This window comes from Plectropomus leopardus, chromosome 1, assembly GCF_026936395.1.
Source record: "Plectropomus leopardus strain MGB_pleo_1.0 chromosome 1, ASM2693639v1, whole genome shotgun sequence".
Lineage (NCBI taxonomy): Eukaryota > Metazoa > Chordata > Actinopteri > Perciformes > Serranidae > Plectropomus > Plectropomus leopardus.
Window position 1 is genome coordinate 23,907,818 of NC_142176.1, and position 231,059 is coordinate 24,138,876.

Consider the following 231,059-nt stretch of genomic DNA (forward strand, 5'->3'; position numbering starts at 1 on the left):
GATAACTGGTTCAGGTGGGAACCTGAGAAGTTGGCAGGTTTAAAAAAGGAGTAAATGTTAGTATATATCACTCAGAGATTAATCAGATAAACTGGAAGCACAAGAGGAGGGAGGAGGACAGAACAGCTGCTGCTATGGTATTTATCAAATTACATCCAACAGCACATTTCTCAATCTTGGATCTTCATCATCTTAAAATCTTGAATTTATTGTCTCATGTTTGTGTTTGTTGTCATTTTTATAATATTTGCCACATGCATATTGATTCAAATGTTTGTTTCAATGTGCCGTGCACTTCATGATGATAAATACAAATGTAGTATTTATCGCACAGTTACACACACACACACACACACACACACACACACACACACACGCACACAAAAGCACACTTGTGGGAAACAGGGATTAGTAACTGATACTGAGAGGTGGGAGAAAGCAGCCTCCCTCTGTGGCCTCTTAAACCAGATGTAACCAGCTGGCACAAACACACACACACACACACACACACACACACACACACACACACACACACACACACACACACACACACACACAGAGTGACCAGGCTTGTGGCCAGAACTTTTGTCCTTTTCTCGACTGTGTGAGCCGACACATAATGTAGAGAGAGAGAGGCCCACTTTCAGCTGTGCAGAGTTCAAAGACACTGCTTCAATGTATCTCTGTAGCCAATGAATCTCTGCAGTGGAGGACAGCAGCTCCTTGAAGGTCTTAAACAATGAGACTCGCTGATGGTTGAATGAAATTTCTATCTTCATATTAAAATAACAGACAGGTAAACACAGAAACTACATGACATGTCAGAAATACAAACCTCAGATGCGGGGAAAGCGATAGGATGACATGTATGTTTGTGTGTTTTAAGAAAGAAATATAAGTGAGTGTTTTAGGTATTGCTTGTTTGTTTAAGGTAAAACAGATGGGGGGGTGATGTTGAAGTCGTGACCTCAGGGAGTCAGGTTCATCAGATAAGACTCTGAGTCATGGGGGTGCTGAGAAGAGGGAGGATGACTCTCCTCAGTTTTTATGTTTCTGTAAAAAATAAGCTGAGTCTTGATTATTGTGCAGCACCTTGATGTGTTGACCATTATCTTTAAATTTACCACTTTTTTTGTACATACTGCTAGAGCCATATCCAGTGACCTGTTTCTAAACTTTACAGTTTGAAACATCATCTGCGGGGGATGCACTATACCGATTTATTGTTTGAAATGAACTCATTGCTAAAAGTTGTCCGACAGTGAAAGAGGGAAATGAATACATGCTCTGTGTCCTCACAGAATTCAACATGTGCTGGATATTCTGGCTGTAGAAACATTAAGGTTTTTTTTGTTTGTTTTTTTTTTTGCAAAATGGTTTTCAGTGAGTTTTAGTCATGCTTGGCATTGCTCTTTGGATGGAAATATCAGTTGATCTTTGGTGGGATGAGTTGCCATGAAATTTTGTAGAGATATTCACGGCCCTCGGAGGATGTATCCTAATGGCTTAGGTGATCCTCTAGTGTTTCCTCTAGTGTTGTCAGCACGTTGATATTTGTGGTTTATAAAGTCTCAATAACTCAGGATGAGATGTAATGACTTCCTTTGACGTTTTACTTGGTGCTACCATCAGGTCAAAAGTTCACTTTATCCAGTACTTTGGTTTATGACTAAATACCTGAAAGACTAGTGACATTCCTCTCAGCCTCAGCTGGACGTTGTGTTTTGTGCCAGTTAACAAATGCTAGCATGGTAACATACTGACATTAGACCCAACACTGAGAATCAAACATTAAGGTGTAAAGAGTATAAGGACAAGCTCTGAATTATCTTTAGAAAGAGAGTTTTATGATATTAATGATAATAATGGTGAACTTTTTTCAACACTGCCTTTTAATACCAGAGTTACAAGATGCTTAAAAATACAATACAGCACAGTATAGGTACAAAGATAGTAATACATGGACAAATAATACAGAAATAATAAAATATAACACCATGCACAGTAATAACATTAAAAACAAAACAAAACACTGACTGTTCCACAGTTTTTAGAGGTACAAGAGTATCAGCATGCCCCCCCCTTCCCCCCTTGTTTGTTTTTTATTATAATTGCTGTAAACATATGCATGGTTGCTGACTGTATAATAAAAATGATGCTGTCAAGTTCCTTTAGGAAAAATGTACAGTCCCTCTCCTAATGCTCTGCAGGTTATGGAAGTCAGTAACTGATCGTACATGTCAATACCACAACTTCTTTGTTCTACTTTCACTCGTTAGTTGTTAAGCACTGAAGAGATGTTTTCAAATAATCTTAGAAAATGGTTAAATAATTATATAACAGTGGGCTCAGTCATGAGACATTAGATGTCTGTTCATATGATCCAGAGCTGCTACATATAGACCACAGAGCTTTTGTTGCTCTCACTGAGACTGTGGTTTGAACCCAGTCACAAGATGATTCAGATGAGCAGAGAAGCAGGATTTATTCAATCACAAGATGTGCAAAAATATCTACTTCTAATTTTTATTGATTGAAAGGGTACGGATTTCTGGCAAAACTTCACGTACTTCCAATGTGCATGGAGAAGGGAAAGAGGTCTAAAGTTTCTTTTGGACGCATAGTTAGTGTTTAGTGTATAATTGTTGCAGTGCACAAAGCTCTGGTTTAACATATGACCTCTGATTTTAGCAGGAAGAACAGCCTCTCTCTGCCTTAATGGCAGCTGAATAACAGCTCTTTCACTGACAGAAAGCAGACATGTAGGTAACAGGGAGCATTTTCCGCAGCATTATCTCTGAACACACAATAATCACAGCCAAGATGTACTCTCAGCACTGACACTAAATGTCCTCCGTGTGGAGGCTCACAAAGGGACTCCAGAGTAATCAGGTCATGTTAAACCTGCAGCTTTAAAAATCACTCTACTGCATTACTGTGCATGAACATTTCTGCAGTGACATTATCTAGAATTACTAATTTGCGTTGTCTTCCAGTGATCTCTACAGGTTTAACCCTTTGAAACCTGAGCAAATCGACTTAATTTCTTTCAAAAGCATGGGAAGAAAGCAATTAGCAACAAAAGAAAAATAGAAAGATATTAGAAAAAAGAGAGTTAAAATTAACTGAAAATTAATAAAATAAATAAAAATCAATTATAGAAATGACCTGAAAAAGCTGCTTAGAAAATTAAAATAAAATAAAAATAACATTTCCTTTTTTTCTGAATTTGTACAACATTTCTTATCAAGTATTGCCTTTTGCCCATGTTTTTGAGAGAAATTGCACCAGTTTGCTCAGGATTCAAAGGTTTAGATTCTTGTGAAAGGCGTCTGAAAGCAGCACAAGAAAAGTAATGTCGCTCTAGGTTACAAAGGGTTAACTAACAATGATGTTGTGAAGAACACAGAGACACTAATGCAATACAACTTCTCAACACTTTAGTATTTAAGGTACAAGGTAGATTTATTTGTCATTTTTTTCTTAAACATAGCTTAAGAGTTTATTTATGAATTTATGAATTATTTATTTAAGAGGACGCAAATGTGTTGATATAACACATTTCATATCCAAAGACAAACCACAGTATTTCACAGATAACACAGGTAAAAACACAAGAAAGAAATGTAAAAAACAATGTAATCAAGCTATCAAAAGCACATTAAAGAAAAACATATGTAAACAGGCAAAAGCACACAGATTGAAAAACAACAGAACAAACAAATGAAAATTTGCTTCACAAAATAACGCCATTAAAAAAGCATTAGCATTGTCTTGCTGCTGTTCATTTCGGATTGTTTTTCTTTTGGTTACGAGTGTAAAACAAGCTCTATTTCTCTGTGTACACCTCACTGCAACGTAACCACAGAGAAACAGACTGGGGTCTGTTGGTAAATGTTTGAATGGGGAAAAAAACCCACAGTATCGATTTTTTTTTTTGTGGGAAAAGGGCAAATATGCTGAATAAACAGGGAAATGTTGCCGGGGGAGTCAGACAGGACGTGAATGTGTCTCTGAGAAAGAGCGAAAGAATGAGAGAGTGAAGAAATGTTAGATGATGTAAGAGCAGCAGTATGTCCGCTGATCAGACAGCTGCTGGTTTCCACTTCTCTCTTATCTCTGATCCACCCTGTGTGTGTGTGTGTGTGTGTGTGTGTGTGTGTGTGTGTGTGTGTGTGTGTGTGTGTGTGTGTGTGTGTTGTAGTAGTAGTAGTAGTAGTAGTAGTGGTGGTAGTATTGTTAAACTAATTTTAAGGATATATTTTCAATCATCAATGTCAATGACTGATGTTGTAACTGTCATGTGTTTGTAATTAGGCTTCTCTTTTGGTTGGTTGATGCAGCCTGAAGCTAAATGAAGATGTTTTTTTTTTAATGTTGCGTAAGTGATGCCTGAAACACTGTATTTCAAAAAAACCTTTGAATTTGATGAACATGAAACATGGGAAGAAAGGGATGAGCAATTAAAAAAAGTAAAGTACAAACAAACAAGAAGAAAACAATTTAAAAAAAGAATAATAATATACATTTTTGCAGAGTTGGTTGTTGCCTTTTCTCCATGTTTTTCAAAGAAAACATACCAGTTTGTTCAGTTTCAAAGGGTTGAATAGCTTGTGAAAGGCATCTGAACACAGCATGTAAAAACTGATGTCCATCGAGGTTTCAGAGGTTTCATAAAGCTTATAGATAAACTCACCAACATTGTCCAACATTGTTCTGTTGACCATCTCTCACAATTAGATCTTAAAATCAGAGCCAAAAATCAAGCTAGAGACATAAAAGCTACAAGAATTTGAGGACAGTTGTCGAAGGATGGGAAGACAGAGAACAAGACAGGACAGAGTGATCAGAAAGGAAGGAAATAGAAAGGAAAGCAGGGAAATTATCAGATGACAAAGAGGAGGGGTCATGTAGTAAAAGTAGGGAGGGAAGAAGAGAGGAAGTGGAGTGAAAAAGTGACAGGAAGTGACAGAGGGTGAAGAAGAAAAATGAGAGGTGGGGCACAGGAGAAGTAAAAGGGAAAAGAGGGGGAAAAAGGATGTGGAGAGTTTTCCTGTTTTTCTATCCAACATGCTTAGCTCGATCCTGATGAATTACACACACACACACACACACACACACACACACACACACACACACACACACACACACACACACACACACAGGAGGATGTGTGAACTGACATGCTGGTACATCCTGCCAGCAATAGAACAGCTGACTGTGACATCTTTTTTACATGAACTGTGTGTGTGTGTGTGTGTGTGTGTGTGTTCATGCTGATGCTACAGTGTCTTGTGATTGTGTTATAAGGGTTGAAGCTGATAATGTAGTAGTGATAGTTAACCCTGTATCCATGTGGTGTCAGAATAGTCGGAAAAATTTGTCCTCGACTGATTAATTCATGGGAAAAACTCAACAACAACTTGGAAAGTTTTCGAAAATGTTTTTCCATTTATTGATTAGCTGACGTCACATATGCAGAAACATTACATAATAATTGTCAAGTTGATGGTAAGAAACTTTTTTTTAATCAAATTCACATATCACATGTCATTGTTTGCTAAAAATAAACAGAACACCAGCACTTACGGATTAACCCCTTGAAACCTGAACAAAATGGCTTGATTTTATTCCAAAACATTGGGAGAAGCCAATGAGCAACTTAACAATACATGGCCCAAAAAATAGCAAGAAATTAGTAATAAATTACCAAAAAAATGACCTTAGAATAAGCTATCACTAAGGATAGCTGCTATCACTGCAAATGATCACATAAGTAACAGGAGAGGAGACTGAAGGTGTGTAACTCTGGAAAAAAAAAAGCATATAGTTAACTATTTTTGGTCACAGCGAGTATTTAAACTGCTCTACAGTGACCGCTGGAATGTGTGTGTGTGTGTGTGTGTGTGTGTGTGTGTGTGTGTGTGTGTGTGTGTGTGTTGACATTGCTGAACTCGGTGCAGTGCGAGTGCAGCGAGGCTGATGCAGTTTCTAGGAGCACGGGCAGGAGATCGAAAAAGATCTTGATGAATACTTACACTGTCTAACTACAACCTGCTATTGTGGTCTAGCTTTCTATATAAGACCTGACACATGCACACGCACACACACACACACACACACACACACACACACACACACAGAGTTATACATGTACAATTGCAGGCCAGGTCTAGTTGGACTCCTGTGGCTCTCCTCCACCGCCATCAGTCAAGTTTAAGAGTCTGGAGACAGAAGCAACTCCCCTAACACACACAGCTGGACAAGGATGCCATTGAGCTCCACAGTGGACGCCTTTTAGGAACATTTTATAGTTACTGCAGGGAAAAGTCAGCCTGGAGCAGCTACCTACAGTGGCCCTTTGAGAAACAGCTGATCATGTCTTCCAAGGAAATCATTACAGAAATCAAAATATTATAGGTAACAGCTGTGGTTCATGTGCTCTTTGACTAGTGAAGAGGAAGTCATGTGTCTCATTTTTAGGAAAGTAGTCTAGCCCAGAGCAGTGCGGGTTTAACCCTTCGAAACCTGGATGAATGTCGGTTTTCTTATGCTACATTTAGATGCTGTTCGCAAGCTATTTAACCCTTGAACTCTGAGCAATTTGGTTTGATTTCTATTCACAACATAAGGAAAAAGGCAATGACAAGCTTGGCAAGAAATGCCCCACAAATAACAAGAAACTGGTAAAAGTTGACCAAAAAAATATTTGAAAAAAAAAAAAATATATATATATATATATATATATATATATATATTTAAAAGAGATTTTAAAAAAGGGAAAATGTAATTTAATTACGAAATTTTTTTTAAAAAAAATACTTGGGAAAAAATGAATTAATTAATATAGTCAAGATTGTTATATTCATAACATAACCATATATTTAAAATTATTTAACAGAAAAATACATAATTTTTTTTTCTTTTTATTATGTTTTTGGGTCATTTTCTTATTTGTTTTTGTGGGGGTTTTTTTCTCTCTTTTTCAGGTAATTGTCTCGTAACTTTTAAAAAACTAATTTTATGCAAATTTTTTTGGGCCAATTTTTTGTTAAGTTGCTTACTGCCGTCTACCCACATTTTACCTAAGAAATCAAATCAATTGGCTCAGATTCTAAAGGGTTATTCTTTTTCATTATATGTCCAAGGGCACAAACAAAAAGTGTGTTTTGGCCTGTATTTATATTCAACACAAGGATGACACCAGACCAGCACCCAGACCACTAAACTTTGCATGCACTTACTGTATCCACACACACACACACACACACACACACACACACACACACACCACTGACGCTGCTAATCTTCAGACAAGAACAAAAAACATCCTTCCTTTTTAAAGACAGGGAGAAAATGTGTGTATTCTGGTGTGTGATGACATTTTTAGATCCCAAGGACAGGGTGTGTTTCCTCTCTTGCGTTCTATTGTTCCTGCAGCAACAGTGATCCTTTGGGAGCAGAGCAACCACCAGGACTGTGGCAGCCAATGGCAGGGCAGGACAGAGAGGCCCCGAGGCTGATGGGAATTTAAGTCTGTCCTCTTTAGCTTTCCTCGTTTCTATGGAGATTTAAAGTATAACACTGCGCCTTCATGATAAGGACTGTGATTGTGTTTCATGTAGGGAGATGTCTTCATTTGACTGAAATGATTTTACTATTCAGTGTGTGCTTGACGGTTGAAGGCGTGTGTGTGTGTGCCAGTGGTGCTCTCTGGTTGGGATGAAACCCTCCAGACTCTTTACCCTTCATGGCACTTGGTTTCCTTTACCCTGTTTCCATCAGCAGAACCGCTCCAAAAGTCTTTGCTGCCATCTGCAGGACTTTCTGTGCTGCAAAGCACATAAAAAAGTGTATTTATGCAGCATTTAGCAAAGACAAGGAATACATGAACTTTATTTATAAACAAAGTACAAGAGAGATTTATTAGTCATTTCTTTAAACTTTAAATTTAAATTTCTCTCAATCTTTTGGACTTGAAGGATGAGTCTCACAGCATGGGGGAACCAGTGATGTTTTGAGCAGTTTTTTAATCACCCACTGCAGAGCTTCCTTGTCCTGGACCATGCACGAACCAGAGGAGTGTTACTCTTATATAAAAGAGAAAATCAAAACAAACTACTTTAAGGGAGCACCCCCAGAGGTTTTTGTTGCAACCTGGGGGACAGTTAAACAAGCAGCTGTGGAGGATCTTCATAGAGGTTTAATAAAATGATAGGGAATTTGGGGTGACTGTAACTCAGGAGGTAGAGCAGATCACCTACGATTGACAGATTGGTGGTTTGATCCCGGCTGCTCCAGTCTGCATGTCAAACTATCCTTGGGCAAAATACTGAACCCCAAATTGGTCATTATCACTAGAAATTGTTACTGTGAATGTTCAAACTGAGTACGTCGTATGTTGGCCTCGACCACCTATGTGTGAATCAGAATCAGTGACAGTGCTTTGAAAAGTCCAAAGACTAGAGACGTTAGTCAAGTCTATGTAAAACAAGAGAATAACAAGCTTTTCAGCATCTTTCTGTCTCAGCAGAGATCTCACCTTCAACAACTGATGGTCAACAATTTATATTGGTCTTTAAGATTTAGGTCAGAATTTAGTGACACTGACGTTTTTAACCTGTAGTCATGTCTATGAGGCAGGGTCTCATTTCCCTCTTAGTTTTTGGGTCAAGTAGGAGGATCTCAGTATGTCCTTCATTTAGTTTCAGGAAGTTCTTGCTCATCTTCTCATTATTTGGACAGACTGCACAGATTATTTGGATTATCTGGTGTGGCCTGGCATGAAATTGATACATATATTTATTGACGTCTCACAATGAATTGTAGCCTAATATCTTTGGTGATCCCTTTACTTTTCATTTGCACCATCATCAGGTCAACATTTTACCATTTGTTAAACACTTTATGACCAGTCTTAGCTTTTAGCACTTTGTGTTTAATAGCATAAACAATGCAGATGTCTGCATGTTAATAAGCTACACTGAGATGCTGAACATAGTGAACATCATCACACCTGATCAGTGAAAGGTTTCATTTCTCTGTAGGGCCTTTTCAGCAATGTCAGAAACCAGGTCATTGACCTGACGAAGTAACCAAAAGGGAGTGAAACATTGTCTTGAATAAATCTGAGTGGTCTGGAGTAAGAGTGCAGGCGTTACCTTCTTTCTTCATTCAAGTTCTTCAAAAGCTTTGCACCTATGCGATGTGCGTATAACCTAATGTTTTTCAACTTTTCAATAATGTCAGACACTTCTGATGGCAATCTGAGCCTTTCAGGGGCAAAAACAAGTACTTTTAAAACTTTTTTGGATGTAAATTGACAACGCACAATTGCCTAATGGGATTAAATTGTATATAATTTTGCCACTGTGGGTGCAGTCCTCTTACTCAAAACTGGACCAAATTCAAAAACTGTCTCCATTAGTCACTTAGTAAAACAAAGGTAAAATTGGGTCCAGGCTGAAAAATACCCAAGCTTACCATAATGTGGCATTTTATCAGTAACCATCAAAAATATTACTGACTTCAATGTGATAGCAGTATACAAACAGGATATGACTGACCCCAATATTGTCTGACTAATAAAAATGTTTTGGTTAAATCGATTAAAAGATGCTCTCTGAAACGTAAGATTTAAAAAGCTGATGCAGCACTGCTTGTTTTCAAATAAACACACAGGAATACGGTAGTCATTATTTAAAAAAATGTATTTGTATGTACTTACATACTGGTGTCAAAAGAGTATGCACCAAAAATGTCACATTGACTCACAATTACAAAGAAAAAGCTTTTCCTTTTTCTTCAATTACAAGTATTGAAAAAACTATGTACAGAAAAAAGGGCATGGTGACAAGATAGTACACTAGAAACAAACTTACAGTCACACAATGTGGTTTAAATGAGGCTTCTGCAAATAAAGACAAAAATTTCTTCTGAACATCTACAGTGTTGGCGCTCCGTACTTCAAATTGTATTTCCACTCCGAAAGTAACCTTGTGCATCCTTTCCACAGTCGAGCGTCAGGGCAGAGTGTCCTCACAAAAATGATATATTTAAAAAAAAAAAGCCAGAGTACTGAATCGTCAAAAATGGAAAAAGAATTAAACATTTGAGTGGAAATACTTTTTTTTTTTTTTTTTTTACTTAAAACACATCCTAGAGATGATCTTTAAAAAAAGTGTTGCAGTGGAAACAGGGGACAGACTGGGAGAGTAAATGCTGTATAGTCCTAGAGACTAGCGGAGTGTGGAGGTCCAATCCATGGCTTCAATCACCACTGATCTCTGGATGGACATGCACAGACATAAAATGCAGCAGGTCTTTTATGTCTGTGTGTGTTTCCGTTATCAGATCTTACAGACAAAAATATACTAGCTCCTAAAACTCTGGCCTCTTTTCTCCGCCTGGAGATTTTCATCAAGACAAGACACAAAAGCAGGAATGAAAAAAGGCAATATAACGATGATGTACTGTTGGTGACCAGAGAGACTGAAAAAAATATCCTCACTTATGAATGGGTGCTAATGGGGAAAAATAGATAAATGGCAAACAAGAACAACTGAACTCAAAATTGTTCAGACTTTCCAACTGTGATTAACACAAACTGCCTCTGAACAAGCTCAGGGTGGAGATCAGAGAAGAAGCAACACATTCAGCGCCTCACTGGACGCATTCTTGCAGCATCCGAAACCTTCAATTTGGGCTACAAAAGACAAAAACATCCTCTCATTCAGTTATTTTTTTCCACGTTTACCTTTAAGCATATCTGCAGGATCCCCTCTCTGAGTTCTTTTAATTAGAGGATGTGAAACTGTGCCTTTGAGTGGAATTCATGGTTTTTATAGCACTTAGAGAACCAATGAATAACTTTGATTTTGGACACAATACAAAGAGCATTGTGTTGATTCATGTTGGAAAGTAATGTGCACATTTTATATCGCAGAACTACATGAAAATTCATGTCACACTGTAACATGTGAACAGCATCAGACACAGGTTACTATGAGAGCTATCCTCAAACCACTAAAACAGAAGTGTGAAGCCGCCACGTGGAAAAAGATTTTAGGAATAACCCAGTGCAGTGCACGTCTGCAGAGATGGTGCCACATCTCCAAAATGTTTAGAAATACACATTTATCTCTGTAGACTGGTTCTTTCTGCATCTTTCTTCAAGTTACAAACACTTGGGAAATCATGTGCTATTCAGCATGCCTGTGAGTCTGCCTCTTCTGAATTTAAGAAGTAAAGGTGTGTCCAGCTTCTTTCCAGAAAGACCGAATAAAAAAAAAAGAAGAAAAAAGACTGGAGGGGTTTTAAAGTGAGAATCAGCCTAAAACAGAGAGCAAAAAACTATACTGATGATCTTAGTTCGGCCAATTTTTGAGCATACGTATAGCAGTTGTGATCTCTGTTTTAGGGTGAACCGATGTTTGTGAGGTAAGGATTAAATTTTGAACAGAGTGTGTCTCTGGTGGATCTGGGGTGGCCTGGGACCAGCTGCTCCCTCTGGGACAGTTTCTCTGTGCCTTTAGTCACTTTTAGCCTTTTTGCTGTCATTTCCGTTCTTCTCCGGCTCAGCTGCTTCTGCCTCCTCCTCCTGGTGCTTCCTCTTCTTGGTGTCATCTGGCTGAGCAGAAGCAGGGTGTGGCCGAAGGGTGATGATAATGCAAGTCATGTTGTCACATCCTGTCCCATCTCCAGAGGTGTCAGGGGCCAAACAGTGGTCCAACAGCTGTCAGGAGGATTTATGAGGTGTGAAATTACAGATGCATGGAAATATTTGTTCATGATAAATGTATGGTAACAAGCTGAATGTTTAGTAGTAAATAAGGCTGCAGCAAGATTGGATAATGACTACACAACAGTTTAAAATCATCAAATTTAAGTGACAGATGGTTAGAGTGCCCCTCTAACCAGGCGACCAAGGGCATATGCACATGCTTCACACAGTAAGCCAGTGTCTCCTCTACACTGATTTATTTATTCTTACTATATTGTAGATCTGCACATTTGCTCAGAACCTTCTTGCCAGGCTCTTTCTTTATTTATCAGACCACAAATGAGACAAGGCTTAGTTTGCTTGCCACACCACCATCTGTCAGCCTCACTCCCCATCGCTATGTACTGCTTCCCTGGACGGACAGTGGGCAGCAGCTTTGGAGACGGACCTTCATTCAGCTGCTCTACCAGTGGTAGCACTGGAGTTTGCACAGGCTAAATGTGAGTTGCTGGTCTGCACCTGTAAAGCTGTTTGATACGACAGGACTGTGATTTAAGGCTCTACCTAATGTTAGCTACATTGCAGTGGTGAGCCTTAGGCTTCAGTTAAGACTTTGCTGATATTGAAATGTGTTTTACATAGTTTATTTTTAGGCTCTCCTTTTGATAACTCTTCGTTTTTGGGGTTACTTTGCAGTGTAGACACCTAATGATTGTTTTAATGTCTGTCGTGTAGCTGGTTTAAGTGGTCATTATGTACAAGTATTGAGAGCCGTTGCTCACCTCTTCCACTATGGATGACAGGGGTCTGACTTTGCCGTTCTGGTCTAGTTTGATCCTCTCGCTGACGAAGTCCACCACCTCCTGACTGCTCATCACATTCCTGCACACAACACATTAACAAACAGGACTTATCAACAAGTAAATGTCAAATCAATGGAAGAAACAACCTGACATGCATTAACATGGCAGATGCGTGAATAAGCTGTCAGCGACTACTAAAACTCACCAGATGCCATCGCAGGCAATGACCATGAAGTCGTGGTCCTCGTTGAGCGTCAGAACTTTGACATCTGGCATCGCAGAAATCATCTGCTCCTCTGGAGGCAGAGCCTTGTTCCTCTTATAGAAGTGGTCACCTGAGAGTCAGAGTCCGAGTTAGCAGCTTGGTAAATGAAACTCATTCGGCTTACAGGTGTCGTTGTTACAGGACACAACATTTATATCGCCAACTTGAACCCAAAAGCCATACCAATAGCTCTGGAGAGGTTCAGTCCACCGTTGACGCGTCCATCCATGGTTACTTTTCCTCCAGCGTTTTTAATGCGAGCTAGTTCTACCTCGTCCTCTGGCTTGTGGTCGTACGACATGTCAACAGCCTTGCCTGCAGCGACACAGAAATGTAACTCTGATATTTAATAAAACATCACTGCAAAGTCTTTTCTTTAAAGTCTACCACGACAATTTTTTGTGGCAGCCACGCAAAAGCAAAACACCATAACTGGCTGGTGTTGAGTAAAATTATGACCTAAAGGGTCGTAGACTAATGTCCCTAAATTTATTTGATTGGCATTTTGATTATACACAATTATTTTTACAATACATACACTTTTATCAAGGTAAATAGGCACCAAATGGTTTGGACCTACCGCGCTCAGACACCACACAGCGAGAATCCCCAGCATTGGCCACGATCAGCTGTTTTCCTCGGATCAGAGCCACAACAGCTGTGGTGCCGCTGTCTGAGCCGGGCTGCCAACACAAGAACATGGGAGATGTGACACAATATCAAAACCTCCATGATGCACTACACCTGCAAAAAAAAACTTCTCTTCCCAAAAATACAGTCAGAATCGTTTTCAAATTTCAACCAATTTATTTCACCCTATGACTGAAACTAACTTCTTAAAAGCTTCCAGACATTTTTTTGCAGAGAAAAGAATTGCAGGCATCCAGCTTCATTTACACAAAGTCTTCACAAGTCAGTAAACTTGGCTTCTGCTGCAATGAGGCAATCCAACACACTGCAGGCTGTGAGTTGGCTTCACAGCTGGAAATTACAGTGGAGCTCTTTAAATGGCGAAAAACAAACGACTGCTAACTTGGCCGGCTCTCAAAAGTGACAAACAAAAATCTGGGTTCATTTTTTTTTGGTTCTGTTGAACACAATCACAAACAGCAGTGATACTAGGCTGTTTCTAAAGTAAAATAGAAAAGAGAATTACGTCAGATGGATTGAAATTATCGGCGCTGCAGCATAAGTTTAATTTGCCGGGAAGCCAACGGAGCTCCGTGGCTGGTTTTTGGGACACTCAGGGCTGCTTCCTCTATTCAGAACCCAGCAGCTTCACAGGACTCGATTGTCTCTGCTGTGAAGTGCCCTGAAGCCAGGATGATGGCCACGGAGCTCCGCAGGAGGCTTCCCAGCTTCGGTGGGCTTTGCCGTACTTCTGCCTCCAGTCTGAACCTGGCATTTTCACTCAGGCAAGCTCTTAGGTACCAAAATATGGCACAGATTGGTCGAACTTGCTCAGTAGCACCGACGTATTTCAGTTGGTGCCCTCGAACCCAACCCTCCCCGTATCCCCGACATTAGTCAGGACATGTGGTCTATACTTGTGTAGGAATTCCTATCATAATTGCGCAGTTGATTTTTCAGCTTGCATTAGATCTGTTTTAATTAGACAACGCCATTATACACACCTCCTCCTTGCCATCCATTCCAGGTAGGCACATTTCCTCCTCCTCTTCATCTTCCGAGTCTTCCTCCCCCTCCTCTGTATCCTCCTCTTCTTCCATCTCACTGCTGTCACCCTCCTCCTCTTCGCTGCCATCCTAATTTAAACAAAACAAAAGAATGGTTCCAGTGCTGCAACTGCAATGCTTTTTAAAGTCGGTGTCACAGTGAGAGAGCTTTCAGTTTATTCTGGTCTCCTGATCTCACCTCTTCATCACTACCCTCCTCCTCTCCCTCCTCAGACTCCTCGCTGTCATCAAAGAACCTGGACTTGGAATCTCCTGCAGCCTTGGAGGACAAAGAGGAGCAGGACGGACCTGCATCTCCCTCTGCCTTACCGGCCTTTTCTTCTCCGTTTGAGCTTCCCGACCCTCCGCAGTCAGCTGCTGTGGAGCACAAACGAGAGCAGCATGAGGTGTTGGACAAGAAAACTAGAGAGTGAAAATAACCGGAGGGCTAAACGAGAGGTGGTTTGGTAAGTTCTCTAATTACAGTTTTCATGTGCTTTTTAAGCCATTTCTACAAACTTAAAGTTGACTTTTTAAATGCAACAATACATTTCCAAGATAAATTTTCAGTATTTGAGCAGGCAGATTTTTTTCCCCATTTCAATGTCTAAATTAGTTTTTAACTACAACATTAACCTGAGCAATTTTCCACGTCATGTAATCTTTTTGAAGAGAAGAATATTACTTGTTAAAGACTGCCGAATCACAGCTCCGTACCTGAACCGCTGCCTTCCCCTCCTCCTGCTGCTCTCCGACAGGCTCGCAGCTTGGACCCGCACGCCGCTCCTTCACCTTCCTTTGCCTTTCCATTGCTTTCCTCCTCCACATCTCCATTTACCCCCTCCTTTTGTCCTTTCCCCCCTTCTCCTTTGTCTGCCGAGGCCTCAGGGTGTGAGCAGGCAGCTTTCTTAGCAGCCGCACTAAGAACAAAACAAAAAGTGGGAATAAGGAGGAGCCAAACACGTAAGTCAAAACTTTTAACTGTGGTTGTTTTACACAACAAAGAAACCTTCACCTGTTATGTGCATGCTTTAGAGAATACTTTACCCATGAAATGACCATTTGTACATCAACCACCCACTCTCACACAACTCGTGCAGTAAAATCCAAGTCTCATTTATCCAGTTGTACGCTCAGTACTTTCTAAACACGTGCATTTACACATTTAGAACACGTCTACGCCTGACGCACACGTGTATGAGCTCCACTTGTACAAAGCATGCTGCTCTGCTGTGCATGAGACCGTTTGTACTGATGTGTTTTAATTAGTGATGTTTTAGTGAAAATTCATACGGCTTGCAGAAACAGATGGGGCTAACATGTATTTTAGTTTCAGTTTAAGTGGACATTATATTCAGAGGGTTTTCCCTGCTTAACCTCTCCTTCACACAGCCTTTTTCTTTGGCACTATATTTCTCAAAAGCTGCCGGTCAGCTGTTTAGGTCGGAAAGTGCTGTTAGCGGCTGTTACACGATACAACCGACATGAAACTTTATGTTGAAAACACTCTAAATACAGCATTCACTTAAACGGATACTGCATTTTTTTATTTTTTTTTTAGGTAGGCCTTTTTTAAAGTGGCTAAAACACGTTTTGATGTCAGTCCTCTATACAGAATGGTAATGCTGAGCTGTGGGGTGCGTGCCCCGTCCTTTTATGCAAACGGGGAGTGCGCCGACCATCAGCTGCTGTATGTACACTGACTAAACACAAGCATTTCATATAGCTTCACTTCAAAAACCCTGATGACGCGAACTATCAATTTCACATATGTTTACCTTTAAAACAGGCCAATGTGAGATATTACAGATTAATTACTGTACTGGTTGAACTTCATGAAATCATCACCACATCGTTTTCCGTAAAGCCACACTTCCACGAAGTTCAAGTCCCCATTTCAATTTAAGGCACAAAATACCTCTTCATTGCCACTTTAGTTTTAGTCCTTGTTTAGAAAGTCAAAATAAAAAGTGTGTTTGACTACCTGAGGGCAGCTGCATGCTTGACAGCGTTGAGATTCTGGCCATAGCGTACCAGCAGCTCCTCTATGGTCATTGTGGCTTCTTCGTGGAGCAAAGCTGCCTCCTCTGTGTCCACTGAAAGAAGGCGGAAACATGCAAACAGTTAGGCACGGCCATTATATTTAGGACTTTGATGTCACAGTTTTAAATCTACGTGCAATGTATGTGCGTGCACTTCATGTTTTGTATTTGGTGTATTTTCATGTTTTTTTTTTTTTTTTTTCATGCCCTTGATTGTATTGATGATATTTTTCTTGACAAATTAGGGTCATAATCACTTTTTTTCTTGGTTTATTGCATTTTGCTGAATGTCAATTCTCTGATTTCTCCATTACCACTTTATAAAATTACCAATTCATAAAATTTTATAAATACACACTTAACATTACCACATAAATGTCATTGATAAAACTATACTCACAATCATCCTCTTCAGCAACCTTTTCAACAGGAGGCTCCTCAGTTGGCCGTCCTGCAATCTGGATCAGCTCCTTAATGACTTCCTCTGTGGTCATTCTGCTGTCAATGGCCAAGAAGGCATCCTCCAGAGCCTGGAGACATCATGCAAAAATCAAGAGACACAGTCTGATGTTGGGTCTAGGATTGATGAGATTCGTGTTTTGGGTCTGTTTTGTGTGTGTCACTACTGTGGAACAAAGAAAAACACTGACTACACTCACAATGCAGTACCTCTCATCCCACCTAATTTGTAACTATGCTATAATCCAGCAGCAGGCCTCCGGTCATGAAAGCGGCTGCTCTGTCAAACTTGTTTTAGGTTTTAGGTCATGATGTGGTTTCTATGACTTCTCACCTTTTGCAGTTTGCCATCTTTGTAGGTCTTCTGCTCCTTGATGATGTCAGGAAGGTACTTTGAACAGTACAGAGCCACCTCTTCACCTGAATGGAAACAGCAGGTTGTATAAATTCTCAAGATAGGTGTGTGTGTGTACATACTCAAAGAGGTGTGTAAACCAATAAAAAGGGAAATCCTTGAAAAAACTTCAGTAAAATGTTATGATCCAAAAATCATCAAGGGAGAGAACTGTGACTCTGATTATTATTATGCCAACAAAAGTTTTGGAACAATATTCATGGTTAGTGTTTGTGTGCAAGATTTGACTAGATCACAAAATACTGCTGAGTTGGAGTTCAATGCCACAGTATATCCTACAAAATAAAATGAACAGAAGACAGTGTTTGTGGTGCAGCGTGTAGGTGTGTTACCTCCATGTCCATCATAAACAGAAAACATGGCGGTCTCCTCATCAAACTCTGGGATACAATTGTGAGCATCCTGTGGCACAACAAACACAAACATGAACATTATAACACAGACATGAGAGCTTACAAATTGGTACAAATCATAACAATAGCAATTCCTTTCCTGGTTTAAAAATAAACAAGCAAACCGTACAAAAAAAATTCTTTTAGACCTCTACACATTATATATAAAGCAGGTATAGTTGCTATAAAGTTACTGTGTAAGTATCAAATCCCTCAATCCATAGAGAAAAGTGCACAGCCTGTATTCAGAAACTTTGCCTTTAAATGAGCTGTTAAGACTTTTGTGAAATTGTAATGTCACAACTATACTATATAAAAAGGTAGAAAGTGCCGTTATTCTCCAGCTGAAGGTGTCAAGACAGAGAGAGGGCAGATGTGAAAGACCCTGAAACACAGACCAATCAGAGCTGATTGAGCTTTTTTTTGGGGGGGCTAAAAATTCTAGTTGCAAAAACGGAACATTTCAGACAGAGGGTGAATACATTTTGAGGCATAAACATGTTCAAGTAGAAACAAAAACCAAAACTATGAACCTGAAAATGAGTTCAGTATGACGCTCTGACCGAGTTACTCGCATGCATGTATTTAGAAGTTATTTTTATTCTACTGGGAGCTTAAGTGTTGATGCCAATGAGCTGGATTTCCCATCAGAAGTTACTTAAAATGAGACACACCAGATCTCCAACTGATGTCAGCTACAGTGACTTACTTTCTTACTCGAGCAGACATGAGTCAAACAGCAGACAACAATTACATGCTGCTAAATGTGGTAGAGTGATTACAATGTAACTCAGCCCACCAACAACACCCTGAGGATGAATTATGCATTTCATCCATCACTGCAGCTGATGCTCGGGAAAAAGCTAGTTTGTGAGTGTGAAGAACTCTGTGTACTGTGGAAAGATAACAACCAGTCCAATACAAACAAACCCAAAAAGAGAAAAACCTCACATCCCGCCATTTACAAATCAAGACAGACTTTCTTTTCGTTGTGTTTAAAAAGCGGCAACATGGTTGTCTGTGATCCGGTCATTCATTTTCCGCCTCACCTCCATGGAGACGCGCCAGCCCTGCATGGCAGAGAAACCGTAGCTCATGTTGCTATTGCCGCCATCGGAAGAGGTCTTGGTCGTGTTAGGTTGCGACAGATAAGCCCCCATGGTTGTCGGTTTCTATGGCTTTACACCTGGAGAAAAAAAACATCGCATTTTAGCTTCACATTAGGACAAACGCCCTGATCCTTCGCTCCACTTCCAACTGCGTTAACCAGCCAGGCTAGTTACGGTTGCTAGCTAGCTAACATTAGCACCACCACAACAAAAAGTGGACGCATTAGCTAGCTACCATCACCGTGCTAACCCGGCTAAACTTCCAGCCCTAACCTCTGCCCCCGCCGTGCAAAGCGGCTGCGCAGTGGTGAAAAGATCCAACACTCACCCCCGACGGTTAACTTACCTATTCTGACAGAGCAGGATGAGCTTGTAGACGGGTCCCAGAGAGAGGGCTTCACATAGAAAAGATTGCACGTGTGGAGGCAAAAGCCGCTATCAACACAGACAGACTAAAAGAAGCAGGAGCTGTGGAGGAAGTGAGCGCGCGCGCATGTCCCTTTCGTTCGAACAAGGGGGCGTGCCCGCGACGTACGTCACACGTCATGAAATCAAGTTTTTTTTGTGGTATTATTCTCTTATTATTATTGGTAGTATTATTATGCTGTAATTAAAAAGGATAATGAACAGTACTATGCAGAATTCTTAGGCCAAGAAAGGCAAAGTTGTATATATACAACTTTAATTCTTTTTTACCAAAAACTTGCTCAGCAAAGATGGAAATACAATCAAATAACTATTTATTGAACCTTTTGAGACCTGTGCACATTGGCTTTATTTTACTCAAAATCATGGGAACAAGGTAATGAGCAACAATAGAAGAAATGACCCAGAGATTGGCAAGAAATCTTGAAAAGTACAAAAAATATTACCTAAAAAATGCCGCTCAAAAAAGGAGAAAGTAAAACAAAAAAAAAATTCAAAGCAAGAAAAAAAAAAGTGTAAGATCATTTTAGATATATAATGACTGGACATTCTTCCGTCGCTTTAACAAAAAGAAAAGAAAGTAATCTACATTTACTAATCTCTTTTTTGCATCTTTGTTTTTTACTCAGCTGATAATACCATCTGACCCAGAGGTTAGCAAGAAATCTGTGAAAGTACAAAAAAATTACCTTTAAAGTACCCAGAAAAAGCAAAAGTAAATAAGTAAAAACACACACACAAAAAACAAATGGAGAAATGGTTTTAATTCTTCTACATCTACATCTCTTTTTTTTTTGCGTCTTTCTTGTTAACTCTGTGTGTGTGTGTGTGTGTGTGTGTGTGTGTGTGGAGATAGAGCGATATCTTACTTATTTATTCATTTATCAGTGTCTATTAAGATAGAGACAGAGAATACAGAGAACACATTTTTTATTTTGATTTTATTTTATCTTTTTTTTAGGACATCTTTCTGCGACACACTGTACCAGTCTGTACCGGTAGGTGGCAGTAGAGCGCCACCGCGTCGTTTGCTAACCGCCAAAAAAACACCACAAGAAGAAGGACGATCAGAAACGTCAGCGGTTCAACATGGCGCGGGAAACCCGGGAAGCTATGGAGGCGGATGTCCGCGGAGAAGTGGATGAAGAGGCTTACGGTCTCCCTTCGTCGACTTTAAAACTGTACGAGGCACAGTTTTTCGGCTTCACCCCGCAGACGTGTATGCTGCGGGTCTACAGCGCCTTCCGGGACTGCCTGTACGACATCTTACCCGTGGTGGAGAAGGTGTGTGTGAGGCAGCTCAGCAGAGGGAAACCGGACGGGGCCGAGGAGCTGCTCCGGTCCCGGGCCCGGGAGTGCAGCCGAAACCTGCAGCAGTCTCTGGAGAAACGCTTCAAGCAGCTGTCGGAGCGGATGGAGGCGCTGCTGATCAACCGCTGCTTCTCCGTACCGCCAAATGTCCTCCTACCCGAAGACCAGTCCCACAAAAACTACCCCCAAAACATACAGGTGCGTCAGCCAGTGTTTGTGAAATATAGCTCTCTGATTTAGGAGGTGCATTCATACTCGATCACATCAGAGGCTGACAAGCCGCTGTTTTATTTATAAAGCAGACACTGAGATGCTGTTGGATACATGGAGAGCATAGACAGGCTCTGTTTAGGGACTGTTCGTTATTTATGAGGGGGGAGGCATGTCAAACTTTTTTTTTTTTTTTCCAGACAAAAAATTCACAAAAGCACGCACATCCAGACAACAAAAGGTTAGGTGGTGGACAGGAGATGATACAAGAGAATAAAAAACAATGTAAGCACACCAGATTATGCTACCAGGACTATTTAATATAATTACTACAAAGGTCTCTTCATCAAATAAGTTAAGTGATTGATTTATTTCAGACATGTAAACAAGGAAATAGAGAAATTATACAAAAGTGCGCGCACACACACACACACACACACACACACACACAATGTAATCTTTACTGACAGTGAAAAATATAAAGCAAAAGAAATGGTCAAACACATGACTACTTGGTTTACAAATTTGAAAATGAGTAGAAACCTATTTAATCCGACACTTCTCCATAAGTCATTGAATGTTTATTAACCAGCTTCCTTACAGTCCCTAACAAGAAAAAACAGTGTCAGAGAGTCAGAAATGACTGCATCAGGGACAACTACTGTTTTGTAAGAAATGCTCTCTTTTATTATTTATATAACTTAAAGCACCTACCTGCCTGTTTGCACTATAGTTTCTTATATATTTGTGTGTTTTTTATGGTGTATTGTGTTATGTGTTTGTATGAACCTTTAATGTGTTTGAGCAAAGCCAAAGACAAATTTCCACTGTGGTGGACATTAAAGTCTAAGTCTGTTACTCCTTATTTTTTGAGGGGTCAATCAGTATTGATGATTATTTGTTTTTACAGCGCAGTTATAATCAAATATGGTTTATTTCTGCTTCTCATAGTGTCCGTGTTGTTGTTGAAAACATACAGCTGATGTATCTGTCTGTGCTGTGACTGTGGTCCTGCTCCGTCCAGGAGGTGCTGAGGCTGGAGACGTCCCTCGCTGACCTCCAGAGAGCCTACGAAGCAGAAGTGTGTGCCAGACAGGCTCTGCTCGCTGAGCTGGAGGAGCAGAGGGAGGTGCAGAAGCACCTGGATGGGATCCTGACGTGGGTCAGAGAGCTCCAGGCGGCGTGGGTGAACGAAGGCAACGGCACCTTCCATGAAAGTTTCCGGCTAGTGATGGAGTCGGTAAGAAAGCTGGAGGAAGCTGTCGGGGAGGTCTGCCGCAAGATGCCTCAGTGAGCTAAACTCAGTTTGTAAAAACAGACATTAAATCAAAACTAACTTGTTATTTAGCCATTTTATTTTTAAGTTTCCGTCCAACTTTATTTTTAAGTTGGATGGAAACTTTTGGCCGCTGTTTGTCATTAGGACAGAGTTCATTCCATGTGAAAATGATGCCAAAACATGTGCTCTGATGACTTTATGAACATTTGTCTTAACTGAATCCGGATAAAGCTTCGTAAACCTTTTAAAACACAACAGTAATATCAGCTAATGTTAGTCTAGCTTGCCTTTCCACAACGTAAATAAAAAAGCAGATGGCTTTATCTCTGTCAGATTTTAATACTCAGTTCAACTTCCTCCTCATACATCCTCACTGTCTCAAAATCTTGACTCAGTCTTCGTAACATTTCTTTTTTTTCTTAACTTTATGTGTGACTTTAGGATGGTTTGTGTCAGTCTTGTTTCACAGATTGAATTGGATTGTTAGTGTCAGTGATAAGCAGCAGAGGGCGCTCTCTGCCTGTTAACGTGGCACCAGATGAGCTGAAACATGCTCTCAGTTGCCAGTTTTTTAGGTTCATGTAGCTAAAACTACCCTCACAACGTAATCCTTCATTCAGGATGAATGTATTCGACCGCAGTAGTTTTTGATAGGTGAATCTAATAAATCTGAGTGTAGGTATCATTTAAGGGTTTTCCATGTCTCCAAGAATCACGACGTAGCAAGTAAAAAAATCTTAGTTGTGGAACATAAAAAGTACTTTAACAACTCTGAAGAAATTGGTATCTAAAATGCTTTTTTTATTTAGCCTTTTCTTAAAGGGTTGACTGTAACTGATGTGTAATACTTGAATTACTCTGAATTCAGATGAAAATTTACTAGTTTACAGCAAACACTGACTAAACTGTAGATGGTGCAAAATCAGTCCTGGGTTTGATGGATATTTGGAGTAACACCGTAACTTTTGGTTCATACTGCATACTTTGGCATAAAAATGGACTGCAAACAATAATCTTTTCCGTACTTTTGTTATTCATCAGCTAATAAATATTGTAATATGTTTTATGAAGAATACAGTGTATTAATCTTCTGTTTTCTTAAAAAATATGCGACACCGCTGACTAATATTAACCCAGATTTAACAACAGTCTCCTGCAGCAAGAACATCAGAGAAGTCATCATCAAGGAAACGTGAGAATGGTAATATAACACACAGTGAAATTTGGTTTAAATAGCATTAAAGGTGTCAGAATGTAATTTAGCAGCTTCAGTTTCAGGTCTTGCTTTAATGCAAACTGGCTCTCTGTCACGGTCATGGCTCACTTGGACACTGAGAACAGAGACTTTGTTAATGTAACAGCTGAGCTTTTAGTACGATGACAAGTCGAAATGTCTGCTGTGAAAAAGGATTATTGGTTTAAAGTAATGTTTTACTTTCAGGGCAGTAACTATAAATCTTAACTTTATTAGAAATTGTATATGATTAATTCTATACTTCTATTTATGGTTTCATTGATTACTACTTTTATTATTTTCTGTTCAGCCTGTTGAGTTCATTACATATGAAATGGACCACGTAAACACTGACCTTTTGTGCTCTTTTTAACAGTGGGGGGGTGGCATCATAGTCATTTTATATAGCCGTGGGATTCATTTCTTTAACCTTTTACTCGCCAATGATGGAAACAGTGCTGTGTTTGTGTGGTTTTCACAGCTACATCGGTCAGACCATAAGGGGGCGCCAGTGTCTATCTGTATGTCCTGTGCTGTATGATGCATCTCACCAGTTCACAGCAGTTTCACAATGTGTCTTTAATATCTGCTTGCTACCTTATTTCAATACGGCTCTAACAGGAAACTTTGGCAGAATTGGAGGTGGGTGGTGCTATAACTGCAGAGCGACGTCTCCAGGCTGAATAATGACCGTGAGAAACAATTATTCGTTAACAAGACAGTTTGACTGGTGACTTATTAGTTCACTAACGTAACTTAATCTGGGGTTATAGCTACTCAAAATACAACTGTTTTGATGGTGTGGGGAGTTGAAAGATGCTCTTAAAGCCTCTGAGCTACAGACTCACACTGAAATAGATATTTTCTGTATCAATAAAAATATTGACACCAAATGCAAATAATCAGAAGTGATGAATGTTTTGCATGGCAACTGTTGCTCCTGTGAAAGGAGCAAAGACCAAAGACTTGAGCATGAAAAATGACTCCATTTGATCTGCCTTGCTCTCAGACTTGCAGCAAGTTACACGTGACATAGTTGGAGTTTCACCAACATCCTCTAACAGCATTAAACTAAACTCCTGTTCCCAGGAAAATATTTAAATGCTCACCTGTACTTCAGCTCAAAAATATTTCTTTACCCGCTGCTATTTTCTCTAAAGTGCCTGGTCGGTACTGCACATGTGCAACTCTCAACAGAGATGAGAAGGAGGCGAGGTGGCCGCCGCTCAGCCACCTCCATCATCAGCTCGGGAAAAATTGATGTGTTAGGCAACAGCATTGCCAGATTAATAGCCTCTGTGGCAATTTATTTGCCCCGGGCAATCCTTATTATTTAGCCCCGCTTTAAAACGTAGTATTTAGTCTAGTCTAGTTAGTTTGAGACAACCGTCATTGTAATTGCTGATGTCAGATTTACAGCCCCAACAATAACAATTGCAACTGAAAGTACATAAACAACAACAACAAGAGGTCCAATGTAAACAGTAAACATTTGTTTTAGCATTCCTTGTGCAAGTGTGTGTGCGTGTGTGTGTGTGTGTGTGTGTGTGTGTGTGTGTCCCACCTGCCTGTTGTGATTGACCTGAGAAACGATGGGTCCAGATGGGGAGGTGTGAGAACAAGTCATTGTTTCTGTTTATGTGCCAATAGACCAGCACCTCTTATGATAATGATCTTCCAGGCTGTAACTGTGTTTACCTTGAAGCTTTTTTTGTGTTTGTAGGATTGTTGCTACAAAAATGACAAAATACATCTGTGCAGATTAAGGAAACGAACATTGCTTGACAAACAATTTGCTAAAAACATCTTGCACAATCAGTGTCTTATTTAGTTTAAAGCGGTGTGTGTGTTTTTTTAAATGTTGTTTGAAATGAGCCAAAAGGACAGAATCTCTGTGTACAGAGTTGTAAGGACAATGAGTCAGAGCGATCATATTTCGTATTTTCCCTTTGGCTTGGCATTATTTTTAAAAAATCCAGTCCAGAAGCACTGGTCAGTGGTTTCTGTGATAGAGTTGTTTTTACATGGACAGCATCCAGATGGTCTGTGCCAAATCTATCATGCCTTATGTCAGAATGAGAAGTATTAGGAGGATGTTTTGTTGTGTGATAAGACTTTCCAAAACAATCTGCTCTCACAGCTGAATCACCACACACTGAGAACAGAAAAAAATAAACGCAAACATGATTTGACGTGATTTGAGTTTAAAAAGAAAAAAAAAGTTAATACTGTATGATACACTACCACAAAGATGGTATCATGAATATAGATAGTTGTCTTTTATCCCTGATAAGTAGATTGTGAATGCACGTTTTTAATATTTAGGGGAACGTGTTGCCCTCTCCTCCCAAATCTACACCTACACCTGTTCCTGGTTGCAGTAGGCAGTAGGACTAGTCTTGGGTTATATTTTCAGAAGCAGTTCCCACGGTCATGAAAAACCTGGAAAAGTCATGGAATTTCCCAATCCCAGTTTCCAGTCATTGTGAAAAAAGTCGTGGAAACTTTGTTGTGTGTGTGAAATAGTTGCAGTAATCTTTTGTGGATAACCTTCAACATAATGCAACGTAACGGCATATTTATTATCTGAAGCTGCTGATGTAACGTCGCTCTAATATGTGTCGATTCATGGCGTTTTGCTGTGTAGGTTTCTCCATTTTTCCGTTTCATCTCTCCTCATGTATGCCATCTACCCTGGAATCATGTTTGAATAAATTTTGAATCTTTTATGTTTAAAAAATGTCAGTCGAGTGGGACAAGAAGAAAAAAAATGTTATTAAGGGTTCTTAAAAAGTCAGGGAAAAGTTTTGAAATTTTGTCCGTGAACATGTGTGGGGGACCCTGGATTTCTCTCCTGTCTGCATTTTGGATATGCTACACTGTTCATAACCATCTCCCATGATTGTTTAGTAACACGGTGTGTGTGTTTGTGTGTGTGTGTTGCCCTCTGAAGCCTATTAAAGGTGTTGTCAAACATTACGAGGACGCAGCTGTTTGCTGGCTGCCCGCGCTCTGTGCACATGTCTGGATTGTGTTCACAGAAACAGAAAATAGAGTAATCTGAAGGGAGAAGAATCATCTAATCAGAAGAGAGAGCGACAAACAAGTGCCAGAGAGTGTGTTGAAAGAGTGAGAGTGTTTGTGTTTGAGGGGAGACAAAATAGAGACAGAAGTTTGAGAAGGAAAGTGGCCTCATTTTACAGTCCCAAACTTTCACGCTGCTGTCCTAATCAGCTGTGGCACAGAGATTTGATGGTCGCTGTTTACATGTGAAAACCACACGGGATGCACCAGTATTTTCCCTTTTTAAAAAAATGTATTTATTTTACTTTATTGATTTAGTTAAGTTACATATTTTTCTGTTTGTGATGTCAGACAATATCAGCGAGCATAAAGAGTGATTATAATGATCTCATTTCTGGCTCATTGTCATCCTGACAAACATAAATACGGGTTTAAAACAAGCACGCTGAGTTTGCTCAGTTGTCACAGCATGATCTAAGCATGAAACTGGTCAGCTTTAAACAAACTAGGCCATTTGTTTGAAACATATTGAGGCTTCATTTTTTTTTCTGTTGACCTAAAACAAAACAAACCCCTAAATGTTTACATTCTTGCAAAAACACGTGGTGTGTATCCTTGAGGTCTGATAAATGGGTTTTTCTTCCACAGAAACATTTACGAAGCCTATTTTCTTAAAAAACAAAACAAAACAAAAAGTATTTTACTTCCTATTTTGTTTACATAAATATCAATCAGCTGTGAATGTATAAAGAGACCTGGATACAGCATCAAAGGTGGAGATCCATCCTTTCGTAAGACAGTTGTTCAGTGGTGCATTTAGATTTACCCTCTGTTAACTTGAATTTGGCTAAAATTATTTTAATCATGTGGCTTTAAATGACTTTTTAAAATTTTATCGGACCAAATATATCAAATCCTGATAGTGAGACATTTCTCAGTGGTTATGATGCACAAAAAAATGTATCCATTGATTTTCAGGCATCACAATGGAAATCTATGGGAAAAAGTCTTTTTAGGCCAAATTGGCATCACATTACAAATGTTAGTCCACTGTTTGGTCTCTATTAAAATTGTCCCTAGACCTCCAGGAAATGTGACATTTTTTGGAAAATTTTTGTTGTGGCCAAACTGGAGTCTGTCACGTGATGCCATGGGGCCCAAAAAGACTTTTTCTCATTGACTTAAACCGTGAAAGAAACGTCTGTAAATCCAGCCCGTTCTCATTCCAAACACGTCACATACCGCCGCAAAAGCCACCTTTCACATCTGCATGATGCGCCGCTGCACGTCATCGGCATCCTATTGACATCCTGGCATTGGTTGCCATGTGCTTTTGTTGCCTTGACATAACCACATGCTGGGTAATCTTTATTTGGGATGAGAGTGTGTTGGTAAATCAGTAAATACTTTTTTGCGAGCGTCACAACCCGCAAAATGACTTGTTTCACTATCACAATTTGATCCATTCGGTCTGATAACATTTGGAAAGAGACACAAGGTTAAAGTTAGCGAAGCAGTAAACTGGAGGTAACTGGGACCAATGATGCGGAGGCAGCCATCATCTACGTAATTTTATATGCGACAGTTGAAAGGTTTTGGCTTCATGCTCCCCTGAGCAGCTTTCGTAGGTATGCTCGGGGTCTCAGTGGAACAGCCTCAAATATGCAATGCAAAGCAAAGGCCGGCCCACTCATAAAAACGTCACTCCAAGGTGCTACTAGTGGACAAAAACTCTACAAAGTACCTTTAAAGTTCAGATTTGAATGTGAAAAATATGTCTCGATGTGGACTGAATGACAAATTTTTTATTTTTTAAATTTTTTTTCAAAGATCCAACCAGCAGCGTGTTGAGCGTGGAGTCTGAGCTGCTGCGTGTTTGTACACGTGTTGACATTTGAGTGTAAAGTGGATCATAATTGTGTGAGAATGAGTATATATGTGTGTATTGTGTCTGAGAGTGTGTGTGTGTGTGAACTCAGTTGTGTACCTGGAATCTTTGACTGTACTGGTCTGTATGGTGTGTGAGCGTGTGAATCTGTGTGTGTGTGTGTGAGTGAAGACAGCATATGGACAGTGCCCTCCCATCCTGTTGGGAGGGGAACAACGTGGCTCTCTGTGAACCACAGCTTGACCTCTGACCTTTTAGGATCACACACACACAAAGAGAGCGACACACACTCACACACACGTAAGATACCTACACATACGCAGCTATACGTCCACACTGAGCCGGCCAGCTGTCCTCTCCGACTGACTGTCCCTCACAGAGTGGGAGAGGAGAGGAGGTGAGAGCGGCCGTCAGGCGGGCAGACAGGATTGTTTTCTCAGGCTGTGAGAGTGAGTCTGGAATTCACTCTCTCTTTTTTAAACCCACGTGTCACCCAGCAGGGAAACCAACACACAGACCCTCTTTTCCCATTTCGAACATTTCCTCCAACTGTAGGTCAGTGTGATGTCATCAAATCGGAGAAAAGAAAATCTCGTCGCCTCTAACAGCTGTGAGTGGTCACATGTACCGGCTGCTGTTTAGTGAAGCAAACAGTAACTGACAGATACCAAGCTTCTTTCTTTTCTTATCACTGAAATCTTAAAGTAGTCTCTTTCATTTTTTTCTTTTTGATTATGTTTCGTGTCATGAGGTATTCATTCATTTTCCATCTGAATACGGCGCCCCTTATGTGAATCGGCTCCTGAAGCTGTGGCAGTGTCATGGCATCGACAACTTTTTGGTCTCATTGCATCTTATTGTGGTAGTGTTGTGATGTTTTCTGGGCCTTTGGGGAAACTTTAGTTTTCTTTTTTATGTTTTGTGTCTCTGTGCAGTGGTTTTGCATCTTTTGGTGGTGCTTTGTGTCTTTCTGATAATTTTGTGTCTCGTGTAGTTTTTTGTTTCTGTGAGATAATTTTGTGTGCTTTTTTTTGCCCATTTTACGTCTATTATTTTCTCCATTTACTTTGTGGCTTTGCAGTTCCTTTGCGTCTCTTTGTGGTCTTTTTGTGTCTCGCTGATTTGGCACGTCTTCATTTGAGTAACATTTTGAAAGTAAGGCCGCACTTTGAGCCCCTGGGCCAGTGTCTGGTTGGCCCGTTTAGTAATCCACGATGATACTTCTTTTTGTGAGATTTTTCTGGTACAGACTTATAAGACAAGAAGAGACAAACATACAAAAAAAAAACAACCTTTTTGTCTCTGTTTTGCCCTTTTCTTGAATTTCTGCAGATCAATTTTTAAATTTCATATATTTTGTTAATTTACTTATCTTTAGGTTCTGCTGTTGGCCATAGTAAATATTAAATATAAAAAAGCCACTGTCACCATTGCTTGAAATATAAAACACATTGCTGCGTTTGCGCTGGAGGATTTTGCCGCCTGACAGTTAGCATTGGTTGCATTTTTGTTCTTTTGATACATTTGTAAACCACAAATAGTCAAACAGGATCTTTGCTTACTTGTTACAACTTAAACCTAATGCCATGGTCACCGTATATTCCACACTGTATTTTCTGACCTTTTCAACTAAATTAAACACTCGTTTCTCTGTTAGGATATACTTTTACTGACACGTGCAGAAGGCCACATCAGCTTTGTGAAGTGTCAGCCAGGCGGCTTTCTGCTGTTTTGGTGGCATTGTTTGTTGTTTACAGAACAAACATGAAAAAAAAAAAACCTGACTGTGTCAGCGAGTCGGGATCCTCAAAAACAGGTCAAACGTCTGGTTTTGTCAGACCCCCACATGTAAACCCCGTGTTCTTCGCCACAGTTTAGCAAAAGGTCTCCATTTGAAGAGGAAGGCACATCTGGTTTTTGTGACTGAAAACACAAGTCTTCACATTTTTGACAATTCAGATTTAGCCACGCTAATGTGGAAATGGCTTCTCTTGAATTTTCTGAATACTTTTTATAACTGGCCTCATAGTATAGTACTCACATTGCATGCCAACAGTGATTCTGCTTTAAGACACTGACCTTTCTAAGTGGTTAAATGATGTCTTGCTCAACAGCCCCTGGGTGGTAGATGTTGAAGAATCTAAAACTTTGTGGTTAAAATCGAGCTACGCAGTGCTGCTCCACATATCTGAACTGTTCGTTTTTTTTTTCATTCTTTATTTTATTGCACCACAACATTGCAGCTAATGACATTACAGTTATACTGGGCATGCTGTGTATCAATGAAATGTCATTTAACTTCGTGCTATTTATGTCAAATTTGATCCCTACTGCATTGTTGCTCAAAGTGCGGTGCACAGGCCAGTGGCGGCCCTTGTGAGTGTTTTGCATTGCCCCAAATATAATATGAAATACATGCACAATATTTAAATAATTTGAGGTCCATTTCAACAGAGACAGAGCACATTTAGATCCTGACTCTGCTGCTGCTGAGCGCCACCAACATGATAAAGAAACCAGAACTACATTGTTATAAACTGCCGAGTCGAAAAACTGAACTTTTGAGGAGACAGATGTGAGGCATCAGCAGGAAAAGTGAAAAACTGGATCTTGACACAAAAGCTGTAGAGGCTGAAGCTAACTGAGCTATGTGAGGCCTGGTTTTGATCTTTGTCACCTTAAATGATGATCTACCTGGTAATTTAATCAAGTAGTAGTAAATATCAAAGTATGTCCTGGCCAATCAGTGGGATCATTTCTTAATGTAAGGAAAAAAAGGACACTGAAGACTGACAATATTGAGTTTGTCATGTAATTTGTAATTTGTAGATTTATGGGGCCAAAATAATAAAGTGTTTTTAGTTAAGCGTTTCTAGATACAGATTTATTCTTGGCTGCATAATGTGGCATTGATTTCTTTCCCCTCTGGGGGACGTAGTTGTCAGTTTGACACATTACTTTCTGTCTCATTACTTTAATTTTCAATATCTTATGTGCAATACATTATTTGGAGCTTGCATCAAACTGCGTCCCCTATGCCGACAGTCTGTAAGCTTAGTGATGACAACTTTTGAAAAGCTACAACAACTAGTACTTTTAGCTAAATTTTGGTGGACATCTCGAAAAATGCACTTTTCCTGTGCGGCCCTCAGTCATATACAGACTTTGAGCGACCCTGCTCAAGTTGAAAAGTGTAGGCAAGCTTTTATGAGGGAAAAACTTTTTTTTTCTTTAATAAATATTGCAGGTTTAGAAAACATTGTCAGTCCAACAAATCACTTCGTAATTAAAACCATCTGAATGTACATGATGATATGAATTTGTCCTTGAACACCTGAATATATCCAACCCTCAGTAGTGCAGCTCACCATCGAGCTCCTAGCTCAGCTATTTGATCTTCTGAAAGTTTTCCCAGTGAATAACAGCTAAAAGTAGAAAAAGAGGCAGAACGAACAGAGCAGAGAGGGCGAAGAGAAAGACAGAGATAAGGAGGTGAGAGGAGAAGGAAAAAGAGCAGAGGAGCAGCTGGCAGGTGTCAGGAGTCACAAAGGACCATCTGTCCATCGAGAGCCATCTCCACACACACACGTGCACACACACACACACACACACACACACACACACATGCACACACACACACACACAGAAATATTATAAATTACACTTTCTTTCTCACAACAACATTCCTGGACTGAGTCTTTTACCCCCATTTCCCTTCATCTGTTGGTTTCTTACTTTTCATCCCAGTTCAGGAATTCAAGTTTATTTTCGGAGTTTATTCGTCTCCACTGGCTGATTGGCTGACAGAGTAAGTGTTAGGTGGCTGTTTATAGTAAACTGTCTTGTTTAATCTTTGGCTTTAACTTCACACGTCTCCACCCAGTCAGACTTTCCTTGTCTTTAGAGATGGAGTGACAGTTGGGAACGAGTCCAGAGAAGTCAAGATGGTGACAAAACAGAGGCAGTGTGACAAAGATGGACTCTCTCTGTGTATGTGTGTGCGTGCCTGCGTGCATGTGTGTGTGTGGTATGTTGCTCCTGCTCTGAACTCTGCTAACTTCCTCAGCTACTTACTAACACAGGCATCCATAAAGGCACACACACACACAAACACACACACATTGCTGACTGCCGACCTTTCACCTCAAGCAATCTCTCTCTTGGGAGGTTTTTAAAGAGTGTGAGGAGTGCCGGGATGACACATGCTACTATCTCGAGACTGAGCTCACTGTTGAGTGTGAGATCAGAGGAGGTGTCCTGGACATCTTTTCATAAACATTGTAACTGGTCAATGTGACGTCTACTCCAGTGTTTACTGAAATTGGCACATTTTTTTGTATCTGATTTTGCATTTGAACTGGAGGTTTTAGTATATAGACACCTGAACACACTGTCTCATACAAAAATCATGGGCATTCATACTTTTACTCTTCTGGTTTAAGACTTTCCAGAGGACTTTGAGACTTTGATGCTGAGAGAACTTATTCAAGCACAAAAATAATAGTGGAGTCCAACACTGCTGCTGGTTGATAAAGTCCAGCTCAACGGCCAACTGTTGCATCGCCTCACATCGCCTGTGTCCGGGCCAAAAAGTTGCACTTGAACACATGGCTAAGACTATAACCAGCACGTACGTTCTGCGCCTGCTTGAGACGAAATATCTCTCCATACCAGCAGACGGCAGTAGTCTGAGCTGCTGCTGATGCTGTAATACCAAAGGATATTTACAGTGCACCCGTGAAAATACAAACTGTTCTGTGAAAGAGCTCACTGGATAAAGAAATAGTCTTATAATAAAGTTTTCTGTTCTTTTTTTAAATCTCAAGCCCTTTTGACTTAAACCGTTTGTTTGCCTTCTCCCCTTACGTTTCTCCCCTCGCACACGGAGCTAAGCTGTCTATTGGAGTGATTTCTCATACCGACTATCTCTGTTGACTGATGCTGATTCAACATGCTGAATTGGCTGAAAAACAGCTGACAAAGGCATATAGGTGCCAATGGTGCAGGACAAACGCGAGATTTGTCGAAGATTAACTGTCGGCCAAGTGTCTTTCAATTAACTCTTTGGCTTGACCTCTGCTTTGTAGGTTTTCATGTTTATTTTGTGCTTTATGTCAAATCCACCTATAGTCACCCAGGACAGTGTCATTTTGTAGTTTAATTTAGCCTTTTCTATAGAAGGTGAATTCGCCTCATATAAGATTATCCGATGCATTAGCTCTCTCTCCCTTCTTCCTTAAAAACCACTCTATTTCATTCTCCGTCTTCCTCCACCCTCCGCTCCTCCTCTCTCTCCTTCCTTCCCAATCCAGCAGACAGAGGGCGGATGCTGGCAAACACTTCCTCTCGCCACGAAGTTACTTCCTGTCTCTGGGAATCCATTTCCTGCTTGCAGCTACTACAACAGCACTAAAAGCATTCCTCATGAGTCTAACACACACACAAACACATTCACTTCTGCAGCAGCGTCATTAAATGTGTGTGTGTGTGTGCTTGCATGTGCGTGTATATTTACGTGTGTGTGTGTGCACGTGAGATTCAGACTCATTGGTGTTTGTTGCTTGTCAGCAGTACTCTACTGTAACATAAATATGTTTGTCTTGCAGGGCAGTCATTCACACTGAGCATTTTAATTTTGCTGGATGTAGGTTAAAATGATAAAGAGCTGGCTGGATTTGTAAGGTAGGATTGGACACTCAAACATAATTTAATGTTACTTGTGACAGTCTGATGCTGCACAGGTGAGCAGACCAGAGACACTCACCTGTTTGTTCATAGTCTGGTTTGAGTGAAAAAGAGAATAAGCAAAGGCTCTGAGAGACAGAGACTGAAGAGAGGTGAGGAAGGAGAAAGAAAGTTTGAAAAATAAAAACGGTTCTTGGCAGGAAACAGGCATGGTTTCCGGTGCTGTTAAAACGCACACACACACACGAACACACACACACACACACACACACACACACACCGTCTTGTTTCTAATCAGTGGCAGTATTATCTGCCCTTACCGGGGGGAAGTGTTTATATTTGTCTAATAGGTTGGACCTCCCCATGGTGCTGGAAGTGACACACACACACTCTGAGGCACACACACACACACACACACACACTCAAACAGCACACAGATACAAAGATAATCAGTGCAAATGTGCCCCTCAACAGATACTAACACACATATGTACTATACAACATTGATGTTTTTTCCCCCATACACACTGTATCAAAACATTCAAGTTATGCAGTAAATGCATAGAAGACTAAACAGTCATGAATACACACAGTCTTCCTCATATTTTGTCTCTCTTCATCTCTTCATTTAGGAGCTGTGTTCACCTAGTGTTGTTTTTTTACTCATAGCTTGCATCTTTATTCAGTTGTTCCCTATGAGGAGCAGGCGTCACAAAATATTACATATTACATTTGTTTGAGGTTTGTAAAATGGCCTCATCATCATCACTGCTTTTCTTTTCCTTTGGTATTCTATGTATTTTTTATATAATTTATTGAATTGTTAATGGATAGTGGATTGTTAATTGTTTAACCGCCCTGAGGGGTTGAGATAGTCAACCGGCTGCCACCATAGAGCTCGTCAGCCTATTGGTGTGCTTTATGTATAAATATAGATGTGATTTTATCTTTTAAAACATTTTGACGTGACAAAGATCCACTTATGATCGAAATGTCTTCATTAAACTCGTGTGGCGTGGGGAAAGTGTGCAGGTGTTATTTTTTGCCTCATGTTTTGCTAGGTAACCATAAATCCAAACAACACAGAACACCCAGCGTTGACGGAGATACTTTTGTGAACTTTTTTTGTTGCACAAAAAAAAGACATGCATGTTAACCTGTTTTAATCAAGAGGAACAGACTGCACAGGACATTGATTAAATGTCAAGAGGCCATAAATATGTTGTTAGAGACAGTTGACACTGAAATTCTCCCTCATTCATTTATACTCCACATAAGCTAATAAAGCAGTGTATTAGTGCGCTGTCAACATATCCCAACATGTCATGATCACACTCAGGATGAAGTTGAAAAGTCATAATATCAGAGTGTTTTTATGCAAGGAATTACTCCCTACAGGAGGGTCTATTTGTTTTGGGGTTTTTTGAAAGTTGTACGGCTGCTGGTGTGTTTGTTCATTGTTGGTTCGGCCTCCTCTCTCCCATCTGCTGCTACTCATTAGCATGGAAACAGGACCAGGAGCGTTTTCACACATACACACACTGGCCATTAATCAACAAGTCAGACCGGGGTCCATTCCCACACATACACACCACACACATGAAAACAAAGAGCATACACACACAGACACAGCCCCTAATCACAGAAACATCCCAGAGCACACTTTAGTAGGTCTGGACCACACCTCTCGTCCCAACGGATCAGACCTGGCATCTGAAATTTTTGTCTATCAAATCTGGCAACCTAGTGATGTCTCAATTGCTTTTTACTTTAAGTGATGACTGTTCCCTCGTGGCAGCGTTAGTGAACACAGGGACATTTGTTCCCATCAGCTGTTCTGTTTTTTGTCCTCAGGGGATGAATTGGAAAGTATTATTGGGTGAATTTGTTGTCTGACTTGTCTAGCCGTCATGAATGGACACATTGAAGAGAAGAGTGTGTTCCCATGAGCTGACTACCTTGTGTAGATGAGAGTGGTGTGTAAAGGAAAACCAGCAAACCGTGTTGCAGACGGTGAAGACACAGAATCACTTTCATATTTGGAATTGCAAGTACTCTGAATTTAATATATAGTTTATTTTTAATGCATTACAGAAAGTCCTGATAACAAGAATAGAAAAAATGATGAGGACAGTATAAAAGCAGGGAGCAAAGAAACCAAGACGCACAATAAGAATCTTGAATATTTGTAAAATCAGAAACAGCACGAGGTGTAAATTGATATGGTTATGAGGTAATATAATTTAAAAGCCTCATGTCTACAGTCTAAAGGCGTACTAGGCTATTTGTGTGACACATTTTTATGAGCTGAAAATAGCAAATTTTGACTGAAATGGGAAGGGACGGTGCTGCTGCAGCCTGACCAAGAACAAATTAAGTCACACATGATGTTGAAGAAAAGCTTAATTTTGGATAAATCCCTTGATTTTGACAAGACAACATGAGTTCCATGATATGTTGTGCCCCTTCATCACGCCGCCTTTGTATTATGCCACCCCAGTGTGTGATTTTCGACAGCGTGCCCACGTCCCAGAAGCAAAAGAGGGGGGATGTGTAACACAACAGCGTCAGCCTCCAGTGTGACATATAACATACGTGTCGGCAACGCTTTATAAACAATAACAATGGCATAACCTGGCAACAACAATCATTCACCGTCCCCGTTATAAGGTGGCTGATCTCGTCTCGGGGCCACTTTTGCAAAATGACAGGAGGCCAGGGTACAATTAATAAACAAACAATAATGTTTAATTTATAAATAATTAGTCCAGTCCTCCGTTGGTGGGTTGAGGGGACCCTCCCCTGCACTTAAATTAAAAGATCTCTGCTTTTTCTGCACTCATGGCACTTTATTTATTTTCAAAATAAAAAAGAAAAAATGAAAACAAAAAGATTTCCCATCTGATTGATTCAGTTGGATAACAAGTCTTGAAGAGACGCATTGTTAAAAAAAAATTATCCCCAATTCAGTGTAGTGGAGGGCTAAACTGGAAGTTAGCCTATGCTTGTCTGTGGTGCACTTATGGACCAAACAAGGAAGATCCGGAAAATTTTCAACAGTATCAAACTTTTTTGGCTACATTTGCCACTGACTGATTGTCATAGGAATAAAGGGGCTTCCACCTCATATACTGTAACCAGTTCTCTTTATACATCCATGTGGACTTCACTGTTGGTCCATTTGTCCATGTCTTGCTCAATTTTTTCACTATGAGCTGTTGTTTGTGTTTTGCGTTGTCTGTTGTTTACATAATGTCTGTTTATAAGGTCAGGACCGCTCACCATACATTTATGCACATGATTCCTCTTGTGCTGGCAGAGTAAATACTCTGAAATAGGAGCTGAAAATTCCAGTTTTTGCGGTGCGGGCGCAACAATAATGGGGGCTCTTAGAACTATAAAAAATAACTCCAGAAATGCCTATTGTCCAAAAGCTGATTGAAGCTAAATGATGCTTACACCATATAGCTTCAATCAGCTGTTGGAGCATGCAGAAACAGGATACTTACACATGAAGGAAAAATTAGTTGATAACCAAGATAAAATGTCCTAGTAAGCAGTTGGGCCTAGATTCTGTAGGTTCCCAATGCTCACGTCTTTCTCTACAAAATATTTGGTGTTTTGATGAAAACACATTGCTTCAAAAACTCCCACAGGCATTAAACTGGTTTAGTCTGACATGTAAGCCTCATCATTCATTGTTATGGTGCTCCACTCATTCATTCAGACTTTGCCTTTAATTTGTCAGCGTGCTGCGTGTGATCATATAGTGTGGTTTTCGTGTTTTTTCTCATGTCAAGAGAGGGCATTAAATTGGAAAGTGGAGCATTTAGAGCGAGAACATTTGAAGAGAACATTGGGAACCTTGTGGTCTTTGGGCAGAAGCCTGATCCAAAACGTGTCAGGAAATATCCCACTGCGCCTCAACAGAGAGACTCGACCACAACAGAGAACAGCAAAGGTCCGACCGTCCTGCTGGACAAAGCAGGTAAAGCTGTCGTGTCTTTTTACCTGCTGCAAGAGTTGAATAGAAATCCAACTCATCAGAGAGAGAGAGAGAGACATCTGCTGTCTCTCTCTCCCCTCCTGTGTGTCCTCTGTGGCAACATCTGCTTCCTCCGCTGCTCTTTCCCATCATGCAGTGGGCGTGTCCTTTGTGTTGCCCCCCCAGCTTCATTGTTCTAACCAATCATTGTCCTCACCAAGCTGTTCCCACGATGCACCAGTAATGACCAGAAGGCGCTGCTGATGGGAGCTGGTGTCTCTGAAGGAATGACTCTGTCTTTACAACTGCTTTAACCCCTGGGGAGAAATGACAATAAACAAAATAAAAAACAAAACAACACCTTCTCAAAGAGAGTAGAGGAATGTGTTCTGTTTTAAGAGCTTCGATTTCCAATTTCAAACCCCAAAACTCTTATTTTAATAAAGACTGTGTATGCATTACTGTTGGATAAGGATGAATACATTTAATAGAGTCATGTGCATTTATTAACAGAGTCAGAGGAGAAAGACAATCAGGGAAAGAAGAAGACAGAGGGGGAGAAAGAGTACGTGAAAGAGAGAGATGGAGCTCTGGGAAAGGATCAGAGCGTGGTCCCTGGGGAGCTGCGACAGATGAAGTAGCTGAATAAGCTGTCTGTCATTGTGTGACTCGGGCTGCTGTGGTCACTTCGTTTGTTCACACTCAACAATGGAGGATGGCTGAGAGAGAAATCTCTGTTTTCCCACAAGATTTAGCCCCCCAAAAATCACTAGTCAGTGATGCTGCGTGTGTGTGGGGAATTGTTCCTGGTGACAAATTGAAATGCTAATAAAAGAGTGGAAAAGTGCCAGTGAAGTCAGTGAGTCACTGTTATGATGCTGCATTTTTGTTATGACAGAAACTGCTAATCAGCAAAAAAGGGAAAGACATGAGGAGGAGAAAAGGCTTGAGATGTACTTTGTGATTCCACAACTCAATTCACTTGTAGAAAGGACTTTTGTGTTTACACTAACGTATTCAGTGGTCACATGGCATTTAAATATAACTTTAGTAAATAAAGCAAATACAACACATCAGTCCGTCAGAAACAAAAGAGCAAATCTAGATGTTTAGAAATAGGTTTCCCACAAAATGACAAGTGTAGCCACACCGGCCTGATGAAATAATGGCCATGCTTCGTAATGATTTCTCCGTTTCTTTAGAAACTATGAAAACTACAACAAAATATAAAAGTTAAAAAACACATCCAGACACTCTTTAAGTCTCTCATGCTAATGCCCATTGATTAGCAGTCTGACACACGTTAGAATGACAGAAATGAGCTTAAATAAAAGAAAAATGCCCCGCAGGTGTCCATGTAAAGGCACGTCATCAACACTATACATGAGAGTCAAGCAAATAAAAGACAATTACCATGTGAGCCTTGAGGACCAAATGCATATCGTTACTCTGACGTTGTATGTTCTTCATCTATAGCCGTGTTGCTCTGACCCTCAATGCCACTGACCCATTACGTCACATCACATTTCCCAAAATGCCCCCACTAGACTGCGGTCCTGTTACATTCTGCACTAAGCAAAGAACTTAACGTAAAAAGCAAGCACCTTTTAGACACGCTTTTTAAATCAAACTTAACACCTCATTTATTACCCTTTTAATCACTTTTAAACACCTTTATGAACGTAAATGATTGCAAATTTATAACTGAAACATTCACAATAAACACATCAGTGAGACATCCCTGAAACAGTCACAAGTGTCTTGAGATTTTAAAATATATAAATATATATATATATTTTTTGCTTCCTCTATTGCTGTTAGTAGTTAACAGTTAACAGCTACAGACTGAGAGAAATATTTTATTCACTGTGCAGCTACCAGCGACTTTTAAAGTGGAATGTTTTCTTGCATGTTACTCATGAGTTGAAGATGGTATTCAATCATCACACCTTAAATGTCAATATGACAACTTTGACCATTTAATTTGTTTTATTGTCTCTCTTGTATGGCATACATTTTTATTGACGATTGTGTCTTCAAGCACTATAAAATGTATAAAAATTTAAACATGATTACGTGGACTGCATATCTTGTATTTCCACATGGCGGAGCATCGTTCCTGTGTGCTCAGACAGAACTATAGCCCTGCTCTTACCTGACAAGGACTCAATGCACAAACCTGCTACTTTTAAATATCCAGTTGAGAAAGACTTTCTTTCAAACCTGTTTTTGTTTTTTTCTCGTTCTGACAATGTTGGCATGCAACTCTGTTCTGTGGACATTAAACGAGGTGCAGGTTTCCCTCTGCATCATCGGTGAAAAGGAAATATAGTGAGAGCTGGCAGAGCAGCAAGTAACAGCAACCTCCTATCTGTGTTGGTAGCACTAAACCAATATCGGGTCGAGGCACGTTTGTTATGGTTATAAAGGTACTACACCGAAAACTTTTGGTGGAAATGCACAGGTTTTTTTTTTGTCAGTATTCCCGCTTCACCTCTTCGTACATCTGTTCTCAAACATGCAAATAAAGTTTTCGGCCCCGATCAGACAGAGCATGTTTTGTAGGTTGCAGCCATTTTTTAAAAAACTGTTGTTAAGCAAACAACCAATCATCTGTCCTTAGCTTAACTGTGACTTTGCTGCAAAGTAAACTCACAAATTTTGGAGCGATGATACATAGGCTACCACTTGTTGTCATTGCCACCACAGAGGGCCCGCCTCTCAATTGGACAGATGGACAATGGAGCAAAAAACTTGATCCGAGGATGTTGTGGTCCACGGTCAGCACCTTAATAACCCCCATAGGATAAGAGAGTGCCCCACTTTCTCTAGTTTAAACCGCATTCAGCAAAGTACTGTTTGTGTGTGTGTGTGTGTGTGTGTGTGTGTGTGTGTGTGTGTGTGTGTGTGTGTGTGTGTGTGTGTGTGTATGACAGGTGACCAGTGTGTGGACAAAAGAAGGGTCAGTGGCCAAGTGTGAGCTCTTTTCTTTACCCCCTTGTCACCCTCTTCCCAGCAATCTCTCTCTCTCACTCACACACACACACACACACACACATAAACTAATGGACATTGCCATGCATGCTTACACACTGACACACATATAGATTCAAACAGATCTGTGAGAGGAGAGGAGAGAGGAGGAGAGCGTATGAATGGACAGATTAATCAGATTATAGCAGAGACACACTTAAACAGCCTGTTCTCTGAATTAGCTACGGTCCTGCCTACTCCCTGTCAGAATAAAAAGTGTGTGTGCGAGGAGAGAAAGAGGGGGAAGAGAGTAAACGAGACAATATATTTTCAGACACTCATGTTTGTGTATGTTTTTTAATTTGCATTCACATTTTGTTTTGCTTTTGTTATTTGGTGGCATTAAATATCAACCATCATGCAGGTTTTAACTCTGGCAAAACCCTCAACAGCTGTTGAGCACCATACCAAAAACACTCTCTATATATTTTTACCATGAAGAAGTTTCGATTTCCCCCTCAGAAGTTCAAAGAGTGCTGTTCTTTATGCACAGCAGGGCGGCATATGGCAGCCAGTGACAGGGCTTTGTCTGACTATTGACACCAGAGAGATGCAGAGAGGGAGGATGTGAGTGTGTGCGACTGTTCGGGGCCGGAGGACAGCCTAACAACAACAAAGGACCAGCTTTAAGCCTGTCTCCTGTGATTTTCCAACTCAGCGAAAAGCTATTGTGGCACTGAAAAAAAGTTAAGTTAAAAAGCTTAGCATGGTATGTGCTAACAACTGCCTGCCGCTTGTGTAATACAAGCAAATACTTTTTGAGCAGTCACAGTCGCAGTCTTTGGAACGGCAACGGTGCCCGTGTCTACAACCACTGGGCAGGTCAATGCTCCAACATGTCGCTATGTAACTTAACTTACATTTACTGTGACTCTGTGTCATCAGGGGTGTTGCAGTGAAGTGGGGGGTGGAGGTCAGACTGACCCAGGGCCCCACTGGGGGGCCCTTAAAAAGCCTGGAATTAACTTTGGTTAAGTTTTGCTGTTTTTAATTCCTAAGTAATATGTGTCATATCTAAATCAAAATTGGGTGAATAAATCATTTGAAAGAGTGAACTTTGGTTAGAAAGATATTGGAAGCTGTCTAATCGCAAGACAAAGTGGTACGGTCCATGCACCACAGCAGCCCGTTCTCACTCAGAACTTGTCAAATAGCGCCACTCTGTTACGGTGCATGCCCACTATACGCAACCAATACGCCCCAATTCCCAACTGCCCTGCCCCACTGGTTGCTTGTATCCATCCACAATCCCCCACTCCCTTCTCTACCAGACAAAGTTTCACTTTAGTATTTTCTGGATTTACACAAAGCTGTTCAAAAAGTCACTGGAGCTGCAGCTTGAGTAGCTGTGCTAACGTGAGCTACATTTTAATTTTTTAAATTGTCACTTATGTCATGCTGCCAGCTTGGTCCCCATCGCAGGGTTCTCAGCACGCTTTGTAAAGGTATTCAGCTGCTTCCAAATCAAAATGAATGGGAGAAGATTTCTGGTTGCATGTAGTCACGTATAGTGGGCATGCACCATTAGTGCTTTCAGTGTACAAGTGTTACGCCAATAGCCACCTTCCGCGTCCAACCAAACGCGGCTGAACAACGTCAGATGAGAATGAGCTCTAACAGAAACCGGTGGCGTTGTTATTGTATGCTGGCAATTGGTGCATCCACATGCAATGCGCACAGACAGTGTCACTTGAGAACGCGACTGGACGGAACCGGTTGCATGTGCGTGAAACGCTAAAGGGTAATAACACTGCCTGTAAGCACATAATATGAGCAGCACGAGTGCGGTTATTAGGCAGGTGGGTGGTTGATGGGTCCCACAAACAACTGACTTTCGTGCAGGAGTCTGGAGTTTGCTTTCCATGTGGATGAGTGTATGGTTTTTTTCTACACCGGTTTTTGCCTAAACTTAACCATCCTTGACTTTGTTGCCTAATCCCAACCATCGTGACGGTCTGTGCTGTTGTGTGAACACAGGGACCATGCTGCTTCATTCCACCATGTGCATTTGTTTACATCACGGTAAGGGCATTCCTGAGCGTCAACAGAGGGATACCTGAAACATCATAAGTAGATGCGGAAGGTCACTGACACAGCGGCGCCGTGTGATGAGTTGGCTGCACACAGACATTGCACACTCCATGTTTCCTGTGTTTTGATTAACATCATAACCTGATCAGTTACAGCGACACAGATAAGAACAATCACCTGACCATTTTATACATTATTTATGCTTCTGATTATGTGGTACCGGTTTGTAATACAGCCGTTAACATCGAGCTTCGTCCGCTTGTAGCTGGAGACAGCTGTGTTTCTTTTGTGTTAATTTATGCCATAATCTCACTGTTCAGATTATAAATTTTAAAGTAATTAATAAGAAATATATTGACAGGCAATATGTACATGTTACTTTTATGTTTATTTTTTGAAGGCCAGTGTGTTTTCAGCTTATGGCCCCTCTAACCCCTTTATGTGCACAATAGTTTAGTTCACTCCTTGACCAAGATTCATCTTTAAATGCAACTAAGGGATCATTTATGCTTCCTTAATGTATGTAAATAGATATCTTCATTCCAAACATTGTCAACATCACCTCCTTCATAATTCAATGCATCCTTTATGATGGCATATATACAGACAATAGATGACACTAAAGGGCATAATCAAAAGCTTCATTCACCAAGAAAAGGGACGACGGTGGAGAAGGTTGTAATAATACACCTTTTAACAGAGACATTGTTGTAAATGATGGTGTCTGTGAAGCCATTAAATACATTGCAACATGTGGGCAGAAGTTATTTTCACAGTTACTTCTCTTTTGACATTTTTTAAGTGCCTTTGTTGTCTCCTACAGAGTGATATCTCCCTTGAACTAACCTACACTGACCCCATGATCTACGTTTCAGCCATTTCTGTTAGCCTTACAAAAATGTGCATATAGATTAAATGAACACAGAGTACGGACAGAGGGCTCTATAGGGTTAATATATGTATCTAACGTTGAGCATAAATGAGCCCATAAATGTGCGAAATGGTTTCGTCTGCCCCAGCATTAGGATTCTTTGCCCGAGAAAGGGAAATCAGGCATCCAAAAGAAGAAAGAAAGACAGAAAAGAGAGGGAAGGAAAGCAACCCGACTATGAATAGAAGAAAAAGAAAAGTTCATATGGATCTAAATAGGAACGCCAACAGAGAAGGCTTAAGCATAGGGCCCAAAAATCGTCATTACATGAAGGAATGAATGAACTTAACAAGACTTTTATTCTTTTTTCCTCTCATTTTATGACTATGTAACTTTAGTCAGCATGTCCATGACCTGTGTTTGTGTGTGTGTGTGTGTGTGTGTGTGTGTGTGTGTGTGTGTGTGTGTGTGAGAGTGTGAGTGTGAGTGTGTGCTGATGTGCTCCATGTCGACACTTAATACAGTTTGTCCTCTGTAATTGTAACAAATTTCTGTTCATCTGTCATCCAATTTCACTGTCTTGTGTGTGTTTATATGAGACTGGGATCCAGATGAGGTTCTTTGATGACTACTTCTACACTCCCAGTGGTCGCTAAATGACACACACACACACACACACACAAGCGCGCACACACACAGAGTAGTCAGGCAGGGGCAACTGGGACTAAATCCAGACTAGCGGTTTCTCTCTCCGGCTATAAATACCCCTGTGCTTAAAACAAGATCACTCACACACACACACACACACACACACACACACAAGCACTGATGCTCATATACAGACGCTCATAAAAAACATTATTCACAAGCACATCAAGACACAAGCTAATATAAACACACATACGTTGGCATGCACATATATATACACACTCTCTCTATCTCAAACACACACACACACATGCACACACACAAATACTCACACACAAAGAGATGGCTCTGGCCTCAGATGAGGCTGGCTAAGAGGTCTATGATTATGGGGTGTGTCTTTGTCTCATTTAGTGGTTCCACAAGGAGACAGTCTTCTGCTGCGTCAGACGAATACACACACACACACACACACGCAAATACCAACACACCATCACTTAGCGACAACAGATCCCTCAGTTTGAATTTGTTAGATTGCCCTGTGAGGGAACTGCAAATCTAAAAACGGCTGCATATAAGAATATTTTTGCTTCACTATGTATTGTGATGATGCAACACTCCTATAAATAGCTAAAGCTTTTTTTTTCTCACAATAGATATGAACACCTAGTGCTGTAATGTTCAGCCACCAGTGTCATAATCTGTTTGTTCCTTTAATGCATGTGAAAGCATCAACATTTAAACAAAATCACAAAATCACTCAACATCAGATGTGCTATATTTCATTCCTCTTTTATTTTGGAAAAATATTGCGCAGTTTTCCAGTAATAAAAATGACAGGCTCTGTACATACGACTTTTCTCTTAAATACAACACAGTCACAGGGGTCTCAAGTGCCTAACACATACATGCATACATGCATACTTACATACATACATTATCTGCCAAATAAAAACAACTTAAATTATAACAGAAAAAAGTCACAACAAGATGGAACACAAATAATTACATAATTAAATTAAAGGAATACATCTTTCTTTAGATAACAAATAAAATAAAAAACAAATTATCCTAACCAACGGCAGGCAGGGTGATGGTGTCCTTCAATTGGCTAATAGTGGAAGACTGGGAGTGAAGGGAGCGGGAGTGGGCAGTGCATACATTTGACACCACACACAGGTATCATCACCTCATCTGCACACACACACACACACACACACACACACACACACACACACACACACACACACATACATGCACACCTCCATAGTGCAATGAGGTCTTGGCAGTTAAGACTAGTCCTTTATAGCTTGGCTTACTTGGACGCACATCAGCATCATCAAAGGAGAATTATTTTGTATCTTTAGGTTCATTTTGTCAATAACTTGTGGTCGAAGGAGCTGCCAGGAGAAATAATGTAATTACATTTCCCTTATATTTTGCCTGATTTCATCATCTCTTCCTTTGTTCTCTTGTGCTGATTGGTGTGCTTCCTAAGTCGCCCTGCCCAAAACATTGCCCTGTGTATCACAACCTTCAGGGGTCAGGGGGCCAGTATGGCCCAACAGGATCCATGTTGGATCGATCTGCAGTCACTACTGGAGTCTTCAGTTCTCTATTTTCTGCTGAGAACCAGCTCAGCGACACTGTCTCTGTCAGTGCTGCAGAGTTAAAGATGCTGTTCAAGTCCCCCTGTTTTTAATTTTGTTTTGTTTTGTCAGGAAAAATGTTTCAACTTAGACTTGAATGACTTCTGAACAACAAACAGACAACAACAGCAGCTGCAGTTTTAATAAAGTACAGGGACTACTGCTCTCACTTCATCCTTTACTCTGCAGCACTGCACAGGACATGAACTGTCCAATATCCACAGCAGCTTTTACACTGCATTGGAAAACCACAGCACATAACAGTACTACAACAGTACTTCAAAAGTTCTCAGTACTCCAAAGGTACTACATAGTTCATTCAACCAGTACTCCACGGTACTACAATATCATCGAACATCCAAGTCAATTCTCCATCCTGGTGTGAGCAGTTAATCTTCCACTGCTGCTTGTTCAGCACTGTTTCTGCACATAGTTTGTACTAGTGCTAGTCTTCTGGTACTTCATCCATAGTACTGAGTCAGCATTAGACCTGACATCAAACGCAGGTCAAATATGTCCAGTATTCACCCGTAGTACTAGTGTAGTACTAAGTCCTTGCCAAGTCAGTACTGACTCCGTGCTGGCTCAGTAGCACCTTGGCTCAAAGTCCTCCGGTAAATCCCAGGGAACAGCAGCAAACAGCAGGAGTAAAACCTCCTGGAGACAAGCTGAGCTGTACTGCTCAGGGCTGGTGTGTGTGGACCGCCATCAACCACAGGAAACTGGTCTGATCTGGTCTGGACTGGTATCATACCTGGAATAAAGAAAGATGAAATGTAAGCTTTTGGTGTATTTTGACCCACATGCTGGGGGAAAATACTTTTATTTGGTATATTTGCCGGGCATGTTCTTCTGTTTTTGTGCACTCACCTCTGTAGCGATGATACATTCATCTTTTTGGTCCGACATGACGTAGACGGACTGGTATTTGGTGTCATTGGTACACTGGTACCTGCTGTCACTGGGACTGTGGTATTCAACATCACTGGTTGACTGGCATTTGATGTCACTGGTTGACTGGCATTTGATGTCACTGGTTGACTGGTATTTGACGTCACTGGTTGACTGGTATTTAAGATCACTTGCGGCATGACAGTTCAACTCGCTGGATGACTGATACTTTGCTTCGCTGCAGCTTGGTGACTCTTCTACTTGTTTCATTTCTGATGCGTCACTGTGGGGCAAAGAACAGGTTTAGAAATGCCGTCCTTCACACAACATGTCATTATTGTAATTAGGTGTAAACATTTTCATCCATGCAAATTACGGCATGCATGACACTAAATTTCCAAGCAGTGTATCTACGTAAGCTGATATTTTATAAATACCTGTTTTGTCTCTTCCTGTATCTTTCCTCCAAGTCCGACTCATCCAGCATTTCACATTTGACCTCCGGCTCTTCACGCTCCTCTTCTTTACACAGCGACAGCTCCTCAGGCCGCAGCTCGTGGACCAGGTTGTACTCCACACTTGGGTAACGAGTCTTAAAGCCGTTCTTCTCTGATCCGTTGATCCCGCTGATTCCACTCAGACCACCCAGCGACCCGGCCAGGTCCGAATGGTAATCCGCCTTCTTGTTGGTGTTTTTAATTGACGTTGTCATCATAGAGCCCAGTTCCTTGTCACTGCGGAGACAGTTGTTGGTGGTTGTCAGGTTGTTCATGGTCTCGTGGCTGTCACTGTGGATACTGTCACCGTGGTGACTGTGCCTCTCCTGCAGTTTGACCCGAACGTAGACCACTAGCACTGAGCAACCGATCAGGATCACGAGAACGAGGAAGATGCCAGCACACACGGCCATCCAGGGGAATCCACTGTCGTCGTCCTCCTCGTCTTCAAAATTTTCATTATCTGGTGAAGAATATCGCCGATCTGGTCCGTCCACCACCGGTTGACGCTTGGAAACCTCTGGTAAAAGAAACTGGCAGTTGTGACCGCCGTAGCCAGGCACACAGGCGCACACATAGCGACCGCCTCGCTCGTGGCAGGTGGCTCCATTGTGGCAGGGGTTGTGATGGCAGCGGGAGATTGGGGAGCTGCAGTTTTCGCCAGTATATCCTGTAAAAGATGCAGAGTTTAAGAGCCTAGAACAAAGCTGATATAACACTTTACAAAAAAAAAAAAAATAATAATGTAAACATGATCCCACAGTCTCTTGAGTTCTGTCATACCTGGAGGGCAGGTACAGGTGTAACCGTTCACTCCCTCCACACACGTCCCACCGTTATGACAAGGGAAAGACAGACAGTGTCCAGAGACACTGCTGCTGTCCTCACAGTTAGGACCTGAAAATCCCTCAGGACACTGACAGAGGTAGGAGTTCACCAGATCCACACATTCTGCACCTGCAAATCGGAAAGGGAATGAGACAATGACAGAGGGTTAGTCTCCAGATATTTTTCAATTCTAGATTTAGGTTTAATTTCACTTTTTTCCCCCTAATTTAGTTCTCCAATCCAAAAAATATCTGCTTTAAAGTTTGCCATCCAGTGATGAATTGCTGTTATTCAACAATTTTGTGGAGACATCATCTCCCATTTATGTTCATTTTTGGAAGATTAGTTCTCTATTTTGCTTTCATCAGAACTTGCGAGATATCAACAAGAGGAGACGGTTGGGCAAGTGCTTATATTCTCCATGTATGGACAATAGACTAAGGTCTGAGTTGAGAACGGCCTTTGATTGGTTGTATGTCCACCAAGACAGAGAAAGATTCTGTCGCAATGTTGATGCAGGCCTTACTGGAGATGCAGGAGCTCAAATCCAGACAAGAGTTTCTTGGCAAAGGTGTTTGAGATGGATAGGCTTACAAACACAGAGGACAGCGTACCGTTCAAACAGGGGTTGGAGGAGCAGTGGTCGATTTTCTTTTCGCAGTTGAAGCCAGCGTATCCCATCGGGCACTGACAAAAGTAGCCGCCTTCAGGGTTGTCGGCACAACGCCCACCATTGAAGCAAGGCCCATCTGCACAGGTATTGGCACTTAGCTCGCAGTTGTTGCCATAAAAACCAGGTGGGCAGGTGCACACATAGCCATTATCGTTGTCCTGTATTGGAAATAATGCAGTGGTTACACACGGGCTCATTTCCACTAATATAGCCTTCTTGTTTTTTTTATCAACACATTACTTCTTTTGATCGACACTCACAGTGCAGCTGCCTCCATTTCGACAGGGGTTCCCAGAACATTCGTTGACCTGGATCTCACAGCTGGCACCTGTGTATCCAGGCAGACAGGAGCAAGTGTAGCTGCCCTGGCCAGTGTTGGTGCAGGTGGCTCCGTTAAGACAGGGCTTATGGTGTGTACAGTAGTTCAGATCTGGAAACCGCAACAAGAAGGAACATTCATTAAGTTTCAATTTGAAACAAAGAAGGATGATTTAGTGCAGCTAGGGCAGTAAATCTTTCAGTAAACTCACCCTGGTTGCAGAAGAGCCCACCCCATCCCTCCTGGCAGTTACACTGCCAGGGCTGTTGGCAGGTGCCATGGAGGCAGCCTGGGTAACGAATACAGTCGTCACAGTAACGCCCACTGAAGCCCACGCGACACCTGGAAACAAAACACTCATTAAATACTTTTATTAACAAACTATCTGTTTAAGATCCAACTATGAAGCTCCAAAATATGAAAAAGGGGACTGCGTGACTTACTTGCACTCTCCAGGTTTATCACAGAAGCCGTGTTCTTCATCACAGCCAGGAAGACAGATTGCTGCAGGGAGGAAACAGATAGTGACAGGTGAATCATGGGAAATCCCGTGTATTTGCCCTCCGTCAGTCTCCCATTGACAGACAGCCTTTTCAAATAGCTGCCTGTGTTGGCACCTCGACCTTCTTATCTATTCATCTTTCAGCCTGTCTGGTGACCAGTCTGTCTCTCAGATTAGTTTACCTGCTCACCTGTCTGCAGTTTCTATCACTCTACCTGTCATAGAAGCCTAATAAACTAGAAAGAGGTTGATAGTTAACCCTTAAAACCTGAGCAAATTGCTTTGATTTCTTTTGAAAACATGGGGTGAAAGCAACAGATACATGGTCCAATAATTAGCAAGAAATTAATTTTAAAAAAATTACCTGAAAATAAAATAAATAAATAAATGTAAAAAACAGGACAAAGAGCTTAAAAAAGTACGGAAAATTTAAAAAACGTATCTTTTACGTATCGTTTATTATATCTCTTCTTTCTGATATAATTTCAAATAAAAAATTATTTAATTATTTCTGGACATTTCTCCCTCATTTTTAAAATAGTTTTTTGATAATGATTCCCTCTTTTTAAAGACTGATTCTTTTGAGAAATTTTCTTGTTACCATTTACTAATTTCTTGCTATTTGTGGGTCATTTTTGCCAAGTTGGCCATTGCCTTTTTCCCCATGTGTTTAAACAAAGAAATCTGCTCAGGTTTCAAACGGCTTGTGAAGGGCGTATGAATGCAGCACAAGAAAACTGATGCTGATCCAGGTTTCAAGGGGTTAATCTAGACCAAACCTAGCTGCCAAAATGGGGATGGATAAAATCTTGTCATGGGGTTGTTTCTGACCACCGGCTGAAATGTGTTGGTTTGTTCGATACTGCAAAAGTTGCTGAAAACGTTACCTTCCGGCATTAATGGCCGATAGGCACGTTGGTCACCATACAGAAGAACCAGCCAACAATCCCTCTCCTTTAACATGGTTGCTCTCCGACACAAAAGCATCCCACACAAAGCCTCCTTTCTCCCCTTGACTGTGGGTCAGAAGTCCCTTTTTCTCACCCTTGGCCCCTCTCCTCCTCCTCCACCCCCCATCACCCCCTCCCCTCCTGCTTCTGATCCTCCTCTCCTCCCTTCCTCTTGCATCAACCTATCCCCTCTCTTCTCCTCCTCTCCTCTTCCACATTCATCCTTTGCCTCCTCCGCTCCTCCCGTCTCTCCTCGCTCCCCTCCTCCCCCCCAGGGCCAGCTGGTCTGTGTGGAGCTAACCACCAGACAGCTGCTCCATTGTCTCCTCTCACTGAGCAGCTGCCCCCTCCACAACAATACACAACCCCGCTTGGCCAATCACTAGCCCGAGCCGCAACAATATAGGACCCCCACTTGGCCAATCGGGGAGGAGGTTTGGGGCGAGGAGGCCCCAGTGGTCTAATGGAAGGCACGCGGCGTGTGAATTACTGAGGAGCCACTGCGGCTCATTAGAATGGAGGCCTCTGGTGCTATGGGATAACTAACTGACGCCTGTTGCACACGGGCCCCGCATTAGGAGGTGGAAAACGTCCCTCAACAATAAAGATAGGCAAGTGATTAACTTTGAAAAGTAATTTATATCTATAAACAAGTCTCTGCCTCATCAGTGTCACTTTATAGCTCCTTAGTGTTGATGGTTCAATTGAGCTGATTCCTCTCGGAGCCGCAACTAATGTAAAGCATGCATTATTCTGTCCATGTATGAGGCAGTTTTTTAGGATCAGACTCTCTATGTAAACATCAGCACCTCCTACTAATGACTGTGCTGCTTTTTCAGCTTATCTTTCCCACAGGCAGCTGCTGGGAAATTTAAATATTAACTCGTGCAATACCACACAGATGAACTTTTTTCTTTGACCCCTTTATCCCCAATTTATGGCATTTCCTCACATTGCCCCACACAGCCTGCACAACTCAGTGTTGGTTTATAAGCAAACCCACTTACGTTCAGTGCAGTACTGTCCCTTCCAGCCAGAGTTGCATATGATCTCCCCGCGCTCCCCGCAGGTGAAGTGGCCAAAAGCATCGTCTCTGGGCCGGCAGAAGACAGAGCAGCCGTCGCCATAGTAGTGCTCATCACACAGGAAGCGGTACGAGTAACGTAGCTCGGTTCTGCCGGCTGTCTGCATATCCTTGAACCACTCTTCTCCCACAGTGAGGTGACGCTGAGTGGTGATCCTGCTGATCAGACGCTCCGGGTTGTCTGTAAAAATCAATGATGCAGCTTTTTTATCAGTGACCTGTTATTATGGTTAGTGTTATGATTTAATGATAGCAACATGATGTTCTGCAGAGCAGGTGCACAAGGAGCAAAGAGGGTGACACCCTGTCATTGTCATAAATTATGACTTTTATGCCATTTCTTTGCAAAATTTAAGATTATTGCAGTGTTTTGGGGGGTTTATTGCTGATGATGTCTTTATTTAGCTTTCTATAGAAAGTTAGTCACACATACAATAATAAATTTGTTAGTGCCAGATATAAAATGCTTTTTTTAAGGTTGCAATACAATGAAGCAGTGACTACTGCTGCTTAAATAATATAAAAGTAAATGTGAATTATGCACTTTCCTTCAAAAGACAAGTATAGGTTACACCTGATGACAGGCAGCTTTTTTCACTATCTCCACCACCAATACAGAGAGTCACTCCCCCATGCTGTAATCACTTAGTCATTATTAGTGCGCTGATAAGAGCAGGACATAAAGATAACAGTGAATATCACCCAATAGGGGCAAATTTCACTTAGCACCTGCAAAAGCTGTGGGTGGCCTTCATCCCACATGATGATTAATAAACCTCCAGCTGTAGATAAGTTTGTAGAGGCTGTCTTTAAATGATTATTTATCATCAAATCTAATGATCAATATGGAAATCAAATAACATGTGATTTGAGAAGAAGCACTATATAAGAAATGTACATTATTCGCTCTTGGTATGAAATGTCAGCATAATGTTGTGGCAGCATTCATTAAAGTTAGTGCTGTCTTGATGACTGAGCACCAAGTGAAAGAATACAAGGCCACTGTGCGCCTTCTGGCCTGTCTTTGAGTTACACTGCTGCCTTCTCTGGCTGTCACCCACCTGTTGTCAGGTCGTCCAGGGAGTCAGTGTGCAGAGCCTCAATGATCAGTGAAAACGTCCCCTGAGGAGAGACAGAGAGAGTCAACAGCTGCTGGGCCTGGAGGCCTCCCTCCCTCCCCAGAGCAGCAGAGGGCTATTAGGAGGCCTCCCAATAAACTTCACAGCCTAATTCCCGTGTTGATTAGGGGCCTAATAAGGGCTACTACCTGCTCCCTTTTTCACACCCCTGCTACTATCACACTCTGACACCGCCGTAAAACCAAACGAGGCGGAATTTCACGCTGCGCTGCCAATGATGTGCCAACTCAGAGGATGTTAAATTTCCCACCAAGCCTGGTCGGAGGAGAGGAGCGTTTGGTGAAAACACCCCCCTCTCCCCTCCACAGACACACACACACACACACACACACACACACACACACACACACACACACACACACACACACACACACACACACACACACACACACACACACGCACGCCCTCCTCCCCTCCCGTTTTATCCTACCAAAGAGCACAGAACTACTACAATAGCCCCTCTCACACAGTGCTGACAAAGACCCTCACAAGTGTTGAGTTTGGGAGCATCTGTTGGGTTTTGCACTCTTCAAAGCTAATATGTCCCAATGGAGTAAGACAATAATAACTTCACAGTCTGCCCATGGTTTTCATTACTCCTTAAAAATGTGACAACCATAATATCGTCCACATGAAACAAATATAACACCAAACGTATAAATACTATGTAATAGCCTACAGTACTCTTGCAAGAAAAGTCGTAGCAAATAATAATTCTCACTTACCGGCCATGTGAAGCCGAAAGGGAAGCGTATTGGGTTGGTGAAGCTGTCCGCGTTAGTCTCCGGTACCTGGAAGGAGTTGGAGCCGAGGACGGGAGTCACAGCCCCGCCGTAGGTGCAAGGAGGCTCGGGGGACACATTGGCCTGGTAGTGCTTCAGACAAACCCGAAAGAAAGTCTTGCACTCACACTGCTGGTGTTGGCCCTGCGGATGAGCAGCAGAGCCTCCGGGGCAGCAGTTGGAGTTGCCCGGTATCCCTTTCTTGTTGAGAAACTCCTGCAGCTTCAACTCAAACACTCCGGAGCACCAAACCTATAAACGTGAAATCAGCCCAATGCTTGAGGCAAATAACTTTGGGATGTATGAGCATAACAGCCACAAATGCGAGTAAAAACACGGCGTGCGTAAAAATACCACTTAGTGTGATCGCGTAATCTTACCTGGCAGGTGAGCAAGGAGAGAGTGACAACCAGGAGCAGACACAGGCGTCCCATTGTGTTGACAGCCCTTCAACAAGCAGTGAAAGCTCCACAGGTTCGTAGCCCGGCTCAAACAATCATGGAGAAAGTTTTTTCAAAAGCTTTCCGCTATGTCACAGTCAAGGTGAACTCTTGACGCGCAGGAGATGAACTTTTCCTTTGGTGCCTCCTTATTTTTCCATGCGCGGCACGAGTTTTTGACAGAGAGAGGGGAAAAAAGTTTTGAAATGTAAAGTAATCCTCGGCAGAAGGATCCTCTTAGAGAAGAATGAAATCCCCGATGGAAGTATGAGAGTTAATTCCAGTTACAGGAGGAAGAGGCAGCTCTTGTTTATTTTCCCACTTGATTGATAATGATATGCTGATGCAAAGTCTCCGTCTCTGTGCGCCTCTTTCGGAAAAACAGTGCGTGTGTCTGATGGGTGTCCTGCCCTGCGCAGGGTTTTATACCGGGCCAGCAGGCGAAGGGTAATAAGATGCAAATGAACCCCTCTGCTCCTCTTCTTCCCCTCCCTCTACCAGCGCCACAAGTCCGCCCCGGGGCCATCACAAAGAAAGAGGAGAGGGGGGAGGAGAGGGGGAGCTGGGGGGGTGCATACAACTTTTCTAAACCCGCCCTCCCTCATACCCCCCCACACCCCCTCTTTCTCTCAAAGGGACAGACCAAATGGCTAGTGAGCTGTTAAATGTGCAACAACCCCTTGCTTCCCGTGATGCCTCCCTCCTCCACAACACAACACACAGGGCCCATTTACATTCCGACAAATTCTTTAACCTCTGCACGAAATCCTCCACATCTCGGCATCAAGTGATTTATACGCGCAGCAGCCAGTCCGACGGTGGCCTCTCATATTTGGAGTTATGGTAAAGCCTTGGCTTGGCCTGTTCCCCGCGCGGCCAGCCGGCAGCCAGCCGTCCCAACTGCGCTGCAACGACCATCTGCTCCGCCACATTCCTATGGTGTTACCCCTGTCGGGGTGTTCACATGTTCACACCCCCCAAAACAAGTCGATTTGTCCCTATTACCTTGTCTTTATTTTTTGGTTGCGTCTTCTGTAAACCTCCCTAAGTCTGGCTCTACATTATGTATTATGTCATCTAACATATTACTGATTTAACCCTTTGAAACCTGGAGCGACATCACTTTCATTGTGCAGCTTTCAGACGCTTTTCACAAGTATTTCAACATGTGAACGTTGTGCAAATTGGATTTTTCTTTTTCAAAAACACTGGAAACTTGGTTAGAATTTTTCCACACATTTCAATAAATTAATAAATGAATTAATACACATATATATATATATATATATATATATATATATATATATATATATATATATATATATATATATTTAAAGCTAAGGAAACGTCTAGAGAATAAAGAAAAAGGCTATGATAGCTATAATTATAACTAATTACATATTTAAAATTATGTTACAGAATTATTATGACTTAAGCACATTTTCCAGGTAATTCACTCTTTAAAAAGACATTTATTCACTACTAATTTTCAGGTACCTTCACTGTACTGTTTACTAATTTCTTACAATTTTTGGGGTAATTTCTTCTTTCTTTGCTCTTCGCCTTTTTTCCATGCTTTCTGAATGAAATAAAGCCAGTTTCTTCAGGTTTCAAAGGGTTGATGGTTTGACAAAAACATGTTTGACAGGGCATTTGATCGATCAATTTCTTCTGTTTCCCTTATGCCAAAAATATATTCAGGCGCATAAATGTAGCCTACAATACACCCTATCCACATAAATCTAACACTATGTTCGTGGGGATGGCTTCCCAAACTAACGTCTGTCTGTATTTAGACTCCTAAATAATATTTGGAACAACTTTAGATAGATAAGACCCGTTTTATGAATATAAATGTAATGTTTAGCAGGTAAAATTCTCTGAAACAAAATGCCAACTAAGTGAGTAAAGACGCACCAAATTACGCACACGCTGGCTGCAGGCCAACACACCTAAACCTTTTCACCGCATGCCTCTGTATTTCCCTTACTTGCTCTTTGGTATAGAGGCAGTAAAAAAGACTTGGTGGTGTGTCACTCGCGTGGCTGTCATTAAAGGACTTTGTGAGAAGAAGGAGGGGGAGGAGGATGAGGAGGAGGGGAGGCATAGAGGGAGTAAAGTTTTTTTCTTTGTGCTTTCAGCTGTATGGTAATTGGGCCGGCAGCACCTGCTCTCCCACAATAATACAACACCAGAGAGAGAGAGAGAGAGCGACTGAGCAAGGCCTGTTGCATAAACAGTAATCTTGGAATATGTCTGATAACAAAATATCACATTTCCTGCACATATCAGGACAGATAAACCTTTAAAGACCACAGCTACCGTGGACCCAAAACAATTCCCCGAAATAATCCTCTGTGTTGGTTAATGTGAGAACATAACACTGACTGCACACATGGACCCACTGTCTAATTTGCATATCTGTGTGTATCCAAAAATTTGGGGAAGAATTCGCACTTGTTGGCATGATGTTGTTGTGAGCTTGTCTCTGGCTGTGAAGTAACTCAACATGTTTAATCATTAATAGTGTCCATATTTAATTCAATTTAAAACGGTCACCTTAACCCTAATGTGCTCTGCTGATTTCTGATACTGAATCATTAATGCCACATGATGTTAATTTAGGGAAATAAGTAAAATAGTTTATTAGTTTAGTTTATTAGTTAGTTAGTTTATTAGAATGTATTAATGTAAGAAAAAGGTTAAGGAGGTGTGGACCTGAGTCACATGGCATCGACTTGGGTTAGACTCAAATCACAAATTTGCTGACTTTAGAATCCATGAAATCAAAACAGACTGGCAACTTGACTTGGACTTTAACACCAATGACTCGTGACTACACTTGGACTTGAACCTTTTGACCTGAAAATACTTAAAGTATTACAGTGTGCTTCAAATCAGTTAATTTCCCTTCATTTCAAGCAAGTCGACACTTAGTTACCCAGATCCAACCAGTCCAACACCATCCAGTCAAGCTGCAGGCAAGAACCATGATGATGAATTAATGTTATGTTACTGAGCGCCAATTGGAAAAAATGATACTAAAAACCTTTCTGTGTGTGTAAAAAATCTATTCCATGGTTAACAAAAATTACAGTATGAAAACATAACAACTTTCAACTTTGTTCAACATTCGAAGGTGAACAAAGAACAGGCAAATAAGCAAGTTAATGCTTATTTTAGCTTTATCTATGTCACTTTTTAACAAAATTGAAACAAATAAGGGACTGTACTTTATTTCTCAGAATAGAGAGGGGCTGAGGGGTGATTTTTTTGTTATTTTGTTACATCATGACCCTTCTCAGAGCCACAGATATTTTTCCTTGAGTCTCCCCGAGTGACTGGTGGAAAATGCATGACCCTCCCTCCACCATAGATGACCGTATTTCACAGTTTTTGGCCATGATGGCGATTGTAAAAGAAAACATGCCAACCCACTTGTGGGTTTTGGGGTTCTGAGTTTATTTAAAATAAGCACAAAATACAACCATTTCAAGTTGAATGACCCCTCTCTAAGCCAAATGTACATGTCCTTAATTCATCTTGTGAAGGGGTCTTTGCAAGAATGAAGTAGAGTCTCAATCAAAAGAAACAACAGAAGTGTCCTTCAAAAACAATCAAAAGCACACTCTACTGTCAAAAATAAAATAAAATATTTTTTTTTACATTGCAGTGTAGATTTAAAGCCAAGCATTGTAAGTTGAGAATATCCCTCACCCATGCAATGAGCCCTTCAAAAGTTGGAATAAACACAGTACACCTGAATTATCCAAAAAGCACCTGTATGTGATCCTTACAAAGACCCAGCAGCATTTCTTTTGTCCTCATGTGCATGTTCTCAATATTGATGGGACTAGTCCCCCGTATCTCCCCTGAAACACCTGTGTGTATGAAAAAGAAAAAGTAACTGAAAGGCTGGAGGGGTGTTGCTGATGAGACTTGCACTTGTCAGTTGACTCAAACAGAAAGAGAGGGCCTCCTTTCTGAATGATTTTTTTAATAATGAGTTGAAGCAGGTAGTCCAGTGGAAAACTTTACTGAACTGCAGAGCAGCCTACTACACCACTTCTAATATGTACACATATGAGTACACATGTTGGGGTGGGGTTTATTAACAACTCTAATTGAAGTTGCTCTCTCTTTTGAATCAGCATCACTGTTTTAGTCTACTGCCGTCCACAAACAAGTCCTTCATTCACACTCACTCCTCTTTCAGCTTTCAGTCAACGCACACAGTGCTGATTCCACCGCTACTGTGTGTGCACTGTAAGATTTGAGAAGTTGATTTTGCTTTAAAAAATCTAGGAAACTGATTACCTTGAAAAATGTAAGTAAATATAATTATTAATATTGATTTACTTTATATCTCATTGTTAAGTTTACTTAAATTTTAGCCATATTTACTTAATTTTGTGAAGTTGTTGTAACTTGAAAATGACAAATTAATTTAAATAAGGTTTCTAAGTTTCAGCAACTTCTGTAATACTGTGCTATATATCTGTATTCTGCTGGGTGCAATCTAATTAGTCATAAATTAATCATATTTTTAGGCTATATTCTTAAACATTTAAAGAAAACACAACTTGCAGATATTCTGACTTTATCATTGGCAAAATCCTCTTTGTCATGATCAAGTTAAGTTAGACTAAAGCCTCATTCCCACTGCACAAAAAAAAACACCAACACACAAAGACATCTGGCTTTTTAGTGCAACGGGAAAGTGTACAATTGGCATACAAGTTAAATGACTCTGCAGTAGTCGCTGGTATTTATGAACACGGTCTCGCTCTGAAGTCATCACATGTTGATGGTCGGTCAGTGACCTTCCATGTCAACATTTTAGGTATCCTTGGCGCGTCGACCTATGACGTTCCAAGTTAGAAGTGAGAACGGGTTGAGTAACCACATCATAGGAGGAGCGCAAATGCACTTGCAGGGCTAGTGGGGAGGTGGATGAATCTTACAAACAAACAACTGACTTTGGTGAAGGCGTCTGGAGTTTGTTACCTGTGTGAATGTGCGTGTTTGTGTTTTTTCCACCTTACCATGTGCCCCTCTGTCTAAACCTAACCATCCATGACCTTGGTGACAGTCCACGCTGTTGTGTGAAAACGGGGACCATGCTGCATTATCCCACCACATGCATTTCTTGACATCACTGAAGCAGCATCCCGGAACAAAGGTCCCTGAACAAAAGTCACCAAGTGACAAGTTTGGAGTGATACTGTATTGTATTTATCACCTCCGGCTCCGATCAGCATTGATGAGAAAACAACACCTGGGTGAATGTGCAAATTTCTTTTACCAGTGAGATGCAATGATGGGCCACCATAAAATACTGTGTGTCCCCCCTTAAGCAGCACTCGAACATTGCTCCAAGCTCTGCTCTATAGCAGTAGTCTTAGCCTATAGCCTGGTTTATTTAAGTTGCTAACACTAAGAAAGATTTAATTACACTGGTCATTTTAAGTTGCAGCAACATCACAAAATTAAGTAGACCTAAATATAACTACATTTCAAGTAAGGTAGATATAGTAAACATAAATTACGATTTATAGTTAAAGAGTATTTACTTTCTTTTTTCAAGGCAATCGGTCCCTTATTTTAAATAAATTGTCAGATTTTACAGTGTGAGTAGAGCTGTTGTTGTCCTATCATTGCATAAGTTTAATGACTGTGCTGGGCTATATAACCCCCTCTGGGTTATTGTATAGATAAATGAGAAGCCTATGCCTAATGTGTTTGCGTGTCCATGATGTGCTATTTACACCCCATCCAGGCTGATTGAAGGGCCTTTAACCTTAAGCTTTAACACTATTATCCCTGCCTGCCACAGTCTTTCCACATACCCGTATGTGTGTTTAGCTATAGGACGCTGCTCCGAGCTGCTCATTTCATTTAACCAGTTGATTTCAGCCCCCTTCTCAATAGCATACAATGCTCCTATGTGGCGTGGCGTAAAATCCCTCTCTTGAGGCCTTTTATTTACACTCATCCCGACTTTCAGAGGTCCCCGGTGCTCTTTCTCTCCCTCTCTGTATTAGGCCAATATACTATCAGTCATTCATCACCATGACGTGGCACACATTTTCCGATTACGCCAGCAAAGCGTGACTGAAAGCCATGCTGAGGTGCAGAGTGACCCCCCTCTCTCGTCCATCAGCATCAAGGCGACATTTTCCACCAAAACATAATTTATGCCGGGAGATTCTCTAATTGTGTCTTAAGGAAACAGCAGAAAGTAGAAACTCCTCCCATCTTATCCCTCTATGTGTGTGTGTGTGTGTGTGTGTGTGTGTGTGTGTGTGTGTGTGTGTGTGTGTGTGTGTGTGCGTGCGTGCACGCGCGTGTGTGAGGTTAAAAAATTGTTTAACTGGAGGTCGATTGTTTAACTGAAGTGCTTTCCTATTGTCCGTGTGTGTACGTGTAACTGCGTGTGCGCGTGTGACTGTGTGTGTGTGTGTGTGTGTGTGTGTGTGTGTGTGTGTGTGTGTGTGTGTGTGTGACCAGGAGCTCTGTGACACGCAGGGGGGACAACAAAGGAAGAGGTCTCGCGCCCCGCCGCCCATTCATCCCTTTCTCTCGCGAAGTAATTCCCATTGATTCTCATTGAACGGCGAGTCGCGAGCCCCTCGGGGGAGAAACCGTGTGATTTGTGAAGGGTCGCGAGGACAAGACACGCCCCTCCTCGAGCCTTGGCCATCTGCTCACCAAACACCACAACACCAACCAACTACCAAATGGCTTCACCATCTCTATCTCTCCATTAACTCTCATATTTTTTCCTTTCATATCAGTTTCTTCGATCAGTAATCTGTTTCTCTTTTCTCTCTGTCCTTAATTCTCCCTCCATCCTCTGATCTGCAGGCCAAATGTCTTTGTAGGTGAAGTTGCTTGATGGGTCCCTGAGCCAAATCACAGTGGAGGCATGCAAGGGGTATGGGGTGGCCATATGGCTTCTGTGTATGCATGTGTGTGTGTGTGTGTGTGTGTGCCAAGAAATGGATGGATGGCCGTCGTGGGAACCTCCACAATATCCCCATCACATCAACTACTACCCACACACACACATACACACACACCATTGCACATAGCATGGCAGCCTTTGGCCTGGTCAGTTGTACAGAAATCAAAGTTCACAAGGACTCTGGATCATTTGAGCCAGAAATAATGTATCTCCGTCTGCGCTGCTTGCTATGGTGGACAAATACTTGTGGTCAAATACTCCAATGCAGTTAAAAGTTGCTGGATTGTAAAATAGTAGTAGTAGTAGATTTGGTTTACTGTATAAAGTGTAAGGCACCCATTTAACACAGTTGTCAGACAGCACAGACAACATACTGGATAAAACGTGACACAAAGATAAAAAATAGAGTTATTAAAGTACCCCAGTGCTAATCAAAATGTTAAATATGTAATAAATGCCAATAAAAACTTAATTAACTTAACTACAAAACCAAAGCATCAATAAAAACAATCCCAAAACTACAAATAAATCAATCACAAATACAGGCTCCAAAATGATCTTGTGCAAATATGTGCAATCTTCCCACAGCTTGCTCAGCAGAGTGATGGCAGCTGTAACAAAACTGTTTGGTTTTTTTTAAGGTTATACACCTTGGGACTAAAAGCCTCTTTTCTGAGAACAGAAGATGAAACTTAGAGAAGCAACTCTGTTTACAGACTGGACTTTTACTGGTGTTTAAGAATGGCTGAATACAATATTTAATTGTACACATGTTTTAAATTACGGTGCTGATATTGGGTTATTTCATTAGTCTGATTTGTTGCATTCATTGCATTCATCATAGCTAGAACACAGATAGATAGATAGATAGATGCTGATGCATTGAGGATGATTTCAGTGCTGATTATAATGATAGATAGATCACTGACTTGATGGATAAGACTCCTCCAGTAACCACACTGTGATGTCAGAAACTTGAGACTCACATGTCCTCTCCCCATCTGATCCACAAAGACCTGAGGCTGCTCTCCTACCATCCCAGTCAGGAATTTGGCAACTTACACCACCTGTTAGCCTCAACGTGTGACACAAACTTGTAGTGTACCTGTGTTACAGCTGGATTTACTGACAGATATATGAAAGATAGGAAATTCATTTTGTTAGAAAGTATATTTAGACTACATCAAGATTATCTGATTTTACTTTCCTATTGTCAGTATTTTAAACATTCCTCTCAAATGTCAACTTCAACAGTCTCAATATAAGATAATTTTTTTCCCACTCTGACATCACATATTCTGTTGGTTGTTTATATTGAGTCGAAACAATTAGTCAAATCATCTCTTAACAAGTTTAGTAAGTGATAAATTGTTTAAGTCATTTTGTAAGCAAAATGGTCAAACATCCCTTAGTTCTAGTTAGGGCTGACACAATATCAGATTTTTAATCCATCATTATTGTAGGCAAAATAATTCACAATGACAATTTTAATGCAGTATTTACAGAAAAATATTTGAAAGAAAAATGCTATTACTTAAGTTCATTTTAAACTTTGTTAATTGCACATAATGTCTTTCTGTTGGTAAATGAATCACACTCAAAATACAAGTGACGGGCGGTGGAGAGGGAGACAAAGTGCAAGCTGAAAAACATGGGAATGATTTTAGAGGAGCTGGATAATTTACACAATATTATCATATGTGCATAATAAAAATGATATTGGTATTTCACTTTCCAACTATTACGGTTATCATTAATAGTGGTCATGACACCCCTAGTTCTTTCTAATGTGAGGATTTGCTCTCCTTTGTCTTTTGAGTCAAACTGAATGTTTTTGCATTTCAGATTGTTGGTTGGATAATACAGGATGGCCACTACTCCAATCTTTTCTTTGCATAGATCTAAGTGTGCAGAGATTTTTTGAGCAAACATTGCTGGTCAGACAAAACAAGCAACTGGACATTATTACTTATGTCAGCAATTCAGTGAGAAAACAATCAGGGGATTCACTGAAAATAAGAATTGGTTGCAGCCCTGATATTGATTAAAATACTGAAATTCAGATTTTTAGTTTCATGGCTAAACCATTACATGCACTAAAAAATTTCACAATGTTCTATGCATTGTTTTACATGTTTCAGTATATTCATTTCTCAGTTACATTAAAGGAAACCTCAGTCTGAGAAGAGTCTGTTTCTTTCTATCTTATTTGTGAGTTTTGATGACTTTGGTGCTGATTTTGCGATTTTCTGGTCAGCACTCATTACACTCCAAACACATTTGTGTTGCTACTTCTTTTGTTAGAGTTGTTTTACGAGTTTCCCTGTAACATACTTTAGAATTTAGTGTTCTGCAGTTTTCATCAGTGCTCTGTTGTAAAACATGAATTTGTAATGAAGAATCATTTTGAGATGATGTTTATGCAGCTTTTACAGTCCTGCAATACTTTGTTGTCATAGTTTAAGGCTCGCCACAACACCGTGAAATTTAATTTTCAGTGTTTGACAATCTTAAAACAAACAAACAAATAAAAAAAACTACATTTCAAACAAATCGCACACTCCCTGCTCCCTGAGATCCCTGCACTGTGGCCCCCCAGGGGTCCTTGGCCTTTAGTTTGAGAACCAGTGGCCTCCAGCAGCAGGATTAGCCCGGCCAGCTGCCCAGAGAGACCCTGGGCCCTGGACGCTGACACCAGGCCTGACCCCGGGGTGGCTACTATCAGGACACTGAGGGGATTTGGACAGCACTTGGTGTGTGTGTGTGTGTGTGTGTGTGTGTGTGTGTGTTGTTCATTCAGTTGGACAACTGTTGAGCCAGTACAGATTTGTGCAGCGGTGTTCTTTGTATGTATGTGTGCGTGCTTGTATGGTCAATTCTTTCCGGGGGTTAACTGCTGATCCAGTACAAATGGGAGGGGTTGGGGGTGGGGGGGTGTTTGAGGGCAGTCGTGTGCTCCTGGAACATCTGCCTCTGTTTCTCCTGAGTCAAGCTTTGGTCAGGAGGAGGGGGAGGAGAAGGGGGAGGAACTTAAAGGGGAGGAGATGGAAGAGGAGAAGGAAGAGTCCGTGTGGTCGGAGGAGGAAGTTGAAAAGATCCATCGTGAATAGGCAACAGACCCAAACACTGAGTGCTGAAAATGGGATGCAGGATTATATAAAGCCCTCTCCACCTCTGGTCTTTTGTGTTCACGTATAGAAGATACACGCATGAATATAGAGCAGGTGTATACGTGTGCACATCTAGGTACGCTGTGAGCACTGTGTCTGTTTTTCATGTGTGACATGAACACCTGCAGGTTATCAAAACTGTTTTCTTCTGTGACAAACCAGGTTGGAACACTGTGCAGACGTGATGGGGTACACACAGGTCCAGGTTGGACCATGTCATTGTTTTGCAAGTCACAAGTAACTCTAAAATCTTTGCACTCACGTCCCAAGTATTTAACTTTGAGTTTAAGTCCTGAACAACTCATAATGGGCTCTTCACCAAATGTAATGCCATTTAAACAAAACATAATAATAGTATATTAAATGTAGAAAAAAAATGTTTTAAAATGAGTTTCATCAGTTAAAGCCTGTTTGTTGTGGGGCGCCTGGTGGCTCAGCTGGTAGGGCAGGTGCCCCATGTACAGAGGCTGTGTCCGTGCCGCAGCAGCTGTGGGTTTGAGTCTGGCTCTGGCCCTTTGCTGCATGTCATCCTCTCTCTCTCTCTCTCTCTCTCTCTCTCCCCCTTTCACACTATATCTGTCCTATCCAATAAAGGCAACAAAAGCCCCAAAACTATCTTAAAAAACAAAACAAAAACATATTTGTTGTAACAAGTGCGACTGAATTTAGTCAGAAAATAGTAGCTCATTGTATAAAGCACTATTGACCTCAGAAGAATGGACTTTAAGTTGTCTTGTTGCATTTAACTCATCTCATATTGAAAAAATGTCTAAAACTTTCTCTTCCCAAATTTGTAAGACATTTTCTTTAAGACAGTTTTTTCTCTAAAGTGATAATGTGTGTTATTGAATGTTTTATGTCCAAATATGCTTGTTGTCCCTGTTTTATTTTTTTGTGACAACATTTTTTCGTGTTATTTTGATGTTTATTCTGTACTGTATTGCCTTTTGTTTAACTAGAACACAAAAATACCAACTCAGTCTTATCATTAGGCTGTCAACATGGACCTAAATAAGTGATTCGCATCCTTCTTTGTGTGTCAAGGACCCTAAACTGATAAACATTAGGTCACTGACCGCCATTTGATTAAATTTTGCCCCGGTGACCTCCATCGCAAAACATTTTGGTTGTTAGATATATTTAAGGCCAAAATTCAGTTTTCAATTACATTTGAGGTGATAAATGCGATAAAGATTGGTGATAAAGAGGTAAAGTATCTGTTTTTTAAACATCTGCACAGGTTGATAGCTCAGTTTCCCATAATTTAGATTTTTTGTTTTTGCTTTTACCATTATTAGTTTATAGTTTATAGGACAAATTAAGTGTGAAAGGGGCAGAGAGGGGATGACATGCAGCAAAGGGATGCAGGTCGGAGTCTAACCTAAAAGCATCTTAAGGAATGAGATGATCCAAACCTATGTAGACTTAAAATTAAACTGTGATCATTATTGTTGCAGGTGTTTTGGGGAACGGAGCCACAAACCATTGGCCAAGTTCTCTCTAACCCTCAAATGCCTATGTGGTCCTCATGGGTCCAATGGTTATATCCCTCCATTGCAGTCATGGGGTGGGGGGCAGATTTACAACACAGCTCCTCCCTCCTGGAAGATCAGTTGACTAGGAGGGGTGGATTGTCCTCCCAGTCCACAGAGCATCTGGCTGAGGAACGACAGATGCTGACAGCTGGACTGACATCCAGCATATGTCCCTTTCTTTATTCCTGATGCCCTCAGACAATAGAGTGGAAGGGACGGGGGTGCTTTGTGTTGAGAAGGTGGACCTAATAGCTTGTGACTCCAGAAAAGAAACCCTATTCTCCAGGAGAGCTTGGAGAGCAATTAGTCTCTGATCCTAGCCTGGGGAGTTATTATGGGTGGACTGAGCCCACAAAACCCCTCAATGGTCTATTCTCATTCATGCCACTTCAGGATGTTTATTTTTTCATTACAGCTCCAGCACAATGGTGATCTAAATAAGATGTACAATTTGTGTTTCAGGGATACATTTTATTTTGGAGTCTACATGGTCTTTTATATTTGGATTAATGGCACTGATAACTCACCAAGACCACAGCTGCATTGTGTACGCATGTGTGCTTTGTTTGGCAACGTGATGACGCCACGCGTAGATTGTCGGAAGTAATTTGAATTTACACCAAGTAAACACAGCGCGGATACATGCTGCTCGTGTTCACCAAGATTTTAAAGTGAGTTTTATCTATGTGCAGCAGTATTATGGGTTGACAGTATTTACAGACACAACTCAGTATAAGACGAGTTGGCTTGTAAGGACAGAAAACTCTGCAGCCTCGCAAATGAGTGAGTTTAGCGGCTACAGGCTAAGCTAACTGTTAGCATTCTGATTTATTCTCTTTGAACATTGAACTTAACAACCTCTCGAGCCGTCACTTTGTGATTATCCACCCGCACCGATGTGAACAGAAACAGTCTCACTCATTAAATATTTAAAACACAACGTGCAGAATACGTGATATTAAAGTGACAGTCCAGTAAAGTGGCATACTTTTAGCACCTTGCTAAAGTTACCTTCATACTTTCACCCTCTCTGTGTCTCTCTGTTTCGTCTCTGCAGAAATGGGAGTGAAAGGTCTTCAAAACTTTATGGAGCGATGCTGTCCAGAAGCCTGTGTGACTGTGAACCTGAGAGAAATGGCCAGACAACATGTTAACAAGAGCCAGCAAGGTCTCACAACCACAGCCAACAGAAACACCTTGTTTTTATTAGAATATTTCTATTTATTTCATTGTGCAACAGTATTACGGTGTGGGGAGCAGTGGTGAATGTGTCTTAAAACGTTGTCAACTTTGCTTTTGTTTAGTCAAGAGGTGGGGGTATAATGGGGGTCGCAGTAAACTTATTCACTAAGTTACACAGAGCTTCTCATGTGCACAGAGAATACAGCAGGGACACTCAGCGTGCTCTGCCCAGGGGCCACTGAGGCAAAATCACCAGAGGATAGGGGCCAAACATTAATAATATTTATCAGATAAATTAAAAGTTATTTAAAAGCCCATAACTCATGACTTGGTTAACAGCCAGCTCTGCTAACTGTTTCTCATTTAGGCCCCACACTGGTTGTGGACGGTATGGCCTGCCTACGCCACTGGTACTCGTGTAAGGACTGGGTTTGTGGGGGGCAGTGGAGGGAGTACATGGATGTGCTAAAGAGCTGGGTGGAGGCCTTCACCTCAGCAGGCATCAGACTGGTGTTCTTCTTTGACGGGGTGGTGGAGGAAAAGAAGAGACAGGAGTGGGTGAGGACAGAAACTCTAAGCTTGTGGTGATTAAATATTTGAACCTGAATATATTTCTTTAGTTATGGAGATGAATGACTTTTTGCTTTCTGTAGCACACAAGTGTAGATGATGTCATAGTGTTTAGAACAAATAAGCATGATGTGTAAATGTCTCTCGTATTATAATTATTTACTCACCTGTCCAACTTCCTGTTTACAACATCTCCTCCTGTCCACAGGTGAAGAGGAGGCACAGAGTGAACAGGGAGATTTCTAAAATGTTTCGTCATATAAAGGCACACGGAGAGCAACCTGGTAGAGAGCTTTTTTGTCTGCCTTCTGGTCTGGCATCATTCACACGCTTTGCTCTCAGGTAAGCTTATAACACAGTATTCTCCTTGTAAAGCATGTATACACTGGGATAATAAGGTTAATATTGTATTTATACGACTATACTTCAATAGATGAGGTTTTATCTGACAACTAATGATGGTTCCTGTTATTGCTGTTGTGGTGGAAACATTGTCTCTGTTGTTTGATATTCTTATTGTGGATTTCATTGTTGCCTACAGGTCACTGGGTCAAGAAGTGTTTTGCTCAGTGCAGGAAGCTGACTATGAGATCGCCAGCTATGCTCGTCAGCATGGTAGTTTTGGCATTCTGGGACAGGACTCAGACTTCATCATATACGACAGGTTTGTTAAAATTGTCTTGTCATTATACTTTTAGAATCTTTCCACCAAAATTAGTGGGTACATACACGTTTTTAAAACATGGGTAAACAAGGCTATAGCCTGCTTTCTCATTGCCAGTAAAACCAGAGCTGTGAACAAGGCACTGCAGCAGATGAGCATGTGTGTGTGGGTTGTTTTGTTGGTGTGTCAGTGTGATGTCATGAATAGGCCGAAGAACAGGTAGACAGTAGACAGCAGTAGAAACAGAGGTCTTTGGAAACTTTACTCCGGTTACTTCTCTTTATATATCTCCAACTTATTCAGTCTCTCTTTTAAACTCAGTGCAGATGTATTTGGATCGATGTTTGCACGCTGCTTAGGAGGAGACGGACGGTAATTAGTGGTGGCGTGTTGTTGCATCTCACTGGTTAGGGAGCTGAAATGAACGTGTTCACCAGGGTGTTGTGTTTTAAGCGATGCTGATTGGAGCTGGAGGCAGTGAACAACTGTGTCTAATGCAGAGTCATTTGGGTGTGAATCCTGATTGTTCACATTCCCATTGAGTTAAAAAGCCAGACGTTTTTTCTGTGGTTATCGTTATTGTCACTGTGTATCGAATATGTACAGTCAATTTTAGAAGTTTATTGAAACAATAAAAAGATGTTTAAAAATAAAAATAGTGTACTATGAAGAAGCTTGAGACAATAAATGTTAGTGAAACATGTAAACTTGGTTGCAAATATTGTAATTTTCTGCCAATTTTGGATCAAATTCCTGCTGGAATATGTCTGTTTTTGTTTACAAGCTTTTATTGGTGATTTCCACGGCAAAACCCTCGATTGGGAAACACACCAATCACAGGCAGATGCAATAATGGAGTGTCTCAGATGGAGGGTTAATAAAGATGTTCCAGTACAGGCAGTATGAGGAAAAATGAATAAACCTGAGAATCAGCATAATAGGCCCCCTTTAAGGAAGGACTTTTTGTTATGGGTAAGTGATGGAAAATGTGTATGAACTTTCTGAAATGTAGTTTTGTCTTTTAAAGTGCCCCCTACTATTCTGTGGTGAAGCTGCGGAAAGACAGCCTCACCACTGTCCTGTACGACAGACAGAGACTCTGCCAAACCATTGGACTGGCTGTTACCCAGCTACCGCTGCTGGCCTGTCTGCTAGGTAATGATGTGGTGTCAGAGGAGCAGATGCAGCACATCAGGAACAACGCCATTGCCACTTACAGGTGTTTGGGTTTTTCACTTTGGGCTTTGCATTTTTTAAAATTATGTGTTATAATATATCTCCCAAAATAACTCATACCCTAGACTATGTTTTGTTTTAAAATTTAAAATTATAACTGGATATAAAATCATATTTCCCAAGACATTTGCAGCCATTTGACAATGAGCCAATTTATTTAATGTGTAGATGCCGACATTACATAACAATAAATCTATTGTTTACCAGGATAAACAATCCTGCACCGCACTCTGGTGCACCTCAGGGGCAGATGGTGCTAGCTGTATCCCACCTCGTGAGCTCCTTGTGGGGCAGAGAGGAGCAACGGACTGGACTCATCCCTCAGTCTCTGGATCTGTCAGTTCCTCAGAGAGAGCTGCTGCAGAGAGGCGTTTGCGCCTACTTACTGCCTGGACAGAAAGCTCTTACGCCAAGTGAAATCTCTGCACGTCCCTCTGCCTTCGAGAAACATGTTAGTCCAGAAATATTACAGGTATGTTCTCATCACTCTGTCTTTGACATTTTGAGAGTAAAATTTGCCATATTTGCTTATTAACATTTTTATTTCCCTCTCCCCAGGCCTGCATAGAGAAGCATGTAGCAGCAGAGGGTTTCATGGTTTACAATGTTTTGTGTGAGGGAGTCAATGAATGTAGTAACACTTTGGAGGACGAGGACGACGCCGAGTTGCTGCCTCAGGCCCTCGTCTACAAGCCCTGCAGACAACAAATCTATGGGCTGCTGCTGCTGCAGGGGCATGATGGTAGGACAGAAAACTCACTGGAGGTCTTAAAACCATGCACACAGTCCAGAAATCACATATCTTAGCATGAAGTCCAAAACAGTCAAAGCAAAAAAAGGTAAATTTATTATATAGCACATTTCATACCCAAAGTCAACCCAGTGCTTTACAGATTTTAACAAATAGTGATTTCAATGCAATTTCAATTTCATTTTGATCTATTAAGTCCAATCTCACAAATCATAATTAGCCTTGGAGGTCTTTTTATAACATACAACATTCCTCTGTCCTTGGACCTTCACATCAGGTTAGGAAAAACTCCCCCAAAAGACCCCTTTAATGGGGGAAAAATGGTAGAGACCTCAGGAAGAGCAACTGAGGAGGGATCCCCTCTTCCAGGACGAATGGACAAAAAATGCGCAAGTGAAGGTTGACAATTGCAAATTAGCAGAGTAGAGGTCATAGTATACCAACCTATATATATATATATATATATATATATATATATATATATATATATATATATATATATATATATATATATATATATATATATATATATACACACACACACACACACACACACACACACACACACACACACACACATACTGTACACACACTTCGGTGTATGCTGAAGTTAAAAGACAAAAAAGAAAGTCTAACCATGACTTTGTGTGTTTTAGGCAGCAATTTTGACCTTCCAGCGATGAGGGAATGGTTTGTCTACCCTGGAAACCCTCTGAGGGAACCTGACATGGTCCACCCTGTCCCAGTCAGCCTCCCAGGTACTGTACCTGCCAGTTTTCCATATACTGATCACTGTATTGGCTCTGATAAAGACAAAATCTGATTTCAATCTTGTTACACCAGCTGATGCAAATTAAGAAGGTCAAGGTTTGCTTTTTCTTTTTTCTTTTTTCTATTGAAGGTAATACACTGACTAAGTACCTCATACAACCCCACTTCAGTAATCTGAACGCCCCTTTAAGTTTACAAAGCTAAGACAAACATCAAAAACATGAACAACACAATGGTTATTTAGTTAAAGAACACATTGGGAATGATGTTTTTATTTAAATTATTTGCTGCATGAAATTTCCTCTCTCTGCTACTTTACACTAATATATCTGTCCTATCAAATAAAGTGACCCCCCCCCACCACCACACACACACACACAGGCATGTTTCACATTCACTGCAAAATTCCCACAGTATTATTTCTCTGTCTGAACGTGTAGGTGATCGGCCCAGTCTGGACTTGCTTTGGTTCGGCTCTGGTCCTGAAGTTTCTGCTCTTCGCATGACGTCCTTCCTTTCGATTTTTGATTGCCAAGAGTTCTCCGAGTTGCATGGAGCTATTGAAGACTCTCTGCTGGCAGCTGTCTGCCTCGTCACTTACATAGTCCTCCAGGTAGTGTCAGTTCTTTCTTGCTTCTGTGAACGATGGAAAGAAAGTAAACACAGGACATTAGCTTGATTTAGATCAATGCTTTTTTTAAAAAATTTAACAAAAGTGAAATTAATTGCACAGGAAAAGGTGGAAACACTAACTACATATGAAAAACTCCAACCAAAGTTTGTACAAGCACTCCAAAGATTTGATTATTGGCATTATTTACTCTTTTGTTTTAGGAATCCTGTGAATGCATTGGCTAGTATTTGTATCTATAGAAACAATCAGGATTTGGAAATTGAATTTTCTGTTTGAAAAAATGTAATTGAAAATACATGCAGGTGATTTTGTGATGTTATTCTGTCATTTATTGCACTGCAGCCTTCTCTTGAGTCAAGTTGGGTGTTTCTGTAGCCAAAAGCTATGAAACAGCATTAATGACTTCACTGAGACTGATGTGACTGTTTTGGTTTCTCTGGTCCGACTGCATGTTTGGCTCAACCTTCAATGAATACGTTAAGCTGCTAAATGATGCAGTTGAGCACAATGGCATCAGTTTGTACTTTGGCATTTCATAATGCCAGTGTATGGGGAGCAAAGCTTCACCTGGTGATTTATGTAAACAGAAAATGAAAGACCAACCGTATTTGGTGACAATTAAACACACAAGTCAGCTTTTGATTTGGGATTTACATCCATAACAAATACAACAATTATTCCGCTCCTTTGTCAACTTGTGATTTGAAGTTAAACATCACTTGTTGACGGTCTGTTCTGTGTTGTTTTGTCACAGCTTAATGGTAGCCAATATCATCCACTGAGTGCCCAGTTTAGCCACAGACACTGGTCTTTGTAACTCCAGCTCTTCCGTCAACAGCTGTCCCGATAACCACCCAGGGTCTGTGAATATCTGAAGGGACATTTCTTAATTCACTTTACTACAGTTGTTTCCTTATTTTTGTTGCAAATTTTCAGCTGTAAACGTGTAGTGTTCATAATCCTGTTTTAATGCCTTGTTTTCAATTTAAATTCCTCCAGCACCCTGACTACTTTTCAAAGTGTGTGAAACAAGCAGAGATCTGAGGTTTTGGTTTGTATATTTTGGATTGACGTCATGTGATTGAGCTTCAGCACAACAGAGATCACAGGATCACATACCCGGGATAAAGGTGCATGCGTCATTTTGCAGAAGCCAAACAAAAAGTGCTTATGAGATTTGACTTGTCCTACATATTTCTGAAAAGAAATGCCAATATTCAGACATCTTTGTGTGTGTAGACACTGTATACTATACGTTAGTTTAGTTTCTGGAGTAAGTGCAATTTAGCGTTGCACTTCTTCTCATTGTTGGACTCATGATGGACAGTGACAAAAAAACAGCAGATAACAATCAAGTAATCGCCTTTTTTAAAAATTCCAAGCATTTTTCTTCCTTACCAAAATCTAGCGTCTTTATTACCCACAATGCAACTCCAGAATTGGGTCTTTTATGCTGGCTGTTTAGTGCAGCTCTGAGCCTTTTGCCTTGAGCAAAGATAAGAATGGCCTAAAGGCCTGATAAGTTTATTTCTTCATAAACTTTATTTCTTTATTTCTCTGTGCTGGCAACGGTCGACGCCTGAAGCTTCATGTTTTTCGGGTTCTCTGTCTATCCCATTCTCATAAACACAATATCTCAATAATGTCTTGAGGAAGTTTCTTCAAATTTGGCATGAACCTACACTAGGACTGTAGGATGAACAGATTAGATTTTGCTGGTCAAACGTCATTGTGACATTGCGAAACATGTTTTTGTCCATAACTGAAGAACTAATTATGACAAAATATTACACAAATGACTCAGCGTCATAACTCAGGAACAGAAGAGGAGACATTTGGTCAGATACTAAATTGGTGACACTAATCGTAGGTGTCCATCTTGAAACTGTGCTGACTGTATAAATCTTTTGTGCTGCTGTGTTGAAGATGTGTAGTCTCTTTGCACCAACATCAGTATCTGAATTGTTGCCTACAGTCCGGGCTACATATGAGTCTGGAAAAATATGCATGTAAACTGCAACTTGACTGCTTGAGAAGGCATATCATTTTGAGGTGGTAATCTTAGTTTCATTTTTAAACTTACAGTCTTCAGCCCCATCTGACTCAAGTGACATCACTTAAGGCAGTTTATCAGATTTAGTGCAGCTCCCTCTGGAGCAACAACACACTTTATTAGGGTTGAACCAATACTGTTTTTTCAGGGCCAATACCAATACCATTTATTAGTAGTTAATGAGACCAATATTTGGTCATCAACATTTGGATTTGATATCAATTTACAATAAAAATGAAAATTCCAATCTATGTCCAAAATGTCCAATCCTCATGTTAATGTGATAATTAAGTTGAACCCTGTAAGTTCATCACATTTAAACTCTACAACTCCAGTTAACTACGATAACATCTGATCAGTTAAATTTGAACTCCGAAGCACAAAGTAAAAGTAATAAGGGTGGCCAGAGTCAAACATATCATCAGTGAAAATTTAATAAACTTGCTAAATGAGGATTTTAATCCTGTACCTTTGTCAATTAGACCTTTTTTAACAACATAGTTTTACCTAGCAGCACCCTGTTTAGACTGATTTGAACACTCAGAGACACAGAGGTCAACAGGCAGCCTTTAGACAGACCGATGGACACTTGGAGTCAGTTATTCAAATGCATGTAGGAGCATCAGACAGACAGAAGAGCAGCTTGTCAGACGGCCCGTTATATCAGCAGTCAGGCTGATAGACAACAGTAGCTGTTGTTGTGTGATCACTGCTGCATTCACATTCCCTCGTCACTCTTCAATTTAAATAGCTTCAGGGTTGTTTGTTTTGTACACACAGCTGGGCAGCCTCGTTTCTGCATTGGCATTGTCTCTTTCTCTGTTGAATTGTTGCACAGACAGCAGACAAAACAAACTGACCCACACAGAAGACACACTGGGATGTGATTGACATGGCTAAACATATATTTTCCTCTCTGTGTGTGTGTGTGCGCGTGTGTGTGTTTATGTGTGTTTTCAGGTACAAACTTTGTCTCAAGAGGACTCGGATGCGTACCTGAGTCAAGCTGTGTGTCTGAGACTAAAATCCGCTGAGGAGCTCCAACGGATCAAGGTCAGTTACAAACACAAACATACTGCATATACTGTATAGCCCACTGTGTACTATTTTCATCCTTTAAAAGGAACAGATCTGCTTTATGAATTTTGTGTACTCACTCACTTTGTCCGAAAGTGCCCTAAAGTTGGAGTTTGCTGCTGCAGAAGACAATGTTCCCGCAGTTTACTGTAAACAAGTTCTTCTTGTGACAAAAACAGCTCAGAAAAATGTTTCCAATAATAGAAAATGAGGAAAAAAATGGGGACAAGACACAAAGAAGCTGCGAGAGTCAGAAAAATAAACAAACAAACCAAAAAACCCCCAAAAAACCATATCCCAAACAATTACAGTTAAACTGCAGTGTGGATTTGTTGTAAATGGTTATTTTTGTAACCATTTCCAGATTTGTTGTTAATTTATGTTTTTTTTTTCCACTAATAAAATCCCCAAATACTAAGTACACATGTAGCTTTTACAGACACAACCTGAAAGTTAATGGTTTAATATTTTTTGATGGTCACAAGTGAAGCTGCTGTAGTAACATTTTATGTCTGTGAACACTTTTGCACGTTATAGCTGATGATCAAGTTTAACGGGGAAACTACAAAAGTAAGTAAGTAAAACTGCCTGCAGATATTATATAGACGGGATATTTATGCCAGCAGAGTGTTCAGTGTTTGCATGCTTTAATATTTCATGGGAAATAGTACACACTCTTCATACTGTTGGTTTCATACAAAGGTTTAAGACAGCTTTAGCATATTAAATAATATATATATATGTGTGCCAAATCATTCCCTGGTTTTCTTATTACACAGAAATACACAATGGAACATAACTGGCAATTAAGCAAATGCAAAAATGGCAGTTTTTTAATTTCAGAAAGTGAACTGCATTAATGAATAAATAAATTCATGCAAAATCATCTCACAGTGTCACATATTTTCCATGTCGTTAAGTCCTACACTGAAATCAGCGGTGCAGCATCATTGCTCCTCGGTGAGCTCAGTGGACCTGACTCATCAGCTTTCACAGATTCGTGAATCAGAGCGTCAGCTGTGCTTTTCCTTCTTCTGGGAAAATGGCTGCGCTGTTTGCTGCCTTGTAGTAGCCCCATTTATTTTTATGGCTTAATTACCATACTTATGTCTAGTAATTTGTATTTTTGTTGCTCGTCTGTTTTCTACACAATAATTAGGGCTGGGCGTTGATTTGAATATGCTGTCTGGGAGACGTTCAGAGCTGCAGCACGGGGGTTAACTGAGTGACTAGTGTATGGATTAACTACACACACACACACACAAACTATACACATGAATATACTGATGAGTTAACACCGTTTTCAACATTTGATTTTGTATGCATTTGTGTGTGCAGAATAACCTTCGGTACATCACAGTACAAATTGAAAACCTGCCTCTCTATTTTTCCACACCTCCCAAAAAACAGATTAAAAAAAATAGAACAGTGTGTTTAGCTGAGTGAAAATGTGTTACACTATTTGTGTGTGTGTGTGTGTGTGTGTGTTTAGGGGAAAGGGGTTGTGGGTTTTGGGATGCGTCGGTTTTGTTGCAACATTCCTCCCCATGGGACTGTGATTGTGGCGTGTGTGTGTATGTGTGTGTGTGTGTGTGTGACAGTGTGTGACAGTGTGTGAGAGTGTGCTGGCGACAGTCGCCTGTCTGTCCTGGCTGACGCTCACCACATGGAGCTATTTACACCAAGCACACTCCGCCCCCCCAGACACACACACACACACACACACACACACACACACACACACACACGTGTTTTGGTCTTTGCCTCTCTCACTTTGTGTGATCTCATGTTCTTATTCTCTCGACCACTTTCTCTCTCTTTTTGTGTCGGTGTGTTTGTGTGGTCCTTCAGGCTTTTGTGTCTCCTCCGTCCAGTGGTTCATTGTTTTCAGAAGGTGAAGCTGTGTTTGACTGGAAGCAGGTGGCAGGCAGGGCTGTGTGTGTGTGTGTGTGTGTGTGTGTGTGTGTGTGTGTGTGTGTGTGTGTGTGTGTGTGTGTGTGTGTGTGTGTGTGTGTGTGTGTGTGTGTAATCACTGTTATCAGTGCTATCTGCCAGAAGACAGGTGAGGGCAGAGAGCACGCACACACACACACACACACACACACACACACACACACACACACACACACACACACACACACACACACACACACACACACAGAGACATCTGCCTGCTGTTATCGACTGTTGTCGTCATTGTTAAATTGCCCCGCACTTCCTCATCATCCTCATCTTCTTTTTCTTTATTGTCTTCCTCCAGTTTCTTCCTCCTCTCACTCTCTGTTGCAGCCTTTTATGGTACAGCCGTTTATTGTCAGCAAACAACATAACCTCCTGTTTTTCCTTTAATGGGTCAACTCAAACTTTTGTAACTGAATCCAGTGTAAAAATGAATATCTGCACACCATCATTTATTTTTTCAGAAACATAAAACATCTGTAGAAACAATTGTGTCTGTTTTTTTCATTTAGTCTAAATGTTAAATTAAAAAAAATCTTTGAAGAGTCCTCTTGAAATTGCAGATTAAATTGGATTTTTAATGACTTGATGACTCACCTATGAAAAGGATTTATTGTGGATTGGATCACAGTCTCCCAACAACATGGGAACTCATGGAACTTCATAAAAATATTGAACCCAAAACGTTATATACTCTCAAATTCCTTATGTTGTCTCGTCTATTTGTTGTGTATCCAGGGTGTCTGCGGGTTATTTAAAAGTCTTCATATGTCTTAATTAATAAATATTAGGTCTTAAAAACCATTAAATAGTCTTAGATTTGATTTCGTGAGGTCTAATGGCACAGATACACCAAACCAACATCTGTGAACTAGCTGCGACAAAAGCACCCTGCTGCGTCACCTCACATCCTCACAGCCAACCCGCACACACGTTCTGCACCTGTGTGAGAGAAAATACTCCTCCAGACCAGCACGTGGCGGTCGTATGAAACCAGAAGACCGTCATGAGTCAGTTTGCCAGTTAACATTAACAGCTCAATCCTATGTTGAAAGAGCAAATCTTTTTGCTGTGCGCCACTGAACAACAACACAAACAATCAGGAAACGTTTCTGCTAAAGAGCTCAGTGACTTAAGAAAGACAATCTTACCTTATATAACAAATGTATTTTAATCTCACTCCTTCTTGACTATAGCTCTTTGTTTTCCTCACTTTATTTCTCTTCTTATTAAACTCGCTGTTTAACTGTAGCACGAGATCTTGCCAGCCGCCATCATGTCAACAACGCTGCATAACGTCACCCACAGGCAGGAGCGTTTATTGGTCTGAGGCCTTCTGGTAGTTGGAAGGTTTTTTTTACCTCTTGAGCAAAAGTGTCACAACTAGAACAGCCAGTCAGTAATTTCATTACCTGACGGGTTCGGCCACTGAAAAAAGCTGGCTAGCACCGACGTGACCAACGGTGCTGGAAACACCACAGGGACGAGGGCCACAGACCGCCAAACATTGTCAGACGGCTGACCCTTGGCCTGGTGTGTCAGGGCCTTTATTTGCCACAAACATGTTATCTAATTTCATTTATTGACCTTTTGATTTCTTTATGTCAAAATGAGTCAAACTCTTTTGCATGAAAGTCCACATTTCTGATGTGACAATTCTTAAAATCTACCACTGAATCTAATACTGCCTTTTTACTTTATACTTGCACTTACCTGTTGGCAAAATGCAGATTGACCTAAGTCATTTGAATATTGCCATTTAAAACAGACCAGGACCACATATATAGCCTACTACTTGCCTTAATACTTTTTTGCAATGCTTGAATGAGAAAAAGATGATTTTTCCAAACGTTTGTCTTAAAACATATGACTTTAACCACCACCAGTGGTTAAAAGTGATCTTAAAAATGTTTAAGAAGCATTGAATTTAAGTGTGGTATACCTGTAGACACCCTGAGTGTATCATTTCATTAAAACAGTTCTAAAGTCTTACTAAAATGGTGCACATACTGCATTATTTCACTCACATATTTGTGTGAATTTTTATTGTTGTGAGCAAAACTAGGCAAAAAGTTTCACTATTAAATACAGAAACCACACCAGAAAATCATTTTTACCTAACGGGCTGGATAGCTAGTGACAGTGAAGTGGGTGGTCTGAGTTGTATATTATTGTGTAATTTATGTGTCTGGAATGAGCAGATAAGGTTGTGCAAATTTGGGTTGTGAAACAACAATTATTTTAGCAGCTGAGAGTAAATCTTAAGGAATTTGTTCTGGGTGGTGACACTTGGCATATTGAAGAAACAGATGGCTCTTTACAGCAGGACTCTTTAAATGGCACTATGCTATAGTAAGATATTTGTGGCGCCTCAGCCTCTCTGCCTCTCTGCCTCTCTGCCTCTCTGCCTCTCTTCTGATTACGATTAGTTTAACAAGCTTTATTAATGTGAATGGCATGACAAGTATGTCAGTGCGTTTAAGGTGAATATATTATTGAGCAATCGTGATAAATTGCAGAGCAAACTGTCAAATGAAGGTTCACATTTTGTAATTATAATGTCGCTGATGACATGATGTATCAAAGGGAAAATTTTACCACCTTTTGGTGGAATGATTGGCTGCGGGGGGCTGAAGATCTGTTTTTTTGTGATTGTGAAAATTTGAGCCAAAGGACTTTATAGTCACCTGTACTGATGTCAGGTTTGACCTCCTGGCAGCTCAAAAGAAAGTCACCGTCACTGCAGTCTCATTTTTAAAGTAAAGATACTCCAAATTATCAAGCAACACACTGAAGATGTACTACCAACCAAATGTAAAACCAACTTTTTTTCCCTTCTCCATTCTCAGCTGCCTTTCCTGTCCAGTCGTGCGGTGCAGCTGGGATCTCTCTACGTCCGAGGACTCGGCCACCTGCTGGGTGCCAACTGTGCCAGTGGCTGCCCGCTGCCCAGCGCTGCCCTGATGCCTTGGCACAGCTTCGATGGACGGCTGTTCCACTCAAAGTACCTGCTGGCACATAGCGGCACAGAGAAGACTGTGTTGCTGGACGGTGATGTGAGTGGAGACAGTAAAACAAAAAGGGGACTGTGTGTGTGTGTGTGTGTGTGTGTGTGTGTGTGTGTGTGTGTGTGTATACTGTTGCAAATGCTTGTATGACTTCCTGTAATTTTTCCTGTTTTTCTATGTATGAACAATATGATTTGAAGACGGTTAATCCAGAGTGTGTTTTTGTGTGTCTCTCTCTTCAGCCGTCCTGTCTGTCTCTGTTTCTCCGCCTGAGAGAGAAACTTACAGAAGCCTGCAGGAAGCGAGGCAGAGTACTGCAGTCCAGACCCCATAAACCAGAACATAAAACCACACCAGGACCCAGATACAGAGAAAGACACACAGGTGAGACATAAAACTGACTTACATGTCTGTAGAAATCCAGTAGCCACTTACAGCCACCTGCCTTTCACTGATGTTATTCAGTACAAGTGAGCACTTCCTTTTTACTTGTGTTTGGTGTTGTATGTGGACAGTTTCAGTGTGTCAGAGAAAGAAAATCATTAGTGCGTGACTGTGAGTAAGTTTTGTCAGTTTTGTCAGTAAAGATGTTGCCGTATATATGTAAAACAATTGAAAAATGCCAGTAAACTACAACATAAATAGGTTCACAATCAGGGCTGAGGTATTTGATTGTGAAGTTTCAAAGTGCCAACACCGGTACCCTTAAAGTGCTACTGATATTAACAGAGAATTTCATTTGAAACCTTTTCTTTCTACTTAATTTTATACCCATCATGTGAATGGAAGCATTCAGATGCATAAATGCCACAAGACGCCACAGGCATGTAGTACAGCCATTCTTTGAACATTTTGGTGGCATCTTGGCATGCAAAACATCCAACTCCATCAACACAACAAGCTCGACTTCACCACAGACTGTGTGAGATGTAGCTGCTGTTTTAGGGGGGCAGTTGCACATTGCATGAAATCAAAGAATGCTTGAGGTGAGTTGCTGCTACCAATTCATACAAATTGCCTTTTTTTTTTCCCAAGATCTGGGTACAAAAAGGATCAATAGCAGTTGTAGCTTGACTGGAGAAGTTTCGATACTGCTCTGTACTGGGTTATTACCTTAAAGGTATTGAGTACCGATACCCTTAGTCACAACGAATGATAAGGGTACGGAAAGTGTGCCTTTAAATGTGCAAAATTTAGTTTAAATTGTATTATTGATTATTTTCAAACACAAAATCAAGGCTATGTTAAATGTATACTATGAAAGATTGTTGGTTTCTGCTTGTAAACACGCTCGCCAGCATTAGTGAAATTAAAAGCCAATGCCAGATTGCCTCTCGTTTGGTGTTTCGCCCTCCTGTATTTGCATTTTTTTCAGTGCTGAGTCTATACGATGCCTGCTGCTTACAGTCTGGCGCCTGGTTGCAACCTTTTTACAAAGCCCCGAGCCTACCTGAGCGCTGAGGGGGTACACGCCCACAAACATCCCGAACACAGAAAAGGAAAAGAAAATAAGAAAATACAGACAGAGGGCAGAGTCTGATGAAAAATACACTGCCACACATTTCTAGTGGAATATAACTGATTTAGAGGAATTACATCTGTATGAGTCTATACATTATTTTTTTTTATTGGGGAAAATATTGCATCGTATCTTTTAGCACTAAAATGAGCATGTTCAGTTGTTTCGATCAGTAGTTTTAAATTTGTTGAGATATTGTGTGTTTAAGAGTGATTTCATACCTTTGTGTTTTGCTATTCCCCTGCTCTTACTCAACTCTCACTTGGTCTGTGAACATTGGTTTTGTGTTGTTTCGTGTAACATAATTATGTTGCTATTTTGGCCAGGACTCTTTGGAAAAAGAGTTTTTGATCTGGTGACCATCATGGTTAAATAAAGGTCAGAGAGAGAAAACCGTTTTGACCTGAATTAAGAAATATTATGGTGTCTGTAGAGTGCCCTGGTGGCCCAGTGGTTAAAATGCATACCATGTAACCACAGTGTCCTTGTTGCAAATCTGGCTGGGACCTTTTGTCGCATGTCACATCCCTCTTTGTCTTCCTGCTTTTCCTTTTTTTGTATGCTGTAAAATCTTCAATAAATAGGCCTAAAAACATTATAAAATTGATGTTATGATGCCTGGATTATTTTTAAGGCTCCAGTAGTTCAGTTTTTATGTTTTGTCTTTATTTCGAATCATCGTTCAGAGTACAGAGAAGAAAAAAACTCTGTGGCTCATATTAAAAAACTGATGAAAATTCTCCTGGAGCCGAACAGAGAAGCAGCATTTTAATCTGACATTTCATCTGTGGTTGTAGTTCTCTGGTGCCCCTCAAGGAACCACATTACCCAGAGGGCCGCGCTGTAACGAGCTCCATGTGTGCTGCGGCCTTAATGCATACCGGCGTGTGTGCGCGCGCACACACACACACATGTGCACACTTGGATCGGAGACTTGCTTTGTCAGTGCACTAGTAATAGTAGGTTTCTGTTTATAGGCTGGGAGAACTCTATTTTAAGACACACAACAAGACTAACTGATTACAGACCTCTCTCCTCTGTCTCTCCCCTCTTTGTGCTCCCCTTCCCCTCAGTCGTTCCCCTCCGTCTAACTCGTCAGCCTTTTATTTCTCTTCCATTTTTTCTCCACCCTCTCTGTTGCCTTATTTCTTGCTGTTGCTCTCTTTCTGGTGCTGCATGCAGAGCTGGGATTTATGCTTTAATAAACAGATTTTCAAACACATTCACCCTCTTACCCACATACCACCCTGTTTTTTGTTCATGTGGCCTTTCTGTATGTGATGCGCTTCTCTGTTTGAGCTCCCTGTTGGTACAAGACTCATCTGTAGTTTACAGACTCCGTCCTGCTTGGTGGACAGTCTCAGAAGACGACTCAGCAGCAGCTTATGAAATGTGAACCCGCAGTTTCTGTTCAACCCTCTGACTCCTTGTAAACCTTTTGCCACTGTTTCTCTGCGTGCCGTGTTTGCGCAGAGTCTCCGAATTGCGCCGAACTGTCTGCGTTTTGCCCAAGTCGACCCTTGTGGGTCTCATGAGGATGTTTCTGGTTTTATAGATGGAAGGCTGTACACTCTTTATACCTCAGTGTTTCATTTCTGCCAGACGCAGACACCAATCATTACTACAGAACTGTGGGGATATTCTGTGTGTGTGTGTGTGTGTGTGTGTGTGAGGGAGACAGAGAGTTTGTGTGTGCGTGAGAGTAGTGGTGGCGCTATGTGGTATCGTTGAGGGCCCGGTTTGGTTTTTGTTTGGAATCAGGCCTGATGTTTAGTCTCCTCAGCAAATATCTCCTCTGCCCGCCTGCCCTTGCAATTACACTCTCGCAGTGAATCCAGTATAGCTGCTCTCCCACGTCTCTTCAGGTTATTTCTGTCCAAAAAGACAAAAAGTGTATGAAAACAACCTCATTTTCAGATTGACTCCCACTCGTAGAGCACATTTTACTTCGGCTGAGGGTCGTGTTGTACCTCTCTCCTCAAATCTGTCCTCAGATGGTGTTACTTTTCTCCTCTGACATTGGAAGAACACATTTTCTCTAATCTCTCTCTCTAATCTTATTTCTCTCCCTCTTTTGGTTTTACTCTGAATCTCTAAGAAACTTTTCCAAAAGACATGCCAACCACAGCGATAGATCTTAAGGAAAGTGTTGGTGCTTGTGGCCTGACTGACACATCCACTTGTGCATGGCGTGCTTTCATGTGCTTTTTTTCCTGCACTTTCACACTCAGCGAGTGGATTGATGATAGGAGGGCGGCCTGATTTAGCCGAGCAGGCTACAGCTTCCTTTTGGCAACATCTAAAGTTGGATTTGGTTTTTTATTTCAAGCACTTTGTAATTGGCTTAAAATCTGCCACATCTTTCAGGGTTCCTTATGTGAAAAGTGTGTCACAAGCTTTTCTGAGAGCGAGGGTTTTAATAGTAGCTAAACAGAAGTAGGAAAGTATTTAGGTCTTTCTGTCTTTTTATTGATTTTGTAACCAATAGTAGAGCAGCAGATCATAATACAAAACATATGTTTCATCCTTGTTTGTTTTTTTTTTGTTTGATGACAGTTGACAAGAAGATCTGTGAGCATTCAGCTTTGTGAAAATTTATTTTCTCTGAATAATTCAGCTTTCGACACTGGCAGTGTTTGTCAGGCTTGATGAGTGTGTATGTCCGCTGTGATATGCCGTTTGGTTTTTTTTTGGCTGTTCTGTGGGAAGCCTTGAAATAATTGTGGACAGACTTTAAAGACAAGCGGCGTGTGTGTGTGTGTGTGTGTGTGTGTGTGTGTGTGTGTGTGTTTGAAAAAAACAGTGGCGCAATTGTTGATCCTCTTTTCACATGGTGCGGCATTTAACCAACGTACACTAAGATTGTTGAATCCTGTAAAGCCAAATTTACAGGTCTGATTAGTTAATTCCCAGAATCCTGTAACTCAGTTGTTTTGATTTTTCCTTCCACAACTTCACTGCTTTAGTTCGCTCTTACGTCTCTCATCAGCATCAATTTTGCTGCAGCTGTCCGATCAACCCTCTGTACCAAACGGCAGACAGAAATAAGCTAGATCCACACTATTACATTTTCATTTTAAAACGCATAACTATCACTACGTGTATGCCTTTTGTCCACACTGCTCTGGCATTTTGGAACCCCTAAATTGGAGACCTTCGAAAACATTGCTTGTCTCTGATTTAGTCTGAAATTATATATTATTGCATTCAATGCATTATAGCATTATTGCTGGGTCTATATTCCTTTTGTGAATTCATCCTTTTTTATTCGGTTCTTTCCCGCTGACGTGGCCTCCTCCGAAAATGGATAATGCTTCCGGCCAGTGAAGCTCTGATAGTTCACAGAATTTGCTTTGCCAATGCCTTCCAGTTTGTTTTACACTGCAGTGACCGCCTTATATCAGAGACCATCGTTTAGGTTCACTTTAGGTTGATTTACTGTGTCAGGTAGGGTTTTGCCACCGCCCTGCCCCTTTAGGAGACGAGCAGCAGTCCTCAGTTTACTCATTCCATTGGGAAAAGTGAACAAGGGCACAAATTATGACCGTTCCCTTACTCCATTGTCACTGAAGTAAATGTTGGGTCCATTCATCAGGAGCCCTGGCTCTACGTAACATTCTGGCACTGAAATGGCATTTTTTCAGACAGACAAATCAGGAAAAGATTAACTTTTTTTGAGACATGTCTGTTTTTTCAACATACTCTTGCGAGATTTGGCAGCACCTGACGTCGGTTGATATCAGAAATTAAGCTAGCAGATAAAAAGAAGCAGCAAAATTATAAGCAAACATTAAATTTGTTTATGGTATTGTATTTTTTCATTCATATTTAATCCATCTACACGGTGTTTACTACATTTCCAAACAAGGCAGGAGTATGAGGGAAGAAACGGCCATGCCCACTTAGGAGACCGGAAGTAAATACCCTTTCGTATCATTGGCACAGTTTGTAATGAGGAGTTATAGCCGATCTTTGCTCATACTCCTGTGTTAATTTAAGTAAGAGTACTACCTTGTCGTCGCTTCAAACAAAGAAATAATCGTCTTTTCACCATCTCCGTAGCTTTTTCTGTAACCATGCAACCAACCAAAGAAAATCTGCTACCTGTTTACCAGCAGCATGAGCATGCCCAGTCTATGCGAATGGTCGTGTGATGTGCATTTTCATATGTAAATACAAACTACAAACAACTTCCTCACTTTTTCTCCGATTCTTATCCCCGTTATGAAGAAGCCAGCAAATTTATAGCTGATCGCTTTTTAGGAATAATGTCACTCAGAGGGTCTGAAAAGTCGCTAAATGTGGCAAATAAAGTCACTAAGTTGGCAACACTTGAGGCACCTGTGCTGTACTGTTCACACAAGACAAAATGAGCATCATAGCAAAACAGAATGTGGCGCAATAATCGTTTTATCTCGATAACCTTATTTTAATAATTGTTGGAAGCCAGAATCATAACTGAAAATATAATTTGATTAATAAACGCTACGTTCGAACACATGATCTCCAGCAGGCTGGTGTCTGGCGGATGTCTGCTGTCTGTTAAATATTACACTTCTCCCTTTCAGGTCGGCCTCCAGCTGGTGATGAGAACTGGAGAGAAAGAGGAGAGACAACAGGAGGCCATCGACGTGGCGGAGGATGGAGGGAGAGAGGAGACCCGAGTGAACATGAAAGCAGGGAGAGACTGTGGGAGAGAGGAGGAGGAATGAGAGGAGGCCATTTTCACCCTCATCCTAATTATAATCCTAACTGGCATGATGGAGGACCCCACAACTGGAGCCGACCTCCAAGACAGTCTAGAGGACGATCGTGCCACAGCAGAGGGAGACACCAACTGGCTCCGAGGTAACACCGTTGTGGTACTAGATGTTCTCCTTTCTCTCTAATGTCTCTTATGTTCTTATCTGCTCTATAATTTACCGTTTCGTCCTCACCTCTCCTCTCAGATGGTCGCAGCCTCCTGCACCAGGAACGTGACTTGACCCTGAACAGATAGGAGAGAAGAGGAGGATTAGAGGGGAGGATTTGAGGAGTTAAGAGGATGGGAGAGACATGATGAAAGGAGTGAAAGAATCAAATTTCTCTGAACAAACTGATTAGTGAATTATCTGTCAGGAATGTTTGTCCAAAGGATGCAGTAGATCGAGAAATGGGGATTAGGAGGAGGCAGAGTGAAGAGATTAGGGAATACCTCATTTGCCAGTGAAACCTAAATTCGTCTTTTCGTGCATCTCAAAATAATCCTGTAGATGTACTAATAAAGTCAATCATTTGACTTTATCTCAGGGCAACTTACCTGTCTCAGTGTGACAGAAAATGAACAGCACTCTTCAAACAAACACAGAAATGAGCCACTTCAAATGCACTGAGGAGTGGATTAACGGTTAATCCTCAAGCCTGTTTTTACTTCTTATCTGTGACAATAAAAGAGCAAAGATCTTAAAAGCTGTGTGTCCAGTAGCATAATCCTTTTAAAGGACATTTTAACTGGAGAAACAGTAATGCTGGTATCAGATATCGGCTGAAATAGGGCATTAGTGCAGCAGATTTATACACCTCTGTAAACTGATACCAAGAGCCGTTTGTGACACGTCAAAAACAAAGTGAGGGAACTGCCTCTTTTTCCATACAAAGAAGAACTCCAGCTGTCTGTAATGGACGCTAATGGAGGAACAGTTTTAACTGTTTTATACTCAGTCTCAAAGGCATAACCGTTTTCTTTTGATGCTGGCGCATTGTTTCTTATTTGAAATACAGGTTTAACTGATGGTGTTTTTTTAAAGTCAGATATGATTCTAATAGTTTGGGGCAAGGAAAAGCCAATAGTCGATTAATCAAGTTTACATATATAAGTCACTGATAACTGTTAAATGAAAATATGTTTTTCTGAATTTTCACATTTACTCGTTAACAGTTAGCAGAAAAATAATATTCAATTCGCTGTACTGCTTAAAGGCTACAATCGGACCTTCCAACAAGTTTTAAGTTGGAATGTTTTCTTGTACGTTACTCAGCACTGGAGTCGAATCAGTCAACACTCTTTAAATGTCAATATGTCAGCTTTGACCATTCATCTGTTTGTATTGTCTTTCTCACATGATATATGCTTCAGTTATGAATGCATCTTCAAACGCTTAAAAAAAGACGAATTTCAACCCTATTATGTGAGTGCAAATATTCTATTTCCTCTTGTTGTTTTGGTGCTCTGTACCGCTGATCAGAAGGGCATCGAACGTGCATGTGTGTGTGCTGCATTGCTAAGGGAATGTATAGCCTTTACAGTCAGGCCGGCAGTCTTCCTGTAGCAACCTGAATGTCGTAAAACCTCACCAGAGAGGAAAAGGATGCAGAGAAAGTTCCACAGCCTGAGTGCTCTCAATCCTGTGTGTGTGTGTGCGTGTGTGTGTGTGTGTGTGTTTGCCTACAAGCAGTGCTGTAAAGAAGTGTAAGTGAATTTCTTACCAGATGGAAAAAAATGAGGGGAAGTCAGAGTGTTGATACAGGGATGGGACTGTGTTTGGTGTGACAGAGCTGAGAGTTACATCAGTTTATTCTTCATCCATTGGAGTTGATCCATTGATGATCCACTCATTAGGCAGATACAGACTGATATGAGCTATATGTTTTAGATGAATTGATGCTTAATCTGTATCATTTAATCTGGCTTGATCTTGAAACATGGACACGAAATATTCTGGAAGAATGACAATCCTGGAGACTTCACTAAATGATAGCATGTATATATCTGTGTTTTCTGTACACTATCCAGGTTTTGAATCCCCCAGACTTAAAAAAAACACTCAGCACATGGACTGTGTTTGTGATAATAATCTTTATATGTTGTGCAGCAATCTTACATGTTGTGTTGTTTTGTTTTGTTTTGTTTTTTTTTGGGGGGGGTGGCTTTTTACAGTGTTTTTCTGTAATTTTAGAATTACTTACAAGTTAAAATTAAATTTAAAATAATGAAAAACCATATAATGCTGTTGGACATTTGCATGGTTGTGCAAATCTTTGTTTCCCTGAATCTCTACAACGGAGATCAGAAGTGCAAACTTGGCATGACTTAGAGATCCCTTTTGCACTGCCTGTTCAAGGCGGGAATGTTGCAGCGTTATCCCACCTTGCCATTTTATATAAAAGATACAGTTGTGGAATGGGGGAAAGAGTTGTCTCACCTTTAAGCTGGCAGTGCCAAATTGATAACTGCATAAATGGGGTAGCTGGCAGGACGTGCGATCTATTGCCGGGAGATTTGAAAAGCAGCTGCTAACTCAAAAGGAGAGCAGCAACCAAAAATGTTCGAAAATTGGGGAGATAATGAGGTCCAGGAGCTCCTTGCCCTCCGACCAGAGGATGAGATCATCCACCGTAAAACTACAACAGTAAATTATTGTCATTGCCATGTTATGCCTTTGTCGTTGTTTAGAAAGCGCTGCTGATGTGAATGTTATATGTCACAATAGTGGCCGACGCTTCTGTGTTTAAGATCGCGCTTGTCACGCCTCTTTTTCTTCCCAAATGCGAACATGCCGTCTACACTGACACACTGGGGCGGCATTATGCTGCCGTTGTTTATTTCTTTAAAAAAAAAGAAGCAAAGGCGGCATAAAGAAAGGTCTTCTTAGAGGCCCTATTGCATGATCTCCAAGTTAAAGAGGTTCAGACTCACAATGGCCCTATCAATGGGAAATATCCAAGTTGAAAATACCAAATATTTCCCTTATAGTGACCACATTATAATTATAGTGAGCTGCATATTTAGATAATGCTGTTAGTATAGGCAGAGCAATGTGCCATTTTCACACATGATGTGATGTGTAAAACTGTCAGTATATTTACAGAGTCAATACATGCATGAAAGAAGCCGTTCATTCTTTGCTGATTTAGGAAAAATAAATCATTTTATCTTGATGCCGAAGTTTGAACAGGGGTTAGAGGGACAGCTCAGTGATCATTAGAAGTTTTAAAGGGATGTGACCAGAGCACCACTCCCTGTTTCTCTTCTCAGTCCAGAGGAGCAGAAGAAACAACTGTGTGTGTGTGTGTGTGTGTGTGTGTGTGTGTGTGTGTGTGTGTGTGTGTGTGTGTGTGTGTGTGTGTGTGTTTTTAGGTTAGTAACTGTGGTAAGTGCAGTGGGTGTGTACATGAGGAGGGGCGACAAGGGTGGGGCACCCAACACACACAAATGACTTGGGGTCCATTTGCCCCGTCTACAAAATAACAATAACAGGAGGAGGGATGTTTTCTGTGGTGAAGAGGAAGCAAGAGATGGAAAGTTAAAAAGAGAGGAAGAGGGAAAAAAATAAAGTGGAAGACGGAAATGAAGGAGCGTAAAGCAGAGAGAAGTAAACATTGAGAAGAGGAAGGCGACAAAAATCAGGAGTAGAGGAAACACCAGAGGAGTGTGTGATGGAGAAGTGGAAGACTAAGCAGATAGAGAGTGACAGAAAACAGGATGAGAGGAGAAAAGAGAGGAGGTGAATTTAGAGGAGAGGAAAGACAGAAGTATTAGGAACACAAGCAATTTGAGTTGGTAGTCTTGCCTCGACCACAGGAAACCCTGTTGGCTGCTCGACAGATCAGCTTCCTGCCCGTGTGGTGGAGGTCTGGGTGTGGCCCCTCCACCAGCAGGGACACAAACAGTCAAACCCCCTTTGGAGGCCTCCTCCCTGGGATCGACTCAGGCCTCTTTCCTCTCCAGTGGCAGTCACTCAACAGGCTGTTTTCTCTATTTTGTCTTACACTCTCTCTCAGTCTTAGTCTTATCTAAACTCTCTGAGGCTTTCTTCTTGCCCCAGTCTTCAAAGTAGGCGCCCCCTTGTGTAATCCATCTGGACCGAGGGGATTTGATTTAAACCGTTGTGGTGTCCAACGGTGGCCACAATGGGTGGCACCTAAATGGATCCCACTGTGACCACAAAACCACTTCAACAAAATTCACCCAAAGCAAAGTGCCACTTTGTGGCAGTTTCATAATTCCACACATTTACCTCTAGAAAGGTAGCCTGGTAAAACCATCCGGATAACATGAGCTCAACGCTTTGTTTCTCTCTCTGTATCAGTCCGGACTCGCTGCCACCTTCGGTGGGTGAGAGTACTCGCTTTGACAGACAAACATTAACACCAGCCTCTACAACACAAATACAGTCAGGTAGACATTAACGGCCTAAAATATATAATTTATTTAAATTTACCATTTTATGTTATGTGTACCTCAATGACAACAATCCCCATGAGGTTTTTGCGATACACCTACATTGCCAGCATGATGTTATTTCACCATTTCTCATTCAGCAACCAGCTGCCTCTAGACTGCTGAATACCAGCTGGCAGCATCCTTGTTAGCACTTGTTGCTGCAGGAGCCGCCATTACTATCAAGCACAATGCAGTCCCTTACTGGCTGCTTACATTTTTAAACTGCAGTGTGATTGGCTACTTATGTTGGGGGATCCCTTATTGGCTCGACTGGACTATAAGCTCTGAAAAGTGTTTGAGGCAGCAGAGGGTCCAGTGCTACATTGTGTATTATTGGTCACAGGTGTTCTGGATGTTATGATTTTCTCCCGGTGAATATAATGGCTTCGTGACTTGGGTAATCCCCCTTTTCTGGAGGACCACCATGAGGATTACATGTGTGGTTTTAATTAAAATGTCTCAACAACATTTGAATGCATAGCCATTAAATTTGGTTCAGGCATTCATGTTTCCCATGAGATGAATTATAATAACTTTTATGATCCTTTCATCAAAATTTATGGTTTCTGTATATATGTACTGTGTTCCTCATAGGTCCTACCATGGTCACACAGTTTTTTACTTTTCCATGTTGTTCAGCCGAATACAGCAAAGAAAGCTGCTCTTCTTCCTCCTGTTAGGAGGTTGTGTCTGGTTATGCATTCCTTCAGTGCGTACGCATCCACTGAAGTATGATCAGCTCGTGCAGTCCCTGCAGATGATGGATAGATGGATGATTAGAACCAAATACATGCAAAAGTATAATTACCATCAGCCTAAAAGCGGTTTCACACCAAGCACAGATTTTCATCTGGAAAATTTGCACGGAAGTTTATGAAAGCGGATTTTTGCAGAGGAAAAATTACTAGACGGCCCTTGATTTCAGCAGATTTCCAAGTACGGAAATGTATGTTGGACCAGTGAAATCCTTCGTCGCAACCGATGTCATACCTCAAGGTCATAGCTTGCTTGCTGTCAAAATGGGGATTGCTTCATTAATTTGGTTTCTGCTTCAGCTGGGATACAATTAAGATGCTAATATAGCTGACATGCACTTGATCATGTTATTTGTTGGTCACAGTGTCATTCAAACAAAACCACATGGCTAATTATTGCAAAGAATGACATCATTGGACCACACGGTGCCCGCCTATCAGACCCTAATCAAACAATCCATACCTGCTGGCATTATGTAGCTTTATACACAGCCGTGGTTCCATAACGGTAGTTAAGGTTTATGCCCCAAGAAGAACAAGATATTCACGTTTCTTAATGGATGGGTGATTGTCCGATCGGAGGTCTTATGTTTGGAGCTGCCAAATGTTGCAGTTTTAAAGTTATAAAGTGGTGTAGTTGCCACGAATCTGCAGGGATTGCAGGAAAAGTGTATTTGTTAGAGACACAGGACTTTTGAGCAAAGGCCGTTTGTTTTGGGGTTTTTTTTTTTGTGTGGAGTAGGCACATGGGTACGATTTAGGAGGGAACTCCAAGTGACCTGAGATGGATGACGCTCCGTTATTTGTTCATATTCTGAGCATCATCCAATTACAGCATTTTGGGAGAAAGCGTGAGAGGAGACATCAATTTACCTCAGCCACAACACCACTTGTTAACACATAGCACAGTTCCAACAAACCAGCTGTTATAGGAGCTAATTGTTATCATTATACAGTGAATAACATGTGTTTCAGTAAGTTAAAAAGCACCTTCAGGTTGACGTGTTATGTAAAAACCTCCCACTTAGTATTTTCTCCTTCTTAGATACAGGATGAGCTTCACAGAGGAAAAGCTGTTAGATACAATTAGAAACACAATATTTTTAAAAACTTTCTTTTGTCTAAATGATCCGTTTTTATGCGATGATACCTCTTTATTCATCACAACTATTGTTGCATTTAGATTGACATGCAAAAGAAGATGGCCTGTTTTTTTCTTGGTTGTGTGTATGTGTGTGTATGTGTGTGTGTGTGTGTGTGTGTGTGTGCATGTACACACACACAAAGACAGAATCTTGGCGACAGAAATGGCTCTGTTATTTTGTTGTTTCTGTCGATTTTACACAGGCACGCACCAAAGTGACACAGGCATCCAAAAATACACAGAGCCATAGTGACCAAATATAACCCTTCTGTATTTACAACAGAGACTATAAATATAAACGTCTTTCTTTAGCTGAGGCCAAAACACAGAGGGAACAACTCCCAGACTGCTTTGTGTGTGTGTGTGTGTGTGTGTGTGTGTACGTGAGAGAGAGTAACCAAAACTAGCACAGTCAAGACTCCTGCGTGAAGTAGGATGTGGACCCCTCTATCAGTGTCTCTCTGAAATCTCATTTTTCCCCGAAATCTTTTGAATTTCTTAAGGAAGTGCAGTTAGTGACAGTGGGCTCCATGGTGACAGCTTGACTGACCATCACAAAGGGGCGGGGCTTAGCGATAGGTCAGTTGTGGAGATGCATTGTATATTCTGTTTCTACTCTGTTTACAGCTGCTATTGTAACTTTTAAAGATATATAGTTAAACATGATGGTCAGAACTATCTAACTTCTGCTGTGCTTATTTATGTAATGTGTTGCTTAGCTCGTGCCTTTGATGAACCAAATCTACTGGCATTGAAGCTAAGCAATGTAGCCTACTGCTATGGAGGGGGATGCAAAAAACATATTAAAGCCATCTAAAAATGCAAATATCAGTTTAAATGTACACTATACTTAGAAACCATTCATTGCATTAACTAACATATTAACTGACAACGCCATCAGGTTTCACTATCCATTAAGTCCAATTGTTGCTTTTGTACACCTTTGCACAGTTATGGTGACAGACTCTCTGTCCACCTCCCTACACTCATGTTGTTGAGTGTATTTCATTTGCCAAAAAATGGACCGAATGCACAATAAACAAAATAAAGATAGATGATTTAGTTAAAGGTTCTATAGAAACCACTATAATATTGTCAATGTTATTTCTTTTGGCCAGATCATTTTGAAATTCTGATATTATGCCACCTCTAACTGTAAAGTTACTTCTTCAAATGTTGATTCGTTTGCATAATACAGAAGTTATATGTGACTGTTGTACGTTGAGGTTTTTCCTCAACAGCAGAAGACAAATGTGTGTCCTCTCTCCACACCACCATGTCAACATCAGCTCACTCTGTGTGTTTGGCTCCAGCGGTGCGTCGGAGCTCTCCCTCTCTCCCTTCTCTCATCCTCCTTTATCTCTTTCCACCTCCACCCATTGCTCCGTCGCTCTTTTTCCTTTCGTGTATCTCCATCGCTCCCTTCCACAGCCTCCCCCCTCCTCCTCCTCCTCCTCTCCTCTCTCTGTCTGTCCGTGAATGAATGCTCTCTGACTAGTGGAACATATGCTGCTGGTTGTTCAATACCCTCCCTCTGAGCGGGGGCGCATCCATGCATGTGTGTGTGTGTGTGTGTGTGTGTGTGTGTGTGTGTGTGTGTGTGAGACCCAGAGTGTCGTGGGTGTGTGTTTGTGTGTCTGTCCCTGTGTGAATACGAGTGTGTGTGTTCATTGAAACATATGCCCCCTGTTGCACATCGGCCATCTGTTCCTTGAATGGACTGATGGAGTGCTGCTGTAACCATGGCGATAGGCCATTCAGTCAAATAGCCCGTCAAACAACCCCTGGCTCTGTGTGTGCGTGTGTGTGTGTGTGCGTGCGTACGTGTATGTGTGTTTGTATGTGTTTATGTTTAGGAATTGACTGGCAGAGTGGAGGAATTCCCACATGTTGATGAAATGAGGTTGACCCTCAAAGACGACCTGCTCCTACGTTTTCCCGTTTCTCCTTTGGTCTCTCCATGTTCACACTGATTTTTTGTATACTGTAGCTGTCTCCAGGAGACCCACTAACCCAGTCAGAGCATTTAAAAACCAGAAAGAAAACATTGTACAATTTTATAGATCGACAAAGACATTAATATGTGTATTTTAAAAATAACATATATTAGCAGTTTTGAAGGATTGAAGAGAGAGAGAGGTAAAGAAACAATATCATAGGGTACACTTGGGGTATTGTATTATCTTATATTCAGATAAGTTTTAATTTAATCTCTATCACAATAAGAAGTAATAAAATGGTTTCTTGCTTGAGCTTATATCTGCTGCTTCTTAGAGTTTTGCATCAATCTGAAGTTTGTTTTCTTAAAAAAAAAGTATGAAAGAAGCTCGAGAAAGTGTTATGTTGTGTTGTTAAAGACGACAAAAATGATTAAATATTTTCTCTTGTTTGTTTTTTTTGGATACTTAAAAGAGTTTTAAAACAACAACAACAACAACACACACACACACACACACACACACACACACACACACACACACACACACACACACACAAACAATAACAGCAGCAAGGCAACAGTGAAAATGAATATTGAGTTTCAACTGTCTCTAACCACTGGTCTATTCAACTGCACCCTCAGTCAGACCATTCAGCAACCCCACCCTCAGTCACACGCACACACACACACACACACACACACACACACCCTGTTCCACCCAGTGCAGTGGTCTGCTGGCCATATGTCAGCCCATCTCCTCAGAGAGACCTCCTGGGACCCCCATTTCTTTTGTGTGTGTGTGTGTGTGTGTGTGTGTGTGTGTGTGTGTGTGTGTATGTGTGTGTGTGTTCTCTAATGCGTTTCCCATCTCCTCTCACTATCTGTCCCATGACAAGGATTTGGCCCACGCAAGAGATTTACTAAAAACAAATGTAATTTACTAAAAACAAATGTAATTTATTATATAACTAATGTTAACAGAAAAAAACAACAGGGTGTGTAGAAATGAAAGCAGTGCATGGATGTGTGTGTGTGTGAGCTGTGTAGGTGTTGAGGGTGCAAATGCAAAGAAGATGATGTGGAGTGGATGTTGGAATAGAGAGACAGGAGCAGGCACATGGGCCAGCACGTACCCTTTCTTCCACCAAGAAAGTTTATGTTTATGCAAATATTTCTTAAATGTGGGAAAAAAGTGATAGACCCTTTTCCTGGAAATATTTGGCTTTTCAGCTATTCGTTCATTGTGTAGGCATTCGGTTTTCATTTTAAGGAATTTTGATTTTTTTTTTCTTTTTTTCCTGAGGACGAATGTCATTTCAGTGTTTGTGAGAAAAAGTGAATAATTACACCTTTAAGCTTAGATTTGCTTTAGTTATGTCCTGCCTCTTTTTGCATCGAACAGTGCATAGTAAGGTCTTTGAACCCAACACCTCAAGAGTTTGGGTTGGTCCGCTCGGCCCATCTTTTTGTCTCTCTGTTTATCATGATACTGCTGCTGCAGCTGTCAAACATACAGTGACAGAAATGATAATTTCACCCAATGGTTGTAAACAGGTTTGTTGACTGAGTCGTGGTGTCAGTGTGAGCAGCATCCGAACATAAACACATGAGCCTCCCCGCAGCTCACCCTGAGTGGATCCAGTCCTGCAGCACAGAGCAGGAGAACTTCTGCTGTAGTGGTAACACTGAAAAGAGCTAAATGTGGTCAGCAGGAAGTGATGTACACCCCCTGACCCCAAGTACAAAATGTTGAGATCAAAATGAGCACCAAAGCTCAAATGCTCAACAAAGTGCCCTGCAGCTCGACAAAAATGCAGATCATAATGCTTTGCCATCACAAAATTCCAGCCACCACATAAACACAAAACTGGAATGACCACATAAGTGCCAAACCAAAGCAGCACACCAAGAGGTTCCTCTAAACAAAGACTAACTGGCCAACCAAAACGTCCCAAGACACAAAACACAAAGAATAAAACCAAGGTACAACAAAGCTTTCACAAAACCAAAACAACCAAAGCCGACTGAGCTGCCACGTTACACACACAAAATACAACATACAGGTAGCACTTAGGAGTCAACGATTTCCTCATTGCCATTATTATCACTCCTCTCTTACCAAATCAAATTCCAAATCTATGGACTGTGGGGCATACCATGTTTGAGTCAGTGTGACACTACATCACAGCATCGAGAATTAACACAAAGCTTTTTTTAAATTATTGGCTGTTCTGTGTTTAATGTTACAAATCCACGAGACAGAAACGCATGTAGCCTTCTGGAACATGTGCAACTATGAAATAAAAAAGCCCAACCTTTACTTATCTAAAGCGTCTCAACACAAGTCTTAGGACCAATTCTGATGGTGGATTAAACGCAGTGATCCCACAAGAACCAAAAGGCAACCGCAAACTGACAACCCTTTAGAAATCAGGGATACGCCTCCAAAATGTTGTTCTCACCAGCGTTCTCCACCATACTAAAGTAAAAAACAAAACAAAAACACATCGTTGAGATCAACCAGTTCGGCCTACAATGCGGACACATTTCTCTGACAAACTGACATTTGGCCTCACTCACCAGTCACATACCTTTAATTCCAAGCAAAGGGCCTTATAAACCAAACAGTTAGATGAATAATGCTGTTCCCTTCCAACATACACCAAAACAAACTTCACAAAGTAAGTAGCCCCGCTAAATAACAGTTTGAATATTTTGAAAGTCTAATCTTTGTGGTGCAGACAAAAACTATTCACTGCTGTGAGTTCAAGAAGTTAAAACAGCAGACATGTTAAAATTTAAACCTGCTGCTCCAGTGTTTGGCCCCTGATGCCTGTTTACTGACATTGCTTTCTTCAGATATGATGATCAACTCAAAATTTTTCCTTGTTATTCTTAATTTAATTTCTTAATTTATTTTATTCATAGGGACAACACACATTAATTACCATTTCTGTAAATGTGCCAGTGTTAGCCATCGGGCTAATTTTCAACTGAAGTCTTTTGGCAAGATGTTTTGAAACCTGTAAAATGATAAAATTCACATAACAGCAGCAGGACACCATAAAGACAGCAATATCTACAACAAACAGGAACTCCCAAGACAGGACACAAGCCATGCAAAGCAACAAGAAACAGCAGAACAACAGTACAAAACAATAACCACAGTATACAGCATTTTAGCACAACATAGCCATGCACACAACATGTATCAACAACGTATAGCTTACAGCAACAACATATAGCATTTTAGCACATGCAGCATGAAGCGATGACACACACTTAGCAGAACATGCAGACATGCAGAACAGCAATAGCAACAAGAAACAGCAATGTACAGAAGCAGATAGAAATAATAATTAACAATATGTTCGTATGCACTAAAACAGGCAAGCAACATGACACAAAGTTAGACAGGTTGTCAGTAAAATAGATATTTCATACATCTATCGTCTGTGTGTTTAGACTGGATAAAAGAAGTGGATGAAGCATCTGTGAAGCTAATGAAGAAGTGCATCAAACCATTATTCTTTCTAATGGCCAAAAGGGGGAAACTCGCCTAAAGAAGTCTGAGAAAATGACCCTACTTCTCACTTAATTTATTACCTTGATAAACCTTTTCCTTATACGTTTATGGTCTCAATCACTAGTTTCAAGTCTTATTGAAACTAGTGATTGAGTCTTATATTATTTTATGTATTATGGTCCCATTTAGAGCTAAATAGATGATAAAGTAGGGTTTGCTTTAGGACATCACTACCTTGTGTTGACAAGTCACTACCACAGTTGTGTCCTTGCGTTCTCAGTCAGATCCACCCCTCGCTCCTTCACAGCTCCACCCTCTCGTCAGAATATGGTCACTACTGGCTCCAAAAAAACCAAAATGGCAGCTGCCAAAATTCGTAACTCCAGGCTTCAAAACAGTAGTCTACAGACCAGTGGGTGACAGACCATGGTGGCTTTACACTGGGTTCACACTGGGTTCAAACTCTAGAGTGGTTTTCTGTTAACCACACACAAGACACTCTCTGTTACACGGTTTACTAATGTGCTGCTCACGCTACACCTCCTCTGTTGGAGAGAGAGGGTCAGTTGAGGTGGTTCAGTCGTCTGAGTAGGACGCGTTAGAGGCATTACATATCCCATCTGGTCTGGGAACTCTAAAAAGAGCTGCAGAATGGGGCTAAAGGGAAGGCCATCTGGGCCACCATGCTGCCACTACGACCCACATCTGGATAGCAAGACCATGCGATAAATGGATAAAGCATCCATTATCTCAGTAGATGAACATAAGATGATGGGCATAATTCATGTTTAATATCACAAGATGATGATGATATAGTACAAAGCTTGGATACATCTTTGTTTGAAGTTTCAGGGTCTTTATGTCATTTTTTATGCTGTCAGGAGATATTTTCCAGACACGTAAAATCATAGAAACATTTGTGTAAAGACATCAAAGGACACCTTACGTTAACAATCATTTTGTGCGTGGTATATTATTCACACACACACACACACACACACACACACACACAGAGGGATTCACAGGGATGGTTGTTTGGCAGCTGAGACTCATTCCATGTTGTGGTGTTTTGTGTTTGAGCCCAAATTATGATCTTGGTTTAATGTCAACCACCTAAATTCTTTCCCATTTTGTTGGTCTCTCACCACTGTCTCCACGAACAGACATGCCTTAAATATACTGTTACATTTTCCAAAAGTAATGCTTTTGTTATTAGTGCTAATGCTGATTTGCTTTCATTGTGAAGAGCCATGACATGCTCATCCCAAGACAAGAGACAATTTTTTTTCTGATTTATAAAACTGAATATTTTGAGAATTACAGACAAAAACAAATAGATGTTTGAATGTTTAAAAAGACATGCTCAACATTTTTGTGTTTTGTTTATATATTGGACAGTTGTGTGCCTGTTTTGTGGTTGTGAGTGTTTGTTTGAAGATAAAGGAGATGTGAAGAAGGCAGCAGGGAGGACTCAAATTAGTCAGTTTCCTTCAGTGCGTCTGTTTAGATGTGAGCATGTGTAGGTGTGAGTGTGTGGGAAACTATTTTAACTCAAAATGTACAAACATTTTGCGCAATCACCAGAAAATCAGTTGCAGTAAGAGGCTAATTTATAAAAGACACAACTGAAACTTGTTTTCAGACTTGAACGGGTCACCTTCTAGGTGAGGAATTGATTCGTCCTCCCGAAGTTTCTCACATATGCACAAGTCTTCTTAAACACCCGTAAAAAGATTTTGATGTGTTAAATTCCTGTAGTTCCCCTTTGAATGAAATACGCTGGATTATCATCAGAGCTTGCTGTCAGCTGCTGTAATAGTGACTTTCCTTTGGTTGATTGCACTTCAGATAAGGTTTAGGACATGTGCCGTTGTTTCAGGACAGTTCGATTTTGACGTCTGGGTCAGCATCAACCTTCCACAAACTGTAACAGAGTCTCGGTGGACAGACTCAAGCTTCTGCTTTTTGTTGCTCTGCTCTGTCTTGAGCGTCGAAAGTTATCTTGGTTGACAGATCCAGAAAAAAACATGCACGCAGACATTATGGACACAACATAGTACGTGTATATGCGGAACTGTAAGATTGTGCAAAAATAACTGAATCATAGAAAATATTCAACAAACAGTACAACAGTGTCGTCAACTAGTTATGGTTAACCATAACTCTACATTCTGTATATAAGCATGCAAACTTGAGTTGCGTGGCACATCTGGTTGTGTGTGTTTGCGAGTGTTTTAGCTGCAAACTCTTGTAGCCTCAGACCACTTTCTGCTTATTTGTTTCCTTTTCTCTTGATGTCTTCTGTTTTGTTTTCTCTTTTCTGAGACCATTCTTACCACTTTGTCTCTTTTTCTCCTTTGTCTTTATTAAGAAGATCTGTGTCAGATTTGGGGGAATTTAGTGCAGTTGTATTTTCCTGACATCTGTGCAGAGACATCCATCCTTCCTCTCTACAGCTATATATAAGTCTTTAGTTCTGCTCAGAGCGAAGAGGTTCAGATAATTCATTATCCACTAGGTCAAGAAAGGAATTTTGTCCATGTACCTGTCTGTTTGTCCGTTATTATATTGTTGGTTTGACATCCACAAAAACCTTCAAGGGTTAGACAAGCGCTGTACACACTCACAGTGTACTCGTAATTATTTAAATACATCATGTTTTAGTACAGCAGTTTTACTTTGTTTTTGTGAAATTTCATAAAGTTCCTCTCTATATATTTTTCAATGTAAGTAAAAATACTTTGCTATGATTAATATTTTGTTTAACATAGTTTTCACTAATAACATAAAAAAAAAAGTGGAAAAAAAATGCTCTGGAAACAGATCGATGCTTTCTCCCTCATTGAGATATTCTGGATCTGGCTCACGTTAGGAAACATTGGAGAGATTCAGCCGTACATGTTTGAGCCTTAGTCAGGTGACTAGCATTATACAGATGTTAAATATAGTTAGCATCTTTTATTTGTTTGTTTTTTGTCAGTTTGTAGGCTAACTGGCGGTGGCTGACAGCATAGTGGTTGTTAAATATACAAGAACTTATGCTACAGTGGGGTTTTTTGCAGATAGGGGTCTGAATAAGGGTCTGAATAAGGGTCTGAAAAAAACCTGCACGCTCTGTTCTCTCAACTGATAAGTCAGCTCTGTTCTGGAGGTTTTAGCTTCTTTGCCGGTGCTGTGTGGAAGTCTGGTCCCCCTGTCAATATGTGTTTCCCACATTGGACAGCCACTGGTTTTAGTATTAATAATGTACCTAATCTAGCTTCCCCATGTGCGTTAGATTCTCAGATTTTAGGGAATGCAAAAACATTGCCCCCCTTAGTAGAGGAATGTGAAAGCAGCCCTCTTGCGACAAACTTTGCACGGATACTAGACAGTACAATCAAGGTCTGATATTTTGGAGGACATAAACAAAAGAAAAATACATTTTTGAGTGGAGGGTACATTTAAACAGTGGGCCACAGTGTGCGTGCGGTGAGTGTTGACACATTGACTGCTTCCATCTGCAGCAATTTTATGTTCATACTAAAAACATCCATTGTTTCGTCCATTACTGTGAGACAGTCATCTTCACAGATGTCTGGGTTTTTATTATTGTGTGATCTATTTTTTTTTTTCCTAAGTTTTATTGTCATTTACAAGTACAGATAAAAATCATAAAGTACAACAATAGTTTGCACCTTATGCAACCTGTCAGGCAATTTCAAAAGGCCAGCAAGCAAACTAACAAGAAAAACAAAGAACAGAAATACAGCAAAAGCAAAAATAGCAACAACAGCACCTACAAAAAAACAATTAAATAAAAAAAAAAACAACAGACAAACAACAACAACAAAACAGACAGATAAATAAGTATTTTAATTAAGAAAAAATAAATAGGAGGGTAAGTCTTACAGATCAGAGACTTGCTATTTTACTGTAGCAAGTGGATTTATGTGCATGAGTCTAACTGCATCATTGATATGTACAAACTGCAGTGTGGTCATATTTAGTTGTATTTTTCTGAGCCTTACAACATCAGAAGAACATCAGCACACCTGGACTTTGCTTTGCTGCAGATTATCCCTTTAACTACAGTGTCATGCTCATGCTGCCCCTCCCGCTGTTGGAAACTACCGTGCCTGTTCCACTTCTCAATCGCATTCCTGTGTTAATGCATGAATCATGACACTTTGACTTCTTCTTCTTCCTTTCCATCATCCTCATTCACATCGTTCTCTCTTGTTCTCTCTGTAACGGTTTAACCCTCCACAGATGACTTTGTGTTGGGACTTCCTCTGAAGTGCTGATGGGTCACATGCATGACCGCCAGGTTAACAAGCAGGCAGGTTTGGGAGGTGGTACAGGGGCCACGATCAAAGGTCAGGAAAACAGGGAAATCCCAGAGCTCAACACAGAGCAACTTATCCTCCTGTTGAATGACTCCTTAAGAAATCTGCTTTGATTGCAGTTTGTAAGTGCATCTTCTTTGACAGGTGACAAGAGGAGTGTTGCCTATTCTGCTGTCTTGTCATTGCATTATCCTTCATGATCCTTTTGTATTTGTCTGATAGCTCAGCATACAACCAGTTTTCATCCTGTATGCGCCATAATGAGAGCAAACAGGTGGTTTTCCATATCATCGGAGTCTCAGTAAAAAGCACGCACTGCTTGATTTATCTGTCTGCACAATTTTCCTGTTTGTTTCTTTTCAATTTTATTACGTTTTTTAAAGATCAGATAGAAAATACCGATCACACATGACAGCAATATCACATATATCATAAGGGATTAAATAATAATAATTAGGAAAAAAACACACAAACAAATAAACAAAAAACACAGCATGGTATATATAGGTAATGCAATATTACATAGGACCTTACATGGTTATTTCACAGCTCACAGTGCTCACAGCTTAGATGTTTCATGTGCATCAGGGAATACTTAGCTAAGTATGTCTTATATTTTTAAAGACTGTTTGAACTGCTTCTGTTGATTATTTCAGATAGAATCCATTGTCTAGTTTGTGTTGCAAGTTTGTTCACATGGCAAAAATTCAAGCCAGCTGGGTTTTAAAGTGAAAACAGCACTCAGTGGAACATGCCAAAAACATGACATGCATATCTTAATTAGTCACTTGCTTTCAGAATCTACTGTGGAGAGGCTTCTTCTTCTGAGAAAAAAAGCAGGAAAAGCAGCAGTTTAACTGACCTTTAAAAGTCACACCACAGTGGCGTCTTCCTCTGTGTAAATCACAAGTCATGACTGTAAATGCCTGACTGGAAACTCTTTGATCACAGTGAAAAAATAAGAGAAGAGGGAGAAGATGTTGACATTTCACTAGTGAGGAGGTGCAAGCCAGGTGTTGCCAGGTCATCTTTCTCCAACTGGACACATGGATGACTGTGGGGGAATTCAGAAGACAACATTGTGTATCACAGAGTCATCAAGCCACAGACTGAATACTTCACCTCATCCGTGCAGCATTTCCACGGCATAGTGCAACACGGCTCTGCTCCGCTTGAACAGTGTTTTGCAAGAGTCTGGATAACACTTCTTTTTGTATCACCTTGGTTCAAGGTTCCAGTGAGCCGAGATGACACTAGACAGTGGAGTCAAAACACTGCAGACCACTGCACAAACCTGCTATTTTGAAACCGCCAAGTTATCATCAATAGAGGTCACAATTTTTTTATTCACTTGATCCTGATTTAAAAAATGAAAGCCCGCAAACGCAATGCCGTATAATAGACAAAGTACAGAAGTTCCTCTGTTTGGTTGCAGATTAAAGGATGCATCGAGTATCACTTTGAAGATGGTGCCACGGCAGTTTCACATGCCATCGATCGCTACGGGGTACTATCTGCAGTGGAAAAATAAAATAGAGAAACATGTCTGCCTAGCATAGGAGTAGATTTCAGAGGGGAGAACACAGGGGCAGAATTAAGAATTAAAGACATTTGTAACGTTTATACATAAAACTTTCACCATAAAGCAGAAAGTTAAGTGTTTGATGCTTATAATTCTGCCCTCAGCTCACACACAGACTCACCACACACACACACACACACACACACACACACACACACACACACACTGTGGTTGGGGGAAAACAGCACAGTAAAAAAGCTGATAGCTCTTCAGCAGGTACATGCCACCTCATCCTGCTCTTTGATTAGCACCAACACTTCCCTTTAACATGGGACTGACAAACACATACACACACTCGACCATCCTCTCCTCATCCTGTCATGCAGTTGTCTTGCTGTGTACAAATCAAGCATTTTAGAATTACATCAGTTTGTTTATCAGTCTATTTACTGTGGGTTCATTTTTCCCACATACACAAGGGGAACATTAAAGAAAGAGCTTTCCTTCTTCTTCTGCTATTTAAATGTCAGTATACCCAAACACACAGCATCAGTCTGTTCATTTTGCCAGAAGACTGAAATAATAATAATTACAAAAAATCAGTAGTTTTAGTTCATTTTCATGTGTTAACATTTTCAGATTTATCCACCTTAGCATAGTTAGCCTGTGTCTCAAATGTCCTCCGTCTGTGTGAGTAGTTGTATGAGCAAGAGAGACACTGTGTGAAAGAGATAATAAGATCTGAAGTTAATGACAGAGGGAAAAACTGTACGCACACCCAGAAAATGCTGCTGAGCAAGGCACAAGACAGGAAGAAAAAACTCTCACAGACGCCTTAAATAGTTCAAATGAGTCCCAGTCTCTCTTTAGCATGTATCTGTCAAAAGGAACAGGATGTGTGTGTGTGTGTGTGTGTGTGTGTGTGTGTGTGTGAGAGAGAGAGAGTGAGTGTGGGAGCAAGAGACAAAGAGAGAGAGTTTATAGGGTTGGCAGACTGGCAGTATGAAGGTTTGTTGTTAAAGTTAAGAGAACCTGAAGAACATAGACATCATCTCTCCTAAACAGGGACATACAGTGGACTGTCCCTCTCTGAGCTGCCATTAGCTGCCTCAGTGTGAACACAGTTTACACAGTAGGAATCCAGTTTGACAAAATAATGGCTGTCATGACAGTGACAGGATCATTCCTGTGGTTTCATCGTGTGATTTACATGTGTGGCAAATATTTTTTAGAGCATACCATGAATTTCAGACTGTTTTGTTCAGCAAGATAATCTTTACAAATGAACACCCCATGTAGGATTGTGGAAGCCTAAATCCAGTTTTCATAAGTGAAAAATTTAACATTAGACTATAAGCATTCTGCACTACGGTCGCATGGCTCAAAGTCACTACCACAACAAGGCTGGAAAGCCACGATGACGTTCTGTAGTCTCATTTAGCCACTTATTAGCAACCACGGTTTTTAAGACACATAAAAGTTTCAAAGTTCTCAAGCAGGGTATTCATTGATCTATTTTATGTCTAAGAACAAAATGTGAAAGTTTCTAAAGGTTGTTTTAACCACAGACCTTATTTTAGGCTTCTAACAAAAAACTCAATTAAAAAAAACAACAACATTGACTTCCAGACAAGGCAACCGCCGGTGCTCAAATGCTAACTTACTTTCAGGTTTTAGGACTCATTCCTGCGGTACTCTATAAATGTTAGACACAAAAAAGTATTTTTAACTTTCTCTGTAATGTATCATCTGTGAATGAAAACTAGAAAATGTAAAACACCGTCTGGAAAATGGTTGGCAGTCAACAAGTACGCATCCCTGGGCTAAAATTTGCAAAGCTGCCGGCTTCTGTTGAAGTGTGTTTCTGTGTGTGTGTGTGTGTGTGTGTGTGTGTGTGTGTGTGTGTGTGTGTGAGTGTGTGTGTGTGAGTGAGAGAGAGAGAGAGAGAGAGAGAGAGAGAGAGAGAGCGTGTGTGTATTAGGTTAGTTACAGGATCATCTCCTATCATCAATGAGGTGTGAACCCCAGATTTCTCACGTCCCCCACCCCCCTCTTTACACCAGCCCAGGTGTCAAAGCCCCCACTGAGGTGACACTTATCACTGGTCTGGGAAAGAGCTGCTCTGTAAAAACACACACACACACACACACACACAGAGAGAGATAGCAGAGGATGACTCGGATTGGAAAATGTGTCTCCTTCTCACCAGATATTGAGGTCTATAGATTATCAGGTCTAGACAAGAGCAAAAAATGACTGTGTTTCCTTGACAACGCAGAGCACAGACCGCCAGCTCTCTTTTAGGTCTTTCAACTGTTTCTTTTAAACTTCCCATTCAAATGTACTCTTCTCTAGATGCTGCTCTACTACTGATCTAAATGATTTGGCTCGTCTCAGATAGGAACAGCACCGTGCGCGTACACACACACACACACACACACACACACACACACACACACACACACACACACACACACACACACACACACACACACACACAGATTTATCTGTGACTACCTGCCTGGTGTCTGTTTTTAGGCTCATATCTTGCTCTGTTCTCCCTCCTCCTTTCCTCTGTAGATAAATATGTCACTCTCACTGCAGACTGTGTGTGTGTGTGTGTGTGTGTGTGTGTGTGTGTGTGTGTTGTGGCTGAGAGAGAGAGAGAGAGAGAGAGAGAGAGAGAAAGGGAGTATTAGAAGATGGGGGGATTTGGGATGTTGAGTCACCCACTAAGGTCAGATAACAGCAGACAGACAAACACATCAGCGTTAAAAACCCCAAACCAATTTTTGTCAAATTTATAGCAGACTCAAAAAATGTGTAAATTTACACTTATACAGGCTCAGAGCCATGCAGGAGTAACTCTCTCTCTCTCTCTCTCTTTTTTTTTTTTTTTTTGAATTGTGGGGGTTGCAACAAAATACTTCAGCGGGACATAGAGGACAAACATGCAAACAACAGAATATAAATATTTGTGGAGGACAGTAGCCAAATGGTTGTAGAAGTGACCTTGTGACCAGAGGGTCAGCAGTTCAAATTCCTGGGCTGCCTGGTAGGGAAAGTGACTGAGACACAACAACTAGCACCAAAACAATGTAGAGCAGGGATACTCAGCTTACTTTGTTTGGGGGCCAGTTTTGTAAAATGTCAGGATGCCAGGGGGCAGATGATAAACAAACAGCAGCTCCGCCCAGTTCAGGTGTATGCAGGGGAGTTTGTATTTGAGGACATTTGGGGCTATGTTCCATTTACCTCTGAAGTTGTACGTCCGATCTGAGGATGACTTCACGTCCAAGTTAATCAGGTTCCAAAACAAGTCAGAAAACCAAGATGTCATTAACAATGCCAGTTAATAATGAAACATTATGCTGACTGTTGATGTGCGGAGCAGCTATCTTGGATTTTTAGGTCGAGGTTAATGAATTTCCTCAGACTTTTCAAGTATGTATGGAAAACACCATTAGCCTCAACATCTTTCAGAAAAAAAAATCCTCATATTAACATTTAATCCCTATAATGTGAAAGTACTTACAGTCTACCCCACTGATAGCTCTGCTGCTCTCAGATTTCTGTCTCATTTTAGACAAGTGTTTGCAAACATGTTAGCACGTATTGCAAAATCTGCATGAGAAGTTCACATGATGTGTCAAAGCATGTTGCTGAGTGAAGCTAACTAGACTGCAAGCTGTATCCTGAATCATCTCAAAACGATTGCTACAACAACTGAAGCTGTATTTTCCTATTAGAAATTCAGAAAACCTCAGTTACAATATTACATCAGGACATAGGGTGTCTTTTATATCTTTTGAATCATCTCAAAGTTTAACCACAATGGTTGAATCTTTTGGAAAAATTAATAATCTCAGGTGTCTGAGCTTGTATGTTGTGCTACTACTTTCTGCAATTATTTTTTGAGTATGCCATAAATTTGACAAAAATGACTGGTTTTGGGGTTCTTAATGCTGATGTATTTGTCTGTCTGCTGTTATTTAACTATTTTTAACTGATGGGACATCAGTACATATTTTTCCCAAACTGGCATTTTATCCCTATGTGATTTTATTCACCTGACAAACAGAAATCATGCAGCTCATTTGCTGATGCTGACAAATGGCTTTTCTGATGAGCTGTTGAGTCATTCAAAGTGGAAAACTTGCTGCTGCAGCTCATGAAGGAACATAAAGGCTCCACTGCACTCTTGTGGCCCCCTACTGTCCGCTGAAAGGCAGTCTGCCTCAGTCACAGCAGGAGCAAAGATGCTGGTCTTCTAAAAATCTAAATGCATTAGTGGCTTAGTTGCTTCATAAGTCTGCATCAAAGAGGAAAAGCACAGGGGCTTCTAGTACTTCTCAAGGTGTCACTGTTCTCAGTGGCAGAGGAAGTATTCAGATCCTTCACTAAAGCAAAGGTACTAATACCACTCTGTAAAAATACTCTGTTACTAGTAATAGTCCTGCACTGAAATATTTGTTAAAGCAAAAGTATGTACGCACCATCAGCAAAAAATTAAAAGTTCTTATGGCAGAAAAAAAACCAAATCAATTTAATCCACATATGTAAAAGTAGGAACCATGAAATGTTTTTGCATGTAAAAAACAGTGTAAAACGGACTTTCAAAATGGTCACCAATAAATTTCCTAATCAATAGGGTAGTAGTTTCACCTTCACTTATAGATTTGTATATGGTCTATGTGCAAAAATCTTAATTTGTAAAGACACTATTAACTAAAATTATTAAAAAGTTGTCGTGGAGTAAAAAGTACAATATTTCTCTGAAGTGTAGTGGAGTATAGTCAGGACATTTCATTGGAATAAAACACTCCAGTATGGTGAAACTACCCAAAATTGGAACTTAAGTATAGTACTTGAGTTTAGTTACATTTAATTCTCTGGATTTTTGTAAACATGCAGAAAGTTATCCTTTTTTTTTCATTTAAAGTAACATATTGAGAAAAAAGAGCCTTGAATAATCTAAACAGGAAACCACAGAAACCTTCATATATTGTGTGAAAACAAATCAAATGTAAAAAGACATCAGCAGAGATCGTTCATGACCATGTTCACACATAAGCCATAATAAACCTTCATATGTATTTGACCTGTAATTCAGCTGTTTCTCTGTCAGCAGCAGGAATGATCATATAGAGTATAACTGCTAACTATCACATGTGCTATCTATATAATTTGTGTTTAGTTTTCCCTCTAAATGAAGGGGTCTTAACTTTCTGGATCTGAATAATAACAGGCTGCCCCCTGTAGACCCTGTGTAAGTAGACTAGTCAGTTATTGTGACTGTAACTGGGTGTGCCGTCACTTGTGACATCCCGGTGATAACAGCTGATGTCCTCATAATTGGTGTTATCCATTGTGCTGTCCCTGTAATCTGCACTGTCCCACAGGAGGAATCCCCCAGGTGACACTTAGCCTGCCTCCAGCAGAGACGATGTTTGATGTCACGACTCACCATCGCGGCCTTCAGATGTAAATGAAATTGGATGCAGAGATGTGAGTACTCAGTCACACCTGCCGGGAGTCCTCATGTTGTTACCATTTAAAAACTATTTAAATTAGCCTTTATTTAAATTCTGCCCTTTGATAACCATATCTATCCCAAAGAGAAAGATCCAAACCACAGTGTCAACATAAAATGGCATGAAATCATGTCCATTTATATTTTTCATAAGAGGGACTACAGCTTACACATATAATAAAGAAATAAAACAGGAAACCGCTTCCCACACTATATGATTTATTATGATGTTTTGGCAAACAATTGAATTTTTCCAGGATATTTTCTTTATATATACACAAAGCATGCACTTAAAAAGCCATCCACAACCTGATAGCAATTAAGTTAATTATCAAGTTTATACCATAACCAGCACTTCTGGTGAGTGTTTGCCACGACTACGTTTCAGTAGCAGAGACAAAAAATATTTTTAAACCTTAAAGGCACAAATAGGGAGGAAAAGAAAGAATAAAAACTATAATCCCAGAACATTATGGACAATGACAACCAAGCCACATAATTTCTATTTCCTTTACTGTGTCTTCAAAGGAGAAGCCCATTAAAATGACTTTTATGTCCTGGACAGTACTGTGTGTCCTTAAAGCTACCCCTGATCTTGGTTTAGGCCTATTGTGCCATCTCAGCAGAGTCAACACAGTGACAATACAAGAACCAGCAGAGGTGAAAAGAAAAGAGCATATACTACCATCTAGTGTAGACAGGTGGGAAGCACAGTGCTCTGCTGAACAAAAGTCAAAAATATTATACATTAGATTGCTGCCTTTGTTCTCACAACTGTCTTGACACAGAGTTTTATTTTGTTCTGAATACGAACGTTATCATTCTTTCTCAGAAATAACAAACTCGGGAGCTGTTGAGCAACTCTTCACTTTATTTTAAATCTTTTTAACAATCTTACAATTCTTGTACAGCTAAAACAATGCAAACAAAATACATTTTTCTTTCGTATGTTCAACCAAACCATTAAATGGACAAAGTACAGTTTTAATCCAGAATTCTGCATAGTAGCATACATCTTAACATTGCAAACACCTGTAGGGACAACAAAGTCAGCTTAATTAATATTTCATGTTAAAGTGTTCAAAATCTTGAGAAATTAGTGGGTAGGTATATTTATATAAAGGTATATTTAAGACAATTCTATGACAAAATGGAAGAAATTAATACATAATATTACTTCATTAGATCTAAAACAGTAAAGGCAATAGAGAACGGACTCAAAAGAGAAGTTTACATGTCACAGACAGGTACAGTTTCCCTCTGAGGTGTAATATAAGGGAAGAGTAATACAAAATGGAAATGCTCATGAAAGTACAACATAATTCAAAGCGTATGCAAGCACAGTAGTTTAATGTACTTTTTCACCAAATAATACGTCAATGACAAAACTTTTATTTTGAATTAATGGAGCTCGGCACTTCCCTCTGTCAGAGTGAGCCCGCCGAGGGGAACGAACCCCGGTCGTTGTCTGTCGACGAAAGGACTTCGCGACGAAGTGAATAAACAGAAGACGAAATGAACACTGTGGAGAAGAAGCTGGCGGACTTGATACGTGAACACCCGAATCTGTACGACCAGTCACGGCGGGACTACAAGGACAACCTGAAGGGACATCTGTCGTGGAGGGACATCGCAGACAACATGGGAAAGTCGGAGGAGGAGGTGAAGCTGAAATGGAAAAATCTACGTGACAAGTTCTGTAAGGCGAAGAAACGAATGGCCAAGAGAAGCTCCCCTCTGCTGACAGATGAGGAGAACCCGGTGGAGAGGCCCGTCCCGGTGCTGTACAACCAGCTGTCCTGGCTCAGCGCTTATGTTAAACCCAGAGTGGACACTGGCACGCTGGGGACCGACGAGGTGTGTTTACCTGTCTGCTATTCACTGATCTGTAATGTCTCTGATATTAAAAATACTAAGGTAACGTTAACGCTCGCGCTAACCAGATGTAACCTGGGCTACTGCTAACAACGGGCTAACTGTCACCATATATACACTCTGGTTACAGATGTATGCATCCCCAACGCTAATTAAATATATTTTAGTACAAGATAATCGCCTGATAACATTCAGACAAACCGACCACATCATTCCCGACGTCTGTCTGCCGCTCTGAGTATCCGCGTTTCCTTTTCAAAATAAAAGCACATGTTGGAAAACTTACAGTCAACAATTTAGGTGGGCACATTGATAAATGAATTGATCATTTGCTGGATTTCAGAGTTCAGACGACAGGATGCCAGGATTAAAGAGCGTGGAGACCCCTAGCCTACATTGTATATAAAGGTTTATAAGATAAGATTGATATAATATTAATACAATTTATTGGTAAGATTTATACATATTATTTATATAAAAAAATGTCACAGACCTGTGGATGAAACTAAACCAAAGAAGTCAGTTACAGTGGTTGATAATTGCGTGGCAGCTGACTGCAAACTGTTTAAGGTGAGGATTTTTTTTTAAGTTAGTCGCTTGGAGCAAGCAGGTTTCAACTGAGCTCAGTGTTCATGGAGCTGTGGAGTTATGCACTTTGTTGAAATGTGCTTCATATTTTATTTTATTTACATGCACTGGTGTGGAAAAGTGTATTCATACTTCATACAAGAAGTAGTATAAGCGCTTTAAAGTTGTCTCTTACCTCTAAGTCACGGTTTCAAGACTACACTGTTAAAGCAGTGTTTTGAGTCAAGATCAAAACAAATTTCTAGTAAGAATTGCTGCACCCTGTTAAATATGGACTTTTGAAATGCAAATATTGGGAATTTAGACATGTGAGTAAAATTTGATTAATCACGCTTAATTGTTGAAATTCAGCAAATTAAGATTTAAAAAAAAATAATCAGTTGAATTCTGTATTTGTAGAGGATGACAATTGTCAAAAGTGACAATTGAGGGCACTTTGATATTTTTGGCTGTGATCGGCAAATAAATTAAAGCTGCCGTTGTTGCCTGTTTTGGTCAGTAATTCAATTTGCTGTTTTATATGCCACACAGGTAGCTGGAAGCGGCGATGACGCTGAGAAAGATCAAGATAAAGACGAGAAGGAGCAGCACTGTCCCATGCCTGTAGTTAGTACGAGCTATTCCCTTGTTGAGTCCTGTCCAAACAACCACCAGGAGATAGGAGCCTCTCTTAAACGCAAAAGGCAAACCACCACAGACGCTGAGATAAGCTCCGCAGATGCCCTCACCAACCTCAGAGATGAAGATGAACTGTTTCTGCTCAGCCTTCTGCCTTCACTGAAGAGGCTAACCATTAAAAAAAGGATGGAGGTACGGATGAAATTCCAGCAAGTGCTTTATGCTGCAGAGTTTGAGGACTGAAGGGCTGGTATGATTCTGTAAGCATTCAACCTGTAAAACTTTTTTTTTTAATAGCCATTATATCTTTTTAATATTTATTTTTGTATCACCCCTGCAATAAAAAATATTATATAGATCTCTATAATTGTGTGATATCAGAGTTTTCCATATATCAACAGCTTTATCTCTTAAATTGAAAACACAAAAAAATCTCTCATATTGAATGTAGGTAATAGAGCCCCCCTTTTGTTACTAGTTATAAAATTAGAGTATAAATTGTCACATGTGCAGTAAAATCAAATGCAATCAAATACAACAGCACTGCAAGTCCCTCCTTTTTCAAGCTCATAATTTTCATTCAGCTAATTTTTAGTTGCTGTTGTGATGTTGTTTTAATGAACTGGTTTTTACTAGAGGACTTTGTAATATTTTGTCCACAGCCATTTAAGCAATTGGGGTTTGAACTGGGCAAAATGTGTGCATGTGTACCTGTTGACCTGCTGACCTGGTAGAGTAATGAAAAATATCAACAGTTGTCTGGAGTCATTGGTTGATAACTTTTGTATTGAAAAGAACACACTAATGTCACAATTACAAAGTATTAGAACTACTTAGCTCAGCCACCTCAATGCTGAGAAGCATGTCCGGACAATTTATACACTCTGAATTTTGCATAGAGCCCCTTTAGGGGCAAAAAGACCCAAAAAATTTTATTTAAAAAGACCTCTGACTGTACGTAAATATCTCTTCCATAGCTTTCTGAAAGGAGTAATTTATACTGTATATATTTTTACAAATAAATATTTATAAATTTATATTTTAAAATTTATAAATATATAACAAAAAAACAGTTTTAGTTTCTTGCTATTTTGCTTCTACTGCCAAAATATGTTGGGTTTTAAAATACAGGCACAGTCTGTGCTGCAGATGTACAGAAAGGGTCGCCCTAAGTCCAATGTTCTTAGCTCAGATTGTTACCTGCTGCAATTTCAATTCAGGAAAACAACATTTTTAATCTACTGTGCAGTAATCTTTCATTTCGCTACTCAATCTTTGTGTTGGTTGATAAGAAAGTCTTAGCAAAATTAGCTCTAACTCTTATTTCTTCGAGAGTACTTTCTAATTGCAGTGATATTATTTGATTCTCTTAGCTGCAAGTCATTATCTCGCACGCGCACACACACACACACACACGCACACACACCCACACGCACACACACACACACACACACACACACACACACACACACACATACATCTCTGCTCTCTCTCAACAAGGACCTCCCTTTATGTTCAGGGATTGGTTGGTAACAAAACACTTGACCCTGCTCTGTTGTAGAAAGCACTGTTCACCAGCATTTGTATGTTTTCATTCACATCCTCATGTGTTCCATTCACGTGGGCGGCGCTGTGTCATTGTACTGTGTGGGTCGGGTGTTTGTATGAGTGCAAGTCTGTGCCTCTCCTGCTTTACCCTCCCATCCTCTCGCTCCTCTCAGCCTCACTGTATTTATGCCCCTCTCTCTCCCCTCTTTGCTGTGTTACTCCCAAACCCCTCCCCCTCTCCCCGGCTTCCTGCTCTCTTGTCATTGGGTGCTTTGTGGGGTGATGGTTGTGGTTTCTCTTGGTGATGTCTCCAGAGCGTTTTCCGGTGTACAGCCCCAGAACTACAGAGGCTTTTTTTGATTTAGCAAGAGATAGATAGGTAGATAAAGAATATGTAAAAGAACATACTAAGACATATGTATCTGTTCATCATCTCTGTGGAAGTAATGCTACTGGCTGAATTGTCTATCATGGGACATCTAGGAGCCACTACCTGCTGCCTGTAGCTGCCACAGCTGGACTGTACATTCTGCAAGGAAGTCGAAGAATCAAGCCGATCCTGAGCCTCTGACTCCACATACAGGACCAGAACACAGTCTTATCCTTCGTGGGACCAGACTACTGACAAGCTGCAGGGATAAGGATCAAATCTGTGCCACTACTGCCTTAGGTGAGATGCAAAAACTGCATGATAACATACTGTATATGTTCAGGAACAATGATGTGAAACATGTTGTTGGTAACAATACAGTATAGGTACAGTACTGTGTAAAAATCTCTTTTGCTATTGTAGGACAGGATAATTCTTGCTCCTTGTTTTCTGCTAATATTAATAAATCATAGTAACAGGATATGACAGCATAGCATCACTCCAGCACTGCTGCAGAATGAAAAGCTTGTTACTACGATGATACAGCATCTCTTCGCTCCATTGGTGGAAAGAGGTTCCACTGAAGACTACTGATTGGTTGTTCCAGCTGTCTGTCATGTGGAAGGGTGTGTTCCTACAATTAGCATGGTCATATGGTATGAAACAAACTTACCGCCCTGGAAGAAGTGTGTTTGTTTAGGTGTGGTTCAGAGATCATGGGAGAGCAGAAACACTGAGTGGAGGAGGAGATGCAGGAGAGAGATGTAAAAAAATGGATTGAAATAGACTGAAAAAGAGCCTGTGTCCTATGTACTTTTGATGTGATGTCAAAATGAACCAGCGTGCAGGCTGAATGCACCAGATTATGAATCCAAAATATCAGAGCTGCAATGCTAAGTTAATCGAATTTGCTAAATTTCAGGAGCAAAGCGGTTTAATGGCAGCTTTAGACCATTACCATGCAAAACTGACAGCTTATGAAGTGATGAATGATATTTTGACTGGCAGGCAATTAGAATGATGGGCAAGGCAAATGAGACATTGATATGTTATATATTGATAATAATGATTATGATAATAATAATAATAATAATAATGATGATAATAATAATAATAGCTATTGTTATTATTATTATTAGTTTTAGTTTTCTTTTTTATTTATTTTTTCCTCCTCATCTTTCCTCCTATGTGCTGAGGGCCTCCTGGCATTCCCAAGAGGGTCAGGGCCCCTGCTATAAAAGTCACTGAATAAGGTTAACAGAGAAGGAAACAACAAAGAAAGAAAGGGACATCAACATTAAGTCAGCAGCAGACTGAATTTTAAATTCACTGCTGAATGCAGCCATTCAAAAAAATTAACACAGGCAGTATACGGTCAGCTAAAGGGTGTACGGATCTGCAAGAAGCAGTCATATGACCCCCGGTCAGCCCTCAGCTATTAGAGAGAGAGAGAGGGAGAACAAGAGAACAACAAACAGTAAGAGAAGCAGAACGAGAAAACAACACAAGGGAAAATACCGCTGGTCCCTGTAATGCACTTTACTGGAGCCTCCATGGTTTGTCAGTTTATCTTGCTGTGTGTTTTAATGGACTTAATATTGCCAGTTGGTCCAGTCGGAGGCTTTGACATCCTCCTCTTACATCATCATAGCGATGTGGAGGCCCACAGGATGCACTCTCCATAAGCTATCACTTGAAGAGAAAGGTAAAACCTTCTATTCTCTAATGTCAGTTTTGGTGTTGACTGTATAACTTTTACATTAAATAAAGGTTTTTTGGAGTATGGTACAATATCCGAGAGAAGAAGCTTTTGCCTTTTTATTTACGACAGCGAAAGGTCTCATCCTGTGGTGTGTGTTGGAGTGGTGTTTGTTTGAGTCAGTGAGGAGAAGTGGGAGACGAAGATGTAATGGTCTGTGACAGAGACTATAAACAGCGACCGAATGTGTGTGAGCCCTGACTGTAATAGCCTAATAATCACACTGAATAGCCATTTTGGAAATGCAAATTGTTCAGTGTTTTTTCTGGAGGGCCCGTGGTTGTGTATAACACGTGCCAGGCTTGTGCCCAGCCAGAGATGTCTGTGCATTTAACAAAGCTGTGATGTGCTGCAGAGTAATCCTTGAAATGATCCTTGTTTTGTGTGCAGAAGACGTGAACATGTATAGCTAAATAATTTGCATTCCTTCCATACTCTTCTCTAATCTCCTTGCTTCTAAGATTAATTGGGTTGGTCTCCACTGTCTGTTTTGTTCCAGGCTGTCTTCCTCACGAGAAGCCCAGCATGTCCTGAGACTGGTCAAACTGGGACACACCATATTAGAGGGTCTTCTGGTTCCAGGGAATCTGAAAATCTAGGGAACGCTCAACAGAAACCAGATCAGAGAGTCACTTCAGCACTCGGGGATCTGCTTGATTTTCCTTTTTTTCTTTGACACAAGTCAGTGGACAGAGTTGAGCCCCACTCAGCATGTACTCCCCTCAGAGTCTCCACCGCTGGGGCATCACTCACAGTGAGAGTATGGAGCGCTTAGCCTACAGCCAAGGTATGTGGTCAAGTGTTATTTTAATGAATAATTCTCTCTTGTATATAACTCTGCTCCACTCCACCTGCAAACTGCTCTCATACAGTGTTCCTGTAATGACTCATGAACATCAGTTCAATACCAATCAGTGGATCCATACCACTGCACTGAAACAAAGCGTCTCTCCCATTTGCAGTTTACTCCTTTTAATTGTACACTAAATCAGAAATGTCCATTTGACATAGTCTCCACTCTGATCCTAACCCAAATATACAGCAATGTAGGTTATTCATAGGCCTGATGTTGGGCAGACATTAATAGAAATTGGGAATATGAATGCATGTTTTCTTAAGTGTGTAATCTCCTGAAAATAAGAATCATTGTGTTTTTGTTATCCTAAAATGAGACGTTTATATCTAAATACTGAGTCAAAGATTTTTGGACGTGTCTAGGAATTTAGGAGCTTTTGGGGCTTTTAGGGCATTTCTGAAGTTTAAGAACAATTTTAGGATTTTTGGATGTTTCTAGAATTTTAGGGCATTTCTCAGATTTTAGGAAGTATCTAGGATTTTAGGATGTTTTTTGGGTTTTAGGACATTTCTAGGATTGTGGGACATTTCTAGAATTTTTGGACATTTCTCAGATTTAAAGATGCTTCTAGAGTTTTAGGACATTTCTCGGGTTTAAGGACATTTCTAGGATTTCAGAACATTTCCAGGATTTTAGGACATTGCCCAGATTTTAGAATGTTTCTAGTGTTTTGGGAAATTTCTAGGACTTAAAGATATTTTTAGAATTTTGGCACATTTAGGATTTTTGGACGTTTCTTGGGAATGAGGACATTTCAAAGATTTTAGGACGTTTCTGGAACTTTAGGACATTTCAAAGATTTTAGGACGTTTCTGGAACTCTCGGACATTTCTTGGATTTAAGGATGTTTCTATAATATTTTAGGAAATTTCTAGGATTTTAGGACTTTTCTGGAATTTTAGCACATTTCTAGAATTTTTGGACATTTCAAGGAATTTAGAGCAGTTCTAGGATTTTTGGACATTCCCAGTATTTAGGATGTTTCTAGAATTTTCATAGCCAGATCTGTCAGGCCCTATGGGGAATCCTCCACTGGCACTTTTTTTTTTTTTTTTTTTTTTAAAAAACTCTATTTTTATGTTGTTTTATGCACTCTGGCACCATATGTAAAAGTACAAAAACAATTCCCTATGTAAATCACTTTATTTTTATTGTGAACTGGGGGCCACCTGGCACCTTCTCCGGGGCCAGATTTGGCCCGCGGGGCTTAAGTTGAGTAAGACTGTGTTAGACTCTTCATTTTCACACTCGCATATCTTAAAATAGCTGTCTGGGCCCTCTTGTCTCCAAGCCTCTCAGTACCATCCTCTACCTGGAGGCTGCCTGCGGTGTTGTCTTCCAGCGGCAGGGGGCGGCACGTCCTCAGCGCCGCCGACACTAAAGTCATTACGTAGTGCTGCCTTTTGTGTGTCTCGTGAGCCCGTTGACACCGCCCCTACGGAGGGTGCAGCGGGACGTAAAGAAACCAACTGTCGGTTAAGTCTGCTAGCTGTAAACAAATCTCTACGACACCGCGATGAGCGGAAAACACTTGTATCCCGAGGAGCGGCTGTCCGCGCTGTCGCCACCGCGGCTAACGTCCACCATGTAGACCGACGCCTACGGCTCACAGTCCGGGGACGTTACGACGACTGATCGCTACCTCTAGCCAGACCTGTCATTGCTTTGGCCGGTGTTATCACAGGTATTTTTACGCTACGTTGCCACAATGGTCGCCGGGTGATTTGTACATCAAAGCTGGCTCGCTAACGGTTGGCTAACCGTATGAATCTGGCTGTTTATAGCGGCACCAGCTACACTGATTTCAGAGGTACATGAACATGGCATCGCCCGCAGAGCACGACCTGACGCTGTCTGAGGCGGACAGCAGCAAGGAAAAATCTCAGGTGTTTGGGATTTTAAGGCTGCAGGAGGAGAAATCCGTTGGGGAGAGAGCTAACAGTAGCAGCACAGTGAGAGGAGGAGGAGGTGGAGGAGGTGGCGGTGGGGCAGACGGGAGATGGCAGGCTCCTATCTTCGCTTTGGCCAGGAAAGCATCCGAAACCATTTCAGGGAGCATTCACGTCCTGCCCAAAGTGTCGGATCACAGGACGCCTCTGCCCGGGGACTGGACCGTCCAAGGTAGAGTATTACCAGCATCAGGGGGCCGTGAGGTTCACGAAGGGAGTGTCTGGTTAATAATATCAGGTCTTAAGACACCCAGTAACTTTTTTTTTTAAAACATTTTTTTTTAATCGTTATCAGTTTTTACACAATCAGTCCTCCTTTGAGGTCTTCAGGAACAATCAGTCATTCAGTCAGCTGCTAATTGGAGCACAGATAATAGTGTCAGCTGATGTGTGTAGATACAGTGTGACAACAGGAGCTGGTACTAGGGATCCACAGATTTTTGGTCTGGACGATTATTGGAGCCGATACTTGGCATTTTGTCGATTATCTGTATCGGCGTTTTACATGGTACATCACTCTTTAATATCTAACGTTATCCTATGAAATATATACATTTTTTTTAAATTATTTTTTTATTATTTTTTTTTATTATTTATTATTATTTTTATTATCATTTTTATTGGCAAGTTATAAGGTCATAAACCACATAAATCAAGACAGAAAAACTTAAAAGTACAATCACACACACTCACACACACATCTAGGAGGAGCCTTTCCAGTAATTAAACAGATCATCATAACCATGTGTCTAAAGGACACAAGCTCATACCAGACCCTAATGTCCACAGTAACTCAGGGTTGGTGTGGACAAAATAAAAACAGAAATCTAGGATCAAAATACAGAAAGGAAAATCGTGATCCATATATCCATAAAGGTGGGATCAGATTGAATATAAAATGTTGCAAGAAGGGACCTCAGAGGTTCTTACATTTATCTTGACATTTTAAATTATTATTGAATTGCAGCTTCTCCATGTGCATAACTGAAATAAGTTCATGCGACCAATTTCTAAAGCATGGTAAGGTTAGTGTCTTCCAGTTTTTGAGGATAAACGTTTTTTTGCTATTACCATGCCCATCATCAGGGTTGTTTGAATGTCTAAAGGGAGAATTTAAGAGTCCTTTGAGCATTATAGCAATTATATAAAACAGAGGAAAAAAGCAAATATTCAATTAAAGCTTCCGTCGAGCAACATCTTCTGTCGTTTAAGCAGAGCGCTGGGCTCTGTTTTTCCAGTGTACCCATCAACCAGTGAGTGTCTGTCAGTGGAAGTACCCACACACTCACTATTTTTAGCTTCTGGCAGATTTCAGGTGTCCATCAAAGACTTGCAGTTGAATTATGTAACATCAGAATAACTGAAGTGTTGTTTCAGGCATTCAGTGCAACAGGGCTTAGTAATAGTTTGATCGTTTGTTTTTTTAAACAATAACACAGGGAAATATTTAGGAGCACAACCTTTAAGGACAATTTAAAATCCCCTTAACTGCATTAAACTTAAATCACCATTAAAACATCCAGACCCCTAAAGATCCAGGGTGTAGGATAAAGTGATATGTAGTGGTAAGGCTGCAGAACTTAAACTTCTCCCGTGTGCCAGGCTTGTAGGAGACCTATGGTGGCTGATGTGAAAACCTGAGTGGCCCTGTCTTGAGACATTTTTTGATTTGTCCATTATTGGCTGCTGTAGAGCAACATGGTGTACTCCGTGGAAGAGGATCCCTGCAGTACGTAGGTATAAACTGGTCATTCAAAGCTAACAAAAACAGTACAATTTCTATTTTTTTTGGCAATTTTAATCAAATAAAAAATAGGTATGAATATTATTAGGGTGTAAATCAACCCAACAATATGGGTGTAAAGTTTCTGCACAATACTATATCACATCAGTTTTCTAAAGTCTGCCACGACATGATTTCGATTTGACTCAGTTTAGAGGCCTTAGATGTATAAATGACTCGATTGAAGTACATATCCTTATTGTCTTTTTCTTAGCTGCTTGCCATTATCTGCCTGGCATCACGGCGCTAAGCACTGTTGGACTGTTTAGCCTTTCAAACCGTGCTAACCAAAGCACATCGATCTCCTAAAAAGGAAGGAAATGTGCTTGGATGGAAATGGTGACAAAAGCATAACTCAGGAAATTAAAAATAAAGGCATATCTTAATGATGGTGATATGTATCCATATTGTCAGTTTGCAGTGATGATATTAATTCATTGATTTTTGAATCGATATATCACTCCAGATCAATGTATAATCACAACCCTAAGTATTATATGCCCTTTCTGTCAACAGATACTCCTAAATCCTACACACTGGACCTTTAAGTATTGTAGCTTTTTATTATCCTCAGATTTGAATGAACTGTAGAGGTCACATGGTGACACAGGCAGTCAAAGGGTTACAGTGTTTTCCTCAGTATCCTCAGGGCTCACAGCCCTGGGGCCCCCAGAAGTCATGCTGATCCCAAGAAATCATCTGATTTGTCAGCGTCTCTGCCTCTGGGCCAACCTGCTGGGGCAATTACAGCTCCTCTGGATTGCTAGGCAACATCTCTGCACCTTTTCCACCTGACATTGTCCTGTCCTACTCTGGTGTTTGGCTACACATTAACCCAGAGGTCTGTGTGTCGTGCATTTTTCAGCATATCTCTCTGTGGAAGGTTACTTTCTAGGATCTAGAGTTTTTCTTTTATGGAAATGTTAACATACCACATTTTTAATGCCCCTTCAAAAGCAGCTTTTGCGGAAGTTACAGTAAGACTTACGTACTCTTACTTTATTCCAACCCATTACCCCACATTTTTCCCTTTGTTTTGGAATTTAGGGCCAAGAGAGTCTTTTTTACATAAGTATGAAAAACATACTTTGACGGCAAAAGCTTTCTTTTGAGGTCAGAATGACCCCAGGACAACACAAGGGTTAAGTCAAAGGTATTTAAGCATATTTTAAGTTGTGTTTTTGTCCTGCAGCCCTGCGAGACCCCATGTCCATGGAGCGAGCCAATCTGCTGAACATGGCCAAGCTGAGTATTAAAGGACTGATAGAGTCGGCTCTGAGCTTTGGACGAACTCTGGACTCAGACTACCCTCCTCTCCAGCAGTTCTTTGTTGTCATGGAGCACTGCCTCAAACATGGCCTCAGAGGTAAGAGGAAACTCCTAGCTTATTAAAATTTGATGCATAGCTGCACAATTGTGTTTGCCTCTCTAATAGAATATGTCATTCCCAGATTTTCATACACCAGTGTGTCACTATTTCTCTTTTCTCTCTGCAGTGAAGAAGTCCTTTCTGGGCTTTAACAAGTCTCTGTGGGGTCCTCTGGAGCTGGTGGAGAAACTGTGTCCTGAAGCAGCAGAGATCTCCGCCTCTGTACGAGACCTGCCTGGACTTAAGTAAGGAGGACATCTTACTACACACACACACACACACACACACACACACAGACACAACTTAACCCGACATCATGATTGAGGAACATGAGCCACAACACAACCACTTACACTGTCATTCACCAGTAACATGATGTGAGCCAGAGCAGGGAAATACCTGAGTGTGATTTTACTTTCACTTCAGCTTTCCTGCTGTCTGGCTTCTCCCTGTTTCTCCACTTCTTTTGTGTCTTTGTAACTTCTAGAATCAGCAGAGACATGTTTTTCAAAGTTCGTCAGACTGTTAAAACAGATTTTGAAATTAGCCATTGTATTGTCTATTTTGGGCAATACATGCCTTTATAAAAGCAGAGTCGGTAATGGCGCATTAGTATGTTCAGTGCTAGTGTAGGGCTGAGTGTGTACTCAGCATTTTTATTTATTTCTTTTTCTGTGTAACTTCCTTCTGTGACTATGACTTATGAGAATGCCTATGAGTGGTGATAGTGCCCAGTGTGGGTGGTAAAAGATCAACCTCAAAAACTCTACTGGCGTATCCTAATAATATTCATGTAGGTTCCTCTAATGGCTATAATGTCATTAATGCACAATACTTCTATGTCATGCATTACTCTATTATTTAAGTTATTACTATAGCAGAGCTTCCAGGCAGGAAATAAAGAATATTCAGGTCTCGTCTGATCCAGTGAAATGAGGAACAGTTGTGTTGTTTTAGATGGGGAACAGAGTGTGTTTCCTTTAGTGGTGCTGAGTCAGACCAACGAACAAGTAGTAGAGCAGCATTTTTGCAACATCAAGTAGGACACTGCAAATGTTTTTCTCTTTCGAATATTCTTATGCGTTAAATCATAGTTTTAATTGCTGAGATGATACAGAGGCGAATTAAAGCATGGTTGTTTAGTCAGATCAAAGTCTTGAAAAGAATAATGGGTTAATCAGATGAGCCCATGTTAAATGTAGGTAGCAATTAACACATAGAGGAACCTAATCTTTTTTAACAATAAAATGAAGCCCTGCACTGACAGCTTTTGACCCTCAAAACACGTGTATGTGTGTGTGCGCGCTTTTTTTTCCAGGACTCCATTAGGCAGGGCCAGAGCTTGGTTGCGTCTGGCTCTCATGCAGAAACGGCTGGCTGACTACCTACGACTCCTCATCACCAGAAAAGACCTGCTCAGGTGCACACACGTGAACACATGGTGACGCACACAAAAATGTATACTGTAGCGATAGGTACATTTGACTTGTTTAGAAAAAATACAGCTTTACAGTATGAACCACTTTGATTAAGAAGTATAACTTGGCTAAGAAAAACTAATTTGTAACAATGACTTATTAACAAATTGGGCCTGTCAATTCTAGATTTTTCTTATTAACAAATCCCGTTAAGTTAGTGATGTTCAATAGTTTTAGATATAAACAAAAATGTTTGGCTAAAAATAGATTTAATCAATTTATAATACACTGACAACAATAATAAGATAGTTTTCCAATTCATAATTATTAAATCAGATTTAATGTGATGTGATGACAATTTAGTGCACAAATTCAGTTGTAAATGTTACTCCAGATTCCCTGAAAATAACTGTATATGAAAAGTAAAACCTTGTTATAACACATCCACAGTGACAACACCACAGAGCTGAAACATTAAAACAAAGCCACTTTCTGTTTGCTTGTACCAGAGCTCCTTTCAGTATTTGAGCGTCTGTTGTATTTTCCTCCACAGTGACTTCTATGAGAATTCAGCGCTGATGCTGGAGGAGGAGGGAGCAGTGATAGTGGGCCTGCTGGTGGGTCTGAATGTCATTGATGCTAACCTGTGTGTCAAAGGCGAGGACCTGGACTCTCAGGTAACCACCCCTTTGAGACATTTGACTAAAAACACATTTACAGCAGACATTAGTAGGTAGTTTTAATGTGGTTATAAAACATCTGATGACATGGCTCCTTTTGCATAACAGCTGGTGTGCATTACACACTCCTCTCTGTTTTCACTTTGATTGTATCTCATTTTCTGCTTCCATTGTCGCTCAACTTACTGTGCGTACAAGTTCATTGACATGAAACAGCTTATCTTCAATTACTAGTTTTGTGAAGCAGCAAATGCAGACAAGAATTGTCTGCTCTGTTGTGGTTGTTATCTTGGCATCAGGCAGATGGAGAGCAGATGCTGTTGTGTCATGTTTTTACGCTATGGCTGGAGACTTTATCCTGAGCGCAAACACATTTTCTCACTAATGCAAACACCCTGACAGTGTTCACACCTGACTGCATGTGACTGAGATACTTGTAACATGAAGTGATCTGAATTTGTGTTTGTTTAGATCCAGTGTTTGTGACAGTGTTTGGTTAACAGACAAATCAATGCTATTAGTAAATGCATTGGATATTAACTTTGTACTATCATGTTACAGTAAGTATTTTGTGTGTTTTGTGTGAGTCTCAATTAATCACATAATTGTAAACAACCCCAATTTTTGCAGATGTTCTGGTGGCCTTCAGTGTGTAGGATTTAGTAGCATCTAGTGCTGAGGTTGCAGGTTGCAACCAACTGAATACCCCTCTGCTTACCCTGCCCAGGTTGAACCTAAGGAAGGCCTCGGGTAACGTAAAAATGCAAAAGGCCCTCTCTAGAGCCAGTGGTTGGTTGGTCCGTTTTGGGCTTTCTGTAGAAACATGGCAGTAAAACATGACTGCCACCTTGAAAGATGATCCATGGAGGATGAATGCACTCCCTATGTAGACATGAATGGCCTATTTTATGCTTAAGAGACAAGAAACACACAGTAATTCTTTGTTTCAGATGATTATAAACTAATGACAACATAATTATGTATATTGGATTCCATTTCTGCCTGTGGATAGATAGATATTTATCCCAGAGCGAGTTTTATTAGTACTTAAGTATATTCATCATGTATTGTACAGTAATATTCAGATAAACAGCCAACTATAATAATTCTGAAAACAACACCAAAAAAAAAAAAACCCAGAGGGCACCTCTCCATTATTATAGACCTTTTGACCTCCTGTCGGTAAAGTGTTTTACATATCAGAAGGCAGAATCCCCACACATAGAGGTTCAGTTATTTTTGTTCATAGTTTGTTCAACAGTCACTTCTGTTTGGCACGAATGAAAACAAAGCCCAGTTGTTTCGGAAAGAACGTACCCCACACCGTCTGCCTGTTGGTAAGAGATTGTCTACACTGAATAGGGCAGGTGAAACCTTGCTAGTAATCGCCTGTCCGTCCTCACCATTCGGGACTCACAGGTCATCGTCATGCTGTTTTGCAGCTTTCTAGCAAACTTAATGGATGTATTGACTATCGTATGCTTTTTCTTTTTATTGTTCAACAATGAAAAAAGGGCAATATAAAGGGAAAGTTATAAGGCTTTCCACAATGGAGCGATAAAAGACAATCTCTCTAAATCCTACATACTGGTCCTTTAAAGCAGGACTTGTTTTATCATATCAAAGGCTGTGCAATCATTACTTTTCAGAATAATCCTCCTTTTGAATGATGTCAGCTTCTCTTTTCTTTTTATATTTAAGGTTGGTGTAATCGACTTCTCCATGTACTTGAAGAATGACATTGATGATTACAGGAGTGAAGAGAGGTACATTTTTTTATGGTTTCTCCCCTTTATTTAATACACTGCATTTCTTAGGCCTGCAAAATGTGATGCAGAGTGCTGTTTAATGTCTTTTTCCATGGCAACAGGAATAGCCAGATAGCGTCCATCTTGGATCAGAAGAACTACGTAGAGGAACTTAACCGACAACTCAAGTAAGACATTTGTTTTTTGTTGGAAACCGTCAGGATGTCCTCTGTTTAAAATTCACCTGAACAGTGGCTGATTGAGACGGGCAGTCCTTCTGCCTGGTCTCTACTGCACAATTTGCTTTTCATCAGTTGATTGTCTGATGCTTAAGTAGTCGTCTGATGCCTTGAATCAAAGGCAGAAGGCTGATTTCACATTGAAATAGATCCAGTTTTCAGTCAGTTCTGCTTTGAACCAGTCTGTTTCAGAAGAGCAAACCCGCCCCATCTGTCCTCACAGACAGATTCATTTAAGCACAAACTGTCAGTCACACTTCCTCTTTAAGTTTTTCTTTTTCTCACAATTGCTCACAATTTGAAAACTGTTCATCAGTTAGGAAGACTGTTTTAAACAAATCTCTCTTGTGATATGACATTGAATTACATTGTCAGTTACTATCTTTGATGAACTGTATGACCTGTCTCTAAACATACACTAAGCTAACCATGACATTGCATGCAGTGGCTTTTAAAAGTCAAATTCAGGTCTGTCAGTCTGTGGTGAGACACTTCAGTCCTTCAAACTGTGAATATCATTAAATCTCAAACATGATTACCTTTTATAAGTTATCTATTGAGCTGTGTCAAATCAAAAGAGGGAAAACGTCTGTGTAAGTTAAATTTTAACACTTTAACTGTGAATTGTCTACACTTCTATTCCCATATTCTATATAAATATTGGCACCATAACTTAAGAGACATTCAAAATGAACCGAAGTTGATCCTAATTTCTGCATTTGTGTGTGTTTGTATGTCTAGTTCCACAGTTCAGGGTCTTCAGGGCAGAGTGGACTCTCTGGAGAAGTCCAACTCGAAACTCATAGAGGAGGTGAGACCCACATCTAATTTTCTGTGTGATAGATTTAAACTGCAGGTGAAGGTCAGTGCTTAAATCTCAGAGATTAAGGCTCCCCTTGCCCTTATTACTTAGCCCTTACCCCCCAGTTTGCATGTTCATGTCTACGAGTGGATGTCCCAGTTCTTGTGAGGATGGACAGGTATGGTGATGTGTTTTCAGAGTCACACTCCAAACCGAGTGTTATGACAATTGTCAGCAAGACAGCTGCACAAGCAACGAAGGAAACCCACAAATGCATTTTCTTCTTTAATAAAGATTTAAAAATTATGATAACCATTTATTATCTTTGTATAATGTTGTTGCAATATATTATGTTCCTTTTCTTTATAATAAGCACAACAGAAAAACTCTGTCTCTGTAGCTAACTAGGTTGTAACTAGCTTACATTACAGTCCCACAGTTTTACATGCTGCTTCCCCCTCTTTGACAGCATATGATGATCAAACTAAAATCCAGCAGTGAAGTTAGTACCTGTATAAATGTGGAGTAGGTCATTGTGTCAGGTAAAACCATCTATCATAATGGACTACCACCTGTATAAATGTAGACAAAAGTGGAGTAGGTCATTCTGTCAGATACAAATATCTGTCACAATGGACTACCACCTTAATAAATGCGGAGTGGGGCATTCTGTCAGGTAGAAATATCTATTAGAATGGACTACTAGCTGTATAAATATGAAGTAGATCATTTTGTTAGGAACACCAGAAATGGCTACTGATGACATATTTCCCCATCTCATAGCTGAAAATTTCAACCACTACTCCTTGTAACAACTCTGTTCGAAAAGAGCAAAGGGGCCACTCAAAAAGCAGGGTCAGCGGATAAAAAAGGGAAATGGGATTGGGAGTGCAAATCTCTACATCATGTCTGAAGTACCTTTGTTATGTCACATTTGTCACTAAGGGATTATAATTTAATATGGATCCACCTACATTGTCTGTTATATCTCAAGTAATCATAGAATGTGGTGTGATAATTTAGCCAAATACGTTTTGGTTAAATCATAGTGTCAGTGTAAGCATTATTGTCATTATCAACTGAATTATTCTGTCTTGTTTGTGCAGTTAGCCATAGCCAAGAACAACATCATCAAACTACAGGAAGAAAACCAGCAGCTGAGGAGTGAAAACAGTCTCATTCTGCTGAAGGCACAACAACATTTAGAGGTACACATTCACACACACACACACACACACACACACACACACACACACAATCACAAAATTACAAAATGTATCACTGTGTTAAAATATAAAGAAACATTGATTTGGTTTCAGTTTTCACTGCCGTCAGAACTGTAGCCTTGATATTCCAGCAATCATTGTCAACTCTGACTGATTTGTGATATGGGTGACATGTTTCTCCTGTTGATGTTATTCATCTAGGTAACCCAAGGCGATGCGTCAGTGGAGAGAGATACATACAAACAGTCACGTCAGGGTTTGGATGAGATGTACAATGAGGCTCAAAGGCAACTGAAGGAGGAGTGTCAGCTCAGACAGGTCAGACTGTGTCTGCGTGTGTGTATAAATGTGTGTAAAATATACACAGTGACAGTGTTATAACACAGTATATACATGTATGTGGTTTATTTTTAGGATGTGGAGAATGAGTTGGTTGTCCAGGTGTCGATGAAACAGGAAATGGAGCTTGCCATGAAACTTCTGGAGAAAGATATACATGAAAAGCAGGCAAGCACGCATTTTTCTTTGCCATCTTTTAAACTCCACTCTCTCTTCCTTTTGAATACTGATTTATTTATAAAATAAAAATCCCAAAACATGAAGCTAGAACAATGTACAAAGACATAAGGGTCAATAAATGACTTGCACATAATGGCAATTATTAATGGTGAGGCTTAATCAAAGCGAACACTGGACATTAATGAGAAAGGCCCAATCAGTAATTCTTAGAGACATATTTAGACTCAAACAATTAAAACAATGATCCCGAGAATGATGTGGTTCTTCTTCACACATTTTGCCATTGAAATGAGTGAGCACATTATAATGCATAAATCCATACACTAAAAATATAGCACCAGCCAGTACTCGCTTATATGCCCGTCTCTCTCTGGCAGCAGCGTCAGGCCTTTTACCACCAACATGTGAACTCTGCTCCATAAACACAGAGAGATGACATTTGTAGCCAAGCTGTGACATACAGTAGTTGTTGTGGTGGCAGCATCATCACAGCTTTGTAAGAAGGCTACTGAGATTTGGCTTGGGTGGTATTTTTCCATACTTCTAAACCTACCTGAAATTTCACAGGGGCACATGATATACGACAAGATTGTATGCTGTTCAAACTGGAGTTTTTCCTGATTTATCATTGTGTTTGTACCTGACTGACTGACTGACTGGCTGAATGAATCAATGTTAAATTAAGCATATTAAATTAAAGGGAAACTGCTTCAGAAGATTGGAAGCAGTCATATGACAGACAGTGAAGTCCTTGTTTTTCATCAACAGGACACACTAATCGGACTGAGACATCAACTGGATGAAGTCAAAGCCATCAATGTGGAAATGTACCAGAAGATGCAGGTACAAATACCCACATCCTGACCTGGTTTCACTTGTCATATACTATACATATACAATATCTATAACTGTTACTTAGGACTCATTTTCATTTGTTAGTCATCTGATGAGGAGATGAAGAAGAAGAACGATGTGATCACTCGACTGGAGGAGAAGACCAATCAGATCACTGCCACCATGAAGCAGCTGGAGCAAAGGTGAGACTCGCTGCCTTTAAAGAGAAAGCATGCAGTAATCAAAATAGGAAAACCGTTGTCCCATGCATCTCCTCAGTTCTTCCTTCAGCCTAAACCAGCTTCTCTGCTGTCTTTCTTTGATTTATCAAAACATACATAATATAATTATATAATTGAGAGCAAAGAATTAATTGCAATCACAAAAAAAGGGTTAGTTCTCAGACTCCATCCATCCATCCATCCATCCATTTTCTTCCGCTTATACGGGGCCGGGTCGTGGGGGCAACAGGCGGAGGAGAACATTCCAGATGTCCTTCTCCCCAGCAACGCTTTCCAGCTCGTCCTGAGGGACCCCAAAGCGTTCCCAGGCCAGACGAGATATGTAATCCCTCCAGCGAGTTCTGTGTCTGTGCCGGGGCCTCCTGCCAGTAAGACGTGCCCGAAACACCTCCAATAGGCCCAAGAGGCATCCTGATCAGATGCCCAAACCACCTCAATTGGCTCCTCACCCTATCTCTAAGGCTGAGCCCAGCCAACCTACGGAGGAAACTCATTTCGGCGGCTTGTGTCTGCGATCTCATACTTTCAGTTACTACCCAGAGCTTGTGACCATAGGTGAGGGTTGGAACATAGATGGACTGGTAATCGAGAGCTTCCCCGTCCGTCTCAACTCCTTCTTCACCACAACGGTACGGTGGAGTGCCTGCATTACTGCAGATGCTGCACCAGACCGCCTGTCTGTCTCACACTCTACTCTACCTTCACTTGTGAAAAAGACCTCGAGATACTGGGCAACAACTCTCCCCCCACCCAGAGGGGACAATCCACCCTTTTTCGGCAGAGAACCATGGCCTCAGATTTGGAGGTGCTGACTCTCATCCTGACTGCCTCACACTCGGCCGCAAACTGCCCCAGTGCATTGTGAAAGTCATGATGTGATGAAGCGAAGAGAACCTCATCATCTGCAAAAAGCACAAATGCAGCTCTGAGGTCCCCAAACTGGACCCCTTCCTCCCCCCAGCTGCACCTTGAGATCCTGTCCCTGAAAATCACAAACAGGATTGGAGACAAGGGGCAACACCCACTGGGAACGTGTTTTGCTGCACGCCGAGTATGCAGACACAGCTCTCACTAAACACAAGTAGACCAAATAGGCAAACTCACACACCCCCTCCAGCAGCCTCGCAAGGGTAAAGAGCTCCACGACCAGGACGGATTCTGCATTGTTCCTCCTGAATCCGAGGTTCGACAAATGGTCAGAGCCTCCTTTCCAGCACCCTGTAGTAAACTTTCCTGGAAAGGCTGAGCAGTGTGATACCCCGATAATTGGAGCACACTCTCCGGTCCCCTTTTTTAAAAATTGGAACCACCACCCCAGTCTGCCACTCCACAAGCACTGTACCTGACCTCCATGCGAAGCTGAAAAGGCGTGTCAGCCAAACAATGTACAAAGCCTTTAGCATCTCAGGGCGAATCTCAATCACACCTGGCACCTTGCCACCGAGAAGCTTTTTGACTACCTCAGCGACCTCTGCCAGAGCTATGGATGAAGAATCCCCCGAGTCTCAAGACTCTGCCTCCTTCATGGAAGACGTGACGGCTGGGTTCAGGAGTGTTCCTTCCACCAATCCACAATATCCCCAGTCCGGGTCAGCAGTTCTCCTCCTCTGCCGAACACAGCCTGAGACAAGCCCTGCTTTCCCTTCCGCCGCAGTCTCACGGTTTACCAGAACTTCCTTGAGGCTGACTGAAAGTCCCCCTCCAGGGTCTCCCCAAACTTCTCCCACACTTGAATTTCAGCTTTGGCGACCGCCTCAGCTGCAACCCTTTTGGCCAACTGGTACCTGTCTGCTGCTTCAGGAGACCCCTTCAGCCTGACAGCCTTCTTCACTGCTGGTGTCCACCAGCGGGTCCTCCAATTGCTGCCACGACATGCACCAACAGCTTCTAGCAGCCGCCTCTACAATGGAGGTGTTCAACAAGGACCACTCGGATTCTATGCCCCCAACCTCCCCTGAAATGCATGAAAAGTTCTTCCGGAGGTGTGAGTTAAAGACCTGCTCCTCTCCTCTCTTCACCTGTCCAAGACATATGGCTGCAGATCAGGTAATACGACCACAAAGTCGATCGTCGATCTTTGGCCTAGGGAGCTTTGGTACCAAGTACACTCATGAACATCCCAATGCTTGAACATGTTGTTTGTTATGGACAATCCATGACTAGCACAGAAGTCCAATAACAAAACACCACTGGGGTTCAGATTGGGCATACCTTTCCTCCCAATCATGCCCCTCCAGGTCACTCCATCGTTGCCCACATGAGTGTTGAAGTCCCCCAGGAGAACAATGGAGTCTCCAGTTCACACCCTTACCAGGATACCGCCCAGAGACTCAAGGAAGGCCAGGTACTCGGAACCGCTGTTTGGTGCATAAGCACAAACAACGGTCAGAGACTTCCTCTTATCGACTTGCAGCCGCATCGAGGTGACCCTCTTGTTCTCTGGCTATAACTCCAACATAGCGGCGCTCAGCCGGGGACTTGTGAGTATTCCCACACCCACCCGGCGCCTCTCACCCTGGGCAACTCCTGAAAAGGAGAGAGTACATCCCCTCTAGGGGTACGGTTCCAGAGCCAGAGCTGTGCGTGAAGGTGAGCCCACCTTTAACTAGCTGGTACTGCTCCCCCTCCTGCACGAGCTCCGGCTCCCTCCCTGCCGGAGAGGTGACGTTCAACATTAAGCATAAGCAACCAGAGCTAGTCTACAAAGCCAGGGGTCAGCATGCAGGGGGCCCTGCCCCTGCCTGCTGCCCGGCACACAAAGCACCCGGCCCTGATTTCCAATCCTGCAGGTGGTGGGACCACAGGGTGGTGGCAGCATGTCATTTCTTTGGGCTGAGCCCGACTCGCTTTTGAGCCACCCCACTCAGGGACACACAAACCCCCCCACCGTGTTAAGGTAACGATTTGCAGGGGGAAGTTCTTGGACTAAAATTGTTAAATATCTTGTTGTCTTAATTGTTTATATAAACGGTGCTAAACAATGGCAAGAGTGCTGACAGAGCTAACACTGTTTGATCAGGGGGGCACCTGAGGGTGGGTGCTTTGCTTCCGTGATGCCACTGTCTTTATCAGTGATAACTGCTGTATTGGCACAGAGCAAGAGGGTGGCGATGAGCTAGCATGTGGGATACACTCATGCACTAACATGCATGTGCAGCCGGACCTGATAACCACAACTCGGATTACAACACACAGAGAGGTAGCGTGACTTCATTCTCTGCTCAGGACGTCATTACTCCACTTTGTCTTTACAAAGCAAATATTGGTTTGCTGCTGTATTGATACTGTTGCATACAGAGCCCTTAAGAGTTCCTCATGGCGCAGTTTGGAGCCTTCTAGAAGAGAACTGGGGGAATACATGGAGAAAAAATGATTCAACTATTCTTTCTCATCACCATTTCAGGGTTTCTCGTAGATAATTGGTTAGAGGTGGTAATCCTCGTCTCCTCCGAATTTCCTTATTTCTCTTCTGTGCATTCATCAGACTTAAAATATATCACGGTGCAAAACCTAAAAAAAAAAGTGATATGAATAGGTTTTTACATGGCATTGTGAAGCTCAGGATTTGCTAAATTTATTTCCTTTGGGAAACCTTGCAGCTCCTAATTTATCTTGTTTAATAAATGACCCTATTGATGCATGTTGTGCTGCACCACAATCAGTGTTAATGCTCCTTTTTTCTGTATCAGTCATTATGAGCCCTGCTGGTTCGTTAGTGCCTTATTCTCCCTCCTCACCTCATCGTCTACCAGTCAACACGGTCCATCCTTTCCTCTCTCCCCTTGGTTTAAGTCTGTTCCATCCTATTTGTAATTGGTTGTGAATGTTTTTTGCTGCTCTAAAGGTGTATGTACAGTAGGCTAGTAGAACACAGACCTCGATTTCATCTATTTTCAGTGGGAGTTTTGTGTTGTATCTTAAAAAATCAAATGAACTACAATGATCAGACAGAGCCACTGTTAAAAATAATTTACCAGCTAATTAGAGATAAATCTCCCCCTTAGAATTTAACATGTCTTTTTTAGAGAGATCAAGCTTAAATCTGTCATGTTGATAGTATACTTCTGTGCACATTTCACCCAAAAATTCCACTTTTTGTCTGATGTAGTTATTTATATTCATCTCTGTCCACATTACCTTTCTGTGCTTCCTCCTCCCCACCTCTTCTCATTACTCATACGCTTACTGTGGAGGGAAATATATCCACTGAACAAATCTGATGACAGTGTGAACCTGGCAGCCCGAAATCAGATTTCTGTGTTTTAATGCCTTTATTTACCCTTACTTGCTGTGCCTGTGATGTTAAAAAAAAAAAACACTTAAAAGTGTTCACTTTAATTGGGGCCAGTAGAATACTGATGTATTGACATCCTTTCTTCCTTCCTTCCTTTCTTTCCTCCTTCTTTCCTCCCTTCTGTTTGTCTCTTTTATATCATCCATCCAATCATCCATCCATCCATTTTGCTCCCTTTAAAACCACGTTTCATTTATTTCCTGATTTTATCCCTGCTCCTCTGTGCAGTGACAAGGATCTGCTAAGTCAGACCAGAACGCTTGCTATGTCATTTGTTAAGTGTGCCAGCACAGACACAGAGCACCAGTACAAGCTAGTCAAGGACATCTCCTTCTAAGGATAAACATACACATACCCACGCAAAATACAGACACACGATTGCTTATGACCGAATGAATAAACTGACTTAACTTAAAGGAACATTCCTGTTTTTTGCACTTAATATTCAGATGGTTTAATGGCTGGGGAGCAGCCACAGTATCAGGTGAAACTTGAATGCATAGTTTGGTACTTTAGTCACTGAAACATGATCATCATCAGCAGAGTGAGACCACTGCAACATGTTTTTATGATCTTTAGTTAAATCCTCTTCAGACAACTTGACTGGTTTGTGCAGATAAGTTTCCTCTGAATGTCCTGGTTTAGCTGGCCAGAGAACTGTTTGAATATTACATCAGTTATACTTTAATGGAAATAGTTTGAATTAATCATACACTACTTTATTCACTCACATGCTCAGCCTCACATACATACACATGCTAAACATTCTTCCTGTCTACAGTAGTCAGTTCATATGCAGTAACACTGACAGTAAGACAGTTGACTCTGAGGTGTAATCACGGGGTCGTTGTTGTTCTCATTGAGTTAGAATGAGTATAGTGAGCATTCCTGCTCGTATCAAGACTACTATATCTGGCAACCCACACAGCCACAGGTTAACAGTTGAGTCACAGTAATATGTAGGGACTGTACAAAAATTACTGGGGCTGTGGAGCTGTTACCATACATACTGTTTCACTTTTTCTAGTGTTGATAAAGAGATTAGTGACAACACCTTCCCCACAACATATAGTGCATCAAATTTATTTTGCCATTAATAACTAGAGTTGCACAAAAATGTACAATGCTGTTTTCTGATTTTAACCTAAATGTCTTAATGCAGAAATACTTTTCAGACAGCTACCAAATTACACGGCAGATGTTGAATCTGCAGTTGCCACAATTATGCCACAAATATTAAAATGACATATCCTGATTAGTGAAATATTCCAGCCGTTATTGTTTTTTTAACTAAATGCCACTACCGTTACTTTATATGTCACTTTAAAGGGACAGTTCACCCCAAAATCCCAATTACGACTTTATTGTCTTACCTGTAGTGCTGTTTAGTAATGTAGATCATTTTGGTCCAATGTGTAGCCACCATAGAGATGTTAGTGGTGCTAGGTGAGCTAGCAGTGGATGCACACTTCCTTCTGCACAGTAATATGGATGGTGGGTGTAATTTGGTAGAGAGAAAATAGTTCCTATATGAAACTGCTCACAAGGTCTGTAAAATATATTGAGTAATGGGGTCATGATTTCTGGAAAGAGACGTCGTTGTGAAGTTTTGAATTGTATTTTCTTGGCGCTCTGAGCATCACAAGCCAAGTGCCATCTAGTTCCATTATATTGGAGAAAGGACAGACATCGCTATGGCAGATATCGCCAACACTCAACAACTCACACCAAAACAGTCTAGACTGATTAATGACATCACAGGTGAAAGGAACAATATTTACTTTTGATTTTGGGGCAAAGTGTCCCTAACATTTTTGACACCTTTAATTCCCTGCAGTTTTGCTTTCTGTCAGGATGCAGAATAAGTAAAGAGGCAAATGTCATGCTCAGTGGAGAGCTAATGCTCAGTCGCTAAAGCTACTGCTGTCGCTCATCCAGCTTCGGCTCCTCCTCTAGTAATTTTCGTACTGTCCCTTGGTGACATCCATGATGGCTCTGTAGGGGTTGTTGAGTAACTTCTTATTCTGAGCTTGACTGTTTTTTTTTGGGGTTTTTTTTACATTATTGTAGCTGACACAGGTTAGGTCTAAAGCACGAACAGGAGCATTTCAGTCATACAAGCTAGACAAACTGTTTCTACAGCTGCTTGATTTCATCACTGTCAGTCAGAGGTGTTCATGACAGATATTTAGTCAGACAGGAGTTTTGTTTGTGCAGCCTCCTGCTTTTAATTTTTTGGCAGTTTGCTCTGCATGTGTTGCACCTCCTGACCTGCTTCTGACTGGCTGTAATGACCCTCACTGTGTCTGAAATCAGTCCCTTGTTCACTCACTCACAACTGTTATACATATAGTTTACTCTATAGTTAGCAGAAAATCACAATACCTTGCACCATCACTGATGGACAGATAACATATCATCAGCAGAAACTAGGGCACTCTGGGTTTCCTTCTCAGACTGGGGGGTAAATAAAGTGCACTCTACAGTGAAAAGGGAGTGATTTCACACACAGCCAATTGCATAGATGTATCTAAACTGAAAATTGTAAAATTCACTTAAGTTTTGCAGATGTACACAGCTTAGTGGGACCATCAGCTTTAGCTCAATTCACGTGCTTTGTTTCTGCAGAATGGACAGAGCTGAGCTAAGTGTAATAAAAGAAAAAGAAAAAAAAAGTAACCGCTGGAGCTTCTCTTAAGGGAACTTGATGTGTCGTGTCTCGTCTTGGCATATTAATTGACTTCTATGATAGATCAGGAAGTAATCATTCCACCTATTCTAACTCCATGTTCATAGTACGTAACTCCTCTCAGTTTATAGAAGAATAAACACTTAGTACAGCTGTTGGAAACTCACAACTACTGTCTTTTACCACCAATAAAACTAGATGTTTTGAAAGTGTTGGATGTGCTTTGAGTTTTTGGCTACGTTCAGAGTGATGTTAACAGGAAGACACTGGTGCATTTATTCTGTGACTTTAAGGAGTAATAAAGTTGTAAGTCAGGGTGCTGCAGGATCATACTCCTCATTGTCTAACCATCTGAGATGGTAACTTTATTAAAAGCCTTATATCTGTAAAACAAGTTATGAAAGTTTACTCCCCGTATAATACTGAATGAAAAACAATGAAATTGGCGTTTTTCCAAAATGATGTGACTATGTACTGTGATCACTGAAAAGGACAACACTCTGTTTTCTTTGTCTGAGTGCTCTAAAATTCTGCATTCAGTCAGCTTCATCTTTTATTTCTTGTCCATTCAGTTGCTTTAAGGCCCCCATTGTTCCATCATGCTTCAATATTTAAACCCATCACCCCTTTCTGTTCCTGACTGCTCTGGGCCCCTGCACTCTTTTAAGTTTTACTCTCTGTTGATGTAAGGCCATCCTTTACCCCAACGTTCTTCATTTATCCTCAGCAGAAACCCCATTCCCTGCCCCATCTTCCTTTATTATTTTTCCCCTTTCCCTCCTTACCCCCTTCCCCCAGTTTTTTCTCTCCATGGTCCTGAGTTTGTCCCTGGTTATAATGGTGCAGATTACAGGAGGCAGAGAGGCACCGCAACTCGGCCGAGGAGGGAACCAGACGCTTCAAGTTGGACTTTGCCAACAAGGCCGACAGCCTGCAGCGGCAGATCGAACACAGAGAAAGACAACTGTAAGCAAAATCCCTCCAAAGACAGATTAATTGGTACATTCATACACACACACACACACACGAATCTAGAGAAGTGGCAGCGCTCAGAGTGACACAACATAGGTTAATACATTGTAAGCTGTGTAGCATGGCAAGGGAGCTGTTGGTGATAAAGCTTTTTCCCCTTGAACTGAAACTGTCATATCCCTGATTCACGCAAATGGGTCCAGTAAATTACAATGAAAACAAAGATATATACAAGCCAGTGTGCCTGATATAATGTTACTCAGTGTATCTCTTTGTCTGTCTCTTGTTTGTCATCTTTATTCTTATTATCCATGTCGTATATACATGTTTGTGGTGTTCCCGTAGCCAGCAGCTGGAGACGGACCTGAAGATAGAGAGGGAGTGGAGACAGACGTTACAAAATGATCTAGATAGAGAAAGGGACACAGTGGCTCAGCTCAGCACAGAGGCGCTGCAGATCAACGGACTTAAGAAGGTAAAACACGGAGACAGAGAGAATTGTACCATGTATGTGATCTTGTATAGTATGTTTTATTACATAACTTAATGTATGTGATTCAGCATTTGCAGGATGTGATCTAATTTGATCTGATGCATGTTCTCTGTTGTTCTGTGTATTTATGTTTTGTTTTTTGTTTTACTCAAAGGAGTTCCACCGTCTCCAGGATGAAAACATTCAGCTGAAGACCATCTGTGAGGACCAAGAACAAGCTCTTGAGGAATTGGGCTCCAAACTTAGCGAGTATGTATTCTTTAATTGAAAAAAAAAAACACATACTATACTATGACCCTTTTTATGGCATTTTTATGACATTCTACACCATGACTCTTTTATGACATTTTCTACTGTGACATTTATATGGCATACTATGCTGTGAAATCTTTCATGGGATACTAAACTATACAATAATATGATATTTTTATGACAATTTTTATGACATACTATACTATGATATTTTTATGACAATATTTGATGACGTACTAGAATTTTTTTATGGCATACTAAACTAAAGTATTCTTATGGCATACTATACAATGATATTTTTATGACATTGTTTGATGGCATTCTATGAATTTGTTTATTAATTAAGTATTTTTATGACATACTATGCTAGGGTAGTTTATGGCTCAGGTAGAGTGGTCGTCCTCTAATCAGAAGGTCAGCGGTCCGATCCCCGGCTCCTCATGTCCTCATGTCGAAATATCCTTGGGCAAGACACTGATACCCGATTTGCTCCCGATGCTGCGTCATCGGAGTGTGCAAGCGGATGAATGATTACTACCTAAGTGTCACCTTGTACGGTAGCCTCTGCCACTACTCTGTGAATGTGTGTGTGAATGTGACATGTCCTGTGAAAGCGCTTTGAGTAGTCAAAAAGACTAGAAAAGCACTATACAAGTAGAGTCCATTTACCATTTACAATATATATATTATTTATTTTATATTTTATACATAATATACTGTGATATGATACTTTATGACATACTATAATTTTGATAATTTTACGGATTTTTTTATGGCATGCTTTACTGTAACTTTTTTTAATAACACTAGACTCTTTTTTGAGTTTTTGACATGCATTACTATTACATTTTAGCAGTTTTTCTCATCATGCTATACAATTACTTTTTCTTTTTTTTCAGAATCCTTTACTATGACTTTTTCGACATGCTTTACTATGACATTTTTGCAATATCTTCAAAATGCTATATAATGACTTTTTGTCTTATTTTTTCAAAATACTATACTATATCTTTTGCAGTTTTTCCCCCGAATTTTATAATATACATACTATAATTTTTTTTTTTTTAAGATAATTTTTTGGGTCTTGTTTGCCTTTAATAAATGGGACATCAAGCATTAAAGGGGGAGAGAGAGAGACAAGTGACAAAGAAGGCAAACCAGAACCGACGTAATGCTGTCAGTCTGCAGACATTTCCTAGTATGCCATGCTGAAAAAGGTAAATAACTTAAAATTTTGACATGTCATGAAAATGGCTGAGAAGGCCAAAAAGGCCAAAAACTTCACCATTTAGCATGTCAAAAAAAATGCCAAAAATGCCATAGTATAGTATGTCGAAAAATGTCAATTTTTTACTGGTCATAAAAATGTCTGAAAACCACATATAATACCTGCTAGACACTTGTGCAAGTATACAAAGTGGAAATAAAGGCCAAAAAAGGCCAAAAACTTCATAAATTAGCATGTAAAAAATGGCCAAGAACGCCCTAGTATAGTATGCTGAAAAATGTCAAATTTTGACTGGTCATAAAAATGGCTGAAAACCATATGTATTAGCTGATAGAGACTTGTACAAGTATACAAAGTGGAAATAAAGGTAAAAAAAAAGCCAAAAACTTCATAATTGAGCATGTCAAAAAAATGGCCAACAAGGCAATAGTATAGCATGGCGAAAAAGTCAAAATTTGACCTCTCCTAAAAATGGCTGAAATGGACATAGAATACCTTACACACATGCGTCATGGTGTACAAAGTGGTAATGAAGGCCAAAACAACCCAAAAACGTCAGAATTTAGGATGTCAAAAAATGGTCACCAGGCAATAGTATAGTATTGCGAAAAAAAGTCGAAATTTGATTGCTCCTAAAAATGGCTGAAAGCGACATAGAACAGCTTTTAGAGACATGTCACAGAATACAAAGTGGAAATAAAGGCCACAAATGACCAAAAACTTCATAATTTATGATGTTAAAAAAATGGTCAACAAGGCAATAGTATAGTATGGCGAAAAAAGTCAAAATTTGACTGCCCCTAGAAATGGCTGAAAAAGACATTGCAGAGACGTTTCATGCTATAGAAAGTGGAAATAAAGACCAAAAATGACCAAAAACTTCATAATTTAAGATGTCAAAAAAAATGGCGAAAAGGGCAATAGTATAGTATTGCGATAAAAGTCAAAATTTGACCGCCCCTAGAAATGGCTGAAAATGTCATAGAATAACTTCTAGAGACACGTCATGGTATACAAACTGGGTACAACGGTCTAAAAATGCCAAAATCTTGTCATTTTGTCACGTAAAAAAAATGGCCAACATGGCAATAGTATAGTATGGCGATAAAACTCAAAATTTGACCGCTCGTAAAAATGTCTAAAAATGACACAGAATAGCTCATAGAGACGTGTCATAGTATACAAAGTGGAAATAAAGGCCACAAATGACCAAAAACGTCATAAATTAGGATGTCAAAAAAATGGCAAACAAGGCAATAGTATAGTATGGCGAAAAAAGTCAAAAATTGACCGCTCGTAAAAATGGCTGAAAATGACATTGAATAGCTTGTAGAGACGTGTCATAGTATACAAAGTAGAAATAAAGGCCACAAATGACCAAAAACTTCATAATTTAGGATGTCAAAAAAATGGCCAACAAGGCAATAGTATAGTATGGCGAAAAAACTCAAAATCTGACTGCTCCTAAAAATGGCTGAAAATAACATAGAATAGCTTGTAGAGACACGTCATGGTATACAAACTGGGTACAATGGTCTAAAAATGCCAAAATCCTGTCATTTTGTCACATCAAAAAAAATGGCCAACAAGGCAATAGTATAGTATGGCGAAAAAAGTCAAAATTAGACCGCTCGTAAAAATGGCTGAAAACGACATAGAATAGCTTGTAGAGACGTGTTATAGTATACAAAGTAGAAATAAAGGCCAAAAATGACCAAAAACTTCATAATTTAGGATGTCAAAAAAATGGCCAACAAGGCAATAGTATAGTATGGCGAAAAAACTCAAAATTTGACTGCTCCTAAAAATGGCTGAAAATGACATAGAATAGCTTGTAGAGACACATCATGGTATACAAACTGGGTACAATGGTCTAAAAATGCCAAAATCTTGTCATTTTGTCACGTCAAAAAAAATGGCCAACAAGGCAATAGTATAGTATGGCGAAAAAATTCAAAAATTGGCCGCTCATAAAAATGGCTGAAAATGATATAGAATAGCTTGTAGAGACGTGTCATAGTATACAAAGTACAAATGAAGGCCAAAAATGAACAAAAACTTCATAATTTAGGATGTCAAAAAAATGGCCAACAAGGCAATAGTATAGTATGCCGAAAAAAGTCAAAATTTGACCGCTCCTAAAAATGGCTGAAAATGACATAGAATAGCTTGTAGAGACACGTCATGGTATACAAACTGGGTACAACGGTCTAAAAATGCCAAAATCTTGTCATTTTGTCACGTCAAAAAAAATGGCCAACAAGGCAATAGTATAGTATGGCGAAAAAAGTCAAAAATTGACCGCTCGTAAAAATGGCTGAAAATGACATTGAATAGCTTGTAGAGACGTGTCATAGTTATCCAAAGTGGAAATAAAGGCCACAAATGACCAAAAACTTCATAATTTAGGATGTCAAAAAAATGGTCAACAAGGCAATAGTATAGTATGGCGAAAAAAGTCAAAATTTGACCACTCGTAAAAATGGCTGAAAATAACATAGAATAGCTTGTAGAGACGTGTCATAGTATACAAAGTGGAAATAAAGGCCACAAATGACCAAAAACGTCATAATTTTGGATGTCAAAAAAATGGCCAACAAGGCAATAGTATAGTATGGCGAAAAAACTCAAAATTAGACCGCTCCTAAAAATGGCTGAGAACGACATAGAATAGCTTGTAGAGACGTGTCATAGTTATCCAAAGTGGAAATAAAGGCCACAAATGACCAAAAACTTCATAATTTAGGATGTCAAAAAAATGGCCAACAAGGCAATAGTATAGTATGGCGAAAAAAGTCAAAATTTGACCGCTCCTAAAAATGGCTGAAAATGACATAGAATAGCTTGTAGAGACACATCATGGTATACAAACTGGGTACAATGGTCTAAAAATGCCAAAATCTTGTCATTTTGTCACGTCAAAAAAAATGGCCAACAAGGCAATAGTATAGTATGGCGATAAAAGTCAAAATTTGACCACTCGTAAAAATGGCTGAAAATGACATAGAATAGCTTGTAGAGACGTGTCATAGTATACAAAGTAGAAATAAAGGCCACAAATGACCAAAAACTTCATAATTTAGGATGTCAAAAAAATGGCCAACAAGGCAATAGTATAGTGTGGCGAAAAAAGTCAAAATTTGACCGCTCTTAAAAATGGCTGAAAATGACATTGAATAACTTGTAGAAACGTGTCATAGTTATCCAAAGTGGAAATAAAGGCCACAAATGACCAAAAACTTCATAATTTAGGATGTCAAAAAAATGGCCAACAAAGGCAATAGTATAGTATGGCGAAAAAACTCAAAATCTGACTGCTCGTAAAAATGGCTGAAAATGACATAGAATAGCTTGTAGAGACACGTCATGGTATACAAACTGGGTACAATGGTCTAAAAATGCCAAAATCTTGATATTTTGTCACGTCAAAAAAAATGGCCAACAAGGCAATAGTATAGTATGGCGAAAAAAGTCAAAAATTGACCGCTCGTAAAAATGGCTGAAAACGACATAAAATAGTTTGTAGAGACATGTCATAGTATACAAAGTACAAATGAAGGCCAAAAATGAACAAAAACTTCATAATTTAGGATGTCAAAAAAATGGCCAACAAGGCAATAGTATAGTATGCCGAAAAAAGTCAAAATTTGACCGCTCCTAAAAATGGCTGAAAATGACATAGAATAGCTTGTAGAGACACGTCATGGTATACAAACTGGGTACAACGGTCTAAAAATGCCAAAATCTTGTTATCTTGTCACGTCAAAAAAAATGGCCAACAAGGCAATAGTATAGTATGGTGAAAAAAGTCAAAATTTGACCGCTCTTAAAAATGGCTGAAAATGACATTGAATAACTTGTAGAAACGTGTCATAGTTATCCAAAGTGGAAATAAAGGCCACAAATGACCAAAAACTTCATAATTTTGGATGTCAAAAACATGGTCAACAAGGCAATAGTATAGTATGGCGAAAAAAGTCAAAATTAGACTGCTCGTAAAAATGGCTGACGACATAGAATAGCTTGTAGAGACGTGTCATAGTTATCCAAAGTGGAAATAAAGGCCACAAATGACCAAAAACTTCATAATTTAGGATGTCAAAAAAATGGCCAACAAGGCAATAGTATAGTATGGCGAAGAAAGTCAAAATTTGACCGCTCCTAAAAATGGCTGAAAATGACATAGAATAGCTTGTAGAGAAACGTTATGGTATACAAACTGGGTACAACGGTCTAACAATGCCAAGATCTTGTTTTTTTGTCACGTCAAAAAAAATGGCCAACAAGGCAATAGTATAGTATGGCGAAAAAAGTCAAAATTTGACTGCTCCTAAAAATGGCTGAAAATGACATAGAATAGCTTGTAGAGACACGTCATGGTATACAAACTGGGTACAACGGTCTAAAATTGCCAAAATCTTGTTATTTTGTCACGTCAAAAAAAATGGCCAACAAGGCAATAGTATAGTATGGTGAAAAAAGTCAAAATTTGACCGCTCTTAAAAATGGCTGAAAATGACATTGAATAACTTGAAGAAACGTGTCATCGTTATCCAAAGTGGAAATAAAGGCCACAAATGACCAAAAACTTCATAATTTTGGATGTCAAAAACATGGTCAACAAGGCAATAGTATAGTATGGCGAAAAAAGTCAAAATTAGACCGCTCCTAAAAATGGCTGAAAATGACATAGAATAGCTTGTAGAGACATGTCATAGTTATCCAAAGTGGAAATAAAGGCCACAAATGACCAAAAACTTCATAATTTAGGATGTCAAAAAAATGGCCAACAAGGCAATAGTATAGTATGGCGAAAAATGTCAAAATTAGACCGCTCCTAAAAATGGCTGAAAACGACATAGAATAGCTTGTAGAGACGTGTCATAGTTATCCAAAGTGGAAATAAAGGCCACAAATGACCAAAAACTTCATAATTTTGGATGTCAAAAACATGGTCAACAAGGCAATAGTATAGTATGGCGAAAAAAGTCAAAATTAGACCGCTCGTAAAAATGGCTGAAAATGACATAGAATAGCTTGTAGAGACACGTCATGGTATACAAACTGGGTACAACGGTCTAAAAATGCCAAAATCTTGTTATCTTGTCACGTCAAAAAAAATGGCCAACAAGGCAATAGTATAGTATGGTGAAAAAAGTCAAAATTTGACCGCTCTTAAAAATGGCTGAAAATGACATTGAATAGCTTGTAGAGACGTGTCATAGTATACAAAGTGGAAATAAAGGCCACAAATGACCAAAAACTTCATAATTTAGGATGTCAAAAAAATGGCCAACAGGCAATAGTATAGTATGGCGAAAAAACTCAAAATTAGACCGCTCGTAAAAATGGCTGTAAACGACATAGAATAGCTTGTAGAAATGTGTCATAGACACGTCATGGTATACAAACTGGGTACAACGGTTTAAAAATGCCAAAATCTTGCTATTTTGTCATGTAAGAAAAAATGGCCAACAAGGCAATAGTATAGTATGGCAATGAAAGTCAAAAATTGACCGCTCGTAAAAATGGCTGAAAATGACATAGAATAGCTTGTAGAGACGTGTCATAGTATACAAAGTGGAAATAAAGGCCACAAATGAACAAAAACTTCATAATTTAGGATGTCAAAAAAATGGCCAACAAGGCAATAGTATAGTATGGCAAAAAAACTCAAAATTAGACCGCTCCTAAAAATGGCTGTAAACGACATAGAATAGCTTGTAGAAATGTGTCATAGTATACAAAGTGGAAATAAAGGCCACAAATGACCAAAAACTTCAGAATTTAGGATGTCAAAAAAATGGCCAACAAGGCAATAGTATAGTATGGCGAAAAATGTCAAAATTAGACCGCTCCTAAAAATGGCTGAAAACGACATAGAATAGCTTGTAGAGACGTGTCATAGTTATCCAAAGTGGAAATAAAGGCCACAAATGACCAAAAACTTCATAATTTTGGATGTCAAAAAAATGGCCAACAAGGCAATAGTATAGTATGGCGAAAAAAGTCAAAATTAGACCGCTCGTAAAAATGGCTGAAAATGACATAGAATAGCTTGTAGAGACACGTCATGGTATACAAACTGGGTACAACAGTCTAAAAATGCCAAAATCTTGTCATTTTGTCACGTCAAAAAAAATGGCCAACAAGGCAATAGTATAGTATGGCAATAAAAGTCAAAATTTGACCGCTCCTAAAAATGGCTGAAAATGACATAGAATAGCTTGTAGAGACATGTCATAGTATACAAAGTAGAAATGAAGGCCAAAAATGAACAAAAACTTCATAATTTAGGATGTCAAAAAAATGGCCAACAAGGCAATAGCATAGTATGGCGAAAAAAGTCAAAATTAGACCGCTCCGAAAAATAGCTTAAAACGACATAGAATAGCTTGTAGAGACGTGTCATAGTTATACAAAGTGGAAATAAAGGCCACAAATGACCAAAAACTTCATAATTTTGGATGTCAAAAAAATGGCCAACAAGGCAATAGTATAGTATGGCGAAGAAAGTCAAAATTTGACCGCTCCTAAAAATGGCTGAAAATGACATAGAATAGCTTGTCGAGAAACGTTATGGTATACAAACTGGGTACAACGGTCTAACAATGCCAAGATCTTGTTTTTTTGTCACGTCAAAAAAAATGGCCAACAAGGCAATAGTATAGTATGGCGAAAAAAGTCAAAATTTGACTGCTCCTAAAAATGGCTGAAAATGACATAGAATAGCTTGTAGAGACACGTCATGGTATACAAACTGGGTACAACGGTCTAAAATTGCCAAAATCTTGTTATTTTGTCACGTCAAAAAAAATGGCCAACAAGGCAATAGTATAGTATGGTGAAAAAAGTCAAAATTTGACCGCTCTTAAAAATGGCTGAAAATGACATTGAATAACTTGAAGAAACGTGTCATAGTTATCCAAAGTGGAAATAAAGGCCACAAATGACCAAAAACTTCATAATTTTGGATGTCAAAAACATGGTCAACAAGGCAATAGTATAGTATGGCGAAAAAAGTCAAAATTAGCCCGCTCGTAAAAATGGCTGACAACGATATAGAATAGCTTGTAGAGACGTGTCATAGTATACAAAGTGGAAATAAAGGCCACAAATGACCAAAAACTTCATAATTTAGGATGCCAAAAAAATGGCCAACAAGGCAATAGTATAGTATGGCGAAATAGTCAAAATTTGACTGCTTCTAAAAATGGCTGAAAATGACATAGAATAGCTTGTAGAGACATGTCATGGTATACAAACTGGGTACAATGGTCTAAAAATGCCAAAATCTTGTCATTTTGTCACGTCAAAAAAAATGGCCAACAAGGCAATAGTATAGTATGGCGATAAAAGTCAAAATTTGACCTCTCGTAAAAATGGCTGAAAACGACATAGAATAGCTTGTAGAGACGTGTCATAGTATACAAAGTAGAAATGAAGGCCAAAAATGAACAAAAACTTCATAATTTAGGATGTCAAAAAAATGGCCAACAAGGCAATAGTATAGTATGGCGAAAAAAGTCAAAATTGACCGCTCCGAAAAATGGTTGAAAATGACATAGAATAGCTTGTAGAGACACGTCATGGTATACAAACTGGGTACAACAGTCTAAAAATGCCAAAATCTTGTTATTTTGTCACGAAAAAAAAAAATGGCCAACAAGGCAATAGTATAGTATGGCGATAAAAGTCAAAATTTGACCGCTCCTAAAAATGGCTGAAAATGATATAGAATAGCTTGTTGAGACATGTCATAGTATACAAAGTAGAAATGAAGGCCAAAAATGAACAAAAACTTCATAATTTAGGATGTCAAAAAAATGGCCAACAAAGCAATAGTATAGTATGGCGAAAAAAGTCAAAATTGACCGCTCAAAAAATGGCTGAAAATGACATAGAATAGCTTGTAGAGACGTGTCATAGTTATACAAAGTGGAAATAAAGGCCACAAATGACCAAAAACTTCATAATTTAGGATGTCAAAAAAATGGCCAACAAGGCAATAGTATAGTATGGCGAAGAAAGTCAAAATTTGACCGCTCCTAAAAATGGCTGAAAATGACATAGAATAGCTTGTCGAGAAACGTTATGGTATACAAACTGGGTACAACGGTCTAACAATGCCAAGATCTTGTTTTTTTGTCACGTCAAAAAAAATGGCCAACAAGGCAATAGTATAGTATGGCGAAAAAAGTCAAAATTTGACTGCTCCTAAAAATGGCTGAAAATGACATAGAATAGCTTGTAGAGACACGTCATGGTATACAAACTGGGTACAACGGTCTAAAATTGCCAAAATCTTGTTATTTTGTCACGTCAAAAAAAAGGCCAACAAGGCAATAGTATAGTATGGTGAAAAAAGTCAAAATTTGACCGCTCTTAAAAATGGCTGAAAATGACATTGAATAACTTGAAGAAACGTGTCATAGTTATCCAAAGTGGAAATAAAGGCCACAAATGACCAAAAACTTCATAATTTTGGATGTCAAAAACATGGTCAACAAGGCAATAGTATAGTATGGCGAAAAAAGTCAAAATTAGCCCGCTCGTAAAAATGGCTGACAACGATATAGAATAGCTTGTAGAGACGTGTCATAGTTATCCAAAGTGGAAATAAAGGCCACAAATGACCAAAAACTTCATAATTTAGGATGTCAAAAAAATGGCCAACAAGGCAATAGTATAGTATGGCGAAAAAAGTCAAAATTTGACCGCTTCTAAAAATGGCTGAAAATGACATAGAATAGCTTGTAGAGACATGTCATGGTATACAAACTGGGTACAATGGTCTAAAAATGCCAAAATCTTGTCATTTTGTCACATCAAAAAAAATGGCCAACAAGGCAATAGTATAGTATGGCGATAAAAGTCAAAATTTGACCTCTCGTAAAAATGGCTGAAAACGACATAGAATAGCTTGTAGAGACGTGTCATAGTATACAAAGTAGAAATGAAGGCCAAAAATGAACAAAAACTTCATAATTTAGGATGTCAAAAAAATGGCCAACAAGGCAATAGTATAGTATGGCGAAAAAAGTCAAAATTGACCGCTCCGAAAAATGGCTGAAAATGACATAGAATAGCTTGTAGAGACACATCATGGTATACAAACTGGGTACAATGGTCAAAAAAATGCCAAAATCTTGTCATTTCGTCACGTCAAAAAAAATGACCAACAAGGCAATAGTATAGTATGGCGAAAAAAGTCAAAAATTGACCGCTCCTAAAAATGGCTGAAAATGACATAGAATAGCTTGTTGAGACATGTCATAGTATACAAAGTAGAAATGAAGGCCAAAAATGAACAAAAACTTCATAATTTAGGATGTCAAAAAAATGGCCAACAAAGCAATAGTATAGTATGGCGAAAAAAGTCAAAATTGACCGCTCCGAAAAATAGCTGAAAACGACATAGAATAGCTTGTAGAGACGTGTCATAGTTATACAAAGTGGAAATAAAGGCCACAAATGACCAAAAACTTCATAATTTAGGATGTCAAAAAAATGGCCAACAAGGCAATAGTATAGTATGGCGAAAAAAGTCAAAATTTGACCGCTCCTAAAAATGGCTGAAAATGACATAGAATAGCTTGTAGAGAAACGTTATGGTTTTACAAACTGGGTACAACGGTCTAACAATGCCAAGATCTTGTTTTTTTGTCACGTCAAAAAAAATGGCCAACAAGGCAATAGTATAGTATGGCGAAAAAACTCAAAATTAGACCGCTCCTAAAAATGGCTGAAAACGACATAGAATAGCTTGTAGAGACGTGTCTTACTATACAAAGTGGAAATAAAGGCCACAAATGACCAAAAACTTCATAATTTAGGATGTCAAAAAAATGGCCAACAAGGCAATAGTATAGTATGGCGAAAAAAGTCAAAATTTGACCGCTCCTAAAAATGGCTGAAAATGACATAAAATAGCTTGTAGAGACGTGTCATATTATACAAAGTAGAAATGAAGGCCAAAAATGAACAACAACTTCATAATTTAGGATGTCAAAAAAATGGCCAACAAGGCAATAGTATAGTATGGCGAAAAAACTCAAAATTGACCGCTCCGAAAAATAGCTGAAAATGACATAGAATAGCTTGTAGAGACGTGTCATAGTATACAAAGTGGAAATAAAGGCCACAAATGACCAAAAACTTCATAATTTAGGATGTCAAAAAAATGGCCAACAAGGCAATAGTATAGTATGGCGAAAAAAGTCAAAATTTGACCGCTCGTAAAAATGGCTGAAAATGACATAGAATAGCTTGTAGAGACATGTCATGGTATACAAACTGGGTACAATGGTCTAAAAATGCCCAAATCTTGTCATTTTGTCACATCAAAAAAAATGGCCAACAAGGCAATAGTATAGTATGGCGAAAAAAGTCAAAATTTGACCACTCGTAAAAATGGCTGAAAATAACATAAAATAGCTTGTAGAGACATGTCATTGTATACAAAGTAGAAATGAAGGCCAAAAATGGCCAAAAACTTCATAATTTAGGATGTCAAGAAAATGGCCAACAAGGCAATAGTATAGTATGGCGATAAAAGTCAAAATTTGACCTCTCGTAAAAATAGCTGAAAACGACATAGAATAGCTTGTAGAGACGTGTCATATTATACAAAGTAGAAATGAAGGCCAAAAATGAACACAAACTTCATAATTTAGGATGTCAAAAAAATGGCCAACAAGGCAATAGTATAGTATGTCGAAAAAAGTCAAAATTAGACCGCTCCGAAAAATAGCTGAAAATGACACAGAATAGCTTGTAGAGACGTGTCATAGTATACAAAGTGGAAATAAAGGCCACAAATGACCAAAAACTTCATAATTTAGGATGTCAAAAAAATGGCCAACAAGGCAATAGTATAGTATGGCGAAAAAAGTCAAAATTTGACCGCTCCTAAAAATGGCTGAAAATGACATAGAATAGCTTGTAGAGACAGGTTATGGTATACAAACTTGGAACAATGGTCTAAAAATGCCAAGATCTTGTTTTTTTGTCACGTCAAAAAAAATGGCCAACAAGGCAATAGTATAGTATGGCGAAAAAAGTCAAAATTTGACCACTCGTAAAAATGGCTGAAAATGACATAGAATAGCTTGTAGAGACGTGTCATAGTATACAAAGTGGAAATAAAGGCCATAAATGACCAAAAACTTCATAATTTTGGATGTCAAAAACATGGTCAACAAGGCAATAGTATAGTATGGCGAAAAATGTCAAAATATGACCGCTCCTAAAAATGGCTGAAAATGACATAGAATAGCTTGTAGAGACACGTTATGGTATACAAAGTGGAAATAAAGGCCACAAATGACCAAAAACTTCATAATTTAGGATGTCAAAAAAATGGCCAACAAGGCAATAGTATAGTATGGCGAAAAAAGTCAAAAATTGACCGCTCGTAAAAATGGCTGAAAATGACATAGAATAGCTTGTAGAGACACGTTATGGTATACAAACTGGGTACAATGGTCTAAAAATGCCAAGATCTTGTTTTTTTGTCACGTCAAAAAAAATGGCCAACAAGGCAATAGTATAGTATGGCGAAAAAACTCAAAATTTGACCGCTCCTAAAAATGGCTGAAAATGACATAGAATAGCTTGTAGAGACACGTCATGGTATACAAACTGGGTACAATGGTCTAAAAATGCCAAAATCTTGATATTTTGTCACGTCAAAAAAATGGCCAACAAGGCAATAGTATAGTATGGCGAAAAAAGTCAAAATTAGACCCCTCCTAAAAATGGCTGAAAATGACATAGAATAGCTTGTAGAGACGTGTCAGAGTATACAAAGTGGAAATAAAGGCCACAAATGACCAAAAACTTCATAATTTTGGATGTCAAAAAAATGGCCAACAAGGCAATAGTATAGTATGGCGAAAAAAGTCAAAATTTGACCGCTCCTAAAAATGGCTGAAAATGACATAGAATAGCTTGTAGAGACGTGTCATAGTATACAAAGTGGAAATAAAGGCCACAAATGACCAAAAACTTCATAATTTAGGATGTCAAAAAAATGGCCAACAAGGCAATAGTATAGTATGGCGAAAAAAGTCAAAATTTGACCGCTCGTAAAAATGGCTGAAAATAACATAGAATAGCTTGTAGAGACGTGTCATAGTATACAAAGTGGAAATAAAGGCCACAAATGACCAAAAACTTCATAATTTAGGATGTCAAAAAAATGGCCAACAAGGCAATAGTATAGTATGGCGAAAAAAGTCAAAAATTGACCGCTCGTAAAAATGGCTGAAAATGACATAGAATAGCTTGTAGAGACACGTTATGGTATACAAACTGGGTACAATGGTCTAAAAATGCCAAGATCTTGTTTTTTTGTCACGTCAAAAAAAATGGCCAACAAGGCAATAGTATAGTATGGCGAAAAAAGTCAAAATTTGACTGCTCCTAAAAATGGCTGAAAATGACATAGAATAGCTTGTAGAGACACGTCATGGTATACAAACTGGGTACAATGGTCTAAAAATGCCAAAATCTTGATATTTTGTCACGTCAAAAAAATGGCCAACAAGGCAATAGTATAGTATGGCGAAAAAAGTCAAAATTTGACCGCTCGTAAAAATGGCTGAAAATAACATAGAATAGCTTGTAGAGACGTGTCATAGTATACAAAGTGGAAATAAAGGCCACAAATGACCAAAAACTTCATAATTTAGGATGTCAAAAAAATGGCCAACAAGGCAATAGTATAGTATGGCGAAAAAAGTCAAAAATTGACCGCTCCTAAAAATGGCTGAAAATGACATAGAATAGCTTGTAGAGACACGTTATGGTATACAAACTGGGTACAATGGTCTAAAAATGCCAAGATCTTGTTTTTTTGTCACGTCAAAAAAAATGGCCAACAAGGCAATAGTATAGTATGGCGAAAAAAGTCAAAATTTGACTGCTCCTAAAAATGGCTGAAAATGACATAGAATAGCTTGTAGAGACACATCATGGTATACAAACTGGGTACAATGGTCTAAAAATGCCAAAATCTTGATATTTTGTCACGTCAAAAAAATGGCCAACAAGGCAATAGTATAGTATGGCGAAAAAAGTCAAAATTTGACCGCTCCTAAAAATGGGTGAAAATGACATAGAATAGCTTGTCGAGACACGTTATGGTATACAAAGTAGAAATAAAGGCCAAAAATGACCAAAAACTTCATAATTTAGGATGTCAAAAAAATGGCCAACAAGGCAATAGTATAGTATGGCGAAAAAAGTCAAAATTAGACCGCTCCTAAAAATGGCTGAAAATGACATAGAATAGCTTGTAGAGACGTGTCATAGTTATACAAAGTGGAAATAAAGGCCACAAATGACCAAAAACTTCATAATTTAGGATGTCAAAAAAATGGCCAACAAGGCAATAGTATAGTATGGCGAAAAAAGTCAAAATTTGACCGCTCGTAAAAATGGCTGAAAATGACATAGAATAGCTTGTAGAGACGTGTCATAGTATACAAAGTAGAAATAAAGGCCACAAATGACCAAAAACTTCATAATTTAGGATGTCAAAAAAATGGCCAACAAGGCAATAGTATAGTATGGCGAAAAAAGTCAAAAATTGGCCGCTCATAAAAATGGCTGAAAATGACATAGAATAGCTTGTAGAGACACGTTATGGTATACAAACTGGGTACAATGGTCTAAAAATGCCAAGATCTTGTTTTTTTGTCACGTCAAAAAAAATGGCCAACAAGGCAATAGTATAGTATGGCGAAAAAAGTCAAAATTTGACTGCTCCTAAAAATGGCTGAAAATGACATAGAATAGCTTGTAGAGACACGTCATGGTATACAAACTGGGTACAATGGTCTAAAAATGCCAAAATCTTGATATTTTGTCACGTCAAAAAAATGGCCAACAAGGCAATAGTATAGTATGGCGAAAAAAGTCAAAAATTGACCGCTCATAAAAATGGCTGAAAATAACATAGAATAGCTTGTAGAGACGTGTCATAGTATACAAAGTGGAAATAAAGGCCACAAATGACCAAAAACTTCATAATTTAGGATGTCAAAAAAATGGCCAACAAGGCAATAGTATAGTATGGCGAAAAAAGTCAAAATTTGACCGCTCCTAAAAATGGCTGAAAATGACATAGAATAGCTTGTAGAGACAGGTTATGGTATACAAACTTGGAACAACGGTCTAAAAATGCCAAAATCTTGTTTTTTTGTCACGTCAAAAAAAATGGCCAACAAGGCAATAGTATAGTATGGCGAAAAAAGTCAAAATTTGACTGCTCCTAAAAATGGCTGAAAATAACATAGAATAGCTTGTAAAGACGTGTCACAGTATACAACGTGGAAATAAAGGCCACAAATGACCAAAAACTTCATAATTTTGGATGTCAAAAACATGGTCAACAAGGCAATAGTATAGTGTGGCGAAAAAAGTCAAAATTTGACCCCTCCTAAAAATGGCTGAAAATGACATAGAATAGCTTGTAAAGACGTGTCAGAGTATACAAAGTGGAAATAAAGGCCACAAATGACCAAAAACTTCATAATTTTGGATGTCAAAAAAATGGCCAACAAGGCAATAGTATAGTATGGCGAAAAAAGTCAAAAATTGACCGCTCATAAAAATGGCTGAAAATAACATAGAATAGCTTGTAGAGACACGTTATGGTATACAAACTAGGAACAAAGGTCACAAAAGACCAAAATCTTGTTAATTTAGCATGTCAAAAAATGGCCAACAAGGCAATAGTATAGTATGGCAATAAAAGTCAAAATTTGACTGCTCCTAAAAATGGCTGAAAATGACATAGAATAGCTTGTAGAGACGTGTTATAGTATACAAACTGGGTACAATGGTCTAAAAATGCCAAGATCTTGTTTTTTTGTCACGTCAAAAAAAATGGCCAACAAGGCAATAGTATAGTATGGCGAAAAAAGTCAAAATTTGACTGCTCCTAAAAATGGCTGAAAATGACATAGAATAGCTTGTAGAGACACGTCATGGTATACAAACTGGGTACAATGGTCTAAAAATGCCAAAATCTTGATATTTTGTCACGTCAAAAAAATGGCCAACAAGGCAATAGTATAGTATGGCGAAAAAAGTCAAAATTTGACCGCTCGTAAAAATGGCTGAAAATAACATAGAATAGCTTGTAGAGACGTGTCATAGTATACAAAGTGGAAATAAAGGCCACAAATGACCAAAAACTTCATAATTTAGGATGTCAAAAAAATGGCCAACAAGGCAATAGTATAGTATGGCGAAAAAAGTCAAAAATTGACCGCTCCTAAAAATGGCTGAAAATGACATAGAATAGCTTGTAGAGACACGTTATGGTATACAAACTGGGTACAATGGTCTAAAAATGCCAAGATCTTGTTTTTTTGTCACGTCAAAAAAAATGGCCAACAAGGCAATAGTATAGTATGGCGAAAAAAGTCAAAATTTGACTGCTCCTAAAAATGGCTGAAAATGACATAGAATAGCTTGTAGAGACACGTTATGGTATACAAAGTAGAAATAAAGGCCAAAAATGACCAAAAACTTCATAATTTAGGATGTCAAAAAAATGGCCAACAAGGCAATAGTATAGTATGGCGAAAAAAGTCAAAATTAGACCGCTCCGAAAAATAGCTGAAAACGACATAGAATAGCTTGTAGAGACGTGTCATAGTTATACAAAGTGGAAATAAAGGCCACAAATGACCAAAAACTTCATAATTTAGGATGTCAAAAAAATGGCCAACAAGGCAATAGTATAGTATGGCGAAAAAAGTCAAAATTTGACCGCTCGTAAAAATGGCTGAAAATAACATAGAATAGCTTGTAGAGACGTGTCATAGTATACAAAGTGGAAATAAAGGCCACAAATGACCAAAAACTTCATAATTTAGGATGTCAAAAAAATGGCCAACAAGGCAATAGTATAGTATGGCGAAAAAAGTCAAAAATTGACCGCTCCTAAAAATGGCTGAAAATGACATAGAATAGCTTGTAGAGACACGTTATGGTATACAAACTGGGTACAATGGTCTAAAAATGCCAAGATCTTGTTTTTTTGTCACGTCAAAAAAAATGGCCAACAAGGCAATAGTATAGTATGGCGAAAAAAGTCAAAATTTGACTGCTCCTAAAAATGGCTGAAAATGACATAGAATAGCTTGTAGAGACACGTCATGGTATACAAACTGGGTACAATGGTCTAAAAATGCCAAAATCTTGATATTTTGTCACGTCAAAAAAATGGCCAACAAGGCAATAGTATAGTATGGCGAAAAAAGTCAAAATTAGACCCCTCCTAAAAATGGCTGAAAATGACATGGAATAGCTTGTAGAGACGTGTCAGAGTATACAAAGTGGAAATAAAGGCCACAAATGACCAAAAACTTCATAATTTAGGATGTCAAAAAAATGGCCAACAAGGCAATAGTATAGTATGGCGAAAAAAGTCAAAATTTGACTGCTCCTAAAAATGGCTGAAAATGACATAGAATAGCTTGTAGAGACACGTCATGGTATACAAACTGGGTAAAATGGTCTAAAAATGCCAAAATCTTGATATTTTGTCACGTCAAAAAAATGGCCAACAAGGCAATAGTATAGTATGGCGAAAAAAGTCAAAATTAGACCCCTCCTAAAAATGGCTGAAAATGACATGGAATAGCTTGTAGAGACGTGTCAGAGTATACAAAGTGGAAATAAAGGCCACAAATGACCAAAAACTTCATAATTTAGGATGTCAAAAAAATGGCCAACAAGGCAATAGTATAGTATGGCGAAAAAAGTCAAAATTTGACCGCTCGTAAAAATGGCTGAAAATAACATAGAATAGCTTGTAGAGACGTGTCATAGTATACAAAGTGGAAATAAAGGCCACAAATGACCAAAAACTTCATAATTTAGGATGTCAAAAAAATGGCCAACAAGGCAATAGTATAGTATGGCGAAAAAAGTCAAAAATTGGCCGCACATAAAAATGGCTGAAAATGATATAGAATAGCTTGTAGAGACACGTTATGGTATACAAACTGGGTACAACGGTCTAAAAATGCCAAGATCTTGTTTTTTTGTCACGTCAAAAAAAATGGCCAACAAGGCAATAGTATAGTATGGCGAAAAAAGTCAAAATTTGACTGCTCCTAAAAATGGCTGAAAATGACATAGAATAGCTTGTAGAGACACGTCATGGTATACAAACTGGGTACAATGGTCTAAAAATGCCAAAATCTTGATATTTTGTCACGTCAAAAAAATGGCCAACAAGGCAATAGTATAGTATGGCGAAAAAAGTCAAAATTAGACCCCTCCTAAAAATGGCTGAAAATGACATGGAATAGCTTGTAGAGACGTGTCAGAGTATACAAAGTGGAAATAAAGGCCACAAATGACCAAAAACTTCATAATTTAGGATGTCAAAAAAATGGCCAACAAGGCAATAGTATAGTATGGCGAAAAAAGTCAAAATTTGACTGCTCCTAAAAATGGCTGAAAATGACATAGAATAGCTTGTAGAGACGTGTCATAGTATACAAAGTAGAAATAAAGGCCACAAATGACCAAAAACTTCATAATTTAGGATGTCAAAAAAATGGCCAACAAGGCAATAGTATAGTATGGCGAAAAAAGTCAAAATTTGACCGCTCCTAAAAATGGCTGAAAATGACATAGAATAGCTTGTAGAGACGTGTTATAGTATACAAAGTAGAAATAAAGGCCAAAAATGACCAAAAACTTCATAATTTAGGATGTCAAAAAAATGGCCAACAAGGCAATAGTATAGTATGGCAAAAAAAGTCAAAATTTGACCGCTCCTAAAAATGGCTGAAAATGACATAGAATAGCTTGTAGAGACACGTTATGGTATACAAACTGGGTACAATGGTCTAAAATGCCAAGATCTTGTTTTTTGTCACGTCAAAAAAAATGGCCAACAAGGCAATAGTATAGTATGGCGATAAAAGTCAAAATTTGACTGCTCCTAAAAATGGCTGAGAATGACATAGAATAGCTTGTAGAGACACGTCATGGTATACAAACTGGGTACAATGGTCTAAAAATGCCAAAATCTTGATATTTTGTCACGTCAAAAAAAATGGCCAACAAGGCAATAGTATAGTATGGCAATAAAAGTCAAAATTTGACCGCTCCTAAAAATGGCTGAAAATGACATAGAATAGCTTGTAGAGACGTGTTATAGTATACAAAGTAGAAATAAAGGCCAAAAATGACCAAAAACTTCATAATTTAGGATGTCAAAAAAATGGCCAACAAGGCAATAGTATAGTATGGCGAAAAAAGTCAAAATTTGACCGCTCCTAAAAATGGCTGAAAATGACATAGAATAGCTTGTAGAGACACATCATGGTATACGAACTGGGTACAATGGTCAAAAAATGCCAAAATCTTGTCATTTTGTCACGTCAAAAAAAATGGCCAACAAGGCAATAGTATAGTATGGCAATAAAAGTCAAAATTTGACCACTCGTAAAAATGGCTGAAAATGACATAGAATAGCTTGTAGAGACGTGTCATAGTATACAAAGTGGAAATAAAGGCCAAAAATGACCAAAAACTTCATAATTTAGAATGTCAAAAAAATGGCCAACAAGGCAATAGTATAGTATGGCGAAAAAGTCAAAAATTGGCCGCTCATAAAAATGGCTGAAAATGACATAGAATAGCTTGTAGAGACACGTTATGGTATACAAACTGGGTACAATGGTCTAAAAATGCCAAAATCTTGTCATTTTTTCACGTCAAAAAAAATGGCCAACAAGGCAATAGTATAGTATGGCGAAAAAAGTCAAAATTTGACTGCTCCTAAAAATGGCTGAAAATGACATAGACTAGCTTGTAGAGACACGTTATGGTATACAAACTGGGTACAATGGTCTAAAAATGCCAAAACCTTGATATTTTGTCACGTCAAAAAAATGGCCAACAAGGCAATAGTATAGTATGGCGAAAAACGTCAAAAATTGACCGCTCGTAAAAATGGCTGAAAATGACATAGAATAGCTTGTAGAGACGTGTCATAGTATACAAAGTGGAAATAAAGGCCATAAATAACCAAAAACTTCATAATTTAGAATGTTAAAAAAATGTCGAAAAGGGCAATAGTATAGTATGGCAAAAAAGTCAAAATTTGACCGTCCCTAGAAATGGCTGAAAACAACAGAGAATAGGTTTTATAGACTTGTACAAGTATATAAAGTGGAAATCATGGCCAATAAAGCCCAAAAACTTCATAATTTAGGATGTCAAAAAAATGGCCAAACATGCCATAGTATAGTATGTCGAAAATTATCAAATTTTGACTGGTCATGGAAATGTCTGAAAACCACATATAATACCTTTGTTACAAACCCAGCTCGCAATGGATAAAAGGGAAGGAAAACACACACAATTGTTGGAGGGATTGTGAATGATTGTATTTATTTTTAAAAAGGACACATGGATATTAAGTGCAAAACAGATAAAGGCCACCGGATGCTGTCAAAACAATGAAATAAATGTAACAAAAAGAGGACTCCTTTAAGCAAAACTGGAGCTGAGCATGTGCATCTAAAGATTACAGTGACAAATAACTCAAATATCTCTAAAACAAAACCTAACTAACTACTCTAGTGACTCAGTGAAAAACAGCAAGACAAATAACCAGCACCCCTGAACCTAGCGAAACTAAACAGTGACTAAACCTATGGTGAGTCCAGTACAAAATCAGTATTTTAATCTTACCATGGTCCAAATCTGGGACACGCACAGGACTCGAGTTCTCTTGCAATTTACACAATTCACAAGGAACAGCTTAGCAACGAGAAGGTACGGGTGGTGTCTGCTGCAATTAGTAGAGCACACTGGACTTTTATAACCGCCGTCCCTCCTGGATTGGTGGAGCCCCGCACTGACCAGCCGCACCAATCCCCAGCCACCGGGAAGGACACACCCTCTGGGGACAGCTGTAACTCAAATGGATGGTTAGACACTCACACATACATACATCCACAGACAGTGAAAGGAGGGGATAAGAGCTCATGGCTCAGGGCCGTAACAAGCTTCGAGAGGTGTGTCAAAGTATACAAACTGGAAATGAAGACCAGAAAAGGCCAAAAACTTCATGATTTAGGATGTCAAACAAAATGGGGAAAAAGGCAATAGTATAGTACGGTGAAAAAAGTCAAAATTTGACCACTCCTAAAAATGGCTGAAAATGACATAGAATAGCTTGTAGAGACGTGTCATAGTATACAAAGTTGAAATAAAGGCCACAAATGAGGAAAAACTTCGTAATTTAGGATGTCAAAAAAATGGCGACAAGGGCAATAGTATAGTATGGCGAAAAAAGTCAAAAATTTGACCGCCCCTAGAAATTGCTGAAAACGACATAGAATAACTTGCAGAAAAGTGTCATAGCATAGAAAGTGGAAATAAAGGCCGCAAATGACCAAAAACTTCAGAATTTAGGATGTCAAAAAAATGGCGAAAAAGGCAATAGAATAGTATGGCGAAAAAACTCAAAATTTGACCACTCATAAAAATGGCTGAAAATGACATAGAAGAGCTTGTAGAGACACATCATGGTATACAAACTGGGAACAACGGTCTAAAAATGCCAAAATCTTGTTATTTTGTCACGTAAAAAAAAATGGCCAACAAGGCAATAGTATAGTATGGCGAAAAAAGTCAAAATTTGACCGCTCCTCAAAATGGCTGAAAACGACATAGAATAGCTTGTAGAGACGTGTCATAGTTATACAAAGTTTAAATAAAGGCCACAAATGACCAAAAACTTCATAATTTAGGATGTCAAAAAAATGGCGAAAAAGGCAATAGAATAGTATGGCGAAAAAACTCAAAATTTGACCACTCATAAAAATGGCTGAAAATGACATAGAAGAGCTTGTAGAGACACGTCATGGTATACAAACTGGGAACAACGGTCTAAAAATGCCAAAATCTTGTTATTTTGTCACGTCAAAAAAAATGGCCAACAAGGCAATAGTATAGTATGGCGAAAAAAGTCAAAATTTGACCACTCGTAAAAATGGCTGAAAATAACATAAAATAGCTTGTAGAGACACATCATGGTATACAAACTGGGAACAACGGTCTAAAAATGCCAAAATCTTGTTATTTTGTCACGTAAAAAAAAATGGCCAACAAGGCAATAGTATAGTATGGCGAAAAAAGTCAAAATTTGACCGCTCCTCAAAATGGCTGAAAACGACATAGAATAGCTTGTAGAGACGTGTCATAGTTATACAAAGTTTAAATAAAGGCCACAAATGACCAAAAACTTCATAATTTAGGATGTCAAAAAAATGGCGAAAAAGGCAATAGAATAGTATGGCGAAAAAACTCAAAATTTGACCACTCATAAAAATGGCTGAAAATGACATAGAAGAGCTTGTAGAGACACATCATGGTATACAAACTGGGAACAACGGTCTAAAAATGCCAAAATCTTGTTATTTTGTCACGTAAAAAAAAATGGCCAACAAGGCAATAGTATAGTATGGCGAAAAAAGTCAAAATTTGACCACTCGTAAAAATGGCTGAACACGACATAGAACAGCTTGTAGAGACGTATCATAGTTATACAAAGTTTAAATAAAGGCCACAAATGACCAAAAACTTCAGAATTTAGGATGTCAAAAAAATGGCCAACAAGGCAATAGTATAGTATGGCGAAAAAAGTCAAAATTTGACCGCTCCTAAAAATGGCTGAAAATGACATAGAATAGCTTGTAGAGATACGTCATGGTATACAAACTGGGAACAACGGTCTAAAGATGCCAAAATCTTGTTATTTTGTCACGTCAAAAAAAATGGCCAACAAGGCAATAGTATAGTATGGCGAAAAAAGTCAAAATTTGACCGCTCATAAAAATGGCTGAAAATGACATAGAATAGCTTGTAGAGACGTGTCATAGTATACAAAGTGGAAATAAGGGCCAAAAATGAGGAAAAACTTCATAATTTAGGATGTCAAAAAAATGGCGACAAGGGCAATAGTATAGTATGGCGAAAAAAGTCCAAATTTGACCGCTCCTAAAAATGGCTGAAAACAACATTGAATAGCTTGTAGAGACATGTCATAGTATACAAAGTGGAAATAAAGGCCACAAATGAACAAAAACTTCATAATTTAGGATGTTTAAAAAATGGCGAAAAAGGCAAACGTATAGTATAACAAAAAAAGTCAAAATTTGACCGCTCCTAAAAATGGCTGAAAATGACATAGAATAGCTTGTAGAGACGTGTCAGAGTATACAAAGTGGAAATAAAGGCCACAAATGACCAAAAACTTCATAATTTAGGATGTCAAAAAAATGGCCAACAAGGCAATAGTATAGTATGGCGAAAAAAGTCAAAATTTGACCGCTCCTAAAAATGGCTGAAAATGACATAGAATAGCTTATAGAGACATGTCATGGTATACAAACTGGGAACAACGGTCTAAAAATGCGAAAATCTTGTTATTTTGTCACGTCAAAAAAAATGGCCAACAAGGCAATAGTATAGTATGGCGAAACAAGTCAAAATTTGACCCCTCGTAAAAATGGCTGAAAATGACATAGAATAGCTTGTAGAGACGTGTCATCGTATACAAAATTTAAATAAAGGCCACAAATGACCAAAAACTTCATAATTTAGGATGTTAAAAAAATGGCGAAAAAGGCAATAGTATAGTATGATGAAAAAAGTCAAAATTTGACCGCTCAGAAAATGGCTGAAAATGACATAGAATAGCTTGTAGAGATCCGTCATGGTATACAAACTGGGAACAACGGTGTAAAAATGCCAAAATCTTGTTATTTTGTTACTTCAAAAAAAATGGCCAACAAGGCAATAGTATAGTATGGCGAAAAAAGTCAAAAATTTGACCGCCCCTAGAAATTGCTGAAAACGACATACAATAGCTTATAGAGACATGTCATGGTATACAAACTGGGAACAACGGTCTAAAAATGCCAAAATCTTGTTATTTTGTCACGTCAAAAAAAATGGCCAACAAGGCAATAGTATAGTATGGCGAAAAAAGTCAAAATTTGACCGCTCGTAAAAATGGCTGAAAACAACATAGAATAGCTTGTAGAGACGTGTCATAGTAAACAAAGTGGAAATAAAGGCCACAAATGACCAAAAACTTCATAATTTAGGATGTTAAAAAAATGGCGAAAAAGGCAATAGTATAGTATGACGAAAAAAAGTCAAAATATGACCGCTCGTAAAAATGGCTGAAAATGACATAGAATGGCTTGTAGAGACGTGTCATAGTATACAAAGTGGAAATAAAGGCCACAAATGACCAAAAACTTCAGAATTTAGGATGTCAAAAAAATGGCGAAAAAGGCAATAGAATAGTATGGCGAAAAAACTCAAAATTTGACCACTCAGAAAAATGGCTGAACACGACATAGAATAGCTTACAGAGACACATCATGGTATACAAACTGGGAACAACGGTCTAAAAATGCCAAAATCTTGTTATTTTGTAACGTCAAAAAAAAATGGCCAACAAGGCAATAGTATAGTATGGCGAAACAAGTCAAAATTTGACCGCTCCTAAAAATGGCTGAAAATAACATAGAATAGCTTGTAGAGACGTGTCAGAGTATACAAAGTGGAAATAAAGGCCACAAATGACCAAAAACTTCATAATTTAGGATGTCAAAAAAATGGCCAACAAGGCAATAGTATAGTATGGCGAAAAAAGTCAAAATTTGACCGCTCCTAAAAATGGCTGAAAATGACATAGAATAGCTTATAGAGACATGTCATGGTATACAAACTGGGAACAACGGTCTAAAAATGCGAAAATCTTGTTATTTTGTCACGTCAAAAAAAATGGCCAACAAGGCAATAGTATAGTATGGCGAAAAAAGTCAAAATTTGACCGCTCGTAAAAATGGCTGAAAACAACATAGAATAGCTTGTAGAGACGTGTCATAGTAAACAAAGTGGAAATAAAGGCCACAAATGACCAAAAACTTCATAATTTAGGATGTTAAAAAAATGGCGAAAAAGGCAATAGTATAGTATGACGAAAAAAGTCAAAATTTGACCGCTCGTAAAAATGGCTGAAAATGACATAGAATAGCTTGTAGAGATCCGTCATGGTATACAAACTGGGAACAACGGTCTAAAAATGCCAAAATCTTGTTATTTTGTTACTTCAAAAAAAATGGCCAACAAGGCAATAGTATAGTATGGCGAAAAAAGTCAAAAATTTGACCGCCCCTAGAAATTGCTGAAAACGACATAGAATAGCTTATAGAGACATGTCATGGTATACAAACTGGGAACAACGGTCTAAAAATGCCAAAATCTTGTTATTTTGTCACGTCAAAAAAAATGGCCAACAAGGCAATAGTATAGTATGGCGAAAAAAGTCAAAAATTGGCCGCTCATAAAAATGGCTGAAAACAACATAGAATAGCTTGTAGAGACGTGTCATAGTAAACAAAGTGGAAATAAAGGCCACAAATGACCAAAAACTTCATAATTTAGGATGTTAAAAAAATGGCGAAAAAGGCAATAGTATAGTATGACGAAAAAAAGTCAAAATATGACCGCTCGTAAAAATGGCTGAAAATGACATAGAATGGCTTGTAGAGACGTGTCATAGTATACAAAGTGGAAATAAAGGCCACAAATGACCAAAAACTTCATAATTTAGGATGTCAAAAAAATGGCGAAAAAGGCAATAGAATAGTATGGCGAAAAAACTCAAAATTTGACCACTCAGAAAAATGGCTGAACACGACATAGAATAGCTTGTAGAGACACGTCATGGTATACAAACTGGGAACAACGGTCTAAAAATGCCAAAATCTTGTTATTTTGTAACGTCAAAAAAAAATGGCCAACAAGGCAATAGTATAGTATGGCGAAACAAGTCAAAATTTGACCGCTCCTAAAAATGGCTGAAAATAACATAGAATAGCTTGTAGAGACGTGTCATAGTACACAAAGTGGAAATAAATGCCACAAATGACCAAAAACTTCATAATTTAGGATGTCAAAAAAATGGCCAACAAGGCAATAGTATATTATGGCGAAAAAAAGTCAAAATTTGACCGCTCCTAAAAATGGCTGAAAATGACATAAAATAGCTTGTAGAGACATGTCAATGTATACAAAGTAGAAATGAAGGCAAAAAATGGCCAAAAACTTCATAATTTAGGATGTGAAGAAAATGGCCAACAAGGCAATAGTATAGTATGGCGATAAAAGTCAAAATTTGACTGCTCCTAAAAATGGCTGAAAACGACATAGAATAGCTTGTAGAGACATGTCATAGTATACAAAGTAGAAATGAAGGCCAAAAATGAACAAAAACTTCATAATTTAGGATGTCAAAAAAATGGCCAACAAGGCAATAGTATAGTATGGCGAAAAATGTCAAAATTTGACCGCTCCTAAAAATGGCTGAAAATGACATAGAATAGCTTGTAGAGATACTTCATGGTATACAAACTGGGAACAACGGTCTAAAAATGCCAAAATTTTGTTATTTTGTCATGTCAAAAAAAATGGCCAACAAGGCAATAGTATAGTATGACGAAATAAGTCAAAATTTGACCCCTCCTAAAAATGGCTGAAAATGACATAGAATAGCTTGTAGAGACACGTCATGATATACAAACTGGGAACAACGGTCTAAAAATGCCAAAATCTTGTTATTTTGTCACGTCAAAAAAAATGGCCAACAAGGCAATAATATAGTATGGCGAAAAAAGTCAAAATTTGACCAGTCGTAAAAATGGCTGAAAATGACATAGAATAGCTTATAGAGATGTATCATAGTTATACAAAGTTTAAATAAAGGCCACAAATGACCAAAAACTTCATAATTTAGGATGTCAAAAAAATGGCCATGGCGAAAAAAGTCAAAATTTGACCGCTCGTAAAAATGGCTGAAAATGACATAGAATAGGTTGTAGAGATACGTCATGGTATACAAACTGGGAACAACGGTCTAAAAATGCCAAAATTTTGTTATTTTGTCACGTCAAAAAAAATGGCCAACAAGGCAATATGGCGAAAAAAGTCAAAATTTGACCGCTCGTAAAAATGGCTGAAAATGACATAGAATAGCTTGTAGAGACGTGTCATAGTATACAAAGTAGAAATAAAAGCTACAAATGACCAAAAACTTCATAATTTAGGATGTTAAAAAAATGGCCAAAATAGCAATAGTATAGTATGACGAAAAAAGTCAAAATTTGACCGCTCGTAAAAATGGCTGAAAATGACATAGAATAGCTTGTAGAGACACGTCATGGTATACAAACTGGGAACAACGGTCTAAAAAAGCCAAAATCTTGTTATTTTGTCACGTCAAAAAAAATGGCCAACAAGGCAATAGTATAGTATGGCGAAAAAAGTTACAATTTGACCGCTCCGAAAAATAGCTGAAAACGACATTGAATAGCTTGTAGAGACGTGTCATAGTTATACAAAGTGGAAATAAAGGCCACAAATGACCAAAAACTTCAATAATTTTGGATGTCAAAAACATGGCCAACAAGGCAATAGTATAGTATGGCGTAAAAAGTCAAAAATTGACCGCTCCTAAAAATGGCTGAAAATGACATAGAATAGCTTGTAGAGATACATCATGGTATACAAACTGGGAACAACGGTCTAAAAATGCCAAAATTTTGTTATTTTGTCATGTCAAAAAAAATGGCCAACAAGGCAATAGTATAGTATGGCGAAAAAGTCAAAATTTGACCGCTCGTAAAAATGGCTGAAAACGACATAGAATAACTTGTCAGGATGCGTCATAGTATAGAAAGTAGAAATAAAGGCCACAAATGACCAAAAACTTCATAATTTAGGATGTTAAAAAAATGGCGAAAGAGGCAATAGTATAGTATGACGAAATAAGTCAAAATTTGACCCCTCGTAAAAATGGCTGAAAATGACATAGAATAGCTTGTAGAGACACGTCATGGTATACAAACTGGGAACAACGGTCTAAAAATGCCAAAATCTTGTTATTTTGTCACGTCAAAAAAAATGGCCAACAAGGCAATAGTATAGTATGGCAAAAAAAGTCAAAATTTGACCAGTCGTAAAAATGGCTGAAAATGACATTGAATAGCTTGTAGAGACGTGTCATAGTTATACAAAGTGGAAATAAAGGCCACAAATGACCAAAAACTTCAGAATTTAGGATGTTAAAAAAATGGCGACAAGGGCAATAGTATAGTATGGCGAAAAAAGTCAAAATTAGACCGCACCTAAAAATGGCTGAAAATGACATAGAATAGCTTGTAGAGATACGTCATGGTATACAAACTGGGAACAACGGTCTAAAAATGCCAAAATCTTGTTATTTTGTCACGTCAAAAAAAATGGCCAACAAGGCAATAGTATAGTATGGCGAAAAAAGTCAAAATTTGACCGCTCGTAAAAATGGCTGAAAACAACATATAATAGCTTGTAGAGACGTGTCATAGTATACAAAGTGGAAATAAAGGCCACAAATGACCAAAAACTTCATAATTTAGGATGTCAAAAAAATGGCCAACAAGGAAATAGTATAGTATGGCGAAAAAAGTCAAAAATGTGGCCGCCCCTATAAATTGCTGAAAACGACATAGAATACCTTGCAGAAACGTGTCATAGCATAGAAAGTGGAAATAAAGGCCACAACTGACCAAAAACATCATAATTTAGGATGTCAAAAAAATGGCGAAAAAGGCAATAGTATAGTATGGCGAAAAAAGTCAAAATTTGACCCTTCGTAAAAATGGCTGAAAATGACATAGAATAGCTCGTAGAGATGTGTCATAGTATACAAAGTGGAAAAAAAGGCCACAAATGACCAAAAACTTCATAATTTAGGATGTTAAAAAAATGGTGACAAGGGCAATAGTATATCCATCCATCCATCCATCCATCCATCCATTTTCTTCCGCTTATCCGGGGTCGGGTCGCAGGGGCAGCAGCCTAAGCAGGGAAACCCAGACTTCCCTCTCCCCGGCCACTTGATCCAGCTCTTCCCGGGGGACCCCGAGGCGTTCCCAGGCCAGCTGAGAGTCGTAGTCTCTCCAGCGTGTCCTGGGTCTTCCCCGGGGCCTCCTACTGTTGGGACGTGCCCTGAACACCTCACCAGGGAGGCGTCCTGGAGGCATCCTAATTAGATGCCCGAGCCACCTCATCTGGCTCTTCTCAATGCGGAGGAGCAGCGGCTCTACTCCGAGCTCCTCCCGGTTGACCGAGCTTCTCACCCTATCTCTAAGGGAGAGCCCAGCTACCCTACGGAGGAAACTCATTTCGGCCGCTTATACCCGCGATCTTGTTCTTTCGGTCACTACCCAAAGCTCATGACCATAGGTGAGGCTAGGAACGAAGATCGACTGGTAAATCGAGAGCTTTGCCTTTCGGCTCAGCTCCCTCTTCACCAAGACAGACCGGTGCAGAGTCCACATTACTGCAGACGCTGCACCGATCCGCCTGTCGGTCTCCCGTCCCATCCTTCCCTCACTCGTGAACAAGACCCCGAGGTACTTAAACTCCTCCACTTGGGGCGGGACTTCATCCCCGATCCGGAGGGGGCACGCCACCCTTTTCCTGCTGAGAACCATGGTCTCGGATTTGGAGGTGTTGATTCTCATTCCAGCCGCTTCACACTCGGCTGCGAACCGATCCAGTGAGAGCTGAAGGTTGCAGCCCGATGAAGCCAACAGGACCACATCATCTGCAAAGAGCAGAGACCTAATCCTGAGGTCACCAAACCGGACCCCCTCAACACCCTGGCTGCGCCTAGAAATTCTGTCCATAAAAGTTATGAACAGAATCGGCGACAAAGGGCAGCCCTGGCGGAGTCCAACCCTCACCGGAAACGAGTTCGACTTAATGCCGGCAATGCGGACCAAGCTCCGGCACCGGTCATACAGGGAACGGACAGCCCGTATCAGGGAGTCCGAAACCCCATATTCCTGGAGAACCCCCCACAGGACTCCCCGAGGGACACGGTCGAATGCCTTCTCCAAGTCCACAAAGCACGTGGACTGGTTGGGCAAACTCCCAAGCACCCTCAAGGATCCTGCCAAGGGTCCAGAGCTGGTCCACAGTTCCACGACTGGGGCGAAAACCGCATTGCTCCTCCTGAATCCGGGGTTCGACTATCCGGCGGACCCTCCTCTCTAGTACCCCCGAATAGACCTTACCAGGGAGGCTGAGGAGTGTGATCTCCCTGTAGTTGGAACACACCCTCCGGTCCCCCTTCTTGAAAAGAGGGACCACCACCCCAGTCTGCCAGTCCAAGGGCACTGCCCCCAATGTCCACGCAATGTTGCAGAGTCGTGTCAGCCACGACAGCCCCACAACATCCAGGGCCTTGAGGAACTCCGGGCGGACCTCGTCCACCCCCGGGGCCCTGCCACCGAGGAGCTTTTTGACCACCTCGGTAACCTCAGCCCCAGAGATAGAGGAGCCCACCCCCGGGTCCCCAGGCCCTGCTTCCCCAACGGAAGGCGTGTCGGTGGGATTGAGGAGGTCTTCAAAGTATTCCTTCCACCGATCCACAACGTCCCGAGTCGAGATCAGCAGCGCCCCGTCGCCACAATACACAGTGTTGACGGAGTACTGTTTCCCCCTCCTGAGACGCCGGATGGTGGTCCAGAACCTCTTCGAAGCCGTCCGGAAGTCGTTTTCCATGGCCTCGCCGAACTCCTCCCATGCCCGGGTTTTCGCCTCGGCGACCGCCGCCGCCGCACTCCGCTTGGCCTGTCGGTACCTGTCTGCTGCCTCCGGAGTCCCACAGGCCAAGAAGGCCCGATAGGACTCCTTCTTCAGCTTGACGGCACCCCTTACCGCCGGTGTCCACCAGCAGGTTCGGGTGTTGCCGCCCCGACAGGCACCAACCACCTTACGGCCACAGCACTGGTCGGCCGCCTCAGCAATGGAGGCATGGAACACGGCCCACTCGGACTCAATGTCCCCAGCCTCCCCCGGGACATGGTCGAAGCTCTTCCGGAGGTGGGAGTTGAAGCTCCTTCTGACAGGAGACTCTGCCAGGCGTTCCCAGCAGACCCTCACAATGTGTTGGGTCTGCCAGGTCTGACCGGCGTCTCCCCCACCATCGGAGCCAACTCACCACCAGGTGGTGATTGGTTGACAGCTCCGCCCCTCTCTTCACCCGAATGTCCAAGACATACGGCGATACGAGTCCAACGATACGACTACAAAGTCGATCATTGAACTGCGGCCTAGGGTGTCCTGATGCCAAGTGCGCATATGGACACCCTTATGCTTGAACATGGTGTTCGTTATGGACAATCTGTGGCGATGCAGAAATCCAATAACAAAACACCACTCTGGTTCAGATCGGGGGGGCCATTCCTCCCGATCACACCCCTCCAGGTCTCACTGTCGTTGCCAACGTGAGCGTTGAAGTCCCCCAGCAGAACGAGGGAGTCCCCAGAAGGAGCACTCTCCAGCACCCCCTCTAAGGACTCCAAAATGGGTGGATACTCTGAACTGCTGTTTGGACCATAGGCACAAACAACAGTCAGGATCCGTCCCCCAACCCGAAGGCGGAGGGAGGCTACCCTCTCATTCACCGGTGTAAACTCCAACGTGCAGGCACCAAGCCGGGGGGCAATAAGTATTTCTACCCCTGCCCGGCGCATCTCACCAGTGGCAACTCCAGAGTGGAAGAGAGTCCATCCCCCCTCAAGAAGACTGGTTCCGGAGCCCAAGCCATGCATCGAGGTGAGGCCGACTATATCTAGTCGGAACTTCTCAACCTCGCGCACCAGCTCAGGCTCCTTTCCCACCAGAGAGGTGACATTCCATGTCCCCAGAGCTAGCTTCTGCAGCCGAGGATCGGACCGCCAAGGTCCCCGCCTTCAGCTGCCGCCCAGCTCACATTGCACCCGACCCCTACGGCCCCTCCTACGGGTGGTGAGCCCACGGGAAGGAGGTCCCATGTCACCTCTTCGGGCTGTGCCCGGCCGGGCCCCATGGGTAAAGGCCCGGCCACCAGGCGCTCGCCATCGAGCCCCACCCCCGGGCCTGGCTCCAGGGGGGGGGCCCCGGTGACCCACGTCCGGGCGAGGGGAACTCCAAACCATTGATTGATGTCATCATAGGGGTCTTGTGAGCTACACTTTGTCTGGTCCCTCCCCTAGGACCTGTTTGCCATGGGTGACCCTACCAGGGGCATGAAGCCCCCGACAACTGAGCTCCTAGGATCACTGGGACACGCAAACCCCTCCACCACGATAAGGTGGTAGCTCAGGGAGGGGACAAATGACAAAAAAAGTCAAAATTTGACCACTCCTAAAAATGGCTGAAAATGACATAGAATAGCTTGTAGAGATACGTCATGGTATACAAACTGGGAACAACGGTCTAAAAATGCCAAAATTTTGTTATTTTGTCACGTCAAAAAAAATGGCCAACAAGGCAATAGAATAGTATGGCGAAAAAAGTCAAAATTTGACCGCTCCTAAAAATGGCTGAAAACGACATAGAATAGCTTTTAGAGACGTGTGATAGTATACAAAGTGGAAATAAAGGCCACAAATGACCAAAAACCTCATAATTTAGGATGTCAAAAAAATGGCGACAAGGGCAATAGTATAGTATGGCGAAAAAAGTCAAAATTTGACCGCTCCTAAAAATGGCTGAAAATGACATAGAATAGCTTGTATAGATGCGTCATGGTATACAAAGTGGGAATAAATGCCAGAGAAGGCCCAAAACTTCATGATTTAGGATGTCAAAAACATGGCCAACAAGGCAATAGTATAGTATGACGAAAAAAGTCAAAATTTGACTGCTCCTAAAAATGGCTGAAAACGACAATGAATAGCTTGTAGAGACTTGTACAAGTATATAAAGTGGAAATAATGGTTAAAAAGACCAAAAACTTCATAATTTAGCATGTCAAAAAAATGGCGAAAAACGCCATAGTATAGTATGTCAAAAAATGTGAAAATTTAACTAGTCATTAAAATGTCTGAAAACCACATATAATAGCTTTTGGTTACAGTTCTGACTACATACAGTACTATGACTTCTTGGTTATATATTGGACGACATACAGTTCTATGACTTTTTGGTTATGTTTTGGACAACTTACTATGGTGTGACTCTTAGGTCGTATTTTGGACAACATACTAGTGTGACTTTTTGGTCATATTTTGGACGACATACTAAAGTATGTTTTTTCGGTCATAATGTGAAAGGCATGCAATACAAGGACTTGTTAGTCATATTTTGGACGACATACTATACTATGACTTTTTTGTCATATTTTGGACGACATACTATCCTATGAATTTTTTATGATATTTTCAACGACACACAATACTATGATTTTTTTTCTGATATTTTGGATCAGATACTTTACTGTAACTTTTTTACTTTATCTTTGATATGCTAAATCATGACTTATTATTGGCATTTATAATGACATACTTTATATTATATATGTTTTATGTTATTTATTTAGGAAAGACCCTTCCATGCACTCTGCGGTGTACTTTTTTGACATACTGCAACTTTTTTCTACAACTACGACTTTTTTATCATATTTTATTCCATGCCATACAAGTGTGTTCAAGACAACATTTCGATCCCACATGAATCGTCTATCATCAGACTTTATGATGACTTCAATATTACTTTTTTTTCGTATTTCGGACGATATACTTTTATATTATTTCTTTGTCATATTTGGACGACATGATATACTATGAATGTTTTTGTCATATTTTGGATGACATACTATACTGTGATTTTTTTCCCCAATTTTTTAAGGGCATTTTTGATTGTGATATCTTAAATATAATTTTATGACATCATCATATACTGTGACTTTTTTTAATTATTTTTTTAAGGCTTAGTATACTGTGACTTCTTTAGTGACATTTGCATGGCATAGTGTACTATTTTTTTGGACATTTTTATGGCACTCGATGATTTTTTCATACTGTAACATTTTCAGTTCATTTTATGGCATACTTTAGTATGATATAAGACTTTTGACATACTGTACGATGAAGTTCTATAAGACTTTTTTAATGTATTTGTGCATGCATTCTATACTGTGACTTCATGACATATTTAATGGCATGCCTATGCCCCAATGTTTTTGACAGTTTTATGGAAAACTTCACTGATATTTTTAGGATTTTCTATGTCCTAGATTATTATGTTTTTTAAGATATTTGTAGATATGCTATATTATGAATTTTATGACATTTAAGAGGTCATTCTAAAACAGTTTTCTGACAATTTATGGCATACTGAATTCTATTTTTAGGACATTTATATCATACTATAAAATGTCATTTTAATAACATTTTTGAGGTTATAGTGTGCCATGAAGTCAGTAATTTGGTCTCTTTTTTCATCAGATCCAAACTGAAGATTGAAGACATTAAAGAAGCCAACAAAGCTCTTCAGGTGAAGAAAAACTCTACACAACTTGTTTTTGTCAAATATGTTGTGCTGTTTTGTAGCATTTATGATGTTTTGGTGAAACAGAAGTCAGTGTTGTGTTGTTGCAGGGAGGTCAGGTTTGGTTGAAGGACAAGGAAGCCAGCCACTGCAAGCTGTGTGAGAAGGAGTTTTCGATCTCAAGACGAAAGGTCAGTCAACAAATGACCTCAAATAAGAAATGAGGATTTCCTATTTTGTGTATTCACGCATCCGAAATCAAGACACGGTCAAAACTAGCACTGCATTTCATCTGGGGGCACTGATATGATGGTGACGAAGTTAGTAATCCGCTATTTTTTTGTTTCGCATAAGTACATGCAAACTGATAAAACAATTTTAAATCTTTCCATTTGGATTTACTTTCTGTTTTGACATCTTTTTTTATGCGCAGTCTGAAAATCATCTCTCGTTAAGAAAGTAATTTGTTTTAGTATCCAGCCACATATAGCATTTTTCTAACTTTCTGTTTCTCTCTGCAGCACCACTGTAGGAACTGTGGGGAGATTTTCTGTAACAGCTGCTCCGACAATGAGCTCCCTCTGCCCGCCTCACCAAAACCAGTCAGAGTCTGTGACACCTGCCACGCCCTCCTCCTTCAGCGATGCTCCTCCAATCCTACGTGATCACTTCAAACTATCTGAGACAGACTGATGAATGCCCTCTGTAAGATCCACCTCCAGGCTTCTCTCAACAGAGTTTGCTGATAAAACTGGACCATGTGCATGAACATTTAGTACATATTTCGTTTTGATTCACTACTTTATTTGCAAACGCTCTGCAAAATACATTAAAACATCTCATCTGGTAAGCAAACAGAGATGAAATCAGCTCACTATAACGTGGGCCAACATGTCTTATTGGAAATTGAATGTGCGAGAATATTTGGTCTGCTTTATTATCAGTAACAGTCATGTCTTTTGGCAGTTAAGTGGTCCTAAATTCACATCAGTTATTCAAAAGAAAGTATTCAAATTAAATTTAGATATCACTGACCATGACAGAGGGAGTCACATGAGGACGGAGCTCTGAAAGGAGGAACTAATTTAGAAAACGGTATTGAATGTGATGAGCACTGCTGCAGACTCTCAACCAGACCTTCAGTCTTATGTTGTACTACATCATCATAACTGATGTAACAAGCTTCAGTATATTGTAAAGGAATAGCCAAACAGATGAAACTATATCATTTCTAAATGTGGTATCACAGCCTTGTTACTGAATCTGACTGCAAAGCGCCCTCTTCTGAGTGGGAGTGAAACTGACACAATGGAAACATTTGCACAGACACAGAAGATCAAGTCAATCTGACAGACGGGTAAATTCCAACTTTTAGTATTTAGAATGAAATATAAAGTTGACATATTTCTTTTTAGTTGTCTGGGAAAAGACCTGAATTTGTTTACTTTGTTATTTCACAAGAGCAAAATGGGAACATGGTTTGTAACAACAAGACTTTTATTCAAACTGATTTTAGGGAACGTTCAGATTTTGTTTTGCTGACACTATGATCAGACTAGTTCCCCATTGAGCTGTGGCTCTGAAATGAACTGAAAATCGTTTTTGGCTTTTTTGGCGTTTTTTTGTTTTTTTTTTCTAATCTGGATTGGTGTCGTTTGCACCCATGTGAATGTAATGAATATTACACACTTGTGCTCCTCATCTTGCCAAAACAAGCCCTAGATTTCTGTAGGCAGGATTTCTGCACAGAGAATCAAAAATAAAATATTTCATAGTAGCAACACTAGCCTACACTATGGGCCAAGTATGCAAATCGAGATAAAAGACACATTTCACTGTTTGATGGGCCCGTGATGCAGTGGATGCTGCTTTAAAGGGATAGTTAAGATCTCTTGCAGTGGGGTTGTATGAGGTACTTACCCATCGTCAGTGTATTATCTTCAGTAGTTGGCAGTTGGCAGGCCCCCAGTTTTAAGCTAAGCGATTTACTGCTGGTGACAGGGTCAGTATTGTAGCCACCTTAAAAAAAAGGACAATCTAAAAAAAGAAAGAAAAAAATCAACATCAGTTTTTGTAAGCTATATTTAGAACATTTTCATCCTTTACCTTGCATTCAGGCAGCTGTTTCCCTTTGCAATCTTCTTTAAGAAGAAATGTATTTTCAATATCTATGTTTAAATAAGAGATCAGAATTATAAGTATATTGTAGAAGGCAGAAGAAGGCTTGGAAGAGGGACAGCTCTCGGTCCAAGTCGGGTCAGCCACGCCCTACTACCAGCTCTCCTCCCTGTCTTCGTCCCGTGCCTTCAGTTTCGTTTCTCCCCTCTGGTCTGATTTATGGTTTAGCTCAGGCCACCGGTGGAGATCCTCTCGCGGTCTGCAGCATTCAGTCCAAACCCCACACCACTTTCCCGGATGTAAGTTCCACTCTGTCGTAGAAAAGTTGTGCTTCAGCAGAAGGGGCAAAAAAAAAAAAGAGAAAAATATAGCAAAAAAAAAGTAGCAAGGATTTGCGGTGCTACCGGCTGCTGCATCTACATGCACTGCCGTCGTCATAGCAGTAAGACACACACTGGCCTATACTGTCTCACTTGCTGATAGAGTTGTGCCAATCGTCAGTAGAGCCGATGGCTTTATCAATATCTAGATGACATTTGGCTTTTTCTCCTATTAATGTAGGCCACTAGAGGGAGAAAGGAGACAGCGTGAGATCTGCATGGCATGAAGAAAAAAAAACACAAAACAATCTAATTTTTGTTTTAAACTTAATGACCCTGACGAATAATTCATTTGATTGTTTCGAGCAATTTATGTGTTAAATAGTCAATCCTTTAGATTATGATTGATGATAACTAACTGTTGTGGTGGGCCTTCAGCACATGGTGTGCATGCACAGAGTGAAAATCTACACTCTCTTTAAAGCTCCAAACTCCTTTGACAAAAACAGTAAATTTACATTGCAGAGCGCAGGAGTCCCGGTCTACCACTTCCTCAGCCGCTCGTGCTGTTGTGGTGGCTTTGGAAAGAGCATAAATAACAGCTTCAGTACCCTGGCAAGGTTAAGTGGTGAAAATATTCCAAATATAGTGGACACTTAAACAGGTTTCCCATGGTCATGGATAACCTGGAAAGTAGTGGAGTTTCACAATCTAATTTTCCAGGCCTGGAAAAGTCATGGAATTAGAAAAAAATCATTAAAAGTTTGGGAAAAGTCATTTAATTTGTTTTGGGTAATGAAATTAGTTACAATAATGTTCAGTAATTTTTGGAAGGGTAGTGCTGCCACGCCAGAAAAAAAAACAAACAACTGATCAGTATCCGGTAATAACGTGAAAAATGTCGTTATTGACAAATAATAAATAACACAAACTTTGCATATTATAATGGAATCACTTATATTTTAACATGAAACATTTCACATTTAACAAGATAAAAAGTAACTTGTTAAAAAAAGAAAAGTTTGTGTTCAAGTGTTATTACCTGATACCCGTCAGTATTTTTTTTTAACTTTGGTAACTTTGCTTTGGTAACAATTTGGAGTAAATTCACTTTGTGTTATATGTTGTGAATGATCATTAAGCATTTTTTACACTGATTATGGATAAGTACCTCTTAAAACTCCACTTCAAAAATCCAAACTACCTCTTTAAGAACCAGGATGAGCAACAGATGCAGTTATCTCTGGTAACAGATTAAAATCAGTCAAACTGGCTCTGGAGTTGATGGACCACTGGTGGTTAGCCACCAACATGACATGAGTATTACAAACTTCTGACACCATAACTACAAAATGTGTTTGAGCACTTGCCAAACTTATATAACCTATAATAATGATGAATTTGAGAGTATTTATATTTGATTTTGCTTTATGTCATTTTCAGAAGTCCGGGGAGCCTGTTTGAGTTTTCCTTGGTTACTTGAAGTTAGTTGTAATTGATAGAAACAATATAGAAGAACCACATTTTACTGCTGCTCCATTCCTGAGGGGATAAGTTTGAAACTCTAAACCATTTTTGTTCCTTTTTTTTTTACTGCGTTTGTGTTGTCAAAATAATGCTGATGACTGCACTCTTCAGTGACGGGTTATAAGAGCTCAACAGCACATTCTGGTTTTGTACTTATATAAACAATGTTTACAACCTGTGACCTTTCAAGAACTGAAGTATTCATTCCCTGAAGAGATAAAACAGGCCTGGGTTCATTTCACCAAGATTTGTTTTTTTTTAAAATCGTATTTAAAAACTAACCAATTTATCATATCATCAAATAGTATACACAAATGTTTTTGAATTGCACCCAGGCCTGAAACCTTTTTGTACAGTGATGCTCTTATAAATCTCCCAGCTTTAAATGGGACATGTTGTATGTATATAATGTTGATAATCACTGTGGCTCTTTAGCTTACTAAATCCTGCCAGTTTAATATTAACAATATTGCCAACAGTATGTTGCCTTGACTGTGTAGCAGTTTCTGATTAAATCACGTTACAAACAGAACCTTTTTGTTTTTGAAATTTATCCTGTGAACATCTACTCTAACTACACTGTTGAGTGTTTTTCTCTCCTGCTGAAAAATATGAAGTCTGATTTTGTTTCTCGATTGCACACCTCATGCGCTTAAGTTTAAAAAAAAAAAAAAAAAAAGTTTTAAACGTATTTCTTAATTAGACATATTCACAACCCTTACAAAAATACAGCCAAGGAGACCGAAAGAGAATTAAATATAAAATTTATTAGGCAAAATGTACAACAGCTGCATAAGCTATCTTACAGCTCAAATATAGAGACTTTATTTTACTTCCACTCTTTGAGAGGGGAATATAATATTCAACTTAATCTTAAATTCTGTAATGAACTGTGAAAACATTCATAAAAAAACACACTGGCTCACAATAATCAAACTTTTCTAAGCAGAAAACCTGATCTGTGAATCTGTATTTTACAGGACGGTCAAATGTTCTGCTGAAAGTCAGTGTAAACCAGACGAAACAAAGATTTAGATTGAATTGTTTTAAATCCGAAGCTTGTTAAATTATGACGTGCTTCTCACTGCTCCACCTCCCAAAGAGCATCATTCACCTCAACACATTATCTCAGTCAGACCACAGTTTTCATCAGCTGACCACTCTCAGTCTCGACAGCAGAGTGGCACAATATTATTCTAATCTCCTCACTCCCACAGCTGTTATTCTGTCCTATGAAGATAACAAAGATCTCCTGCCAACAGTGAGATGTCAAATGACACAAACAAAAGTGCATCTCAATAAAGTCATTAAAAACTGGAACACATTTAGCTATCGCCCTCTCAATGCAATTCAAAACTCTGGAAAAAAAAGTGTTTGTTTTCTCTTTATCAGATAACTTGAGAAAACTTACTTTAAATAGAAATCCTAAAAACCTGTATTACAATAACCAATTGTTTTAAAAAAATATATCTATAAGAAACAAGAAGTCTCCCATGTGACCAATTAACTGTTCAGCACCTGTAACAGCTCCAACATTTTATGTTGACGAGTTGTTTTGTTCTTCATATGCTTTCAGGAATGGTGTTATAATAGTTACTTGTCAGGTTGTATCTGGTCTGTTTTAGTATCGGAGGCGAAGTTTGAGTTAAACCCCACAAGAAAAAGAGCAAGTGACTGACCTCAGATCAGCTCTTCTGCTTAGAAAAAGTAATTGAGTAAATGTGGCCCAAAGAGACGCGAGACAAACGGTCAGGATGGATCGGAAAAGTGGGATGACATCATCAGTATGAACCTCGCAGCCCGCTGCTCCGGGAGCCTCCGCCGCCTCCAGAGTTACCGTAGTAACCGCTGCCGCCACGACCTTAGAGGGTTTTAAAGAGATAGGTCAGTTCCTCATGACTGTGAGTTAAAGAATTCATGCCCAACTTTTATTCAGACTTCATCATAAAAGTTAATGAACACTCACTCATTTCAGCGGCTCCACTGGCTGTTGAGTTCAGAAACAGCTCAATATAGCGATGCTCTGTGGAGAAAACATCAAACCACCATTTATGTTGAAGAACTTGTATTCCCCCTGCTGTTTAATGTAAATTCAGTTGCTTAATTTCCCAGTTTGAGAACAATCTAAGTCTGTACCGAACGGCGCGAGGTTTCATTCATAAGGCTGACATTCATACATTTGAATTGCAAATCAACATTCAAATACTGTGCAGCTGTTTTTCGCATGCCTGTTCATTTGGTTTAAACCTGGTATTTCTGCACAGCTGCAGATGAAGATCAAGCTACACTAATACTGTTAACATTATACTGTTGGCAGAATTAGACAGCGGTGGTGGCTGCGGCATAGGATAGTTTTTAACTTGTGTATCTGAAACATTTCCAATAACTTCAGAACGTTGTAAAGTCCAAAAGTCAAAATGTATTCAAAAAAGATATTTGTTGGTGTTTAGCTTTTCAAATACATTTTCAACACCAAAAAATTGTTTGCTTTCCTGAAACAAGGGGAGTATGCACCTGAATTAACGGGGCGCACTGGCAGCTATCTACCAGAGCCATAAATTACATTTAAATAACCATGATAACAAAATCTAATGCTCTAACTCTACTATAGTGAATTATTTACTTCATTTAAAAATCTGCATTGAGGAAACTCATGGTTTATTAATATAAGTTAATCCAATAAAAAAGATTATCATATTTAATTCAATAAAATCACTTAATCTAAAATTGAGGATTTAGGACAGACAAGGTGAAGAGGGAAAAGGGAGAACATACGCATGTGGTTCTTGTCTTTGGACATGGCTGCCACAGCGTCTTCATGGGAGCGAAACTCCACATCTGCTTCTCCGGTCGACTTGCCGTTAGGAGCCACGTCGATGTGGACCCTCAGTGGATTCAAAGGAGAGAAGAACTACACACACAAAGAAAGACATATACACAAATACGTGTGGATGCATGAAGTCACAAAGTTTGTTCATGACTATAAACATTCAGTGTTTATTCAAATGTAGGAGCTTATTGAGCTTCCGCACCAACGCTATCACACAGGATGAAGACAGCAAAAGTAGAAGACAGCCACAGAAACGTCACTGATCTAAATTAATAGTCGGGTCTTTGATCTGACTGCCACAGGTTTTTGCAGCGTTAATCAATGAAATGTTAAGACCTTTTAAAAATAACACATAGAATACAATTTAAAATCCATCATACCATTTATGTACCATCTATTCTAGTATGAAAATACAGTGGAAAACCAGTAGGTACAGTATGACCCACGATAATTTATCATTATGTGACATTTTTTCTGTACACATACACAAACACGCTCTCCGCCTTCTCCAGTCACTTCACCCGGCACATCTTACACAGACTATACAGAATGTGTATATCAGCAAAAGAAAAAGGTGGGTGGCGGTTGTTTTTTGGGTTTTTTTTTTTTTAGAGCTGACACATTTCTGCACACTGGCAGGTGTATGCATGGCAGAGAGAGGTCGGCAATATGGCCTTAAAATAATATCACAATATTTCATGGTACTTTTGCAATAAGTAAGAATAAGAATTCTTAATTTTTGATTTCAAGAATACCCAACTGCAAAAAAGTATGTGATTTTTCTTATTATAATAAAACTTATATTGAGTGTTATCATGAATGATATGATATGGCACACCCCTAATTTCTTTTTTTTTTTTTTGCTGAACATCATTCTTGGCTTTAGTGTGTATGTGCACTTACTCACTAACGTGTTTATATGAGAGCGACAAATGCATGAAACATTGCGTCATAAGAAATACAAAGTAGATGCTCTGCATACAGGTTTCTAGCCAAGGCTGATCTGCAACCCCCGTCCCTGGTTAGGCTTCCAAAATTTAAACAGACATAACAGAGTACTGAGTTGAAAATACTACAACCATTAGAAACATACAATAAAATCAATGTATACAATAAAATGTAGGACTTCACCAAAGTATGGATCCTACGTACTGTTTCATAAATAAGGCCCCTGGTCTCAGTGTTTGTGTGTTCTTACTTTAGCGACGTCTCCCTCGGTGGCACGGAAAGGCAAACCCCTCATATGGACAAAATGGCCACTGTGGAAGCCTGAACAAACATCACTTTGACCACCGTAACCGTGGCCTCCCATGCCTGCACCAAAACACATCACAGATTAGTAATGGAGAAGAGAAGTAATCGTGTACAGATCAACTCGTTGTTTACTTAATGATAATGAACAAATAACAGATAACAGATAAGAAAAATACACTGTAAATACAATTTAATTATTAAAGTTTCCTGGTAAATATGTGAATTTTTATACAAGCTAGTCAATAAGGTCGTAATCTGCTGCTTTACAAAACCCAATCCTAACTCTATCTGTTCACATCAACAGTGGCAAACCAGGGAACATGGGGGAATTTTGAGAGACATTTTAGACTTTCAGTAGGTAGGCTAAACTCAGTATAAACAGAGTGCTTCAAATGTTTATTCAGCATTTGCAAATGCTGAAGTGGGTATGTAAATGCTGGACTTTACCTCTTCCTCCCCTCTCTCCTCTCACTCGCTCATCAAACATGCCGTTGCCAAAACAGTAGTTGTTGAAACCATTGTAGCTGTCAAAGCCACCGTAACCTGAACACAGACAAACACGACACAATGAGGCAGGGTTCATTCTGTCGCATCACAAACTGCTCCGCAACACGGATGACAAATGAATAACAAGTCAACTCAATAATAAAACTTTGTTTTCTGTTAGCTCAGAAAATGAGGAAATAATGAAACTGACTGCCGAAATACACAGGTATTTGGGTTTTATTGTACTGCTGCTTATCCAATAAGTAAAAACTGACTGCTTTCATGTTCAACTTAATTTGCCACAAGATTTTAACTGGAATTGTTTCTATTTTTTTTTACTATTGTATTGTTTCCTTCACTGCTTATACTTCTTCATACCTCATAGCTGCTTTAATATTGTGAATTTCCCCACTGTGGGACCAATAAAGGATCTTATCTTATCTTATCTTGTGATTGTAATACTCATTTAGTGTTCTGTACTTTTATTAAATGCTGTACTGAGTGGGTTTGAGAGCTTTTTCTTAAGACATATTTTAGTTTGTTAACTTAGTTATTTTGTTGGAAACAACAACAACAACAACAACAACAGATGCACTAAGTGGAATGGTGATAAGAGCCATATAAATATATTTTTAGTTTGTTATTTTTGTGAAGAATAAAATTTAAAAACCCTTAGGAACTGTTTGGATGCAGACATTTTTTATTGCATTGCAGAGCAGTAAAAGTTAAACAGATAAGCACATACACTGGATTATTTTAATAACTTTAAAGTACCTGAAGTGTGAATTGTGCAGCTGTATTACCAATGTAAATGCAAGTTTCCGATTCAGGATTTGGCATCTTCATTATCAATGACTTGGATCGGGATTGGGGGCATAAAAACTTTATCCAGACATTCCTAAACATTACTTATCACTGTTTTGCTCTAAAGTATTGCAGTTTTGCAGCCAAAAATATTGTTTTATAAATAAATACAGAGCTACTTACCTCCTCCATAGCCCCCTCCACTCCTCATGGTGTCCATCAGAGCCCCACCGCGACCAGGCCCAGGCCCAAAAAACCCTCCCCTGGCCCCCCCCATCATTGGTCTATCGTAGGGCCCCGGTCTCTGTCCTCCCATTCCCCGCCGGGGCAGCTCGTAGTAGGCTCTGATCTCATTGCGACTGCTCTTAAAAATCTCTATATACCTGCAATATGAGATGCCCATGAGATGGAGGGGGCAGACGGTTAGGGAATAGAAATGGCTTAACTCAGGTTACATACATAGATATGATTTACAGAAAGATAACATCAGCACACAAATACAAGTATTCTAAGTAGTGGTATGTGTAGTTTTAACCTGGAGCTGGGTCTGAATGACTGAATCTAAACTAAATCTCATCATCAGCTGGGCTTAGGGCTGTAGTAAAGAATTTCTATACCAACCTCACTTCTTGTTTCCTACAGTAAAGAAAATCTTTACAGGGGTTGAAGTTGTTGCATTGATCAGTTTAATGATTAAAAAAATGCAGAAAAAAGTTTTATGCTCTAATGGTAGACGCTGCCTTGACTGACCTCTGCCATACTTCTACGCTTAATCCCCTCTTTCACAGTTCTGTAAAATATGTGTATAGGAGGATATAAAGGAAGTGCCAATAAAATGATCTAATATACCCAAATGTTGCTCTTGTATGATTAAATAGAGCTCCAAGGTCTTAGAAGACTAACATCAAAACTGTGTATGGCATAAAATACTCACACCACCTTTAATATACAGATTAGATACATGAGCTTTCATCCAATTATTCAGCATGTCACCATTATAACAATACATAAACCCATTTAACCCATCCCGTTAGCATTTTAATAAATATCACATGACCCATTCAATCAATTTACCCACTTTATTACTGTTTTACCATAATTACTATAGCACACCAACCCATGCTTATCATTCCACCATAACAGAGCCCATCCCATTAATGCCATAATTACTCTAATATGACCACCCATGAAATACTGCAATAGAAACCCAACCCAGTCCAGCCCGACCCTTTCCCGTCTGTCCCACCTGTGCCCTATTCTTTCCTTGTGTTTCCCCAGAGCCTTTTCTGCTATCTCCTTTGAGGCAAACTGCACGAAGGCTTCCCCTGTGCTCCTCCCCTGGTAGTCCACTGGCAGAGTAATCCCATTTGGCACGATTCTCAACCCTTCAACCCAAGCACACATAAATACATAGGTCGGTAGGTAGACTGATAGATGTATAGAATAGATAGAACAACACCCACTTTATCACTGGAGATTTCAGGATTAATATTTATGTACACTATATATATATATATATATATGTGTGTCATGAAGGCGAATAAACATCAGCTGTAGTATATAAGATTGTATTAGAAAGGGTCATCCCAGAGGACTGAATTTAAATTTAGAAGGTACCCAGCAGGGAAACGAAACAAATACTGACATGGAATCAGCAGTTACAAGATTAAAGAGAATGCAGACCAAATATTTTCTCTGGTACATCACTGAATTTGGGTCAGAATGATTATTAATTATTGTTACAAGACACTGGCCCATAATCATAATTCTTATGCGTTGATTATTTTAAATAAAGGCTGCCAGTCAACATTATCACAGTAACGAGCCTATTTCAGCATCATGGGACTGTCTTCCCTCAGCCAAACCAGCCCAGCCCATCCTATCTTTGATATTATTCTTCCATTTAGGACACATGATATCAAGGTCATACAGCACACGCATGCTAAATTTAATATTAACATGACACTAAGATAGTAAGAAGCATACTACTAATTACTTAAATTACTTAAACTAATTATTAGACACAAAATGACTATACTACGAGAAAAAACATACATTAGGCCCTTGGGCCATGACACAAAGACATGTTTACTGACTTAAAGTTCAGTTTTTTAATCATTTTATACTTTGTAATACAAGATGAAGCCAAAATTGAAAAAAAAATGTTAAATACTTTATCCACTTAATTACCATTTGTACACCAGTTAAATGTACCGTGTTACCTTGAATTTGTGAATAAAGCCTCCACAAAAACCTGAGAACCTGATGATTTGTTGATGGACTGGAGGCCTTGTTTAACAACAGTAAAACTTAACTACGCTCTCTTCAAAGCCAGACTCCATTACCAAGGTTTCTCAGTGAAAGTGCATGGGTTTTGGAGGTACTGAGCATACGACTGGATAAATGAGACTTGGATTAAATTGCACAAGTTGTGCGTGAGTTTGTAAACTGATGTTTTGATATTGTCTTGCTGTTGTTAAACATGGTCTCCCATCAGTAAATATGTAAACTTTTCCATGGAGGTCTGCGAGAAAAAGTTTTGCTCACAAATTCAAGGTAACACCTAATTGGTTTACAAATGACGGCCATTCTGTGAATGAAGTTTTCTTTTAAGTGTTGGCAAACTTGTCAATGGACTTTGAATATCAGTGTATGCTTATGTTGTGGTGTATTATTGTGGGTTGATCAGCAAACTTAAAGGCACTGTTCAAAGTGCAGTTGGCAGTGGTTTGAATTTTTCATGATACAATAAAAGCCACACCTCCTAATATCAAGGTACTTTTAAAAAAAGAGCCAGTAAATGTTAAGATGACTGTTATTCTACATGTGTGCAAACTTACATAAACTTTCCACTAAAATAATTTTAAAGTCACTACTTTCAGAATTCTACATGTTAGGCTTTAAGCTCCAGTTGGCCCTTAAGACTAGTAGGACTTTTCCTTATTTCACTGGTACTATTTCTTTGCTTTATTTATTGGAGCCTATACAGAGATTTTAAGTGACGCAGCAATATACATAAAAACTGATCAAATGTTGAGTGAAATGTATGCAGAGCCTACATGCATCTGACATTTTTTTTAGCAAACTGTAGTGTTAATCACCAAAAAAACCTCTACAAAACTACAACATTTTTGTAGGAACTATCTTCCAGATTAACAAAAACAGTGTAATATCAGTATGAGTCAATAATAGATACAGAAGCTTAAATATTCATGTACCTGAGAAGAACTGAACAATCTCCTCCTTGCTGCAGCCAAAGGGAAGGCCTCGAAGTCGCAGCATGCAGCCGCTGCAACTGTCATAGTCAGCAGGACCGCTACGTTTCAGCACCCAGTCCATCTCACTACGGTTCGACTTAAACACTGAGTCAGAAACACAGATGGACACGGACACGTGTCAAAATTTGAGAGGACAATTAATCTAAACAACTGTTTCCATTGGAGTTTGCAGCTTATCAAACACACACCACAAGCTGGAAAATGTCTATTTGTATGGGGAGTTCAACACAGGTGAGCCAAAGACAAACTTTTACACGCATAGCAAACAAACGAGAAGTGACATCTACACAGAACACTAATGAGAACAAGAGAGTAAGTTGCATTTTGACAGTTTCTATCTGTGCCATATAATACAGCAATTGTTCAAAGAGAAAGTCGACACAGATAAACATTCACTGGTCCATCAGCCTGTTGTGATCAGTAATGCTTACCCTCTATGTATCGGTGTCCCATGTATTTACGGTCCTTAGCAAGGGCATTCTTGAAATCCTCTGATGTTTTCAGCTCAATAAATGCTTCTCCACTGGGACGGCCTTCTTTAGAGTAGGTGAAACACACTCCGTTTACTTTCCCAACGATGTCACAATCTGTAAATAAGTGAGATTGATTGAGATTTCCTTAAAAGGATGCCTGCACATAGACATTTCCTGTCATAAACGAAAACCTAACAAGACGGTACAACTGGATCCCATCTAATTTGAGCTGTTGGGAGCTCTGTAATGGCTACGGTCATAAACTTTGAAACATTAAGATGAGGTAACAACTCTGAAAAAGTTGAAAAACACACGTGGTTACGTTAGGACAGGACAGGTTGTAGGAGGGAGAAATGACTCTTGGAAACAGTCACAAATCAAATGTCTAGGAGGATGGCTAGATTCCACTTATGCAAAAAAAAAACAACAACAAAAAAAAAAACAACCTGGAAAAAAAACAACCTGATGTTGCAGCACAAGCCAGTGCAGCAAGTGAGTCAGACTTATTATCACAGTTCATGCTTTAAGCTGTAAAGATGTGAGTGCATTCTCACCAGAGAAGAAACTGGCAACCTCCTCTTGTGTGCAGGACCATGGTAGTCCTCTGATTCGAACCACATAACCCTCTTCATTCAAAGACATCCTCACTGCCACAGGAAGAGCAAACACATTAAATTATTGTGTCAATAATACTTACATAAAACACAGAAACTTGGCTTTAGTCCATGACATAGTCATCATTAAACAACGCTGTGCTTCCAGTTTTCCCTGACCTAATATCACTTCACAGTGTGTGGAGTCCTGGGCCCAAAGTTTAAGCACAACACAATTCTGGGCATTATCTGTACAGATACCTCTAATGAAAACACAGGACAGTGGAAAAGCCTTAGGCCATCATAGACTTGTTTTTAGCAAAGTTGAAATGAGGATCTATATATAAACATTTCCTTCTCAGTCTCTTTTATAAAGATATAAATACAGAATACAGAGTACATGTACAATACATTAAACACCCAAAAAGTCAGAACAAAATGACTTCTTCAGACTGAAGTCAACATTTACTGTGACGTCCCTTTACATGTAACACCTCTTGAACTCCCTTGGGTAGACTATCTTGAAGTTTACTTAAATAAACCACAAGATTAGTATAGTTAATGTCATATTGTTTGCCCAAAAGAGCTCAAGACATGGTAAGTGGAAAGCGAGCAGACTCAATACTTGCATCTTCACTGTTAAAGTTTTGGTTTTTCTTTTATTCTTAAATAACTGTATCTTTAATACTGTATGGTATTCCCTGTATGTTCTGGTTGTATTTTAGTAAAGACACTACTGAGAAATAAAATTGTATGATCATTATAACCTTGCTAAAATAACAGAGTTTAAGTCGGCCTAAGACTTTAGCACAATTGTGCAAAAGTTATAGTTTTGTATTACCATCTTATAGCAAACAATGATAGAATGTGAAAGCCATGTTACTTGTGATAATGTACATACGACCGGTAGATTTCGAAAATAAAATATGTATAACATTCACAGACATCAGTGTAATGACACATTGCACATTATTTCTGCAGCGAGCTTTAATTTGTGCCATCTACAACAGTTTTGTAATCTGCCGTTAACAAAGTGCCAGAGACGAAAACAGCATATTCGGAATTATAAACAGAAAGCAATAACAACACCTCTCTGAGAAATATCTGATAATTTAGCACTTAAATGGATATTACAGCAGCTGTCACTGCAGTCAAACAAGCTAACGATTGTTACTTCCTCCTTCCAACTGTGTGTCAAAGTGTTGGACAAATCAAGAGCCTTGCTAGCTTCGGTAACCACAGTTGAACTGCGACCCCCTAAAACATTTCCAAACATATCCTACCAAGACGCTATTTATTCGTTGGTAACGTTACTTCTCTGCAGGTCACCACAGAAGAGTATTTGTCGGTCTGTGTTTCCTAGAGACGCTAACGTCTCTCTGCTGTCAGGCTGACGTGCTAATGTTAGCTTGATGATATTAGCAGCTAACAGGCTAACAGCTACTGCTAAGTGTAGGACACTGACAGCGGTCAAACGTACAGGGCGCACTAGTTCAATTCCCAACGGTCGTACGCCGTCGCCGGGAGTAAAAATACATCCCCGGACGGGAGTATGATAGACGTCAGCTAAAAAAGTCAGAAAACGACGAAATTATCTCACAGTCGCCTCTCGTCCCCGGTCTCCTGCTCCTGTCCCGAGCCTCAGGTGTCACTACCGTTTCCAGCTAACCCGCTCAGGTATGTTGTCGCGAGACTTGGGCGCACGGACGCGCACACGCACGCAGCGCGCACGCGCGCGCACACAGAGATGACGCTTGGCCCTTTTATCTTTAAATGATCTTAAAAATGACCTATTACTAATAAACAACAACAGTGATGTTGTGATGATAAGAGGAGGAGTGTAAAATGTTATTTTCTTTAAGTTTTATCAAAACAAATAATTAGTCAATATTACACTGAAGATTGCTGAATAGCCTGCGTGCGTTTCTAACATCAAAATTACTTCCTGAATAGGCTAATGTAATGAAATATGTTAATTCAATTTGTATTCCTTACAGTTAAAATACTGTACTTTATTTGTCAGAATAGAGGGCTGGATAGGGATTTTTTTTTAAATTTTTTAAAATTAAATCAAGACCCTTCCCAGAGGAATAAATATGTTCCTACATTAATTTATTCATTTGCAATACTGTCTAAACAAATGTATGTTACTGTACTCATATTTCATATTTTAGCCCTACGTTTACCTCGCAGTATTTTAAGCCTTAGACTCAGTTGTGGACTGTTTTCCTGTTATTGCTGTGCACATGATTAAAAAAAAAAAAACCTGAACTTATCGATGCCTCTGGAGGCAGATCACTTTGAACGCTACACGGGCGCTGTGAATTCACTGAGAAACACTGGTTGCAAGTGTGGCAGCCAGTGAGGAGGCGACGCTGAGGGGCGCCTGCTGAACCTAAAACCAAACAGACTGAAGAGTAAAGTCCATCGACAGCAGTGGACCGACTGTGTCAAACCCCACTGTCCTCTCGAGAGACTCTTTCAGTTTGAAGCCGCTCTCACATTTGGTCTGACCATAATGCAGATTCCAGTGATTACTGTGGATGCCTTCACTAATTTACCGTTCAAGGGAAACCCCGCGGCAGTTTGTCCACTTATGCATGTAAGTAACAATAAATAATGTACGGTACCGTGATAATGCAGACTAACCCATAGCGGTGTGCATCAGGGCTTAAAAATATCTAGACTTCAATTTGTTGCTACTAAATTGTGTATTTGGTTGTCTGTTACACGATCACAGCTGCTCCTCGCAGTGTTTCATAATCAAAGGGGCATTTTCAGTCAGTTTAGTTTACCTGTTTTAGCTGCTCATATGTCACATGATTACAGAACCTTGACATATTTTTTAAGTCTATCTCTCTATGTGCATGTCTCTCAGTGTACAATGACTACATGTCACCACAGAAGATGTGTGTTTGTGTATTACGTGTGTGTTTCTAACAGGAACTGAGTGATGACTTGTATCAGAAGATAGCAGCAGAGATTAACCTGTCAGAAACAGCTTTCATCACCAGGAGCAACCCCTCTGACAATTTTACCACAGGTCAGATAATACAGGGTTAATTGTATTTGTCAGATAGATTCAACAGAAATGCAAATGTGTGGGACAGGTTAGCATTTCATTACAAGAATTCACTCCAATACATTTATAATCCTTTGCCCATATACAACCCATGTATCATTGAGGATGTTTTACTGGGGATAAATCTAATGCAAGGAACAAAGTGGCTCTTTTTTTAAACAATACGAGAACAAAGACATTAATACCTGCTAGTGGCCAAGAGTCTTTGTGACACTTACTTAACCTTAAATTAATAAATGTCAAATGCAGAAAAGGCCATTTTTGCTGTAACATTTGTCTTCAGAATGGCAACATTGGCTTTACCTAATATACTGCATAAAACATGTGACAACTTAACATACTGTGTAGCTATGAGTACAGTACATAAAGAACAGCAGACAGATCTCATGTAATGAAAAACAAATGATGTAGATAATAGATAAGTTTTACTTTCTGTTCAGTTCCCTGTGGGAAATACCTGGCCGTTTGGGAAGTACTGAGCATACAACTGAATAAATGAGACTTGGATTATATTGCACAAGCTGTGTGAGAGTTTGTAAACAGATGTTTTTATATAGTTTTGCTGTTGTTAAACATGGACCCCTATGACTTAAATTCATCAAGAATTTTCTCTGCTTTTGGATTCTTTTTTCACCAGATGTATACGAAAAAAGCTTTTTCTTTACGAATTTATCGTAACCTGGGGTACATTGATACACAAATGGTCACTTGGGGCAGTAAAGTATTCCTTTAAAGACACTTTGGTTGCAGACAAAAAGACACAGCTGTGGACCTCTGTGCAGTTTGCTGAGGTAAAATGTTCCCCTGTGTATACAGAAAAAACACCTGTCCTCAGCAGTTTGACAGGTAACAATGTCAAACACACAGCTAAGACTTGCATTGTTGGGAATGGGAAAACAATTCATTGAGCTGTCAGTTAAAAATGCAGCATGCCTTTACTCTTTCACAAACTGCATAGAGAGGAATGTCAGTGTTAACTCTGCACAGCTTAAGGATCTCTAAAATGAACACTAATATTTCAAATAAACTCACCAAATATAAAAATAGAACTTAAATATTTCTCAGGCTTCATTTGATTAATAAACATCATACTGTATTTGCACCTAAAGTTTTTTTTTGTTTTTTTTTACAGTTTATGTGCTAGTTTACAGTATACTGCATGTATTCATAAGTTACATGTTAGGCTCTGTGTACAGTTATGTGTAGACTACATCTTTAAGTCCTATATGTGTTGAAGCAACTGTCTGACAATATGTTTAACAGGATCACGCTTCAAACTTCGATGGTTTACACCGACCAATGAGGTGGATCTGTGTGGTCATGCCACTCTGGCCTCTGCAGCAGTGCTGTTCAGGAACCATCGTAAGTTACAAAGCAAATACATATACACGCACATTTCTAATTATGATCCAGTTCATGCATTAGTTGATGTGGAACACAGGGAAAGAGACACAGAAAACCATAAAGTCTAACTGAGAGTCATGCAGAGTTACTTTTGTAATGATTTACCTGACAATAAAACTGCCCACATCGTTACGTTCCTCCATGTGATGGACACAGCAAAGCTAAAAACAAGAGAGGATAAAGTATTGTTAGCAAACACACCCCCAGTTACATGTAAACACGTCAGTAAACCACGTTTATCATAAGTGTTGGGGAGGTTACTTTTGAAATGTAATAGCTGACATATTACAAGTAACCCTGTTAAATATATGAGTAACTACTTCATCAAAGTGACGTTACTTATTTGATTACTTTTTGACGAGCTCTCTTTTGTGACTGATTCTGTTTCCATTAACAAAATCTTTGTTTTTACTGAACATATGAGCTTTTTACCAAAAAGAACATATTTGAATGTAAATAACCCCTTTGCAGTCATCAACATTTTGACCACTTAATTACACATTCTTAGTTACTGTAACAGATTATATTTATTTTTTTATTTAAGTTCAGAACTAATACATGTTAACAAGTTACTACCCAACAGTGCTAATCTACAAGCATAATGTCCTATGTGTATATATTACCTCTGTTAGAGAATGTCAGTCACACACTGGTGTTTGAGACCAGGAGTGGAGATCTGGCTGTCATCCAGCAGGGGGAAGGATACGTCATGGACTTTCCTCTCAACCCGTCCACCAAGCAGGTACAGTATGTGGTCAGATACACACATCAGGACAGTGTTGCAGGAAATGGCAATGCATGAATCTGCAGTTTAATTACTATAAGATTTTCCAAAAGGTTTTTAGTAACTTTGCAAAGTATTTGAGGAGATAAAGTGATATTACTTTAACAGTTTTTTTTTTCCTAAAACCTGCTTTTTCAGGATGCCAATGAGTTCAGAGACATCATCAAGGTCAGTAAGACTCCTACACTTTCTGCCTCACTGTCCACATGAACCCCTCTATGTGTGTAGCATGCACCAGTGTGATTTCATTCCTGTGTTTTGTGCATGCTTGTTCAACTGTGTCCCTGCTTCTGTATGTGGGATACAGACTGCAGTTGGAAACCTCCCGATCCAGGATGTTCATCTGAGCTCCAACACTAAAAAACTGCTGGTTCGACTGTCTGACAGCTGTGACAGGTTACAACCAAAACACACGCATGCACAGTAGGCTACAATAGTCATTTATATTTACTAATGGACAGTGGTTCCTAAATCCCTCACAAGTGACTTGCTAGGTTTGTTTGTGACTTTGCTTTATGTGCTACATATGTGTGTTTTCTGCAGGTCAGTGCTGACCCACCTGACGGTTGACACGGTTGCTCTTCAGAACAGTGAGAGGAGTGGAAGAGTTGCAGGACTGATTCTCACCATGAAAGGTAGGAAGAGATGAACATTAGATCCTTTGGTTAGACCAAGGAGATATTGTTGTGCAGGTGTATGACCTGTTGGACTGACCACATGCAGTCATTTCAAATTTACAGTGGTTCACAACAGAAGAAAACTTACCACGTGTATTTCAAAAAAAGGAGTATGGAGAGGGATGAGCAGGACACACTTTGTAAACAAACTCTTGCACACTGTCTAACTTGTAAAATAAATAAATTCATGGCAATGTCTCGGTAACTAGACCTTCATCAGGCAAACTGACTGATGAAGGTCTACTAAGTGAAACTGTGCAATCAATGTGTTTCTTTTGAAAGTCAGTTTGGAGGACTTTGGCGGAAATTTACGGTGGTGCCAAAGTTGCAAAAATAAAATAAAATAAAATAAAATTTACAGTTGCTTTTTGCCCAATATGGCAAGCTTAACCCTTTATTACTCTCTCTCTGTCTCTCTATGTTACAGCTCACTGTTTGTGGAAGGTTTCTGCCAGTCAGCCATCAATAAGACTGCTGAACACTGCTGAAACCAGGCCTATGTAAGAACTACAAGTTGTGGTTTATCAATTTGTATTTGTTATCTGCCAATAGGATCCCCAGACTGCCAGCCAGGATACGACTTCTACTCCAGATACTTTGCTCCATGGAATGGCATCCCTGAGGATCCTGTCACTGGTACACTACTACTACTACTACTACTACTACTACTACTACTACTACTACTACTACTACTAATCTTGGTCAGGTTGCAGTGTGGGGTTAATTATATTGCAAATGGTTTAAATTGTACAGTACATTTGCATACAGACAACAGGGAGCCCACTTGCAAAAATACCAAAACATTTACAGTGCCAGATTAGTAGCACTCCCACAGTTAATTGTTGGTAAATGTTTAATATGTGTCTTGAAATGTTAAATTCTGAAACTTTCCTGATTTCTATTCTGTTGTGTCCCTGCAGGTTCTGCACACACCGTGCTGGGAAGCTACTGGTCTAAGGAACTGGGAAAGAAGAAAATGCTGGGTAATTAATTTAACCAATTCATCATAAATGTTTGAGTATATACGAAACTTGTCAAACTCTAATCTAGTACAATTTAACTGCAGAGGTAAACCAAAAACAGACGTGTCATTTGCTTGATGACTGGTGTCGTGTCCCATGATAAACGAAATGAAATCAGACATCAATATTTTCTCCTCTGTGTGTTCATGTAGCTTACCAGTGCTCCAAGCGAGGTGGGGAGCTGGAACTAGAAGTGAGAGACGACAGACGAATCAACATAGCTGGACAGACCGTCACTGTGCTGCAGGGAACAATCACACTGTAGCTCCAAGCACATGCAAGCACAGCGAGCTGGGGGTGATGAGACGTCATTACGTACCCGCACACAGGAGACACAGGCTTTCTACTATTTGATGAAAACAAGAAAAATTAGATGGTTTACATAAAAAATGTAAATATATTAAAAAACAACAAAACAATAGATTATTGTCCTGACTGGTCAATCTAATATTAAAACATCACTGAGTATGCCAACTCCAGCGTCACAAAACTGAAATGTATAACTCGGACACAGTTCCCTGAAAAATACTGATATTCGATACCCGTTTCAATACCTTGGGGAAGTGCTGGCATTGAGGGGAAACAAGTTAAAAGATAAATATAACAAGGCTATAATATGATTACAACTTTTGTTTTCTTGGTTAGCAGCGGAGCAGTAGAACAGCAGAGCGACTGTAGTAAACATGAACAATATGAGAGAACGAGAAAGTGCAGGTGGTACCGGTGTATCGATTCTGCAGAAAATGAGTACTTAAGCAGTTTTAAATATTCAGAACTGATCTGCGTTATTTTTGACAACACTACCGGACACACTACAGGTTGGTAAGAACATTTCAGACTTTGATATTATTTGCATTATTTATTCACATGACACAAAAGAAAAAAATCACATTAAAAAAGTTTCACAAAAATCAAACGGATCAAAGGCAGAATCACAGATAGCTCGCTGGCAGGGACGTTATTAGTCTGTGTATCATCCATTCATTCAATTATTCAATTCCACCTGGCAAACTAAAAAACAAACAAACAGACCGCTGTTTAACATGCTCTAATGAAAAACTTAGTAATCAGTTAAACCATCACAGTTAATCAGCATTAAATTACTTTTGAGCTGGATAGATTTCTTTCTTAATTGTAGTTCCCAACAAATATCTGTAGTTTTAACTTGTTGCCATGATATCAGGTAGTTTTGTTTGTAAGGAAATGAACTGACTCAAAATCTTGGTTTTGCTTCAGCTTTTTCTGTCAGCAGCAGTTTAACATTCTAGAGTGGTGAATGAAAAACAACTAATTATATAAATGTGATCTTTCCATTTCTTTATTGTTGTAGACCAATGTAATTCATCAGATTAAATCAAAGCACTGCCAATGCAATACTTTTCATCAAGTAGACACTACAGACATCGCCTCACCCTGTATACAACATGCTTGAGGTTTGAGCTAGAAAAATATTGATTTAGTAAAACAATCTGAAAACTGCAATTCAGTTGATTGATGAAGATCTCTAAGCTTATCTGACTGTTAATTATGACATTAATTATAAATAACTTGGTTTGCATTTCATATTCACATTACTAGTGAGTTTGTGTTGTGTGTAAATGCTAAGACAAAGTACCAAAAGTCAAGTTTAAAACAGTCACTGTATTGACAGAGGTATTAAGATTGCAAATATCTGAGTTTATGAGTAGTGACCAGTCTTATGTGAAGTTTGATGCACAGCACCATTATCCACCAGGTGTCAGTTCAACACATTTTAACTGTAAGACCATCTCACAGATGCAGTGCAATTGTCTGCAAATGCCACTGAGATACAACTGATCACAGTCTCCAGATCTTTTAATGCCTTTGCAGAATGGCATTCAATCTCAGTGCTGTTGAGGTCATTCAGTCACAGGAGGGTAACCTGAAACTTCATAGACGCCTGTCACAGGGACATGCTTGGTAAGGCCTTGTGAGCAGCTGGCGGGAGCTGGATGACGTGAAGAAAGGGTTAAGAAAAAAAACAACTGTGTAGACAGACCAATGGAGGAAAACCAAAGATGAAACGTTACAAGAACTCAGGATAAGTCATTCAAAAACTGCAAAGTAGCACTCTAGAAGCCCTGACCACTTTTTGTTGGGAACACTGGTGTGACAGTGCGTCCCACACTATTGGAACTAGTCGGCCGTTTCTGCATGTTGAATTAGCGAGAGATGGCAGAGACATTAAGTGAATGAAATTACTCTTATTGGCAGTTAAGCTGGGTGCACGAGCAGAGAAATAGAAGTTAGGAAGGCAAACAACAACTTAAGTCAGGAGGGCGCGAGATCAAAACAAACTTGTTACATTTGATATTATTATTTTTAGTACCAGTTGAGCTCGTAAGCAGAAACGAATTGAAATTGTTAGTCTTGTTGTTGGCTGGCGCATGGTAGATATCCTGTTCTTTCAGCATCAGCTTGTGTTGTTGATGTGCTAACTGTCTGATTAGCATCTTGAATTTGTCCTGTTAAGTCTTCCAGTTTTCCTTTTTGAATAACAAATACAGAGCACCGCCACCTGCTGATTTTAGTTATTTTGTCTCTCAAAAGGTGCAGAACATACACGCTATTTGGCCATAGCTGTGTTCAAGTACAACGTTTTGGCTAAGACATAGGCGAGACACAGGCTTATGTGAGGGGAAGGAACAGGCCTTCGTCATCACTAGTTCTAATGTTGGTTCGGGGTGTCTGGGCCTTAATATGCAAAGCTTAATTCTGCTGTACAGAACAACATTTTAAAAAATCTGCAGTAACCAGTTTAGGAGCACCAGATTTTGGAATAAATGACTGGAGTTAATGCCAAGAGCTCACATTACAGTGATGTATTATGTAATCAAAGGATATCATGTTCTCTCGCTGGAGATGGTTGAGTAGTTTCTCCACAGGTGCGTAGCGCCGTAGCGTTGTGGCAGAGCCCACCATCAGCAGCTTGTGTTTCGCCCTGGTAATGGCTACATTTAAGCGACGCCAGTCCTTCAACAGCTCACCTAACTATGACAGAGAAACAGGTCAGGTTACCACTGAACAGTTGCTTGTTTACTCATGTACAGATTAATGCACTGAGAAGAAGGGAGGGGAAGATGAATGAAAAAAGGGAGACAGGAAGACAAGTACTTACGTTTCCTTCCTCTGCAGTGCTCCGTACAAAAGAAAAAATGATCAGACTTTTATCCCGTCCTTGGTATCTGTCCACTGTATTCACCTCCACCCCTGTGAACGCGGAGGACTGCAGCAGAGCAGAGATACTCTTTAACTGCTGCCTGTAGGGGGCGATAACACCGACATCACTGGGCTTACACCCTGCCTGCAGAAAGACAAATAAACAGGTTAGTACAATAACTAACTACCCCATTATTTCTTTTCATTCACTGTATTAAAAACGTTTAATGACAACTTTAAGCCAAGACTTTAAGAAACTGCTGTATTATGACAGAAATACTTGTGTATAAAATGAGAAACTGATGTACCTTTATCAGCAGGGAAAGCAACATACGTATAAGAGCAGCCTCAGTGTGATTGCTAACACCTCCCTGCTCCACCGACTCCAGAGCTGGAACCTGGAGGAAAGAGTGGAGAGAAACAAAATGTTGAGCAGCAGACTCCCTTGTCTCACTCACAAGAGCCCTGTGGAAAAAAAAACAAAAACATTTCACATAAATCACTTTTCTCAACAGCTGAAGCAGCCGTCTTAACTCTTCAACCTCTCACCAAAAAAACAGAACCAATAAAGCCCGTTAAGCATCCTGACTAATATACCAGACTTTTATTTGCTACAGTCACTCAACTCAGCCAGCACTGATTTGGGACGTTCCTTCGATTCCTTTCGCACAAAACTATTCTTCATTTAAGACAGGAAACTCTATCAAATTGTTTATCCAAACCAGTATGAATATTATTTATAGAAAAGTTAGGCTACTGAATAATATATCAATAATGAATCTTTTATTTGATCAAGCTCTGAGAGACAGCGCACCTTCGCCAAGCTCATGCACTGAGAGAGAGAGAGAGAGAGAGAGAGAGAGAGAGAGAGAGAGAGAGGGAACGAGTCTCTGAACAGACAGTGAGCAATGGATCTCACATGACAATATTCACAACTTTGATTGTTTTATATGAAAATCTCTTTGATTTTTGGACATTTATGTATTAAAGACATATAAATAATTGCAGGAGGAACACTTATTTGGACTTTATGGCCACTTCAGAAGTTGGAAGTCACCACTTTTTTTGATGATCAAGCCAGTAAATCCAAACGAATTATGCTTTTCTGTGAGATAACTTCCCATTTGAATTGCAGAGAATCTTGACAAGGTAATGATGTGTAGAATATAGATATACATGTATAAAGTCTGAGATATAAAATCTCACCTGCGACCTGGCCAAGAGGGAAGCAAGACATCGTTACAAAAACAACTGTCACAGACTACAAATAAACAAGTTAACACATCCAGTTAAAATGCAACACAAAAGCCAGTTGAACACATAAACATTAAATAGCCTAAAACACTTTCAGTGATTATTTGAATAGCAATCACACTGACCAAGAGAGCTATTTTCTCATTCCTTTTAAAATTACTAAAATTCCCTGCTTAATAGCATGTCTTTACTAAAAAAGTTTAGGCATTTATATTTGTACACTTGATCTAAGCAGCTTAGAACTAGCTTATGGAGATCACCAATGACCTGGTGAGCTTTAAGAAAACTGACAGTTGCATGGTTAAACTAATTTACTGGCACTGATCTGTAATATTGTTGTTTTTTTTTGCTGGTTGAAGCTAACCAGCACTTTCATTAAGAGGATTAAAACTTTCCAGTCATATATCAAAAACTTCTCTCTCAAATCATTTCTACCTCAACACAGCACTTGAAAAAACTATTGCGTGCAGCTTGCTGCGTATTGTACCTACCATGGAGCAATCTAGGAAGCAAACAGGGTTGCTAGGCAACAATGTGGCTTGTATCCAACCCAGGTTGTGCTGGGGATGAGCCTCAGAGTAGGATCTGAGCTCCGACTGGACAGACGGCAGGAAGGGCAGGGTGAGCAGGGCCGTGGCTGTCCTCTCTGATCCACACTCCAGCCGTCCCTCGTACATCAGGGAGTTACTGAGAGACATGATCTGACTAAAAACACACAGACCACACACACTGTTTATTATGCAATGGGAATAATTTGGTTATCCTAAAAACTCTTGCTGCTGATTTGTAGTTGTAATGTGAATAGAATTAAGCTTCCCCACACTAGTTAATAGTTAATAGTTTCTCTTTAAGATCAAATAAAAATTCAGATTTTATTTATTACAGATAATAATGAAATTTGTGCTTGCAATGAAGAGTTCAGGAAGAGTTTAGGATTGCTAAAGCACACAGTGTTGTCTGTGTATGTAGATGTACCTGTTCATCCGGTACTGTACGTTGAGTTGAACCACTGCTTCACTGTGGAGCTCCAGTCGCTTAAACAGACTTTCGTCCATCCCAAGTGACCTGGAGAAAAACATAAAGACAGAGGATTATGATTTTATTTCAACTTTTAACAGTCCAACATTATTTCAACTTTAAATTAATTACCAAACTGACCCAGTCACATTTTACATGTTGAACCTTATACATAACTTTATGTGAAGACTGATATGTTTTACCCTCATGACAAATAATTACAATAAATGTGTTTAAGCCAATTTTTTTTCCATTTTCCCATTTTATCAACATACACCTCAGCTACACACACACACTTTACCTAGCCTCCTGATTTTGTACTATTGGCGGCAGCTGTTGGTGGTCTCCAACTAGGACAAATCTCTTGGCATAGAACAGCGGTCCCAGACAGATCGGCTGGCTGATCTGTGAAGCTTCATCTACGATGCAGAAATCAAACCGCCGACGTGTGAAAAGGGGATGCTTGATGCCCATACAGGTGGTAGCCACGACCAGCTAGACAGAGAGAGGATTGGTATTAATTGTAAGACTTTTGTTGTAAGTTACAGTATTAATAAGTGACATGTCTTGATACAGAAAAGACGATGAGATCGGATGTAAAAAAAATGCTGATATCACTGTATATAAATCACTCAGTAATTATAATATTCCACAAACTCCTCACCTCCTTGTTATAGAGCTGCTCCAACTCTGACAGAGTGTGAATTCCCTTCTTCCTTGCATTTTCCTCTGTGTAAGGCAGGATGTCTGGATGAACCTGGAGAGGGTGACAGAAAACAAGAGAAATCAGAGCAAGGCAGAGGGGACAAAGGTTTTTTTTTTTAAAAATATTCAGGTTTTTTTTCCACTGTTGAATTTTTCAAAAATAATGTTAATATATTGAAATATCATGTGTAATTTCAATATTTAATAGTGATTTGTGCTTTGAGGGAAGTTTCCACGAGAGAACAAAACAACAGATCTATTAAAAAAAAAAAAAAAAACACAGTTTATATTAGCTGTGATGGAAAGTGATGTCTGTTATGCAGTACATACAATACAGGAAATTATGCAAACTACAGCGCACCTTCTGCCCCTGCCCAAGACGTAGAAACCCAACCCGGAAGCGCTTTAGCTTCAGCAGGATGTTGTCAACAGCGGAGTGTGTGTAGCTGGTCAGCAACACACTAAACCCACATGCATGAAGGATGCGGACCTGAAGGAAAAAGTGATGAAGAGACAAAAGAAGGAAAGAAAGAGTGATGGAGGGTGCCACATGAGGGAAGGGGGGGGGGGGGGTGTTAATGTTTTGGTCTCACTGTGGTGTAGATAATATAGATTTATTGTTGAGGTGAAGTTTATAAATCATTGTTGGGAGTTTACCAGCGTGCAGATGGTTGTGGTTTTGCCTGTGCCCGGCATGCCAACAATCAGTGTGTAATCTTTAGATAGCAACACCTTCTTCATGGCCTGCTTCTGGGGTTTGTTGAGACCTACAAAAACATACACACAAATGTATGAATAGACCTGTATGATCATTAATAAAAAAAAAAGATAACTGTATAAAAGGTTACTAAAAATAACAGGAAAACCTATGTCTAATGCAATATTCACAAGAAATAATAGGCTCAAAATGATCAAACTAGTAATATGTCACTTTGTGGGGGGTTGTCAGTTTACTTAATGATAGAAAAGGGGTCCCTTTAGGAAAAAGAAAAATGGAAATAATGATTAATGAATATTAGAAAATGTTCTATTATTGATTTAAGTATAGAACTACAACTCCAAAAACTGTGTGTAATTTGTGGGGAAGTGCATCTTGTTCCTTCTAATTTTAAGTTCCTCATTATAGAACAGTCACACAGGCATAGAAAGTAGAACTCAACTGAATACAGAAAAGAACAAAAGAGAGTAAACGAGAGAGGAGCATGAGAGCAAAGCAGAGAAGCTTTGTCACCTTTGAGGATGTTGGCCACAGTGTCCTTGGCCTCTCTCGGCAGAACACAGCTGAGGTTGGAAGTAAACTCTGGAGGACGAAGGTCAACAACTAGCCCCCTCAGACGATCACTGCACAAACAGAAAGTGTGTGAGGCTATTGTTTTAACTGCACAGGAATATGTTGGTTTTGCCATTACATAAATACTGTCCTATTCCATCATAACTTTGCAACACTGCATGTTATTGTGCCTACCTGTCCTGAGAGTTTTCCATCAGTCTGGAGAGATTGGTAAGGTGAGTGCTGAGGCCCACCACACCTTCATCACCGTCCAGTCGAAACACAACACCACGGAACTTAGACAGGTCTCTATAAAACATATTATACAACAAAACAGGTGTCAATTGGGTAAAGGAATTCAACTGACCAGCTTAAGTGTCCTGTAATGATCTTTTGGTTGAAGCAAGTATCTTGTAGGTTTGTTCTCACCTGTCTAGAGTGCAGCTGATTGAAGTTCTGCTGACCTCACAAAGGTATCCTGTTGCCAAACCAACCAGACGACCTTTCTGGTCGCTAACAACGATGCGATCCCCGCTGGTCAAACCGCTGCTGGTCAAACCGCTGCTGGTCAAACCCTTTTCTGGCATCACATTGCTTCTTTGGAAACGATGGAGATAGACCCCTTCAGACTGCACAGTCACTGAGCCACTGAGCTGCACATTCCCCACACAGCTCCCATTCTTCTCACTGGAAACACATGTCAGAGTATGCAAATACTATTAAGTATTGTATGTAAGGGCTGATTTCATACATTTTTTATCTGTAGGCACTCATGTGTTCATATTGGCTTTGACTTTACTGGGACGGTTTACATGTCTAATTTTAAGAGACCAGTTTTGTACCTCTCCTCAGCTGTCTGAAGCCACACACGCTTTCGGCCGTTCTTGGCCTCCATGCTGGCAGCCTCGAGGCAGCAGAGCAGCAGCCAATGGGAAAAATAGCTCAGATGTGGTGGGATCAGGTGACCGGTCTCCTGCTGTAAGAAGTCACGCACAACATCGTCGCAGACATCTGCAGAGCTGCAACTGACCGCCCTGGAAGAAGTGTGAAGACGGGTGGTGAGAAAGAGACGATAGCAGAGATGAGAAAAAAAGAGGACAAGATAAAGACAGAGAGAGCTTAATGCATTTTACACTAATGACAAATTCTTCCCATATTTGACATGACATTTCCATGGCTGAAAGAAAATGAGTTTAAAAAGTTAACCTCTCATATAAAGCACAGTTTCTCCTCTGAGGACAATACTGGCAGGTCTGTCTGTCGGTCAGGATGTCAGGAAGTCGAGTCAAACGGCTTCGCTTCCCCTCTTTTTCCACACAGTTGTGAATGTGATGAACCAAAGTGTTTCTCAGCTTCAGCAGCTCTGAGATAAACAGAAAGTTCAGCAGTTAAGGTGATGGAGACGACTCCATCCAAAAGAGCGTAAGAAGACAAAGACTCTTCTTACAATTTAGTTGAAAGAGACTGTGTGTGTGCACAAATAAATTAATATTTCATTTATATAAGATCTACAATTATTATTGATATAAAATAATATTTTGATATTACTGTTCACAACTGGTGTTGGTTAACACATGTGGGTATACTGTACCTCTGCGGTCCATGTGACTAGGCACTACAGGGTGCAGGTTGCCAGTTTTGAGGTAAAGCAGGAAGCCAGCTTCAGAGTTGTATCTCTCCAAGCTCATCAGAGTGTAAAGAATCACCTACACACAGAAAAACACTTGTATAGAAACAACTTAAATAAACACAGCTGTGTGAGGCAGTCGACCTGATGACCTGACCTAAATTTGCGTTCATCAGTGCAAAGACCTTTGTAAACCAAGCCCATATTTTTCATATGCATCTGTTATCTGATTAAAATAGTTACGCAGAAAAACCTTGCACACATAGTCCAATGCTTTTGTTGCAAAAAGGTGCAATATGAGACAGTTAGAAAGATAAATTTGCTCCCTTGTTTCTCTCCACTGGACGTACCTCCCTGGCTGTCACCACTCTCCATCCGCTTCTTGTATTCGGCACTATGACTACTGAAAGGGGCTGAGCTGTCCTCCTCCTGTCTCCTTACTGTCGCTCTTTTCTCTGTCAGTCTATCTGACTTTTTGAAAGTATGCTATCCATATATGAAATGATGCTGTGTGGCCACTTCCTCTCTTGTTGTGGATGTATGTGTCCCGCAGATCACGCCACCTTTTCTTTACTGCTTGTTGGTCAAACAACTCTTCAAAGGCTTCTGACAGATTCCAAAAAAACAGAGAAAATCAATCCTGATCTGAAAACTTCCTGACTTTTTAATGACAGATGAAAGTTTGGGAGTTAGTATTAACTTGACTGACACAAAGTGACATTATATTTATTTTCAAACCTGGCACAATTTCAGATTAAAAAAAAAACTTGGTTTGCAAAGGCCTTAAACGTGCTTTTCATCTGACCGAGCTAGGTGACACATGAGTGCCTACAGAGTAAAGCATGCTGCGGTCCACTAACCTGACTGCGATGCTCTATCGAGTTTGACTCTTTTCCAGTTTTCAGCTCCAGGGGGACGGTGCTCTCCTCTGGGGTTCTGTGACTACTACTTCGTGGTCTTTGAATTCGAACCCGTGCCGTCACGTCGATTTTACCTTTCAGACCAAATCTCGGTGACCAAACATTTTCTTCTATGTCTGCCAGCTCTGCTACCGTGACGACAGCTGATGAATCCTGACCCCTGCTCGGTCCTCTGCTGCTGCTGAGGCTGAGGTCGTTGAGACACAGAGACACATAATCAGCCCTTTAACCCTCATTTACACTGGTTTTAGATAGTTACACTTTTTCATATGCATTACACTTAGAACTACAAGATATGCACACAAAGATATTAGGTAGACTCTTGCAGAGCTAATAAGGTTATATAAGCAAATCCATGTGTATGTAAACATAATAAGAGCACATATTTATATATGGTAAAAATGTCTGATGTGATGATATGACAGATTATTAGTTAAGTTTACACAATAGCGTTTGTTTTCTGTAATTCTGAATAGTGCCAAGTAGAAGACAATGCTAAGGCTATGTTTATATTTACTATTATTTCTATGTTAGAATACATGGATAAGTTATTAATGACAGATATGGTGCCATGAGGCAGTTTAGTGCACAAGGAAAAAGGAGATTGTTGTAAAGATAGTTTGTAACAATGTGCAATATTGTGAGAAACATAAAGGAATAGCATATCAAGTCGATAGTGGACCAGACGAGATGTCATGTGAGTACTTCCGTTTTCACAAAAAGGAACTGCAACTTACGGACATATTTAATATGTATAAGATACATACTATTTGAGGCTGATGGCTTTCGGTGTCGGGGAGCTGAGGTATTCTTTTGCCCAATGTTCCAGCGAGGGCAGATAACCATGTAGTTCCTGCTTCATCTCTTCCTGGCTCACACCCAAACTGTACCTGGAGACAAATGGCCAAAATACAAACATAACTGAACGAGACAAAGAATAAAGGCAAAAATATCAACTGAAAAACGTGCTACATCACATGCAACACATTCTTAAATCAGCAGGAAACATTCACAACTAACAGTTCAGTACCTCTCTGCTGTTTATTTCTTGATTCACGTTCTCTGTTATGAACAACTGTGAAATGTATCACTACACATATGAAAATGTCTGCAGCACCCTGCAGGGTGTAATCTAACCACTTACATGTCTCCTAAATACTGAGGACGGCACAGGGCTTGGTCAGCAAGCTTAGACAGAGTCTCCAGAGAAAAATCTTTAGCCACAGCTGCTCTCTGGAAGACTTCATGGGCCATGGTGCCGTTTAGCATTTGCTTGGAGCCGCCGTCAAAACTCTGCATCACAGCAAACAGCAAAAACAGGACAGCGTAAAGAGTTATCTTCCTGTCACAGTGTGTGTACTGCCCACTTCAATTTATAAAAATACACAATAACTAACCAACATAACGAAAGCAGGTATAATTGTATTAGTAAAGCCTTTTACCCTGAACATATCTCCCAGTACTGCACGCCTCATGCAGCGGATGGAGCTCGAGATGCTCGTACCTGAGATGAGGTTATCAGGTAGTAAAACGAGGAAGCCTTGCTCCCTGTCCATTACCCAGGATCCCCCATCAGAGCAGCCCTCTAGATGCACCACATCACCGCAGCAAACAGGCGTCATCTCCCTGGAAACACCCGCGGCATGATCATTTCATACATATACAGCAACACGCAAACATGCATCGTGATAATGGACATATAAGCAAAAATACATAAATACATCCATATACCAAACGCACAGTCCCTGATCATCATAGACACTCAATTTACCAGAAAGACAATTTTCAAATAATGAATGGCAAACACCTATACAAAAAAAGACAACTTAAAGGTGACCTGCAGAGCTTTCATTTAAAAAAACAACGATTATGTTTACATTAAGTGTTTCTCACCAAAAGGCCTTGAGGTCTAAATCATGTTGAAGCCATTTTTTCCTCACAGAAACCTTACAAACTATTTTCTTTTTAACATTTGATATCCTGGGATGTTTACTTTGTAGCCTTTGTTGCATGTCTTTCCCAAAGTTAGGGTCTTGGGTCACCAATTTGCAATGATATGTACAATGACATGTAAATTCATTTTCCTAATTTAAAAAAAAAAAAAAAAAAGCATATTTTTTTGCCACGTCTGACAAGCTGACAAATTGGAAAAAAAAAATCTTGCGAAAGAAGAGACTTTCTAGAAAAAAGTGTTTTGACAGCAGAAAAGTCAGTCAGTTGTGTGTTTATTTGTGTAGTTTGTAGTTTCTAGTGTCTTTTATTGGGTTAATAGTGTGTTGCTACAGTAACTTTCATTACTTGTCAGTGTTAACAAAAGGGGACAAGCTAAAAAAAAGCCTCCTTTGTGCTACTAGAGGTCAAGAAGTCCACAGGTTACCCTTAAATACCACAAGAAAAAGAAGAGACACATGTACACAACACCACCAAGTGCTCACTGAATTCCCCAACATGTTGTTATGTCATGCACTTCATTTAAAATATTTGACTTTTTGCAAGTGATTGACAAGATGAGTCATCAAGTCAAAATGTTTGTTTTCGTGTTTTTTTTTCTTTTTAAATAATAAAAGGCTGAAACATTAGGGGTCAACTGAATGTCAGTATTTGCACTGATCCTTATCATGTTGAAAATGCAGTGCTAAAAAATTGAGACTGCATTATAAAAGTTCAAAATGTAATGACATGCAGCTTTACCATCCATCTTTCAGCAGACATGTCTCAGTTGGATGTAGGGATCTGGAGCATGAGATGGTCAGTGTTTTGAGGCCAGGCCGCTCCTCCACATCTAAAACCCAGTAGCGGTTGTTTAGGCCTCCAGAGAGGATCACATGGTCTGGCACCTTACTGCGGGGACAGGAAAGATCATAATGAGGTTATGTTTTGTCAGACTTCTGCAATACATAATTTCTAAAAATCTCAATGAATTAATCGACCTGAAAGATTAAACATACAGATGTAAGTTTAAAGAAAGAGAGGGAGAGAGAATTACTGTAGTTATAAAATGTTCTTTTATTATTTGCCAGTATGAAAATTCCCCCAAATGAACCCTGTCAGCAGACTATGTGACTACTGTGATCAACGAAACTGTTCCCACTGTTTTAAAAGCTTTACAGTCACAGACTCACTTCAACTGTGAGGCTACAGTCAGCCCACAGAGGGATGAAGTGACGGTGAAAAACAAGCTTTTCAGCAGCTTGTTGGTCACCAAGTCAAGTGCTCGAACCCACATACACTCCACACGTATCATGTGTAAAGCTGCAACAATTAATCAGTTAACTCTCAAAAATCACATTAATCGCCAACTAATTTGATAACCAATTAATTGGTTTTAGACATCTTTAAGAAAAAATGTCAAAATTCTCTGATTTGAGCTTCTCAAATGCGAATATGTTCTCTATGACATTGCAATGAAAATCTTTTGGTTGTGGTCAAAACTTGATATTTGAGGAAGTCATCTACAGCTCTGAGGAAACGCTGATCGACATTTTTCTTCCTTTTATTTTATCGACCCAAACAACTAATCCATTAACAGAGAAAACAGTTGACGGATGAATCGACAATGAAATTAATCATCAGTTGCGGCTCTAGTCATGTGCCCTTCTGCTGCATCTATTTCCATTTATTATTGAACGGGCAAAGTCATGGAGACCTCACCTCACCTAAGCAAGGATGTTCATGTGTTTCTCACCGGGGCTTTTTGGATTCAGCCTCTGTGACAAGACCTTCATTTAGATCCATCTGCTCCGCAAACCAGCTCTCTTCCAACCCCTCTTCCATTGGACACGTAGACGTTGTTCCAGTATTTTCTTTTGTGCAACAAAGAAGCAAAATTAAAAAAAAGCAAAAGGCATCTTAATATAACACTGATATCAATAGATATTTATTGTTAAATACATTTAAAAAAATGCATTTTATATTTAGCTTAGCGTTCATTACCCAGACACTTTGCTCAAGAGAAACACTTTCAAATACTGTAATAATGTAAAAATTATGTAATATTTTTTCAACAGTTTGTAGTAGTTGTATGCAGTTTTATGTAAAAAACATGATTTTTGTGGCAATGGAAATTTAATCTTTAGGTACACTAACCTCTGGCTCGCTGCTGATCTGATGGTGTTGCACCGTCTCCGTCTTCATTCAGTGATGTCATTACTGTGCTTGTCGCTCCCGTCTTCTTAATGTCAATCTGTCCCTCCTCGGCACTTGTCAGTGTTGCAGCTGTCATAGTTTCTCCAGATTTGTGCATGTGAGTACTAAGAGTATCCTTTTTGCGATGAGTGTGCAGGTTTGCCTCAGTTACTTTCTGGTCTGCTATCACAGTAAAGTCTTTTTCATTTTCTCTCACTTCCTGATTATTTCTTTGTTCCCCAAAAGAGGTTTTGTTGCCATTAAAAACCGCTTCAGTGTCCTTGCTGCGACCCTCTGACCTTTCAGATTGGTCCTCTGACTGTTTGCTGGAGAAATTAGGCGTCTTTAGAGGGCCACTCACAGGTCTCGTTATTTTCAGGGTGCAGCCTGTGGGGCTGAGCACAGCTCTTTGTGCTGGTGGATTGGTAGTTTTTGATCTTTTGGAATTTTGAAACTCTTGAGGAGGGCTGATGAGTCTTTTTACTGAGCCAGAACATCCTTCTTCCCTCTTGGCTTTTCCTTCCACAGTCATAACTCTCCGTAAACTCTGCCCTTTGGAGCATGGACTACGGCAGATGGGGGACAGTTGGCCGAGCTTTTCCAGGCTCGGTTGATCTGTATCTCTAGAAGGAGAACAGCAAGCAGGCCTAATCTGACTGTTGGGAGTCTCAGGCACGGAGAGAAGAAGATCCGGAGAGGAGGGTAGGAGGTTTTCAAGGTCCCCAAGGACACTCCTCTTTAAGGGCGAAAGGCATCTGAATGTAGAGGTTCCAGCATCTTTGATCTGAGGTTCAGTCTTGGTGTGTGCAGTGCAGGCGACAGATAATTTTGTGGAAGATGACAATTCCTAAAAGCAGCACAGTCAAATGAGCATTTTAATGCTTAACCTAAATTATTAGTGGTGAATTCCTTATTAAAAGAAATGCAAAACATGCAAAATGGGAAACAACACAAAGACGCAAAAACACACGAAAATACATACATGCACCAAGTAAAAGACAAAACCAAAACCAATGAAGTGTAAGACAGTAGAATCTTTGGGAAAAGCTACTTCAAGAGAAGTTATTTAACTTTAAGAGAAAAGAAGAATGTGCTGTCCAAACAAACAAAACAAAAAACACAGAGCAATTAGGATTTGGTAGATATTGTTAATCTGGTGATTATTTTGGGTAAAGTTCATATTCACATTTTCAGAGTGTACTCCCTCATTCACACAGAAAACTTCTATAACTTGAAATATATGGAATAAGTGAATAGTAAAGATAAAAACAGTAAATATCTATAAATAGGTCCTTGCCTTTTGTGCCCCTTCTTTGTTTACCTGATTGTTTCTCCTTTGGTTTTTCTTGCCTTTTTGTTTAAAAAAAATCCTTTTTCTGTCGTGGTTTACAATATGATAAATCGATTTTTTTCATTTGTTGAAACTATCCATAATGACATTAAGCAATAATGTCAAGATGAGATTTTGAAAATAAAATGACAGCAAAGAGAAAAACAATTCACTAAAAGAAAAACATATATATATATATATACAATTTACCTTCTTGTGATTTTGAGAGGAAAAAAAGGATGAGATGTTCTTCTGCCCTCCTGGAGCCTGACAAAAATCACAAAACAAACACTTATCAGCATTTTCACTGTTTGTTATCCAGCAAGTTTAACAAAAAGATTTGCATCCAGACAATAAAGGCTGCTAAACAAGAGATCATACAAGAGATTCTGCACACTAGATTGAGCTCAAATAAATATTTAACTAATTTACCACCATGGTTTTATGAGTGGACTCAACTTTCAACTCAACTCAACTCAACTCAACTCAACTCAACTTTCCCATGTTCAGCACGTTAATACAGAGCATTTTGTTTTAAATGAAAGCAGATTTAACATTTCGGGTTCCGAAAAGGATCCTCCTCTCCAACGCAAAAACTTCACACAAAGTCCAAGCTCATGGTTACCTCCTGGTGGATGTAATGCAATAAAACTTTTAAATGGGTCAGTACATATATACATATACATACATTTTTTTTTTTTTAAATTCACTTGATTTGTTTGAGCGCTACATTGATTAAGTAGATAAAGTAGACATTAGGCTACCTATCAAGCGTTTCAACACAATAAAGAAATAAAATAAAATAAAACAAAAAAAGGATTTTGCTCTCTATTAGCAACAACAAAATGTATTTCTTTTTAACTTTCATTTATCACTTTGCAGTAATTACACTGACATTATCAAAAGTGGTTTTATTTGTTAATACATTTTTGGGGGTCAGATATGGGGTCTCACTGTTCAACATAAATTGAAAATGGAAAGGGATGTTTGTATTGTTTTACTGTTTGTTTTTCTGTCACTTCACATAAAAGAGAGCAGGCTGGCTGTTCTTTGTGATATTCTTTACACAGCTAGAAGACTACATTGTGAAAAGGATCCCCTTTCAAAGCACTGGTAATCTGAATTCGGTAATCTTGAAACGTTTTTATGTGTCAGAAGAAATATGCATTGATTTCTTTACAATTATAAAGTCTTGAAAGACAACATGCCACCAAACCACAGCACTTTATTTAACTTGTCACACAGTAATTATTCTACACATTCAAGTGATTGCTTAGTGCTCCCAGGACAAATAATTGGGGAAAAAAATTGCTTTTTGTTTTTTTCTGTTACATCTACCTAGAACATCTAACAACGTACATTCAAACTCAACACAACAGCTACTAAGGGCCAGTTTAAAACTATAATTACCGGTTGATCTGCTTTTGAAAGTACTGTTTTTAATGGTGTTCGGCCTGTTGTTGTTGTTATGGTTGTTTGTTCGTTCTTTGTGTTCTGGACATCAGTGAAAATGAAGGCTTACCCTCAATGACTCCTTGAGATTTAAATAAGGTTGAATCTGCAGCAGTTATCCTATCCAATGCTGTTTGAAAAACTGGTACAAAAGTAAACTGGATTCCCAAATACGGATTATTACAAAGCACAGGATAGATTTATTTGTCATTTTTTAAGCATAGTTTAAAAAATTTAAACTTGTCCCTTAATAATTGATTGACGATTTTTTTTAAACAACTGGACCCTGGTAACGATAATTACACTATCCTCATGTTCATTTAGTCAGCATATGTAGGCAGTACATATTAATCTTAACGCCATTTAAAACCTCACATATGTGAAAAGTTTTGTTGTTTGTCAATACCTGTTTCTGATATCCTATATTGTTGACAAGAAATGAAAAATAAAAAGATGGCTGCAGTGGATGGATCAATAGAAACAACGAAGCAGAGAGTGACAAAAGTTAATAGGTGAACAGGAGACATAATAAACGATGACAGGTGTCTTCACTCTCCAGTAACGTTAAATCCTGATAAAACTACCACAGAAACACAACAGCGACATTAGCTGAAACTCACCTTGATTTTCTTCAGTTTGGTCCTGTTCATGGTGACTGATTAAACCGAAGTCAGATGTGTGTAATTACGCGTCAGTTTCTTTGTTGTGGGCTGAAAGAGTTGTTTATTAGCGGTTTTGTTTTGTTGTTTTTGTCTAACTGACCAAAGATGTCAACGCAAAGCTAACAGCACCAGCTTCTGCTAACGACGCAGCTAACCGAGGAGAGCTAACTCTGCTTAACTTTGAACCCCTCTGCATCTCCGCCACAAGCAGATAATCGACTATCCGAACACCGTCAGCTGAAGTTACTTTTCCGTGAAAACTACGGAGCTGGTTTGGTGTTAAATGTCCTCTTCTTGATGTCCACTGAGTCCCACAGTGTTTCCAGTCTCGCGCGTTTCAGATTCGCACAACGGAAATGACGTCAGTCTTGTTCTTCTTCTGATGGCGCTTGGACAGGCTGCACACGGTGAAGTGTAGTGCTGCCCTCTACAGTCTGAGAGTGTTACTCAACTCATAAAGACCAGCTGCGTTCAGGTACCTAAGAAGCGCTCCAACAACAGGTTCAAAGTTTGACACAGCGGAAAATATGGACTTAAAGGAGGAAGACGAGAGTCTCACATCTGACAGCTAACTGACCACAAACTGCCTTCACAAATCGTCCCTCTCCTAAAGTCATTACACAACATCCCATCTTTGAGGCATGACATCCAAAATAGTTTGCAGCTGAGTCTACCCAGTGTTTCAATATCTGACCCTTAATTAAAAGCTTATTTCACTTTGTGAATTAGGGTCAATAAATATGATTACACACTCTTTACTCAAGCTCAAATTTCTTGCCACCTACAGCCTGTAAAATATTGCACCAACAGTTTGATTACACAGTTTATAAATCACTTAACAGGAACTTTTTAGTCATTTGTGTTTTGCTAAAGGTTAAATGTACCGTGTTTACTAACCCTCTCTCCTCAGACAAAGTATTGCTTCAGGTCCAGTAGGTAGGTCGGTTGGTCTTTTTCTGCTTAGTTTTCAGAGTTCTTGCTGAAACGCACTATTTGTCTTTAATGTGGACTTTGATAGGAGGCTAATAAAGTTTATGAATGAGTCACACGAAAAGCAGCTGAAGAGCGGGCTTACCTTCTGATTTTATCATTTGGAAACACATGATGTCGTAAAGCTGGCTCCCCCTCAAACCAATGGCCACCACTGATACACTTGATTTAACCAAAACATGACAATTTATTGACTACAGGTGGTTCTATTTTTTTTTTTCCAAATCAGCAGCAAACCAAAGAGAAAACAAAACCTCTGTAGCGGAGGGAATGAGGGAAACATATCATCAAGTACCAGAAAGAACATCACTGACAAACTGAAGGTGATCTTGGAGAGGGTAAAATTGTTTTGCTTTATTTCCTCAGAGTACCTCCTTTGATAAGAAATTAACAGAAATTAGATTTAATGGCCGCACATTACAAAAGTGATTATCACAAGGAACGTGCTGTATCACAGCAAGTAGGGATGTTTTAGTAGTATTAAGTAGGGATGGGAACAGATAAGATTTTATTGATATCAATGTCATTATTTATTCTGCTTATTGGTCCAATTTTTTTTTATCAATTCCCTTTTTGATTTCTTTTCAGTTTTCTATGTGGGAAAAAAACATAGACCTACACAGATTTTCAGCATCAATGCAACTGTTTTATTTGTGAGTCTGAACACAATGTAGAAGGAGAATACAAAAAACAAACGCATGTAACTGAGGTGTACAAAAGCTTCACAGTTTTACTGCTGTTAATTTTGACACCAGTTCTGAACTGCACAGTCAGAAGTCTGCAAGTTAAACGCATTTGCTGCTCGGTTGGGAAGACAAGAGTGTCAAATGAGGGCATTCTTGAAACTTAAGCCACGTTGTGTATTAAGATGTTTCTACATATTGCTGCTGTTTTCATCCTTACATGAAATGATCGTTTTACAGACATTTCAAGCGGCACTGAAGGCACATTTTGGGCAGTTTCTTCTTCTACGCCATGACTCCTTCTTATTGCAGTTTTCAGCAGTGTAGATAGTTTGATGTTTTTTAGCTGTAAAAATATTATGCCAGCATTGATAACAGGAATCAGTGAGATTAGAGGCATATAATTCTGATGATTGGCACTATTCGGAACCAGCACTCAATTTCCACCCAGATTGCTTTTATCACGGTTCCTGCAGCTTAAGGCAAGTAATATTTTAGGCTTTTTAAGGCTTTTTCGATGCCACTCGGACTAAAGCTTAAGACCCAGTTTCTAATGACCAAAATTGAAGGACAGTTTTATTTTGCCCAAATTTTTATTGTTACATTAAACATGATATTATTGTTCAGTTAAAAACTTATCTACGTAAAATGTTGACAAAAACAAGCCTTTGGGGATGTGGAATACATGGAAGACAGTTAACTTATTTTATCATCACAAACTTATCTATTTAGTTTAGCAACAGAAAAGTAGGAAATATCTGGCATTTCTAGTTGGTTTTCTTGGCAAATTTGTGATATTCTTACTCTGCATGTGAGATTAAACAACTTGGATTCCCATAATGACGAGTTTAAGAAGATTAATTAAAATATTTAACCGAAAAATAGACGTTCCCACTTATTTTGAGATTTTACAATGTAACGTCAGAAAAAAAGGATTCATATAAATCTACTTTTTAAGTCATTTTAATACCAATTAAGGCCTTATTTATAGATAAATTAGATCAATGCCTTTTAAGACTTTTTAGGGATCTGTTGGAACCTTTACAGTACAAAACTACATAGCAACAAATAAAAAAAATGGTTTGTACAAAATGTTTTTTTTAATATTTTACCCCTCTGATGTGAGTCCATTCTACTTACGAAATCATCAACTAAACACCGTGGAGCTAATATAATAATTTCTCCGAACTAAGGATTCTCTCCTGCATGTGTCTTCATGTGAATAATTAAATGAGAGCGCCGAATGAATCTTTTCCCACACGCAGTGCAGCTATATGGCCTCTCCCCTGAATGAGTCTTCATGTGTCGCGTTAAATTGGACTGCGCGCTGAATTTCATATTACACACAGTGCAAATGTACGGTTTCTCACCAGTGTGAATTATTGTGTGCTTAATGAGATCGGCCTTCTCTCTAAAACTTTTACCACAGTCAGCGCAGCTGTGAGGTTTCTCTCCCGTGTGGATCCGTATGTGAGCGTTCATGTTTCCAACTTGTGTGAACCCTCGGCCGCAGAAGCTACAGGTGTGCGGCTTCTGTCCAGAGTGAGAGTTCATGTGAGTCTGCAGATAGGAGCGCTGGATGAAGCTTTTCCCACAAACACCACAACTGTAAGGTTTCTCTCCTGTGTGCGTCTTCATGTGGCGAGTCAGGATGGATTTAATCCTGAAGTTCTTGCTGCAAACACTGCAGGTGTGCGGTCTGTCTGCTGTCTCACCAGCCTGCTGTGGTTTTTTCATGTGTACGTCTGAGTTTCTCCATTCATCATCACTAACTTCACTCATCTGACAGTCACTGTTTGGCTCTGACGCACCGCACAGTTCTTTATCAGGCTCGGATTTCAACTGTTCACATGAGCTGCTGGGCAAACTGTCTCCTTTTTTCTCACCTGTTTGGTCTGGAAGTGCGAGCTGTCTGCAGTCTTCATCATTCTGCTGCACATAAATGATATTGAACACAGAGTCTTTAGTGTCAGCTTCTTGCTGCTGCTTTTCACCTGTCTGAGCGGTCCACAGTTCTTCCTCCTGCTCCTCTTTAATCAGCAGAGGCGTCTTATAATCCTCACACAGGTCAGCCTTCTTCTCAAAGTGATGCTGCTCCGAAGGAGCGTCCTCCTCCGGGACAGAGAGCTGCAGGGGGCCTGGACAGTATCACACACGAGAAAAGACACGTAAGCTTTAGTTTCATCAAATACTTTGGTTTGTAAATATTTGGCAGAAAGCTAGACAAGACAGGCAGAACAAAAAAACCTGTTCCAGCTGGGGTTGCAATGATATGACAGTGTCACGGTATTAGAGAATTAGGGTGCCTGCAGTGCAAAGTGCAAGCAAACTACTACTATTCCATGTACTTGTTAGTGTGGATGCTTCAGCAGCCACATTATCGTTCTTCAAAACTTTATTCTTATTATTTCAACGTCTGCCATACATTTTTTGGCATCTAACAACTTAAGCATACTTTCAGCTTTTTAAACCATTAAAAAAAAAAAAATCAAGGACATCTCTGCTATTACTTTTCTCATTTCAACTATTTAGACTTTTTAAAATATTCAGCTTTTTTCAACTTTTGTACTTTTACTAGAACTACTTCTACTATTAATACCAATAGTTCTACTACTACTACCACTTCTGCTACTACTATTGCTATTATTGCTAATGTTATTATTACTCCATCCATCTTTTTCACTGCACATTTCACTTTGTAATAAATGTCTCTTTTATTAAATCCATTTCGTCTGTCTGCTTTTGGGTCCTCAGTCCCAGGTGTGACAGGTACAAATATCTATCAGAAAGGCCGACTTCCTGAATAAATGTAGCTGAAGGTGAGGTGGGTCATTCTGTCAGGATGAACTACTACCTGTATAAATATAGTTCAATGCTGTACAGCTCATTTTGTAGGGGAGCTTCATGATTCACATCATATCCTCTTTCAGTGTAGTACACCCCCCACTCCCCGCATCCAGGGATGCAAAATGGCGCTACTTGCTTTCTCCTGTGTAAGAAGGGAGGGGTCCAGCTGATTTTAGCTTTCAGCGGATCTCTCGAAACACCACTGTGATTAAATCAGGAGTACAGAGCCTCAGTGTCGGAGCTGTCCGGAGACTGAAGTTAACCTGCACGTTTTCTGCTGCTAACATGAACTCACCTTTCCAGCCGGACAGCCTTCCTCGTTGTTGCTCGACGTCCTCTTTGGAGAGAAAAACGACCTCCTCATACTCTCTAAGAGCTGTTTCAAAGATGCTGAATATTTCCTCAGCGGCAGCTTTCAGTCGCTCATTCACCAAAGCTTTGAGTTTCTCTGTTTTGAACATTTCCGCGGCTGAAAGAGGACCTCCGGTTTGTTTCCTGACGGGCTGACACAACACTGGCTGCTCACCGGGTTGCCAAATATCGCGACAGAAACAAGTAAATGATTCATTGAACATGGACACACCCTCCTCAGTCAGTGTAGACTGTAGACTGAATATTATATTATATTATATTATATTATATTATATTATATTATATTATATTATATTATATAATATAATATAATATAATATAATATAATATAATATAATATAATATAATATAATATTATATTATATTATATTATATTATATTTCATTTTGAATGCATTTACTTATCAATCTTTTATGTGTAAAATAGCATAAGTTAGCATCCTAAATAAGTAAAATTGATTCATATAGTGCTTTCACAGCCACAAAGTCCTTTATAAGGGCAACATGCAACATACTATTCTAATTAATCTATAATTAATTAGAATAATTAAGATTAAGAATAATTTATTCTTTTATTATGTCTGGGTCGTGTTTAATTCTATTATTAGTAGTATTATTTTTTGTGTTTACTGCTGACATTCTTTCAGCTGTATTAACTCTTATCGATATGGGGTTTTATTGTTATTTTTGTCTTGTTACGGTCTCTCTCTTGTTTCATTTTACTTTAAATTTTATGTAACTCTTTAATGTACCAGAACTTCTATAGGAAGATGGACTTCAATGTGTATTTGGTAAGCTACGCAAGCTGACACTTTGTAATTGATGGGCAAATTGATTTGCTTTATGTTGTAGGAAAGTAGCAGACAGTGAAGTGAACTCCTTTTTTTTAAAACAAAAATGTGCTAAACACACTCAAGGAAACTGTAAGTGACCATAGGCTGGGAAAACATAATAAACGGACATGGCAACCCAGCTTGCTTTCGTTGCATTATGGAGCTTTGCTGCCACACACTGGACATAAAAGAAAACACTTAAACAAATTCACAGTTTCAACGGATTATTTGACATAACATTTGAAGGTAATGTCACCAGGCGTTTTAGACAGTTTATATAGGACATGTGAATTTGCAATTTTGGAGTGAAAGTTTAAAATAAAAAAAAAAAACCAAAAACAAATGCAGGACTGTTTTATTTTGTTAAAACACCTACCGATACTTCAGTAAATGTCTGCCCCAGTTAGAATAAACCAGTTTGCAGCTGCAGCTGCTGTCCAGGAGATGACAGCAGATGTCAGGGTTACAACAAGTTAATGAGGTAAACTCACAAAACATCAGAGAAAGTTAGTCAACTACTGAGACACCTGCTGCCTGAATGATATAAATGACTTCTGCACTTCCATTAGACACTTTAAAATGCCAACACTGTTATCGTTATTAATTATATTTGCCTCATTCAGTGCTGCAGCCAGAAAGTGGTGATACTCAGTTTTGTCAGGATAAATGATGCAAAACAAGGTAGGATAAATTAACTGACACTCTCAGTTAATGTGATTCACGTCTTTGTTACAAATTTCATTGGTATTTTGTGATGTTTTTCCTTTGTTTCTTCGTGTTTCTTCTCAATACCTAAATGAAATGGATGGATTTCTGTCAGCCTGTTTTTAAAGATAAATACTCTTAAACCCCTTCCAAACATTTAGCGTCATTCCTATGATTATGTTCTTTAGCAGTTAGCTATAACAGTAATACTTTATTTTGTTCTATTTCCATACACTTTATTTTTACTTTATTTTTCTATTAGCTTGCTCCTTTGTTTCCCAGATAGGCCTTTGACAAATACCAGAAATACCATTCATGGTGTTGTTAGTTTAGACATGAGGATTTAAGTCCTCTGTTTCAGTGTGGTCAGACAATAACATACCAGTGGGGGCCCAAGCCCACACACACACACACACACACACACACACACACACACACACACACACACACACACAGCAGAACAGGGAACAGATCAGCAATCATATAAACCTGACATGCCAATGTGTCAGATGCTTTCAGACCAGCTTGTTCTGCACAGACCTCATGCTTCAAGTTTCAGTTGACATTAAAATTATTTTTCCCCAACAGCAAAATAGATTTTTGGCATCTGGTCTGCATCCTCAGCTGTTCTGTCAATTGAGGAATTGGGGAAAATAAGAGTAAAGTTAAGCATTTAAAGTGGATACTCTGACAGGTGGCACGTATGTAAATATTTCTGCTATGTAATGTGCACATCTTGACACTGTGTTTACATTCTACTGTGACCCACTAAACTATGGTATAAACATGTGCAGAAGAGTTCTCAGAGGGTAAAACAGACTAAAATAATACTTCATTGTTTCATCGCCTTTCAGCTTCTATCTGTAACTTTTGGGAAATAAAAATAAATTATATGAAAAGGTGCTGTCGTGTGGTTTTGGGAGAGAGACCCTGTTTTATGTAAACATAAAATAAAGTAGGTCTACTAGAACAATTATTCTTAAGAAAATGAAATATATCTGTTTGCTCTGCCTCTTTGTTACCACCACTACAAAAACACAGTGACATAACTTGTATACTATTTCATTAGAAGAATTTCTTATTACATTACATCCCTGTCCCCCTGCAGGTCCAGCTTTTTTTGGTTCAGGAGTTTAATTAATATGGGAGTGCTCTCTCAATTATTCTGCCTGAAATGTAATTCAGCCCCATGGCAATTTCCTTCTGGACAGAAGAGCTGTGATTATTCTCTCATTGTACCACAGTGTCAATCCTCAAAAATATTATAATATTTAATGTAACAATATATAACTGCATCACATCTCCCTTCATTCTATTACAGAAGTGTAGAAGAGTAACAATACTCTAAAGAAAGGACATATATAGTAAAACAAAAAGCTAAAAATAGTAAATATGCTGATGTCCTTTTTTTGGATTAATCTTCATGTTCTAAATATCTACAGCTCTCCTAATTTCCATGTTATCATTATAAGGCTAATTTCTTGGATACCAGCTACAAAACTCTATTCAGTGGAGATAAGTTTTTATGACGCATTCTATAATTTAATACTGTTATTTTGAGGTGATTTAGCTGTCAACAAGAGAGCAAGATAATGGTGCTAACATGGAAAAACACTAATGATCTGATTGTCTTTGCCTCAGATTATCCAAATTAGCCCAATTACTCAACATAGAGTGGAGAAAAAAGCCCGTTGTCTATCGTTTTGCTATAAATCTAACTACGACTCAGAGTGGAGAATCACTCCTATTTGTCTTTTTGATATTTCAATGTAAATAATGACTGTAATATAAAAAGAATGAAAAGTGACAAGAAAAAACAAGATTTGACACGATCCAATTGTACCTTGATAACTTGCATCTTGCAGAAGTCACAGTGTTAATGTAGAGATTGACTTTTAGATGACACCTGTTGTGCATCTGAAATCCATTTTATCTGCAGAGCTGTCAGGTGGCTGCTGCTGAAAGCTCTGTAATCTTTTCAGATAGTGACAGAGTCTCTGCCACAACCTGCTGTGAACCTCCATCCTGCATTTATCACAGAGCTGCAGCCCTGTGAGGGATGAGGATGATGTTCAGTAAACTCTGGTGCATATTTACACATCCTGATCCTATCGTTGACTCATACATTCATTCACTCATTTCCTTTTTTTGGTGCAGTTTCATTATGTTTCTGTTACAGGCCCTATACTTCTTATAAAGGTCACAGCCAAATTTAGAGAAAGACGGAAAGACAGAAAGAAAAGAGAGAGGTGGGTAGAAGAGGAAAAAAGGACAGAGACATAATGGTGTTTGGTAGACTCATTATCATCATACATTTATTAGCACCCGAAGGCCTGACGAGACTGACCTTTCAATCTCTGTCTAAATATTAATGATGAAGCTATTAAATACACACAGTCATGTGTAGGTCATTAAGGATTCAAAAGTTTATCCTAAACTGGATTTCCACAGACACATCTCTAACTCCACTGAGCAAAACATTTCAACTTTTCAGATTCAGTTCACAAGGAAAACAGCTTTTACTTTCTCTTTTTGAACGTTTACCTGCTGTTTACCAGGATTCACCAGGACCTAAAATTAAAGCAGATAAAAGCAATTCAATCATCATTAATTTTATTGTTTACACTTGCACTTTTGTACTGTGACATGCCAAATGTGTTCTATAAAAAGGCCTATGGTATGAAACTTTCAGTACGTGAGAGCAGCTTGGAAAAGAAGAGCACATGACGCTCAGGATAAGACCAAATTTAATTAACCTTTCATTTTAACACAGGTGAAAGCACCTCATATATGGAGATTTAAGAGTAATCATACAGAAAGCCAATGATGGAATGAAAACAGCCTCAGTGCAGAGCAGCAACAGGGGGCCCTCTGAGCAGTGACTCCTACCCAGCTGTGTGTGCGCGTGTGTGTGTGTGTGTGTGTGTGTGTGTGTGTGTGGGGGGGGGGGCATGTTGGGATGTGGGTTGGTGGTAGCAATTAATTCTAATTATTGGATTGATTAAAATGTCATTACACGGACTACAAAAAGGAGCACACACACACGAAACACACAACATGGGGGCAAAAAAAGGGCACATACAGCACATAACACACAGCAGTGTTCAGACACCAATGCACACACCTCCATACTCCACCAGTACTGCCTGCAGGAAGATATCATGTTCAGACTGGACTTTACTGGTATGAGCTGGTAACATGTTAGATTTTTTACACTGTAGCTACGCCTTTACATGTCCAGGGTTTCTCTCCATTAAGGCATTACATCACTTCAGCACACCAGCTGCATGTATTTAAAGAAATACTTAATCCACAAAATGATCCCTTGCATATCTTAATAAAGATAAAGGTTTTTTTAAAACCTCTGCTTGTGCATTTCACTGAGCTGAGTTCAACATATGTGCTTGACCAGGTGTACCACTCATCTGTGTATGTGATTGTCTGTGAGAAGGTGTTTTAAAGAGTGAGGTTTTAGTGAAAATGAATGTGTTTGGGAAGCACTGAGCGTACGACTGCAAAAATGAGACTTGAATTATCCAGCACGAGTTGTGTGTGAGCTTGTAAACAGATTTTTTGATATAGTTTTGATGTTGTTAAATGCATACCCCCTTTTACTCAAATTCATCAAGAATTTTCTCAGGGTTTTCTTCACTGGAGGCATATGAGAAAGAAAATTTTCCTCACAAATTCAACACAACAGAGGGAGAGTATCTAATTTACAAATGATCATTTGTGAGTGAAATATTCCTTTGGGCACTGGATCCCTAAAGGGTCCAGGAGGTTCACCAAATTATTGATTGATAATTTTTTAAAATGTTTTTTCCTTTCAAAAGTCAAAATATGTCTGAACATACACACCCCCCCCCCGCGACCCTCGCGAGGACAAGCGGTTACAGAAAATGACTGACTGACTGGCTGACATACACTATTACATGAATCCACCATATTTGTAAAAGTGGAATTTCCTCCTATACCTTCCTGACATGCAAATATACACAATTATACTATATATGTAGTTGGGGGTCCATGCTCAGTCTCTTTCAGCTAAGGGAATACTTGGCCTGAAAAACACTGAAGACTGCTGCTTTAAAACACTTCACACTAAAACGTTCTAAAACATAGATCAAAAGCTGAATGATTTTACCACTCATCCATTACTTTGAGCTATTTCAGCATCTCTGCTCGCTTGCTAACTAGTTTCCATTCGCTCTCAATCACAGTGAATGCTCAGGTGTTTCAACTCCAGGTTGGTGAGAAGTGTGTGGCTGCAAGTTTTCTTTCTTTTTCAATTTTTGTTGGATATAATTGAAAGCTGGAGTTTATCCAAAGGTTGCATATTTTTCAGCCAATTTCTAACACATAGTAAATGTCAATTATTCGTTTTCACCAACTATTTTAGAATTTTTCTCAAGCCAGTGTAGCCCAATGTGTGACTTCTCAGTGAAGCATGACATTTTATTGCTGTTTCCCACCTTAGATGGTATATATGTTTCTTAAATTGCTGGGATGCCCTTTTAAATCTTTTTTTCCCTTTTATTTATTTAGATTTTTTGTGGAGCTTTCTGATAAAATCAGTTGATCTGGTTGGACCTTGTTTTGCATGTAACCCACCCTCCTCTCCCAGTGTTTTCTACCACGTAATGCTGTTAACTTTCTTTTGCAGACAAAATGCTAAAAGGAAGCACCTCAGTAGCTGAGTCGTTTCAGTACATCATACATTCCTGCAGCATCTTGGGTGCAATTGCCGCCTCGGGATCTTTGTTGCATGTCATAACCTTTTCTCTCTCTCCCTTTCTATTCAGTCTACTCTTTAATCTGTCAAATAACAGCGAAGGTGCTTAAAGAAGAATTAAATGAGCAATTATTTTCTATTTTGAGGACTTCCGCTATCTAACCTTTATTCTGTTAAATTTAACTGAACATGTTTTCTTTTTCTTTGTGAGCACTGTGTATTAAAGAGCATATAAGTGCTTGACCACTGGACTGTGACCATTGGTCATAGAGCAGCTCCTACAGAGGAGGTGGAAGGTGAAGGCATTTTCAAGGGCATCTGGACGAGAACGTATTAAAGTAGGAGAGGGTTCATTCATCAAATCTACATTGCTGAGTTCAAAAGCCTGTCTTCTTCACTATCATTATGTCCAACACTGCAGCTTTGCTGCTCCAGTATTTATGAACTGCTGCTGTGTACCATGATCCTTGTGATCTTTGCCATACATCTGACCCAGTAATCACTGCTTTGCTTCACAGCCACTTCACTGAGCAATGTGATCCTGAAAATGGGATCCACTTTATGAAATGTTGCATGATAACCCTGTGATCAAATTTTAAAGGGATTCTGCTGTGCAATCCATACATCCTGCACCAAAACTCCTCCTAAATCTACTCATAAAATCAGCAATAGGTGCAAAAATGTGTAAGCTTGTATTGTTTTCATTAAAAAGAAAAAAAGAAGATAATTTTAGGGAAGCGATACAGAATTTTTAAAACTACAATGATGCCATAAAACTACATTCTGCAAAGAAGAACATGAAAACAGTCATAATGACATGCAGCCCAATGATGCACACTGAAGGTTACACAGCAGAGGATTACACTGCTAAGGGTGCGCGAGTTTGTGACTTCAGAGCACATTTCTGCTTTTATTATTTCAATGTTTTATTTGCTCTCATAAAAAGAATGCTTTCAATAGCTCCAGGAGCATAGAAAGAGACTCACTAAACTGGAACATTTCAAATATATTGAACATTGAAGTGATTTTCATCACATTTCAGAGTAATGGTTTGCACAGGCTGCTTTGCTGTGACCTTAGAAACAAGAATATTGCATTTGCAGTCACACCAACCAATATTTACTCTTAGGTAGCTATTACACCAGTCAGATGGTGTTAGAGAGATTTTCAGATCAACCTCTAAATCTGGAGCAGAAGTCACAAAGGTAAGTGAAATACACTGTTATACAGTAGAAGCCAATGGTGGCCACAAAGTACAAAGAACAGTAATATAACAGAAGTATAACATTATAACAAGTGAGCAGCTGATGCTATTGGAGCAGATCAAAGATAGATAAAGAGCATTTTCAGTGCTAAAAAGTTTATCCATTCCAGAGTCCATTCCATGCTCTTTTATTTCCGGCAATTTCTCACTTGACTTCTGAATTTTTGCCTTTTTCATCCTCTCTTTCTAATTTATAGAATACGACACGGCCACTGATGTTGTTACAATTCGCACTTTAGGTTAAGGTTTAGAAAAACTTGCTATCTTTTGGTGCTAGCCGAGAACCAACTTTCTTGGTTTCTGAACTAATTTATTTTTGTTTGAAATGCTCTGAAAGGTTCAAAATTAAGTGAGGGAAGTGGATCAAAACCCATTCCATGTTGGTGGAAAAGGGATAAGAGAGGGTTTTGGGGTTGAACCATTACATCACAGGGGTGTTCTCTATTGAACCTCTCTTAAGGAGTTTTGGGCGAAACCTTTCATGAATGGTTCTAGGTATAACCCTTTATGTTGGGATTTAGGTAGAAACCTCCAAAAAGGTTCCAATGAGGACAAGCTGAAGAACCCTATATGATCCGGGTTAGCAGCTTTAGATTGTACTTTTCTATGGGAGATGTTCTGCTGGTGGAAAATGTAGGCAAGTCCCACAACAAGACACAGCCAAAATATCTGATGACATTTCCTATAAATACTCTTTTAGCTCAGAGACATATCAGTGGGAACTCTGTATGTCAGTTTGTGAAATGCGTTGTGCTTTCAGCCACACTATGGCATGACTCCTAAGTTCGGCAATATGAATTTAGCTCGTCGATCTATCACTTTGGTCCGGTCTCAAATAACTCATGGATGCATAACTAAAGATTTATTATAGGCATTTATGGTGCCTGGAGGATGACAAGTACTTTGGTGATCCCCCAACTTTCCCTCTAGTGCCACACTGAGGTTCACAGTTTTGCTTTTGAAAAAAAAAAAAAAACCTCCATATATACGACTATGTTATCAATTTCCATGGGCGTTTGGTGCACACATTAATTGTAGATATCAATCTCAGTTTTTCTTTTAGATTCTGTCCATCATTCTAGCTGACCTTTTAATTTTCAAGCCCAATGGCTCATGATCTCTGAACAACTTGGAGCCCAAATAGAGTAAATAAGGTTTGTCTCCTGGGGCCCATTTTCATTACAAAAAACATACTCTTTATTCTGGTTTCCCTTACTGCATGACTACATCCATTACTGTGTGTACAGAGAAACAGTGAATGCGTGCGGACATTAACAGTTGTGGACTAGACTTGAATGCACAAGCAGCTCTTTGCCACGGTGGAAAAATATCCAAAATATCATTTGTTTGATGTCATCTGGATGATTACATCTTTGATTGTGATTGGCTCAGAGCATGTTGTGTTTGTTGTTGCTTTTCAGACTCGATATATTCCTGTTGTTATTTTATTGAGTGCTGTCATCAGTGTTAAATGTCAACATCAGATCAGACTGATTACCAGACTAACAAATGAGTCTCACATAATATTGGTTGCCATGGTGTGGTCATTTGGGTAATGCATTCAAAACAGTGTGTCTGCTCCAACGAATAAATATCTCATTTGTACCCAGTTGCAGTGAGAGGAGTATACATAATATGTATACATGTACACATTGGAGCTTCATCATGAGCCGTTTAGTTTTTGCTTCATTCTGTAAGTCTGTGAAAAGCCATGTGGCTCTTAAGACAGGTGCCTTGATCTGTGTTCCTGCTGCTGTCCGCACTAACTGATTAGCCCAGTTTGTTATGTTGTGTGGGGCTAAATGTCAGCATCAGACCAGACAACAGGTGATCTACCAGACTAATAAATGACCAGCACCCTCCCACACATTGTTGGACATTATTGGACACAGTGACACAGCGTGTGTGTGCGTGTGTGTGTGTGTGCGAGAGAGAGAGAGCGAGAGAGAGTTTTCTCAGGTTTCTTTGCTCAGGCTTTCTCTTACAAGTAAAATTTTGTCCAGAGACATACAGTATGTTGAACTTAGAAAAAATCCTTTCCTGTTACCTAAATTAATTAGATAATAAAAAGATCTATTGTTTTTTATGTCCTCGTTAGATCTCTAAATGAGCTTATCAGACATAAGCCAATAGCAAACATTATCCATGTGTCGGATTTTATAGTTGTTAAGTGAAACTCAAATGCACTTGAATAACTTGCTCTGATTTAAAGGAGCAGTGTGCAGGATTTAGAGGAATCTAGTGGTGAAGTTTGCAGAATGTCATTAGCTGAAACTTCTCCCATGTGCAGAGCATGAACCCCTGGTTGAGATTTTTTCAGGCGTAATTTTTTAGAAGTTTTTTACTGAAAGCTGAATTGTCCACCAAGTTCTCATTCTCTCCTAAACAACTGGACAAGGTGATTAAAACCAGTGAAAACAGCAAACAAAGCAATTTCACATTACAAAACATTCTACAAATCTGGTCCTTGACTCAAACCTCAAACATTTGAAGCTCTGAATCATAATGTTGCTGCTTCACATCCTAGTGCTGTTACTTGGACGTGATATTACTGTGTTTTGGGCCTATTTCCATGCATGTAGCGAAAACTACTGAGCCTATGAGCTCATTTTTGATGCGTCAGATACAGTGTATACTGCTTCACTCCCACTCCACTAGATCTGATTTCAGTTGAGCTCATTGATATTGTCAGCCAGAGCATGTTTTTAATTTAACAATTTGGTAGTTGTGCTAGGGCCATTAACTGCAAGCAGTCCATTAGTAGAGGTTGAATGGGTGGGAGGAGATTGTGTGTGTGTGTGTGTGTGTGTGTGTGTGTCTGCTCGGTGGGTCCAAATGTTCCATGAAGAGTAGAAAACATAGCTTGTGTCACAGCTCTGGTTTCTGTATGTTGTGTTACAGTTTGACAGTGATAATAACACTGCAGGAGCTGTGCCAATGAGCCCTCAGTAAGAGCTGCCCTCAGTCCCCTCGACAGACTCCAGAGAAGAAGGTGCTGCTCAGAAGAGAAAAAGCTGAGAAAGTCTTTCTCTTATATCTTTTGCACTGGAACATTAGTTTGCTTATATGTACAAGATTTTGCTCATGTACTTTTTGCTTTCGGCACTCTTCTATGAGATAATTATTCTGTTTGACAAGAGTACATAAAATCAAAGAGCAAATTAAATCAGTTACTAAATGATGGACTTATATCACAGTGCAGGCTCTGACAGCAACTTAAACTAAAAAATACATACATCAAAGTAGAAACAGACTAACGAAAAAGAGTTGCACCCAGGAAAGAATACTCACACTGCAGATATTTGCTATTTACACCCATTCCTACGATGCGTATGGATCCCACTGCATGCTGTGATTGGCTAGCACTGGTCACACTGACACGTTCAGATCAGAAGTGGATAGAATTAGGGCAAAAAGGTCATGGTGAGGGCTTATAGTCGTCGATCTTGGATATTCTCTGTGACTAAAGTGACAAATTTACAAGAAAAAAATCTCACAAATATAATGCCAGAAAGTCAGGTGACGCAGTGAAGAACGACACTCCATAGAGGGAGAAAGATGTGGTGGGTGAGTGAGTCAAGCACAGGACTTTCACATAGGAGACCAAACCGTTCTCATCTCACTTCATCAAATATTGATGAAAAGTTTTGCCCCTCAACATCTACTTGTAATACAAACACTGCACGGCTGAAACACATTATAACGTGATTAATGTTGTGAAATGGTTGTATTTAGAGAAAAAGATTACGTTTTGGGTTAAAACTAGTAGGCTCGTAACATATCATCACATAAATATATGTTTAACCTGAGTGATGTCTGTGTGTAAAATGCATAATGTCACATTAAAACAACATTGACTTTTGGTTTCAAACGGGACACGAACTATGATCTCTTCGATGAAAGTCCAGTTTTGATTTTTTCGCTCTTTATACTGCATTATTTGCTCTCAGCGTCAAATTGGAACAAGAATTCCATTACTGTTCTCATTGTGTATGTTGCCACTTGGTGAAATGATTTGAAAACATAAAGTCAATTTCCATAGCTATACAGATGATACCCAGTTATATCTTTCTGTTAAGCCAGATGACTCTCACTGCCTGGAACTACTATCCAGGTGTCTGACCAGCGTCAAGCCAGTAAAGCCAGCAGTTAAAAGTCTGGGGGATACTTTCGACTCAGACTTTAGTTTTAAAAAGCACATTGACAAAATTACAAAAACTGCTTATTTCCATCTTAGAAATATAGCATGAGTTAGACCTTATCTTTCAATTCAGGAAGCAGTAAAACTCACCCCTGCTTTTATTTTCTCATGTCTGGACAACTGTAATGCCATGCTCACTGGCCTCCATAAGACATCAGTTAGGAAACTTTGACTCATACAAAATGTAGCAGCTAGAGTACAAACAAAAACAAGAAGAAGAAAACATATAACTCTCATACTGGCCTCTCTCCACTAGCTGCCTATATCATATAAGATTGATTTTGAAGTTCTCTTATTGGATTTTAAAACATTATTAATATATATACATAGAAGACTGTCATGTTACACTCCAAATCGTGCACTACAATCATCAAACTCTGGACTATTAACATTCCCAAGGACTCACAAAAAAAGTGGTTAAAGCAGCCTTCAGCACCTATGCCCCCCAAATTATTCAACACACTATCACTGCATATCTGACGATCAGAGTCTGTGAGTGTCTTTGAGAAATGGCTCAAAACACACCTTTGTATTCTGGCCTTCTTGTAGTTTCACAAACCTTATCTCTTATTTGACTGGTTTAGCCCCTTATGCCACCTTGGTTATAAACAGTGTTCTGTTGTCTCTGATCTTTTAATATTGTAGTGTTTTTGTATTTTCTTAATTTATTATTCTTGCAATTGCTCTGTATATGCCATTGCTATTTTCCTGTTTATGCCTTTATGTATTTATTTTTCTCTGAAGCACTTTGAGCTGCATTAAATGTTGAAAGGTGCTATATAAATAAAATGCTATAATTAATATTATTATAATAGCTGAATAGATATTTCTGTTAAAATCATATTTAGACGTTGCTAGCTAGCTTCCAAATTAGCTTTTTACAGCATAACACTGTTGGTTATGGACACTTGGGTACTTGCCTCTGCTATGATACACCACTATATACGTACACCCCTGCTGTAAATAGCATTGTTGGCTACAGACACCTTCATGCAAATAGCACCTGCCATAAAAATACCTAGAACATACTGTCTGCTTCTGTCCCCATGTCAACCGTACAGTCACGTAAGACTGAGCACAGCCCTCCCTCTCCTCTGCTGTCTGTGCATCTGTCTCTCATGGGGATCAGTGTGAACAGCTGAGGAGGAGAACTGAAAGTCAAAGGACAGACAGATTGAGAGTGAGACGGGCAGACATGACGGACAGTCACATAGATCGAGTCAAAGTTTCTCACAGGAGAGACAACAAGGGAACACTGTTAGCAAGGTCAGAGACGCTCCAGAACCACTTTAACGCTGACAAACACACATACTCAAGAGACACACAAGGCAGAGTAAATGCATGTGAAATAGGCGTGACAATATCTTACCAGACACGTCGTGGTAAGACTTTAAATGTCATACCAGAAAGCATTTGCTGACAGTCTGATAAATATGTCTGATTGTGACAGGTGTTGGTGGATTATGGCAGTGTTGGACAAATGTTAGAAGAATTCAGAAAGGCATCATGTGTATTTAAGGATCTGATACTCTTGCTCACATTGCGTGGCTACATAATCACACCATGTATAAATGAAACTTGTGACATCAGTGGCAACACTGCCTGCACATGACACACCAAACCCGTCATGTGCCAAATTACTCTACACAAGATGAAGCTTATAATGTAATCAACTATCCGTACACTGAATCCACAACAACAAATAGTGAGAGGACTGACAGCTATTGCTTTGAATCTTAGCCTGAGACTGGAGGTATTATTAATAAAAATCAGCTTTCTCTGGTTGTTGATTTGTAGAGAATGAGAGCAGGTTGGAAGAAGCCAAACAAGTTATTTAAAGTTGTGTGTTGGTGGAGCAGAACAACATGACCACTCCTCTTAGACCACTCGCAACAGCTTTTCCTTCCTTGTTGGTGAAGCAGCAGGAAAATAATGTTCTCCTCTGTGGTAGGAGTAAAATATTAATAGGTTCCATCCTGCAGGAAGTCCTCAAAGGAAGAAAGAGAATACATCGAGTAAACACCACACAACTCTGTACAGGCTTTTGCAGCATAAGATTCTCTAATGTGTATGGTGTTGCAGTTGTTTTATCCTCATTAAAGTACATAATAATTCCTGTCTATGGGAAGCAAATGTTTTGCATGCTAATGTTTCTAAAGGAATCTTATAGAAACATAATCCTGCCTAAAAACAAGTAAAAGTTCAAATTCGTTTTACACTTTTTAAACCCTGAATCAATCACATAATGGATTATTATTGAACATGCTGATTAAACATCTTTTCATTATACATTCATCATGAAGGAGCAATTATATTTTGTTCTGATTTTAACTTTATGACAAGTGTATAGGGTGCATTGTTAATTTTCTGGTACGAGTTCAGGTTCCCCCGCAATTACCGCGGGTCCTGTGTCTGTTTATTGTAATACCAGAGTGGATCCACAACACATCAGTGCTGTGTGTGTCCAACTAACGTGATGATTGGGCCGACTTAGGATCAGTTTATAAGAGCAGAAGTAAAATGAAGGGAGCCAACGGCATAACCAGAAAATTGAAGGTAGAGCTGAGAAGAAATGGATAGTGAGCCACAACTTTATTATTATCATTTTTATCTATTGATTTTTTTGAAAAACCCATTTGGTTATTTGGATTGGTGGACGCCCCAGAGCAACACATGGACACATTCAGAGTTTTTGATCGCGTCAAAAGAAGTCACTGCTTTTTCCTCTCTCTTTGTTTAGTATGCTGTGGGCAGATCTGAATTATGGAGAATCTAGTCAAGGCAACCATGTGTCCATAATGACAAAAGTTTAAACATTTATATTTTTGAGTGTGATCTAAGCCACTTAGAACTGCTTTTCAACTGTTACTGTTGAAAAACTGGTCACTGGTGGGCAGGTGCTGCTCACAACATGAACGAGAACAAGAACGAAAACGAAAACGAGAACAAGAATAAGAACAAAATAAGTGGGAACTAAATAAAATAAAGAAATAGACAGCTATAGATTAAGGGTGTGCTGAATATAATGTAATAAAGCTGTGCTGTATGCACAGGGTTCTTTGACATTTCAAATTTCACATCCAAGCAATAATGAATACCTGTATATGAATATCACGACTTTTGATTAAACAAATACGCTTTGTTTAAAACAT

General features: G+C 39.6%; 10 protein-coding genes across 18 annotated transcripts; 5 read left to right on the forward strand and 5 right to left on the reverse strand.

Annotated features, from left to right (window-relative positions):
• Positions 1-9,692: 9,692 nt before the first annotated feature.
• ppm1g (protein phosphatase, Mg2+/Mn2+ dependent, 1G) lies at positions 9,693-19,383 on the reverse strand. 2 transcript variants are annotated; one of them, XM_042498829.2, is made up of 14 exons: positions 19,230-19,383; positions 18,824-18,960; positions 17,715-17,784; positions 17,302-17,387; positions 16,909-17,038; positions 16,451-16,562; positions 15,184-15,386; positions 14,666-14,841; positions 14,425-14,556; positions 13,371-13,473; positions 12,974-13,105; positions 12,731-12,860; positions 12,505-12,604; positions 9,693-11,734 (listed from the first exon to the last, which is right to left on the reverse strand). In XM_042498829.2, the coding sequence occupies exons 2-14, from the start codon at positions 18,932-18,934 to the stop codon at positions 11,531-11,533; spliced, it is 1,689 nt and encodes a 562-aa protein (XP_042354763.1). In that variant the 5' UTR covers positions 18,935-18,960; positions 19,230-19,383; the 3' UTR covers positions 9,693-11,530. The 2 variants fall into 2 exon arrangements, with proteins under 2 accessions (XP_042354763.1, XP_042354683.1); XM_042498749.2 differs by having other exon boundaries at positions 14,666-14,844.
• Positions 19,384-20,356: 973 nt separating this feature from the next.
• Positions 20,357-23,182, forward strand: mis12 (MIS12 kinetochore complex component). The gene is made up of 2 exons (XM_042489004.2): positions 20,357-20,818; positions 21,855-23,182. Exons 1-2 carry the CDS (start codon positions 20,399-20,401, stop codon positions 22,122-22,124), a joined length of 690 nt encoding a protein of 229 aa, XP_042344938.1. The 5' UTR covers positions 20,357-20,398; the 3' UTR covers positions 22,125-23,182.
• A 22,096-nt stretch (positions 23,183-45,278) lies between these two features.
• Positions 45,279-54,646, reverse strand: dldh (dihydrolipoamide dehydrogenase). The gene is made up of 12 exons (XM_042487961.2): positions 54,200-54,646; positions 53,763-54,071; positions 52,960-53,020; positions 51,822-52,079; positions 49,806-49,866; positions 49,574-49,704; positions 49,304-49,473; positions 48,985-49,201; positions 48,326-48,499; positions 47,483-48,212; positions 47,025-47,328; positions 45,279-46,908 (listed from the first exon to the last, which is right to left on the reverse strand). Exons 1-12 carry the CDS (start codon positions 54,251-54,253, stop codon positions 46,903-46,905), a joined length of 2,475 nt encoding a protein of 824 aa, XP_042343895.2. The 5' UTR covers positions 54,254-54,646; the 3' UTR covers positions 45,279-46,902.
• Positions 54,647-66,486: 11,840 nt separating this feature from the next.
• fam120b (family with sequence similarity 120 member B) lies at positions 66,487-110,765 on the forward strand. Of its 4 annotated transcripts, XR_015776738.1 has the most exons (16): positions 66,597-66,714; positions 66,989-67,099; positions 67,481-67,671; positions 67,892-68,025; positions 68,225-68,347; positions 69,375-69,566; positions 69,791-70,055; positions 70,142-70,325; positions 70,991-71,092; positions 71,546-71,718; positions 74,753-74,845; positions 79,678-79,884; positions 80,079-80,220; positions 85,924-86,203; positions 109,174-109,279; positions 110,736-110,765. XR_015776738.1 is itself a non-coding variant. In XM_042486301.2 (15 exons), exons 2-15 carry the CDS (start codon positions 66,991-66,993, stop codon positions 86,333-86,335), a joined length of 2,226 nt encoding a protein of 741 aa, XP_042342235.2. In that variant the 5' UTR covers positions 66,487-66,602; positions 66,989-66,990; the 3' UTR covers positions 86,336-87,518. The 4 variants fall into 4 exon arrangements, 3 of the variants coding, with proteins under 3 accessions (XP_042342235.2, XP_087934440.1, XP_087934432.1); XM_042486301.2 differs by lacking the exons at positions 109,174-109,279; positions 110,736-110,765 and adding an exon at positions 86,305-87,518 and having other exon boundaries at positions 66,487-66,602; XM_088078314.1 differs by lacking the exon at positions 110,736-110,765 and having other exon boundaries at positions 109,174-109,301.
• A 54-nt stretch (positions 110,766-110,819) lies between these two features.
• On the forward strand, positions 110,820-112,752 carry LOC121945465 (uncharacterized). The gene is made up of 2 exons (XM_042489659.2): positions 110,820-111,161; positions 112,299-112,752. The coding sequence occupies exons 1-2, from the start codon at positions 110,820-110,822 to the stop codon at positions 112,626-112,628; spliced, it is 672 nt and encodes a 223-aa protein (XP_042345593.1). The 3' UTR covers positions 112,629-112,752.
• Positions 112,753-115,754: 3,002 nt separating this feature from the next.
• rufy2 (RUN and FYVE domain containing 2) lies at positions 115,755-177,584 on the forward strand. Of its 3 annotated transcripts, none has more exons than XM_088078326.1 (20): positions 115,755-116,008; positions 116,562-116,849; positions 121,843-122,016; positions 122,147-122,264; positions 123,338-123,439; positions 123,991-124,114; positions 125,819-125,883; positions 125,988-126,053; positions 126,846-126,915; positions 128,013-128,114; positions 128,334-128,450; positions 128,547-128,639; positions 129,420-129,494; positions 129,591-129,688; positions 137,557-137,676; positions 138,028-138,157; positions 138,330-138,424; positions 173,045-173,093; positions 173,198-173,278; positions 173,609-177,584. In XM_088078326.1, exons 2-20 carry the CDS (start codon positions 116,774-116,776, stop codon positions 173,750-173,752), a joined length of 1,899 nt encoding a protein of 632 aa, XP_087934452.1. In that variant the 5' UTR covers positions 115,755-116,008; positions 116,562-116,773; the 3' UTR covers positions 173,753-177,584. The 3 variants fall into 3 exon arrangements, with proteins under 3 accessions (XP_087934452.1, XP_042355224.1, XP_042355141.1); XM_042499290.2 differs by lacking the exons at positions 115,755-116,008; positions 116,562-116,849 and adding exons at positions 118,275-118,602; positions 118,703-119,039; XM_042499207.2 differs by lacking the exons at positions 115,755-116,008; positions 116,562-116,849 and adding an exon at positions 118,275-119,039.
• Positions 177,585-177,799: 215 nt separating this feature from the next.
• Positions 177,800-188,480, reverse strand: hnrnph3 (heterogeneous nuclear ribonucleoprotein H3 (2H9)). 3 transcript variants are annotated; one of them, XM_042499489.2, is made up of 11 exons: positions 188,371-188,480; positions 186,732-186,824; positions 186,136-186,291; positions 185,645-185,788; positions 183,673-183,811; positions 182,610-182,809; positions 181,584-181,679; positions 181,081-181,196; positions 179,828-179,963; positions 179,019-179,075; positions 177,800-178,913 (listed from the first exon to the last, which is right to left on the reverse strand). In XM_042499489.2, exons 2-11 carry the CDS (start codon positions 186,817-186,819, stop codon positions 178,834-178,836), a joined length of 1,212 nt encoding a protein of 403 aa, XP_042355423.1. In that variant the 5' UTR covers positions 186,820-186,824; positions 188,371-188,480; the 3' UTR covers positions 177,800-178,833. The 3 variants fall into 3 exon arrangements, with proteins under 3 accessions (XP_042355423.1, XP_087934468.1, XP_087934475.1); XM_088078342.1 differs by lacking the exon at positions 188,371-188,480 and adding an exon at positions 188,251-188,369; XM_088078349.1 differs by lacking the exon at positions 188,371-188,480 and adding an exon at positions 188,054-188,191.
• Positions 188,481-189,187: 707 nt separating this feature from the next.
• Positions 189,188-194,160, forward strand: LOC121945350 (phenazine biosynthesis-like domain-containing protein 1). The gene is made up of 10 exons (XM_042489482.2): positions 189,188-189,372; positions 189,714-189,813; positions 191,116-191,214; positions 191,889-191,998; positions 192,179-192,208; positions 192,348-192,436; positions 192,584-192,675; positions 193,270-193,353; positions 193,638-193,700; positions 193,892-194,160. Exons 1-10 carry the CDS (start codon positions 189,289-189,291, stop codon positions 194,002-194,004), a joined length of 864 nt encoding a protein of 287 aa, XP_042345416.1. The 5' UTR covers positions 189,188-189,288; the 3' UTR covers positions 194,005-194,160.
• Positions 194,161-195,041: 881 nt separating this feature from the next.
• On the reverse strand, positions 195,042-211,722 carry dna2 (DNA replication helicase/nuclease 2). The gene is made up of 25 exons (XM_088078301.1): positions 211,240-211,722; positions 209,378-209,434; positions 207,799-208,684; positions 207,398-207,515; positions 206,404-206,553; positions 205,155-205,338; positions 204,857-205,005; positions 204,480-204,602; positions 203,653-203,899; positions 202,757-202,871; positions 202,372-202,528; positions 202,008-202,199; positions 201,595-201,852; positions 201,361-201,474; positions 201,127-201,236; positions 200,553-200,662; positions 200,257-200,385; positions 199,855-199,947; positions 199,492-199,685; positions 199,149-199,238; positions 198,665-198,878; positions 197,228-197,317; positions 196,879-197,064; positions 196,605-196,751; positions 195,042-195,717 (listed from the first exon to the last, which is right to left on the reverse strand). The coding sequence occupies exons 1-25, from the start codon at positions 211,267-211,269 to the stop codon at positions 195,664-195,666; spliced, it is 4,197 nt and encodes a 1,398-aa protein (XP_087934427.1). The 5' UTR covers positions 211,270-211,722; the 3' UTR covers positions 195,042-195,663.
• Positions 211,723-212,895: 1,173 nt separating this feature from the next.
• On the reverse strand, positions 212,896-216,334 carry LOC121944953 (uncharacterized). The gene is made up of 2 exons (XM_042488931.2): positions 216,097-216,334; positions 212,896-215,092 (listed from the first exon to the last, which is right to left on the reverse strand). Exons 1-2 carry the CDS (start codon positions 216,260-216,262, stop codon positions 214,143-214,145), a joined length of 1,116 nt encoding a protein of 371 aa, XP_042344865.1. The 5' UTR covers positions 216,263-216,334; the 3' UTR covers positions 212,896-214,142.
• Positions 216,335-231,059: the final 14,725 nt, after the last annotated feature.

Coding starts and splice junctions, on each gene's coding strand:
- ppm1g (XM_042498749.2), bottom strand. CDS start 18,934: ATGGGGGCTTATCTGTCGCAACCTAACACGACCAAGACCTCTTCCGAT. Junction 16,563..16,908: donor GGTTGCTGAAGAGGATGATT/GTGAGTATAGTT, acceptor GCCTTCTTTCAG/TGGACACAGAGGAGGCAGCT. Junction 14,557..14,665: donor AGGAGGGTAGTGATGAAGAG/GTGAGATCAGGA, acceptor TGTTTAAATTAG/GATGGCAGCGAAGAGGAGGA.
- mis12 (XM_042489004.2), top strand. CDS start 20,399: ATGGCGCGGGAAACCCGGGAAGCTATGGAGGCGGATGTCCGCGGAGAA. Junction 20,819..21,854: donor ACTACCCCCAAAACATACAG/GTGCGTCAGCCA, acceptor TGCTCCGTCCAG/GAGGTGCTGAGGCTGGAGAC.
- dldh (XM_042487961.2), bottom strand. CDS start 54,253: ATGGGACGCCTGTGTCTGCTCCTGGTTGTCACTCTCTCCTTGCTCACC. Junction 52,080..52,959: donor CCTGGACGACCTGACAACAG/GTGGGTGACAGC, acceptor TGATTTTTACAG/ACAACCCGGAGCGTCTGATC. Junction 49,867..51,821: donor GGGACAGTACTGCACTGAAC/GTAAGTGGGTTT, acceptor TCCTCCCTGCAG/CAATCTGTCTTCCTGGCTGT.
- fam120b (XM_088078306.1), top strand. Junction 71,719..74,752: donor TCACTTACATAGTCCTCCAG/GTAGTGTCAGTT, acceptor GTGTGTTTTCAG/GTACAAACTTTGTCTCAAGA. Junction 74,846..79,677: donor AGGAGCTCCAACGGATCAAG/GTCAGTTACAAA, acceptor CTCCATTCTCAG/CTGCCTTTCCTGTCCAGTCG.
- LOC121945465 (XM_042489659.2), top strand. CDS start 110,820: ATGAACACTGTGGAGAAGAAGCTGGCGGACTTGATACGTGAACACCCG. Junction 111,162..112,298: donor GCACGCTGGGGACCGACGAG/GTGTGTTTACCT, acceptor TATGCCACACAG/GTAGCTGGAAGCGGCGATGA.
- rufy2 (XM_042499207.2), top strand. CDS start 118,733: ATGAACATGGCATCGCCCGCAGAGCACGACCTGACGCTGTCTGAGGCG. Junction 119,040..121,842: donor CGGGGACTGGACCGTCCAAG/GTAGAGTATTAC, acceptor TTTGTCCTGCAG/CCCTGCGAGACCCCATGTCC. Junction 125,884..125,987: donor GATTACAGGAGTGAAGAGAG/GTACATTTTTTT, acceptor CCATGGCAACAG/GAATAGCCAGATAGCGTCCA.
- hnrnph3 (XM_042499489.2), bottom strand. CDS start 186,819: ATGTCTTTGAATGAAGAGGGTTATGTGGTTCGAATCAGAGGACTACCA. Junction 181,197..181,583: donor AGGAGAGAGGGGAGGAAGAG/GTAAAGTCCAGC, acceptor GTTTTGGTGCAG/GCATGGGAGGCCACGGTTAC. Junction 179,076..179,827: donor CAAAGACAAGAACCACATGC/GTATGTTCTCCC, acceptor TTTTCTCCACAG/AGCATCGCTATATTGAGCTG.
- LOC121945350 (XM_042489482.2), top strand. CDS start 189,289: ATGCAGATTCCAGTGATTACTGTGGATGCCTTCACTAATTTACCGTTC. Junction 192,437..192,583: donor CTGTCTGACAGCTGTGACAG/GTTACAACCAAA, acceptor TGTTTTCTGCAG/GTCAGTGCTGACCCACCTGA. Junction 193,701..193,891: donor GGGAAAGAAGAAAATGCTGG/GTAATTAATTTA, acceptor GTGTTCATGTAG/CTTACCAGTGCTCCAAGCGA.
- dna2 (XM_088078301.1), bottom strand. CDS start 211,269: ATGAACAGGACCAAACTGAAGAAAATCAAG. Junction 207,516..207,798: donor AGATCAGCAGCGAGCCAGAG/GTTAGTGTACCT, acceptor GTTGCACAAAAG/AAAATACTGGAACAACGTCT. Junction 198,879..199,148: donor GTACAGTACCGGATGAACAG/GTACATCTACAT, acceptor GTGTGTTTTTAG/TCAGATCATGTCTCTCAGTA.
- LOC121944953 (XM_042488931.2), bottom strand. CDS start 216,262: ATGTTCAAAACAGAGAAACTCAAAGCTTTGGTGAATGAGCGACTGAAA. Junction 215,093..216,096: donor AAGGCTGTCCGGCTGGAAAG/GTGAGTTCATGT, acceptor GATACTGTCCAG/GCCCCCTGCAGCTCTCTGTC.